The sequence below is a fragment of the Zootoca vivipara genome, chromosome 6, assembly GCF_963506605.1.
Source record: "Zootoca vivipara chromosome 6, rZooViv1.1, whole genome shotgun sequence".
Classification (NCBI taxonomy): domain Eukaryota; kingdom Metazoa; phylum Chordata; class Lepidosauria; order Squamata; family Lacertidae; genus Zootoca; species Zootoca vivipara.
In genome coordinates this window covers 48,372,047-48,660,404 of record NC_083281.1, presented here as the reverse complement: position 1 = coordinate 48,660,404, position 288,358 = coordinate 48,372,047, and the positions used below count along the sequence as shown (strand labels likewise).

At 45.2% G+C, this 288,358-nt stretch overlaps 2 protein-coding genes across 4 annotated transcripts; one reads left to right on the top strand and one right to left on the bottom strand.

Moving 5' to 3' along the window:
• Positions 1–103,555: 103,555 nt before the first annotated feature.
• On the top strand, positions 103,556–284,702 carry GNAO1 (G protein subunit alpha o1). 3 transcript variants are annotated; one of them, XM_035117116.2, is made up of 8 exons: positions 103,556–103,686; positions 104,637–104,679; positions 172,753–172,894; positions 231,299–231,459; positions 248,123–248,251; positions 249,031–249,160; positions 280,250–280,403; positions 281,515–284,702. In XM_035117116.2, the coding sequence occupies exons 1-8, from the start codon at positions 103,569–103,571 to the stop codon at positions 281,700–281,702; spliced, it is 1,065 nt and encodes a 354-aa protein (XP_034973007.1). In that variant the 5' UTR covers positions 103,556–103,568; the 3' UTR covers positions 281,703–284,702. The 3 variants fall into 3 exon arrangements, with proteins under 3 accessions (XP_034973007.1, XP_060131920.1, XP_034973006.1); XM_060275937.1 differs by lacking the exon at positions 281,515–284,702 and adding an exon at positions 259,554–259,707 and having other exon boundaries at positions 280,250–280,394; XM_035117115.2 differs by lacking the exons at positions 280,250–280,403; positions 281,515–284,702 and adding exons at positions 259,554–259,707; positions 262,476–274,286.
• On the bottom strand, positions 204,136–204,522 carry LOC118078334 (microtubule-associated proteins 1A/1B light chain 3C-like). The gene has a single exon (XM_035102156.2). The coding sequence runs from the start codon at positions 204,520–204,522 to the stop codon at positions 204,136–204,138; it is 387 nt and encodes a 128-aa protein (XP_034958047.2).
• Positions 284,703–288,358: the final 3,656 nt, after the last annotated feature.

Here is a 288,358-nt window from a genome sequence, read left to right as displayed (position 1 = left end):
ATGCTTTAAATAAAAATTAAAACAACAATTAAAAAAACGCACAAGTATGCTGCCCTCCAGTGGAAAAATTGTCTCCGCAACCATGTTTATGGTAATATACTGCACACATTTGCTTGGGTGAACAGGTAATTCGAGCTGTAAACACTTCTTCTCACAAGCATGAAGACACTCCAAAACTTTGCAGCCTCTTTTGACTGCGGAGGTAAAAATGCCTTAATTTTCTCCTCTCAGTTGTATAGTATGCAAAATAACAGCAATGCTGCCTCAGGGCAGTGGAGGCTACTTGGTTCTTCAAGCAATGAGGTGTGTTCAGATGTTAGGTTAAAAAAAAAGGAAAAATACTCAACAAATCAGAAACAAAAAAGTATTTTATTAACTAGGGGTTGCTGCCCCTGCTCACGCCAACCTGGCCAACCACACTTCTGCCCCTTGCCCCACCTGTCTTCCCTCTCTTTAAACCTGACCAACCCCCCACCTTTCCTCCATGGCTTGCCTGTCCCCCACCCAGCTCACCCCAAACACACACCCTCTTCCCCCCACAGCCTTCACCAGCTGCCGTCATGCTTCTTCACTTCAAATGCCCACAGAATGGCACTGTTGCCACAAGGCTTCCATCATTCCCTTGGTATTGGAGTGGCTACTTGGCAGAAGGAAGAGTTCTCCTTTGTCCTGCAGTTGCTAAAAGTAGAAGAAAATGACAGGAAGCGTTTGAAAACAGTGCGTAGAAAAGAGAAAGGAAGCTGTTGGCTCCTACTACAAATGCCCTCTCCCCTCCAAAGCCACCCACACCAATTTGCCCTGCTGAAAACCACCAAAACGCCCCCCTTTTTGTGAGCTATGGGCTGGAGAAATAGGGGGAGGGGTGGATTTTGATTCAGCCCTTGAACTCACCCATGGGTTGTCCCACTGTCAAACCAATCTGTATCATCTGGGCCTGGGAGTCTCAGGAATTCAAACCATGTACCCAAGAAGACGGGAGGAGGAGCTCTGCAAAAAAGCAAAGCAAAACAAAAAAACCTGTCCTAGTGCATGAAACAGCTTCTCACCCCCAGCTTGTGAACCTCATGGTGTGGGATTAGTTGTTTCCCCTGCATTAAGCATGTTATGTAAGTTCATATTAATGCTGGCCAGCCCAAGGACAGCTTTATTCCCAGCTATTACTTTGGCGTCAACCAGACACGTTTTTCCTGGAGCAACTATAAACATCTCGCTTAGACAAGAACACTCTGTTGGGTTGCAGGCGCGCTTGACAGAGTGCTCCCCCCCCGTTGCTTTTAACCACCTGACAAGCGGAATGTGGCAGGGAGATACTGGTCGGCCTGTGATTATTGCACAGCAGGGGCCAGAAAGTCATGATGTGGTGTGGAGTTGTTGTTTACAGCCAATTCTGCTGAAAAATCAATTTATGGGAAACAAAAACATATTTGTATTTCCTGGCTCATCCATTTTTTCTTTCTTTCGTTCTCTTCCAACACAAGCCGTGAGCTCTGGAAGATTCAAAACTATCTTTAACCTCTGTGGGCTAGGTATGAGGAAGAAAAATTTTTTTTTTAAGTGAACCTTCCAAATTTGCACTTCCTGAAACAAATGGTGAACCAAAACACATCTCTCTTTCAAAATCCACACCTCTCTGAATTTTGCTGTGTAGTTCTTCAGCCAAAGAGTTAGTGATTAGCGAAAATAGCCTACAAAAATGTAATCCACAGGAGCGGGGGGATTGCTTGCAAAAAATACACATATGAGGCAAACCCATGCCTATTTTAGGATCAACGCACATGAAAATGCATAAAAATTTCATGTAGACTTCATTCTAAAATATCACAAATGTATGCAGAAATGGGGCAAGCTGAATTTAAAATTGAAAAAACAACAACAACGAGAAACTGCACTCCTACCACATGTATAACTCCCATCATCCCTGACCACTGGCCATGCTGGCTGGGACTGATGGAATATGGGAATCCAGCAACATCTGGAGAGGCACTCAGATGTTTCCCAACTCTGTACTACTTGGATGTGCTTAGGCCAGAATATCTGCTCTATGGACAGCTCTGGCTTTCCCCCAGGGCAGCAAGGAAGCCAGGAACACTATCCAGAGAGAAGCCATGCACATGTTGTAGCAAAACAACAACCACAACAGCCACAAGTAGTCTTGTAGCACCTGAAAGACTGACGGATTTATTATGGGATAAGCTTTTATTTTTAAGTAGCAAGCACTTCATCAGATGCATAAAAGGCATAAGTAAGCCCATATATGTGGGTGTAAAACAGGGCAAAGTAAGTGGTACAGTCAGAGGGAAATGCAGTGTAAAAAAATGCTGTTTGTGACAACCACATTCAAGCTTAAAGGTAAAGGTAAAGCACCCCTGACCGTTAGGTCCAGTCGCGAACAACTCTGGGATTGCGCGCCCATCTTACTCTATAGGCCGAGGGAGCCAGTGTTTGTCCGCAGACAGCTTCCAGGTCATGTGGCCAGCATGACTAAGCCGCTCCTGGTGAACCAGAGCAGTGCACGGAAACGCCGTTTACCTTCCCGCCAAAGCGGTACCTATTTATCTACTTGCACTTGACATGCTTTCGAACTGCTAGGTTGGCAGGAGCAGGGACTGAACAACAGAAGCTCACCCCATCAATGGGGTTTCGAACTGCCGACCTTCTGATCGGTAAGCCCTAGGCTATGTGGTTTAGACCACAGCGCCACCCAGGTCCCTACATTCAAGCTTAAGCATAGACAAACTAAGAAAGTGACCATTCACAGCTGCAGTAATGGATGATAATGCAAGGATCCTAGCATCGCCAAGTTAATCAGTGCCTGCAGTGGGATAGAAAACAACTATCACAATCCAAGTGAAAGATGAAAGAACCTCTATCATACTGGGGTGACAATTCTGACTGGCTTTGCTGAGTACGATGGAGTGGCCAGAAGATCCTTGACAAAAAGGATGTCTCGTGTGGATGGCTACCTGTCAGGGTGGAGTCTGAGATGACAGACTCTGTGCCTAAAGGAGCAACAGAAAGAAATGATCATGCAGTTTAGCAGTTTTTTATGTAGACCACAAGCAGGCCTGCTCTCTCTAGAGATATTTGCAAGCTGGATATAGACTCGCATGGGCTACTGAAATAGACAAATTCATGGAGGGAAAGGCTATCAGTAGCTACCAGCTATGACGACTATGTTTTATATCCAGTGTCAGAGGGATTATGCTCCTGAATACCAGTTGCTGGAAACTGCAGGAGGGGAGAGTGCTGTTGTTCTCCAGGTCCTGCTTTCAAACTTCCCATGGAGGCATTTGGTTGGCCACCATAAGAAGAAGAAAGTTGGACTTGATGGGCCTTTGGCCAAAAAGATTGTTTTCTGCTGCTCCAGAGAAGCGGACACGGAGCAATGGATTCAAACTACAAGAAAGAAGATTCCACTTAAACATTAGGAAGAACTTCCTGACAGTAAGAGCTGTTCAGCAGTGGAATTTGCTACCAAGGAGTGTGGTGGAGTTTCCTTCTTTGGAGGTCTTTAAGCAGAGGCTTGACAGGCATATGTCAAGAATGCTTTGATGGTGTTTACTGCTTGGCAGGGGGTTGGACTAGATGGCCCTTGTGGTCTCTTCCAACTCTATGATTCTATGATTCTAAATCCAGCTGGACTTCTTTTTATGCACTTATGTTTTTAGTTGCTTTTTGTAGATCTGTTGCCCCCAAAGGCCCTGCCTGCAAGTTTGCAAATATTTCAGATGCACTTGGGTATCTGAAATATTTGTATTGGGTACCCAAACTGACACAAACCCTATAGTGCCCAGCCCCCCAAAAGTTGTCACAAGCCAGCGAAGTTGAGAGCACTAAACAATGGACTCTCAAGTTCATCAGTGACCAAGCTCAAACAATAAGCTTTTGAACACACTGTTGCTTGTGCAGGAATCAGAATTTCTGGCATCGAAAGTGCATTTACAATAATTAAGGTGAAGGTAAAGGGACCCCTGACCATTAGGTCCAGTTGTGACCGACTCTGGGGTTGTGGTGCTCATCTCACGTTATTGGTCAAGGGAGCCGGCATACAGCTTCCAGGTCATGTGGCCAGCATGACAAAGCTGCTTCTGGTGAACCAGAGCAGCACACGGAAACGCCATTTACCTTCCCGCTTGGAGTGGTGGTACCTATTTATCTACTTGCACTTTGACGTGCTTCCGAACTGCTAGGTTGGCAGGAGCTGGGACAGAGCAATGGGAGCTCACCCCGTCACAGGGATTCGAACCGCCGACCTTCTTATCAGCAAGCTCTGTGGTTTAACCCACAGCACCACCTGGTTCCCTTTTACAATAATTAAAGCAGCATAAATGATAGCTAACACATCTGCCAAATCTCAAAAGTTCATCAAATCCATTTAAGCAAATGCCAAATAATTATTTTGAACAGGGGGTGGTGCTGTGTTCCACAAAATACTTTTGTAAGCTGAGCATTCGAAGAAAAATCTGTACAGGCCATTATTAGGGTGTATTCCAAGCACACAGCACTGTAGCATTAGCTTTTTGTTTTAGGTATGTTGGAAATTTGAGGGTGATGCAGAATAGAGCTAAACGCTTCACTAACAAGGCTGTTCTGAGCTCCTTGCAGGAAGGAAAGGATCTAGCAAATAAATATTCCCCATGCCTCTACATTTTCACACTTAAACAAACAAACAAACAAACACATTTTTGAAGAGTGAAGATCCTTAACAGAAAAACACCTAAGTGGCACTCATAAATTTCTAGGGTCTTGGTGGGGGAAATAGTCGGGATTCACAGTGGTGGATTGACTAAAATGGGGCTTTTCTTGGCACCAAACTGGTTGCTTGTGCCTTCTCTATTGAACTTGAGATGCCAGGACAAGACAGGCAGAGCTTCTCCCTCCCTCCCTCCCTCTCTCTCTGGGCCTTTGGGACCTTTTCAGTTTGACATTTCCTTGGTCTGCTCTTCCCATCGGGCCTCTCACTCCTCCTGCTAAATCAATTATTCATCCACGGCTGTCCTGTCGCTTGTGCTTTTAAATTCTGGTTTCAAACGTTGCTGAATCTTGGGTTGTGGATTTTACATTTTGCTAATCTGTTTGTGGGTTCTAATTTTATTTTATAGACCAAAAGTCAGGGTGCAAATGACTCTCCCCCCCCAATTAGATTTTATTAAGGCTTTTTAATAATACAATACATCAAAGAAAAACTAACCTAAATAAAAACAAAAAGAGAAAGAGAAAAGAAAGTGGTGTTCCCTTCCCTCACACAGGGTCTCTCACCAACCAAGCATGGGAAATAGATGGATCTGCCAGTGGGTTTCTCTCACTTTTTCATGTTTCCATTTTCCATGTTTCCAATTCAGTTTGTATGTTCTTGTTTGTTTTTAAGTCCTCATGTCGATTCATCAGCATTTGAGTGTACATTTCTTGTAACAGACACACATCTCTATCATAGCTGCCAAGTTATCCCTTTTTTAAAGGGATTTTCCCTTATGCTGAATAGGCTTCCTCGCGAGAAAAGGGAAAACTTGGCAGCTATGATCTCTATGCAATCTCTATCTCTTTTGCCTGGTATAATGCATTTTAAATATCCTTTTGGCTAATATATACATTTTTGTACACATTATTTAGAAGGAGAACTGCATTGCAAATTCAGAGCCGTCTGAATTTCGAAGGATGCCAATATTTCAGTTCACATTTTGTTTCAGACCATGCAAATTAGGTAACTTTACCTTTAAATGTGAAGTGAATTATCTTTCTCCTCCCTCCTTAGGGGGCAGGCAAAGATGTGTCTCGTGGGAAAGGGATTTGCATGCACCGCTAATCAGCTGAGCTGCCTGCACAGCGCAAAATGGGCTATCCCTTGTGATGCCAGGTGATTGACAGGTGGGCATATTGTTTTGGAAAGTGCAAATTAGGTAGGTTTGCCCTTAAATGTGAACTAAATCAAATTTCACCCCCATCCCTACCTAGCACATTTTTGCTAGCTGGTCAGTCACTTCCCAAGTCATTTATAGTACAACCCAATGCGTGTTTCCTTAAAAGCAGGACCCACTGTTTCTAATGGTGCTTATTCTATAAGAATGCATTCATTCATTCATTCATTCAGTCTCCCACAGGAGGCTACCAACCTGGGTGGCTTTCAGTGGCTACTAGCCATGATGGCTATTTAATAATACCAGTTGCTGGGAGCCACAGGAGAGGAAAGCGCTCTTGTGCTTCGGTCTTGCTTCTGGGTTTCCTACTGGCATCTGGTTGACCACTGTGAGAACAGAATGCTGGACTAGATGGGCCGTTGGCCTGATCCAGCAGACTCTTACTGTGTTCTTATGCTGTTAAAGCCCAAACTCTTCAGTCTTTTCTCTTTTCTCTTCTTTTGATCTTTTGAGTTGCCCCTTTCTTAAACTTTTGCAGTTTCAACATTTTTAAAAATTTGTATTAACTGGAGAATAGAATGGTACCCTGTCTTCTAAATGGGGATACATGGAAGTTTTATACAACTGCTTGATAAAAAAAAAATGCGTTTTATCTCCAAGATCTTGCCTGCAAATTCCCCAGCACTGAGTCTGATGATGTATTAACCAGCATCTTTGGAAATTAAGGCAGAGAAGATAAATGCTTCCATTCTGCCTCAAATCAGGACCCTGATCCTTCTCTAGCCTCTCTTCTGACTTAAAGCAACCATATATGAAAATGCTATATTGATTTGATAGTTTCAATTCAAGGGCCTTTGTTATAGTAGTATGTTTTGGCAGAGTTCCCAGAGCGAACAGCCATGTTGAACCATTTTTTTCCCTTCCTCTACAAATGTGCTGATTCAAAAATTAACAAAGACAACATGAGCTTCTATTTCAAGAGTTAATATTTGCCACCCCCAATGCCAAGGCAATGGCCCAGAGCAGCTTTTTCCCAGCCTTCCAGGGGGCACATGCCAGTTTCGTCCCCATCTTTCCTTGTGCTGAGTTCTGCAAGGGAAACACAGACTTAGGAGGAGGAAGGTAACAGACAAGGCTGTTCCTGAGGTAAATGTACACCACACACAACCCCACCCCTCCTTTCATTAAATTTGTCCTCATATATTCCAGAGCTCCTTCCAACCAAAGAAATATGGTGATCAACACAAAAGGCACCCACAGTTAATCAGTCAAAACAGTATTCCTATTCCTCTCTATACTATGCTGCAACACCTATGGCCACTGAAGAATGGCCATGCCAACTGTAGCATGAAGTCAGAGCAGCAGGCTGGTGGGTGCAGGTGAGCAAGTGAGCAAGCAAATGGTGTTGAGTGGAGGGCCCACATGAGCCAGGATGGGCCAGGGTAGCTCCCCAGAACCATACGGCTCTGCTGCTGCTGCACAACTGTTGCGAGCACTGCCATTTTAGCCTCATCACATTGGAGGCCAAGGGTGAGGAAAACAGCAACAAACCAGGGCAGGTGATGGGGAGCTGCCCCAGCAGGGGCAAAGAGGAGGTAACCAGAGGCAGATGGGCGGTTCAGTGTGGGGTGGCCAGTGTGGTGTAGTGGTTAAGAGCGGTGGACTTGTAATCTGGTGAACCGGGTTTGATTCCCCGCTCCTCCACATGCAGCTGCTGGGTGACCTTGGGCTAGTCACACTTCTCTGAAGTCTCTCAGCCTCACTCACCTCACAGAGTGTTTGTTGTGGGCGAGGAAGGGAAAGGAGAATGTTAGCTGCTTTGAGACTCCTTAGGGTAGTGATAAAGCAGGATATCAAATCCAAACTCTTCTTCTTCTTCTTCTTCTTCTTCTTCTTCTTCTTCTTCTTCTTCTTCTTCTTCTTCTTCTTCTTCTTCTTCTTCTTCTTCTTCTTCTCTTCCCATTCTGCTCCTATCATTTTAAAATGTACTCTTCTCTCTGTTGGTAGCATAAACGGGGGGGGGGGCAAAGAGAGAAAAAAGATGTCTCCTCTTCATTCTTCCCCCCTTTGCCAGTGGCAGCAGTGACCTGGGGATCTTAGGTTTGGGACAAACCATGAAGGGGTTGGGTTGACAATAGGGTGGGGATTTAGCAAGTAGCTTGGGATGTGGGAGTTGAAGGAGCTGTGATGGGATGGGAGTTGAAGAGGTATGGGGTGGGGGGTTAAAGAGATCTGTAAGGGGATGGGAGGGTTAGCAAAGTGTAAAGCGAGGGGGTTTGGCAAGGGGGGTGGGTTGGTGAGGGCAGTTGGTGGTTGAGCTGGCAAGCAATTTATATTTTCTTGTAAAAATACCTTAGGAAAGGCATCTCGCCTTCACACAGGAGGGCACATCTAAAAAAGGAGAAAGCTTATTTTCTTCACAGTTGTTGTCTTTGCCATATGTAATGCTGTATAGATCCGATCAATCGGTTAACTGATTTATGGGTTGAAGCTATTTTGATCTATTGGCTTTTTTAAAAAAAATAGGCCGCAGTTGTAGCTGCAACATGAAACCAGAAACACATCACTTGAGTCCTCAATGTGCTTTGGCAGCCTTGTAATGCCAGAGCTGGTGTAACACGGTGGGAGGGAGGAGGAGGAGGAGGACAAGAGAACCAGATGCTACAGAACAGCAGTTCTCATATTGATTAAAAAAAGTCATCTGTGCCAGCACAAAATGGCTGCCATGGATGGCAGCAAAAAGAGGAGGGATGATGGAGCTTCATATTCATCAGTAACATCTATTAAAAAAACACTGCTCATCAGTGAGCTATGAATACCCTAAGGACTTCCTTCCCTGATATACAGCCCAAACCTTTATTAAAAAATGTGGGGAAATAGAACCCACGTTTCTTTGCTTTTGGTCTTCTGACAGGCTCCATCTCAAGGGACAACTTACCTGAATGAAGACTTAAGGTTTCCCCATTTGCCTGAGCAATACATTTCAGCTAGATCCATACTCACGACAAGTAGCATCTGTTACCGGTTCCTTGCCGCACTGATGGAAGAGATTGCAATGTACTGCAGGGGAAACTCAATAAACCACCTCTTCCCAGCCACTGATCTTTTAAAGGTTTCCTTTCATTCACTTTTTGGTGGTTGTAGAGGCGAGAAGGATGAACGTTAAACAGCTCTTTTGAGAAGTGGGGGTGGGGGTGGGAATGGTACTTCCTGCCCCAGTCAATGGGGCATCAGAACCTTCAAAGGCTAACTAGGCAACTTTAGGACAATATTACATAGATGTAGTGTGAGAAATTATGATTATAATTTACATGGAGATACAGTACCTCTCACTGTAGTGGGAAAGGCAGCAGCCCGGTGACTTGTGTACCTGCCGCTCTGCTGTCCAGGGACTGCTCACTTTTGATGGGCAACTTCAAGAGACCTCTCCCCCTGCGATCGCCTTTTTTTATGGTTGCTTATATTTAAACAGGACATGGACTAGAGAGCCCTATGAAAGAGACACCCATTGAGACACCTCACTTTCACACAGAGTTGCTTCCCATGCTATGCTGCCAGCTCTCAAGTGTGCAGACTGGAAACAAATGTAGAAAAATCAAGGAAGGGATGGGCCTAGTTTCACAGCGTTGCTGTTGTCTTTGTGTACAGGTGTACAGCCTAACTGCAAGTGGTAACAGACATGCCAGGTGTGTAAGACGGAGTGATTGGTTTAACCGTCACTTTTAATTCAGGAATACTGATTTATATTTTCCTCTTCTACAGTCCTTAAAGGTGATCACTTCCATTTTTGCCAGTCAGGGCACTGCAATATTATTTAGGCAGGCACCTTCGTTGCACTGTTCTTAACGTCTGCTAACCTCAACCTATCTTTTGTTCAGGCACGTCTGCACAACAAGCTATATGTTTGCTTATTTGTTGCATTTGTATCCCATCTTTCCTCCAAGGAGCTCAAGGTGATGCGCATATTCCCCACTTCAATTTTATCTTTACAACAACACTATGAGGTAGGTTAGATTAGGCTGAGAGTGAGTGGGGATTTGAACCCTGGTCTCCCAGGCCCTTGTCCAACACTCTAACCACTATACCACACATGTAACCATGCACCAGGTGTGGTCAGCTTGCACAAAGCTTCAGCTGGTTCTAGCTCCTTGCCGAGACACTATCCCCTGCAGCTACCTTTGCTGGACTTTTTGGAGCTGTCCAAGGTCCTGTCTGTTCTCTACCTTGTCAGCTTTCACGGACAGACCAGTTCTGGGCCTCAGGCAAGCATGGTAGGGGAAATTCAATTGCATTTAAAGGTGAACCTTGAAGTTTCTAAAACAGTACACAAAACCCAGCTATCCTTTGAAATTTGTACTTCTCTGAATTTTGCAATGCAATTCTCCAGTCAAGTAATGTATAGAAAAATACATATACTAGGAAACAACATGCATAAAGATGCAGTATATTTGGGAAATTGCTTTGCAAAAAAGTTGTATTATTAGGATAATTTTGCACTAAAATGCTGGTGAATTTTCATGAGGACTAGTTTGTTTTTTAAAATGCAAATTGATGTTGAAACAAACTGAATATTAACAGTTGAAAAACAAGAAACAGACCAATAAAACAGACAGATTTGCCCAATCCTAACCTAGAGGTCCTAAACTGCTCAGGCAGCTGCTCCAATCTGCAATTCTGTGACATACGGGGACCGTGGCACACAGATCTCAGGGTCCTTCACCCTGAACCCTGCTCCCTACTTTCTCCTTACCTCCACTGGTTTTGTTCTTGTACAACCAACAACACTGATCAGATTTACAAGCCAATCACTCATCAAAACCTGGTCCTCCCTGGTCCTATCTCCAAACAGTAACTTTTGCTGCTCCTACTGCAGACTGACTGTTTTCCAGAGCCCCATTTTCAAAATAATTTTATTATTTTATACATTGTCCGGAGGAAGGAGAGGTCCACCATGGCTTTTAAACATCTGCCGTAAGAATGGCGTGTTAGTTCAAAAGTTTAGGAGCGTCTTCCCGTCCAGACTTCCTGCTAGCCCAAATGCAACTGGCCATGGACGGGAGAGGGAAGCACTGGAAAGAAAAGGGGCAATTAAATATGAATGCCGATTGATTTTCATTTGTACTTCTGTCTCAGTATGTGTAGTCATGCAAAAAATGAAATCTGAAATCCTCCTGGTACCCTCCCAAAATAGCCCTGGCCAAGCAGAGTATTTGCAAGAAACAAGGCGGACTGCTGTCATTTGAGTCAATGTGGTCACCAGCAGCATATCTTTCTCTTTAAGTTGAACACGGTCCCAGTGATGACCTCATCACTTCCATTCAAAGACAGGCGTATTAGTATCAGCATGGACAATATAGGAAAGCACAGTTAACAGTAGGGAATTAACTCCACGTTTGTGGAGAAGAGTTTGAGTTGTGCTATAAAAGCCCTGATTTTGAATCTCACACGACCTATAGGCAGGATCAAGGGCTTTAACCTGCACTGGGAGCCAACCAAAACGTAGAATCATAGAATTGTTGAATGGGAATCGACCATGAGGCTTATCTAGTCCAACCCTTTGTGATGCAGGAATCTTTTGCCAAACACGGAAAGTAGAGAGACATCATGGATGTAGCATCATTTCAAATTAGAGCTGGAGGGCACTTGGTTGGCTAAGACTAGATTAATGCATCAATTCATGTTTTGTTTTGTTTTTTAAGAAATGTATTTCAAACAACTACCTTAGTTCAGCTACAGACTCACTAGAGCACATACACGAGGGTCTGACATGCTAACACATCTTACCCTGCAGGATTTTCAAGGAGAACTTTGGAAGCTGAACCATCTAGCTCAGTATTGTTAATGCTGACTGCCAACAGCTCTTCAGGGTTCGGAGAATAGTCTTTCTCAGCTCTGCCTGATGTCAGGGACTGGCTAGACGAGGAGAAGTGGTGGCTGCCAGTTGCCCAAGAAGCACTAGGGAGTGACAGGAGGAGGGAGATTCTTAGCCTAATGCAGACTGGTGGGAGAAATCAACGGAGGGAGCCATCAGGAAAGTCTTGGAGCCAGAGAGTGGGGGTGAAGGGGACAGTCCTCTTCCGGCCCCTTCTCTCCCCCCTCCTTTTCTCAGTGCTAGAAAGGAGAGCTGAAAAATGGAAAGAGCAGATAAGAAAAGCTGGATCATGCCAGAGGAATGTACAGACAGAAACACTCAAATAAGGGAAGGAGGGGAGGGGTTTCCAGCTTCTTCAACTTTCATACCCTGAGAGCAATAAAGTTCTTTGCCTTCAAGTCGTGTGTCTGTTCCTGATTTACAGCCCAATGTGCAAGCTTTTCTGGCAGCCTGACACCTGATGATGGAAGCGACCTCTTGCACAGAACTGAAGGTTATCATTCCTGATCCACCCACTGTTCAGAAGACAAAATGGCCCCCTCAAATACTAAACCTGGCCACCTCCTAATGTATAGTATTGTCCAACCACAAGTTTGGCATTTTCAGCTTGCCAAACTTACTTCCTGTGGTCTTAGTTCCCATCTATACATAGGATCTCATCCTTAGTTTGTAACCAAAGATGGGAGCCCATCAGTGGCAGAAAACACCAACAATGAGCAACACAAAACTGAAATAACAATCAGCTGTTTTGATCAAGGGTGTATTCAGATATGGGGAACATTGTGTTAATTTTCCTGGTTATAATACCAGCACTTCTGTCTTGTTTTCTAATGTTCCTTTCACACTGAAGCACCTGTTGCATTACAGAACTGTGCAATATTTATTGATATACCGACATGTTGCATTAAATTTCATGCACATCATAGGGTATGTTGTGACACAACAATGAATGTCATTGGTAAAAAAGGTAAAGGTAAAGGGACCCCTGACCATTAGGTCCAGTCATGACCGACTCTGGGGTTGCGCGCTCATCTCACATTATTGGCCGAGGGAGCCGGTGTACAGCTTCCAGGTCATGTGGCCAGCATGACAAAGCCGCTTCTGGCAATCCAGAGCAGCACATGGAAATGCCGTTTACCTTCCCGCTGTAGCGGTTCCTATTTATCTACTTGCATTTTGACATGCTTTCGAACTGCTAGGTTGGCAGGAGCTGGGACCAAGCAACGGGAGCTCACCCCGTCACAGGGATTCGAACCGCCGACCTTCTGATCAGCAAGCCCTAGGCTCAGTGGTTTAACCACAGCGCCACCTGGGTCCCTGAATGTCATTGGACAATGTTGCTATTTCCCGACCCTTTCAATGCATGTGTGCTTCTGTGCCCCAAGATCCCCCCGTAGAAACAGCAGGAATTATGCTGGGAGACCACCCCAAATTTCATCACTTAATTCCGACAATTTTCCAAGTTAAGGGGGCTGCAAATGGATTTTTTCTGTAATCAAATAACATAGATATGAGTGATAAACATGCACTGTTCATTTTCCAGAAGTGGATTTTATGTCATGTGAAACCTACGATATAATGTGGAATGTAACTATTAAGGGAAACATCAGAGAAATGGAATAAACTGTCATGTGAATGCAGCCAAAGACTTTCCTTTGAGAGTGCTCTGGTTCCCATTATCTTTCTGCCCATACACTGGAGACAAGGCGCCCTCAGCACCTTGTTGCTGACTAGAAGTGCTGTTTTTCCAGGCTCTTCACCAGCTGTTTAAAGGTCAATCCAAATGAGTAACTTTTTAATCCCCTTGTGCAATCAAGCCACCAGGGCAATTGTCTGCAAACAGGTATGTGAGCACACCTGGAGCTGTGTGCATTATTGATGAATAGCCTGGGTCTCCCCTTGTCAGGATAATGAGGGGAGAGGCGAAGAAAGACAAAGGGACCCACCAACTTAGCATGAGCGGAAGTGTATAATGTCTCTCTTCTTCTTCATAGACGAGTAAGATTGTCTTCCATGAACACGGTCTCAACAGCGAGTCCATAAGTGACTGTGGAGGCCAATTCTGGATCCACAACATGTCCTTCCACAATTGGGACATAGGTTTCCACGCAAGAGTTTATCACGGCGAGGATTTGCCAAACATGCCTTCCACTTCTCCCTTTCGTCCTGAGTTTGTGCTTCTTTGAAGTCCATGACGGCTTTGGTAGAGACTATTCTCTAACTGGAGCGCTCGCAGACCAGTGTTTCCCAATTATCTATGCTTATACTGCATTTTTTTATATTTCCCTTGAGAGTGCCTTTGAACCTCTTTTGTTGTCCACTGGTATTTCGCTTTCCATTCTTAAATTGGAAATAAAGTAGTTGCTTTGGAAGACAATAATCGGGCATCCAAACAAACAAGATGGCCAGTCCAATGAAGCTGATGTTGAAGAATCAGTGCTTCAACTCTGGTGATCTTTGTTACATCCAGTACATTGCCATTAGTTTGCCACCACTGTGGATCCAGGGGATAGAGTGGAAGGTCAGTTGGGGAGGGGGGGGAGTGAGAAAGATACCTATTTTCATCTGAGGAATGTTGGAAGGTATGAACCTAGCCATTATTTCATCTACATCAATGCCATAGTGGCATCGCCCTTTCTGTTTCACTGCCTCCTTGGGAGGCTATAGGGGCTGGTTGGAGTCACCAGGTTGCCCAAAGCTGCTTTGTGCCCTGCAGTTGAAAAGACTCTGCCTTGCAACCTGACCCAGGAAATGGAGGGAAAGTGACAAGAGCCCCAGTTGCTGGATGGAATAGCTGGGCAAGCTCATCCTGAAGGGTGCGCCTGGGCCCAGACTGCTAGGGCCTCAAAGGTTAATGCCAGAATTTAAAACTGAGCCCAAAAGCAAACTGAATGTCTGTGATCAGAAATGGGGATGGATGGGTTAGTTTTGTTTTGTGCAAAATTCTGCACGTGTCCACTTCTAATGCAATTTTCCTCCATTCCTATTCAGGGAAGCACCGTAGCTCCGTGGTAGAGCATTCGCTTTGCATGCAGAAGGTCCCAGGTTCAATCCCCAGAGAGGGTTGGGAATGTGTCCTGTTTAAGTTCCAGGAGAGCCGTTGCCAATCAGTGTAGACAATGCTGAGCTAGAAGGACCGATGCCTTGGTATAAGGCAGCTTCCTATGCTCCTCATCAAAATTGCCTCACATTTTGAACCAACCCTGTTCCACACACTCCTCAAGGACTTTTGCCTGGCTAGAATTTGCCCTTGAACTGTGCTGATGCCCCTTGCTTGCCTGAATAGAGGGTGGGGAGTTGGGGTCGGGCGGGAATGTAGCCTTCTATACAAATGCAAGAGTTGCGTAATTTGCTCCACCCAGTTATATCTACAGCCCCACCCTCCACTGGCATGTGGTCCCCAAAGAATGTGGCCCCCAGGCCTAGAAGTTCCCCTAACCCTGTTTCATGCCATTTAAATAACACCTCATTAGTATAAGTATAAATATTTCTACCCCCACACAAAAATTAACCCTAGGGGAGCGGTGCGGGGAGCCCAGCAGAACTGCTCGCCTGCAATCATAGTGTAGCAACACTCAAATCAGCTAAAATTAGCCAGGGCACATTCTCCATATGAGATGATGTGAAAGCAGATGGGAACCACTGCAAACTTAAAAGAGAAAATGAAATGCAGCAGCTAATTTCCCTAACACGCTCCGAGTAACAGAGGAATAAGCATTGCTCTGTAACTAATTAATGGTAATTATTCCCAAACAAAGCACTTGGAACGCAGTACATTTTCTCAGTTCTCCTGCCAAATGGAATGGAAGATGAGAGCATCCAGCATAAAAGATGGGCCTGGGTGAGCTGTCCACCCAGAGCAAAAACTGTGCGTCTCTACTGCAGCAAAACTGCTCTCTCTTCTAGACATATGGGACCAGGTGAATATGCACAAAGATCTTTCTTTTTCTGCAGTAGAAATAAATACACTAAGACTGAGTTGGCAGGAGCAAAATGTCTCTGACTGTCACTGGTTATTTCCAGCAGGTGTGCTATGCTCCTAGACCAGGAATCCTCAGATGCAAAGTCTTCATACGACAGTAAATATCAGGCGTTGGCAACGTTTTCCAGCCGTGGGCCGGAGGATTCAAACGGACTACCGTCCATGGGCCGGACATGGGCAGGACATGCGCAGAAGCGATTTCTGGCGCCACGCTGCCCATGTCAGGGACGCCAGAAATGGCTTCTGCGCATGTCCGCAGCTGCACAGATGCGATTTCCAGCGTCTGCGCAGGCGCCATTTTCGGCGCCACTCGGCGAGTCCCTGAGCCGCACTACACCGGTTTAGCGCAGCACGCGGGGGGCTTGCCGAGTGGGCAGCTCAGTTCACGGGTGGTCCGTGGGCTAGATAAATGGCCTTAGTGGGCCACATCCGGCCCATGGGTCGGACGTTGCCGACCTATGGTAAATATCTTGGGATGGCCAAAGATATTTTGGCACCTGAGGCAAACCACAAATTGGTGCCCCCTCCTCACCAGGAAGGTAGAGGTGAGTGAAGATCTACCTGGAACAAGGTGGGTATAAAGATCTGCATCAGGATCTGGTGCCCCTGTGGATGGGCCCTGACAGGAGCCCTGAGAAGACAGCCCAGTCCTTCCCTGTGAATCTGTTGGTACTGGAACTTGCACCACATTCCCTGAACCCTGAGGAGACACCTTGGCCACTGGGCTACTCTTGGCCACAGACTCCTCAGAGGAACAGGAACATTTCCCAGAAATGTCATCACATCTTGAAACCCTGTTGCTTAAAAGAAGCCAACAGTTGCAGAAAAATTGCACTGGCCCTTAAACTGGTCAGATGCTGCTTTCAGGGGTTGGGGCTTCCATCTTGACCACGGAGCCCAAACTATGAAGCTCTGCTAGTCACTCCAAAGCACTAGTGGGCCCATCAGAGAGGGGGATTTTCCCTAGAGTCTCAAGTGCAACAGAGGCCTCAAATTTAGACACTTGTTAATTGGGGAGCAGTTGAAAAGTCCCACAACCTGTTAACATGCATATCAGATCAAACTTTGGAAAGATTTGAACCAGTAGCGCGCGCGCGCACACACACACACACACTTTTCCAGTTTAAATTCAACAGAGACTTCAATTCAGGTAGGTAGTGTTGGTCTGACGCAGTCAAATTAAAAAATTGTCCAGTAGCACCTTAGAGACCAACTAAGTTTGTTCTTGGTATAAGCTTTCGTGTGCATGCACACTTCTTCAGATACCATTCAGAGGCTTTCGAGAAATGGCTCAGGCTTTATTCCAGTCTAAGGAGCTGTGTGTGTGTGTGTGTGTGTGTGTGTGTGTGTGTTGACTTGGCTGGCTTGCAACTATCCCAGGTGCACTCAGGCAGCTCAGCAGGTAGGACTATTAAATGAAGCCCTTGAAGAGGGCCAGCCATAATTGCCCCTTGCTGTTATTGAGGGGAAAGAAAGATATTGTACTTTGCCAGCATAGCACATCTTGGAGGTCTGTCCCTCTTTAATTGAACCTTTCAGCACTCATTATAGGGTTCAGGCCGCCCTGCATTTATTTCTGGAGGGATGATTCACTTGTGAGGGGTGTACTGTGGTCCACTGTTTGTTGTCAGTCTCTAATTATAAGTTATGGCCTGTGTTTTACAGAGGAGGGACTTCACATTTTCATCGACCGGGGACTTGCTTGTATCATCTTAGCAAAGCAGCTGGCCTTATTAGAGCATCTTTCAGCCTTTGGCATCCAAAATGTGCTGTTAACACAGTTAATGACTGAACCTGCATCATCATGTGTCAGAAAATCCTGGCTGTCATGAGCTATCAAAAGCAAGGCTGCGGATGGCTGGTAGTTAAGAAATAAATGAGTCTGGATATGAAATAGAATCAACCATTATTGATGAATCAGAAAACGGAATAGGGGATTACTTCAAGGGTGCCATTTTGGAATTGAGAGCTATATGTTATTGGCCTCCCAATTCCCGTCAGCCCCAGCCAGCATGGCCAAGGAGCAGGGATTGTGGGAGTTACAGTCCAACAACACCTGGAGGCGAAAGGCTTCTCCACTTCTGCCCTAAAGGCCACGTCTCTAAGCATCATTAATAAATAGCATTGCCTGGTTCTTGACCAATGGACATATATTTTTACCGTATGTCAGCAATCATTTCCGTAGCAGAGTTAAACAATCGGACATATTGCTCTGAATGCCAAGTGCTGGGAATCACAAGCGGGGAGAGGGCTATTCCCCTCAGGTACTCTTTTCGGGCTTCCCATAAGCATCTATCTGGTTGGCCACTGTGTGAAGAACATGCTGGATTAGATGGGCCATTGGCCTGGCCCAGCAAGACTCTTCTTACATTCTTAAAAGTGATTTAACTCCAGATGGATCACACTCTTGGGACCTACAACTCACTTTCTCATTAAAGGTAGAGTTTAACTTGCTCATCACGTAGTTGAAATGGTACAAACTGAGAGGCTGCTGGCTCAAGCACTGTATCCAAGATGCTGGATCCATGTGGGGTGTGTGTGTGTGTGTGTGTGTGTGTGTGTGTGTGTGTGTGTGTGTGTTACTCTCATCATGCAGGTCTCATAAAAGGCTCTCTCAGCGCTTTAATCACGGCACTAATGAGGTGCTGTAGCCAGAGTTCTCAAGCTCTTTAGATATTTACAGTTTGCCCTTACCAGAAGTAATTAAGGGAAGAGAGAACCTGGATTAGACCCTCTCGGAAGGAACACTCCTGGGACCACAATAGCACAGCATCTTACAGTAATAATGGCCAATAAAGGAATTTTGCACAGAGCTGCTTCTTACTCACGAATGTGGTGTGTGTGTGTGTGTGTGTGTGTGTGTGCATGTGCATGTTTGGAAGACAGATAACAAAATTTTGCCCCATCTGTTTTCCTACTAAAATGCTGCTATGTGATGTTGCACTATTGAGTGTGTAACACTGAAAATAACCTTTTGGTACTAGCAAGATGCTTATAAGTGATGCTGTTTGACTTCTGGATCCAGATGGAATTGTGTTTCCTCTGTTGGTTGACAGAACAGGGAAAATTTCATTTATGTACGTACTGTGTTTTGAATTTCCTCATTTTGATTTTTAGGTTGAAAATAGTGATTTGGGAGATTAGTGCTTTGATGATGAGAATACTCACCTGAGGTTGTCTCCACTACTACCGGTAGTTCTTCCTGTTTAAGTTAATGGGCATAACATAATGTCCATAAAGGCTCACCCACACTTTCATTTGACCCGTGTTTTAATCATTATTGTTATAGATTTATAGGTGCTAGAATCTGATTAAGGTTTGGGGGTGTCAAGGCTAATTTCATTGGAGGTGATACCGGGTAGCTAGACTCATGTGTATTTAATATAGATCCAGACGTGTATTTAAGCTGTGTGATAGTCCCTGTTAATCCTTTAATTAGCATGTGTGAAGGCTAATTATGTCAGACCCTGTGTGCTGGACCATTTGCCAGACCTCCTTAATCCTGCGAAATCAACATGAATTCAAAGGTAATGGAGTCAAGCTAATTTCCTTTGTAGTGATAGTTTCTCTCTGTGTTACAAAAGACCAGGTCTTAGGGTAGCAAGCTTAGAACAGGTGGGAAGTTACTATTCTCTGGGAAAGGCAAGCTGCTGGGCAGGGATGCTGCTAATTTTGGAAGAAGGTAATGCTGCTTGGGATGTGATGCTCAGAACCTCCTCCACAGTAGGCCTAGGTGGTATATATGTGTAAATAAACCATATATCCTAAAGACACCACCTTGCCCAAAAGGGAACTCAGACCCTGGTATGTGAGCCAGGTACCCCTGGAATCTTGCATCGCTCAGAGATTGATGTGGTGTGCAATTCTAGATTGCTTTCTTGACATGGGTTTGAAAGGGGTTTATTTTTACTCCATTGCATGTTCTGGTTAAAATCCAATGTGAACCACAGAATTGGATCTTTCAGAAAACCCAAAGAGAGATTTTGCCTACTTCCTAAACTGCTCCTAAAATTGTTTCTGAACGGGGTTCCTTGTACTTTTCCTGGAGTAGCATTTGTGGGCAGCCTGCTCCCATCTCCTCTCCTTCTGTTCCACTCAAGGATCATTTTCCAGTTGTCTTTCCAACTTCTAGTTGGGTGTAATGGCACATGACACAAGGCCATTCATTTTAATGCATCTACTCTGAGTAGAACGTAGTTGTATACCACTTCTTTTTTCTTTATTTCCTTATGTTCTTTGGTACAGTTGTTCTCCTGATCGGCTGACATTTTGGCACTATCCTGCCCCCATTACTCTCTCTCACACGGTCACATACTTGGCAATTGCAGCTTTCTTTCTTTCTTTTTTTGGATCAGAGACATGGCATTCCCCACCAATCAGGTGAATGGGATGATATCACATGGCTACATAGCCAATTAGATTGTGCCACTGAGGCTGAAGAAAGCCAACTAACATGCAGTCAGAAATGGTTTTCTCAGTAAGGTTGGGGGGGGAGGAGTGAGGGGGATGATGGCAGGGGTGGAGGAAGGGGGTGCCGTGGGTGTGGGCCGCCCTGGGTGTCACCACTGAGGGGGGTGACAAAATGTCGGGCGGCACTCACCGCAGGGCCTGCAGTGTGCATGAACCATGCATCTCTCCTGGGAGAGACACAGTGGCTTGAGTGCGTGCAGGCTCCGCGCTGCCCAAGTAGTCCGCCCGCTGCCTCCCCCCCCCAGATGTAGGGCAGCTGAGTGGGAGGAGGCAGACAGAGTCTGGAAGCCCTGCAGTGCGCCCCGCCCCTATGGGCAGCTCGCCCTGCCCCTGGGCGCGCCGCCCCAGGCACCCAAGCGGCTTCCTCCGCTGCTGGCTGATGGGTGGAGCAAGTAGGTACAGCAGTCCTAAGTTATCAATGTATGAGTACCAGCACATCATCATCATCATTATTATACCAAAAATGTGTGGAGCAGACCTACACCCATCTAGAGTAGCAGTCCTTTTATATGCTCTAAACCACGGGTGTCAAACACAAGGCCCGGGGGCCAAATCCGGCCCGCCAGACCTCGTCATGTGGCCCGCCGAGCGCCCCAGCCAGCGGGCCCCAGCAGTGGGACCTTGCTGCTGAAGCGCCGCGCCAACAAAGCGCCGACAAACAGCTGGGGCCGGGGAAATGCTTTTTGCCCCTGGGTCCCTTCGCGCTCTTTTCTGGTGCTGAATCAAGGCGGCGACCCCCCTCCCTTTCTTTCTTCCTCTCTCTCGTTCTTCTTCTTTCTTTCCCTCTCCTTCCTTCCTTCTTTATCTCTGTCTTCTCTCCCTCTTTCTTTTTCTTTCCTTCTTTATTCCTTCTTTCCTACTCTTCTTTCTCTCACCTCTTTCCTTCCTCTCTCCCTCCTGCTCCCTCTTTTCTTTCTTTCTTAATTCCTTCCTTTCTTCCTTCCGTCCTTCCCAACTTTCTTCCTCTCCCTCATTCTTATTCTTTCTTTCCCTCTACTTCCTTCCTTCTTTCTCCCTTTCCGTCTTCTCTCCCTCTTTCTTTTTCTTTCCTTCTTTATTCTCTTCCTTATTTCCTACTCTTCTTTCTCTCCCCTCTTTCCTTCCTCTCTCCCTCCCACTCCCTCTTCTCTTCCTTCCTTCCTTCCTCCCTCCCCTCCCTCCCTCCCTCCCCCCTCCGTCCCTCCCCTCCCCTCCCTCTCCCTCTCCCTCTCCCTCTCCTCAGAAACATAGGGTGCTGCTTTATACTTCTGGCCCTTAAACCCTGGAACCAGGAGAGCAGCTTCAGTGAGTCAACCTTAGCCAGTCCCTTTGGTGAAGGGTGGTGGCTCACTGGCAGAACATCTGTCCTGCATGCAGAAGGACCCCAGCATCTCCAGGTACTAGTAGCTCTGCAAAGGTCCTGCATGAAACCCTAGCGAGCCTCCACCACCCAGTGCAGTTACCAAAAATCATTTTTCAATAAATTGTACAATAATTGTACATTTGAATATCTACTTGCCATTATTCTGACTATGTTTCTGCTTTCAGAGCTAGTTATTACTTACATTATTACAAAAAACAGTAATAATTGAATGCAGTGACAATAATTTATGATAATAAAGAGTGGACACATAGTCCTACAGATACAACCGGCCCTTTGAGGGTGACCAAACTGCTGATGCGGCCCCCGATGAATTTGAGTTTGACACCCCTGCTCTAAACATTATTGGGTATAGGAGCAACGTGCGCACCTAAATTTGTGTCCGCCCCCCCCCCCCAGAAAAAAGTTTGGGAAATGTTGATCTATACAGCCTTCCTGCACTCAAGGTCAATGGGAGAGAGAGACATTTCACAAGCCATATGGGAAGCTGTCATTTTGCCTCCCATGCACAGATTGCTAAAGGGGGAGAGAGACCCAGTGCAGTGCTTTTGAGTAAGAGGTTTTGAAAAGCTTTACCGAAACCCCAAGCAATGATTTTTTGGAATTGCCACCCGTCGTCCATTTACTGGCAATCTGGGCTCGTTTTCTCACATCCGCCTACTCCCAACTCCTCTCGGGCTGCCGTTCTCCACAGATGTGTCAAATCTTAGCAGCTCAGAATACAGCACTGGCAAGAAATGCATTCTTTCCGCACATGTCCTGCATGCATTCCAGTCATGAAGCCTACACTCTGGATCATTTCTACCTCATCTTTTTAGGCTGCTATCATCGATGCAACATGCAGGTGTTTTTCTGACATTCGGCAAGGCCAGGCAATGAGGCCTGCAGTTTTCCATCATGGCTTCCAAGCCTGTGCTACAGGAGAAACATTGCGATGTAGCTTTGCGTGCTTCTTAAATATTTAACACAAGTACTGTCTCCGCCTAGTGCCTGATAAATAAGAAAAGAATCTGACAGATCCTGACATCTCAGTGGACCACTTGAGAAGGCCTGGGCATATATTGCCCATGATTCCTAAATTTTGGCTGGCATGAACCTGAGTTGCTTCCATTTCAAAAGTATCAGGCTCCATTTTGGGAAGCCACACAACTTGCAAAGCAATTAGTCTTAATCAGTGCTTTTTTTCTTTAAAAATGTTTAGGGGTACTCACCATTTTATAGTTCAAATCAGGGAAAAATAAATACAGTAAATCGACAAAAGTACAAAGATTCACAAAATGTTTAGGGGTATGCATACCCCTGCACCCACCCACCCCACCCCCGAAAAAAGCACTGGTCTTAATGGGGGTTAGGGATGAGCAGTTTCTTCATTTCCCCACTCTAAAGTCACAAGATTTCTGCATTAGTTTGTGATTATTATTTTTAAGTCGTCACAAAAAATATCAGCATTTTAGATCACATTTCTCCTAATATATGCATTTTTTCAGAATATTCATATTTTTGCAAGCTATTTTCCTCAATACACACATCTTTTAGTTGGAGAATTGCATGACAGAAGTGTGCATTTTGAAGGACAGTTGCATTTCAGTCTGTGTATTATTTCAGCAAGTGCTAAGCTAGGTAAAGGTACCCCTGTCCATTAGGCCTAGTCGCGGACGACTCTGGGGTTGCGGAGCTCATCTCACTCTATAGGCCGAGGGAGCCGGCGTTTGTCCGCAGACAACTTTTGGGTCATGTGGCCACCATGACTAAACCGCTTCTGGAGAACCAGAGCAGCGCACAGAAACGCCGTTTACCTTCCCGCTGGAGCGGTACCTATATATCAACTTGCACTTGATGTGTTTTCAAACTGCTAGGTTGGCAGGAGCTGGGACTGAACAATGGGAGCTCACCCCATTACAGGGATTCGAACCGCCGACCTTCTGATCAGCAAGCCCTAGGCTCTGTGGTTTAGACCACAGCACCACCCACGTTCCGCTAAGTTAGGCAGGCTTGCATTAAAATGCACACTGAACCTAATTTCTCCTGCAATCCAGAATGAAGCTATGTCGGTGCTGTGTTGTGTGGGCTCTCCTCCCTCCCTCCCTTTTGTGTGTGATGCTTATTAAGCAGTGGTGGTGAAGGCCATAGGGAAATACAAACCTGTATCTGGAGGAATGTCTCACAGAAACAGGAATATCTAAATGACATACTGCTCCATATTGGAGAATAAACTATAAAATAATCTTACTGGGAACAATTTGGATGTACTGATTTTAAAAAGTGCAATTGCATTGTGTAGGGTGTAGTATACAGCAAAATCGGTCACTGCACATTCAGATGTATATGCATTAAGCATCAGCCTTGCTGAAGATTGGATTTTCCTGTCTACATTGGGTCATATTCTTGAGGAACACTGGGCAATAGGCTGCCATGTCAAATGATATTGCTAACAAAAGTTCTCCTATTGTCAAAGCAAACATGATATACGTAGTCAAAACAAAATAAATTTCTTTTATTTTTTTATTTTATTATAGGTACTACTGGAAGAATTTTTTTTTTACTTTGTTTCGACTGATATACACAAACCTGAAATTCAAAATGTTTTGCTTTCATGCAGTCAAACCTCCAAAGGAATCAGTTACCTGGGACTTCTGTGGCTTTGGGCAATAGTTAGATCTGGGTGACATTTCTTATTGAATATGGCCATCAGGCATGAACTGCATCCAAACAGAGATCTGCTCTGTGGTAACCACAGCTTTTTCTCAATTGAAGCTAAGGACAGTGGACAGGGTTGCCAACTTTTATTTTTTGTCACGCAGAATACCACTAAGGAACTGAAGGGCCTGTCGGGCCCACGGACATCATGAGGGAAGAAAAGCAGAATGTAAAAGTGAGAAAATAAATAATCATACTAATTAATTGGAACATACAGGTCACTTAAAAGGTTTTGTTGTTGTTGTTGTTGTTGTTGAATGATTGGCATATGATACATGTCTTGTTTGACATAATAGTTTTTTTATAATCTCTCTTTCATTTTTCCTCTACTTTTTATTTTTATTTATCTTACTTACAGTCTGAAGAAGACTTCTGGAGATCACAGAAGTTTGATCACTAATTCGGGACATTTGGTTGCTTCTGATAAAGGGAGTACCTTATTGCGAAGGAAGGGCTCCATTAGGGACTCCTGTTCTGTTACGTCTTAAAACTAAGATGGTTTAGTCTGGTACTTCTGATGCAGGAATGGGTGAATATGTGAACTTGGATTTATCTCAGTCCTTCATTTTTCCATTCATCAGTTCAGTTCCCCATTTGTACCTGCTCATTTCCATCTGCTTCCTACTAATATATGCACTGTTGTTCACAATTTTGCCTAATATACTTTTGTGTTTTGTGTTTTTTAAATTTTTTAAATTTTATTTCAAATCCAGGGGGGGGGAAACATAATACAAACTTCAATTTCAAAAATACAGACATCAAATTCATTTTCTAACATAGGTCCATTTCCTAAATTGCCTACATTGAAATTAAAATATGCATCATTACTCTAAACTTCTCTTACAAATCACAAGATACTGATATAAGAATATTTTGGGATGCCAGCAAAGCATTTGTTAGAGGATTTTATATATAGCAAAATGCAAGGAAAAGGAGAACTTACAAAAGGAACTTAGAACAATTAAGAGAGGAAATAGCAAGAAATGAAAAAATATTAGTGAAATAACAAAAAAAACCCACAAACTCTCGTCGATGTTAAATATTGAAATCCAAAATAATATAAGATGGATGAAACAGAGATCCTTTGAGTTTGCGAATAAGCCCAGCAAAATGCTAGCGTGGCAACTGAAAAAAAGACAGAAAGAGAGGTTAACAGATAAAATCAAAGAGGAGAAGAAAATAATAGACAAACCAGAAGAAATAAGCAAGTGCTTTATTAAACATTTTAAACACTTTAAACATTTATACAAGATAGGCAAGGAAACAGAAGAAGAGATAAATAATTATATGCAGGGGAAAGACTCACCCAGTGGGAAAAGAAAAAATAGCATATCTAAATACATGAGGCTATCGCTAAAGCAAAGCAGGAGAAGCCACCAGGCCCAGATGGCCTTACCGCCTTGCATTATATAAAAAAATGGAAGAAGTAGTGTCTACTCCGCTGAAAGAACTCATAAATAAAATAATGGATAAAGGAAGAATTCCAGAGCCATGGCAATTAGCACATATAACAGTATTTCCTAAACAAGATAAAAATCAGGATAATATAAACAATTACAGACCAATATCTTTACTTAATAACAATTACAAGATCTATGTGGACATATAGGCTCAGAGATTAAAAACAGTGTTGAATGAAATTATTAGCCAAGATCAGACGGGATTCTTACCAGGAAGGAAGATGAGTAATAATGTAAGACTTGTGATCAATGCTATCAAATACCTTGACTGGAACCCAGGGGAAAAGGCTACATTTGTTTTTGTGGATGCTGAAAAAGCTTTCGACAATGTATCCTGGAGGTTTTTGGAGAAGATAATCAAAAAGATGGAAGCAGGAGCAAGGATGTCAACGGGACTAAGAGCAATATACCAAGCTCAAAAGGCACATTTAATAATTAACGGGGAGATGACCAAATATTTTAAAATAGAAAAGGGAACAAGACAAGGATGTCCCCTATCCCCCTTGCTATTTATCTTATCATTACAAGTTCTAAATCAAGTTATAAGGGTGGAGGAGGAGATTAGAGGCGTAACACTAGGAAGAGCTGAATATAAGATAAGGGCATTTGCCGATGATATGATTGTAATGGTAGAAGAACCATTAGGAAGAATAAACAAGTTTTGCCTAATATACTTTTGCAAACCCTTTCCCCTGATGCAATGCATTTTTGTATGTTATTTTCACATCTTTGTGTACACTCTCCCTTAATATATCCATTTTTGTATAGATCATTTTGATTGGAGAACGGCACCACAAAATCCAGAGAAGTGCCAATTTCAAGGGAGAGCTGCACTTTGGTTCTTGAAGTGTGAATTAGGTAGGTCCTCTTTAAAATGCAAACTAACCAAATACGAGTCCCCAATCGTGCCTGAACTTGATCCCTGCCATTAAGTAGAGGCATTAGTTAAGGTTACCAGATTTTTTTTTCCAATGAATCCAGGGACACACTTCAACTTCAAAGGATTTTGTATGGGGGCTGATTTGTAAATCCGGGGACTATCCCTGGGAAACGAGGACGTCTGGTAACCGTACATTAGCACAGCTTGGAACACCAGTCCTCTAAAGCTGAAAAGAAATCCCCCAATCCATAACAAGATAATGCAACCAAAATCATGCAAAGTCAGCCAAACAAATGCTTCCCATTTCCTTTATATTTACAGTGTTAAGGTTGATATGTTGCTGACAATCCCACCCCCCCACCCCTGCAGAGAATAGGAAGCATGCTTGATCCTGCATTCATTTGCCCCTCTTCTTGGTTCAAAAAGACCTGGTATGTTCACAGAGGCCTGATCCTTGGCACCAAGGCCTTAAAAGCTTGGAGTTCATAATTAGACTAAGACGATAGCTTTTAAAGGATAATAAAACACAGAGAGAGGACCAGCCCTCCTGTTGGGAGCTGAAAGTGTGTTTTCTAGTCAGCATCTGTCAGAAAAGATTAATGTGTAAGTAGGTTGCAGGCTGGATGCCAGTTTTTATTTTTAATAATCAGATAGCTATCCTTTCATTCTGCCAGTGAGCAAAACTGTAACTTTCTGAAAAATTGCAAGGGGGGGGGGAGTGTTTAAAAGTATCAAATATACCTTAAGATGATGATGGTGAGTTGTTGTTTCACACATGTGTGTAGACTGCTTGTTTTCTCCCCCCATGATTATTTTCTGCATTAGATGATTGGCAGCTGTATGTATGAATCAGCTCTACTGAAAAGTACTGCACCTGTGTCAATATCTCTTACCCCTAGTTGAAATTCAAGGTTAGGGACTGAGCTTAAATCTGCAAAGTAGCACCCTAAAGAAAATCCTGCTGCCAGGAAGCTGGTGTTGCGGCTCTGTCGCACTGGGCAGTGAGCTGATTTTGCATGATGATGGACTTGAATCCTGACAAAACTACCCCATTGGGGAACTGCTTGGTGGAGTGGGGGCGAATGACCAAACGAAAGGCACGGAAATGACCATCGCAGTCGTTAATCCTTCTTCCATCAAGATTTTTGATGTCCAAAAATGCACACCAGCCCAGGCTCAAATTGAGTTATATAAGTGGACAGCATGAACTTGTGTGCTACGGTATATTAGAACATCTCACTAATGCAGTAGCTGGGTGTGTGTTGAGAGGGATGGGGGGGGAGTGTAGCTGTAATTTCTGCCAATTTGCAAATATGTATGAATTCCTGTCAGTGCCCTTATCTGGCCCTCGTAAGAAGATTATTCTGCTATTAGTGGATTGGGACCCTGGAAACGGAATTTGGAGGAATTCCCTGTCCTGTCCTTTTAAAAGTGACCCACAGTGATCTGTGACCTTGGATTTGGGCGGAAAAGAAGCACATGTTAATGCTTCTGGGCCATCATTCAGACAGAAGTCAGGCTTGCTGGGCTTTTAGCTTTCACTGTGTTGCAGGCCAGTAGCCAGAAATGTTCTAATGAGGGAGCATAATGGGGTGGGTGGGTGGAGGGGCAGGAAACAGGAAGCTGCCTTCTACTGAGTCAGGCCCGTGGTCCATCTAGCTCAGCATTGTCTGCACTGACTAGCAGCAGCTCTGCAGGATTTCAGACAAGGATTACAGGGAACCAGGCAGAGGGCCTTCTCGGTAGTGGCACCCGCCCTGTGGAACGCCCTTCCATCAGATGTTAAGGAAATAAACAACTGTCCGACTTTTAGAAGATATCTGAAGGCAGCCCTGTTTAGGGAAGTTTTTAATGTTTGAAGTTTTATTCTGTTTTTAATGTTCTGTTGAAAGCCGCCCAGAGTGGCTGGGGAAACCAGCCAGAAGGGCAGGGTAGAAATAATAAATTATTATTATTATTATTATTATTAGTAGTAGTAGTAGTAGTATCCCAGCCCTTCCTGTAGATGCCATTGGGGAAACGCTTTCCCCAAAGCTGTTCCAGAGTGTGATATATCTGCAATGCATGCTGCTATGGAATTCTAGCCATTGGGCCAGGCTGGCTTCCCTCAAGAGGGCATTCCACAACCTGGAATCCTGTAAGTAGAGTGCAACAACCGATAAGGTTCTATGCAGAATGTCTACCTGTCATACCTTGGACATTGGCGGAAAAGAGAAGGGCCTTCAGTGTTGATCTGATTGTGTGAGGAAGCCCATGTGGGAAAAGGAGCTTGTTCTAAGATACCATCTCAGTCAGTTCAGAGGCCCCTGTTAAACCTGGCGGCCAAGCAAGACCTAGTCAGTCAGGTCCTAGCAGAAGCTATTAACACCAAAAATATTCCCCCAAGGCTTGCAATGGTCAACTGGCTATATAAGCTGCCAAATGGATCTTAGAACAGGGAGTGCCATGCCCATTTTCTCTGCATGAGTAGCAATCGCTGCCTGCTGCTACAGCATTTCCTGTTGCCATCTCATTGCACTGTTCCAATTTATAAGGAATGGAGCCAGCTCGGAAGACCCACCGTAGCATGGTTTCTTCTGCAGACACTCAGCAAACTCTCCAGCGAATGCCAGCACTAGCAGGAAGGAAGCAGTCAGAAATGTTCTAAAGCTAATCCTTTCTGCCTTTCTCTTTTCCGAAGGAACGGCTCTTTTCTTCCCGTGTAGCTGAAATGAACCCAGTGAAGCACATACACTTAACCTGAAAGCCTATCAAGGTGGAAGGGAAACTGCAAGGAGTATATCAACAGAGAAATCCTATTATTAGTTATTAAATATGCATTGGCAGCAAACGTCGACTCTAGAGGATGTGAATGTCAGGAGCTGCCGGGGCTCAGAGTGGGAGCCTTCAGCAAACCCACATGTGGGGAACCATCAGACAGCATGTTGCAGCACCTGCCAAGGCAGCTCAGTACCCCCCCAGGCCCAGGAGCTGCCTCCCCCCACTCAGGCTGGCCGTTATGCTGGAAGGAATATAAAGGCCTTTCTCTTCAACCTTGCTTGAAGATCTTCCTGGACATTGTTCCCTTTGGTCGGCCTACACTCCTGATTCACTGTTTGATCTTGCTCACTACCTTGTCCTTAGAAACACAGGAAGCTGCCGTCTATTGAGTCAGATCTTTGGTCCATTTAGCTCACTACTGTCCACTGACTGGCAATGACTCTTTCAGACAGAGGTTTCCCACAGCCCTCCCTGGAGATGCCAAAGATGCAATGCATGAAAAGCAGATAGAAGAAGTCTGGGTTTTTCTCCCCCTCCCTTCTTAATTTTTAGCCCTTAAAAAGAAAGCCAAAACAGCCCCTGGAAGTGGCAGAAGATGCAGAAGTGTGATTCCGCAGGACACTGCCACCATCTGTGTGCGTTACATGAGGCTGCTTACCCCCCTACACATACTGCTCCTGTGTTACAGGCAGGGAAGTAAAGCACAGACTCCCCTACACTAGCCACCGATAGCCTTACCCTCCATGAAAGTTATTCCCCCCATGATAAACAGACAATGTGATTTTTCTGCAATTTGGTAAGCAGTTCCTATTGGGAAAGCAGTGAGTTGGGGAGGGGGCGGTTTTCTGCAGGGGGCAATGTGTCTCATGAACCATTCACACACAACATTGCCTATAATTTTTTCACATGCACGGGGGGTGGGGGAGAGAAATGAAGCAAAGCTGTGCTGCCATAGCTTTTGCAGGCCTTGTTGTCTGATCTTCGCTCCTTCCCAGAACTCCAGCTCAGCCCTTTCAGGGCCTTGCTTGGAGTGGAGATGATGTGGGGGGTGGGGTCATTTCGGGATCGTTGAAAATCAGTTCCAAGTATTTAACTAATCACTGTAGCTAACAAAGCCTGGATTTGTGGTTTAATTCATAAAAGCTTAGCAGAGCCCAGTTGGGCTGCAAATTCTGCCATACTAATTACTTACCGCTTAGCGGCGGGGGAGACTCTGAATCATGTTGCAGCAGCCTTGTCCTTACTTACTGGCACCGGAAGCAACTCTGGAGGCAAGGGGGACTCAGTGTGAGGTGGCGGATTTCCTGCTGAAATCACTTTTGTGGCAGTGGCCAGACTAGAGGATGTGCGGGCCTGTGTCACGTTAGCTGAGTGGGACTGGATGTCAGGATCTTAAGGTCAAGAGGATTTCCTCTCTTCTGTTCTGCTGCAGTTTCTGGTTTAACTTGGAAAATACCTCAGATTAATTTCTGAATTAGTAGGTGTACCATGTACAGTATTGCTGTTTTCAGTTTCTGCCTTTCCCCCCACCACCTCCTGTGTTATAGGCTACCAGCATGAAGAGAAACCTTGATATCAGTATGCAATCACATTTAGACTCTTCAAATCTGTCACAGTGGCCGGAGTGGGCTACTTCAGAGTAACGACGCTACGCAGCTCTGCATTTTATTCTTTTATTGGTGCTGCGTATTTACAGTGCTGAAGTCATTGCTATTTACACGGAGTGATGTGGTCAGTCGGTTCCAGAACCTCCGAATGGCTTTTGGCGCGTCTTTCTCCAACACAAAAGCTTTGGCAGACCCATTCTCTTTCCCCTCCTCTTTCTGCGTAATTCCGGAGTTGGGGGGATGGGTCTCCCCCCCTTATTCGCCCCTTCCTGTCCCACCTGGGACCCTGGCTCCTCTACCTTGCCTGAGCCTCGGACACGACTTCCTGCTTCCCCATTTGAATCGGAACTCTCTCTGCTTTCCCCTGTGCTCGGGGATGGGCTTGAACTCAGGAGGGGAGGGACTTCGCGATATCCCCTGTCCCTCACATCCACCCCCCTCCCAAGCTCTCCTTCACCCCTCCCCAGGTCCCCCCCAGGTGTCGGTGACGACTGGAAGCCTAAGAACTCAGTGCTTTCCGAGCCCGTTGGTGTGAACACCTCCCCCCAGTCCTGCGAGCCCCCCCCTTCCGCCTGGGAGGACGGGAATCCCAAAAAGTCCGTGGCGTCAGAGCTGGTAGGGGTAAAAATGTTCTGCCAATCTGCTCCTTCCTCTGACTGGGTGGATCTCGGTGACACCCATACCTCATCCTCTGGTTCCTCAAACTCCGCTTCCCAGCGCCATGGTGAACTGCTCTCCCGTGCTTCCTCCCCCTCCCCCTCCCTTTCCATGTGCCAGGGCTTGGGTCTATGGGGAAAGAGGGCGTGAAATTCTTCTACCAGGAATTCCTCCTGTATCTGAGTGGCTGGGACCCATTCATTCTGGGACGGTGGAGCATCCTCCCATGCCATGAGGTACTCCAGGCCCCCCACCCCCCTCCTTGAGTCCAGGATGGCCGTGGCCTCATTGAGTTGCTCCCTGCCTTCTCTCTCCCCCCCTCCCTCAGGGGTTTGTTCGCTGCCTCGGAGCCTGCTGCTTTCCCTGTATGGCGACAGCAGCGATCTATGAAACACTGGGTGCACCCTCATGTCCTCTGGCAGTGCCAGCCTGTATGCCACCGGGTTGACCTGTTGCGTGACCGTGAAGGGGCCCAACCTTCTGGGCGCCAGCTTTTTGCACCTCCCTCTGATGGGAAGGCCCTCCGAGGACAACCAAACTTTGTCCCCCACCCTAATGACCTCCCCCGGTCGCCTGTGGCGATCTGCCCCCTTCTTGTACGCTTCCTTGGCTCTCTCCAAGTGTTCTCTGAGCTGCTGGTGCACCGTCTCCAGTTCCTCTGCCCAATCCTCAGCCTGTGGGCCCTCCTCCTCCTCCTCCCCCTCCCTCTCTGGGAAAGATCTGAGGTCGCGCCCGTAATTGGCCTTAAAGGGCGACACCCCTGTGGAGACGTGCACCGCATTGTTGTAGGCAAATTCTGCCAGTGGCAGGCGATCCACCCAGTCCGTTTGCCGCTGGCTGACGTAGCATCTCAGGTACTGCTGCAGAATGGCGTTGACCCTCTCTGCCTGTCCATTGGTCTGCGGGTGCCGAGCCGTCGACAAGCTGACCTCCACCTGCAGGAGGTTCATGAGCCGCCGCCAGAACCTGGAAACAAATTGGCGGCCACGATCCGAAATAACCCTTAAAGGTAATCCATGCAGTCTGAATACGTGATCCACAAACAGTTTGGCTGTCTCTTCTGCAGAGACCGCCCTGGCACACGGTATAAAGTGGCACATTTTGGACATGAGGTCCACCACCAACAACACTGCGGTCTTGCCCCTGGAAGAAGGCAGATCTGTGATGAAGTCCATGGACACCACTTCCCACGGCCTGTGTGGCGTGGCTAAGGGCTCCAGCAATCCCGGTGGCGCTGCTCTGACCACCTTTGCCCGCTGGCAGGTGTCACAGCCCCGTACATAGTCTCGAACATCTTCCCGCACCCCTGGCCACCAGAAGTGTCTCATGACTAGGTGAGCGGTTTTGTCCCTCCCAAAATGACCCGCCGTTGGGTTGTCGTGCATCTGCTTGAGGACCGTACGTCTAAGCTGGGTGGTGGGCAGGTACAGTGCACCCTTGTAGAAAAGCAGCCCCCTGCGTTCTGCAAAGTCTTTTGCCTGCTCCCCCCCCCTCTCAGTTCTCTGAAGATGCGGTTGGCAAATTCATCCGCTGCCGTCAGTGCTGTGAGTTCTGCCTCGCTCACCACTGCTGCTCCGCAGGACCATGCTGACGGGGGGAAAATGTGCCTGGGTGCCGGTGGCGCCTCCTCCTCCATGTACTCTGGCTTGCGGGAGAGGGCATCCGCCCTGACATTCTGCTCTCCCGGGATGTAGTGTATGGAGAAGTTGAAGTTCGAGAAGAACTCTGCCCACCGTATCTGCCGCTGGTTGAGCACCCTGGCAGTTCTCCAGAACTCCAGGTTCTTGTGGTCTGTGCACACCTGGATGGGGTGCTTGGCGCCCACCAGGAAGTGTCTCCAGTGCTGGAACGCAGCGTGGATCGCAAGAAGTTCCCGATCAAACACCGTGTAGTTTCGCTCTGGCTGGGTCAACTTCCTGGAGAAGAAGGCACAGGGTCTCCACTCTCTGTTGGCGTCCAGTTGCAACAAAATGGCGCCCACAGCTTTATCAGAAGCATCTGTCTCCACGCGTAGGGGCGCGTCCTGAACCACGTGGAACAGGTTCTGGTCTGAGGCGAACACCCTCTTGAGGCTTTCGAACGCTGCTTGCGCCTCTGGTGTCCACCTGAACTTCTGCTTGCCTCTCAGGCAGTCAGTGATGGGAGCCGTAACGCGAGAGAAGTTCTTGATGAACTTCCTGTAGAAGTTGGCGAAGCCTAGTAGGCGTTGGGCATCTTTGCGCGTCCTGGGGCTGTGCCAGTCCAGGATGGCCTGCACCTTGTCCTTGTCCATCGCCAGCCCCTTGTCTGACAGCTTGTAGCCCAGGAAGTCCACCTCCTTGGTGTGAAACTTGCACTTCTCCAGCTTCACATACAGGTGGTTCTCCTTCAGGCGCTGCAACACCTCCCTGACATCTTTCACATGCTGCACTGGGTCATCGGAATAGATAAGGATGTCATCCAGGAAGACCAAGCATTTCCTGAAGAGGAGGGACCCCAGGACGTGGTGCATGAAGGCCTGGAAGCATGCTGAGCCCCCTTGCAACCCGAAGGGCATCACCAGATATTCAAAAGAGCCCAGAGGCGTGAACATCGTGGTTTTCCATTCATCGCCTTCCCGGATCCTGATCAAGTTGTACGCCCCCCTCAGGTCTAGCTTGGTGAAAATCTTGCCCCTGCGTGCCGCTGTCAGGAGATCATCCACTCTGGGCATGGGGAAAGCCACTGGCTCTGTCACTGAATTCAGCCGTCTAAAATCCACCACAAGACGGCGCTGTTGCGTGTCTTTCTTGTCCACCCAGAAGACCGGGCTGCCCCCTGCTGCCTTGCTTTCTCTGATGAACCCCCGCTTGAGGTTCTTGTCGATGAAAGCGCGCAGATCCTCCAGTTCCTGGTCTGACATGGCGTACAGCTTGGCTGGGGGTATAGTTGCCCCTGGCACCAGGTTGATCTGGCAGTCAAAAGGCCTGTGGGGGGGTAGGTGGTCGGACTCCGCTTCGCTGAAGACCTCCTGCAGGTCCCAGTACGGCTTGGGTATCGCCTCACCCCCTTTGACGTGCATGGTGGCCACCGTGGCTATCGGAGGCCCCTCCCCTGGTTGGTGCTGCATGCAATGTTCCAGGCAAAAGTCCGATCCAAAAGTGATGCATCTCTGGTGCCAACTGATGGAGGGGTCGTGGCGCGCCAGCCAGCTCATGCCCAAGACGATGGGGGGGTCTGAGATGGTGGTGACGTTGAATGCCAGTGTCTCTGAGTGCCTTCCCACCGTCATTTTCATGGGGGGGGGTTGATGAGTGATGGCCCCTCCCAGCAGCTCTCTGCCGTCAATGGTCGCCACGTGCAGAGGAAAATCCAGCTGCAGAAGCTGGATCTGGTGCTGTTCTGCAAAGTTCCTCGAGAAGAAGTTCACTGACGCCCCACTGTCAATTAGGGCGAGGACCGTCAGGGGATAGCCATTTGGGAGCGTTAGCGTCACTTCTAGAACCACTCCTGCTCTGGGAGGGGTGGGCTGGCTCTGCTCCTCTCTGTGCGGGTGGGTGGGCTGGGGCTGTTGTCTGCTGACTGTGCCTGGCTGCTGCCCCTTGTCTCCTGCAGCCAGGCTTTCCCGTTTCCCTGCTGTGGTGCTGCGTCAGTGGGGGAGGGCACAACCGTTCCCGCCTTTCCTTGCCACTCCCTGCGATGTGGGCAGTCTCTGACGAGATGCTGGGGGGAGTTGCAGAGAAAGCAATTCCCACCCCTTCCCTCCTTGCGTCTTGGCGCCGCTGGGGTTTGAAAAGCCCCCCCGCGCGCGCTATCAATCTGCATGGGTTCCTGGTCCTGGCTGGCCCCAGGCGTGGCTTGAAAGGGTTGTTGGGGGAGTGGCTTCTCCTGCGACCGTGGGAACCAAGCCCGCTTTGCGCGCGTTGCTTGCTTGTCGCTCCACCGGGATTCCTGTCTCACCCCCACCGCCAGAGCCGCTTTGCTCAGCTGATCCATATTACTGGGCTTTGGACCTCTCGAGAGCTCATCCTTCACCTCCTCATGCAACCCCAAGTAGAACGCCGCTTGCATTGGGGGTGACTCTAGTTCCCACCCCAATCTGTGCACCAGCATGGTGAATTTCGCCCAATACGCGCGAACTGTCATATTTCCTTGGCGTAAATTATGAAGTTCCTCCTTAGTCTGGTCCATATGACTATCGGACGAATACATCGTTTTCAAACCTTCTAGAAATAGTTTGACATTCTTCATGCAAGGATTCTTTGTTGCGATTAACGGTCTTAGCCACTCCCTGGCTGCCCCGGTAAGGTGCTCCACAATAAACGCTACCCTGTGCTCATCATCAGGGAACTCATCGTGGTGCAGCTCAAGAGCATACACAATCTCAGTCTCAAAGCCCTGATATTCCCTCGGGTCTCCATTGAACTTGCTTACTAGGGTCCCGGCTCTCCTTCCTGGCAGCACTTGGACTTGGGGTGCCCCTCCCGCCTTGTTTTTCTCTGCATCCAGCTTGTTTTGGAGGTCTACCGCCACCGCCCTTAATTCCTGCTCTCTTTCCTGTAGCGCTCTCACCTGTTCCGCAAGTTGTAGCCGGTCGTCCTGGACCTTCTTAGTCTCTTCTTTAGCTGCCTTCAATTCCCCCTGCGCCTGCAGCGACAGCTGCTGCAGTTCTTGCTGGGCTTTCTCCGCGATCTGCCGCCATCTCTCCGCCTCTGACACGCTCATCCCGGCAACTCCAAAGTAGCCCAAAAAAGGATTCGGAGGTTGCTGTCACAGTGGCCGGAGTGGGCTACTTCAGAGTAACGACGCTACGCAGCTCTGCATTTTATTCTTTTATTGGTGCTGCGTATTTACAGTGCTGAAGTCATTGCTATTTACACGGAGTGATGTGGTCAGTCGGTTCCAGAACCTCCGAATGGCTTTTGGCGCGTCTTTCTCCAACACAAAAGCTTTGGCAGACCCATCCTCTTTCCCCTCCTCTTTCTGCGTAATTCCGGAGTTGGGGGGATGGGTCTCCCCCCCTTATTCGCCCCTTCCTGTCCCACCTGGGACCCTGGCTCCTCTACCTTGCCTGAGCCTCGGACACGACTTCCTGCTTCCCCATTTGAATCGGAACTCTCTCTGCTTTCCCCTGTGCTCGGGGATGGGCTTGAACTCAGGAGGGGAGGGACTTCGCGATATCCCCTGTCCCTCACAAAATCAAATCAAATCTTTATTGTTATGGTCAATGGCCAGCATTAAGGAAACCAAGTAAGAAACACTCAGAACACATTATCCCGATGTGTATAATAGGGTAATAAAAGAATGTTGTTTAGTCGTTTAGTCGTGTCCGACTCTTTGTGACCCCATGGACCAGAGCACGCTAGGCACTCCTGTCTTCCACTGCCTCCTGCAGTTTGGTCAGACTCATGTTGGTAGCTTCGAGAACACTGTCCAACCATCTCGTCCTCTGTTGCCCCCTTCTCCTTGTGCCCTCCATCTTTCCCAGCATCAGGGTCTTTTCCAGGAAGTCTTCTCTTCTCATGAGGTGTCCAAAGTATTGGATACTTGAACTAAATCAAAGTAGCATAGAGTGAGATGAAAAAAAAGACATCAACATTTTAAAAGTTGCAGCCATGTCACAAACTGCAAAGAGGAAAATAACAAAATGTCTGGGTCAGTGGGTAGGTTTTGCTTGTCACATTTTGACAACACTTCTCTGTATGTAAATTGAAGATTAGGATATAATGGTGACAGAGGGCTAGATCCCCCCCGTTGTTTTTTTCTGTGCCAGTTTTTCTCTCCCCCCCAATATATTTTTTCCCTGTGCCAGTTTTTTTTTACTCAGCAACACTCCAGAGCTCAGTGACCATTTTTCTTGAGCTGAATAATCAGGCTTGTTGGGCTCTGCATCATACAGAGGGATGGGGAGCCTTTCTCTAAATTCTGCTTCCTTCATCCTCCCCTGGCCTGATTAATCCTTGTTTTTTACCAGGCTGACTGTACTCCCTTGCCATTACAAAATTGAATTAGGACCACAAGGCCCAGGTGTGTTTCATGCAGTACTTTCCATCCACAGCAAACCTGCGGTCTTCTCCAGATGGCCCCTTATAGATCTTTTTGAAGGAGGCAGGACACCAAGCAGTAGTGTGTGTGTGTGCGTGTGTTGGCAAAAGCCCAAATGAAAGTATATTTTGAGAGTCCATTGTCATAAAAAATGAGACACAGTGGGAACAGACCATGAGTATTTTTCTTGTGTTTTCCCAAGCAGTGGATTTTCTGTTTACAACAAAATGTGCGCCTGTCATTTTCGGTTTCTCTCAGCTTCTCATTTTCCCAGTCTTCAGTTCAGCTCTCCAGAATTACAGATCAGTTTGCCATTTTTAGATAGAGGTCCTCAAGAAAATTCATCAGCATTTTTGTGTGAATTTCTCCTAATATACACATATTTGTATGTAAGTTTACTGAATGCACATTATTTTTCAAGCTACAGTACTTGCCCCCGTTTAATGCATTTTGGGGCATACTACATAGGTAGAGAGCTGCAGTGCAAAATTCAGGGAAATGTGACTTTCACGGGATGTCTGTGTTTTGGTTAGCATATTGTTTCAGAAAGTACCCCTAACCCTAACCTCAACAAAGCAATAAAATACCAATAAGTAGGGCAGCCATATGTTTATCCAAAATGGCGTCCGGGTGGAATTTTTTGATAGTGGTTAAAATGTCTGGGGAAACCCAGGCATATGGCAACCCATATAGGAAGTGTGGTTTGGGGGCAAATTTCCTTTAAAAGCTTAGAAACTACATTTTTGGGGGAAATTTGCACTTATAGAGAGAGGAGGAAAAGATGATGTGCAGAAATTACAGAGAACAAACCCATTGGAATGAATAGACTTAGCAAAGTTCATTAATTTCAATGGGTCTAGTCTGAGTGTGACTTAATTATTGGATCAAACCCAGAATCCCAAAAAGCAAGTGCAATGAATAACCTAAACAGTTTGAGAACTCCAAAAACAAACAAAACTGCTTTAAGATCAATATGGATGAGGTAGAATATTATTATTATAGTTGTTGTTGTTGTTGTTATAATATATAAAGGAGGAACTACCTGATTTGCACTTCTTGAACCAATACAGAAACAGAAAGGCAGCTATCATCCTGAATCTGCACTTCTTTGAATTTTGTGTTGAATTTCTCCAACCAAACTCTGTATACACAAATGCTTATATTAGTTAAAATAACATGCTTGCAAAAGGGTGCGTGTTAATCAAAATTATGTGCGGTGTTTAGTAGCAGAAATTTGCACCGAAATTCTGACATATTTTCCATGAGGATTTTTTAAAAAAGTCCTCAAATTGCTTCAGAATTGAATTTAAGATTGGGAAAACGAGAGAAACCAAAACTGACAGATTTGCCCATCTCTAGAGGTCAATTGGAATTTGCAGTGTTTTAAATTTGGCCCCCTTCATGCTGATGGAGATCCCCTGTCTCCAATTCAATCTTCTTGGCAGGCTTGATGCAAAGCAAGGCAGATGTGATGCCACTGAGTAAAACATGGCAGCTGTGATAATTGCAGCCATGTGACAGTTCTCCAAATTTCCCCTGCTGTTTATAGCAGGATGGCAGCAGATGTTGGATGCCCAATGGGAATTTGTGCTGCTGGTGGTGGGGGGGGGGAGGAATAAGCATTCGGGCCCTCACCATCAATGCTCTTGACAGCCAGCGGAGGTGGCCGACTTTGTGATTCGGCTTCTGGCATGGTGGTTACCTCACCTACAATCCATGGGCTATTGTTGCCTGAATTATATGATTGAACATTAATTTTGGGTGTCCTTTAGATGCTTTGCAAACTACAATGCAGATGTGCCCAAAATAAAATGCAAGTGAACATTTCTTAGGGATGGTATTAATGGGAGTTAACATAGGAAGCTGCTTTCTACTGAGTCAGACCACTTGTCCATTCCTGCATTGCAATGGGGTTGGACTAGATGACCCTCGAGGTCCCTTCCAACTCTATGATTCTGTGATCTAGCTCAGCATTATCTACACTGACTGGCAGCAACTCCCTGGGGTTTGGGGTGAGAGACATTCCCAGCCTTACCTGGAGATACTGGGGATTGAACCTGGATGTTCTACCACTAAGCAGTGGCTTTTACCAAAAAATGCTTACGGCAATGTAATGGACTCAGGACGTGGCCTTTCCCTGAGCCAGACCATTGTTCCATCTAGCTCAGCATTGTCTACACTCCGCTTTCCAGCATTTCTGAATGGGTTCTCTCCTAGTCCTACTTGGAGATGCCAAGGGTTGAACACAAGACCTTCTGCCTGTAAAGCAGATGCTTTCCCCTGAGCTCCAGTCCTTTCCCATATATCTATTGAAGAAGAAAGAGAACACAGGAGGTTAGTGTTTGTATTCTGCGGAGCTATGAACACAACCTGTTTCAGTGGAAGTTATGGAAGCGAAAGCCAGGGTGGATGCAAGCAGCACGTGACATTTCTGGGCACCTGGCAGCCAACCCTGCTGAAACTTGCCCTGCTCCCCATCTTCATATATTATCCTGGCCTGGCGTTCTAAGCAACTGGCCGGGCAACAGGCTGTAGCCATTATTTTAGTTTCAAACAATGATTCCCTTGCCAAACCTAGCATCTCTCAGAGCATTGGGGAAAAGGTGGCCAGTCACAGCTGCCCATTACTTTGACCATTGCAGATGGATGGGACTCCTGGGCCCACTGACAGAGGAGAGGACCTAGCAGAAGGCCACTTTGCCAAATGCCCCGCAAACATGGGGTTGGCTCTGGGACAGAAGCATAGGAAGCTGCCTTAATGTCACATCGAGCAGACCATTGGTCCATCTAGCTCAGTTGGCTCTCCAGGGTACCAGGCAGGGGATATTCCCCACACCTACCTGGGGCTGCCATTGGGAATGGAACCTGGAGCCGTTGGCATGCCAAGCTCTGCCCCTGAGCTGCATCCTTCCCCATAGCCATTCTCAAGCAGTCAGAAGGGAAGCTGCTGCTGGGCTTGTAGGCCTTCCTGTTGGACAGATAAGTAAAGCCACAGCCTGACTCATCACTTGCTCATGTGCCATCACTGAGCTACCAAGCTTGTCAGTTTTTGAACCAGAGGGCTGATGGGGTTTTAACAAGCAGCTTGGTTTTTAACAGACATTAGTGGGCGGCCGTGCTGTGCTGTGAAAGGATTTCACATGTTGATTCCTGTCCGTCAAGGTCCTGTTAAAGGCAGAGGAGTAGGCCAGGTCACTTTCTTTCCGTTGCATTCCTAGTACTAAGAAAGAAAGGGAGGGGAAATGTATGAGGTCTGAAGCAGGGGCTGTCTCAGCTCTGGAGCCAGTCAGTGTGGCATAGCGGTTAGCTTATCAGACTACGACCTGGGAGACCAGGGTTCAATTCCTCACTCAGCCATGAAGCTCACTGGCTAACCTTGGGGCAGTCACTTATTCTGAGCCTAACCTACCTCACAGGGTTGTTGTGAGGATAAAGTGGGGATCAAAACTATGTAAGCCACCTTGAGCTCCTTGGAGGAAAGGTGAGATACAAATGTAATCAACAACAACAACAACACTTCGTCAACCCTATTTCTTTTGCTGGCAAAGTCTAAACAAGGACTGTGTGTAATCTGTGGCAGCAGATTAGAGCAAGCAGATTAGAGCATACCCTCCAACACTTTGAAGCCAAAGTAATGAATATTGTCTTCCTGCATGCCATCTTCCCATTCTTTTTATTATGAGAGCATGGCGGCCATTTTGGTTGCTGTGATCTCGCACAATCTCGCAGTGTATTTTTTTCTGGGCACGGTGCCCAAAAACATGTGTTTTGGGGCACCACACATGATTGCAGTTCTGAAAATTACTTTTTTGAGGGGAAATTGTGCAACGAAATCACACAGGATCATGGCAACCGAAATGGCTAATGTGCTTTCACAGTAAAACAAAAACAAAACAGGATGTTCTAGTTTTTCCGGGACACTTGCAGTATAGTATTGATGTACTGAAGCCATGATACAATGCATAGTTGACTGAATGCTAACTCTTGGCAAAGCTTTATAAAAAGGAAGTTGTTTCATCCCCATAAGTGCTGGTTTTGCCTTATAAAGAAATTAACATTTTAAGCTCAACATATGTCTTTGTTAGGCCTCAACATGAGATCTCAGATTGACTGAGAGTACTTTAAAAAACACCCAATAACTTTGGCGTGCCAGCTTAAATGTCAGGCACATCTAAGAAAGCCCTCTTGGTCCTCTGGTTCCAGAAATGCTCTCACACCAACCAACTCTTAGGCAACTTCTGATGCCCCCAACCCGCCTAGTGTTCACAAGTCCTTAAATGGAACCAGCCTCGGGAATGAACTTTGGGCATATGGCTTTCTGAGTGTGCGCCTCAACGTTTTAGCAGCTTTAGACATCCAATGTGTCACTTGCCAATGTCAAACGCCCATTGGAAATATGCATTTGTTTGCACTTCTTCTTAACTCTCTAACATTTGCACAAAGGACTGATTACAGAAATAAAATTGCTCTTCTAAAGGAGAATTGGGGGGGGGGGGGGCTGGTGCTTTTTAACCATGCAATTTAAAGGCCTCTTCAATATGTTGATTCTTGTGTTTCCCTCCAGAGTGGCATTGCCTGGCAGGACGCAGCCATGTCCTTTGAATGGTGACCATTATTGTCATCTCGGCCAGGGCGTGAGGTGTATTTTTCCACACAGCATCATGGCCACTATCAACCATATATATAAAAATGTGGAAGTGGGGGGGGGGTGATAACAAAAGATAATATATAAAACACAAAGCTAGAGCAGTCAAAAATCAAGAATCCAGTGGGGGAGGGAAGGAAGAGAGAGACATAGTGCAGTATTTACAAGATTACAAATGATCAACAGTCAGGTTCGGAACAAACTTTACTGAGCACATGCTACTACCAAACTATATACAAAACTGAAGCTGGTCGTGCCTTTGTAGCATCTATACGCTCCAACACTTTGAAGCCAAAATCCAGGACACCATTTTCTCAGACACCATCTTCCCATTTTGATTGCGAGAGCACAACAGCCATTTTGGTTGCCGTGATCTCGCACAATTTCATGCTGTGGTCCCCCCCCTTCCAAAGCTTTTCTGGGCATGTCACCCCAAAATGTGTGTTTTTGGGTGTTAGATGAGATTACAGCCCCCCCCCCAAGGGAGGAATTGTGTTGCAAAATTGTGCAAGATCATGGCAATCAAAATGGCCACTGTGCTCTCCTAATACAAACAGGATTTCCCAGTTTTTCTGGGACATGTGCATGAGCTTCCGCTCCTGACTAGTTTTACCCAGAACTGAACCCCCCCCCCAAGCAACCACTTCTAAACCACTTTAGCTCCTGCTCACATTACACATAGAATCAATAAATGACATTAAGAAGTCAAGGAAACAGGAAGGACTTTGCAAGTTGCCTAAAAGGTAATAATGAAGGTGCCTGGTGGGTGTGATATGGGAATTTCAGGTGCTTTTGCAGAAAAGGCCCTGGCTGAGTCCCCATCCAGGCATATGAAAAGTTGGGGGTTTTTATTTTATTTTTTATTGCCCCCAATGAGTTTTATATTGAGTACATTGACATGTATTTGCCTTATAATTAGAGATGAAGGAGGTATTTGTTTAGCCCATTTTTTTGAAGCAGACCTGCTGGGTGGTCACTAATAATAAAAATTATTTATTTATTTATTTATTCATTCATTCATTCCCCGCTCATCTGGTTGGGGACTTCCTAATGGGCAGTACGCTTAAATCAAACTGTGATTCCCTTAAGGAAAGGGCTGGATGGAAGTGTCACTAAATGCTAGTAGACTCAAATACTGAGCTATCAACTTTATCATCATCATCATCATTACTACTACTACTATACATATGCCCTGTGGGGGGGGGGGGAGAGCAAGGTTGGGGAGGGAAGCCAATACGACATCAGAGCCTGCTCCAGTCATAATGCCTTCTTGTCTTCTTCCCCAACCAATTTTAGATTTTACTGTATATCATTCATTTGTCTTAGGATTTTAAAATTGTAAACCACCTTGGGTGCCTTGGCAGAACCCCAATCTATAAACACAACTGATCAATAGATCAATAACTGAAGAAGTTTGAGTCATTCCCAGGCATATCAGTGCAAGTTCCCTGCTGCAGTGTGGTCCTGATGGGTTTCTGGCTAAACAGAACTCACAGCTAGGTGAATAGGAGTCCTGGAGGAGGAGGCGGCACTTTTCCAGGAAATGCAAATTGAGATTCAGTCTAATTACCAGTGGAAGAGGGTTGCTGGAGGAAACCATTCAGGGAAAATTAATGGCTGTATCAGGGCGTGTGCTTGCATTAGATATGGCAAAGGTTCTGGAGACTGATTAAGCACCTGCCTGCCCAGAATGTTATTGCTGCCGCTATTTGAGATCATATAACTCAAACCAATGTCCCTCCCTCAGTTCCTTTGCAATAACACCACTGTCATTCCACAAAGCAAAGCCAGAACAGCTACCAGGGGCACCAAATCCTGGTTGCCCAACCCTTTGGGGCCCACCAATATTTGGGGGATGCCCTCCCATTTTAAAAACATCAGGGCTCTTTCTATGACCCAACAGGCTCTGTTCCATTACCCAGGATCTACGCAGGTAAATGATCTACAAGCCTCCTTTCCAAGATCCACCAAGTTCTGATTTGGCTCCACCATGGCTTATCCTGGCTCCACTTTCCAGAAGGGGTTATATATTTTTTTAACTCTAAAGCTGTCCATCTTAAATATAAGGGGTTTTGTTGGTCCTCAAAAACACCTCTAATTATGCAGTACAATTATCCACCCATAAATGTCTTGGTCAGCAATTTTCCTATTTTAAAAAACTTGTTGAGTAATTTGCTGAAACTAATCTTTCCTCTAACCTTCAAAAAAACCCGAACACACATTTAACCAGATTGAAATAACTTTTAAGATGCCGTTAAAACCCTTCCCCTCCTTTGTTTAAGTATATAATTGTTTTTACTCACAGTAATCTTCTCTTAGACATTCATGCTCGACTTATTTCATAAATCTTTCTATGCATTTAAAGCCATCCACTACCATTTTAAAAAGTGCAGTGCTCCATTACCCACAATAAACGCTGTCGTGCTTTCAATGAGGAAGAACCCAAATGGCACAGAAGCGACTTGGGAAATGTGCTAGAAATGGAGGTTGTGAAAGAATGATGTGCTACACCAACATCTTCTGAGCAACCACTCTGACATTTTGTGAAGGCTGTTCCATTAGGGCGAATGGGCCACAGTCTCACCAACCACAGTCTGCTCTCAGCTCTGTCTTCTTGCAAATGTCAGCTTCCTCCTCCTCCTCCTCCTCCTTAGTTTCAGTGCCCCCCTTATAGAACTCACTAGAGAGAAAGGTAGGGCAAAACTGGAGTTGCCTCTGCCTGTCATGTTAGGCCAGCATATGACTGGTGAGGCCATCGTAAGTCAGACTTTACAGAATTCTAGCCACAGATGTAACAATCTTCTGCAGTCCTTCTGTGGCTCATGCAGCTAATGAATGCTGATCCGACTGGGTGTGGTGCCTAAAAGAGAGCCCTAGAAGCAAGGAGTCCCCACTCAGATCTCACCACAGTTTTGAAATCATTAGAAGGGGTGGGGAATTTGAGTGACATGCCAGGGTTCCAGGAGCTTCTGGGAGATGTACTTTCCTCAAGGCCTAATGTAACGTCGGTAGTCCTTGGGAAAACTAGCCATTTTCCAAGGGCTGCTGTGGGGTTGGCATATTGCTATGCAGGGCACTAGATGCCTCCACCCCCACACCATTTGCCAACATTACAAACAGGCTTGGTCCATAAGCCATGTCCTATAAGGCAGTCATCACCAACTTGGTTCTCCTCTTCAGTCTTGGAACTGGAGTTGTTGCCACATCTGGAAGTTTGGAGAGCTTTATTGAGCAAATCACTACAGCAGCTGAACATGGGTCTACAGGTTATAAACAAGTGAAGCATGGCAAACTCTAGCATGACCTAGCTGGATATAGCTAAGGCAATGTTCCAACCCTTGATTCGCACCCAATCTCCTTTTGAAGAGCAGGGCAGGCAACTCTCTGTTTGTGCTGTTTATGCTCTGAGCCTCAGGACAGGGTAAGCAAGCAGCTACTTCTCCATAGAAGCTGACTCCATGAAATTTCTTTCCACTGGCACTGACACATCCATGGAGATGAGAGCAGAGTCAGTGCTGACTTGACATCTGACTTTGGCCCAGATGCCTCCACAAGAGAGATGAGATCTTTGCTTACAGGGTAAGACATCAAAGGATGATGTCTGTCTTGGGGGTATCTAATGTCATGGGACCAGACAACCCACCAGGTCCCTCCCCAGGATCCAGGCCCCTCATCTCCGGCTCCCCAATCTCCTCCCATTCCTCCTTAGCATCCAGTCACTCCCTCTAAGATGTCTCCATGGGACTCATGACATCTGGTGCCCTCCAGATGTTTTGGACTGCAACTTGCATCAACTCCAGCCCCACACGCTGGCTGAGAATGATTGGAGTTGTTGTCCAAAACCTCTGGAGGACAGGCTGCTATAAGGGGTACCTCAGGTAGCAACGTTTTTACTTTCATCAGAGCACTATATGATTCGGAAATAATAATACAATCTAACCAATAATGCTGCCACTGTGGTGGTTTTGGCTGCTGAAAATCAGGGATAAAAAGGCAATGGCTATGGCTTCCTTTCACCACACGGGGGCATATTTATATATGTTATCAATGAACACACAGATTTCAGAGATTCTGTAAAAATGTATCTAACCTCCTGGAATGCTTCCTTCTTAGCTGAAGTCTACCTTTTGAAAAATTATTTTGGTGTTCTCTCTAGGAACCTACCTAATCTTGGGTTGTGTACACACAACATTATATCCTACATTGAACTCACACTCCCCCCCCCACAATCTGTACCTATTGCATATCCATGAAATATGCGCTTACCCAAACAAGGTTCATTTCAAAATTAAAAGTTCAATGCAGAATGATTCTGCGTTACACACACACACACCACCCAGTGTGTCCATTTGAAAATGGATGGAGGCAGACCCAGCAATGTAGGGGTGTGTGTGTACCACACCTGCACAAGGATGTTGTGGGTGGGTGTATACCAAGATTACCATTCGCTTCTTCATTCACTATGTGTAGGGAGGAAAACGCCTGGATAACCTAATAAAGGGGAAGGTTTTCAAATGCATAACAAGTAACCACACACCTGCTTGTGGACTGCAGGATTAGAATCAATCTTGACTGAAAACAGCATGTTGAGGTAGTCATGCACAATTCTGTATTGAGCAAAGGCCACTTATTTGTGCTACAAACAGGAGCATGTGTCCATAACCTTGTTTTTCACAGGAGTGCTTCTGTGGGCAAATGTCATTATGAGATGTCAGCAAGTACTTGAAGGAGGCCATGATTTTTCTAATTTTGTTGGCACTGCTGATCTGAAATTGACTTAAAGCATAACAAAGGTAATCTCCAATATAGAGACCACTTTTGGTCAACTGTGTACTAAGAGGATGGCGTGCAAGCAAGAGCAGGGCCGGTGCTAGGGTTTTTTGCGCCCTAGGCAAGATCACCTTCTGGCGCCCCCACCCACCCCCACATTTCCCAGAGTTGTTGACCTTTTTTAGAAAAAATATAAGTGGAATACAAAAAAATTAGAAAGAATTAAAATAAAAAAATTAAAATTAAAATTAAAAATATAATAAAATAAAATATAATATAAAATATAAAAAGTAGAAAAGTAGAAAAAATAAAAAATAAAAAATAAAATAAAAATAAATTTCTTTGTTTGTTGGTGAGGGGGAAGGGGTAAAAAGCAGTCTCTTTACCTGGCCATCAGGGGTGCGGAGGAAGGGGCGCCTAACTCAGCAGCTTGAGAGCCTCCCGTCCCTGAGGAAACGTCGACTAGCTTTTCCCCTCGACGCCCCACCCCAGGCCCACGGAAAGAGGGAGAGAGTCCTCAGTGGTGCCGGCCCTTCCTCCGCAGGGCCTCCCTTCCCCTTCCCCGGCAGGAGCTGCGCGCCCCAGCACCCACTCCCTCCTGTGCCACCTGCCACCAGCGGGTGCCTGTCCGCAGTCGGGACCTCTCGGCCAGGGGCGGCGCTTCGGCGTGGTGCTGCAGCAGCCGGTGGGAGCCACTTCTCGGCACTCGCTGCTTCCTCGCACCACTCCGCCCACGTGAGGCTCCCAAGAAAAAGAGTGCCGAGCGGCAGATACAGCCCTTTCATTGGCTGAGAGCCGCTGGGTGGGCGCGGCTGGCTTTTGGCTTCGTGCTGCAAGCGGGAGCCTGGGGCACCTCCGCTGAACAGCTGAGAGGTGCGGCAAGGCGGCCCCAGGCTCACGCTCCCCGCGCCCCCTCCTGTTCGCCTCACTCACGGGGGTGGGGGCGGGCGGCGGCAGGCCAGCGCCCCCTCCATTTTGGCGCCCTAGGCAATGGCCTAGTTCACCTAAATGGACGCGCCGGCCCTGAGCAAGAGTGCTACCATTAAGAAAAACAAATGGAAATCATTCCTTAAATCAGCGTTTCTCAACCACATGAATTGCAAAAAAACTAGAGCCTACAGAACAAAACCAACTTCAGATATGAAATCGGCACATTGAAATTAGGTTAGAACAACTGCAGATGTAACTCCAATATACAGTTGAAGGTATGCAAAAAATGTATTCCCTTGGATATACAAGCTGCTGTTATTCAGGTAAGAATTTGCGCTTGTATTTGAAAACATTTACCTTCAGTATTTAATGCCTTCATGAAGTGTTTCATCAAGCCATCTTTTTTAATGTCTCCTATGTACACACACACACACACACGGGGCGGGAAAGATGTTCTTATCCCAGTCCATAACTGAATTGAATTTGAAATTGTTTTTATATGTGAAATTTCATTAAATGAAATAAATAAATGGAATAAAGGCAAAATAAATTAGATTAAAAAGTGGGGCTGTCTCTTGGACTTTCCTTCTAGGACAGGATTCACCAACAGGGGTCCCTCCCAAGACATTGTTGTCCAGCTCCCATTGTTCTTGGCCACTGGCCATCTTGGCTGGGGCTGATGGGAGTTGGAGTCCAACCATACCTGGAGGGCACTCGGTTGACTACCCCTGCTCTAGCAGTAAAAACAAAGTCAATCTGTTGCTGCTGCACAAGAGAGAAACATTACCTTTACCCTTTGAAGGACTTAGATTGACTTGGTGAGTCTCACTGATCAGAGCCCCTGATTTATATGACTCCAGAAGAGGCATTTTGATCCCTTAAAAATAAAATAAGGCAGGCTTAAAAGGGATTGCTGCTGATGAGTGGCAATTTGGTGCCCTTTGTATGTTTTGGCAAAGTTCAAAGCTCTGGGCTTTTGCTGATATATATAAAAATTTTAAGTGACAATGCATCACTATGGCCGAGAGAACAGAAGAATGCTGTCCATAAACAAGAAGCAAACAGGGTTGCTAGGTAACCGAGAATGAAGGCCTAAAACCTGATTCCGCTCTGAGATTAAGGCATGTTTTCAAGTGAAGGGGGACACACACACACAACCCAGCAGATTTCTTCAGAAATATTGGCCTGATACGATTTTTGAACAGAATCCTTTGACTTCCTCTCCCCTCACCAGATAGAACCAGGGGATAACGTTAGTCACTCACAAAGCAATTTGTGACCACAGCCTTATCTGTTGGGAAACTGGGAGGCTGCCAGATGAGAATTGTTAAAAAAGGGGGGCAGAATGACACATGAGAACCGCCTTCCCCTTTCCCCGGTGCCCTCCACCTGTTTTTGGACTACATCTGACCCAGCAGAGCCAGTTGGGTCCACTATGCTCATGTAAGGCCACACCCTTCTTCAGGTAGTCAGCTTCTGGGTCACCGACTGAAGCCGTGACAGTCAGTAAATTTCCTAATTATGCCAATATTTCCCTTTGCAGCGCTGATCAGACCTCCCCAATGTTCTAATTCTGTCGCCTCTCTCCTGTAGAAGCAGCGAAGAAGGCAAAGCGTTTGATTTGCATGTAGTGAAATGTGTTGGTGGTGAAGGCTGGGATTTCTCAGAAACGCTTCACACACTGCTTCTCGGGGAACGTACTCTCGCTTGCTTGTCTCTCACCTCAGAGGCACCCAGCCCCAAACTTTCAGAATCTTCTGTGGGGTTTTTTTTATACTCATTCTGTACTCTGACTTCCTTCTTGCTGTTTCGTTGTAATTTTTTGTAGTATTTTTTTAAAATTAAATTTTCAAACATTTTCACAATAATCTTCATATCAAATAGTTACCATGTTTCATAAATTGACTTCCCACCCCTGTTTCCAAAGCGTTTTTACTCAAACCTTTTCTACTGCACTATATCTTTATCTGTTACAAAACGTTTTGTCTCCAACAATTATTTCATCATTTTTTCTTCTGCTGCTTTTATCTTGAATCCTGCCCACAATTTCATTTGACTATCGTGGTTTTTTAAATAGTCCATGAAAGACCTCCATTCCTCCATGAAAAGTTCATCATTTTGATCTCATAATTTCACTGTCAGCTTTGCCATTTCTGCGTAGTCCAGTACTGTTTCCTTGTATTTTTTTGGGGGGGGGGATGAGGAATCGGCCAAGTTGCTAGCCCTCTTCAAGCATTCAAAGCATGGGTATCACTGCGTGGTGCTCTCCAGATGTTGCTCAGTTGCAATGCCCATCATTCCTCACTGTTGGACATGCTGGCTTGGGCTGATGAGAGGTAGAGTCCAAAATCAGTAGGGCACCACTTCCCCTGGGGTTTAGGCTCAAGGTGTGGTGGTGTGTGCTAGCACAGCTGATTCCTGATTGAAAGGCAGATTCTAACCATGTTCAGTTGGAGGTCTCCCTGCAGACCTTCACATTCTTCATGCTCAATGCACAAAAAGTTAGCAGAAGTGGAGGCAGGGTGGGACTGGCAGGGATGTTGAACATGCAGGCAAGGCTGGCGCAAACAGTGCCACACACATAAATAAAAACCTAAAAGAGCCTGCTGGATCTGGCCAATGGCCCATCTAGTCCAGCATCCTGTTCTCACAATGGCCAACCAAATGCCTGTGGAAACCCCAAGAACTGGAGATGAGTGCAACAGGACTCTACCCACCTGAGATTCCCAGACTCTAGTATCCAGAGGCATAACAGTGGAGGTGGAACATAATGACAGATGGCCAAGTCACTATATGCATGTGTTCATTTCAGCATCCATTTTGTTTCATTTTTTCATCAATCTGCGAATTATGTATTTTACTTTTTTAAAAAATCCTCATGAAATTCACATGTAAAGACATCTATTAAGGGTATTTTTCCTCAAAATGTGTTTTTTTCTAAGCCTATTTTGCCTCAAAATATATATTTAGAAATATTTTGACACTTTTTTGGAGCTGTCAAATTATGTTGGAATATTCAGGAAGCACAAAAGCCAATGGATTTCCAACTAGGTAATTAATTCGGGAGGTACAAATCAGGCCAGTTCTAGGGATATGGGGAGAAATTCCATTCTGTTCATATCTAAAGGCAAACTTGCCAAATTTGCACTTTCTGAAGCAATATGTGAACTCAAACTCAGCGATTCTATGAAATTTGCACGTAACTGAACTTTGCAATGCTGTTCTCCACCCAAGTAATGGGTACAAAAATGCATATATTTCTGTAAAATGTGCACATGTGCTCCCTCAGCTAATAGCTGCAGAGACATCAAAAGCTGCACTCCAAGCTTATGTTAGGTTTTCTTTTGTCAAGTTTACTCAAAGGGAGATGCGAGGAAAAGCTAATAAACTAATAAATTGACATAAATACTGTTTTGCCACAAACTTACACATTCTGTACTTTAATTTGTAACCTCACTCATCTCTTTTTTTTAAAAAAAAAATCCTACTAAGCACCCTGGAAAACTGCTTGCAACCATGCTTTGCATTGGAAAATAGGTTTCTAGCTGTTTATTGACAACCAACAGAACTTGGATTCCATGTGGCAAGATTATAGGTTGCCACATTCTGAGCCTTGCTTTCTTGAAAGCATGTGGATTCTTTCCAAATTGGCTGGGGTGTGTGAAAGAGAAAGACTGTTTCACAAGGCCTTTCACCTTGCAGAAACAGAGGCCAGAAGTTACCCCCCCCCTCAATGATGGTTGTGCGCAACAGCTCTTAAGCTGTGTCTGCTGGCTTTTTAGGACCCGGGAGGGTGGGCAGTTTGGAAATGTCAGCAGTTGTAGGATGCAGACATTTTTTTTTTTACCAATGCCATGCAAGCAGGTTCATTAAGCATTAATGCATGAGTGCACGAATTGCCATTATTTATAAGCCTGCCATGTTGCTTTATCATTAGACATTTTAATAAAATATGAATGAATGCAGGAGGCTCCCAAAGCAAAAAGCCTGCTCAGCTCTATGAGTGATCCTAACGGCGTGTGCCAATGTTTAGCGTTAAAAGTGTCTTTTCATATGCAAAACTCTGCACATCTTTGGCCCTGAAATCAGAGCCTCCTCCTCAGGTTCCAGTCCTTGCTCCACTTACATTCACACGCAGCAGATGAGCCCATATGAACACTCAGTTTGTTGGTACATGTACTAAGACTGGGATAGCATGGAGAAGATTAGCTTGGCTATCTTCCTGTGAGCCATGGGCTCGGAGAGCCAGCTCTGGAAAGAATGCCCACAGGGGAGGGAAAGGATCTGTCATGGACACTGATACAGGGTATTGAAGGTGACAAGAAATGGTTAAAAACTGAGCGATCTGGAAGGGGGGTAGACCCAGTGCATACTGTACATTAAGGGGAGGGGAGAGAAGGGAGGAGCATTGAGAAGGAAAATGCTGAGGACTGGGGTGCTAAACACGCAAGACCTCATGCTAGGGCAGCGCTGGAGAACTTAATTCAGCCCAAGGGCCTTCTGGGAAATCTTCTCAGGGCCACACACCAGTGGTGGGCAAGGCCAAAGGTCAAAGTGGGCAGAACAACAAATGAGAATGTTATCTTTGTACACTAGGCTGGTTTCCATACACCCATCTCTATCCTCCACCCAAGGAAGCAACAGGCATCCTCCACAGATGGTATTTATCATTCTAGATTTGAAGTTATAGTGAGCCCTTTGGGAGGTGTGTGGTCAGAGATCGCAGCAGGACTGGCCGTAACTGCTGATCATTGCAACCAGAAACCCTGCTTGCAAAGCAGCAATTGGAAGCTCAGTTTACAATCCCAATCTTGGAGCCACATCCTTACCTTAGTGGGAGCTCATCTCATCTGGAACTCCTTCCCTACTGAGGTCTGTCTGGTTCCATCTCTTTTTAGGCAGCTGGTTAAGACACCCCTTTTTTCCCATTGGTATTTGGAGGAGAGACATGCTCAACTAAAAAGGATTAGTAAATTACTATTTACTGAATCATTTTGAATGGTTGAGATCTGGATATTTAAGGACTATCAGAGTTTGCGGATTTTTTATGTTTTATTTTTCTCTTGTTTGACTTTGTTGCAAAACTCCTCATGGTATGGCATCCAAAGAAATAAATAATCTCTGTACTTGGGATTCATATGGTGCTGCGTTTCTCTTTATTATTTGCACCTTTGATTCCCATGTTACAGGACGTGCGGGGTCCGTTTTTATGGCGACTGATGTGAAATCTCTGTGCTGCTAACCCTGAGCCAAACGGGCAGGCAGCAGTATTTTTAGGGCACTGAATTATTCAACAAGCTGTGCAGCTTTGGGGTGGCTTCCTTTGATAGGCAACAAAATCAGCTCTCACTCGCATTCTGTGTGCTCTGAAGCCATTTAAGGAAATCCAGAGTCTGCGATCTCCTGCGACACAGGTGTTTCTTTGAACCAACTATTCCCTCCCAGGAAATAGAATATACAATTTCCCCCCTTTAAAGACACAAGCTCTTGCTTATTGTTAGATATCAAAAATATCTTTTTCTACCATTTGAGAAAAGCAAAACCTTTCTAAAACATCATTTGGGGGAGGGGAGAAGGGAAAACAATCTGAAATTTTTGAAAGAATGTTACTACTTATTTCTTCTTCTTCTTCATCATCATCATCATGTCACTTTCTTTTCAGAAAGGAACTCAAAGCAACACCAAAAGCAGAGAAAACGCATCCTAAGATGTTTACCAAAAGCATACATATGAGCATTTTTTTAAATGTTCTTAAATTGTTGTTGCTGCTGTTGTTTAGTCGTTTAGTCGTGTCCTACTCTTTGTGACCCCATGGACCAGAGCATGCCAGGCACTCCTGTCTTCCACTTCCTCCCGCAGTTTGGTCAGACTCATGTTCGTAGCTTCAAGAACACTGTCCAATCATCTCGTCCTCTGTCATCCCCTCCTCCTTGTGCCCTCCATCTTTCCCAGCATCAGGGTCTTTTCCAGGGAGTCTTCTCTTCTCAGGAGGTGGCCAAAGTATTGGAGTCTCAGCTTCAGGATCTGTCCTTCCAGTGAGCACTCAGGGCTGATTTTCTTCAGAATGGATAAGTTTAATCTTCTTGCAGTCCATGGGACTCTCAAGAGTCTCCTCCAGCACCATAATTCAAAAGCATCAATTATTCGGCGATCAGCCTTCTTTATGGTCCAGCTCTCCCTTCCATACATCACTACTGGGAAAACCATAGCTTTAACTATACAGACCTTTGTCGGCAAGGTGATGTCTCTGCTTTTTAAGATGCTGTCTTGGTTTGTCATTGCTTTTCTCCCAAGAAGCAGGCGTCTTTTAATTTTGTGACTGCTGTCACCATCTGCAGTGATCAAGGAGCCCAAGAAAGTAAAATATCTCACTGCCTCCATTTCTAACCCTTCTATTTGCCAGGAAGTGTTGGGACCAGTGGCCATGATCTTGGGTTCTTAAATTAGGCTCACCAAATACACACACACACCTCTACTATTGACCCATGGTACTTTTATCAAAGTATGAATATCAACACCTTATTTTGTTTTTTACTACCCACCCCCACCCCCATATGTAACATATATCATATCCTCCAACATTTTCTCACCCAAATACGGGGCATCACCCCCTGCAGCATGCCGCCCCCCCCCACTGCTGACAACATCCCCATTGAGTACTGCTAAAGCGATAAACACAACACTTTGCCAAGAAATGAGATCAGATGTTGATTGTGCTGAGGATTGCCTCTTTCAATATGGTTGCTCCCAGGTGGCGCTGTGGTTAAACCACTGAGCCTAGGGCTTGCTGATCAGAAGGTTGGTGGTTCGAATCCCTGTGACAGGGTGAGCTCCCGTTGCTTGGTCCCAGCTCCTGCCAACCTAGCAGTTCGAAAGCATGTCAAAATGCAAGTAGATAAATAGGAACCGCTACAGCGGGAAGGTAAACGGTGTTTCCATGTGCTGCTCTGGATTGCCAGAAGCGGCTTTGTCATGCTGGCCACATGACCTGGAAGCTATACGCCGGCTCCCTCGGCCAATAATGCGAGATGAGTGCACAACGACTGGACCTAATGGTCAGGGGTCCCTTTACCTCTACCTTTAATTTGAAGGAGGTAATCTGGATTCAATTGATAGATCAATTATTCCTTTGTCCCTTGGGAAAGGGAGAGAAGTACATTCTGCTTTTATTTTATTTTATTTTCTAAAAGCAATTTTGTTGCAAGGACTGGCTTGTTTTCTAGTTGGAGCTTTGTCCCTCAAACAGCAAGAAAATGACATTGTATTTTATAAGTTACTAACATTCTCATACCCAGCCTGCTTGGGAATGGTAAGAAACAAATAATCAGAGGTTTAAAATCAGCGCAGTTTAAATGTTCAGTCTGTCATCTTGATGCAAAACGGTGTCTAATTGTATCCAAACAGAGACTCAAACCTGATCCTTGATGTTAGGAACCATCATGCACATTACCATTTCTTGATGCTAGAAGCGATCTTTGAAGACAATACTGTATAGGTTTTTGTGCCCTGCATAAACAATGGCACTAAAAAACCTGAGCTCTGCCTATAGACGGAGTGATCCAACTGAAAGCAGTGGAGTAAATATGCTTTGGATGATGCTATGTGCTTAGGACAACAATCTAGAAGAACCTGCATAGGTGGAGGATCAATCTACTAGGCTAAAAGGGCCTGTTAATCTTATATCTGCCAGTATCTGCAAAATCCCTATCGTAAAATCATTGGTTCTCTGTCAAGTGAGTTTTAAACATATTGAGTGAAAGAGCATCAAGATCATCCACTCTCCTTGCGGATCCTCTAATAGAACTCCCTGCCATAAAATATGAATTTTAACTTAACACTCTGGCTTATGTTGGTTCCCACCCCCAACCCTCGGTTCCGTTATTCATAGTTGTCTCTTTCCTGCTATCCTAAATAATTTAAGTCAGCTCAGCAGTTTTAGTCTTCACCTATCCAATCACAACTCATAACCATAGCTGCCAAGTTTTCCCTTTTCTCGCGAGGAAGCCTATTCAGCATAAGGGAAAATCCCTTTAAAAAAGGGATAACTTGGCAGCTATGCTCATAACTGTGGCGTGATCATAGCTGCCAAGTTATCCCTTTTTTACGGGGATTTTCCCTTATGCTGAATAGGCTTCCTCGCGAGAAAAGGGAAAACTTGGCAGCTATGGGCGTGATAAGCAACCCAGTTTGCTTAATGAGAGAAGAAGAAGAAGAAGAAGAAGAAGAAGAAGAAGAAGAAGAAGAAGAAGAAGAAGAAGAAGAAGAAGAAGAAGAAGAGAGAAACTGTGCACAGCCCTTCCTTGCCTGCCAAACACACCCTGAAATGGGGAAACCACCAGATCAGTCTTTGCCAACGTGGTGCTGTCCAGATAATTTGGACTATAACTCTCATCAACTCTAGCCATACCAGCCTTTCAGACTGTAAGGCTGAGAGTAGGGCAGTGGTGGCTGGTCCATTAGGACAAATGGAGCATTGCCTTACCAACCTCAACCTGCCCTTAGCCACCTCTCACCCTCAACCCCCACCCAGTCTTCTTACAACTGGTCCAAGGGATGGCACTGCCTGTCAGCTTCCTCCTCGGGCTGCATTCACACAACATTCCTGGGTCTGGTGCAAGTTGTAGTTCAAAACATCCGGAGGGTCCTCGGTTGAAGAAAGCTAACTTTAGTGAGCAACGTGTTATTTTCTGCAATGGAGCTCTGGGTCCTTTTATATATATATATATATATATATATATATATATATATATATATATATATATATGAAGGATTGAAGTTGTCATAAATATTCCATTGAAGTTAGATGACTCATTGCTGTTTGAGAGTCTTGTTTGATTTTGACCTATTTCTGTTCCACAGTGAATTGCAGCAACTTAATATATCTGTGATACCTTATCATGAAGAGCTTACAGTGGCAGATTTGGGGTGTAGTCTGGAGCTAGAGGAGGAGGAGGACCCTACAAATCAGCTAATCTGTTCCTCTGGTTGCAAAAAGCCTCCACTCCACACACATGCTTCCACCATACTGCTTGGGTTCCCATTGCTTTAGAAGAGGCTGTAAACATACCAGACAGCCATCTGAGGTGATCTATCCCTTTAACCAGATAAGGCTGAATCTTCCCTTGCTTTGGAGCATCTGAGTTATGAACAGCAACCCTTTATGCAGGTTAGCAGGCGGAACTGATAATAACAGCCCCTATTGGATGCCAGAGGTCCCTCTAGACTGGCACCCCATTCCCCATAGCAGGCAGCCAGATGCCCCAATGGAAAGTCCCAAAGCAAACATAGAAGCAATAACTTTATCTCCTGCTGTTGTTCCCTGAGTCCCCAACAAGCAGTGTTAGAGGAGGGGTTGTTAACCTCAGGCCTGGAGAACAGATGTGGCCCTCCAAGCCTCACCACCTGGCCCTTGGGACTCTTGTCACGCCTCATCCTTCCCACAGCCACTGGCCTTGCTTCACACCCTCCATGCATGTTTCTGCCTGTCTAGAATATCTCCTTGAATCAGGGTCAGCGAGGGGCATGGCCTGGGGCGAGGGGGTGGCAGCGGCTGCAGGGGCTGGGCTGGCGAGAGTTCTGAGGGCCTGGTATAGAGCCTTGGAGATCTGCATCCGTGGCCCATTCCAGACAGCACTGGCCAGTGTCATCACTTTCACAAGCCACAAGCTGGAGCTGCAGCTGTGGCTGACTCTGCTGAACACAGTCCCCGCAACACCCATGGGAGTTGTTTGTATATATCTGTAGTGGGTGGGGATGGGGACCAGGCAAAAGAGAATTCTAAGTGCAGGTGGTGGCTCCCAAAGCAGTCATGCCACACATTCCATTTTGCTTGGAAGACAGCAGGCAGCTCCCCAAGAGGATTCACAATAAGCACTTTGGAGAGGAACCAAGGGAGAATGAACAATGACTTCTATCAATACCCATCAGGGTCAGTCTTGGAATATCACTGCCTGCGGTGGAAGACAATAGGGCAAAACAGGCCAGGGAGATGGGGGCAGGGAATTCCTTGGGGATCCAAGTGGTAGCAAAGCTTGGCAACTTGTCATTGCCACGTGTCCCATGTCATTCCCACTCTCAGTAACCCTTCTGAAAGCTTTTTTTTAAAAAAAAGAACACCCTTGGAGAAGAGCTATAACCCAGTGGTATAGCACATGGCTTGGACGCAAAAGTTCCCAGGTTCCATGAGGGGTCCTGCCTGAAATCCCAGAGGAGCCACTGCCAGTCAATGATTTTGGCAAGCTGGAAATGTCATACTTGTGGCTAAACAGTACTATATGTTACGATGTGGCCATGCAATGTATTATTGGGAGCCATTCTATCACCCAGACAGTGAGCAGGTCAGGCAACATTGCCATAGCTCAGTGATAGAGTACTTGCTCTGCATACAAAAAGCCCCAAGTTCAACCACTAGCATCTCCAGATGGAGCTGGGAAGCCTTGGAGAGCCATTGCCAGTCAGTGTGGGCAATACTGATATAGTTGGACCCATGGTAGTCATACCTAGCAGACAGGTTAGGACCCATCTGTCAGTGATGCTGCACAGTGATGCTGCACAAGCTCTGCATGCAGAAGGTCTCAGGTTCCATCCTGAACAGGGAGGATAAAGAAATATTCCTTCCTGAAACCATAGAGAGCCAACTGCTGGTCAACATTGGAAGTAGTGAGCAAGAAGGGTGAGTGGCCTGACTTCCTGTGTTTGACAGGAAAGTGTTGGACAGGAGTTCCTATACTTCCCACTTAAGGTCATTGTGTAAAGCCCTGACTGTGGGGCTTTTGGGATTTCTCGTGTTCTCAAATCAAACATTTTGGTGCCTGGGTAGGACCAGGAGGCAGAGCTCTGTGGGTCGGGGGCTGGAGCCCTGAGTGGCAGGATGGCGCTATGGAAATGTGTTGAGCAGGTTCAGGTGAGTCTAGGGCCAGAGCCCAGTGTAAGAACAAAAGAAAAGCCTGGCTGGATTAGGCCATTGGCCTATGTCGTGCAGCATCCTGTTCTCCGGTGGCCAAGCAGAGATGCCTGGGGGAAACCCGCAAGCGGAATTCAAGGCACTTTCCCCTCCTGCGGTTTCCGGCAACTGGCATTGTGAAGCACTACTGCCTCTGACTGTGTAGGCAGAGCACAGCTGTCATGGCTAGTAGCCATTGATAGCCATCTCCATGAATCCATTGGATACTTTTAAAAAGCCATCCAGGTTTGGAGCCATCATTGCTCCCTGTGGAAGCAAGTTTCATATTTTAGCTCTGTGCTGCATGAAGAAGCTAATTCTGCTTATCTGTCACTTTCTCTTTGTTTGAAATATTTTGGTGGCTTGAGGGGGGGGTACTCTTCCAGTATCCCAATGCTTTCCTACCTATGGGAGAGACCTGACTGTATCGCCCTTCATCTCTGCAGTTCTGGATAAAAATGGTAGATGCAGCCAAGTGTTCTATACGGCCTTCCCTGCCGACCCCCATGCATCAGTTCTACCTTACACCCATACATTTGTGCTGGCTCCTGTCCAATCCATGCTCAGCGGGGGATTCTGAAGAGCATATCTGATATCTTACATTAAAGTGATCTGGGAAGGCGGCCTAAGAGGACTTGGCGGGGCCTGCAATACCCTGCCGTTTTCTTTTGCTGTGCTGTTGCCAGTGCGCCAGCTGATTTACGTGACAGTACATGACCCTACTTCATCTTCCCAATATCTGATGACAGTCACCAAGCCAAACATCTGAGGAAGCTTGCCACACGCCACTAGGGAGCTCCATCCAATGAATGGGTCTTGCCCTCTAACAATGCTGGATGGTGTCTGGGATTCATGGCCCTAAGCCCAGAAAGCTTTCCTCGAGCTTCATGCCTTCCAGCAGTTTGGGACTACAACTCCCATCAGCCGCAGCCAGAACAGGTGAGAACTGTACTCCAAATCAGCGGGGGGGGGAATGGGATTCAGCAGTACGACCCTCTCGCACTTGAGAAGAGCACTCTACCATCATCTGTTCAAAAAAGGAAAAAGGGGAAAACTCCGAAAGGGTTCCCCTCCCACCACCAGTCATCTGCAAAATGCTTTCATCAGCCTTTTAAACATTTGGGTCTCTTTATCCCTTTAAGCTAGTTACATGTGCAAACTCTCCTTTCGCCGCTCAGCCACAGTAATGCCTTTTGGAATGGCTGTGTGCTCCAGATGTTCAAGGCATTTAGCAAATGGACTCTGGGTTTATTTATTTATTTTAAAGGCACGGCGAGGCCTCTGATCTGGCTTTCAATTAATACTGGATGCCCAGGCTTTGCTGAGATGGAAGGAGTGGCAGAACAATCTGATCCATTTCCCCTCCCTCCCTTCTCCTGCTTTGTCATGCACATGCCAATAGAGCATTTCATAAATCAATAGATCAATTCTTGCATCGGGGTGGATTGTGGGGGTGGGGAGGGGAGAGGAAAGGGGGAAAGACGCTTTGCTGCCTTCTCAGTATCAGCCCTCTTACCACCTAATCGGATTTTGAGAGAGAAGCTGAACGCAGCCTGTTTTTGCATCGGCTTCTAAGCCCCTTGCTACTTTCCTCTCTCCCTTTATAGGCCTGCTCATGATGCTCCAAAGAGGTGCAGGGTCAACTCAGAGGAAGATTCCTCTCGCAAGACCATTCGGTGCAGGCGCTTTGTAAGACACTACGGCACTGGGACAACACTGGGCACCCTTGCGGATTCCTATTTTCCCCATCTGGACTTGAGCCTGAAAGACAAGGGAAAGTATGTGGAGGGTGGAGGATGAATGACTCTGTCAATTTAGGTCCCGCCCCCTCTTCAATCTTAGCTTCCATTCGCCATATCTGCACAACAATTTGGGGGTGAGGGGACGTATTTGTTAGACGTTTGCCAGGGAAGGATCAGACTGAAACCCAGCTCCACCAGTTAACTGAGGAGGAAGGTGTGTGTGTGTGTGTGTGTGTGTGTGTGTGTGTGTGTGTGTGTAGAAGATGTGGTCTGAGGTTAGCCTCTGCAACCTAGTAGGGTGAAAGAGCAGCAACCGCAGGCTTGTAACTGCGATGGAGGAATGAGAAAGGAAAGTAATGGCTGTGGGCACAGGCTGGCATTGAAGCTGCACAGACTACAGGGACAAATGCAGCCATGCTGGGTAATTCATGGGAGACAGCAGGGGAGCATATCAGGGTTGATGCACCTGCCGCACGTCCCCACAGCCACTTCTGCTCACTCTTAATTGGGAGGAGAAGGTGCCTTGCTAGCACCGCACTGTAAACAATACTAAAGAGGCCAGCGGGAGTGACATAACCTGCACCAAAGCCTTCAACTTTTAATTCCCTTTGTCTTCAGCATGCCAGTGATCTCCAGGACCCCTGCCCCCATAAACAGAGAGGGAGATAGACAGATGCTTTCTGCCAAGTCAGATTCATTGTTTATATTGACGGGCAGTTGTTTTCCAGGGTTTCAGACTGGAGACATTTCCAGCCCCTACCTGGAGATAGTACATAGGACTATCACTGAACCCCACAGCAGATAAATTCTGTCTCCAAAAACAGAGGGCAGAATTTTGCATAAAACGCACAAATAGAGGTAAACTTAGAAATAATCGCTATAATTTAAACACAGAACTACAACTCGTCGCACTCTAGTGCTTTGCGATCAGGAGAGCAGCGTCAGGGTGATTTAGAAGAAAGAGAAAGAGAGCTGCTCTGTGTACAGTAGAAAACACAACCTCTCTACATTTATATGGGGTGAGGGGGGGAATATACTGTAGTGCCCTTTTTTCCAGACTAAAATTCATGGATTATTCATTTCATTCAGTGCCTCCCAAACTCTAATGTTATGAGGACAGGCAAATTTATAGCTCTCTGCTGATTTCTTGATTTTCCCACACCAGCTTTCATGATCATATATATGCTGTCAACTTAAACAACAGTGGTTCTCCATCATTGCAGTTGTCACCGTTTTCCTACAACCCCCAACACACAAATGTTGTTTCAGTGTATCAGTGCTTCAAAAGACCTTCTTTTTTTAGCATATTCTGCAGGTGAGATAAAATACTGAGCCTAAGAATTCTGTTGCTGACTGCAGGAGAGATTTGCTGAATATCAAGTTTGCAAAACTTTGCAATGTACAATGAGGGACCTTCCCTATGCATGTGTTACTCACATGTAGGACATATCAGAGTGGAGATGAGAACAAGGCCACACGTTTAGCCCCATTATGTCTTCCTTAACAACAATATAATAATATTGTGTGCAGGTGTCTACATTGCTAAAGGAAGACGATAGCTAGGAGTGGGTATGAAGTGACTGGATCAATCCCAAAATGGAATTAAGATTACCGGAAGAAATATCAAGAACCTCATATGCAGATGACACAACCTTGATGGCAGAAAGTGAGGAGGAATTAAAGAACCTTTTAATGAAGTGAAAGAGGAGAGCGCAAAATATGGTCTGAAGCTCAACATCAACAAAACTAAGATCATGGCCACTGGTCCCATTACCTCCTGGCAAATAGAAGGGGAAGAAATGGAGGCAGTGAGAGATTTTACTTTCTTGGGTTCCATGATCACTGCAGGTGATGACAGCAGTCACAAAATTCAAAGACCCCTGCTTCTTGGGAGAAAAGCAACGACAAACTTAGACAGCATCTTAAAAAGCAGAGCCATCACCTTGCTGACAAAAGTCTGTATAGTTAAAGCTATGGTTTTCCCAGTAGTGATGTATGGAAGGGAGAGCTGGACCATAAAGAAGGCTGATCACAGAAGAATTGATGCTTTTGAATTATGGTGCTGGAGGAGACTCTTGAGAGTCCCATGGACTGCTAGAAGATCAAACCCATCCATTCTTAAGGAAATCAGCCCTGAGTGCTCCCTGGAAGGACAGATCGTGAAGCTGAGGCTCCAATACTTTGGCCACCTCATGAGAAGAGAAGAATCCTTGGAAAAGACCCTGATGTTGGGAAAGATTGAGGGCACTAGGAGAAGGGGACAACAGAGGACAAGATGGTTGGACAGTGTTCTCGAAGCTACAAACATGAGTTTGACCAAACTGCGGGAGGCAGTGCAAGACAGGAGTGCCTGGCGTGCTATGGTCCATGGGGTCACGAAGAGTCAGACACGACTAAACGACTAAACAAACAAACAAAAAAAGGGCTAAATACTTTGTATACAATCAAGTTCACAATGAAGACAATGAGTTGCAAGGCTGGTTGACAGTGTATATTCATCCCTATGTATCACAGGTATCTAGAGGGAGATTTGGAGATACAAGCTAACAGTAGGGATGTACTTATTCTTGTCTTTTGCATGAGTTTACTTGAAAGTCCTGTGGGGAGATTTTTTAACATGTATGCACATAAATTCACAATTTTAATATGTGTTTGAATACTGATTCTTGCATGCATTTTCTCTCAAAATGTATATTTCTAAATATATTTCCCCTGGAATTTTAAAATACACACACATGCTAACAAACCTACACTTAGGCTGCAAAGGTGCAAAATGAAAAGCTCCAGTCCTCAAATCAGTCCGTGAGGTATGGATCAAGTTCACTGGAACTGAAATTTGCAAAAATCTAATTGCATATGAATCTCTACTAACAAAGCACCCCAACAACCCAATTGCCACTTCTAAGCTCCATCGTGCAGTCTCATGATTCAAATTCATAAAGATCAAATCTTTCTAGCATCTCTGTTACCGGGTGCCCCATCACCAACACCACCTCCAAGCTCACTATCTTGCAATCTCACAATTCAGAAAGGAAGAGATGATAACTGTACACCGAAAGGGAAGCTAGTTATGGCCCTGATTTTCAGGGACGTTGCTTCTTTCATCTTCAGGAGCAGAGGAAACGTGAGCATTACAAAAAACACAAGCGAGAGGGGGGGAGGGAGAAAGAGAAGAAGAGCGATGGAGAGAAATGTATTGGAATTAGAGAATTTCATTATTATTATGACACCTGTCATAATATGGTTGGACAGTGTTCTCGATGGTTGGACAGTGTTCTTGAAGCTACGAACATGAGTTTGACCAAACTGCATGAGGCAGTGGAAGACAGGAGTGCCTGGCGTGCTATGGTCCATGGGGTCACAAAGAGTCGGACACAACTCAACAACTAAACAACAAACAACACCTCTGCCCCAGTCTGTAATTGGGCAAGCAATATGTGCATGGCCTCAGTGTGGTGCAGTGGTTAAAGTGTCAGACTAGGACAGGAGGAAGCATAGGTGGAACAGCTGAGTTCAGCATATCCCTCCTCCTGCTCCCTTCTATGTGTGAATCTCCCACCCCAACCCCAGTAGTTTGCATCAGTTGGGTTGGTTGTCGTGATCACATCTAGCTAAGCTCAGAAGAACAAGGAGGGCACTCTACATGCTACATTCTGCACACTTCTGATTTTTTAAAAACTTATGTTTAACCTTTTCCCTGCAGTCTTTGCCAAACTTGGTGCCCTCCCGATGTTTGGATGGCAACTCCCATCAACCCCAACCCCTTCCAGAAACACTCAGAGAATTGGATAATTGGCAGTAGGGGCACAGGACTGTCGAATTTGGCTCCTCCCAGTTGTTCATTTTTCAAATCTTAACTTCTTAACCATCAGCAATTTAGTGTGCATTTCTTCTAATATTAGTATGCAATTTTGCCCAATACGCATATTTTTGGCAAGCAATTTCCCTTAACAAAATCAACTCTTGATTCCTTGCACATTATTTTCACCAATATATGCATTCATATGCACAACTTTCCCCTAAAATGTATGCATTTGGGGGGTTGGAGAATCACAAAATTTGGAAAAGTCCAAATGTCTCAGAATAGCTGCGCTTCTTCAGTTTCCATATAATTCCAGGGAAAGCAAATTTCCATTACAATACGAAGTGAATCAAATTTCTCTCCTCCCCCTCCACACCACCATCCCTAGCTGAAAGACAGCTGAATTTGCCAACTGAGGAAGATCAGCATGAACTCTGTAGTTGGGTACAGTGGGAGTTCCTTTTCAGAATCCCCCCAGGATAATTTTTTTTAAAAAAAATGCTATTGCCAAGTATAGCCAGAAGAAGAAGAAGAAGAAGAAGAAGAAGAAGAAGAAGAAGAAGAAGAAGAAGAAGAAGAAGAAGAAGAAGAAGAAGAAGAAGAAGAAGAAGCACCCAGGCAATGAGGCCCAGATGAGTTTTCCTTTTCTAACATCCTGCGCTGCTTGAGCCCCTCCCCACTGCTCTGCTTAGTGCTCCCTTGATTTTAAATATTTCATTCAGCAAAGCCAGCCAACCACCTCACTGCTACATGGAAAACCAGAAAAGCCAGATGTGGAATGGAGCCTAGATGGCTCAGTTAACTTCCCATTAAGGCCTATAAGGAGCAGAGTACCCATTTTGTTACTCAGGTCTTTTAATTTAACTTATTTTTATTTATTTTTAAGCATGCTTAAACTAGTCACTATTATTTTACAGAAAAAGCAACCAGGAACCCCTGATCTAGAGCATGCCCCTAAACTGATTTGGACCATCACACCAAGTTTCCTGCCAGAAATCTCTCCTCTCCCAGCCGTCTGTACCCTGCTGAAAAGGCGAGGCTTTTCCTTCGAGATAGCGCTCAGTCGTGCTGTGCTCTGCATCCACAGACGAGAAACTATGGGGGGGGGGAGAAGGCTCTTGTGCTTGGGTCCTGCTTGTGGGCTTCCCACAGGCATCTGGTTGGCCACTGTGAGAACAGGATGCTCCACTAGATGGCCTGATCCAGCAGGCTATTCTTATTATTTTAGAAAGAGAGAAGAAAGGAAGCACCAAGCAACACAGGCTGAAAGGTCAGGGGAGAAAGAGGCACAGATGGTTCCCAGTGTTGGTCTCTCAGGAGTCCTGGCTTCAGCAGCCACCACAAGAAATTCGCTTTCTCCTCCATAAATCTGCATGTCTTGGGTCTGACTGGGATCTATTTTGGGGTGGGAAAGAGAACGAGTATGTTGTGGTTGCCTAGCAACTGTGTGTGTGTGTGTGTGCTTTTCTTCATCCATTTTTTCTCCCTCCCTCTTTCCCTAGAAAGGTGAACGTCAGTCTTGTTGGCAGTGGCAAAAGGCACCCATGCATGTGAGCCCTGGCAAGGCACAGGCCAGTCTAGGTTAGGGTTGTACTATGGTGAACATCTGATGTCCCCAGATGCCTCCTATGATCCACACCAGAAGGTTCCTTGTCCTCCTCTTCATCTCACCTCCCTTTCCACCACTGCACAGCTGCCAGCAATCACCCTAGCAGAGCCATTTCTGTGTGGCAACCCCAGAGCTGTCTGCCCTGGATTCCACGTGAGAAATGAATGATAGAAGCCATCGCTTCCTCTCCCTTGCCTTCTGTGATATTACTACACACGCACAGACAGACCCACAGACTCACGGATTTGCAGGCAGCCTGCTTTTGATTCAAATACTTCCTGGCATTTCCACTATGCTAGCCCTTATGTACGGCTGCCTTTGCCATTCCTCCACGAGAAGCTAAAAATAGAAAGGAGGGAGGGGGATGTTTCACAACACATGAGCAGGCAGATACAGAGAGGAATTGCTTCCAAGGCAGCAAAGGCTTGGATAGAGGCAGTTAAGGGTTCCCATTTTCACACTGAGCTCCCATCACCAGCCCTGCAAACTGCGCTAACAGTCTGCCTCATTGCACTCCCAGCTCCTTGTTTGCTCTCATGCTTTTGGCTCTAAGCAGACTGTACGTGGCAGCGGCGGTGACAGAAGGAGATGCCAGGCAACTAGGCAAGCGCATGTACGCACACCGCTGAGCGGATTTGTAATTTGCAATGCATGGGAGCGGGGGGAGCTTTCCTTGAAGTACGCAGGCCATATCGTGTGCATTTGCTTTTGAGCTGCAAAAATGGATAAGGAAGCATGTCGGTCCCTTCCCCGTTCATTAAAACCAGAGTCCATAAGACAAATGAATGATCAGACTCAGAATGGTCTGGACTTTGGGATGAGCCACTCAGATGCTGAATGGCCAAACAGACTTCAAAGCCTATTTGTTTGTTATATTTGTGCACCAGCTTTCTGCCACTGGAGTAAAAGGCATCATGCACAGTTCTCTCCTTTAATATCTCAACAACCCTGGGAGGTAGGTTACTCTGACAGATACTAGTGAGCTCCGAGGCTGGGTGGATTCTTGAAAGGGGTTTCCTCATCCACAGAGCAGGTCCTCCCATGAGGTTTGGTGAGGCTGTCACCTCAGGTGGCAGGCTGGGGACAGCCGGGAGCACCTGAAGAGTGTGCTGCTCACCAGCTAGCAAAGCAGAAGCATTCAAGACAGGTGTCAATAAATGTCTGTGAGGCATGTGACTGAGAAGGGGTATGGCCAGGCAGAGTCCCAGTGCCCTGGAAGACCCCATTTGGCTCCTGGGACTGAGGTTCCCCACCCTTGCTGTAGAGGTTGCTGTAGTTCCTTATCCAGTGCTGGATTTACGTATACGCTAAACCAATACAGTCGTACCTTGGAAGTCGAATGGAATCCATTCCGGAAGTCCGTTCAACTTCCAAAACGTTCGAAAACCAAATCATATGCATTGCTTTATATGGAAAACAGCAATGAAGACATAAAACCATCCTAGGAGAGGCGGAAATCGTTATATAGCCAAATACATTAGTGGCTTTCCTTTAATATAATTTGTGCAGCTGCACCTTAATTGCATTTGGACAGGGCTTCCAACTGCAAGCCTCTACCATAATTAAATTGTGATTTCTCTCCCCCCCCCCATTTTTATTATTTAAACGAAAAGGTCCAAGCTTGCTCCATCTTCCTAAAGAATTCCCACCACTTGGTTTCCATGGCAACTGAGGAGTTCACACCTGTTGACTAAACTCTGCACTACTTACCCGGCAAGAGAAGCTGTGCATCTACTGTTTGGGTCTACGTGTGCAAACGTGTGTGTGCCTGCTTAGTTTTCAGACTGATTTTTACCATTACCGATTGGACAGTTTGCAACTGCTACAGTGGAACTTTCTCAAAGTCCTCTACTATCGACGCACATCTATTTGCCTTTGATGGGTCTATGGGCTAGTTCTCACATGACTTGACTGTGCATCACTTGAGGACGGGTAGAAAAATCTGGGCATTGTCTCTCTTAAAAAGCATTACACTGGCCTAACCTACCCCATACCTCCAACATTCTGCTGAAGAAAATCAGGATGTGCGTCTTTCAGTGCTGTGCATGAGACAGCATGGCACCATTGCAAGAGCCAGCTGCAGGCTCATCCTCCTCCCTGAGCTCGGTGGTAGTGGCACTCAAGGGAGGAAACAGGACATTCCAGCATATAATAAGAAAATGGGGTGGTTTCTGTAATTCTGGAGTGTCCCAAGGAGATCTGGGTGGTTGTGGGGTCTTCTTCTTTAGTGATCCCTCGTTGTGGGGTATGCTACCTCTAACATGTTGTATGCTCTCCCTGGGGAAATGTGCCTTGTGCCATCATTGCCCATTTTATTGGCAGCAGGCTAAGGCATGGTCTCTTTAACTAGGCCTTTGGTTTTTGAGCTGCTGTCTTTTGTGGTGCTCATCTTGAGCAGGGGGCAAGATTTGTCTTTGTGGTTTTGGAGAAGTGTTTGGGGAATTTCGTATTGTGCATTGTTTTAAAATTTTCTGACCTTTCTCAGTTTGTGTTTTATCTTGTTAAGTTTCCGCAACACTTTTTAAAAGGTATAAAGCAGCCTACAGAAGTAAATAATAATAATGTTGACAAATAAGTATTTTTTGAAACAGTTATCATTAATAGGATGCGTTTTTATATGTTATTTTCAAAGCCGAATGCATTTTAATGTACACTTTTTGAAAAACACGGGGGGGGGGGGTGTCAACTGCAGCACAATGTTTCAAGAAGTGCAGGTTTTGAAGGATAGCTGTGTTTATTGTTCAAATATTGATGTGAATTAAACAAGTTCACACTGTCAACGGAAAATCTGAGGACTCCCTTGGACAAAACAAGACTCCAGCCAAGAATATCAGAGCAAAACAGCAGCCAGTAGGCTTGGTCTTTATTAAAGAAAAATACTGTTGTGACAGGGCCCCACCTGCAACAAGGTGAAGCAAGATGGAGACCCCGAACAAAGGGGGTCTTCTCCTTTTATTAGCATCCCACCACCAAGGTACACCCCTAAAGATACATCACTACTATGTCACTGGTATGTCATTGAAACATCACAAAAAGGAGGGGTCACAGGTAGAAATCTGAGCACCTGGCCAGCTGCTCCTGGACTCTTCTCACCCCCTCCCTGTTAAATTCCACAGGACAAAGAGAAGTTTCACAGTCATTATGAAGGTGATGGCTGTCCTTTGAGAAGATCCTGGGTTGAATCCACTTTGAGAGGAAAATCCATTGTACAGTATAGAAGATGGTCGGCTGTCTGGCACAGTTGGAGGTGGAAATTCCTGTCCCTGAGCAGGTTGCATACGTGTGGTCATGCTTGCCGGATTATGGCCGTCGCCTGAGTCCTTCCAAGATCCCCCCTTTGATAAATTTTATACACAGAGTATAATAAAGTGAAATAAAAGAAATCTGACTCATGGCTGGTTTTTCTCATGAATTTAAGTATCATCAATAGAAACACTCTATCTCAACAGTAGTGGTTTTAACAAATTCTGGTTACAGCCAATTTGGCTCGGAAACATTGTATCAATACCTGAGGTAAGTGAATGGGAAGACTTTGGAATACTGTTGTAGTAATCGGTATGCAACTGCTAAGGACACTGTGTTCAGGAGTGACCATTGATTGGAGCGCAGCGAGCTGTCAAAATATATTCTTCCGGTCAACCCATAGAAATACATGAGAGCAGGCGGGGGAGACATAGCGAGCTGTCAAAATAGATTCTTCCGGTCAACCCATACAAAGCGGGGGAGCGCATCTCTTCAGAGGAGTGAGATCCTGGCCAGCCCTTATTTATGGGGGGCCATATCAATGAAGGAAATGAGGACTATGTGAAGAAGGGGTGCTTGTGAAACTGTGTGAACCTATGCTTCATATGCACAAAGGTTGGGGTATTTTCTACAACAACATTAAGGCACTATACATTTAAAAGAGCTTCATATCACTTTACACAGCAATAGCTTCCCCCAAAGAATCCTGGGAAATGTAGTTTGTTAAGAGTGCTGAGAGTTCTGAGGAGACCACTATTCCCCTCACAGAGATACAGTTCTTGGAGTGGTTTAACAATCGATCCCTCTTCCGAGGGTGGGGGGAATGAGGACTGAGCAGCATGCTCATTGGTCATAGAATACTGACTGACTGTTGGTGAAAATGGGGTGGGAGAAATGGAGTGGTCGGCACTTTCTACACTACAATGTTTTGTTGCAGGACTGTGTGTATAAAATGTATCTCTGTTGCACTCTTTGCAAATCACCCAAAATGACTTGTGGCAAAATGACGCAAGAAAACATAAAATACATTGCAACAAAATTAGATTTAAAATCGAGACTGATTCAGCAAAAATTGATGTTTTGCGTATACTGGGCTCCACAACGTCTAACGCAGATTGCTGGCAGTGTGATGCTGGAAATGCCTCACTGAGGCATGTGATGCTCTTATGGTCACTAAGAGACTTATACTTTGAGCCTGGAAGGATAAATACTCACCATCTATTATCTAATAGCCTGAAGATCTTTAATGCCCTTGCTGGATTTGAATGTACTTTCTGCCTTGCCAGGGGGCTCTTTTGGATTCAAGTAGACAACAAAGGAAACACCAAGTTGATTAACCATGTTTATTTGCTAGGTAAGCGTACACAGCAGAAAGCACAAAAAGCGGAGGTCTCGCAACCCTTTGAGTTGCTGGGAAAGCTAATTCAGAGAAGCAGCTCATCCCCTCACTCCTTCAGCCTATGGTTCACATACTGGGACTTCTTTAAGCAGGGACATTACCGGAGCTTATAAAATTTTTTGAGTGTCTTATTTTATTTTATTTTTTAAAATCCTTATTGAACTTTTTTTGAAGATACAAATTAAAAACAAAACAAAACAGATGCAAAAACAGCGGTACCTCAGGTTACAGACGCTTCAGGTTACAGACTCTGCTAACCCAGAAATAGTACCTTGGGTTAAGAACTTTGCTTCAGGATGAGAACAGAAATCATGCTGCAGCAGCGGGAGGCCCCATTAGCTAAAGTGGTACCTCAGGTTAAGAACAGTTTCAGGTTAAGAACGGACCTCCGGAATGAATTAAGTTCTTAACCTGAGGTACCACTGTAATAAGTTATTAACAAGACAGCTCAATGACTATACACACTGATAATCTTAAGGATTTATTCCTCCTTCATATTTTCTTTACATGGTTTGGAGTCTAGAACAGGGTTTCCCAAACTTGGGTTTCCAGCTGTTGCTGGACTAAAACTCCTATCACCCCTAGCTAGCAGGACCAGTGGTCAGAAATGATGGGAATTGTACTCCAAAAACAGCTGGAAGCCAAGTTAGAGAAACCCTAGTCTAGAGTATATAAGAAGAGGGTGGCAGGCATTATATTTTACAATGGTATAATCAACTAACACTTTCCATATTTTTTCAAATGAGTTCTTTATTTTTGGTCCCGTGGTTACCCTTAGTTTTTGTGCTAATTTCTCTAAATGAGCATATTGCTAAATGTTTTGATATCACTGGTTGTTATTTATGTTCTGAAGCATCTTCTAATTCCGAGCCACAACTGATTGTGCAGCTAAGAGTAAATGACTGAGCTCATTATGATTAAGATCTAAATTTCCATCCAGAAACATATGTAACTCTATCAGCGATGACATCACCCAAACTTTCCCACCCTCCTGGCTATTTACTGCACAGCCAACGTGTGACTACAAAGGGTTGGCCAATGGCCAAGGGAGACGGCTCACCTTTCCCCTTGTACTTCATACAATGGAGGTGTTTGGCAGCTGTCCAGTGCCGTATCTTGATGGCCTATTAGAGAAACCCACTTCCCTTATCACTGTGCTTTCTCAGGCTGTGATCTTGCCAGAAGATCACAGCGCCCCCCTGCCGCCGCTGCATGACAAAACAAATTCACTCCTGATAGGATGCAGCCCAGGACTAAACAGGTTCAGACTTGCATGGAGACCCTACATAAAGCATCAGAGAACCAACATGTTGAATGTCACTCCTTCCTCATAAGCATATTCCATTGCACTTACTGTTAACACCAACATTTTTTCTTCAATAAATGTGCAATACAAATAAATCAAAAATACATAAAAACAACCAGTCTCCTAAAGCATCCAGTTCTAAAAGAACTCTGATGTTTCAGTTCTTCAAGTAACCAGTTATTTATTTTGTTCTTTATTTGCCTTTCTTCCATGATGGGGTTTGTGTTGGTTCCGGGGGTGGGGTGGGGAGGTATAAAAAGAAGAATTCCTGGAACGATAAGATGCAGGTATGGTGCAAGTACTCTTTGGTGAGAGAACCCCAAAAGAGATATAAAGTCACAAAACATGCAGCAGAGTAAATCATGGAAATATAGTCTGTTAGACATTTAAGATGTGCCCCCTTTAAAATGAGTTCCAAATTTTCCTGTAAAAGTTTCTCTCTTCTTCCAGCATAGAAAAAGACTACACGTTTGGTAAGTTAAAAATGGTTTACTTACAAACTCTTCAAAGGTCAGATTCATATGCTTCAGGAAATCGCATAGGCAGGAAATCTTGGCTTAGTGACAGTGGTGAAAGTTCGTGAATTATTGGTATAGGAACACAAGAGTGAACTGTGAGAGGCATGTGGCTAACTTGGAGGAACCAGAATAGTCCCTTCAGTCACTGAGCTCAGGTAGACTGGGGGGAGAACAAAGGCTTGATTACCTAGTCCTTCCCAAGATGAACTAAGTCGGTCAGGACAGTTTACTCCAGTGGTTTTTAACCAGTGTGCCATGGCACCCTGGGGCATAGCTGCCAAGTTTTCCCTTTTCTCGTGAGGAAGCCTATTCAGCATAATGGAATTTCCCTTAAAAAAAGGGAGAACTTGGCAGCTATGCCCTGGGGTGCCTTGAATGATGGTTGGAGTGCCGCAGGCAACACTGGTGTCTATCCCTCTTTCCTTCCCTCCCTCCCTCCTCTGATTCCCTCTTGCATCTCTGCCTCCCCAAGAATTGCACAGCTGTTTGTTGCGGCAGCCCTGGCTACAAGCTTCTCAGGTGAATGGTGCCTCTAGGGATGGCCAGGGGGGTGCTTCCTAGGGCCCTGTGGGGCAGTGTGAGGAGGCACCTCTCTTTGGGGCAGGGGGTCAGCTCAGAGAACAGGGGCAGCAGCCGCTGCCCAGAGGACTCCCAGGGAGAGGGGAGAAGAGAGGAGGCTGAGGGAACACTCCAGAAGGGGGGGGGTGTTCAAAAAAAGGGTGAGAGGCTGCCAGCCCTGCAAGCAAGGGGTGACACAGAAAGAATGTAAGTTGGTCAAGGGAGCCATGGACTCAAAAAAGTTGAAAACCTCTGGCTTACTCTATGGTCTTAACCTCTTCATGCATTAATTAAACTTTAGCATGCTGGTTATATGAAGCAGGTTATCCCACAATTCAAGGGGGGGGGTTGTTATAGTAAAAGTAATGGGGTGGTAGTAGAATAAATGCTCCCTGGATATATAGAGGGATTTGAAACCTAATTGATCAGAAATGCAAGGCTCTGTTTGCTGCTATTATTTCAGAGAATTTACAAGGCAAGTGTTTTTGATCTGTGAATATCTGTTCATAGCTGCCAAGTTATCCCCTTTTTTAAGGGAAATTCCCTTATGCTGAATAGGCTTCCTCGCGAGAAAAGGGAAAACTTGGCAGTTATGTATCTGTTAAATGAATTTTGACCCACAGTGTTATTTGGGGGTGGGTGGGTCTAAGGGCTTCCACTGAATATTTGCTAATGTGATTACTGGCCCTGAACTGCCATCTCCAGCTGGAGTGTTGATCTGACCTTGGCCTCCCTGTATTAAAAGCACTGCCCATGCAAACATTTCACCAATTATATCCAGGCAGGACTTTGAAGTTGCCTTTCCCGAGAGCCACTTGATTTAAACTAACCCTTTATTGCCAACTTTTATCTAGTACAATTCCTTCCATGTATGGAAACTTCACCCGACATTCCTCCCCCTTCCACTTCATCTTTATTATTAATTTATGTCTTGTTTTATTTTGTTTATTGCATTTATATTCCTCACCTTTCCTCCAGGGAGCTCAAGGTGGCATACATGGTTCCCCTTCTCATTTAATCCACACAACAACCCTGTGAGGAATAGGTTAGGCTGAGAGGCAGTGACTGGCCCATGGTTACCCACTGAGCTTTATGGCCGAGTCGGGATTTGAACCCTGGTTCCCTATGCCCTAGTTTGACACTCTAACCGTTACGCCACACTGGCTCTCTTACATTCATCACGGTTTGGCGAGAAAGAGGTAGTGGCCAGGAGTGAATTCTACTGACTCGGGCTTATACACCGGCTTCAACCCTGCTGGGAGCACCATCACTCATGTCCTAGATTTCTCCATACTGAGTTTCTGCAATGCACTTACATGGGGCTGCCTCTGAAGACATATCTGAGCCACCAGTTGGTGCAAGACACAGTTGTCATGATTCCATAATGGGGACCAGGAGAGCTAAGAATGTAATATCATTTCTTGGCCAATTGCATTTCTTGTTAACCTTGAGGCCCTAAATGGTTTGGTTACTTAACAGACCAACTAAGAAATGTGCCTGAAGTCTTGCTTGTGTGCCCCTTAGTGAAATTCGTTAGTTTGATAAGCATAAGATGGGTTCTTTTCAGTACCATTTCTGCAGTTGTGGAGCACATGCCTAGTTAAAATTCACTTGACCCCTTCAGTTCTGGGATTCAAAAAAGCCTTAAATATATTCTCTCTCACACACACTACTGCTTTTTTAAAAAGCATTTAGGTAAGCTAATTCATCTCCTCCACCACACATCTGTTCATTTTTATCCACTCAGTGCTCATATATTGTTTCAATTTTTCTCTGTATAGTCCTGAGAACTCTGCTCTCAAACCTTCCAGGGCTCAACCTCATTGCTCTCATCCTCAATTGTCAGGTACTAGAGTCAGCTGAAGGTCAGCAATAAAAAAAACACCAGTGTCAGTGAAGTTAACTCTTTATTCAAAGAAACCAAAATGGCACAGGTCTAGCGATCCCAGTAGGACTTGCCCCAATGAGGCAGTTGGGAGGACTGAAGATTCCGCCCTCCCCACAGCTGCCTAAGTCCCCTCCTCTCCAGTGTATTTTTCAAGCAGTCAGAGACTGCATCTGCAACCAATCTCCCCTCTATCGTCTTCATCTCTCCTTGTGCTCTGGGAGACAGGGAAGGAGGGGAGCTGGCCACAGCAGGAGAGGGAGACTCTCTGGACTCTTCAGCAATCAATCTCCTCTCCAGCCTCTGCATCAGGACTGCTCTCTGTCCCAGCCTTTTCCTGCTCACTAAACCCAGTTGCCTCTTCAGCTTCTGACACCTCCTCCCCCCAGTCTGCTCCCTCTTCTCCCTTGGTGCCTCCCACCGTTCTTCTGCATCTAGCCAGTCCATGTCATCAACTCTTTCTTCTTCTCCCTGGACCCATACATTCAGCGCCGTCTTAAGCGCCCCTGTCGCCATGGTGCGCCGGATCTCTCCGGTGCCCTTCCACCCCGTTTCCCAGCACGGTGGGCGGGTGGGCGCGGCGCTGCTGCGCGGCGGGCGGGCGGGCAGGCACAGCGCGATCTCTCCGGCGCCCTCCCGCCCCGTTTCCCAGCGCGGTGGGCAGGTGGCCATGGTGCCCTGCGCCACCGGGAGTCTACGTAGAGCCGGGCCTGCATACATTGTGCTCAGCTCAGATCCTCCTTCTGCAGCAAAGCTGTGCTCCAGAAGGTTAGCAATCAACACCATGCTGAATGTCAGGTCCTTGAAATTGGGCTGGACCTCTCCTTCCTCTTTATCAATTAACTTTGACTACAGTAACAATTAACTTTGACTACAATAGCAGTACAGTAGGGACATGGGTGGCGCTGTGGGTTAAACCACAGAGCCTAGGGTTTGCCGATCAGAAGGTCGGCGGTTCGAATCCCCGCAACGGGGTGAGCTCCCGTTGCTCGGTGCCTGTTCCTGCCAACCTAGCAGTTCGAAAGCACGTCAAAGTGCAAGTAGATAAATAGGTACCTCTACAGCAGGAAGGTAAATGGCGTTTCCGTGTGCTGCTCTGGTTCACCAGAAGCGGCTTTGTCATGCTGGCCACATGACCCGGCTCCCTTGGCCAATAACGCGAGATGAGCACCGCAACCCCAGAGTCATCCGCGACTGGACCTAATGGTCAGGGGTCCCTTTACCTTTTACAGTAGCAGCTTTGGTTTTTTGGCCAGGTTATCACTGCAAAGGGGGTTCCCTGCCTACCCTGCCCTTTGGGAGGCTCAGGCCTCCTCTCTTCCAAGGTTGCTGCAAGAACACACCACCTACTGTAGAAGCTTCTGTTGAAGTCAAGGAGTATCATTGACCAATCCTGTCAAAGAAGTCTTGCTAAGGCTCCTCTTTCTTCCAGAGCTCGGCAGTGACTCTGGAGGCGGGAAACAGGCCATTCAGGGATCAAAACAGAAGTTGGAATGACTTCTGAAATTCTGGGAATGTCCCAGGAAAATTCGCGACACTTAAAGGGTATAATGCTTATGGTTTTAATTCTATCCTTGTTAAATGGTATTTTAATGACTGGAATTTCTACATTTTTAGCAGTTCTTGTTTATATCCGTAAGCCACTTTAAGTTCTGTCAGGGAAAATGGTGGGGTATGAATAAATATAAAATAATAAATATAAATATAAAAAAACCCTATCATAGATCCAAATCCTGATGTAGCTGCATGATAACTGAGTCTTGGAATCAGATGGTTTTTGCACTGTCATTCCTGGGGGAAGAAGGGCACCCTCTGCAATCCCTCATCAAGCACAAAAGGTTATCTCGCTAATACTTTGGCAGGATGTAGCCAACACCAAGGGGCCTTTTTTGTTTTAATATTTTTATATCCACTGTTTCATAAGAGAGGAGCTATGAATTCACGTGGCAGCAGATTTTTGCCAATTGTTGCAGTTTTGAGGTTTGGTTTTTTATTTGTTCATTTCACTTCAGAGCATCCTATTTTGAACTCATGGATAAAGCCCAAATCTCAGGGTTTCTCTCTCTCTCTCTGTAAACCCAAAGGAAAGTTTTTATCAGCTGTAAGCCTCCTAAGCTAGGCATGCCAAGCAAATTAGGAATCTGTCAGAGACCTGGAAATCATTGACTCGTTCCGTACAAAGTGAACATCATCATTGAATGGCAAAATAAAATAACATGAGAAACCATTCCCAAGTCTGGGGCAAGGGCAAAATATCCGGGTACCATGACAACTGGCCATTCCAAATGATTTGCCCGACATTTGAGCAGATGCTGAGGGTGGGTCAGGGTGGGTTACAGGGGCACATGTAACAAATTTCCCCAGAGGGCAAATTTCATTTTCAGGCTGGGACTTACCATTAGCAGCAGCAACAAGACATCTTCTGGGGCCCTGCTCAAATATTGCATTTGTTTTGTTGCTGCAAATGACAGCAGCAATTCTTGTGTCAGCAGCCTGGCCATCATTTTGGACCCTCTACAGTGCCTCAGATCTGGCCTCAATCTGTGGCCCCTCAGAACCAACAGCTAAATGCGGCTCCTCAGGAAAAAACAGGACGCCCCAGCAGAAACCATAGCCCACCTCTTTCTTTCCCCTGCTCAGATAGGGTTTTTTGTGGGTTGGGGTGTTTTGGGCTTGTTTTAGGGAAGGAAGGGTTGGTGGAGGCAGCCTGTCAGATCAGGGTGAGCATGACCTTACAAGCAGGACTGAGTTCATTACCAGCCCTGCTTGCAAATATTTGATCCGAGGTGTTTGCATTTGCAAGTGCCCACGACTAGATGCTGTGACATCATCACCATCCACAGCCTTCTGTCATGCACAGTGGCAGACAGAATTGCTTAGAAACAGGAAGCCTCAACATGTGCAGCCACCTAGTGATGGGACATGCACACTGCCTATTGCAGAATGGACTGGAGGAACACTTAAACTGCAAAGCTGGGTAGGGCTTATTTACACTCTGAGTAGCACGGATCTTTGAAATGTATGGATAGTGCAGTAAATCTGCATGGTCAATAATTAAATGACATAGGTTTGTGTTCATCAGAGGAAGAAATGGTATTCAGGCATCACTGATTTTGCTGGGTATGTCGCCTGTATTGATATGAGGTTTCTGAAGAACTACAGGATAAAATGAAGGGTGAGAGCTACTTTGAAGCTAGGCACTCAAATGCTCATATCTGGGGAATATGAACTAGTTTTCTCAAACACTTTAGCCCTATTCAGTCATCCTTCAGCTTTTATCCATGGAGCAGGTGTAGGTTGTCCACCCCATAGTTACATTCTTCCCCTCACCCATTAGGAATTCTGATAGCAAGAAGGTTAGGCTGAGAGAGAGCTTCATGACTGAGTGGGCATCTGAAATCTGGTCTCCCAGGCCTAACCCATCACTCTGACCATTGTGCACCCACTGACGATTTCAGTGCCAAGGCCAGAGTCGCAACTGCTGTTCCCCCCATTTTGCCTCTGGCCATGCCCCACCACTGGCATGTGACCCCCCCCCATATTAGTTCACAAGGGAATGTGGCCCTCAGGCTGAGAAAGGTTCCCTTGGCCCAGTAGTTTGCAACCTGCTGAAGCTGGAGTTTCTATCGCCGAACCGGACACGCTTGTCTATGTAATCAAAGTTTACTTTAGCTGGGGATACTGTTTGCTAGAAAGCTGTTAATCTAGGTGTTCTTGCAAAAGTGGCTGTCCTATCTGGTGGTGGTAGAACAACTGGTTGAGAAACTGACATTTCCTGGGAAACCACTCAGCTAAGACATTGCCACTGATAGCATTAATTGGAACGGTTGGGAAAGGATGCTTTGCTCCTTTTGAAAGGTGGTTGAATGTAAAGATGGTCTGTGTGTACATTTCTTGCCCAAGAGCATGCTAAGCAAGAACATCTGCTAATCACTGATCTCTGTGATGACTGATCAAGCTCACAATGGCCATTTTAATAGGTAACCAGGATGCTTGCTCCAGAAACACAGGGGACTGGGCAATGTCTTTCTCTTCAGTGTGTTAGAGTGGACAAGGGCCTGGAGGAGACCTGGGTTCAGATCCTCACTCAGCCATGAAGCCTGCTCTGTGACCTTGGGCCAGTCGCTGCCTCTTAGCCTAACCTATCTACCATGGTTGTTGTGGGGGTGGAATGGGGAGGGGGAGAACCACATGTACCACCTTGAGCTACTTGCAGAAAAGGCAAGAGAGAAATGTTGTAACTCAACAATGAAAGCTCTGAGTCAGGCAGCCTGAAAAGCCCTAGATTGTGAGAACACCCCTCCACTGTAGACTCAACTGCAGGACATAAACTGTCAACTGTGCACCTAGATTCCAAGATATGGCCTTCTTTGATTCCCTTTGGGGGTACCATTAATAGTGTTTGAAAAAGCAGCCAGCCTCTATGCTAATGTTCCTTTCATGACTTGGTTTCTAGTCAAGCCTTCCCGATTTAGCACAATTTTAGCCAGTAAGGTTAGCAGAAAGATGTAATGTTTGAACTAGCCCTGGATTCTGATAAAAAGGACATGGTTGTTCCTTTGCAGGAAATCCATTACTGCCATATTCTGCAACACAAGATTCCTTCACCTTTTCTTTCTGCATTAATGTGTTGGGTGAGGTGTCCTTGCTTCCACAAATGCTGGACTTTTTATCTGTCCCTGGCAAATTCCTCAGGGTGTTCTGGTTTTTACCTTTTGAAAACTGGTAACCCTAAATAAATGCCATAGGCATAGTAGCTAATGGCCATAACTCTATATTCAGTGCACCAGGAGTGAGGAACTTCTGGCCAATGGCCATAAATCAGGCCTGTCCAGCCTCCCCATTTGGGCCATATCAGCCAAGCTATGCCCTCCTGCCCTATAAATCACGTGTCAGGTGTTTGTTCTTTTTTTTTTAAAGAAATTTTTATTATTTTTCAAATAAGACATACACAAACAAAACATATAATATAACACTGTCCCTTCATTTTCCCTCCACACACCGGTCCACTTCTGCCACCAGTAGGACCCGTGTGCTTTAGGAAACAAAGGGGTCCAATTGTGAATTGAGTTCTGCTTCCCCCCTCCCTCCTCCCTCCATATCCCCCCCCCTGCCACTGAGAGAACAGGGAGGAAGGGGTTATGGGGATCTGCATCCCCCAACTCTTTCATAATCATATTAATAAACCTAGAAAAAAAAGAAGAAAGAAAGAAAAGAGAAGAAAAACAACAACAAAAAACAAAAGGAAAATTGGGAAGAATTCAAACTTCCCAGTTCTTATTATTTTAACATCTTAATTGCGACTCCCTCGGTAGTCTTCCTCATGGTTTTCCTAACAAATTCTGATTACTTGTGGCGAATTTTCCAACTCAGTTTCAAGTCTTAATCTTATAATATTAACTCAATCCTCCTCCTTTTTCATGCTGCCCTCCCACAGGTCCCCTCCTGCCACAAGAGGTGCCTGCAGAGCACAGCACTTCCAAGGTTCCATTTCCTCCTCACCCATCTGGGCACCCCCTGCCACTGAGTGCCTCAGAGTAAGGAGAGGGGGGTAGGCAGCTTTCTGCCTAAACACTTCACTTAACCTACAATAATTTACAGTAACTTAAAAATTCTTTCCAAACCATTCTTATACTCCCTTAAGGAAACATAACTTTTTTTCCCTTTCTTTTTTACATTCCATCTCTTCTCCCTAAGTCTTTTTCCCCCAATTGGTTCAGCATTTCCATTGCCATGCCAAGATTTCGAAGACCGTCATTCAGAAACCAAAACAATACCTTTTAACTAAAGTTTTTACCCCACACCCATTCTTTCCCAGATCCATCTCCAGGCCTTTGCCCCCCCCTGCCCCTGTCCTTCCCATCCCACAAAAACCCCACTCCACATTTTAACCCCTCCAGGATCTTCAATTCCATTAGACTTTAAGTCCCTTTGTCTCTCATCTTCTTGTTCTGCTTGTTTTTCTTCCTTTTGGAAGTCATATTTTGCTTCATCCCAAACAAATTTGTCATAGTCCAAGTCCTCTTCCAGTTGTTTCTCCTCACACACAGTCTCAGAGTCAGCAGTCTCCAAATTTAGATTATCCTCTAAGTCCTGGACTTGAACTTCAATCTCAACTGGTGGTAGGTTGGGATGTTGCCGTTCCTTGTAAAAATCTTCCCATGACAGCAAGTGTTTGTTCTTGCCATCCTGTAGAACTTGTTGTCACCAGCAAACCTGCTCACATCATAAGCTGCCTTATAGCGAGTCAGAGTATATTGGTCCATCTTGCTCAGATTTCTGGAAATCCAAGCATACAGCGCTTACTAAATCACTAAACCCATGGTTGGAGGCAGTATGCTTCAGAATACAAGCTGCTGGAAACCACAGGAAGGGAGAGGGCTCCGGTGCTCAGAAGGTTTCCCATTGGGGCATCTGGTTGGTCACTGTGATGGGACACTGGAGTGGGTGGGCCATTGTCTTGACCCAGCAGGCTTGCCTTATGTACCACATGCTTACTGACACTCTCAGAGAACTTCATAAGGTTTGTTACGCAGGACTTACATTTGTGAAAACCATGTTTATTTCGGGAAGTCTTGTTCATCTATAAGCTTGGCAATTTTCCTGAAACAGTCGTTAAGCTGACCAGCCTGTAATTTCCTGGACCCCATCACTCCACAAATTCTATTTTAAAGATTGGTTTCCCTTTAGCCACTTCACGGTCCTCTGAGTATAAGAGAGCCATATTTAGTTCCCCATTCAGCCAGCAAGCTCTTGCTAGCCAGTGAGCTCCGCAAGGAGGCCAGTCGAGCCACATTCCCTGGTGACTTGCAGAGAGTGGGAAAATGTCCTGACTCCCTGGCATCTTAAAAATGGAACCTAGGAAGCTGCCTTATACGGAGTCACACCATTGGTCCATCTAGCTCAGTATTATCTGCACTGTCTGGCAGTGGCTCTCCAGGAGGGCTGCGAAAAACATCCACCATTGACTCGTGGGCATAGCCAGAAACCAAGACTCTTGGATTGCTGTGCACCTCTCGGCAGAGATTGGGGTGCCCTGTAACAACAATATAGAAGAAGAAGAAGACTGTGCATGCTATTTGCAAGCTTTAGCCAGCTGCAAATTATAGCATAGGCACTCTGAAGGTGGGGGTGGGTTCTGCCTTCCTCCACTCTCAATTAACCACTGCACACAGCCCCCTCCCCATGATATTTCAGGGTCTGGCAAGTGGCAACCCTAGCCACGACTGTTTAAAGCGGTATCACAGTACTTTAAACGTATTAGTGTGAATGCGGCCTCTGTCTCTCCCAGCTGTGAGCTGTGTTCCCCCTTTGCATGATGACAAGGAAGGCAAAGGTGTTCCCAGCAACTGGTTGTCACTGTGCAAAACTGTTTTTGGCTCCGCCCATATTTGCATCCAAGTCAGGCCAGACCTGATGAAGTGTGCAGGCCAGCTCAAGCCACCACCAGTCACTCACAATTGTATTGTTAGCTTGTGGCACCCTGAGTAGTGGAAGGAATGGCCTCACAATGAATATAAATAAATCAAATACTGTACATGGTTTATTCTGCTCACAGATCTGGAGTTGCCTGGGTGCAAAATGTTGTTGCAGGCAGCCCAGTTTGTAAGAAATCCTTTAGTCTGAGTAAAGAAAATTACATATTGAATGTGTGAAAGACTTGGCTTCTTTGCCAATGGCTTTTTTTCTTTTAGCACCTTGGTCCTAAATACCTTTATTTGGAGAAATATCTCTCAAAAGTCTGCCTCCCAGCCTTGAACTCATAAGGTGCACAAATATTATTGATTCTTCTAGCAAAAAGCCCCGGGCCACAAAACTCTGTTCATGCTCTCTGGGGAAATAATTATCCCAGCTGGGTTTGATGATAGGGAGAATAAATGCACAGCCTCTTTCTTCATAAACACCAGGAGCAGATAAACAACCCCACCCCCCACCCCTGCTTCAAAAGTGGACAGCAATCCTCTTTTACTAGAAATGGGATTGGAAATATGGTAATCTTCTAAATGGGCATGGCTGACGATGAGTTGATAAACATAACTGCTTTTTATTATAGTGATGAGGTCAAGAGACTGAGCATAATCCCGGCCCAACTGTTCCCAGAGTAGATTGCAGTCAAGCATCGTCTCTCCCCCAAATTGTCACTTTTGGTCGACGTGAGACATTCAACAGTCTCCCTGAGCAGGTTGCATAATATTACCAATGCTAAGCGTCTTTACTGGGAGCAAAACCTCCCTAAAATTGGGAGTTACTTCTGAGTAAACATGTTGAATCAGGCTGCAAATCACCACAAGGGAAATCAATGTATTCTTCGCCTTTCCAGGAAGTGTTATAGCAGACTCAAAAACTCCACAGACTAGATCTGCAGGACTGGGACCTTGAAAATTTAAAATGAAAAGTGTGTGCACATTATGCGTCTGATAAGCTACTTTCTCTTCAGGAGATACTTGATGTCATCAGGTGGAAGCAGAGGAGGTGGAAGAGGCTTTAAATTCATAACAGCATATTGCATATTGCAAGGGGTGCAAGTTGCCACCTTTGGTTACTGCTAGAATGTATTAGTTAGGTACAGACAGATTTTGATTCAGATTCAGGTTAAAAAACACTGGAGCCAACAGATTCCTCTCAATTGGCCTCAAAAGTTTGGAAATTGCCTTGGACCTCATACCATCACACACTGCTGTTGCTATAGATTGGCTGCTATAGCATGGGGTGTGGTCTTTACACTGAAGAGCACATTCAGGAAACTTTCTCCACACACTGACATGCAGAGCCCTGAAAATTAGGCACCCACAGGTCTACCATGCACACCACACTCTGCATGGTAATAGATCAGCTAGCTTTCCCCAGGGACAAAATCTATCAGATAATTCTTGGACACATGCACTTTCCCAGCAATGGAAGCACTATCTAGCAAAAATGCACTGGTATCTCCATTGCCCACATCTTAGCAAAAAGGATCGCCTGACTGGCTCCTCTCGCTCTTCCAAATTCCACTGCCATGGTTATAGCCATTACATTACACTGCCTGAGTCCCAAACATCCCATAATCCCAGGGTGGCCAACTTGGTGCCCCCCAGATGTTGTTGGACTGCAACTCCCATCAGCTCCAGCCAACATGGCCAGGGCTGGCTAAAGCTGTAGCACAGCAACATTCTGGGCATCATTTTGGCTATGCCTGCCATACACCATTCTGGACCTCCATTTATTAAATGACAGATCTGCACCAGAGTCACAACTGAATCCTAATGAAGTTTTCAGTTTGTTTTCTAGAAAGGCTTTCCATTCTTTGAACCTTTTTGATTGTTTGTTTAACAAAGTTTAATTAATTGTCTGTGGCCCCATGCCCAAGGTTAAACAGCTATTAATAACCTCCAAAGCAGGCAGCTGGAGATAGAAAAGAAGTAATTTGTGATATATCTGCTGCAGTTTGATGGGAGCGGCATCATCATCAAGTTTAGCCAGAGGATAACCCCCTAATTTTTGTTACAGGTAGGTAGCCGTGTTGGTCTGACGTAGTCGAAACAAAATAAAAAAATTCCTTCCAGCAGCACCTTAGAGACCAACTAAATTTGTCATTGGTATGAGCTTACGTGTGCATGCACTTCCCTGAGGTATCTGAAGAAGTGTGCATGCACACGAAAGCTCATACCAATGACAAACTTAGTTGGTCTCTAAGGTACTGCTGGAATGATTTTTTTTATTTTGTTTCCCCTAATTTTTAACTGTTTGCTTTGCCACCAAAATATTGACTGCATGGATCTCTGTGATAAATAACCCCTTAGGGCAGAGGTGGGAAAACCTTTTGGCCAAAGGGCCAAATTCCTCCTTTGGCAACCAGGTGCTGAATCCTAGTGGTGGGCAGGGTAGAAGCAAAGGTGGGTGGAGCAATGCATATGACCCTTTAGTTTTGTAAAGCAGGCGACAATCCACATGTGCAATAGGAAAAGGCTCTATGCACACATTTCTGCATACTCCATCAATGCAAGCAGGAGGTCTTATCAAAGTTTCTCTATTCAGGCAAAGGCATTCAATGAGGCCACAGAGCAGAGGCAATAAGTGGAGCACTCTGGAAGCCTGTGAGGCTACTTTGGGCAACAACTATACAAGAAATATGTAAAATAACCAAACAAGTAATAGAAATTACCCCAGAATTGGCCCTACTAAACATCTTCCAAGATAATAGTGCCCATTTACACCACAAAGACCTCATAACCCACCTACTTTCAGCAACCAGAAACGTCATAACCAGACATTGGAGAGACCTGCCAGGAGTAAACATGGACTAATGGTACAAAATAGTATGGGGAACAGCCTTACTAGAAAAACTAACCAACAAGCTGAAACTGACACGGGGACAAATAGAAGAGGAAGCCTTCACCCCGGTATGGTTCCCCTTTATCACACACACAGCCCAACAAGATAATGACAAAAATTTACCACCAGCATACAAATCAGTATGGCTAACCTGATCCAAAACACCCACCCACCCCACTCACACATGAAAACAAAGACCACCATAGCCAATCACAAATGAACAACCACACCCTTGGCCAACCCCAATCTCTCTCACCACCAAAAGAACACAAGCGAATAAAAGAGAACCTACACAAACAAAGCTGGCATCAAGCCCTACATATATTAAGCAAAACAGAAACATCGTCACCTACTCCCACCCCCATCCACCCTCCCATCTCCTATCTACCTCGTTTCCCCTCTTTCTTCTTAGTGTCTTAACAAATGAAACTGATTTGCAAAAATGATACGTGTAAAAATATGAGAGACACTGCACACACCTTTGTAATTCAAGAAATCTTTAATAAAAAATACTTTTAAAAAACTGCAGCAAAAATTGCATTTACACATCCTCTTTTAAACACAATGTGAAGCAATAAACAACCAACCTGATTTCTTAGAAAATGTGTGTGTGTTGATTAACCTTGTTAATTTGAAAAGTGGGGAGTGGTGCCCATTTGTCTTCTCTTTGCTTTGCTAGCCAGGGAAGGACTTATTGAGGGGCTTTTTGAAAAGAGGGAGGTTGGGGAAGAATGGTGGGAATTGTCTATTTGCTGCTGTGCTTGCTTTGCTGCCTGCCAGCAAATGGATTAGGCAGCTACTTTCGAGAGGGCCCTCAGCTGAATGTGAGGGTAAGGGGGAAATATGCCAGAGGAGTGGCTGTGGTGGCTTCCTGTGGTGGCCCTGCAAGATCTCACTGGAATCTGGAAGCCACTGCAGCCATTTGACCCCGGTAAGTGAGGTGGCAGTGGGGACAACAAGGTAGGTAGCATGCATGCAGGGCAACACCATTCTGTTTTGCCTCAGGTGGCAACCCCTGGCCAGGGATGATGGGAATTGTAGTCCAAAACATCTGGAGGCTGTCAGGTTCTGCTGCTTGCTGCTCTGCTATGTGGGGTGATCAGATTTTGCATGCTTCATGGTTCCCAGAGAGCACCAGGGAGTAACAGGGAGAGAGACATTAAGGAGGAGCTTCCTGATTGGGACGGGGGACCTTTTGCAAACGCAGCAATGGCCATGGGTTCTCTTTGTTCATGACCCAGTTCACATTATGATTTTTCCACTTAACAGAAGTGATAGTGTCTCTTGGGAGGGGGAGTTCTGATCCTACACGCTTCACATGCATGAACAGGCCTTCGGTGTGTGGATAATTTAGAATCACACTTCTGCAATCATTATGCTGAAAAACATCATTAGGAGACGTCCTAAGAGGCACAAATGAGAACATGAAGCAGGCTTTTTTGAGGGGTCCTTCCCTGCAAGTGGCTGTCATGGGCAAGCAGTTGAGAAATGCCAACCTCTCATCACACTGATATATTCCAGCTTCAATCCTTTGCTGTCGCTGGCTTGATGCTCAATAGCAGGGTGTGTTTTCTTCTCTCTTACAAAGGCAAAGCAGCCTACATTTGGAGAGGCAGGGGGCCTTAATGAGAAGGACTAGCAATCGCTTGCTCTCTTTTCTCTCATGTTCAAAACGCATCTTTCTGAACCAGATTATTAAGCAATTCGCAGAGCCTTTGGTTGCATAAACATCTTAGCCTACAAGAAGCAAAGGGACAGTTATTATAATTTCCATCGGCTGTTGAAAAGCATTGTCATTCTACTAGAGCCCAGTAGGGATGGACAAATCTCTCAATGTCATTCTCCCCCAGTTTCTCATTTTTCCAGTGCAAAAATTAGTTCTCCACATTTCAGCTTAAACTGCAATTTTTTAAGGAAAAAAAATCCTCCTGAAAATTCGCCAACATTTTAGCATGGATTTCTCCTAAGGAACACAGATTTAATCAGCGGTGAAACTAAGCTTTTTTTTAAACCAGGTTACAGACTTAGTTTGACACACACACACCATGCACATTTGTGTACATATACACACAGGCTGGGACCCTCAAAGGTGCCCTTCTGGAGGTTTCACCCGGGACAAAAAACCTGGCTACCCCCCCCCAATAGCTACGGTTCTGATTTAATGCAGTTTTGACTAATACACACAATTATGCAAACAATTTCCCCTAATATAAACCAGCTTTTGCATATTATTTTCACGGAGATATGTATTTTTGTGTGTACTTTCCCCTAATATATGCATTTTGTAGGCGTCGTTTAGTTGGAGAACTGCACTTCAAAATATGGAGAATTGCATCTCCATTCATGTATTGCTTTGGGAGAAAACTGAATTTCTCCCCCTCCCTGGAGCCCCAATAGCTGAAGCTCCTTTCTGTCAGTGAGAGAGAGAGAGCTGCTCTGATTTCTGAATGGTGTTTGTACACAGAGGCCTGTGAATGGGAAGATTAAGTACACAATGGCAGGCAGCCGTTTCTTGCTTGGAGGAAACCTGGGGGTTTATTCATTGAAGGGGGGTATCTGCTAATATTGGTGGCTAAACCAAACAAGATGCTGTCCCTGCCTCAGCTGGCTGCTTCCAGTGCATGTTACTCATGCGACACTCCAGCACACACATCCTTTGACAGATTGTGGAGAGGCGGTGACGGGGGGGGGGGGGGAGAGTGCAGAGAAGACCTTGGTTTGTTCCACTGCCAAAGTCAGCTTACCAAAGCTATTTACTATATTAATGGTAACAACATGGTCAATTCTCTCATCCCCTCCCTTTCCCCTTACAATCCCCACCTGCTTCCTGATAATGTCACACACACACACACTGGTTTTAGGAGATTAGTCCTGCATGTGGAAATCAAAGCTTGGCATCCCTCTTCTTGTTATCTCATTGCCCTATTAGAGAAGGATTCCACTTTGGTGGGAGCTGAATGGTCCCACAGGCACACACATCTATCCCTGCACCCTCTGCAGGACACATGTCCAACGTGACTGGTGTCCTCCCTTACCCAGGAAGGAGGTGAAATTTCTCAGCTCAAAAATCCTATGGTTACCCCAGCAGAATTTTCTGTTCATTTCAATGACTTCCTACACCAGGGGGATTGTTGTCATGACCACTGTGCTATGGCATCACCGTTGGGTGTGCTCATTGCCTGCCACATGCTTCAAGGCTGTGATCTTTAGATGGGAGGGGGGGGCATCATCACAACCAGCTGTGGGTTTTGTGGAGTCCTTGCCTAAGATGCCCCGGTGGATCCCTTTCCTGGGTAGATTCCTCCTTCTTGCCACTGCCCTTCATTTGCCCTGCAGTCTGGGCCCAATCCATGCCACTACGCAAGGGGGGAGGGTCAAGATATGTGGAACCTAATGCTCCTTTCCAATGCTCTTTTCACTCTTCATATGCTCTGGCAGAGGTATCCTAGTAAGATCTCTGCTGGAGTGGAGGCCTTGCCATATGACCAGCAATGCTAACCCCCGGTGGAGCCTCCCCACTTATTCTCAGTTGCAGCCAATATTAGTTCTATTCAGAGTAAGCCCATTGAAATTTATAGACATGACTAATTGAATAGAAATTAATTGACACAGCGGTCTGTTTTTATAGTGTATTCTCTGAATTTATAGCTTGTTTTGTAGGATGTCCTGGGGGACTGAATTCATAGCAAACATACAAAGGTTTGCATACTATACTGGGTGGATAAGGCATTTTTATCTCCCGTCAGCCCAAAACTGTTTCCTGAGCAGCTTACAATTATCAGCAATAAGACAAATCATTATGATAAAAAAAGTATGTTCCCAAATCAACCACTTTCTCCACACACACTTTTCACCATTAGCACTTTGCACAAGAACCAAACACAAAACTTAACATGACCTCTTAAGATTATACTTAGCCAAAGACCTAACTCTGCTTCCTATTCCCCAAACCTCCAAACTTTCTCCCCATCTATTAGATTGCTTTGTGTGTGATGCAGCGTGGGGTGGACATACCCCAAACACCTAGGGTATATGAGGTTGTACTACATTAATTACACATATCATTTCCTTAACTAACTGACCAGGAAATGAAAATTAAGTGTCCTAAAGTGAAAGGGAAATTTTCAGCTCTTTAAGTTTGTTTTTTTTACCCCTAGTGTTCAAACAAATCACTTGCCAATCACAACTCTGACTTCACTTGTTGATGAAAAAATGCCAAAATGGGACAGCAGCCGAACTGGCTCATCTGCCTGCATGTTTGCTTCCTAACTTTTTTTCCTAAAAGGCCAACTGATGCACTATTTTTTAAAAAAAGGGAAAGCTGAGAGTCTGGGCCCCCTTTCAGGCATGGTGGTATTCAGGTTTTTCCTCAGAGTTGACTCAATGAAATGAATGGACCAAACTTACTCATGTTCTTTAATTTCAACACATCTACTTTGAATGAAACATAATTGAATACTACCATATGTACATGGGGTACACAAATCCCTTAGCTTAAAAGAGGCAGGTAAATGTCATTGACCTCATGTCAAGAACAGTGTTACAACTTATGATGAGATATTTTTTAAAAAATCAAATGAAATCAAAATAAAGTTCTTTAAATACCCTGCCTTTTCCCTCTCTCCATTTAATCTTGGGTATATTTAAGTGCAGGCCTCTGAACCTTGCTGTATACCTCTCCATCCTCCTTAACTTCACTTTGCTAATAATAGAAGTCAATGGGATTTAAGCGGCATAATTTAGCAAGTATTTCAAGCATTGTCTACAACACCACAGGCCAACCAGTTGTCTCCTCGGAAGAGGGCAGATAAGAGCCCTCTGTGCTCGATGCCGCGTGAAAAGAGCTAATCAGCGCTGCCTTCTAATTGTTGGCGTAATGATTTCAACATGCAAAAATTCTCAGACTGAATTTGCATGGCTAATGAAATAATTAAGAACTACCCAGCAACTGGAGAACATAATTGGGCATCCTGCAAGAAGCTTCATCCCCGAGCTTTTCTGCGATTCTAGAAACAGAATCGAAGCCTGCAGTTTCTATCTTGCAAGGAGGCCCCTACCCCTTGGGCAACTGCATGTGTCAGCTGCAACAGACCTCCACGCTTTCTAAACTCCTAGGATTGGCAAACTTTTTTTCCTAGCAGAACTCCTATGAATCTCATTGTTATGATTACCATTTTATTAATTTATATACCGCTTAACACTAAAGATGGTTTTCTAAGTGATTCACTTGTGTGTGTGTGTGTGTGTGTCCCCAACTCCATCTCCTCTTGTGGTTCATTTCTTATATACGGTAATTTCTAAGAACTGTGTGCCTTCTTCAACACTTCACACTACCACCCACCCCTTTTCCACCTGGACGTTTAAAGATGATGATGATGGCTGGGTTTCCCCACAAAATATTAAAATACAATGGTCTGTTAAACATTAAAAGCTTCCCTAAACAGGGCTGCCTTCAGATGTCTTAGAAGAGTCTGGTAGTGGTTTTTCTCTTTGACATCTGGTGGGAGGGCGTTCCACAGGGCAGGTGCCACTACCGAGAAGGTCCTCTGCCTAGTTCCCTGTAACTTGGCTTCTCGCAGCGAGGGAGCCGCCAGAAGGCCCTCGGCGCTGGACCTCAGTGTCTGGGCAGAACGATGGGGGTAGAGACGCTCCTTCAGGTATACAGGACCGAGGCCATTTAGGGCTTTAAAGGTCAGCATCAACACTTTGAATTGTGCTCGGAAACATACTGGGAGGCAATGTAGGTCTTTCAAGACCAGTGTTATGTGGTCTCGGTGGCTGCTCCCAGTCACCAGTCTAGCTGCCGCATTCTGGATTAGTTGCAGTTTCCAGGTCACCTTCAAAAGTAGCCCCACGTAGAGCGCATTGCAGTAGTCCAAGTGAGAGATAACTAGAGCACGCACCACTCTGGCGAGACAGCCTCCCTCAATATTTATAGGGAAAGAAAATATTTCAAATCATGGGGAATTAGGATACAAGAGGGTTGCTATATTCCCCAAAGTGAAAATCTGGACAAAGTTGTTGGTCCTTTTTTTGGGGGGGGGGTGTTGAGCTTTCTGAGGGGAGGTGAAGTTGTTCAGCTTTTTTGGGAAACATCTCCCCCCCCCCAAAAAAAGTCTTTGGGCTTTATTTGAATTTTTACAGCATTTTTCTTTTTTAAAAAATCGCCTTAGTTGCCATATGTCCGAGTTTTCCCGGACATTTCGCCGATTTGGCGAAAATCTGCCCAGACACCATTTTGACAGTCGGACTCCCATATGTGTCTGGGAAAACCCAGACATATGGCAGCCCTAAATCAGACTAAAGGGAAAACAGAGTTGTAGAAATAAACATACCAGCAGAATTAAGACAGTAGATAAAAGAGAAATTTCAATATAATTGGACAAATAAATTTGTTTGCTATTTGGGAATAAGATTATTACCAGAACTATGAACTTTTATTTAAAAACTGCTACTTGCTTGTATCAAAGTGGAAAATTTACATTTCTCTTCTTTTATGATGAATAGAGGCTGTTGGAATAACAATACCCCCCCCCCAATTATTATTTTTGGAAAGGGCTTATCTATTAGTCAGCGCTGGCCCAAACATTAGGTAGGGTGAGGCTATCACCTCAGTGAAATATAGTGGAATATAGTGGAACTAAAGCGGAATATAGTGCAGCTTTAGCACTCATTTCCATATTTGCTAACTGATTTCCCCCCGGAAGCAAATAACACAGAAATGATCGCAAAACTTGCACTATATTCCACTAGAATTCCAGACGTGGCTTTAACATCATGAGAAAGCTCAAATATAATTTGGAAATTAACAGTTAAGGAAGCATTGTGAAAATGGAATAAATTGCCATGTGTATGCAGCCAAACATAATTATGGCACCCTCTTTGTGATTTAGATTGCCACTAGGCTGTTGTTGTTTTGTTTGTTGTTGTTTTTTACAGCGACTGCAAAATCCTTTAATATGTAAGATTTCATAATGGTGCAATATTATGAAGATATTTTACAGAAGCTGCACACTCGTGCGCACACACACCCTTGCTAAGGAGGAAATGAGCAACACCTCATTAACAGTCCTGTAGCTATTGACTCTAACCACTCAAGTGCCATCTCATTTGGGTTCAGAAAACACCCTTTAAGAGGCATTCCACTATTCTTGCCGCGAGGATGGAGTGATTAGATTCACCTGACCCACTTCCTGCACATAAAACCAGGATGCAATTTCTCTCCCTCCACTCATTAAACCACACTTTATGGATTCCATAAGCTCTCTTGGTAGTAACTTGACAGTCTCCATTAATGGAAGTTGTTTTATTCATGCACACAAAGGCATCTATTGCAAAATTGATCCCTAATACTGCACCCTCGCATAGGAGTTTCCTCCCTAATATTTAATGTCCTCCTCTGTGCAGTTTAACTGCCTTTTTTATTTGTGTGGTTCGTTTGAGGACAACCACTTAACAATACATGACTGATAAAGCAAAATGTGCTGAATTTTTCTACTGTGAGGCCAACGGCTGTTTTATGGCTTTATGAGTTAAACTGGAAAAACAGCAAGGGGAAAACTCCCACCCTTCCTCACTGCTCGTAGCAAATCTACATTGCTACCTTCTTTCCCTGTGGGGGAAAAATGTAGATGGCCAGGAGATTCAGTCTTGCGGACTTCCCAGAGGTGACTTCTCCCACTGTGAGAACAGGACGCAGGACTAGATGGGTCACTGGTCTGATCCAGCAGGTTCCTCCAATGATCTTATCTCACATTCAGTCTCTAGGCTCTAGGGCATTGGTGTCCAAACCTTTTTCAAAGAGGGCCAGATTTGATGAAGTGAAGGGCCGTGGGGGCTGACCAATGGGCCAACCAAAGTTGTTGACCTTTTTTTAGGATTGAAGTTGTTGAGGTTTTTTAAGGATTTTACCCCAGGAAAAAAAACTGCCACAGGGGCCGGATTAAACCGACCAGCAGGCTGGATTAGGCCCCCCCAAACAGACTTTGGACATGCCTGCTCTAGGGTGACCATGTGCCCTACTTTGCCCAGGGCAGCCCAATCAGATAGAGTGGTACCTTGGTTCTTGAACTATTCAACTCCTGAAACCATTCAAAAAACAAAGGCATAGCTTCTGATTGGCTGCAGGAGCTTCCTGCACTCATCGGAAGTCACAGAAGCCATGCCAGATATTCGGCTTCCGAAAAACATTCACACTCACTTCCGGGGTTGCGGTGTTCCGGAGCCGATTTGTTTGGGAGCCAAGCTGTTTGACTACCAAGGTACCACTGTACTTCTAATAGAGAAAGTTCATCCAAAACCTTTGTCTTAAAACATGAGAGTGGCTCTTACTTTGGGGTAAGGAAGAACGCTTAATTCAGGCTAATAGCAGAGTGGCTGGAGCTGGCCAGAGTGGCTGTGGAAACCCAGCCAGATGGGTGGGGTATAAATATATCATCATCATCATCATCATCATCAAGATCATCAGTGCAGGCTCTGCAGCATGTGCAACATCCAAAAGGTAAAGATTTCAAGGCCCATGAAGAGGCCAGAGGTTCATACCTGAACGGCAGCTACCAAGATGTACTGGCAACTGACACATCCCTTTTAATGATGAGGTGGACTGTTGCCCTATGCATGCGTCATTCCATTTGAGCAGAAGTGCCTAATCCCATCAAGGAAGGCAGCACATGGTTCTCAGCAAGAAGGCTGTGTCCTGCTTCTTGGCCTCCACCTCAGTTGCCACGGCCTCCTGTTCTGACTCTCCCTCTTACTAGGTGAAATCCCCCCTCTCCCTCAGGAGGAGGCTCTGCTCTCTTCAGGAGGAGCGATGGACGGAGAGTTGGTGGATCTGCTTGGCACCTAGAGGAAGACCTCCCTCCTCTATCCCTGGATTCCAATCACACATCTTCTCCTTCTCCTTCTCCCTGATTTTCTTCTGCTACCAAACCATGGCAGATCCCAATGGGGCTGAGGGGTCCAGGGCAAAGCCTCTGTTCAGAGGACAAGTCCTCTATTGCGCTTCCCCAGGCGCCTTCCCCATTGCACTGACTCGAGGCTCAAAAGAAGCATTCTCTTGTAGTCAATAGAGTAGGTTGCAGGGTGTGCTTGGTTTTGTGGTGTGTGTAGTGCATGCACCACGGGCTGTGTGGTCCATGTCTGGTGTAAAGATAAAAATCCGAATAAGGGAGAGCTGTGTTGGGGGGCCCTTGAAGATGCTGATTAACAGTCAACCTGGATAGCTCAGTTGGTTTGAGCGTGATGCTGATAATGCCAAGGTTGCAGGTTCAATCCTTGTATGGATAGCTGCATATTCCTGCACTGCAGGGGGTTGGACTAGATGATCCCCAGGGTCCCTTCCAATGCTATGATTCTAATAATAATAAAAGCACCCGAGTAGCAAACAGAGCAGGCACAGAAGTCTCCTGGTCACAGCCTCCCCCACTGTGTTGAGATGCATTGTGTTTCTATTTGAATTACAGTAATTATTTCTAAATTTGCATCTCTACATATAAATTAGTATCTGCAAATTTTATGCAAATCTGAATATTCTTTTCTCCTCTTTTTGGTGGGGGGACGGACTGATGTGTTTCCTCTTCTTTGGCAAGAGATAGGGGGCCACCGAACCGATTTCCAAGACCATGTGACATGATTGATCAGTTTTCACATTGTCACCATGTTTTCTGCAAAAGTATTATTCTTATTACTATTACATTGTTAATCAAAGCAACAAATCAAAGAAAGCTGTGTGTGCTGTTACAACCGTTCTTCCATTAATCCTTTCAAAGTAACCCATTAATCTCTAGTCAAAACACTGAAAATCCATATACGACACTCTGTTATCATGATATATATCAATGCTATGGGGTTGTAATTGCTGCAGCCGTATGAGGAAACCTAATGCCTAATCTATGTTCCTGACACCCCATTTGCTCCAGCTGCAGCTCACACAGCTGTTGCTGTTAAATTTGCAGGTGGATTATATTTCAGTAGTGAAACGCCTGTCAAATTTGATGGGCCAGGAAAGGAATGGTCAGTACAGCTCTGCCCCCACCCCACCCCCCACCCCCACATAAGCCCGACCATCTCACACTAAGGGTGTGCCTAGGAATGAGGGTGAAATGACTAATTCACACTTCCCATAATACTACACAGTCAAAATGCAGCGTTCTTTGGAAATCTGCAGTTCTCTCAATTTTGCAAAAAATTTCCCAGCCAAAATTATTATTTACTTCAACAATTTATGTACATAACATTAACATTCTGTTCTCTAATTGGTGTACAATGAAGTTACAAAAGGGATCTTCCAAAATGTGTTTATTATGGGACTGTAGGCATAGAAATGCATGTATTAGTGGAAAGCAATGTAGAAAAATGCATAAGGGAAAACCGCTTACGAAAATTCAGAGAAATGTGCATTTAAATGGGGGTGAATTGATGGGTGGCTTTTTTCCACCACCACCCCTGCAAACTGATGCAGAAATGTGAGGAAGAGAGAGACACTGAAACTGATGGGTTTGTCATTCCTAGGTGCAGAAGAAGAAAAATCCACAGGAGCAAGCATTCAAAGCGGGACTAGTGGTAGATGAGTTAGGGGTCCCCCAGAACCGCAAACTGTTCCCATTCTGCAAGGTTTGACAGGGTGACCCCAAGCTCCCATGGGAGCTCCAGTCCTAGCTCATTGGCAGGTGGATAGAAGGAACAATTTACTGGCTCACCACTGAGCTTCCTGCTCAGATTCCTGCCTTCCTAGTTCACCTTCCATCCTCTCCTTTCTTTACTCCACTCTCAACTAGCTAAATTCTTCCAGCTCTCTTGCACCAAAGCTCCTTGCCAGCCCCAATGCCCTTCTTCCTGCACCTTTGCCCCAAGCCAGTGCATCTCCACCTCTCTCTCTAGTGCTCTCTCAGTCTCTCACTCTCCCAGTTACTCACTCTGTGTTCCTGCCTCTGCCTTCTGTCCAGCTCCAGTAGTGCTCAAAGCTGACTCCCAGCTCTGTGATGCCCGCACCTCCTGCTTCAACCAGGGGCAATGTAGCACAGAAAATACCCTTCAAATAGTCACCGGCCCTACGTTCTATTTCTATACCTATTCCACTTCTAGGTGAGCTGATAGGAGAGCACAATGGCATCTGGATCTCTACAAGCATCCTGAACATAGGGCACTTAGCAGTGGCTACAGAGATTGGACTTCAGCAAGCGCTGACTTCTGACGCTTGCCTAGAATTTGACCAGTTTTCTCCATCAACATTTCTCCATTTGGTTTTTCCTTATGCTGTGTGTGGGAGAACAAACTGGGGCAATTTGCGGGCAAATTGGGATGCCTTTGAAGCAGTTTCAGAAACCACAGAAGTGTTTTCTGGGGTGAGGGTGGAGGGGGGCAGAACCGGGCCAAGCATATCCATATTAGAGTTTGTAGTAGAGTTTGTTTTTATCCTGCCTTGGGGCCTAAAGGTCCTCAGGCCAGGGAATGGCATATTAATGCAACAATAGATGCCATGCAGTAAATCATCAATCAAAATGATGGAGTGAAATCACAACATAACAGGACAAGAATAAAAGAAAGTCTTCCCAAGCTAAAAGATGAAAATGTTCTGTCATCAATACTGTATCCCACACACTTAGCAGCTAGAAACCTGATCAGAAAATGAAAGGTATTACAAAAGCTTACCCCAGCTAGAGGAATTAAGTACCACTGCCTCCATTTGCTCAGTGATTCAGAGCAAAAAAGCAACCAGTTTAATTTTAAAAAGATTGGAAGTAGATCCAAAGTTAATAGTTGCAACAACTGGGGAGAGTCCAGGACTACTCCCTATAGTTTCTAGGAAAGTACAATCCCCACAAAACCAAAATGGATGGGTTGTCTCTGGTCCTCATTAGGATAGATGAATCTATAAGTTTCAATTTCTCTGCATTTTGTATTTTTCAATTTCTTCTCATATACACATTTTTGAATGTGAGATATACACATTTCCCCCCAATAAAAATATTGTTTTCCTGTACTTTCTCCTATTATATACATATTTTGGTGGGAAAGCTGAACTGCAAAATTTGGAGAAGTGCAAATCTTAAAGGGTAGCTGCATTTTGGAAAACCTGAATTGCTCCGATTTAGCACTAAAGAGTGGGTTTCACAGAAAGAGCTAAAAGGCAAAACAACAACAACAACAACAACAACAACACAACCCTACATACACTGAACACAGAGCTTTAAAGCATAGACCTGTGCCTGCAAGCAACATGGCAAAATAAGAGTGGCTAAGCCCATGTTGTTTCAAGAAGTGAAAAGTTGATAGGTTCACATTAACTGAACTGAATTTCTCATCCATTCTTCGTCAGGCCAACTCTGTACAATTGAGCTGAACCTCTTCAACAGTGATTTTCCATTGGTGACTCTCTAAAGCCAGCTTTGACCACCCTCATTAATCCACAGTGGAAACATCCTGTAGGACAGGGCTCCCTTCTGGGTCATGCTAGTCTGTCTGCTGCTTCCTGATTCACCCCCTCAGGAAATAAGCATCCAAATTGCAATTTCCCATAACCGCAAATTGATTGATTGATTTAAACAATTTATACACCACTTAAGTACAATCATTTCTAAGTCATTTACAAAGATGAAATACCCCCCCCAAAAAAAATCAGTTTAAACCCAGGTGGCGCTGTGGGTTAAACCACAGAGTCTAGGGCTTGCTGATCAGAAGGTCGGCGGTTCAAATCCCTGCAATGGGGTGGGCTCCTGTTGCTCGGTCCCAGCTCCTGCCCACCTAGCAGTTCGAAAGCACATCAAAGTGCAAGTCGATAAATAGGTACCACTCCAAGCGGGAAGGTAAACGGCATTTCCGTGCACTGCTCTGGTTTGCCAGAAGCAGCTTTGTCATGCTGGCCACATGACCCAGAAGCTGTCTGCGGACAAACGCCAGCTCCCTCGGCCTATAGAGCGAGATGAGCGCCGCAACCCCAGCATCGTACACGACTGGACCTGATGGTCAGAGGCCCTTTTACCTTTACCTAAGTACAGTCATTTCTAAGTCATTTACAAAGATGAAATACCCGCCCCCCAAAAAATCAGTTTAAACTATCAAACATCAATTCAAATACCTGTTGTAATAATATATAAAAAAGTATTCATTATGCGCCAGAAGTTGAGCAGGAAGGGAGCATGTCTGACCTTAACTAAAAGACAGCTCCTTAAAATCGCGCCCACAATACTTAAAAACCCCCACTCCTGTTAGATATAAGCCATGCATCAAAGCCATGAGGGACCCCAAGCAGTAACTCACCTGAAGACCTCAGAGATTGGACAGGAATAATAGGGATTAGGCAGTCCTTGTTAAGGCCATTGTTAATTCATGCAAGAACGTTGAACCTGCCCTGGTGGCATGTGAGAAGCCAATGCAGGCTTCTGAGCACCGGAATTTTGTGGTGGTGACAGCCATTACACATTCAACCATGTGGAGAGGCTATGCAAATACAAATTGAAGCACAAGGGACATGGGCTAAGAGTTGTGAGGAGATAACTATTCTCCTCACAGAGCTACAGTTCACAGAATGGTATAACCACCACTCCTTTTTCACATGGGACACTGTGAAGGAAATAGGGGTCTCCTAACAACTCTCCACACCTGTAACAGTTCCCAGAATTCTTTAGGGGAAGTCGTGGTATCATAGTGCTTTAAATGTGTGGTGTGAATGTGGCCCTACGTTACAGACTTTAAAAGGTTTAACAGTCATTTAAACTGTATTGGGAGAGTCCTAAAGATCTCTTAATAACATTCTCAGCCTCCCTCACCAAAATACTCTTTGCATGATCTTTTGGAGAAGCCATGGCAGCTAATTGTGTGTGTGTGTAAGTCAGCAGCATAACTATGCCATATGTGTGCTGAGGAACTAAGCACTATGGAACTATTAATGGCTGCCAAGCTAAATATTTCTCTTGAATAATATTCCTCATCATCTGTTGCATAGTTAATTGCTTAAATGGGTAGCACGCTTTCGCCACCTGAGCTCTTTGTTCCATTTCCACACCCTGGCTTATGAAAATAAGCTGCTCAATTACTCCCTACACAACTTAAACTTCCTACTTTTTATCTCCATCACACCCCATTAAAAAAACGCTGCAAGAATATGGTGGTTAGCGCTGCAGGAGGCCCTTTCTTTTTTGAAAACTGTTTTTGCTGGTTTATTTCCCTCCCCTCCCAAGGCCAATCGTGATTTCTATTCATTTCCACTTTAGCACAGCCTTGATATTCAAAGACACACACACACACACACTAGGAGTGTTGGCTTATACTGCATTTCCAAAGCCTAATGCAATCCACTCTCAAGTGGTAAGAATTTGGGGTCAGTCATGGTTGCTTGCCGAAACAACACCGTCAGAAAAGATCTAGGTGCTAGGGGGGGGCTACACCGTTTGGGAGCCTAAGCAGCCATGGACCTGAAAAGAAATTCCTCCAGTGAAAGGATTGTGGAAGGAAAAAGGTTTGTTTGTTTTTCAAAGTCAAAGTCGACCAGCACAAGGATGTAATGTAAGTGCATAAGAAGAGCTTTGTTGGATCAGTCCAAGTCCATCTGATCCAGCATCCTGTTCTCACAGTGGCCAACCAGATGCCCTAATGGGAAACCTGCAAGCAGGACCTGAGCACCAGGAAATCCCCAGCTACTGGTATTCAAAGGCATACTGCCCCCAACAGTGAAGGAACAACATAGACATCATAGAAGCCTTATTCTCCATGTATTTGTCTAATTCTCTTTGAAAGCTCATCCATATTTCCTGTTGTCCTGCTGCTCTTTAGTGCTCAATTGGAGCAAATGGCAATTCCAGTTTTCTCCAGATTGACGTTTGCTCTGATTTAGCACTAAAGAGCAAATTTTCCATGGGAAAGGAGTGGGGGCAAAGGGAAAACTGCTCAGACGCATACCTAGAAAATGCTGGTCTAAAGGTCTCTATTGTCCAAGTCTGGGTTAAGGCCATATGAAGGGAGGGTTGGGGGGAGATCTTGAAGTTGCCCATCAACAATGGGCTGCAAACTGAGCAGGGCTACCTGTCACCTGGTCTTTGTGTCAGGAGTATGGGCAGGAGTCAGGCTCTGGGGCCTGTAGTGGGGGCCTGTAGTGGGGCAGGAGTCAGGCTCTGGGGCCTGTTCCTGGATCCTTCACCTTGCTCCTTGGACCCTTGCTTCGCCTTCGCCTTGCTCTTGCCCCGTGGACCTTCGCCTCTGCCTTCGACCCTGCTTCTTCACCACCATCTTGCCTCTGGTCCTGACGCCCGCCGACCGGACCGTGACACTCTGGCTTCATAGTGAGATGTGTTGCATTTCTATTTAAATTATAGTAATTCTTTCTAAATTTGTATCCGTATGCACATGCAAATTTTATGAAAATTGGTGTTCTGCTCTCATCCTTTTGGGGGTGAAGCATAAGTAGTAACCCTATATAGGGTTGAAGAGGTGGTTTCAGCACCAACTCTCTTGGCCTTGGCAACCAGAAACTATAATTCTAGGAGTAGCATCGGGGTCTCCTAACAACTCCCAGCACATTTAACAAATTAAGTTCCCAGAATTCCTTGAGGGAGCCCATGACTGTTTAAAATGGTATAGTGCTTTCAATGTATGTGGTGAATGTGGCCAAACTCAAGATAAATGAAATCTTTTTATTGCTACTATCAGCTGGTGTTATTCCTTCTCTTTTCTGTACTGCATTTGCAAAACAAACAAACAAATGTTGTTGTTTTTCAAATGCCTCAGACATGTCTGTATTTGGATTTGTGGGGGAGAAAAAGGCTGTCAAAAAGGCCACCTACCTAGAGTCATCTAGTACAGTCCCCTGCAATGCAGAAATCTCAACTAGATCATACATGACAGATGACCATCCAACCTCTGCTTAGAAACCTCCAAGGAAGGAGAGCCCACCACTTCTGGTCGGAGTCTGTTCCACTATCAAACTGTCAGAAAGTTCTTCTGATGTTCAGCTGAAATCTCATTTCTTGTAGCTTGACTTAGCTTCCTCTTCTTTCTTCATTTTATCTGTTTATTCCACTTATATCCCATCTCTCCTCCAAGGAGCTCAAGGTGGCATACATGGTTCTCACCCCCTATTGTATCCTCACAAAATCCTATGAGGTAGGTTAGGTGAAAGACTTATTATTTATAAATCCGGGGTGGGAGGCAATAAGTTCAAGGGTCTGGAAACAAAGCCTCATGATAAATCATTGAGGAAGTTGGGGTGTTCAGCCAGGAGAAGATTGGGAGGTGATGTGATCTTCAAATATCTGAAGGGCATCTTCAAATATCTGAAGGGCTGCCACGTGAAAGATGGAGCAAGCTTGTTTTCTGCTGTTCCAGAGGGTAGAGCCCAAATCGATGGATTCAGATTATCATCATCATCATTATTCTTTATTCAACCGTCAGTCAGAAGAGATACATTTCTCAGTACAAGATTAAAACATCTAAGACATCTAAAAAAACCTCTAGGATTCAGATTATGAGAAAGAATATTCCATGGTCAGTTGGAAACAATATCCTTCTGGCTAACAGTTGCTGGAAACCACAGCAGGGAGTGTGATCTGCTTGGGGGTGTCCAGCAGGTGTCTAGTCGGCCACTGTGACAATAGGATGCTGGACTAGATGGGCCATTGGCCCAATTGCTATAGAATCGCAGAATTGTAAAGTTGGAAGGGACCCTGAGGATCACCTTGTCCAACCCCCTGCAATGCAGGAATATGCAGCTGTTCCTTATGAGGATCGAACCTGCAACCTTGGTGCTATCAGCACCATGTTCAAACCAATTGAGCTACCCAGCCAGCAGGATTGTCTAATGTTCTTACCGTATGCCTTTGGTTCCTCTGGATGAAGGGGTGTGTGTGTGTCCCTTTGCCCTCCCCAATAAAATATTTGAGGGGGCTTCCCCCCAAGTTGATGGGCATTGCCATTCAAAAAGTGTGGATGCACCACATCATGTGATCATTTTATTCAAGTTGGCACACCTGTGTGTGTGTGAGAGAGAGAAAGAGAGAGAGAACTAGCATCCTACACAAAGATAAGGCGTGCCCCATTGCTCCGCCCACTTCGGCCTCTTGCCCCGCCCACATCTGGCATGTGGCCCCCAAATAGTTTACCAGGAAGGAATGTGGCCCTCCGACTCAACAAGCCTCCCCATTCCTGATCTGTAAGCTCCGCCGAGCCCTTCCCACTTCGGTTGCACAACTGCAGCGACGTGAACTGGAAGGGAGGGGAGGGAGAGGGGCTCCTTGGCAGCAGAGGCAGCAGCAGCCGCCGCCGCATCTTGAAGCAGCTCCTCCGCCCGTTCTCTCGCTCCCTCGGCCCTCCTCCTCCTCCTTGCCGAGCTTCCTCTCGGCTGGGCTGGGCGGGCGGGCGCATGCGCGGGCGGCGCAGCCGACGTCAGCCAGCCCAGCCTCGCCTGTGCAAGGGAAGGCAGCCTCGGCGCGGCGCAGCCCTGGCGCACTTGCCCGCCCTCCCCGCTTGCTCCCTCCCCGCTCCCTCCCTCCTCCTCGCCTGGCTGCTGCTGCTGCCGCTGCCGCCGCGAGCTCGCGTCGCCCCTTTCTGCATTTCTTGCCATTAGGATCGGCTGAGCGATGCGATCGCTCGGAGCCATCGCCGCCGACGCCCATTAGAGACCCCCACGTTCGGGGGAGGGAGGAGAGGAAGACTCGCGAGGAGGAAGGAAGCGCCTCGCCCCGAGAGCCGTCCAGGCAGCAGCCGAGCGAGGAAGGCAGGCATCCCGCCGGCGACACAGCCGCCCAGAGGGGAAAGGGCTCGGCTCTCGCTCCGACGCCAGCAGCAGTCCCAGCGCGCTCGCCATCCGCCCGCTGCCGCGTCCCGCAAGAGGCCGCCCAGCTCCAGACCAGGGAAGGGAAGGGGGCGCCCAGAGCCCATCGCGCCCTGCTCCTTCTTCCATCGCAAGAAATATCCCTGGTCTCCTTCCAGCGCACCCCCCCGCCCCAGCAGCGCCTGCCAGCCCCCCGAAGGCTCGGCTCTCATTTGGATGCATTGATTTGCTGGGGCTACGGAGACGCAGAGCCGGAAAGGAGGAAGGAGAAGAGCGAAGGGGCAGCCAGCCAGAAAGAGAGAGAGAGAATCTATATTATATTCCCCCTGGTGCTTCATTTTAATTTATTTTTGACATCTAAGCAAAGATCTACATCCCCACCCCTCTTCTTCCTATCTTGCTTTTCTGCTGCGTTGGTGGTTGTGTTTTAATTTTTGTTTCCCTTCCCGTTTTTCCTCCTCGGAGTGTCTGATTAAAAGGGGGGTTGGGGGGGACCGAGAGAAGTGTCCGCCAGCCCGGGAGAACACATTTCCCGGCCACCATGGGATGTACACTGAGCGCCGAAGAAAGAGCCGCCTTGGAGAGAAGCAAGGCGATCGAGAAGAACCTCAAGGAGGACGGCATCAGCGCGGCCAAAGATGTGAAGCTGCTCTTGCTAGGTAAGCGGGCTCGAGCCCAGCGGCCCCCCTCCCTCCCCCGCGCCCTCCACACCCAGGTAGGATTCTGACACAGCCACCCCACCCCCAGGTCCAACACTCCCGTGTGTGAGAGCCCCTATCCCGGCCACCTTCCTATTTAGATTGACATTACAGCCATAGCTGCCAAGTTTTTGCTTTTCTCGCGAGGAAGCCTATTCAGCATAAGGGAAAATCCCTGTAAAAAAGGGATAACTTGGCAGCTATGATTACAGCTCTGCTTGCCACATTTGTTGGCCATCGCTTCCCCCCCCCTCCCTCGAAACAAACACACACACACATTTGCCATTCTCGCCCCACCTGCCTGCCTTGTCAACTCTAGAGCACAAATACGATCTTCTCCCTCCTGCCCCTTCCAGTTAAAAGGGCGGCGCGGGGGGGGGAGGCGCGGACACCCATTCCCTTCCACCAACTAGGTGTGATTTATTTTCCATCCTCCATCTTCTGCCCCACCTATTGTACAACTATGCTCCATCTCTCCCTTCCGCTATCTCCCTCCCTCTCCTCATCTCTTAGACACACACACACACACACGTACACGTACACTGACAGGCCCTTTTCTTTTAGGCATGATTTTGCTGAGCCTCATTGCATCATGTGCAAAAAAAAAGTAAAATAAAAAAATTGTATTGCCCAAATGGAAACCTTCGATAGCCACCCACCCACCCAACAGGTATGATTCTGTGCCACCTCCCTGTTATTCTGCATTGAAAACTACCCTACCATTATCCCTTTTGCACGGAAACCTCAATGGCACAAACATGATCTCTCCTCTTTGCCCCCCCCCCGGGGGGCTGTGGCAACCATTAGTGCAGCTGCTCCTTCCTATGTAATCTCCTTGATCTCCTTATATTATCACCCTCGGCAGATCTTGCCTTTATCGGGGTTTTATTTTTGGCTTTTTGTCCTAACAGGGGCTGGGGAATCCGGGAAAAGCACCATCGTGAAGCAGATGAAGTAAGTCCCCCTTTGAGGATTTTACATCATCACAGCAGTCTTATTTAGCCTGTGTATGTGTTGTGCCTATCCCAGTGATTTTACCATGTTGCCATTCAAAAGAGAAACCCAGGCACACACACCCCAATTTCTTGTTGTGGGAATTGGCAAGGGGGTGGGTGGGCTCGGGTGGGGGAAAAGAGAGACCGACGGGGAGGGGAAAGGCGAACAGGTCTTTTTTGGTTGTATGAATGGGCGTCCGCCATGTTTGAAGTGGGAAGCTCTGCTTGGGGATTGCTCCTTGCTGGCTGCCTTGGAGGGGCCCTCTTGCGGGGAGGCCAACATCTGGAGCAGGGATTGAGAAGGCTGGGAAGGCGGGTGGGCAAGAGGGTGGGTGGGCATCCAGCCCCACCCCGCCCCGCCCCGCCCTCTCTCTTTTTTATGCTAACCAGGGAAGCTCCAGGTGTCCGCTGTTCTATAGCTTTGGTGCTGAAGTGTGGTTGCTCTGCTTCTCTCCCTCCTTCGCCACCCCAAAGAAAGGAGGAGGGAGCAGGGAGGGGCCGGTAGGGTCCTGGGAAGGATGTGCATGGCCGAGATCGTCCAACCAGGCGCAGCCATTAAACATCATACTGTCAATGAAGCTTAATGTCGGGATCTTATCTCCTTCCCTGAGCTCCCTCCTGAGCTCCTCCCTCATTTGATCTCCGGACATGGGCTGCTTAGGCAGGATCGCCTATCTCTGCTTCATTTCTCTCTTTCTAGCGGGTGGTGGAAATCTGCTCATAAGGCAGATTTAAAGCAAGCCTCGCAGACGCTTATCATCCTCTCCCCCCTCCCCTCTTCTCCTTTCTAGATTTGAGCCTCTAACCCCCACCCCGTTTAATTAATTATGGCTTGGAACTGCAAATTAAGCTGGAATATGGGAGGAAATAAATCAGCAGCCAGCTAACGAAGGATGCAGCTCCCTCCTCACTTTTTTTTAGACACGACACCCAAACCCTGCTTAATTTCGTTCCCAACACCTTAACGGGCCCCACAGGAGCTATTCCGGTCAACTTCCTTCTCTGCTAAAGATCTATGATGTTGATTTGAAAATCCCATGAAGTGTGTGTGTCTCTCTGTGTGTGTGCGCGCGCGCGCGCCAGGAAGAAAGGCTGTGTTTGGGCAGCTGGCTGGGCACAGGTGTTCTGTGGCCCCATCGCGCACCCAGGCCGAGCGAGTGAGGGTGCCCGTGCAACAAACAAGTCGCTGCATCTAGTTGCATCTTGCTTCGGGAGGTGGACGAATGATGTTCCTTTGGGAAGGAGGACATCGGTCGGGAGTGAGGAGTATGGACGATGGGATAGAGTGTTCCCATTTTAGAGAACGAAAAGAAGCCAAGCGGTGGTCGTGGGGAAGGAATCCCAGCATTGCATTGCAATGCAATGCTTTGGGTTCCCACTTGCTGTTTGCAAGGCGTTTGCCTTGCAAGAAAAGGAGAGCGAGGTTTGCTGTTGCTGACTGCAAGAGCCTTCCCCGCCCTTTAGGCGGCTTGCGTGTTGCTAAGCAAGAGAGAGGGAGAAAAGCACACTCCTTTGCAAAGCTGCGCGCTTCCTCTCTCTCTTCCTCTCTCTCTTACACACACACCCCTACAGCGACCACTGTGTTTTCCCCCACCCCTTGGCTCTATTATCCGCTCGCTTGTGCCTGGGGTGGCAGGTAAAGGTTTCAGGCTGTGCAAGTGGTGGACAGCGCCCAGAAGAGACTCGAATAGGCTCTTGGGAGATCGGCAAGACTCGGCTTGTCTCGGCTATTGTCGGGCGCAGCGCTTCTCTTGTCTTCGAAAGCGTTCGGTTGAAAGAAAAAAAAATGCGTCGGCAAGGTTCGGCCCAGTTCGGATACTGGATTACCATGATTTGAACACATGTATAATTTGCCTTTAGCTGTGATTCATCTGACTGGAATTGCAGTCCGGCCCTCCTTCTGACTAGAAATATTTGCTCCAGAAGACCCTGGCCTAGAGGATAAAGCTGTTTATACATGCTGCCCTTAGTGCTGGGGAAGGAATTTAAAACCCTGACAATTTGAATGTTGCCATTATGAACAGTTTTTACAATGCCTTTCCTTCCTTATGCATGCAACTGGGAGGAAGCCGCCTTGACTTAAAGGCATCTTACATCTGTGCAATGGCTTGTGCTCCACAACACAAATAATTCATAGTTCAAATACATTATTCTATATCTGTTTATCCTCACAACGTCCCCGTGAGGTGGATCACTTTTATCTTCATTTTGTAGACAGAGGCCTGAGAGATGCCTAGTGGGTGAGCTCATGTCTGGTCGGGGACTTGTGTGTGTGTGGTAGAATCCAGATCAGATCCTGGCCTTCTCTGTCTCATGGGATTAATGAGGGTGGGTAGATGTCTTTAAACTTCCAGTGTTTTAGGGAAACAGCCAGACATCAGCAGTGGCTGTGCTAATAAGGAATTGCTAAGCATGGGCAGAGGCCATCAGCTCCAGCCAACATGGCCAATGGTCTGGGATTATGGGAGTTTCAATCCAGCAATACATGGAGAGCCACATATTGTAAGGTTTGTGTGGTGTGAAACAGGTGAGTTGGATGCAGCAGACAAAGGCAGCTGAACTGTGGAATCAATGAGACAAATTACTCACAATTTAAGCCAGCCTCCCAGATGCTTGAGCCCTCCAGATGGTTTGAATCATAGAATCGTAGGGTTTGGAAGGGACCACGAGGGTCCTCTAGTCCCCCCACCCCCCTGCAATGCAGGAATCCTTTGCCCAACATTGGGCTCAAACCCACAACCCTGAGATTAAGAGTCTCATGCTCTGAGCTATCCTAGCCTGAGGACTTTGTGGGTTGTACTGAAATAAAATTTAAAAGTAAAAGTCGGTATTGCACATAGTTGTAGTGGTGGCCACCGACATGGGTGACTTTAAAGGAGGATTAGACAAATTCATGGAGGAGAAGGTTCTCAGTGGAGGCAGAACACACAATGGTTGTGTTCTGCCTCTCCACTGTTGGAGGTGGTATACTTCTGAATACCAGATGCTAGGGATCACTGCTGCTGGCCAGTGTGAGAGCAGAGTGCTGGACTAGATGGGCCTTTTGCCTGATCCACCAGGCTCTTATGTTCTAAAAAAAGAAAAGAAAGAAATCTGGGATTATCATGCATTTATTTATTGGTATCTGATCTTCTCACATTCCACCCCAGCCTTCAAAAACCTGGTGCCCTCCAGATGCAGCTCTCAGCAGCCCTGCTGGCTGGGTCAGATAAGAATTGCAGTCCAAACATCTGGAGGGCACAAGTTTGGGGATGGCTGACTTTGATCATTAAGGAGCTTCTTCCACTGATTTCAGTGGAACTGATTTAGCCCGCCTGCCAAGTGTGTGGTCTGCTACTGAGCTACAGACCTTCTTTTTTTGTTTCTATACATCCACTTTCTTTAAAATAAAAAGAAGGAAGAGGCACTGCATAGTCTGTATGCCATTGCCATTGTTATTATGAGGTATAAAAAGCAACTTTTATTATTATTAACATTTTTATATTGCTTTTCATTTATGAAAGAGTTCACGCCATAATAAAGCACAACAGAATCCAGTACACATGGATAATCGGTAAAATACCGCAGTAACCAAGAACATGTCCTGAGCTGTACAAGGCAGCTTCCTAAATTTATTCCTGGTGGAAGATTTGGAATCTTGCTTGTTTTTGTCAGTTGTTATTTTGGGCCCCCACCTGGTCCCACGGACCTGTTGATTATTTGGAGTTGATGTTTTGAAGGGAAGGCATTTGCATTTATTCTCCTTATTATATGGATTGGCCTGTAACTTAATTCAAACAGTGGGAGTGGAGAGGGGATAGGAAACCTTTCAGCTGAATTCCAGGGAGATGATTTCTCTCTCTCTCTCTCTCTCTCTCTCTCTCTCTCTCTCTCTCTCTCTCTCTCTCTCTCACACACACACACACACACACACACACACACACACATATATTGCTGGTAGAAATGCACAGATTGCATCTAATAGACATAATTTGTTATATAAGGCAAAATCAGCTTACCAGGAATTGGTTGCAGAACAGGAATGGATTAACCAATTTGACAGTGTCACCTTCCATGTGGTTAGGTATCTTTCTGTAGGATTCTTGCTGCCAAGATGGGGAATAGATAGTTGGAAGTTCTAGTTCTAGAATTTAGTCTGTGATACCTACTTTCTGCAAAAAGTAGACAAAGCAGTTAACCTGTATCACTTCACTGTGCAGGTCTGTAAGAGGGGGCTCACGTTGCCCCTCCACACCACATTCATTGCCTCTATGTTAGAAACTAACTTCTAGCTTCATTTTCTCCCTGACACGGGTTGCTGGTTTTGTTTTGTTTTTAAATGGAGTAGTGTTCAATTACATAAGCCCCACCTGCTAGCTGAAGTGGTACTGGCCACAAACAGGCAACATCATCTGTTGTGTGGCCTAGTTCACACCTTGTGGGGTTGTAGCCAACTAAGTTTGACTTTGACTTAGTTTGACTTAGTTGTAGCCAACTAAGTTTGACTTTGATAGAACACAGAACTTAAGAAACATGGCTAACTTCGGTCCATTAATTTTTGGATCTTTCTTTCTGTTCAGCATACCTCAATATGTATCTAGATCTAGATCAGCCTTCCCTAACCTGGTGCCCACAAGATGTTTTGAACTCCAACTCTTAGTAGTTCCAGGCAGCCAGTTTAAGGATGATGGGTGCTGTAGTCCAGATCACCTTCCTTGTTGTGAAAGGTTCATCTAGACCAGGGTTTCCCAAACTCGGGTATCTAGCTGTTTTTGGACTACAACTCCTATCATCCCTAGCTAGCAGGAGCATGGTCAGGGATGATGGGAATTGTAGTCCAAAACAGCTGGAAACCCAAGTTTGGGAAACCCTGATCTAGATAAATTCTGCAGCTCCTGACCATATACATTTATATTTCACCTTTCATTCAAGACCCCCATTTCATCCTCCCAATTGGCCATTGAGAGCTGGCCACTCCTTTAACCTGTCCACCACACCAACTCTTAAATAAGTGGATGGTCAAGCAGGGAATATGTTTTGCAGTCTTTAGTGACTCGTTTTGGCTTCTGCCTTTCTCAGTAGCACACAGTTGGGATTTCTCTGTATGCTTGCACGCTCCCTTATATTTTCTCAATGGATTTCATATATCCAGTCAAACAGACTGCTGCAAGCAATAGCAGCGGCAGCTGAGGCTCTGAGGTGGTGTAGCACTGCTACAAATAATACAGCTAGTCTCCTCATTAGTCTGTGCTGTGTTTGCATCAGAAAGTGCATTCCACACAGGCCATTCGCAGAAGCTGAAAATAGGTCTTGGGTGTTATCTGCAAGATTACAAAGGCATGTAAAGTTTTTCTGCATGGATGTTTCCATTCCACCATCAGGATTTGTTTGTGGCATTGCTTGGAGAGGCTGAAGATCTCTGTTCCCTGAGAGAGCTCTGCAAGAGCAAAATACTGCTAAAATCAGAGCAGGAGGGAACATAGAATGATAGGCCCTATCTGCACCGTATACTTAAAGCAGTATCATACCACTTTAAACAGTCATGGTTTACTGCCCCTCTCAAAATAATCCTGGGAAGCTTAATATGTCTAGGGTGCTGAGAGTTGTTAGGAGACCCCTATTCCCCTCACAGAGCTACAAGCCTCAGAGTGGTATAGTAGTCGATTCCTCTTCTCAGGGAACTCTGGGAAATGGAGGTCTGTGAGGGAAATAGGGGTCTCCTACCAGAGTGCCAACTTGAATAAAATGATGTGGGGCCCCAGGTAAGCCACACCCTGCATAGTTGATCACATGATACGTTGCACACACAGCGTGCCCATCAACTGGGGTGGGGAGGCTGGCCCCCTCAAATATTTTATGTGGGGGCAAGGCCCCCTTGGCCCCTAGGAGTTGGCTCCTAACAACACTCACAGACTGCAGTCCCCATGGTTCTTTGCAGGAAGCTATGGTTGTTTAAAATGGTGTGACATTGCTTTAGAGATATAGGGCAGGTGGGACCGTAGAGTTGGACGGGACCTGTAAGCTCATCTAGTCAAACCCCTTGCTCATGCAGGGAACTCAGTACTGCAGTATCGCTGATAGGTGCCCATGTAGCAGCTGCTGAGAAACCTCTAACCAAGGAGAGCAGTCTGTTCCATCATGTTAGTAGGGACTACAGCTCCCATTCATCCTTGCTTGAACAGTCATTGGGCAGGGATGATGGGAATTATAGTCCAAAACATCTGGAGGGTATCAGATTGGTTGAAGGCTAGGCAGCCTAATGGGCTAACTTGGGGTATAAGGCACCTTTCTTTTTTCCATCCTATATCACTTTTAAAGAAGGGACTGGTTTATTCATTTATTTTGCCCTACATGGCAGCTAAATGCTGGTTTAGCTGTTCTACTGCATTTTGAACATTTATATATTCATTCAATTTATATCCCACCCTACATCCCAAGGGTATGCCCCCTTGAGACATGTCTGGATGGCAATTGATTGATTGATTGATAATGAAAATTGACCTCAGGAGAAGGCAGAGCCCGGGGATTGTCTACTAAAACACTATATAAGCCACTTAATCTTTAATGCCCTTTACTTTATGATGCTGCTGAAAACGAATTGTTGATCACATAGCTCTACATTCACATTGAGGTGGGCAAATAAACTGGTGTAAATATACATATATATTTACATGCTTTGGGGGGCAGGCAAAACCCCTGTCGAGGCAGCTGGATAAAAACAGTAATAACCATTAAAACAACGGCCAGCTTTAAAAACAAAGAGTTCAATCACAATGGCTATAATATGTTCTGCCTCTACTGTCGGGGACAATGTGCATAGGAATGCCAGTTTCTGGGGACCACGAGTGAGAAGAGTGCTGCTGGGCTCACAATCTGTTTGCAAGCTTCCCTTGGCAATCTGGTTGGTCACTTTGAGAACAGGACGGTGGACAAGACAGACCTTGGCTTGGTTCAGCAGGGCTGCTCTTATGCAATAGCAAGAGACAACATTAATTCCTCCAGTCCAATAAGCACACCTCAAGAGGAAAATAGACGGGACTTCAGAGCCTTTCGAAAGACTGGTAACACCAGGGCCTGCTGGACCCTGGATGATAAGGCATTTCAGAGACAAGGGATCACTGCAAAGAAAGTCCTTTCTCTCTCTCTCTCTCTCTCTCTCTCTCTCTCTCTCTCTCTCTCTCTCTCTCTCTCTCTCTGCCAAATCTTTTTTTAATGATTTTCAATTTTTTACAAATTGGTCGCTAATTAAAACAAATTGAAACAAATTTAACATGAGAAGGTTTTTCTCTAATGCTCTAGCAATCCCCCCCCCCTACCTGAACATAACATTGCTTTTCAAAGCCTTGACAAGTGTCAACCGCTGCTCCCAGCCCAGTGTGATTGAGGGGAAATGAGGTGGTGCTGCGGGAGTGGAATGGAGCAGGATTTGCACAAATAAATGGCAAGGATCAGACTTTTCTCAGCTCCTTCAATGTGTTGATCAATTGCATCCAATGGATATTGACAGTGCAAAGTGCATTCTTCCATTATGCTGGAAAGCTGTTCCTAAAGGAAGTGTCTTGATATTGCGAATTGGGCTGTTGGAACGGGAAGAGTGTATGTGAGGGAGAAAAGCTGGGAGTTGTTGTTGTTGTTGATGATGATAATTAATCTGGTGGAAGGAAAAGAACTGCTTCTGTTGAATATGCTGTCTAAGGCCATCGGAAGAAAGAACTTGTTTCTAGGCCCTCGTTCACGCCATACATCATACTACTTTAAACAGTCAAGGCTGCCCTAAAGAATTCTGGGAACTGCAGTCTGTTAAAGGTGCTGAGAGTTGTTAGACGACTTCTAGTCCCCTTCCATAACTACAATTCCCAGAATAGTTTAAGAACCAACCCCTCTTCTCGGGGAACTTTGGGATTTGTTGCTCTGTGAGAGGCAGGGCCGTCTTAAGCATATCGGGCGCCGTGGTGCGAAGATTGCTTCGGTGCCCCCTGCCCCGTTTCCCACCGCGGCTATCTGGCGGGCGCAGCCGTGCGGCGCCCCCCTGGCGGCCCAGTACCCTGGCCCCCTGCACCACCCAGCCTTGCCTTAGAGCCGGCCCTGGTGAGAGGAATAGGGGTCTCTGGTCAAGAGTCTGCACCTTTAGCAAACTAAGGCTCCCAGAATTCTTTGGGGGAAGCCACAGCTGTTTAAAATGGGATTTCCCAAACTTGGGTTTCCAGCTGTTTTTGGACTACTGTTCCCATCATCCCTGACCTCTCTGCTCCTGCTAGCTAGGGATGATGGGAGGTGTAGTCCAAAAACAGCTGGAAACCCAAGTTTGGGAAACCTTGGATGTATGGTGTGAAAGTGGCCTATGTGTCTTGGGAGGGGGGTGCAAGGAACTGTAGCTCTTCTTAATATGTGGACAGCAGAGGCTGCAAGTGCTTGGTGATGAGGACAGATCAATCCACTTAAGAATACTATGCCATGGAATCACTGACTGTTTAGAAATACTATGCTACAGACTCATACCTCTCCAAAACGGAGGAATTTCATTACCCAGTGCTTTGTTTTTCTTCTAAAAAAAATGTTTAGGGGTACTCTCATTTTGACTCAAGAAAATCACCATTTTATAGTTCAAATCGGGGAAAATGAATACAGTAAATGGAAAAAGTACAAAGGTTCACAAAATGTTTAGGGGTATGTGTACTCCTGCGTACCCCCAGAAAAAAAGTACTGGTGTTACCTGAAAACATGACAGAAGAGACTCTAAAATGTTTCTTTTTAAAAAGTAACGAGAGTGAGTTGATGGGTAGTTACCTCTGTTCTTAAATCTCATATTGGAATGTCCAGCTTGATAGCATGGAAGTATTTGTAATGCTTTTTAACATTGCTATTGGAAGGATATATTGTATTGTAGATTGATTTTAATTCATTTGAAATGTAAGCGGTCCTTGGAAGATTTTGTTTTGAAAGGCAACAACTCAAATAAATAAAGATAGGAGAGTTAATAGGCTGGGGAAATGGACATTTTGATGGTCCAGGTATATCTTGAGTTTGCGGCAAGGACCCCACTATCCAGCCAAGGTCATCATTGTGATGCTGCAACCCAGCACGAGATGCAACTAGAAATGGAGGAGAATTTCAAAACAGTTTGCAACCGTAGGCAAACTTATCTGAGATCAGAGTTCTTTCTAAATATGTATTCATGGCTTGGGGAGGTCGTGTGTACCTTTGGAAGACTTGGAGTGCAATTGTCTTTATTTTTTGCTTGCCACACTTGCAACTTCATACACCATGGCTAGCCAGCTTTACAACATTTTCCTCTGAATGTTGCAGTCCTATGCACATTGGGGCAGCTTCTAAATAGACATTAATAGTTGGCAAACTATTATGCAATCATAGAGCTGCATGTTCTTCTGCTGTGGCGCTGAAACCACCACATGCCCCTCCTAGACATATTGGCCTGGTGCATCATTGATACGAATTATGTGCTAGGCAAAGTCTGCCCTGTCCTCTCATTCCTTTAACGCAGGCTTCCCCAAACTAAGGCCCATGGGCCGGATGCGGCCTGTGAGGCTCTTTTATGCGGCCCCCCGCAACCCCTGCCACCCGCTGCCCACCCTTTACGGCGTAGTGCAGCTGCCCACTTCCGGGTCGCCGGAGAGTCGGAAATAGCTTGTGCACATGGTCAAGCATTATTTCTGGCGCACTTCCGGGCCGGAGGAGGCCCATGCACATGCACACAAGCTATTTCCGGTGTTCCGGCGACCTGGAAGTGCATCAGAAATCGTGTGTGCGCATGCGTATGGGCGCACGCTCCTGCGCGCTCCAGCCCGCAGCGTGATCGGTGCCAGCGGCATCAGCCCTTGATGAGGTAAGTCCCTGGTTTAACGATATCTTAAGTCAATGTGTTTTCTTCTAACAAGTTGCTTTTTGTTGCGCTTTTAATCTGCTGCTTCTGTTTTTGTAGTTTTTAATGGAGGTATTTGATTATGTATTTAATTGCATAATAAAATGTATTTGTTAGCAGTGCTGAGGCTTCTTTAAGTGAAAAGGCAGCGTATACTGTTAAATATATAATATATAATATATTCCTTAGAACCGTTTGAAACTGTTTAAGAAACTTGGATTGCAAAAAAAGGGGGCAAGATGTCTCTTATTTGGCAGGGGGCCCCCATGTTTCTGGAAAGCTTTTGCAAATGATGTGAGTCATGCACCAAAATATGCAGATTTCATATAATCTCCCACTCATGATATTCTTTTAGGCATGGTCCTTTGTGCTGAAAAGTTTTCCTGCTTACATTTTGAATCTTCTCATAGGTCACCAGAGATGGAACAGGGAGTATTTCCTACTTTTTTTTTGTTAGTATTTGTTTTCTGGCCTTACTAGAAAGAGGGAGGCAGGGATCAAGCAAGCAACAGTTAGCCTTTCTTTATAATAACTATTTTTTACTTAATCGTTTTGCATTTATTTTTTTGAATTCAGCAATTGGGAGGGGAAATAGTGGGTGGTTTGTGTATGTGTTGCAAACTCTGCTGGTTGGGGCAGGGCAGGTAGATCTGAGCCACATTCAATTTCAGTGTATTTGCAGAAAAGGTGTGCGGATCTGCTTCTAACAAGCCTCTTCCCTATCTTAAATTCAGAAGATCTTTAATACAGGAGAATGGAGGACAATCCTATCACTATTATTTCTAGCTTGCTTTTTCATGAATTTGTTGGTGGATATCTATATGAAAAGTTCAGATTCTATGCCTGCCTGGATATGATGACTCCACACCCCTGAACCTGGAAGATATTCTCCCCAATCTCCGGAATAAGAGAAACTGATTATGAGTAACAAAATAAAAAATTCCTTCCAGTAGCACCTTAGAGACCAACTAAGTTTGTAATTGGTATGAGCTTTCGTGTGCATGCACATACCAATGCAATCATGGCAACACCATATATGCTCATACCAATGACAAACTTAGTTGGTCTCTAAGGTGCTACTGGAAGGAATTTTTTATTTTGTTTCGACTATGTCAGGCCAACATTGCTACCTACCTGTAACTAATTATGAGTAGTCCGGTATGATAGAATATGCACATGAGCAGAGATTATTACTTCAGGACTGAGCAATGTATTGCAAATCTGTTCTGTGCTCTGCTGTGCCCTGGCTTAAATAAAACCACTTTCTTTCTTTTGTCTATTGCTTAGAATACTTTGTTCTTTTAATTCCAAGGAAAAAGTGTTTTGGATAATGAAAGCTAAATTGATTTTTTGAAGAGAACTGCATGCAACTGGAAGAAAGTGTCCCTCACATTTTGAAAGTTTTTTGTGTGTTTTTAGTTTGTGGGCAACATGTGTAAGTGTAAACAACACACAAATTCAAAAACTTAGGTCATGAGGTATGGCTGAATTTCTGCACAAAAGGCTTGGGCTCAATCTTGTCTGAAAATGATTCTTGGGCTCTTACATGGAAGCACTTTCCCTGTCCACAGAGGTGGAAAGAATAATGAATGTTGCTGTTGTTGTTTTACTGAGAAGGCAATGGCACTCTGTACATGTGTAATGGGACACTTTCCTCAATATGTGCTGTATAAGTCTTATTGTTTATGAAAACAGCAAAGTTAAAAATGGCAGCCCTAACAGGTTCCAGTTGCCACCACATAGAATTCTGGGTCTTCTGAAGCTTAGTGCAACTAACTTAGTCTGCGAATCAGCTGATTGCAATGGGGTTTGCAATGCCTGGTACATGGGATTAGCTGATCCACAGGTCCCAAAAACCCTATTTTGGGTCAGCCACATCCTTATCTGCCCCACATCTGAGGCCCAATATGACATCAGGTGTGGGGCAAGTGGTTATGGTGTGGCTGAAATTGCAAGCCAAATGTCCTGCAGTCCAGACAGGCTCCTTCTCTTATAGATAATACCCTGCACACCACTTTGATGTACACCCTGTGCAGTGGTCTGTAAATTTGTTTGATAAGTAAAAAAAAAGGTAAAGGACCCGTGACAGTTAAGTACAGTCGCGAACGACTCTGGGGTTGCGGCGCTCATCTCGCTTTACTGGCTGAGGGAGCCGACGTTTGTCCGCAGACAGTTTTTCCAGGTCATGTGGCCAGCATGACTAAGCTGCTTCTGGCGAAACCAGAGCAGCGCATGGAAACGCCATTTACCTTCCCGCCAGAGTGGTACCTATTTATCTGCTTGCACTTTGATGTGCTTTCGAACTGCTAGGTTGGCAGGAGCTGGGACTGAGCAACGGGAGCTTACCCCATCACAGGGATTCAAACCGCCGACCTTCTGATCGGCATGCCCTAGGTTCAGTGGTTTAGACCACAGCACCACCTTGAGCTAGGTAGATCAATGGTAACACAGCTTCCTATGATCCCATGTAATTGGCAGAGGACAGGTTATAATGCTTACCCCTCTGTTAAGATATATGAATCCACACTGATAAATATGTTGAGCAATGTTTGTGCATCAGGATCTGTGCAAAACCTCTGGGCAGAGGAAGCTGCAGCAGTGGAAGGTGAATGTTCCACAAAGTCATCTTGCATTTTATTGCTGCCGTGTCCTGATTGATTACTGGACCTGACTTGAGAAATCCTTCTTCTCTAATGAGAATCTTTGACTTAACAAAGCAGAAGCCTTCTGGGTACATATCCTTGTTTCCCCGTACTTTAGCTAGGGGGTGAATTTATAGCCTCCTGTTTTACAGCTCAGCAGAAAAACCCAAAGTGCTGTATCAACTTGGTGATTTTCAAGGTGGTTGCTGCATGGCCAGTTTTTAAATGGGAATCCTGATTCTGTTAAGTGTCTGCATTTATAATGTATTTTGATTGAAATGGGAAGTCAAGTTGATGGTCCTTGAAACTGTCTTCTGCCTGGGGAATGCACATTTCAGAAAGGAGGGCATGTCACCCGTTGCCTTCATTTTAAACCAGAGGGTGTTGGACTTTCTGCCTTGGGGAGGGGTACAATTTCCACTGTAGTTCACCTGCTGTGGGGGAACCTCTTTGGCTGAATTAACAAAGCAGTTTATTTCATTTCACTCAAATTCCCTTGGCTGCTAATTTTAAATAATGATATCTGAGCTTTTACACAATGTAGCATCCACTTCTGGAAATTTAGCAGAATATAGCATATGTGTGGTCTGGAAAATCACTGGAGTCAAGTGACAGAATTTGGAGCAGGATACTGGCATATGGTTCTTTCCTGCTGTTTTCATGGGGGAAAACACACATATGCGCATAGGGTGACGCAGGAGTGATAAACATGCCACAGGCCCGTGTGAATGAAATTCAGCATAACAGGTTGGTATAGTATTCAAACAGCCACAGCTCCACACCAAAACAGGTACTGCAGTGTGAAAGGAACGTTAGAAAGTGGGACACAAACACTAGCCTTATAATCAGGAAAATGAACACAATATTTCCCAGATCTGAATACATGGCATTGTGAAAACCATGCTTTTGAGAGTTGTGAACAGCAAGTGTTGAAGAGGCAGCAAATCAGAATTACGGAGCATTTAATGAGGCTAAGGAGAGGCCAAGGGGGGACATTTGCCTGGATGTGAAGAGCGATAAGGGGAAATCCACACCTCTCTTCACTTCCTCCGTAGGTGAGGACAGCAGAGTTACTCGTGTGTGCGCTTGGTTATCTTGCAGGTGAGAGAAAGAGAACAGCACAAAGTGTTTCCTTAGTTACCCGGGAGGCACGTCACCCTCTCATTGATATTTATCAGATAGAGTTCATTAGATGCAAGAACAAATGACTTGCTGTACAGGGATTAGCTGGAAGATCCAGGCATCCTTTTATACCTTACCCAAGCAGCCATGGACATATTGTTTATTGTTTAGGGGGCAGGAGTGGGTTTTGATCCACTGAATAGGGAGGCAATTGGCCAGGTTTTCACGAAGGATAGGAAAGTTGCCGTGCTGAATCAGTCCATCTGGCATGGCACCCAGTTCCTCTGCATCTGGTAGCCAGAAGCTTTCAGGAAATTTACAAGCAGGGTGCGTTGGTTGTAGAGTGCCCTCTTCTGCACCACCCCATTTCTAGTGAAGAAACGAATTCAGTGTCTCTGAAGGTTTGCTATTGGCGCATCGTCGCAAGCAGTTGCAAGAGCTCTACCTGCAGCTCAGTGGCAGGGCATCTGCTTTGTGGGCGGAAGGTCCCAAATTCAAACCCAAGCATCTCCAGGTAGGCCTGGGGGAGAACCCTGCCGGAAGTCCCGGAGAGCAGCTGTCAGTCAGTGTAAAGACAATACATGGACCAGTGGGGGTCTTGTTCTGTATGCAGCTCTGTCTGTACCTGTATTAATTCCCCCCCCTTTAAAAAGCAAATAACTTATGCTAGCTGCCACAATGCATTCCGTAGGTCATGCCTTTTGAAAACAAACATTGTTTGTATTAAATTTACTGTGCATCCATTTTTGGGGAGGATAACCAATGTTTGTCCTTTGAAATAGTGGGCATCCCCTGGCATTGTATGTTTTCTTTATACCATTTGCGATTTTATAACTCTCAGAAATTTATTTTCATTATTACAGTGGTACCTTGGTTCTTAAACTTAATCCATTCCAGAAGTTCGTTCCAAAACCAAAGCGTTCCAAAACCAAAGTGCGCTTTTCCATAGAAAGCAATGCAAAATGGATTAATCTGTTCCAGACTTTTAAAAACAACCCCTAAACAGCAATGAATTTTACTATCTAACGAGACCATTGATCCATAAAATGAAAGCAATAATCAATGTACTGTACTATAAAATTAATAAGACAGTATTGTGGATGATTAAAAAATAAAATAAAAATTTCTTACCTGCACTAATGAAAGCCATTGTTTGGATGGGGGGCTTTTATCCATTTCTGCAGCCACACAATCAATCAATCAGTAGCTGAACTGGGTTCCACACAGTCACAAAAACAAATTACAGTGGTGCCCCGCTTAACGAATGCCCTGCTTAACAAAATTTCTGCTTAATGAAAGGATTTTTCTAGTGGAGGTTGCCTCGCTAGACGAATTCGTTTTACGAAAAATTCGTCTAGCGAATCGCGGTTTCCCATAGGAATGCATTGAAATTCAATTAATGCCTTCCTATGGGATTCGCTAGACGAATTTTTCGTTATAAGAAAAGACCCATGGAGCGAATTAAATTCGTCTAGCGAGGCACCACTGTAACCGAAAAAGCCTCAAAAACAAAAATGCAAAATAAATAGCAAAACCAAAAGCACCAAACTTAATCTATTCTTGAAGTCTATTTGACTTCCGAAATGTTCAAAAACCAAGGCGCAGCTTTTGATTGGTGCAGGTGCCCCGGAAACAATAGCCAACGACCGCATTGGACGTTCGGCTTCCAAAAAATGTTCGAAAACGGGAACAATTACTTCCGGGTTTTCAGCGTTTGAGAACCAAGACATTTGAGAACCAAGGTACCACTGTATTCGTTAGTTATTTTATTTCAGCTGTTTATATATGGTGTAATCACCGAAAGTTTCCAAATGGTGTTTTTAAAAATTGCAAAAGGCATATGGTGGATAAAATGAATCGCAAAAATGACAAGCATCCTTAAAATGCCTGCTGGAATAAATAGGCTCCCTCCCTGTTGAACTACAGGCGCTTGATAAAACCCTGTCTGATCTCAGCCAGGAGGACATTCCACAGAATCCGCTGCCACATGGGTATCTTCTGTGGTCTGCAGCGGTTCCAAAATGGTGTTGCCGTGATTGTGGAAATCACAGCAACATGTTCACATACTACTTTTTTTTAAAAAAAAAAATCTTGATCCCCTACCTGTGGTAATCAGTAGCGATCAGATAGGATAAAGCCAATGGCTTGCATGTGTGAATCTGGCCCCAGGAGTTACTATCACAGTTTCAGAAGACAGGAAGGAAAAGATATTAATCTGATAGGAAAGACCCACTGAATAATTAATGCCTGGTACCATGGCTGTCTTTCATTCAAGTACAAAAATACCCTCCACCTCAGCCTCTTGGGCTTTATCAGATGCAAGAGCTGACAGCATTCTTTATTATGATGACTTGTCTGAAATGGATCAGGATCATTGTAACAGAGTCAAGATAAGAAAGGTGAATTCTTAAACGTTCACCCTGAAAACAACTGTGGGTTATATTTGGCTAAGTCATACTCAAAGCAGCCATTGAATAACTTAGCACAATTGAGTTCAGTAGGTCTACTCTTGAGTATGGCTAAGCTGGATAAGTCCATTGTGGGCCCAGGAACCTGAAATGATTTTCCTTATTAAGGTTGGTATTGGGATCTCTGAAGATCTGATGAGTGAAATCAAATGGACATCTCACCTGGACCATAACTAATTCAAAACTGTTCTCTCAAGCAAAAATTTGTTAATTATTTCCTCCTGAGTTTTGATTTTGTGTGTTTTGCAATTCTTCAGCATTTTAGTATTCCTTTCTCAATAAACAGCTTTTAGTGTGCAGTTTTGAATAATGTAATGTGCAAGCATTTTTTCCTGATATAATGGATTTCTATAAATTTTCACCAATATAGTTGTTTTTATGCAGACTTTCCCCTAATATATGCATTTATGCAAATATTCTTTGGTTGGAAAACTGTATAGCAAATTTTAAAGCATGGCTGTGTTTCTGTTTTTACACGGTTTTGAAAAGTGTGATAGATTTGCCTTGAAATGCGAACCGAATTGAATTTCTCTATCCTTAGTCTGTAGTAGAGTCACATTTTTCTGTAGAAGGTAACTAGTCCTTCACATTTTGTTGCAAGGGAGGTTTTTGTTACAAAGGGAGGAAAAAACCTTCCCAAGCATCAGTCTTCAAGCCTCATGGAGCAATCGCTGGTGTGGTTGAGTTGCTTGGTGGTTTTCTAAATGTAGAAGATGCTCAAGAAATCTTAATGTCTGCAGCTGGTGCTCGCTAGAAACATCTGAATGATGCATGGATGAACGGAGAAGGAAGGAAGGGAAAAGCCTGGGAGGAAAATCACTTATGGAGATATGGAAGAAAATTCAATTAAACAGAAGGCGCAGAAAAATCCAAGGCAGCAATGACTCCCTGCCCAAGGCTACCAGTGACTGTGGAAAGAACGGAGAGCAGCCACAAGTCTTGTGAGAAAACAACAAGGAGTAGAGCCAGGGAAGATAGGAAGGAAAGATGTTTCTGGAAGAAGAAAGGCAGTGGAATTCAATGCACACAAATGATGATAGGACTGTAACCAGGTTACAGGTAGGTAGCCGTGTTGGTCTGGATCGAAGTAAAATAAAAAAATTCCTTCAGTAGCACCTTAAAGACCAACTAAGTTTTTATTTTGGTATGAGCTTTCGTGTGCATGCACACTTCTTCAGACTGTAACCACTGAGGCATGCAATAAAATGTTCCATCACCATAATCCCAAACAGGAGTGCTCCTTTTCAGGTTTTCAGCCAGTCAGCCATGCCTTCCTCCACGATACTGTAAACTGAGGGGGCTGAAGCAGGACTTTACAAACACATACTAGGGGTGGAGGAGAAATTCAATTTAGTTCTCATTTAAAAGTGAACCTACCTAACTTGGGCATTCAAGAGGAGGAAAATATTCAAACTGAAACAGCCATCCTTTGACATTCACATTCCTCTGAAATTTGTGGTGCCGTGTATATTCATTTTTTAAAACCCCACCAAACCACACATACAAAATGCATTATATTACAGGAAATTGCTTTGCAAAAAATGTGGCAGAATAGGCAAAACTGCACACAAAAATGCATCAATACCAAATGAATTTTCATAAGGACTTGTAAGAAAAAAAATCTGCAAACTCATATGCAAATGTGGGGAACTGAACTTAAGACTGGGGGGAAACTGAAGTAGACAGATTTGCCCCCCCTCCTTCTATATTTCTTTTTCAGCTGACACTTAACATTCCATGGCAACTGTGTCTGCTCTGTCCTCACTGGATTAGCGATAGAGAGCCCATCCTATATAGCTCACCTCTAGCTCAGGGATGCGGGCAACTCAAGCAAGATAGTGAGGAGTGATACTGATAGATAAAAAGCGACAATGCAGGACAGTTATTGATATATATCTCAATTAGATAACAAAGCACTGGCTTCTTTAATTTTGCTTTAAATTACCCATGCCACTTTGCAGTTCCGTCTGATAGCAATGAGCAAGTGACTCCTTTGTGTGCTGAAGCAGACTTGGTACCCAACTGTGGCTGGCACGGAGGTTCTCTATGTGGTAGGACGATGCGACATGTACTGCCTCTCAGCAGAAAAGGAAGATCACACTCTGCTATATATATTGGGGTGGTGCCCGGTTTGTTTTTCAGATGGAGAAGAATCAACTCCTTCAGTGTTGGTAGATAAATGAAGGATGAGTTTCTGTGTTGGATCTGCTCATAAAGAATGTTTTGTTTGCCTTGCTGCCTCTTCCGAGTCCAATGAGTCCTTGCTCTTTAACATTTTACTGTTTCACTTTTAAAACGAAGAGAGTCAAAGGGTGACCATTACTCCCTTTCCCACTCCTCTGTCTAAATTTGAGGTCAAGAGAGAGCGTAATTTAGGAGGAGCGTATTTACCTAGTTTTCAGACCCCATTCTTCAGCAGAGTCCTGCTGGATCAGGCCAGTGGCTCGCCTAGTCCAGCATCCTGTTCTCACAGTGGCCAACCAGATGCCCGTGGGAAGCTCGCAAGCAAGACCAGAGTACAACAGCACTCTTCCCAACGGTGATTTCCAGCTATCGGCATGGAGAGTCCTCCAGCCTCTGAACCTGGAGGTAGCATGTAGACATCCTGCCAGATAGCCATTGATAGCTTCATCCTCCATGAATTCTTCTAATCCTTTTCTAAAGCCATCCCAAGTTGTTGGCCATCCCAACCATGTGCTGTGTTAACTATTGTCTGCCCTGAATTGTTTCCAGCTTCAGGGGATGCTCCCACTGCAATCTAGTATTATGACAGAGGGCCAAAAGCTTCCCCATCCACTTTCTCCACACCCATGTGTTTTATTTAAATCTGTAAGTCGCCTTGAGTCCTGTCAGGCAAAAAAGTGGGATATAAATTAACACATAAAATCTATTTTAAGGTAATTCACTGATTTTACATCGCTGCACATGGGTGCACTTGGGAAAGCAGGAGATACCCCTCGAGAGGTCCAGAGGGTGGCAACATGAGAATGGGCCTTCTCTGCAGTGGCTTCCTGTCTGTTAAATGCTCTCTCCAGGAAAGTTCGCCTGGCGCCTTCATTATACACCTTTAGGCGTCAGGCAAATACGTTCCTTTTAACCAGGCCTTTTGTTGATTTGATTGACATCCTATGCACTTTTAAAATGTGGGTTTTGGGGGGGGTATTGGATGGTTGTTGTTTTTATTTTGATTATGTGTTTCGTTGTTTTATATTTTGATTTTATTCTGTGAATCGCCTTGAGACCTGTGGGTATAGGGCAGTATATAAATTCAATAAATAAATAAATACTGCACAATGCAGACATTGCATTGTGATGCTCTACACAGTGTGGGTAGAAAACAGATCGGAATCTACTTGAGATCTTTTGCTGATTTGCAGTAAATAATCAAGGGTTTCTGGGAGCCAATTGTTTCAACACCAGTCACAGCAAAATGACTTTTCACCTAAATTAAGCTGCTGCAAGGAAGGAGTAGGTGTTTGTGTGAAAGGGCCATGAGCTCAGATTAATTCTGGTACTGAAAACTAATTCATTCCCTAAGAAGGCACTCAGAGGCGTCCTGCTCTTTAATTGTAACCGTGTGACTTTTGCAACTGGCTCTGGTTGGTGGAGTCAGTGCAGGACTGCGGCCGATGAGACTTGTACTGTAGTCCAAGACACATGGAGAACACTGGGTTGACAAAGCCCTGCCCTACAAGATCAGCGGACTCTCTGGGCCTGGGAGATCCTGACTTGTTTTGAAAGTGCCCCTGGGGGAACAGTAAACTGTTCTCTTTGATCTGTAGTCCTAGGAGGTCCTTTCTTTTGCAGAGTGGCTCATCCAAGCCCTGCAGTGCCAGAGAAATCATAAGATGTAAATGCAGCAATCTCTTTGAAGTTATTTTAATGTTGTCTTCTGGTTTGTGAGCCTGTGGCATGTACTGAGATCACATTGAAATCCTTGAGTTTTTTGCTTGCTGTCCCCACCCCACTATGGAACAATAAAAATTTCCTAGCCAAAAAAGGCAGGCTTGCCAACAAGGTCAGATTGTGTAAACCCACTAAAGCACATGATGAAGCAATAATGATGAGGGCTTTAGTGGACAGGGAGCTTCTTGCAAGTCTGGATCTTCTAGTGGGCACCACTGAGAGCTTTCCTCCCATTGTGAATAGCAGGTAGAGATGTAAAATTTCCAGAAATTTTGAAGCTCGGGAAAAAACCCGTTCCCCCCCCCCAAAAAAACGAAAATTTTCAGAAAAATTGAAAAAAATGCTACATTAGCATTTTGTTTTGTTTTCCAGATTGAAAGTCATTCTGTAACTTTAGAAACATTAAAATATAACTATGGACAATTTTAATAGGCATAAAATTATCACAACTAGCATATTAAAAATATAGTGTATCCAAACAGGAACTGAAATTTAACTTGTCATTCATCACTGTTTGCTATGCAACATGCTTACTCCACCTCCCATGTTTTGCCCATGAGACCTTATGTATTTTCTCATACTGATGTGTGTGGTCTGTTAACCACTTTAGCTACTACTATATGCTTAAATTAGTTTATTTCACTTTTTAAAGACTGTTTTACAGCATTTAATGTTTAGAATTTTTCATTTCTTTTTTTCTTTCATAACACTTCTCTGATTGCCACAACAACACATATACTTCCAGGCCCTTTTTGTTGCTCTATATTTTCTTCCAGTGCTTTGAGGCTTAGTGAAGAGGAACAGAACCAATGCATACCACAGGTATGCAAAAACAAAACTGAAACCTTTTTCTTTTCTGGTGACAACAGCACCTCCAAAGGAAGAAATGTCTCTTGTTCTTGCTTGGAGAGTTCAGTTTGTAACCTAGGACTTGCTTGTCCTCACAGAAATTAGAATAATCAGATACCATACATATTTTTAAAAAATGATTTATAAAATATTTGAACCCCTCATCTTAAAATATTTTATTCATCATGTTAAAATAAAATATTCTATAATCTATTTTTTATTTTTCCAATTTTTCGGGGGGAAAACAAAAAAAGGCTTCAGGGGAAAAAATGGGGGGGGGGAGAGAACCCTTTTTTCTGAATTTTTCCAGGGTTTTTCCGGGCCTTCACATCTCTAATAGCAGGCAAGGACAAGATCCCAACTGGGAATGTAGCATGTGTGGTCAAAGGATTAATGTTTCATTTCCCCAATCACAGTCTTGATCCAACCTGAGGCCCACACCCATTTCTGTACTGGGTGTTTGTTTTAAAAAGAAATCAGCCACACAAGGCCAAGTTACATAACAAACATCTGGTCTACCTTAGCCAAGATACACATGTTTAACACCCTGTTTTACCTCCTACCAAGAATTGTATGGCCCATCACCATTATACTTTGCTGGCGGTTCCCTTCCATCTGCTGTATTCATTTACTTTATAACTGTCTGCCTTCCCTTGATTTGAAAGCAGAGGGCTTGTTCTTTGGATGAAAGATATACTAGGACAAACACAATTGTCCTGCAATCTATTATTCTGCAAAATTTATCTCAGCAGCTGCAGTGTGTACAAAATGGCAGGCTGTGTGCTATCTGCTGCCTCAGAGCAAAACTAGAGTGATGTCGTGCTCACAGTTAGTAACTCTGTGAATGGTTTTTAAAAATAAATAGCAGGAAGTGGGAGGTGGGTGGGGGGTCTACGTCAGGATCCTAGTGGGGGATATGAGCCTTTCACCCTGTTTTTAAAAACCAAATGTTAAAGGTGCCCAGCACAAAAAGCCGAGGACCTCTTTGCCTATAATTTGGTAGACTTCATCAACTCTGGAGGGACTATTATGCCTGCAAATTTCATCCACTTCTGTCAAAAGAAAGGAGTTACAGCTGTTCTTTGATGTCTCAATAGTAAATGTAGGGGACAGGGAGAGATCCTTGCTTTTTTTCTGATGTAGACTCTACCTTAGACTCCAGGCTGTATTAGACAGCCTCCAAAGTGCTCTGAACTGAGATGAGCTGCTTCCCAAAGCACCAAATTGGAGTTTGAACCACATCTGGTCTGTGTGTACCCCTAGTAACTGTATTTGTTGCTTTTCATATTTCTCTGAATGTTGTAATAAAGTTCTGAGTTTTAAAAAGTGCCAAAAGGTATAAAAACTGGTTCATTTTAAGTTTAAAGTGTACCAAATGTGTATTATATGTGTTTCACAGGGTTAGAATTGGGATAAAATGGAATTGGTGGTACATGTCCCATACATGCTGTCCTTATCTCATTAGAAGAAGGGTGTGACGCACAAAATTATCAAGAAATAAAAACACCGCCTTGCCATTTGGGCAGGAGGCAAATCAGCTGTGGGGAACCTTTGGCCCTTCAGAAGTTGCTGAACTATAATTCCCATCACCTCTGACCATTGATCATGCTTGCTGGGGGCTGATGGGAGTTTATTTATGCAGCATCTGGAGAGCCAAATGTTCTCTTTATCTCTTTATCAGTTATCTCTTTTGGACTCTCCTATCAGATCTTTTTGCAATTTATACATATCATTTTTTGGAAATAGAAATTTAACAACAACAACAACAACAACAACAACAACAGGCTTAGAAAGGTATGGGATGTTTTCTGAAGTGAAGCTTGTGGCTTATCAAAGGTTACCAACACAGTATCAAGGAGTATGGGATGCTTTGATGCATGTTCTATATCATTGGAGTTCTCTGTATCTGGTATGGAATCTGAGCACTTAAATTTGATCTGATAAGCTTCATGCTATTGAGCTAGTGTACTGAAGTTGCCAAGAAACTGAGCAATGAATCGAGACTTCCCTGCTTTGAATCTCACTTCTGCCATGAACACACTGGGTGGCCATGTGGCCTTTCAGTCTTCTTCCAGCAATTTCATGCTAACCTACCTGGCATGGTTGCAACAAGGCCATGCTTGCCAAGTGCCCTGAACATTCAAAAGAGGTGTGTGTGTTCTAAGTGTGGTAGTCTCTTTTTTATTTTGTTACATTTTATAAAGATTTGCATCCTGCCTGTCTAGAAAATATCCAAAAGCTTTCAGATGGGTTGAAAGTACACAGGCTATAATGAAACAGGAAAGACTCTATCAAATAACATCAAATAAAGCAGTCTAAAAACTAAGTCTAAAAGGCACCAAGGGCATAAAAACTGAGTAAGAATGAAACCCTGAAAAAGCGGAAATCAAACTGTCTGCACTTCCCATTCAAAAGCAAGGAGTAAGTCCAAGGTCTCCCCTGTTCAGAGCCTACTCCAAATCTTGGGCACAAGAAATGAAATCACTCTGCCTTGGGCACTTGCCTGTCATATGTCTGACGGTGGGGGACCCCAACAACAATAACTATGGAATAGTAATTTACCCCACCCAAACCAACAACTTTCCCTTCCCTCCAGAAGGTGGACTACAAATATTCTGGTTGGCAGTTACAAGTTGACAAAGGAGTTATCCCTTCTCACACTTGTATGAAGCTTCCATCTACTGAGTCAGACCATCTAACTCAGAAGTTGCTCTTCGGGGTCTCTGGAAGAGTAAATGATGAGTCTGAGTACTGAATATGGAGCCTTGTGCACTCAAAGGATACACCCTGCCATGGAGCTGCAGCCCTTCCCCGTGAGCTCATAGGTATTGAAATCCCAGGCAAAGCTCTTAAGGATTCTGTGATGCAAGCTAAACAAGGAGTTATTGGGGGGGGTGTCACTGGAGAATACTTTGCGTAAAGAGTGGATTGCACCAGAGAGATGATAAATGCACATCGTTACCTTACAGCTGCTTTCCCTTTCAGGTAATGGCTTGTAAATTAGGTGGTCAAATGGTGGCTGGAGATGATAAATATTACAAGAGGGGAGAATGGATAAATTACTTCAGGAATAGTCTCGAGTCAGCATGTTCAAAGGTCTGCCACAAGCACTTACAGTCTGCAGACTGATGTTCTGTCAAGCTGCTGAGCTACCACATGCAGGTAATTTGTGGCTGTGGCGTTTGCCTATGAAGAGAGTGATGTCTTCCCCGGTATGTGTGTGAAAGGGTTAAATGGAAAGCCAATGAAAACCCAGGGGGCGGAGTCAGCGAGAGTATAAGACAAGCCCTGGGGTGGGGGAGTTAAGACAGATGAGATAGATGATGAGAGGAGAGAGAGTTGTTGAGAGTTGTGGTTGTTGAGCTGAGGGAAGTCTGTGGGTTGGTTGAATTGTGAACTTGAGGTATACAGTAGGAAGGTATAGGAAGGTATAGGCCGGAATAAGCTAATATTGACTGAACACCACCTTTGATCTTTGTTATACTTCTAAGAAATAAACTGAAGTTTTAGTTCACTTTAAAATCCCTGACTGGACTCAGTGATTACCAGGAAGCACCTGGTTGGTGGCAGCGAGTTGCCGTGGTGGCACAGGGATCAATCGGCCGTTAAATGTCCAGAGGTCCCTGTGTGATCACCACAGTGGCCTTAGTGTTGGTGAGGCAGGGAGATGCAAAGGCAAAGCATTGCTGCCTCCTACAGCAGAATGCTACCATTCAAGGTTCCTTCTGCAGGGCTATGCTAAATGAAACAATGAGCGGCTTCTTTCCATGACTGGCCTTTGTTCCGCCATCAGAAAGTGACTCTAGACTTTGAGGCTGCGATGGATTAGCAGTTGTCTTGGGCTGCCTCATGTACATTATCTTTTAAACCCACGGAGGGAGCTGCATTTCTAGCTCAGCCCCACTAAACGTTGATCAGCTGTTCTAAGTTTTGTTTGCCATCTCATAAATCAGAGCTCATCTGATACGACATGACACAGTCCTACAATTACTTTGGGGTAGCCTAACGGATGCTCTGGTTTCCATCCTTGAACTGGACTGAAACGGGTTAAGTTAGAGGTCTGCACTGTCGGGAGCCTAGCTCTGTGGTGCCAATGCATGTGGCCGAAGGTGTGCTTCTGTCAATACCTGTAAAATTGTGACATCAGTACAGAACCAATAAAAGTCACAAGAGCCTTCTTTGGCTCAAGAGCTGATATGAGTTACATCATAATCTCCCCCCCCCCCCCCCCGGTGATCTCCATTGAGTTTAGATGGTAAAATGGTGATGGAAAGAATTTCATGTCTAAATTGGTTCAGAAATAGAAGAAGAAGTGGCATTCTAGGATGGAGTACAACATTTACTAGAAATAACTATAGCTTTCTAGACAGTGGTTGCCCCATGATGGCAAGCACAAGGAGCACCTCGTAGGGGAAATGCTTCTTAGCACAGAGTTTTGGCAGTGTAGTAGTTGACTGGTTCTACCACCCCACCTATCTTGATCTTGCTAATCTGTTTGAATTAGCAGGGATCAGAATGAGAACAAGTTGGCCATTTGATTGACTCTTGTGAGAACAGGCTGCTGGACTAGATGGGATATTGGCCTGATCCAGCAGGTGCTTCTTATGTCCTTTACATTCTTTTCTATTTCCAGCACCCTCTGGGTTTTAAAAATGGTAACGTGTATCGTTCCCTCGCAACATACACATTTTGGGCTGCCGTGCCGTTAATGCAGGGAAGGGTTAACAGCCCATTTGACGCCCAAGCGTTAAGCATGTCATGTAATTAAGAGGTAATGTTAATGGGCAGGATGACTTGAAGTGGCAGGACTGCGGTCCCCTGCCGATAGATTGACAATAAAAAGCCAATGTGCAGCTGGGCTACTAGTTGTGATGATCAGAGAGATGTTTATGCTTCAACAACGTTATTTTCCAGTGGATTAATGGTGGTGAAAGTGAGTCATTAGGCAGTGGGGTTCTCATTAAGTCACTCTCTTGATTCACTGGCAAGGGACGTTTGTCCAGCCTGTTGAGTATCCCCGTTCTGGTAGGATTAGAGAGGGGAGGTGTCCTGTTTTCTCAATCGATGTGAATGATCACATTCGCAAGAGCAATTTGAAAACATGCCTGGCCATGACATGAAGCTGGTGTTTTAATTGCCTGGGGGAGGGGGAGTCAATCTCTCTTGTTTTGAATCAGCCAGAGCTGTTTTTATTTGTGACAGGTCAAACAGGTGCATTAGATGCCTTAGAGAGAATCCAGCCAACCTCTAATCTCATAAAGCCGTCGCAATGTGCCTTGTTACTTTTTGACTCAGGGGTCAGATTGAGGGTGTAATCGTAACCTCATTCACCTGAGAGTAAGCTGCATTGAATTCAATAGGACTTGCGTTTGAGTAACTAATGCTCAGAGGAGACCTATTGATATCAGTGGGACTTGACTGAGTCTTGACCACTTATTGATTCCACTGGGCTACAGTAAGCAGGAGCCTGGATCCAATTCACTGCCCATTTTATATAGTGGACCTTCCATTTGAATATGTACCATCTTGTAAGATACACCATTTGCTATGTTGGAGCTAATCTAGTTTTCCATCCTCCACCTCCCAAAGTTGTAAATACTCTCTATCCAAAAAGTCAGAACACAAAATATCCAAAGCCCAAATATCTTCTAAGTATTGAAATATTAAAAGCTTCATAAAAATGATCCCCTCTCCTCCTCCTCTCTCTATTTATGTTTCCAGGGCATTGTGTCATACACACGCCTTATTCACACATTATTATATTATATTATTTATTTAAGAAATGTATATACTGCCCTTTGTCAAAAAGTGACAGGGGGGGGCTACAGCATAGTGCTGTGGTCTAAACCACAGAGCTTAGGGCTTGCCGATCAGAAGGTCGGCGGTTCGAATCCCCGCGATGGGGTGAGCTCCGGTTGCTTGGTCCCAGCTCCTGCCAACCTAGCCGTTCGAAAGCACGTCAAAGTGCAAGTAGATAAATAGGTACCACTCCAGCGGGAAGGTAAACGCGTTTCCGTGCACTGCTCTGGTTTTGCCAGAAGTGGCTTAGTCATGCTGGCCACATGACCTGGAAGCTTTCTGCGGACAAATGCCAGCTCCCTCAGCCTATAGAGCGAGATGAGTGCTGCAACCCCAGAGTCATCCGCGACTGGACCTAATGGTCAGGGGTAAATTTACCTTTACCTTTAACATAATAAACAATGTAATGTAATACGTAACATAATATCCCTAAAATGCAAAAAAATTAAAACTCTTATATAATTCATTCTAATGAGCATTACATAACAATACACAATGGCACATAATAAGCAGCAGTGTCAAATTATTCAAGATGTCAACCTTGCAATAAATTCCACAGAGCAACACCTGCAAAATAAATATAGGTGCATAGTGTAACAGTGATGATGTTTGTGTGATTTTGTTCATTTTAATAATCTTCATTAATTTTAATAACCGTGTTCATTAATTTGATCTATAGAAAGTGGTTTCATAAATTTGTAGTACAGTGAACACTCAGGTTGCGAGGGTGATCCGTGCGGGAGGCACGTTCACAACCCACAGCATTCACAACCCGCGTCTGCACATGCGCAAAGCGTGATTTAGCGCTTCTGCACGTGCGCTGAAACCCAGAAGTAACCCATTCCAGTATTTGCGAGTTTGGCGCGGAGCGCAACCCGAAAAAACACAATCTGAAGTGGCTGTAACCCGAGGTATGACTGTACTTCTCGTTTTCTTGCTATGGTTGTTTTAACACCATTGCTTATTTCTTTTAATTTGTGATATGTTATTTGTAGTGTATCTTGATTTCAGCAAAGCTTTCTACAAAGTCCGCCCCCCCCCCATTGCAGAGAAGCTGGTAAAATGTGGACTGGACAAGGGAAGTATGTGGTGGGTTTGTAGCTGGTTGACTGACCAAACCCAAAGCGTGCTTCCTAACAGTTCCTTGTCATCATGGAAAAAAGTGACAAGTGGGATGCCACAGGGTTCTGTCCTGGTCCGTTGTTGCTCAAACAAATAACTTGGAAGAAGGTATTGAGGGGATGCTCATCAAATTTGCAGGTGACACCAAACTGGGAGAGGTAGCCAATGCCACAGAAGACAGAATCAGGATTCAATATGACCTAACAGATTGGAGAACTTGGCCCAGAATTGACAGGAGATATAACCAACTACTGCAAGAGATTGCACTCAAGACAACAGCAACGTATCATCTTCATATAAAGACCGATCCAATACCCTTGAAAAGAGTCATAATACAAGGAGAGAGTTCATCACCTAAGCTATTTACACTCACCTTGGAAGATGTGTTTAAAATGCTGGAATGGTTTTTAAAAAGGATTCAACATCAATAGAATATATCTAAGTAATCTATGATAATCAGAAGATATAGTCATAATAACCAAAGATTGACAAGAATAACAAGAAATTCCGGAAGAACTAAACAAAGAATGGAAAAAGTGGGATGAAGATGACTCCAGCCAAGACTAAAGTGATATTTAAAGAATTAGAAAATAAAGAAGCAGAGCAAATTGAATGACTATTTAGGGCAAAAAAAGAAAATCATGCTGGGAAGGGAAAATTAAACAGTGGAAATAAAGAGGCGATTAAAACAATCGTAGGCAGCCTTTGGAAAAGTCATCTTTATAATGAAAAATAAAAACATTTCCCTAGATTTAAAAGCTAAAGTGTTCATGCAATATTACTTGTGATGTGTTATGGGGCAGAGAGCTGGACTATGACACAAAGAAACATGAGCAGCTTAAGGATAACACGGCTTGCCATGGAATGCACAGTGCCAGGAATATCATTAAAAGATAGCAAAACTAATAACTGGATGCAACAAAGATTGAAAGTCACGGGTGTAGTGGAATGGACTGTGACGTTAAGATGGACATATTCAAGCCATGTGGCAAGAGGAGATTCAGGCTGTTCGAATAAAGCATGTTTATATGGAGTCTCTACAATTTTAAAAGACCCAGGCGATGACCAGCTATGCGATGGATAGGCAAACAGCAGGGCTTAATGTGGATACAAGAAGCAAACAACAGCAAGTGATGGAAAGAACTTGAAGAAGCATATGTTCAAAGAGAGTAGGGAGCAGGAGGGGGAGAAGTTAGTTCAGGGGTTTGGTTTTTGGAAAATCATTTTAAGGTGAACCTGTTCTGGAAAAGGTTCTTGATCAAGTGTCAGTTACCCCAGGCATACCTGCAAAATTAATTACTGGACAAAAAGGAGATAAAGGGGAAAAGAACTATGAAGAAAAAGAAGAAGTCATTGTAATTTTTCACAAAAGAAATAATGGAGATGTTCGGATTGATGTACAAATGCTCAACTTGTGAACTGCATTTCAAGAGTGGATTAGGTCCATGCAGTGGGGCCTGCATGTGATGTGTAATGAACTTATGGAGCTAGTTGACAAAAGAACTGGTGGCCACTTGCTTAGATGGCTTTAAAGGGGGCATTAGACAAAAATAGGGAGGATAATTTTGTGAAGCAGTACTCCCAACAGGGGGGGAAATGTGTCCAAAATGGTTATATTACTATATTTGTTTAGATAGATAGATAGATAGATAGATAGATAGATAGATAGATAGAGATATATAGATATCTGTTAATCACTTTAAATAATAAATAAATAAGTCACAAAGTAACATAAATAAAATCTTGTTTTATTGGGGTAAAGCACATACAAAACTGTGTATATTGATGAAAATGTACAAAGATGTGCTACATTAGGGAAATTTGCTTTCAAAAATGCATCTATTGGGTAAAACTGAGTCTCTCTCTCTCTCTCTCTCTCTCTCTCTCTCTCTATATATATATATATATATATATTTGAGGAGATGTGCAAACAAAAATGCATACGAATAAGATGACTTTTTAAAATCCACCAACTGATGCAGAAATTGGATGAATGCAAAGTTAGAAAAATGAGGAAATGATAGAAACTGCAGTTGATGGCTATATCCATCCTTGCTGATAGCTCAGTGAAATGTTCTCCTCCAGAGCCAGGGGATACCAGTTTCTCTGTGGCAACTAAGGCCAGGGTGAAATTTCTAGATGTTTTCCCTTTCCAGCTTCTTCTGAACGGTTGGAGAATTTCCATCCTCCCCTGGAGAATATTTGGTAAAATTGCCCCCCCCCATTTCACTGTCAGTTGCATTCATGCAGTTAACACTCATTTTACCCCCACAGCAAACTTGGGCTGGCCAAGTCAGGATCAGAGGCAGGCATATGAGATGAGTGTCTACAGATAGAACTTCAGCCTTCGTGAAAGCCAACCCCTCCTCTTATTAACCAAGGATGAGGGGAGGTTGCTAGCATCAGATCACCTTCTAGGGCTTTGCGCTAGTTAGGGCGCTTTTGTGTAGCACTGAATGGATTAGCAATGTGTATCAGCTGAATTGCCTTTGGCTGTTTATGTACCACAGTATCCTAAAAATCGAAACCTTTGGAAAGGATTTCTTATTCTAACCTTGTTTCTTTGGGAGCTGGGGGCTAGAACACCTTGTGAGGTAGGCTAAGAAATAGTGACTAGGGCCATGTTCGCCCAGTGTAGCTGAGCAGGGGTTTGAGAATCTGATTTTCATATATCTAAGTCAAACACTTTGTAGCTCTAACCGTCACAAGCTCCTGTATCACTTGGCCACACTGTACTAATTCTGAAGCCAGTTCTGTGGAAGTCCTGACAGCAGTGGTTATTAGATAAAGTGCAAAATTCTTCTTCTTCTTCTTCTTCTTCTTCTTCTTCTTCTTCTTCTTCTTCTTCTTCTTCTTCTTCTTGGATTTCTTGGAACATAGACACATTTGCCAAATGTTCTGTATTCCGCTTAAGGGCAAGCCAACCCATCTCTGTTGACAGAAACTTGGGCATTTGGAACGAGAGAGACCAAAGTACTCCTAGCAGTACAGCCAAGATCTTGGCAGCCATAGCACAGCACCAAACAACTCAAGAAGAGAAACGTCTCTGAGATTTGCTACTTTCACTCTATGAAATGAGCACATCAGCTGTGTATATGCCAAGTTCAACAGAAGTTCATAAAAGCCGTGGAGCATGGTGTTGGTCGCGTGATCCAGCTTTTTACGCATTCTTGGTCATTATTTTTTAGTCCAGCAAATACGGATTGGTTTATTTAAATCACTATTTTGAACCAAGTTCCTCGCTTGCTCTTTCGTAGATTTCCTAAATGGCCATGACAGAGATCTGCCTGCAACTCAAGGAGATTTGAATACCCCTTAGAGATTTCTGTTGAAATAATGTATTTTGTTTTATTTATATGCCACCATTTATATGCCACCAAAGGAGGCAAACACTTCTGTGATTAAAACAAAAGTACAATTAAAATCAAAATAAAGGCATACCGTATTTAAAATATTTAAAAACCTTTAAAATTTTATAAAAACAATAAATTTAAGAAAGGTGTAACCAAATCATGTGTCTGGATAGACCCACTAAAACAAATGTTTTCAGCAGGTGTCTATACAGTGTTGTTGCTGTTTTTGTTTTTGTTGTTGTTGTTTATTGATTGAATTTATATACAGCCCTATACTTAAAGGTCTCAGGGTGATTCACAGAAAAAATATATAAAACCATAATATATATACAGTACCGGTAATAAAAATAAAAACAACCCAATAACCCCCAACCGGTGCCTGCCTTATGCTAATGTAAATCATATAAAGTGTAAAGACAAGCGAATATCATAATCCAAGACCTTCAGTCTTGCTACCAACATCGTTTTTGTACTACAGAATTTTTAGGTTCTATCCTGCTAAAAGTTCTACTCAGAGTAGACCCATTAAAATCAATGTACCTAAGTTCATCCTGCCCATAAATACCAGCACGCCTCCTCTGAGTAAGGCTAACATTGGATGCAACTGTTTGTTTGTTTTCTTTTATTCAATATTTATTATAATTTCAACCCATCAGGTTGTGTAGGATAGGGTATATCTGGTGTGACGCCAGAAGTGTGTTTGGCGGAGAGGTCATTAAAACATCATAAAAAAGAGGACAGAGGTGCATATTTGCATAAAAACTATAGATGCCAATTTATTCATATAGGTGCAAATTTAGAAATAATCGCTATAATTTAGATAGAAACATAGGTGTGTGTACTCCATAGTGGAGAAGGTTGTGACCAGGTGACATGTGACTCTGCTCCATCTGCTCTCGTTTGGCAACATCAAATGTGCTCTCCCTAGGAGATTTCCTTGTGATAATTCCTTAAGGAGAGGGCCTTTTCAGTTGTGGCTTCCCTCTTGCTCCCTCCAGAGAGGTATTTTATTTAATTTTATTATTTTATGCAATGCATTTGACTCTTAGTTTTTTGTAAGTCGCTTGGAGACTTTTTGCTCTTTTAAGCAACTACTAAGTCAAATAAATAAATGCTACTAATACCTTTAAACTGGATGTGGAGACCAGAGAGCCCTTCAAATAAAGGACTATCCTCTGTAAAGTAGGACACATATGACACCCGAGGCATTGTTGAACAAAATTTCTTGTTATCAGAAGGGCAGACCTCAGTCTTCGGCATTGCTCAGTGCTCTTCTCCGTGAATAAGCAGGCTGCATTATTCAAAATAAGAGAAGTTGTGTCCGTGTTGTTAATTTATTCAGGTCTCAGAATTCAGTGTTGCTCGTTGCATAATTTGACACAGAATTTTGACTGGATATGGAATTTTCTTTTAATGTTGAGTATGCAGAGCAGAAATGGCGAGTGATCATCCGCAGTAATCTGATGGGCCAGGCTTGATATGATTGGACGAGCAGGCAGATCAGCATTGCCTTGTGTCTTCTGGAGCAGCCGAGTTCCCCCCCCCCCCAAAAAAAAACACACCAAAAAAACCTTTTCTTCTTCCTTGCAGTATTTATGCAAGCTGACACAGGCCACAGTGTTTGATGCATAATGGATTTTGAAAATGTGTTAGAGCGTCATTTATTTAACGCTTTAAATATTTAGATTCTCCACAGCTAGTTTACACAGCCCTCCCTTGTGCTGAACTATTTATAAGGCATTGTAAACTTCTTGTCCAAAAGAGAGTTGCCTCCTTTAGGGGCCCTGGGCTTGCCGGGAGAGCAGCTCCCTTTCACAATACTGTACTGACAGGCTTCTCAGGGGTCCTGGGGCCTGTACTTTCTTAACGACTGGCATTGCAAAAAACAGTTCAAGACATTGATTTGTCTTTGCCCAGCCTGCTGTGCAAGGCTGCCTTGACTCTCATACAACTAGAGCCATTGCCTGTCTCTTGAAGGCGGTTGGTCAATCTCTTTCTGGGGCAAGTCTCTCAAATAAATATAGACATGGCAAATGGTGTGAGATAGTTGTTCCAGTTCATCAGGGTAAATAAGGGGTGTGCCAGGAGGTAATCTGGGGGTTATGCTGGGAATGGGCCAGGGGAAGACATGGATCCAAAGGTACCAGTACTTTTACAATCCCCCAGGACATACACAAATCTACCATGCCAGCTTTTTTTATATATAAAAAAATTACCATTGTTCTCAGTTGCAGGGAAATAAGTTTTTAAAAACAAAAACAAAAAAGGACAGGAAAGGAAGGCAAGACTGTTTCCCCAGCCCACCTGCCCCCCAGCTGGCAGGAATATGGTAGCACATGCCCATTGCCCCAAGCCCACCCCTACCTTCCCCAGGGTTGCATACCAGGGCTAAAATCTTGTATGCAGTTACCTGGGAATTCAATGGGGCTTGCTTCTGAGTAGACACTTATAGAATTGCCCTGTGAAACTTCATAAATATGCAGAAGTAAAGTCAGTTGGAGAGAATTTGCTTGACATTTTTTTCACCTCCGTTAATTTAAGTTGGAATCTGAACCAAATAAAGATGACATATTGACCTTTCCTTCACATACACAAACCTTACCTTACCTTACTTTACCTGTGATTAATTTGCCAGCATTTTACTGCAAATTTCTCCTAATATGCACATTTCGGCATGCAACTTTGTCTGGTATACACATTTTTGCAAGCCATTTCCCCAATATGATGCATTTTCTGCACGGTGTCAACTATTGAACACATTTCTGTACACACTTTTGTTGGATGGACTGCATCACAAAATTCCAAGTGCAAATTTCAAAGGGCAGCCGTGCTTTGGTTTGTATATTGTTTCAGCTTGTGCGATTAGGTGCGAGTTAAAGTCGGAACCCAAATGAATTTCTTCCCCATCCCTAGTAACTACCAGTGCATTTTGATATCTCTGTTACTCTTATGATAGCTATTTGGAAGGGAATGCCATGCCGTGTCCTGAAATGCATTGGGAATCTTCCGTCAATGTACTTGGCTTTGCTGATTGCGTTTCCCCTGGAATAACCTCAAAGGCTGCTCTGTGTTTTTCCAAGGGATTTCAAGATCCTCTGCTTGGGTCACTTGCCATTTCCTTCTCTGGGGTGGGGGTGGGGATTCAGCCTGAATAAACAATAGAGAGTTTTGAGTAGTTTTCTGTTTCTGTTTTGTTGGGGAGCCTGCCAGCATCATGGCAGCTGCCTTTCTCCACACTCGACTCCCTTTTGACAGCAATGCGAACCACAAGCCAAATCCTCCAACACTTTGCTGGTTGATGCAGCTTGAGTGGCAGTCTCATTCTCTCAGTCACAGCTTTTTGTCTCCCCTTCTATTTTTCCCACACACAGTATTTTTCTTGCTTAGTTGTATAGAAGCACCCTTGATTTACTTGCCCAGTGATAATGGCTACTCACCCCAGGGGAGCAGCTTGTTTCTCCCCTGCTTTAGTAAGTCAAGTGTTTGTGATTGGTCTAGCATAGCATTTTCCTACTCAGTGATGACCTACTCAGTGAAGGGGAACCTCAGGATCCAAATGCTGCCCTCTAGGACTCTGTAACTGGCCCCTGGGACTCTGCTCAGACCATGCCCACTCCCTAGGCCACACCTCTTGCTGACCATGCCCCACCCCTTCCTCAAGTATGTTTGCATCTTCTTGATTTGTGATAAAACCTCTTCCTTGCTTGGGTGGAGAGATGTGTGTTTGGGAATGTGCATAGAATATATGACTGCACAAACATAAGACTCTTATCAGTTGTACCACCTACCACTGGAATGTAGCTCTGAAAAGGTTGCTGAAGCCTAAAAAACTGGGAACAGAAGAACGTACTAATAATTGCTCTAAGGCTGAGACAGCAATTTACTGGGGACAGGTACCAGAAAACTGGGGCGATCCTTAGTAAATAGAGACTCCTGGAGCACATGAAATTGTAATACATAACAAGTGAAGATTTGAGGAGCATCGTGGGGATTTGGGAAATGTCATCCAGGACAGACTTCAGCAGATTGAGTAGATGAGACCATTAGTGGGTCCAACGGTCAAGAAGGTGGTTTCTGCATGTTCTGTAGAGGGAAGTATTGGGGCTTGTCAACCTGGGAAAGTAGCCCATCTAGGAGAAGGAAAACTCTGATCCTAACCCTTTCTTGCCTTGTGTTATATCTTCAAAAGAAGCAAAGGCTATGGGCTAAACCCTACACAATCCAGAGTGGAGTCCCTAAGATGGTTGGATGGCATCTCGTACGCCTCCTTCTGGCAACTCCTGCAGCCAAGCTGGTGCCAAACATATAGCTCTGCTTTTCTTTGGACCACATCAGCGATGCCAAGAGGGCGGTCTTGTCACCTGGGCAGCCCAGGATCTCCATACACACTGACCAGGCTTGAGTTCTGGGGAGGTCACTTTGGTGCTGCTAACACAGTGGTTTGACTTCATCCCCAGAGGCGCACTTCATTGTCTCTTGAGACAAACCAGTACCAACAACCCAGGAGTTTCTTCCCTCCTTGGCTCACTTTAGTTTTGGGTTAATCAACTGTGTTCATATGGACAAAGTGGAGATTGCAGCAGACTTAATGCTTCCTTCCCCAACTAGGTGCCCCCCAGGTGTTTTGGACTAAAATTCCTATCACTCCCAGCCAGCAGGGCACTTTATGAACTTTTTCTTACGAGTCCTTTTTACAGCTTCTTTTAGTCCTTTAATGGATTATTTTACACATATTTCTTCAACATTGTCTCCTCCTATAGCAGAATGCTCATTTCTTCCCACAAAGCAGCCTTTCCCTCATCCCAGCCTTTCACAATGGAGGCTGGCACATTTTCTGCTTTTCATCACTTCCACTCATAGGTGGTGAGAGTCTGGACAGGGAGTAAATAACACCTAAAGCGTTTACTGGATGTGGAAGTATTAACAGTTTACTCTGAAATCTTGCTTCATTTTCAGGTTTGGCTTTCTCTCACTTTTTCCCCCTTAGCAACTTCCTGAGTGTACAAGTCCAGATTTGGTACAGGATTTAAGAGCAAAGGGAGACAAGCAAAAAATCTGTGTGGTTCATCCATTGCTGGGCTGTGTCATTTCCCACTACAGATGTCATATTGACTGTGGGAGTGTGCTTTCCCCCCCCCAAAAAAAAACACCCCGACACACCCAAAAAGAGCATTCAAATGTTTGATCTGGCAACAGTTGAACAAGAAAGAATTTCAGCTCCAGCATGCAACTGTGTTAGCCCATTTCATATGGACTGTTTGGACACAGTACTATCCATAGTTGAGCATTTTGAGAGTGAGCCTAGGTAACCCTCTGTCTCACATGCCCCCCCATCTCCAACATGGCAGCAAAGAATTCGGGAACTTTGGCTTATGTTTTGGAATTTACCTAGTTTACCGTCTCATCCAAACCCAATAAACGGTGGTTAAACTTAACTACGGTTTATTGAAACAAGACAACTTCACAACACAGTTTAAGAAACTGCCTTGCTTCGACAAAAACAGTTTAACGTTTGGATGTAACACTAAACTGTGGCTCGTCTAAAATGGAAACAGAAACTTCCAAATCTCCTTGCAGTTATGCCAGAGCGTAAGAGGAGTGAGGAATGTGTAAGCTAGAGGCTGGCTGTTACCAACACTCTAATCACTGCCTCTACACTTGTCAGAGAACAGTGAGGCCCAGGTAATACATTCAGCCAAATCAAGTGGTAAAGCTTTCTCCTGGATTGTGCCATTTCAGGCTGAATGGGGCAGCAGTCCTGTGAACAAAAAACATCCTGCATAGAGAGGCTTAGCATGCTACAGAAAAGAGTTCAGCCTTGCCATTTTTACAGCATGCTACTTTTCTGTGTGCAGGAAGCATTTCCACACAGACATAGGAACACAATCAGTGTAATGCATTTTTATATGCCGTTGTTATACGTGTGTGTGTGTGTGTGTTTTAATGTACACTTCTCCCCTTTTCTGTACACATATTTTGGTTCAAGGATTGCATCGCAACATTCAGAGATGTGCGAATTTCAAAGGATAGCCATGTTTCAGTTTGTGTATTGCTTCAGGAAACATGGATTAGGCAATGTAAACCAAAGCGAATCTCCCTTCTGTGGGTCCAACCTAGACTTTGCTATCAACAGATGTAAAGAACATGCACTGATACCATTCCTTGTGGCTGCACTTACCCACTGAGATTCATCATAGGAAAATACAGGAAGCGGCCATATATAGAATCAGAGTGTTGGTCCATCTAGCTTGGTATGACACTGACTGGCAGCAGCTCTCCAGGGCTTCAGACTGAGGTCTCTCCCAGCCCAACTTGGAGATGCCCTGGATTGAGTCTGGGCCCTTCTAACAACATGCACCAGACCCTAAGCATCTTCTAATGCTACAACACTTCCTTCTTGGGGCTTAATGCTGATTAATTCCAACTCGTCTGATCATACAATCCTTTACATTTTAATAGGTGTGATATCTCTTACACTAGGCCTATATAGCCTTTGTTTTGATTTTCCTCAAAGACTTCTGGGAACTGAAGTTTGGCCGTGGTGGTGCATCTCTGTTAGAGATGGGTGTAAGTAGCTGCCCTCAGACTGTTTTCTGATCCTCTTCAAGCCGTCAGCATTGGGTGGGATTGAAATAACCCAGCAATACACTGCCAGGCCATTAAGAACAATCTAAATAGAGATTGGGGGATATATATAAAGCTCCTTGGACCAAACCAAGCTTCAGAAGTGTCTGGGGCCTCACTCGCCCTGATGCATTGTAATCCACTAGAGGGATGGGCTTGATTACATCCGTAGGTAAGGAAGGGGTTAACATTTGAGAACGGCTTAACTCAGTTAAACGAGGACATTTACAGCTTGGCAGCAGCACTAGAGCTGTATTCTGGTGACCTTCTCTATCTCCTCTAGCATTGGTTTTAGGGCAAGCCAGATTAAGGCATGATCTCCAAACGGTCTTCGGTTTGCTAAGCTTGATTTGAGTGGCAGGAGTGGAATCCACTGCCGGCCACAAGCAGGATTAAAAAAAGAACTTGCTTGGGATTTCCCTGTGACGTGGATGGGTGGGAAGTGCTTGATTGTGACCAAAGCTGTATGTCTTTGGCCACAAACAAGTGAAGAGGAGTCAGGTGCTGGAGAAGTCCAAGTATCTACCAGGTTAGGTTTAGGGTTCTTGAATTAATACACAAAGCCATGGACAACTTGGGCCCAGGATACCTTAAGGGCTGCTTGAGCCTTTACCTGCTATCTTGATGAGTGAGATAATCTGGAGGGGTGCTCTTAGGCATTGCCCATGTTACAGAGACCCAACTGGCCTCAACTACAAATTGGGCATTAAGTGCAGCCACCTTCACTTTTGATTTTCCTGTATCTCTGAATACTTTTTCGGAAGACAGTTGTATGCAGTTAATTGATTAGCCAGTAATTTTAATCCCTTTGTGCTGTTTTTATGGTGTTTTATGTATATAAACACTTTTGCAAATGTATTTTTTTAATGTATCAAACTGTATCAGGTTCACTATAAATAACACACACACACACACCCTCCGAAATCGGCTAATGTTGCAAGATGCTTTCATGAAATGACTCTGGCTGCATGATGTTTATCGACTCTGGCTGAAGTGTAGCAAAAACGATGTCCTCCAGACATTGTTGGACAACAGCTTCCATCATCCCTAACCATTGGCAGCACTGGCTAGGGCTGCTGGGAGTTGTAGCTCAACAACATGTGAAGAACATAATGTTGGCCATTTTAGCCACAAGTAATCTGAAGGGCTTGGCTTGTACCCCACCCTCGTTTCCCAGCCCAGTAGAGCACTGGCTCCGAACTCTTCCGCTTCATTCTAAGTAACAACTGAGACCTCCTTGTGCTACTTTCTGTCATGGTCAGAGAGCAGTTCTAGGGGAGAGGATATTTTAATTGGGAAAATGCATGGAGAGAGGATTGAAACCACTTTCCCTCTGCATCATTGTTCTAATCCAGACCCCCTCCCTCCTCTCAGCTGCTATTACATGTTTTTACATCTGTGGAAGATCTGCTGCTTATGCCCAGTAGGGCTCTTACTGACATTAGGCGGTGAGCAATTGGAAATTTGCCATTTGAAATTAATCAACATATGCAAACAAGCAACTACGGCAGAAAAATGCACCAACTCTTTGATTCAAAGGGAGAATTTGGAGCACACTTAAGAGTGTGCTGCTGACTCTTCTTCATTTTGGCTACCGCTTGGAGCTTTCCATGTAATGCATTCATTTATTTTTACATTTATATCCATCGCTGTCAAGTTCTCCCCATTTTTTAGGGAAATTCCCTTATGCTGAATAGGCTTCCTTGTGAGAAAAGGGAAAACTTGACAGCTATCTTTATATCCCAGTTTTTCCTCCAAGGAGATCAGGAAAGGCAGGCAAAGTTTGCTCAAGGTGGCCTGGAAGGCAAATAGCTGGAGCCTGCCTGGCTTAATAAGGGCCAGGTGGTCATGTTGGCCCTGGATAAAGATCTTTAAACCAAGCAAAGAGCCAGGTGTCTCCAATGTGTCCATGCTGAACCTGCAACTCTACCCTTCCTGAATGGGCTCTACAACTCAGCAAGAGGATTCATTGAGCCACCTCTTACTTTTTATCATAGGCCACATTCACACCATACATTTGAAGCACTACAATACCACTTTGAACAGTCATGGGTGCCCCCCAAAGAATTCTGGGAGCTGTAATTGTTGGGGGAGATCCCTATTCCCTTCACATAGCTAAAATTCCCAGAGTCCCCTGGGAAGGTGGTTAAATCACTATGGGGACTGAAGCATTCTTAAACTACAACTCTCAGAATTCTTTTGGGGAAGCCATGATTATTTAAACTGGTATCATAATGCTTCAAATTTAGATTTTTGTGAATGTGGCCTTAGCATTTACGGAGGAGTTGTAAAAGGCTGCATACTTTGACTGCAAATGGATTTTCACCCCTCACCCCTCCCATGTTTTTAACTGATCTCTTTCTTTCTTTCTTTCTTTCTTCTTTTTTTTAAGGGAATGCTTGTACTGTGAAACTGCCAAAATGCCCTGGGACATTTTAATAACATCCCTCAGGGATGAATTGTTGTGTTTGGAAGCCATCCTTCTCCTGTTCCCATTCTGGACTTAGTCAATTTTCAGCAGAATGCCTTGAGAAGTAGGATTCAGTTGAGTTACAAAACTCAAACATTCCTCTGATTATTTCCCAGGCTGGTTTCACTGCTGTTTCTAATAGGCCTCTGATCTGAGCTTTTCCTCTTCCCAAATATAAGACATTTCCACACACAAAGACACACTCACGGGCCGCAAACCCATGTTCACTTTTCCTGGGAGTAAGTCCCAGTGGGTAAACATGCCTTGGGTCGAGCTCTTTGTGCTGATTTGAAACCTTGGGTGGTGGTTGTGCATCAGCATCAAACCTTCACAGCTAAATGGGGGAGGGGTTTGAGAGAACACTGATTAGGGGCATTATTATGGGATGCAATTTGCCACCCAAGCTGGGGTTGCCAGCTCCTGAAATAGAAGGTTCTGGAATCTGGGCGGAGGGTTGAGGATGCAGCGAGCCTTGTAAGTAGGCAAGAAATTATTTATATTCTTCTACAATGGTATTCACAGCAGCTTCCGTCTGAAGTGCATCAAGTACAATACTAAATAAATCCAATTAAAACCCATGCCATTCGGGGCCTAGAGCACCAATTAAAAGCAAAACATAGTTTAAAAACAAAAGCAGATCTGCAGCAGCATCCAAGCAATGCCTGATGAAACAGATACATTGCTGTTGAATAGAGTTTAGAGGGGAAGCTTGACAGATCTCAGTGGGAGGGGTATTCAGGACAGGGGTGGGCGAACCAACCATGGGTCCAGAGACTCATTGCAACTCTCCAGGCCTCTTCAGTTAGGTGTCACTCGGGACTCCCCTCAGGCCCTGCCTCCACAGCCCTCATCAGCCTTGCTGCACACCCTCCACAAGTGTTTTTGCCTGCCCGGAATTTGTCCTTGAACTACGATAATGCCCCTTGCTTGGATGGGGGGAGTTGCAGGTACCTCTGACTCTTGTGTAGTTGGAATGTTCCCTACTGAGGGGCTATGGACTCAGAAAGATTGAAAACCACTGATATAAGGTGTCGAGTAAGATAGACTTGGATTTGGTACGCATAAGCCTTAAAGAAGCTATTTTTCCATTTTAAGTTGCCATCTAACCTTGCTGTCAGGGACGCGGGTGGCGCTGTGGGTTAAACCACAGAGCCTAGGGCTTGCCGATCAGAAGGTCGGCAGTTCGAATCCCCTCAATGGGGTGAGCTCCCGTTGCTCGGTCCCAGCTCCTGCCAACCTAGCAGTTCCAAAGCACATCAAAGTGCAAGTAGATAAATAGGTAATTTATTCCAGCGGGAAGGTAAATGGCGTTTCCGTGTGCTGCTCTGGTTCGCCAGAAGCGGCTTTGTCATGCTGGCCACATGACCTGGAAGCTGTACGCCGGCCCCCTCGGCCAATAACGCGAGATGAGTGCCGCAACCCCAGAGTTGGTCACGACTGGACCTAATGGTCAGGGGTCCCTTTACCTTAACCTTGCTGTCATTGGCTTTATTGTGGTTAAGGTGTGTGTGTGTGAGAGAGAGAGAGAGAGAGAGAGAGCGCAAACCATTCTATCTATCAATGACTGTGTAATTTGCAGCTTGCTAGGGGCGTGGGGGGACTGTTACTGCTTGCATCCAAAAGACAAACCTGTGCAACTAGTGAGATGATTCAGATCGGCTTACTCTCCTCACCCTGGTACCACGTGAATCCCAGAGTTTGGGGATCCTTTTCAAAAGCACGTCAAAGTGCAAGTCGATAAATAGGTACCGCTCCGGCGGGAAGGTAAACAGCGTTTCCGTGCACTGCTCTGGTTTCGCCAGAAGCAGCTTAGTCATGCTGGCCACATGACCCGGAAGCTGTCTGCGGACAAACGTCGGCTCCCTCGGCCTGTAAAGCGAGATGAGCTCCGCAACCCCAGAGTCATCCGCGATTGGACTTAACTGTCAGGGGTCCATTTACCCTTTACCTTACCTAGGGGTGTAAGAAGGCTTTGATTACCATCCCACCCCATATTTATCACAAGCAACATTGTTTCTATTCCACTGCAGTTCAGCTTCTGACAAAAATGACATTATTTGACTTGCCGCCCACTATGGGGAAATGTTACATAATCAAATATCATTACGTTCTTCCACACCATTCATTGCAATGCAAAGGGAACACAGTGCAAATTGTGGCGGTGGGGGACACCATCAGTTACATAGTGCTACATATCATAGTGCTACATATCATTGAAAACAATAACAGCAGCAAATAGCAATTGTATTTGCCGGATTGATTTCTCTTAAGGACATGGATGGGTAAGCAGACAATCATTTTCCACTCCAGCTTCCTTTTCTGTTGGAATTCTGTGAAATCCCTGCTCCCGAGTAAGTGAGTATAGGATCGTTGTTTCCTCAGGTAAGGGAGATGTCATGCTCAGTTAACCTGGAGAGCTGACATCTTGTACATCGTGGTGGGATTAAGAAGGATTTGAACAAGGTTGAGGAAGATCTTTGGCCGATCTCTTCCAAGGATACCCCAAGGAAGGGGTATATTATTTGTTTAATTGATCACTTCCTCATCAATCTAAATATTTATGTATTTATATGAAAATATCTCTATGAAATTGTTTTAATGTATATTTTTTATCATTGATGTATTTATGGTTACATTGTTTTGAGTTGTTTTATAGGAAGTACTTCATAATGCGGTGAAACAGGTTGAAAGAAAGAAAGAATGAGACACCCAGAAACAGTTTAGCAATAACAACATCCACAACAAAAACACATCTAAAACAATTTCATGTTCAATACAGTTGCAGACGGGGATAAAAAAAATCTACTTAGAAGGCTTGTTGGGAAAGGAAGGTCTTCTGCAAAGAGAAGTGACTCCACTTCTCTGATGTGTATTGGGAGGGAATTCCCAAGGGGAGGTGGCATCACATTGAACGCCTAGTTCCTACATTGTGCATAATAGCCCTGTAGTGGGACTTCCAGAAACCAGGGGCTGCCACCAAGAAGGCTCTGTTGTTTGTAGCAGCCTCCCAGACCATCCACAAGGAAGGGGCCACCAGCACTGATGTCCCGAGAGATCTTGACTCCCAAGCTGGTTAGTAGTGAGGAAGATGCTTCATTTGCCTGGGTTCTAACTCGCAGCATTAACCAATTAATTAAAAAAAATGGCCTCAACTCACCATGATTCCGAATTCCTATCTGGCAGAGGAATTGTCATTTTAATTTAGGAAACACAATGAGACATCCCAGAGAAATTTACAATATAATAATCTATATAAAGCAGTTACATATATAAGAATAATAGTTAAAACAATTGCATGCAGGAAAGCATGTTTCAAAAAAAGATTATAAATGTAAAACACAGTTTAAAACAACAACTGTACACACACAAATTCATTTCAAATCCAAGACAGATACCAACTCTGCTAAAAGATTTTAGAAGGCTTGTAGGAAAAGTGGCTGCTCCCTCAACTGGGGCCGTTTGACTTGCTTAGCCAACATCATAGCTGCCCCCAGCTGACCTCAAAGTGTTTGGACAGATATGGCTGACATCCATCTTTCAAAAGAAATTTGTCAGTGATGAGCAGTTTCTCTCCTGTTGGCCACCGTAGAGAGCCATGGAAGCTGATGAGGGCAAGGGCGAGAGGCTGAGTGTGTGACATTAAAAGGGTGCCCAGGAATTTAAGAGGGCAGACAAGCAGAACTTCTAACTGATGCTTGGAAGTTCCGCTGACATGTGAGAGCCACTTACAGCCCAGACTCTCTCGTTCTTATCACAGAAATTGTACCGATGGGTATTAACCTCACAACTGCCGCAGTTGAGAACACTCTCAGCCCTTTCAGTTCTCTTTCTGATTCGGCTGTACCCACAGCTGGGCATAACATTATAAGCATAATTTAGCATATTTTAGCCACTGCTTGCTAGTAAAAAACAACAGCACACACACACACCTTGAAGTGCTTTGCAAAAAAAGACAAAACAATAAAATTATCAATGAAAAGAATTAACAGCAATAGAACATTCAAAAAATTAAAGCTGACAATAAACTAAAAACAGATTTAAAAGCACATCAATATTTTAAATATCTGGCCAGGCTTGTCTGAGCAAAAAAATATTTGAGTGGAGTGGGGGAAGAAGACTGTTAGCACAGCTTTTAATGTTACCCAATAAAACGAGTATACATTTGGGGAGGGGGGGAACTATCTTTAGAGAAAGCAAAGGGGGAACTTTTCCTCCATGGATTTTCTTCTCCTAACTTATTTCTTGGTAGACCAGAACTTCTATTACTGCCATTAGTGTAATATGGATTCAGTGAGATGATTTTAAGTGCAGCAGTGGAGATAAGCCAAGCTCTTAGAGGAGACACTTCCCATACCCAGAGGCTGTTCCCTCCTCTGTCCACAACATCAAGTCTAGACTCAGAGGTGTATAATGCAGCTTTTCTGTATAATAGAGGTGGGCACATGGCTTGGGACCTTCTCCCTGCCCTCTTCCTCCTTAGGGAATTATTCAAGTACAGTACATTTGTTTCGGGGGATGCCTTTTACTCGCTGATTCTGGCTTTCTTGGAACATGTAATATTGGTAAGAGCACCTTGTCTCCAGTGCAGTCCTCGCTCCCAATGCACTTAGTGTAAATTCCACAACATAAAGGCATCAAAAGACCAATGCTTCCAGGAAACCCACAAGAGCAAGGAAGGGGTAGCCCTCCCTTGCAGTTCTCTCTGGCATTAAAATATATACTGCCCCCGATGATGGAGCTTTCTCCATAATTCTCCTTCCCCATTTTTTAAGCCATCTAAGCAAGCAGCCATCAACACATTTTGTGGTGGCGAATTCTCTAAATAAATTATAGATTGGGTGAAGAAGTGCTTTCTAACTCTTCTGCCCAACAATTTTGTTGAACGGTCCCAAGTCTTAGTGATCTTTTCATACAAATGCAGGTGGTTGTATATTATTCAGGCATTGCATAGGGAGCTAAGGAGAAACAGGTCCTCCTCAAACTGAGAGAGTTGTAGGAAAAGCTCCAGTTGAAATGTAATTCAGAAGGACCTTCTACCCAAGTGAGACAGGGACTGAATTCTGTACCAAATGCCAACATTTGAATGTACATTGTGATGCAGTTGTGACTGCAGAAAATCTACATAGTTTCCAGAGCCTTGGAGGAGTTTGAAAATTACTCTGCCCCTCCCCACCATCATCTAAGTGCTCCTTTTGCAATGCATGCCCATTGGCCAGCTCTTAGTTATCAGGCTATAGACTGTGCAAGGAGCAAAACAATCTTGTTTATTATTATCCTTTGAAAAGCTCTAGCTGTGCTTTGTTGTACATCCAGCCAGGAAAAGGGAGGTGGTTTGAAGTGGAGGAGGGAGAGGCCATTCTTTTGCTGTTATGAATTTTGAAAGGCAAAAGTCCTGATTAATTGCCTTCCAAATGAGGGGGGTGCATGCACCTCCGGTGAACAAGCGGCCGGTCTTGATTCCTTTGTGCGATGGCTGCGCTCAGGAATCCGGTTATGACAGCCACTCACATCTGGTGGAAGCAATTATTTATAGCCTTTTGGCAGTTCGTGCATTCGCTACAAGCATCTGCTTTAGTTCTTTGGCAGCCAGAGGGCTGGTGACAAAGGAACATCCGCTTGCCATTGTTACAATGAGAGCCAAGGTTTTTTAGCGGCTTGGTCCTGGCATATTGCACACGTACCCAGACTCTGCCAGTAGAGTTTGTACCTGCAACATGCTGAGGGCTCTGGCTTGCTACACCTCACCATTTCAGCCTGTCGCTAGTGCTCCGGGCTTTTAAAAGCACAAGCGAGGCAACTTCTTCAGCACTCAAGGCTGAATGGGAAAGGTTTCTCATCCCATCTTCAGATTTATCTTCTACAACCATGAGGGCTAGAAACTTAGGGGAAAACAAACTCTCAAAATGTAAAGCAATTTTTTAAAAAAGTATTGGATGCTGCAGGGCACCAGTGCCTTTGTTTATAGAGCCAGTGTCATGGCTGTCATTTTTATACCCTTCTCCCAGGAATATTACTGAACACACACCTCTATGAACACACACCTCTAGTCCAGTGTCCTGTTCTCCTAATGGCAAACCAAATGGCCCAATGAGAAGCCCACAAGCAGGACCTGAGCATGACAGCACTCCTCACCTGCAATTCCTGAAAGACATGCAAAAATTTTACTAGAATGCAACAAAACTACTCATTACAAATTTAGTCAAATAGTGCAGCATGCAAAAATTAAAATCAGCATGGGAGGAAAGGTTTAGTAACTGCACCAGTCAGGAAACTTGACAAGAACTTTATTGTCTCTCTTAAGCAAGAGCAGAACAGGACATTTCTTAGTGATGCCACTAAGTCCACTGCCACCTAGTGCCTAAATTATATAATGGCAGTATCCCACATCTATCTTTCTTTCTTTCTTTCTTTCTTTCTTTCTTTCTTTCTTTCTTTCTTTCTTTCTTTCTTTCTTTCTTTAAATTCAGTAAAACATTCCCTTTGAAACATATAATAGTTCAGATAATCGCCCACTCCTCTAAATCTTAAAAGGCTTACAAATAACTGAGCTGGATGAAGTGACAATCTTGCTGTCAGTCACACAAGATGTCTCCGTGTTCCTGGTGGGGAAGGCATAGGATTTCTTTCCTCACAACAATCTACGGTCATTTTGTTATTAGAGCTTCCTAGTTGCTTGGTTATCTGTTGTCTGTGGTCAGCAAAATGCTTCCTGGCCGTCTCTGAAGCACTGCAAAGAGCCATCCTGATCTGTTTCTCACAAGGTTTCTTGAAGTGGTGGCTCATGGCTAGCCATTTGAATTTGATGAACCCTGTTTTCAGAAGCAGGCAGAGAAATGAGCAATGCATGGGCTTAAGCCTTAAGCATTAATATGCACTGTGACCCATTCCAGGCATCCAATGGGGGGGGGGGGGAATCTGTCACTTTCAGGAAAAGGCTCTCTTGTGGGCAAAGTACATCATATTCTCACTAAACTTACACGGATGGATTCCTTAAAACCCATTTTTTTTATTTTCTTGATGATTGCAGTTATACTGACACACAGCATGATTTCCTCAATTGTGCCATGCTTATATATTTAGTTATTTAGTTACCATACTTTTCCGTGTATAAGACTAGGGTTTTTTTATTAAGTAATTGTGTTAAAATTTTGGGGCTCGTCTTATACACGGATAGTGCTTGGGGGGATTTTCTTAATTTGGAGTCCCCCAAAATAGGGAGTGTCTTATACACGGGGTGTGTGTGTGTTATACACAGAAAAATACGGTATTTAGTTATTTAGTTATTTATTTTCAAGCATTTATATACTGCTTATGTTCTTTATAGTCTCTAAGCAGCATTCCTTCAATCTTTCCGCTTCCATTTCAAACTTGCCTTGTAAGAGGGTATAGATTCTGCATGGTTTGGCTTCAGGTGTGAAAACAATGTCCACAGGTTCTCCTTTGAGTAGATCAGGTGTCTCCATGCATTCTAGCCCTCCTAGTCTTTTCATTAGTCCCATCCTGGCACTGAGGGGATGATCCAGGTGATGCCCTTGCCTTACAGGCACAGTGGACACAAACTTTTCCTCTCTGCCGCTTGTGGGTGTGTCTGAGCATCCAAGGCAGGGTAAGATAGAGGTGGAGAACCGGTGGGCCAGATCCTTAATTCCCTCACCCCCTGGAAGCCAGATATGACAGTGGGCGGGGTTTGGCATCAAAATGACATCATTTTCCATCTTTTTCTTTTTGCCATGCAGGCGATCAGCTGATAGTTGGGGCTTGCAAGTGACGGTGTACACAGCCTTTGACCCAGCTGTGCCTTTACCTGCCCCTCACCTCACTGGCCAAATAGGAAGGACCAGTGGGCCTAATTTGGCCTTTGGGGTAGATGTTCCCTACCCCTAGTATAAGGCGTATCACAGTGTGGTTTACAATATAAAAAAAACATAAAAATACATTACACAGTAACCCACAAAAACAATAACCCCTAGTTTAAAAACTCATAGATTGTTTAATTAGCCAAAGGCCTGGTAGAGGAGAAATAATAATTTTAAAAATATTTTTTTACTATTTATACCCCACCCAACTGGATGGGTTGCCCCAGCCATTCTGGTTTTGCCTGGCACCTAAAGATATGAGCCTCCTTGGGGAATGGATCCCACAAGCAGGATCCTGAATAGGTTTTGAACAAAACAGTTGCCCCAAAAGCTAGTGTCGTCTAGTGGACTAAGACATGAGAGACCAGGATCCTAACCCCCACTCAACCCCTCTACAGCCACAGCAGACACTCTTAACTCTCCCAACAGTTTGATTTTACCCCTAAAGATGCGCTCTTCCATTGTCTCCCCGAGACGGACGGGTGCCAACAAAACAATGCAATTAACACAGGACTTAATTCTTCACAACATGGTAAGGGCCTCCAAGTTAAAGTCCTCTATTAACTGAATCGTATGTGAAGTTGATGGATGACTTAACTGAGAAACCAATTACTTACAGAATCGCCGCCTCCTCGCAGCTGCCAGCCCTCGCTTTGAGATCTGCTGTTAGTATTGCTGTCCATGAGAAAGGCCTATGGAGTGGCGATTCAGGGCAAGGTATTCTTAGTGGGGATGCCCCATTTGTGAAACTCCCTTCTTGGGGTGATGCTCTGTCCCCCACATTGTTGGCATTTAGACCAGATTAAAGACATATTTGTAATTTCAGCCCTCAGCTGCTGGTTTTATTTTTATTTTTATGGAAGTATTTTAAAGGGCTTTTAAATTGTATATATTGTAGCTTTGTGAGCCCTGGGCTCCCATGAGAGGAAAGGTCAGCATGAACCCCACCCCACCCCACACAAAAAAGAGAGAGGGAAAAACAGGGGCGGAGAAACAGCTCAACGATAACTGAGCATGCTCAGTAGGCTTGGATTTCTAACTGATGGAGGAGGACGAGGAGGACGAGGAGAAAACCTAAATAACAGGGAGAGATTAAACTGAATGACTGGAAACCTGAAAAGCAGTGCTGCATGCTGCAACATTTTGTTGCAGGTGCCACTTTTTTCCTTTCAGAAAGCCCTTTGTCTAGAACTCCAAGCAACAAACTGTCTCTCTAAAATGTTACGCAATATTCATCATATTCATATATGCTGACAAACGACTCGACAGTTTCTCCAAAGGCCTCCTGAGCTTTTTGACAGAAGCAGGTCCTTCATCAAGCTCATTCATCTTGGGGATGATGCTGGACATCAGTCTTTGCTAGAACAGTCCCATAGTTGTGTTTAGGGCCAAGGTAGAGGATTTATAGACATTGCTGGTTTCTTTCTCCATCACATTAAGGAGTAAACTGCCTTGCACTGTTCCTTCCTCTTTGTTGAGCTTTGTGTCCAGGAGACAAAACCCAAGCAAATCTTTCTTTCCATTCAGGCTCCACTGCAGGATTATAAAATCTGAAGGCTTCAGGTGAAGAGAACGATACCATGTTCCTTGTTTTAAGAACCTGTGGGCTTCAATCTTTACCTTTGACAACATGGGAAACGAATGGATATTGGAGGCATCCAGTTGGCCCTTAAAGTAGGCCTATACTGTATTAGTAACTCTATACAGAGAATCTTAAGACTATATAGCTTTGTGACACCTACACCTACCCATGTATTCTTATGTTCTAGAGCAGGCATGTCAAACCTGCGGCCCTCCAGATGTTTTGGCCTACAACTCCCATGATCCCTAGCTAGCAGGACCAGTTGTTGGGGAAGATGGGAATTGTAGTCCAAAACATCTGGAGGGCCGCAGGTTTGACATGCCTGTTCTAGAGGGCCTTCTCAGTGGTGGCTTCCCTGCTGTGAAATGTTTTGCCTATCTGATGTCTTTCTGACTCCACGCAACCCCTCTTTTTATTTTACCAAGCCTGTAAACCATTTCATTCCCCATTAAAATAGGTGCTATCCTGCTGTTATATGGAGGAGAGTGCTATCCTTTGCACACAACCCCACCCCACCCTCCACAAGTTCCAAAAACATGACACCTGGATAAAGTCCTCCAAAGAGGATCTGATATTTTCCAATTGGGGGGGGGGATGTCAGAGGATTGTGATCCCTTTCAAGAATTGCATGCAAAGTAGTGTCGAGTAACACACCCTGCCAGCCCAAAGATTTATGGTTGTACAATGGTCCCCCCCCCCCGGCCTTACGTAGTTGTAGACCATGTTGGGAGACTGTACTGACTTATTGAATAAGACCTTTAAACCTTCCATTCATGGTGATAGTTGGAGTTGTGAGTCTGATAGGGAGAGGCAGGACAATGAACAATGGTCAGAGGTGATGGGAGTTGTAGTCCAACACATCTGGAGGGCACCACGCTGGCTACATGTGTATAGAGTGTGCTCTGGAGTGATGAGTTGTGTTCGCCTTGAAGTCACCTGTTCTGGCTTGAGCAGTAATGGTCCATGAAGTCATTCCCTCTCTTGACAGCTCTTTTGATGTAGGGATACAAGAATCTGAATGCTCCTTCTCCAGAACCTAATGTGATTAGCTTCCCCCACTTTGCTTTCCACTATATGCAAGTTACTGGAGGTTACTCCTGCGCAACCACCTTCAAACGTATATTGAGTACATCAGTATTTTATAAGACACACAGCACACTCTTGGAGACAAAGTAGTTAAACCCCAGTCTTTGCAGGGAGCGGGAGCCAATGCCACCTTATCCGTTTTCATCCGCTGTCAATTCAAGCTTGATAGGAATAAAAAGAATGGTTATGTTATCAATGGGCTGTAGCAGCAAAATGGACATTTGATCCAATTTGTCTTGCGTTCTGGGCTTTTATGGTGGCTGATGACAGCTTAGGGGTTTACATAAGGAGGCGGAATTGTTGAAAGAGGAGCGGGGGGGGGCATTACAAAGCTGCTTTTATTTCCGTCCAGTTTAAAGGCTGATTTGCAGAGAGAGAAGCTTTAAAGCACCAGCCTCCATTTGAGCGCTGGAGACAAGGTGAGGAAGCTGAATTGGAAGAGCAGGGATCATCCACAAGCCCTTCAAACCCCCACCCCACCCCACCCCCGCCCATCTATGAGAAACCTCTAAGAGGATTAGTGGAACGAGTAATTCATCAGAATGCAATTATGTAACATTACCCGAGAAATAACGAGAACTCTTCATTTTGTGCAGAGATCGGGGTAGCCACGGTCAGGCTTCTCCTCAGACCTTCTGGTTATTTTAGGAGCTCTTGCATGGTGGGTGACAATGTAATAGGACCTATGCCCCCCCCCCTGCCCTCTCCCTGTCAAAAGGACAGGTTTGGCTTCTGTTCAACCCAAAGCCAGCCCTATCTAGGGGACCACCAAGTCAGTCTACTGGGCTAAGCATCTAAGGGATTGTGTCCATGACAAACCTGAATGACTTTTAGGTCTCTCTAAGGATCTAGCTATACTGCAGACAAAATCTGGCATATCAATTCTCGTGGAGCAGGGAATTCTGGGGCTATCTATCCAGGGACACGGGTGGCACTGTGGGTTAAACCACAGAGCCTAGGGCTTGCCGATCAGAAGGTCAGCAGTTCGAATCCCTGTGACGGGGTGAGCTCCCGTTGCTCGGTCCCAGCTCCTGCCAACCTAGCAGTTCGAAAGCACGTCAAAGTGCAAGTAGATAAATAGGGACCGCTACAACAGGACAAGTTTCCGTGTGCTGCTCTGGTTCACCAGAAGCGGGCTTGTCATGCTGGCCACATGACCTGGAAGCTGTACGCCGGCTCCCTCGGCCAATAAAGCGAGATGAGCCCCAGAGTCAGTCACGACTGGACCTAATGGTCGGGGTCCCTTTACCTTTATCCAGGGATGGACAAATCTGTTTGTTTCTCATTTTTCCAACCTTAAGTGACGTTCAACCCCTTTCCACATCAATCTGTTGATTTTGGGGACGAAGAAGGTCTGCCCCCATATCCATGCTTTCTCCTAATACATGTGAATCTTTGTAAACAAGACCCTGGTCAATTGATGTGGGGATAGGTGGTCCTTGAGATATTGGGGTCCTCAGGCTTTATAGTACAAAACCAGTGCCTTGAATTGTAAGCGCTACTTGGCTGGAGATCTGCACAGCAAAATTCGGAGAAGTGCGAATTTCAGAGGAAAACTGTGTTTGCGTATTGTTTCAGAAAGTGGACAGTTAAGTAGGTTCACCTTTAAATGTGAAGTGCGTCAAATTTCTCCCTCACTGCCACCCACTGATCAGGGCAGGCTCTGAATGGAAATGAATGGGCCTCTTGCCATCATGTGCTGTCTGACCATCAGGTTGTAGATTTGGTGTGGGGGAATGGAGTAAGGAAGGAGGACGTTTTCTGTATTCTCTTCAGAGCTTAGCACACAGTTGACAATGAATGTTAAGCAGGGGTGTCTGCAGCTTTTGTGCTTAGTACCAGTTCCATGGTGTCTTAGAGTCTCTGACTCTTTTTTCCCCGCTTTCCTTCCTGGCTCTACATCAGAGGATGGGAAGATTTTTCAGGCCAAGGGCCAAGTGCTCTTCTGGGCAACCTTCAGCGGGAGGGGAACATGCGAGTGGTCAGTGGGGCCAGAAACAAAAGGGAGCAGAGCAACAAATATAAATATCACTGTTGTACAGTAGGCAGGTCTCCACAGACACTCACCAATGCACCTCTCTTTCTTCCATCCAGACGAGCAAGGGCCATGTTCAGAGTTCAAGGACACATCACAGCCAGGCAAAAGCACTCAGGGTGTGAAGCAGGGAGGGGTGTGGCCTAAGGGATGGCAGTATGCATGAAGAGAGTCCTGAGGGCCAGAGGGGGGGGGGCTGAGCACCTGATGTTCCCCACCCCTGCATTACAAAGTTGCAACATCTTATACCTTTCCCCCACACCTCTTTCCCACAGTAAATTGCCTTGCTTTACTTTCCTAGGGGCACTTTCCTTGCCCCAGATCACAAGACTGTCTTAGAAAGTGCCAGATATTAAAGGGAACGAATGTAACTTTTTCTCTCTTTTTCCTATTTTAATTCCCCTCTCCTTATCTGAGGCTCATGAGAATAGCTGTTCATCACACGTTGGAACCGTTTCTGGACTGCTACCTTTTTTGAATGGACTGTACCTTCATTGAATTATTACTCAATAAAAAATACAGGATTCCTACGGGGGGGAAGCAGCACACGGAAACGCCATTTACCTTCCCGCTGTAGCGGTACCTATTTATCTACTTGCACTTTGACTCAGAGGGGGGAAAAACAGCATTTCCGTGTGCTGCTCTGCTTTGCCAGAAGCGGCTTTGTCATGCTGGCCACATGACCTGGAAGCTGTATGCTGGCTCCCTCGGCCAATGAGCACCGCAACTCCAGAGTCGGTCACAACTGGGCCTAATGGTCAGGTGTCCCTTTACCTTTTTACAGAGAAAAAACTGCAGTATATGTCAAAGAGGAAGCTTCTTATCCATAATAACATGGGAGATTTACCAAATAAGTATAAATTGTAGAGGCAAATGCATTTAAATCAACATAATGGACACTCTCCAGCCAAAGTTAAAGTAAGCATATTGAAGCCCCACTGGCAGGAAGATGCTTAACTCTCTTATTGACATCCATGACACAAATGCCCTCAATCTGTGATCATGCTGAATGTAGAGTGCTTCATTCTGAGCAGAGAGTTTTCAATTTCCATGGTAGTTCATGAAATGATGGACCTCTGAACCATGGAGATTTGTAACTATAAATGATGGACCGCTGAACCATGGAGATTTGGAATTATAAAATATTTAATATATCAAATTGTAAAATTGTAAGAAGAAAGTGGATAGAGAATACTGGGGCTCAGGATCATTCAATGAAATTGTTTGTCCGGAGAGACAATAGAAAGTACCCACTTCCAGTCTATATAACCCATTTAGAGTAGTCACTTCTGCAAGACGTGCTGGTGGCATTTACTCTAGATAATTAGGTGGTTGCAGAGGTACCAGTTTCCTCTGCTGTTATCCAGCTTAACAACTTTAGTCATCCAAACCTAAACAGGCACTCTCCTAAGGATGCTGCACCCCTGACCATTGGCCATTGGCCATGTGCCCTGGGGCTGGTGGGAAACATCTGGAGGGCACCACATTGTCAAAGGCTGATCTTGCGTGGCCCACAAACAGTAAGGAAGCAGAACGAGAATGGGATGGCATCAGAAGGGGGAGAACAACAAAGTCACCCCTGCAAGTACACCCAGGGTGTGTATAGTATTACTTTCTGTTTTAATGTACAGTGAAAAGGGATTGGGTTTTTGAACCAATGTTTTTTGATGCCCTGGGAGGCCATGACTGAACATGAACAGAGAAGGGAGGCAAAAAGGAGAGATAGTTTTCCAAAACATCTTCTCTGGTTTCTGCAGGCTTTTTTGCTTGTTCCAGAGAGCCTTGAGATGTTATTTACTGACCTCTTCTCCTGCGAAACAGACCAGATGAGAAAAGCAGACTTTTGTGTCAATGTTGCATGGAGAGCGAACAAAGGGGAACCAGAGATACGGGGACGTGAAGATGAAGGATGGGAGATGTCGTGCCCTTTTTGACTCCGCTAATGAGCTTCTGGGCTGGAGGGGTTGAAGCCCTGGAAATGCACCTCCCTCTTCTCTCCCCATTTCCCTTCAAATCTAGGTTGCAGGCTGAGGGGTGTGTGTACAATGCATCTCGGAAGCCTCGCCTCTTCCATCCTGGTTGCCTGCACTTTATCTCCTTGACGTGCTCTCAGCATGACACAGCCCCCTGGAATGCTTGCCTTCCTGCCCTCATCGGAAAGCCTTGGCACATGCAGGATGCCACGCGGGGCCACTCTGGGCTGACAGTAAAGATAACAATGCAGCTCTGAGAAGAGGCAGTTTGGAACCGTCTCAGAAGGACCAAAAAGGCAGGGCCTAATTTGAAAAAAGAAAAGAAAAGCAATGAAAACATTAACGTAGCCATTACATGTTGGGACAGGTAAAGTCAGGCAAATTATATAGCCTGCTTCTTTCTTCTCTCCTGGTCCCCATTTTGAGTCTTACTGTAGAATTCATTTTGATACCATCAGGAGACACTCAGCATGGAGACTAAATGGTAGAACATCTACCAGGTTCAATCCTTTGTCCCGGTAGGGCTGGGGAAAGGACCTGCCTGTTAACTGTGAGCAGCTGCCAGTCAGTGTGGTCAACAGCAAGCTAGATGGAGCAAGCATCTGACACGGTTTAAGGCAGCTTCCTAGGTCCCTGCTTTCCCATGTTGAGGATGGGGTCTTGGCAACTGGAGTTCTGCATGTGGCACCTGTCCTGGTATTGCCCACAATGGGCTGCGTGCATTTCAGACAAGGACTTCCAGCAATTCTGATTTAGTACTGAGGCTAGGTCTCCCACATGCAATCTGTGCTTTTTTCTCGCATTGATGCCAGGCTAGCACTGCGAGGCGCCAGCTGAGTGGCTGAATTGAAACACACACACACACAAAATACAGAGCAAAAGCAATCACCCACCTGCCATTCAGTGGCTGCCTTGGTCCATGCTGACGAAATCGATGCATTTCACAAGAGCTGAGCCAAGATGGATGGCTTGCAAGAGTTGCCTTTCTGGAACTGCATAGCATCAGAAAATGGGGAGAAAGGCCATAGTGCAGTGCTAGAGCACCTACTTTGAAGGTTGCAGGTTCAATCCCAGGCATCTCCAGATGGGGCTGGAACATATCCCCTTCTGAAACCCTGGAGAACCTCTGCTATCTAATTCATACTGTCCACACTGACTTATCTTTCCCCCCATACTTTCTAAGTCTGCACTTTCTTGGTCTGTGTCCTAGCACTTCTATTTATTTTTATTTTTGTCCCACTGCTTTCACTCTTTAACGCTGAATTGAAACCGACAGCAATTCCCCCCCCCCCGATTGCCATTAGCTCCGATTCAGCCATTAAAAGTGGGTTCATGCAGGCAGGGAAAGTGACGGTGCAGAAACAAACAAATGCTTGGCCTTCAAAGTGTGGCTTTAAAGGTCAGCTTCAAAGTGCAGACTTGTGCCTAGAAAGTGTGGGGCAAAGGTAATGAGCCTTCAGTGTGGACAGCATACTGAGTTAGAGGGACCCAATGGTTTGTCTCTGCAAAAGGCAGCTTCCTGTATGAATCCGTGTTCAGGTGTGTTCTTTAGATTTGCACAGGTAGCAAAGTCTACACTGCGCTGTCTGTGGGGGTGAGGAATAAATTCAGTTTGTCTTATATTAAAATGTGAACCAAGTCCTACCTAGCCCTGACGAGCCATTGCCATGTGGTATGGGCAATCTAAGCTAAATGGGCCACTGCTCTGACTTCTATCTTCCAGTGTTGTTCCTAAATATTCCATGTCATTTCTTAATATTGGAAAGAGAACGCTACAAAGTTGGGAGTCCCATTGGTTCCAGTTGCTTTCAAAAATTGCTGTCATTGACTATTAAAAACATGAATGAGTCTTTTGCCATAACAATTATGTTAGTCTTTAGGCACCATGGGACCCTTCTTTCTTTCTTTCTTTCTTTCTTTCTTTCTTTCTTTCTTTCTTTCTTTCTTTCTTTCTTTCTTTTTGTACAGCAACAAAACTGGAACTGGAAAAATGAAATTATTGGCTGAAATACCTGAGTTAAAATGTTCCATGTCACACAAGTTTGACTGAGAGAGAAAAAATCAAAATCCATATTATTATTATTATTATTATTATTATTATTATTTATTAACTTATTAGTTGAGTTACAAATGTAACTCAAAGCAACTTACAATAAACAAAGCAAAACCACTACATTAAAATCTAAAAGACCATTCTATTCTTTAAAGAAGCAGGATTAAAACATCTCACCCAATTATTCACTCAAGGAGGTTGAATAATTGAAAGCCGAAGTCCAGGTGGAAAAAAATGTTTTGTAATTATGGCCAACAAAATTTATTAGGACAGCCAAAATGTCATGAAATCATATGCAGTCTTTTGGTTTCTCTGGAACACTTATCAACAGAGTTTGAGGGGCAGCATGTTGAAGCCTTGGATGAAGAGTTATGGAGAATGTAAAAATGTACACCCTAACATTTTTGATTGACCTATCTAAAGGTACTGTCCTATTTTGGAATTCTTGATTGACGTGCAGTTGATCTTAATTGCTCTGCCAATCAAAGGAAACCAGCCCCACAGGGTTCCGTTCCTTTGTTTCTGTCCTTCATCCAAATATGTGCTGATTCAATTGGTCAAGTTTATATATAAAGGATAGAAGTTAAGGGTGCCAGGCATCAGCTGGTGATTAATGGTTGTCTAGGAAGAGGTGATAGCAGCAGATAATCCAAGAAGGCTTATCCGATTAAGTACAGTTTTTCTAAGATTTGTATTAGCCCAATGTTTACTTCGCAGAGACCACCCTCCCTTCCCCCCAATGAGATTTGCGTTCTCCGTAGGAGAATGAGAGAGTTATTTTATCAACTTGAGCAGGACACAGGGATTGAGAATGGGGAGATGCAATGACATTTTGGAGATGGATTGGCCACTTTTGGCATCAGCCTATGTGATCAGTTGCATTAAATAGGCAAATAGGGTAACGGCTCCTTGAGTAACCCAGGACACGCAGAGGCTGAAGTCTGGCAGGCAGCTGGTGGAATTTGCAGCTGTCTCAGTCTCTGCAAAAAAAAAATTAACCTCTGGAATTGATATAGGTGACTTTGGAAGGAGTGCACCATGCAGGACCTTTGCATCATTCATGGCTCATGGAATTATAAAGCTTTTAACCACTAAGTGGGCTTTATGAACTTCAAAGTGCTCTAGGGAAGTTAACAGGACTTCTGTTTCACTTGCGGAAGGATATATCTGCCCTGTGAGGCATGCAGTGTGGACCACTGGAACATTGCAAGGAAATTGACTCATGATGAAAAGGCTTCTGTTTTGTCAGGCCTTTTTAGAGACTCCCTTAATTGTTGGCCATTTGACCCTGTATTTTATGATTCCATGACGTTTTAACAGTTTGGATTGTATTTCCGGTGTTCACTGCTGTGATGTTTTTTCTTACAAGTTGGTGGTTTATAAATACCCTCATAAATAAATATAAGTAAATAAATGCACCAGTTTCTGAAATTGCTTAGTAACCCTGATAGACCCTATATTCAGCCTCCCTAACCTGGTGCCCTCCAGATGTTTCAGAACACAATCACCACCAGCCCCAAACATATCAAGGGCATCAGGCTGGGGCATGTTGCTGTGTTTAGTAGGTCCTGTTTTGAAATACTGTGAACTTACTTCCAGCGACTTTTCATAATCTGGACTCTTGCCTATAGCCATTGTGGAATCTGAATATCTCCTTGCCTTTACTTCTATATTTTAACCACTTGAATCCTGTTCAGGTGGGAAACTGCAACAAGAAAGTTGCAGTGTGGCATGTTCCTGTTGTGTGTGCCAGCAAGCCAGATTTGCCTTCCTCCACTTCTGTTCCTCTAGCTACCTCCCCCCCCCCCACCGCCCCGATTTCCCAGTCTCCCAATGCTAGTGCAGATACTCAGCTGTCTCTGGCCACTGAGCATGTTTGGTCAACGTTAAGCCGATACTTCACTCTTGTTTCTCAGTGAACCTGTTTGGTTGGGTGCGAACCTGTTGGCCTTAAAAGGATTTGTGATGCTGTTTTAGAGAGTAAGTGCTAGCCATAGTTCAGTGGTAGTCCTACTTTTTAAAACTAACAATAACAAATTCTGATTAAACTGGACGAGAAGGGCAGGAGCCAAGGGGGGAAATCCTTTGGGCTTTCTTGACTGTACCTGTTATTAACTTTTAAACAGTGCCTTTTCTTTCTAGAAAAATAGGTGCAGGCACTCACCTTGAAATTATTACAGCAAGAACCACACTTTTTAACAACAAAATGAGGTGCTGGTACTGCGTACTCTTGAGTACCCCCCCCAGGGGGGAAGCACTGCTTTTAAATGCTTGCATGTGCTACAGAGGTACCTTGGTTGCCGAACTAAATCTGTTCCAGGAGTCCGTTCGACTTCCGGAACCATTCGAAAACCAAGGCGCAGCTTCCGATTGGCTGCAGGAGCTTCCTGCACGCAAGCAGAAGCTGCGTCGGACATTCGGCTTCCGAAAAATCTTTGCAAACCAAGACACTTGTTTCCGGGGTTGCGGCGATCGGGAGCCGATTTGTTTGGGAGCCAAGCTGTTCAAGTACCAAGGTACCACTGTAATCACACATGCCAAGACACAGATCCATTTGCTGCTAACAGGAATATCTGCTTCCCTCTGTGCTGTTTGAGGTTGGGCTATAGTTATAATATGGGCTATAATATGCAATTGTTTTGCAATTTTTTGTAGATGTTTTATTTTTAAATGTTTCTAGATGCTTTTTAATAGTTTTTTTTTTTTAAAAAAAGAATTAACTCCATTAAAAAAAATTCTATCTTTTTAACATTTTTATATTTGCTGCCCTAGGCCTCTTTGGGAGGAAGGGTGGAATAGAAATTTAAATAATAGTACTAGTAGTAGTAATCACAGGTCTCCATGGGACAAGGATCCATACTGGCACAGTGGTAAGAACATTAGTATATCTTAGTACAGTGGTACCTCGGTTTAAGAACAGCCCTGTTTACAAACTATTTGGTTTACAAACTCTGCAATACCTGAAGTAGTGTCCCAGTTCGCGAACTTTACCTCAGTCTAAGAACAGAATCCGAATGGTGGAAGGGCACCGGCAGCGGGTGGCCTCATTAGGGAAAACGCACCTCGGTTTAAGAATGGTTTCTGTTTAAGAACGGACTTCCAGAACAGATTAAGTTCATAAACCAAGGTACCACTGTATATTGCTTTCAGAGAGGAAATTTTTGTGCATCTCTAATCTGTAGAATTCCAGGAATTGCTCTCCTGATAGGACACTTGATCCCTTTACCAAAGAGAAGGTATCATTTCCCTATTTTGGGAGAGCAGTTGCTTTTCTAATACAAAACTACCAAAGTGTCTTCTCTTTGATTGACACCGAAGGTGTTCTCCTTCCAAGGGCACACCCTTTGACCAATTTATGCTTAGGTAGGCACCTTCTCAAAATATGCAGCATCGCTAAATTATATTTGGGCGCTCACCTTCCCAGAGGACAAAGCTACTGTCAAGAGGTGATTCCTAAGTTTTGCATCCCAACAGCAAAACATATTTACATGTTCAGGACTCTGGATTCTGAGCTGCAGGTAAATGAGCAAGTAACTACCGCAGCCATCTCTAACCTGGTTCCCTCCTGCATACCGGTAGCCAGATTTGGTGGGGCTGATAAGTTTTGTAGTTCAAAGCAGCAAGAGGACAGCAGCCAGCAACGTCTGAGCTACAGTAATACAATTGTCATTGCGATGAAGTTTTCCACCAGGCAGAGCAGCTTCAGCTCAGTTACATGGGGTAAAACTTACTGAAATCTAGGGCTGTACACCAGATTCATCCAAGGTCCAAATCCTGAGCCGGATTGGACCTGGAGGGGATCTTCATTTTATTGGTGTCAGGGTGAGACAGCCCCTGATCACTACAAGTTGGGTTGAGTGACCCAGAGCCATCCAGGGCTGTCAGGGCATGACATCAAGCAGGAAGAAAAGGCAGGCATGACGGAGAAGAAGGCCAAGAAACCATGAAAATGAAAGACCTTCCTGGCATTTTTGTGGGAGAAGGGGGTGCCCTTCCTGCCAGGCCTCCCGAAGCAGCACTGCATTGTACCCTCCTGCTTAACAATCCAGTCCTGCTCTGTTTTTCTTATCCACGTTTTAGCTCTCTGACCAGCTCTCCTCCTTTCCCTGTCTTCTGCCCCCTCCTTCAACCTCCTGGCAAAGCAGCACCCCTATCTATGCATTTCTTGCATTTCTTGCAATCTGGATCAGGAATGCAGAGCAGATGGTGTGACTCCGTCTTCTCCAACCCAACCTGAATTGGGACTGGTGAGAGCTGTTCGTATAGAACAGCTGGAGGCCACCCTTTTGGCAAAGATTGGTACAATATAATTATCTCTGTGCACACAGAGGCAGAATTTTGGATGTGCAACCTTTCACCTTTTGCTAACTTTGAAAGCCCTGTTGCTGGAGAGGTTGTGCCAGCCATTTAATGTGCTGAAGATTCCAATCAACTTTGTTTGGTCTACGTCTGAGGTTAATTTTTAAAATAGGAGCAGGTGAGGCTTCTGTGACTGGAGGCGTTTTATCCCCGCTAAAAACCTTCTAGCTGTTCAAAACAGTTTTTATTGTTGACATTGCATCAGAAGTCTGATGTAACATGAAGCGAGTGGTGGCCAGTGCAATTAAAGTTTTAAATGCCTTGCACCAACCCTGCCCTCCTCTTTGATGGTCCTAAACCAGCTTTCCCCAACCTAGTACCCACCAATGGATACATGATTTTAATAATCAGGGATGGTGGGAATTGTAGCTCAAAACATCCAGAGGCCAGGCGACTGGAGAAGGCTGGTCTAGGGCCATGAGAGTCACAGGTTAAATAATAAAGCACTTTCAGAAATCAGGACCAGATCCAGGTTTGACTGAGCCCTCCATAAAGTATCCAGCATCCAGTCAATTTGAAAGTGCCTCTGGCATAATGCTGTTCAGGGACACTGTTAGGAAACTTAATGGCAACTGCTGAATCAGGTGTTGATGCGAGGCTTGTAAGAAATATTAAAAGCTACAAAGATTTTGGGAGGAATTCAATGTAGCACTAAGTTCAAGGCCTTTTGTGGTGTACTACCAGTAGTTATGAAGAAAGGCATGAATCTCTAACACATCACCAAATAAGAGGATAGGTTTGCATAAAATCTGCACCTCACCTGTCTGGATGCCACATCATACTAGGGTGGAAAACAATAAGCCAAGGTGGTCTGTGTGGGAGAGAGAGGGAGAGGGAGAAGGAGAGTTTATTGGTGATGCTGTAATCTGGAGAAGCAGAGGCATGCCTTGCTCTGTGCCAGACCCAAAGCTGTGACTTGGAGCTTCCCTTGAAATCTAATAGGGAGCAAGATTTTCATTCTCTGAGCCCCTCCATCCTACACTCAGGTTGTATATATGTGTAAACAAAGATCCCACAGCCTCCATGGACCTTCATCCCAAGGACACCAAACCCTGAGAAAAGGCAAGTATCCCTGGAGTCTCTTGCCACTTGGAGATTAGGGTTGCTCAGATCAATATGTACATACATCAATATGTAGATCGATATTGTATGTAGACCATCCCATAATGAAAAGTTCTCTGGGCAGCTGTACTTGAGTGCCAGGTCTTTAGGGGAAGGGTGGTTCGAGTCTCAATGGTTGCTGGTCTAACATAGGCATCCTTTTATGACTTGTCAAGCCCTGCACCCCCCCCCCTTAAAAAAACCCTGAGCTGATCAATATGCTTTCCTTTTCATGTTATTACCCCTAGCCCTAGGGGAACCGTGCAAAGCTGGTAATTCATGCATTTCTGGATTTCTCTCTGGGATCTTGATGAGATGAGAACATGGAGATAGTTACATATAGGAGTATTACTGTGACCATGTGTGGAACCCATGTGGTGCCTTCTTGGGCCATTATGGGTTGTTTTTAAGGATGAGTGGTTGTTGTTGTTTCCCTTCCATTTCAAGATGTATCTGAACTGCTTAAAATGTTTTATTGAAGCCTTTCTGGTGCCTCCACTCTTGGAGGCATCATGCCTCTGAACACCAGCTGCTGGGAACCATAGGAGGGGAGAATGCTGTTGCACTCAGGCTTTGCTTGCAGGATTCCCACAGGCATCCAGCTGGCCACTGTGAGAACAGGATGGTGGCCTAGATGGGCCATTGGCCTGATCCATCAGGCTAGTCTTGTGTGCTTGTGAAGTCCACTACGGAGCAGATTTCTGGTTCTTTCTCAGCAGCATCTCCTATATTCTGATTTCTGGGGTTTGTGAATCAGCTTTAGATTTGAATACTTTACAAAACCCAAGATTATGTTTCTAAAGGTCCATCCTCTGGGCTCTGAAAAAGACAGCTGGGCCCTTTGGCCATTTGTATCATGGGCATTAACAAAGGCTCCGTGGTCAGAACAGAGCAGCTGATCACGTGCTGCTTGAAACAGTGCCCATTAAGAGACAATGGGATACAGCTGAGTCTTCCCACTGACTACAAGTATTCTGCACCATGAGCCAATGGAATAATAAGCAAGGATTGGGACGCTACTGATGGTAGCACTTGGTGTGGTCTTGGGTGCACACTGAGGGAATGCAGATGAGGCTCTCAGTAGGCAGATTGTGATTGTGAAATGCACTCTTTTAAACCCTGCTAAGCATGCATTTGACAGCTGAATAATTTTTAATATTTGCATTTCTTGAAACCTGTAGCCAACCCTTCCACAGAACTGGTCGTTTTGAATTAGACTAAGGAATCCAGCCTTCCAACACCTCTTTAGATTCTCCTCCAATAGCACGCAATCTCTCCTTATCCTTATCCTTAAGGCGTGGCATAGCCAAGGGGATGCCCTCCAGATGCTATCGGAACCCACCACTCATTAGCTTTAACCAGCATGGCTGACAGGCAGGGATGTTGCAGTTCATCAGCATCTAGAGGGCAACATGCTGCCTAGCCCTGCCTTATAGGCCATGTGTGAGGTTTCCCTTTGCCAAGCCCTACTGATCCTCTGCTTCCACGAACCCAACATTTGATCATGAGATATTTAAAAGTGGGGGGTTGGCTCTGCTCACTCAGACCCCGATATTCCCATCTTTCATGAGGAAGATCTATGAAGGAAGATCTTACTTGTGTTTGCTTGAACACAAGTAGAACCCTACAGGTGATCATTGATGCATTGCAGGCATTCCCAACTCAACATTGTATGATCAGGGCTAACAAGGAATGTTAGGGGCAGGGCTTGTGTGCCATTGCCCCCATCCCCATGTTAAGGTAGCCATCTGAACACAGCTCCTGTGTCAGCTTTACCTGGCTGAGACTTCTCTTTGAGCAGGTGGGATATTTGTGGACATTCTGTGGTATCACAGAAGCTCATGAAAAGGATGGGGCTTACTGATACAACAAATAGTCGATATTGCCAACCACGTGACTTTTTTATCGTTTTATTTGTAACTTTCCTTGCCCAAAATATCTCAGCCAAGACATGCTGCAGCCATTGTTATCAGCAACAAAGCTAGGGTAAACTTTGCAAGAGCTGAGCTTGGGACATGGGAGGGGGGAGCTTTTTGCCAGGTTGAGCAAGACCTGCACATTGCATATCATAGGGCCTAGCTACATGTTACATTAAATGTTTTGCTTGCAGCTACATCAGTTCCACTCCCCGCCACACACTTTAATCCTCGTACACACACCCCATTTCCATTGATGCTGCAGTACAGTATGTTGTAATTAGTCCATGCTCTCATGGAAATGGGAGGTGGAGATGCTTAGTTTTAAAGAGAGAAAACATTTAATATAACATGCAGAAATTTGGAATTGACACATTTAATATAACATGCAGAAATTCGGAAAGCAGAAGAATCAACATCACCATACCTTGTATAGTCTCAGGGTTCAGTCAAACTTTAACAAAACTTTCACCAACCCTCCAGAGGCTTTGGGCTTCAACTCCCACCAGCCACAGCTAGCCTGTAGTCCAAAATATCTGGTAGGTGCCAGGCTGGCAAATGCATCATAACAGAGGGACGTAAGACAGCAGTATGCTGACATATTGTTCTATGGAACAGAGTAAACAGACTACAATCTGAGTCAACTTTGCCACCAGGGAATTGAAACCACCAAACCCTGCATATAAGGAGAGCCTGCTGGATCAGGCCAGTGGCCCATGTAGTCCAGCATCCTGTCCTCACAGTGACCAACCAGATCCCTGTGGGAAGCTTGCAGGCAGGACCCAGAGCACAACAGCACCCCCCACACTTGAGATTCTCAGCAGCTGGTATTGAGGGACATACTACCCCTGACAATGGAGATAAAACATAGCTGTCATGACTAGTAGCCATTGGCAGTGCTATACTCCATAAATTTGTTGTTTTCTGGGAATGAATTTTGACAGTGTTTTCTCCTACCTGTGGTAATAGAATGTGTCCTGGCATGATGTGCACTGCAGACAAGGTCCCTTTAACCTACATCCCTATACCTGTACACACACACTCTCTCCCACACACCTTTGGTCCTCCAGATGCTGCTGAACTACAGCTCCCATCAGCCTCAGCAAGCATGACCAATGGCCAGCAATGATGGGAGTTGCAGTTCAGCAACATCTGGAGGGCCAAAGGTTCCCCACAACCAGTATAGAGAAGCCCTTGATGTATTAGAACAGGGAGTTCTGAGGAGTGACTCAAAACAAAGGCAGTTGTCTGACGAGGGAATACCAGGAATCATTTATTACTTAAACAGCCTCAATTTTTTGCACTCACAATCAATTGTGGCTGTAAGTTTTGTGGGCACAGTGAACGGCAGCTGAACGCTGAACTGTGCAATTGCATCCACAAATCAGCAAGAGGAATTATGTTATACTGCCAGTATCTCTCTAGCTCTAGCTCTCTCACACACCTACACACACACACACACACACACACACACCTACACACACACACACACACACAAGTTCTTACGGTTTTCCGTGTGCACAGTTAGAAATAGGAGACAGTGTTAATTCAGTCCACATTTTGATGCAAACCTGCGGAATTTGCATTGCCAACAACAATGCATGGTCCCAAACCCAGACGAAATTTGCACTTCTACAGATTCTGTGATACACTTCCTTATGCAAGAAAGTGGCCATTTTGACCAAAGATGAAGGTTTTTTTTATAAAAAAACAACAACTGTATTTTTATTTTAAAAAAATATTCCACTTAACTTTACAGCAAAAGAAAACAAGAGTTCTCCTCAATCAGGCCAAAGGTCCATCTAGTCCAGCGTCCTGTTCTCACAGTTCCCCGCTAGATGCCCTTATGTGAACCCTGCAGACAGGACTTGAGTGCCACTCCCCACCTGCAATTCCCCAAAACTAGCATTTGAAGGTGCATTGCCTCTGACAGTGGAGGTAGAACATAGAACAGTAGCCATTACCTCCCTGGATTTGTCTTTTGAAGGCATCCAATATCCATTTGTTTGATTTGTTATTGGGAAGAAGGAACAGCTATCCAAGATGCCATGGTGTTCTGGAGAATATAGTTAGCAGAACTCTGCTTTCTAGCTATGTGAATGGATGTGTATTTTATTTTATTTTGGCATATAGACATTTGTATCCCACCCTTTTAGCGCATATGTGGGGAACTTTAAGCCCTGGGCCCAGATACAACCTTTTAGTCTTTCTGTCTGACCCTTGGGGCTCATCCTAAGCAACGCACCTTGTCCTCCTGCTTGTGCATTCTTGAGCTGTTGCAGTGTTCATGGTCTCTGCGCCTCCCCCTTAAAAAAAAAAAACATCTTGTACACAGTTTTATTTGTTTGGTTAATTCCCTCCAGAGTTTCTGCAGGCCCAGGCACCACCTGCTGTTTGTGCCAACATGTGATTGCCATCTGCAATGTGTTTGCTTATTCCCATAAATGAAAATTGCTGATGAGTTGTCGTGGTGCAGGTTCTTGTCCTCTTGTTATTTTGTGGCATGCCTATTCCCAGTAGCCAGGCTGAGCTTCACCTGAGCAAGACTGGCTGATTTATTTTGAAAGGGCAGAGGAGAAGATACTGAGGCATCGGTGTATTGTCATTGCGTTCTGCCTAGAGAGCTGAAAATGCCCACTAATGTTGCCGCCATGACCACAAGCTGCAAAGAAGGGCAACAAGTTTGCCTCAGTTACCACTGGTTGCTTTCACATTCTGCCTTCACTTTTCATTCATTCATTCATTTTATTTGTATGACTCTTTGTATGTTGGGGGCAGTATGTTCCGGAATATCACTCAGGTGGGAGAGTGCTGTTGTGCTAACATCCTGGTTGGTCACTGTAAGACCAGGATGGAGGACTGTATGAGCCTTTGGCCTATTCCAACAGGACTTTCCTTTTGTTCTTACGTTCACATAGTGATTTTATGGCAGAAGTAAGGACCTCTTGCTCTGAGAGTCTGGCTGCACTTTATGCGAAGGAGTGGGGAGCTGAACTCCAGATATTGCTGAACTCCAATTCCCATCATCCTCAGCAAGCATGGCCAATGATCAGGATACTGGGCATTGTAGTTGAGTATCATTGGAGGGGGACACATGTTCTTCACCCCTTCTTGACACATGAAATGAAGCCACATATAAACCAGGCTTTGAGTGTTGTGAATTTAGAAGAATCCCTCAGAGATGAGCAGAGGACGCTGGAGGGGACCACAGAGCCACTGATTGTTTATCTGTGCTCATTATCTCTCTCCTTTAGCTGCTAATTTCCCCTAAGGGTTGGGAGGGGGGGAGCAGGGACAATGAGCAGCTATGGAGAGATCAGATGAGAATTGATAAACAACAGAAGGAAGAATATGGCCAGCAGCTCTGACATCCCCACCAGCTTTCCGTGACCATCTCCAGGGGGTCAGAACCCAAGGAGAGTCTGCTGGATCAGGCCAGAGACCCATCTAATCCAGCACCCTGGTCTGGCAAGCGGGATTGGAGCACAAGAGCTCTTTCCGCTCCTGTGGTTTCCAGCAACTGGTATTCTTTGCTTTGATGGTGTTTCCTGCTCGGCGGGGGGTTGGACTGGATGGCCCTTGTGGTCTCTTCCAACTCTATGATTCTATGATTCTGAAGCCTTGGAAGCCAAAGATAGCCATCATGGCTAATAGCCATCAACGGCCTTCTCTTCCATGAATGCTTCAGAATTTTCAGTAGCCAGAGCCAAGTTGGAGCCAGTTTTCACACAATGCAAGCAATGTCCGTTGCCTATGCAAAATCTTGGGGATTGGTTTGGGAATAACTTCATTGTAAATGAAGCCCTGTCTTTTTCAGACTTTTACAAGCTCGTTTGTTTCCTTCCCCTCTCCCAAAGGATCATCCACGAAGATGGCTTCTCTGGTGAAGATGTGAAGCAGTACAAGCCTGTGGTCTATAGCAACACTATCCAGTCACTGGCAGCCATTGTCCGTGCAATGGACACTTTGGGCGTGGAATATGGAGACAAGGAGAGAAGGGTAAGTGAGAACCCCGCAGATCCCCAGGAACAAGTGATTTGCAGTGGGCTGGTTTGTTTGTTGGTTGTTTGGTTTGTTTCATAGAATTTATGCACGGCTTCGTTGTCTAAAAACCCACAAAGTGGTTTACAAAGAGAATAAAACAGTAACATCAGCGAAAAAGCCACAAAGCAACTCTATAAATCATTCAAAACACAAAATCAGCAAAACTGAAAACAGATTAAAGCATACATCCACATTCTATTTATTATTATTTATTATTTATACCCCGCCCATCTGGCTGGGTATCCCCCACCACTCTGGGCGGCTTCCAACAAAGATTAAAATACATTAAAATATCACAGATTAAAAACTTCCCTAAACAGGGCTGCCTTTAGGTGTTTTCTAAATGTCAGGTAGTTGTTTATTTCCTTGACCTCCGATGGGAGGGCGTTCCACAGGGCGGGCGCCACTACCAAAAAGGCCCTCTGCCTGGTTCCCTGTAGCTTTGCTTCTCGCAGTGAGGGAACCGCCAGAAGGCCCTCGGCGCTGGATCTCAGTGTCCGGGCTGAACGATGGGGGTGGAGATGCTCCTTCAGGTATACAGGACCGAGGCCGTTTAGGGCTTTAAAGATCAGCACCAACACTTTGAATTGTGCTTGGAAACATACTGGGAGCCAATGTAGGTCTCTTAGTTATGTGGTCTCGGCGGCCACTCCCAGTCACCAGTCTAGCTGCTGCATTCTGGATTAATTGCAGTTTCCGGGTCACCTTCAAGGGTAGCCCCACGTAGAGCGCATTGCAGTAGTCCAAGCGGGAGATAACTAGAGCATTCTACACATTCTACACATCTGGTTAGACTTGCTCAAACCAAAATGATTTAGCAGGTGCTGAAAAGAACACAGTGAAGGCACCTGCTTGATGTCAATAGGCAGGGAGTTCCAAAGTGTAGGGGCTGCCACACTAAAAGACAGATATCTTACAAATGCAGAACATTTTTTATGTAGCACCTGTAACAGTGACACTTCCACAGATTGAAGTGGTCAAGCAGGCATATATGTGGGGTAAGACAATCTCATAAGTAAGCTGGTCCCAATTTATAAGTTGCAACAATAAATAGATTATCAGCAATGACAGGAACATGAAAAAAAAAACCACCAACTTGTACACATACATTTTAAATATGTTTTTAATTTTTTATCACTTTTTGTTTGCTGGCCTGGGCTCCTTTGGGAGGAAAGGCAGGATATAAATTTAAGTAATTAATATCTCATAAGCCTATAGGATGTAAACTGCAATGTTCCAGTTGCACATGCAAGCTGATTCTGGAACTAATTTGCACATTTTGCACAGCCATGCTCATTGTCTCTCCACCAGCAGGTATACAACTAGAAACTATCATTTCAGGTGTTATTGCAGTATGAAAAGTCTTGCTGCCTGGGTAGAATGTGTTACTGAATGCTAAGTGATTTTTGCAGGATAAGCTCATTCCGCTATAGCACCATTTTTCAAACTGGCATTCTCCACCTATTTTGGACCAAGGCAAGTGAGGGGCACCAGGTTGGAGACAGCGGCACAATAAGGCTGGCTATTAAAGGTGTAAACAAATGAGTGGCAGGTAGCAAACGATCAGGGTTGCTGTTTTTCTCCCTGACGATATCATTCGGGGTGCGCAGTCAAAGGATTCTCCATTTTGCAAGAAAACTCTCTGCACATGAGCCTTCTTCAAGCACCTGCGCTCATACCATTACAGTTGCACAAGAGCAGGACGGCATTTGCTAGCCCCCCCCCCCAATCCCATCCTCACTCAGCCCCACTGTCTTCAATGGGTTGGTAGGGGAACATCTGAAGTGAGGAAGGCTAGGCTGAGACTTGGCTGTCCAGATGCCAAAATTGTGAAACTGCACAACTCCCACCCCCACCCCCGGTTGTTATTTACTGGGGTTGACAAACTTGTTTGCTTTGGTGTTTTCCTGCAAATATCAGGACTGTGTAACCGTTGAGGCTCCTTTTTTCTGGCTTTGTTTATATGATATGTCAGCGGCATTATATATTTGTATGTTGATTTTCCACCCAGGAGCCAAAGGTGGTGTATATTTATCTTCCCCACCCTTTACAACAGCCCTGTGAGGTGGGCTAGGCTAAGTTAATACATGTATGTAGGCAGCAGCTTTTGTCAGTATAGTTTTGGGGTGGGGGTGGATGTTAATGCAAGGGTTGCAATCTGAATGCAATGTAGAAGGCCTAGGAAATCCTGCTGGCGTCCCTGATGATGCCATTGCCGTGGTCCCTGGCCATCTGCTGTCTCCAATAGCCAACTTCAGATGCGAAAGAAGGATGTTGAGGAGCAGCCCACAGTGGCCCTCTGGCATGTCTAGCTGCTGACCAAGGTACCACTTTCACAATCCTGTGAGCGTGGAACTCCTTGTTTTACCATAGGAAAATGTCTTTGGTGTTCTTACAAAGCCACACTCTTTCCCATAGAAAACAAAGCAGCTCTTGGTTACTTTAAGCACATTATTTCTTTTGCATCGGAGGTTAGCAGCCTGCTCTGGGTCCAGGGGCACATTTGGAGGTCTAAAAAACAGTCACGGACACCACGGAAATAACCTATTCACAGAAGAAAAACTAGTGGGGCTCAGAACCCCTTCCCAAACAGGTAAAGCGCCTATGCCATTTCCCAAAATAAATTTTAAAAATAAAAATGGAGTCCCCTAACAACCAAGCCCGTTGACCCTAAATTAGAATCCTGACCTGCAATAACTCAGGATGTAGATTTGAAGTTGTCTTAGGCCCATCATCCCAGCGTAGAGTTTTTAGAACACAGTTAGGTAACTGGCTTTGCCACCCCTCCCAAGCTGCCATTGTACACCTGGTTCCAGTTGTTGGACCTCGGGGTCTTTATTTCAAAAACAAGATAGAGCCCACAAACCAGGTGTCTTCCTGTGAGGGACAAGGGATACAGGGAAGTCCCTCCCATCTTAAGTTCCAGCCCATCACCAAGCGCTGGAGAGAGTAAGGAGAGCTCTGCCTCCAGCGGAGAGTCAGGAAGTGGTGTCCGAGGCTCAGGCAGGGTTGTGGAGCCCATGCCTCAGGTGGGACAGGAAGTTGGACGCACGGGGGGGAGGCCAATCCCCCCAACTCCCGAATTGCGACGCAAACGTAGGGGGAAGAGGTTGGGTCTGCCAAAGTTGTGGTGCTGGAAGAAAACGCGCCAATCGCCATTCGGGAGTTCTGACACCTCACCTTAAGGATGCATTTTTACTGCTCTGAACACTGTAAATAATCAGCACTTAATAAAAGCCTTAAAAGACCATGCTGGAGTCGTTACTCTAGAGTAGCCATACCAGGCCCCCTGACAGCAACTCCCGAATCTTTTTTGGCTACTTTGGAGTGCAGCGATGAGCGCTCAAGAGGCTGAGCATTGGAGGCTGGAGGCTGAAGCAGCGAAGCAGGAGCTACAGACCCTCACAGCGCACGCACAGCAGCAATTGCATGCCGCTCAGGAGGAAGCGCGAGGGGCGCAGGAGGAGCTGAACAAGCTGGTGGACCAGGTGAGGACAAAAGAGGAGACTGAGAAACAGCTAAGGGTGATGGTATTAGACCTGCAGAAAAAGTTGGAAGAGGAGAAAGCCGCTAGAGGTGGGGGGGCACCCCAGCCGCAGCTAGTCCAAGTGAGAAGGGGACAGAGCCTAGTCACCAAGTTCAGCGGAGACCCGAGGGAGTACCTCGGATTCGAGACTGAGATAAATTATGCGCTGGAATTGCATGCAGCAGAATTCCCAGATGACGCGCACAGAGTCTACTTTATCATAGAGCATTTGACGGGGGCCGCCCGGGAATGGGTAAGACCGCTCATCGCGCAAAAAAATCCTTGCATGAAGAACGCAACTTTATTTCTAGAAGCTTTAAAATTAATGTACGCTAGCGACAGTGAAATGGAGGCCACTAAACAGGAGCTTCATGACCTAACACAAGGAAAATCGACAGTTAGAGACTACTGGGCGAAATTCACCATGCTGGTGCACAAACTGGGGTGGGATCTGAACAGTGAGCCAGTGAAATCAGCCTTCTACCTAGGTTTGCATGCAGACGTTAAGGATGAGCTGGCAAGAGGTCCTAGACCGCAGACTATGGATCAGCTCAGCAAAGCGGCGCTAGCGGTGGGGGTGAGGCAGGAATCCAGATGGTATGACAAACAAGCGACGCGTGCAGCAAAACCTTGGTTCCCACGCTCTCAGGACAGACCACATCACCAAAACCCACCCCAGGGACCGCCCCCAGACCCGCCCAGACCAAGCCCAGAGCCGGAACCGATGGAGATCGGGGGAGCGCGCGCGCGGGCTTTTCAAACCCCGGCGGCGCCAAAACGCAAGGAGGGAAGAGGAGGGAATTGCTTTCTCTGCAACTCCCCCCGGCATCGCGTCAGAGACTGCCCTCATCGCAGGGAGTGGCAAGGAAAGGCGGGAACGGTTGTACCTTCCCCCACTGACGTAGCACCACAGCAGGGAAACGAGACAGCCTGGCTGCAGGAGACAAGGGGCAGCAGCCAGGCACAGTCAGCAGTGAACAGCCCCAGCCCGCCCACCCGCACAGAGAGGAGCAGAGCCAGCCCACCCCTCCCAGAGCAGGAGTGGTTCTAGAAGTCACGCTGACGCTCCCAAATGGCTACCCCCTGTCAGTCCTCGCCTTAATTGACAGTGGGGCATCTGCCAACTTCTTCTCGAGAAACTTTGCAGAAGAGCACCAAATCCAACTTCTGCAGCTGGATTTTCCCCTGCATGTGGCCACCATTGATGGCAGAGAGTTGCTGGGAGGGGCCATCACTCATCAAACCCCCCCCATGAGAATGACGGTGGGAAGGCACTCAGAGACACTGGCTTTCAACGTCACGACCATCTCAGACCCCCCCATCGTTTTGGGAATGAGCTGGCTGGCGCGCCACGACCCTTCCATAAGTTGGCACCAGAGATGCATCACGTTTGGGTCGGACTTTTGTCTGGAACATTGCATGCAGCACCAACCAGGGGAGGGGCCTCCGATAGCCACGGTGGCCACCATGCACGTCAAAGGGGGTGAGGCGATACCCAAGCCGTACTGGGACCTGCAGGAGGTCTTCAGCGAAGCGGAGTCCGACCACCTACCCCCACACAGGCCTTTTGACTGCCAGATCAACCTGGTGCCAGGGGCAACTATACCCCCAGCCAAGCTGTACGCCATGTCAGACCAGGAACTGGAGGATCTGCGCGCTTTCATCGACAAGAACCTCAAGCGGGGGTTCATCAGAGAAAGCAAGGCAGCAGGGGGCAGCCCGGTCTTCTGGGTGGACAAGAAAGACACGCAACAGCGCCGCCTGGTGGTGGATTTTAGACGGCTGAATTCGGTGACAGAGCCAGTGGCTTTCCCCATGCCCAGAGTGGATGATCTCCTGACAGCGGCACGCAGGGGCAAGATTTTCACCAAGCTAGACCTGAGGGGGGCGTACAACTTGATCAGGATCCGGGAAGGCGATGAATGGAAGACCACGATGTTCACGCCTCTGGGCTCTTTTGAATATCTGGTGATGCCCTTCGGGTTGCAAGGGGGCTCAGCCTGCTTCCAGGCCTTCATGCACCACGTCCTGGGGTCCCTCCTCTTCAAGAACTGCCTGGTCTTTCTGGATGACATCCTTATCTATTCCAATGACCCAGTGCAGCATGTGAAGGATGTCAGGGAGGTGTTGCAGCGCCTGAAGGACAACCACCTGTATGTGAAGCTGGAGAAGTGCAAGTTTCACACCAAGGAGGTGGACTTCTTGGGCTACAAGCTGTCAGACAAGGGACTGGCAATGGACAAGGACAAGGTGCAGACCATCCTGGACTGGCACAGCCCCAGGACGCGCAAAGATGCCCAACGACTACTAGGCTTCGCTAACTTCTACAGGAAGTTCATCCAGAACTTCTCTCGGGTCACGGCTCCCATCACCGACTGCCTGAGAGGCAAGCAGAAGTTCAGGTGGACACCAGAGGCACAAGCAGCGTTCGAAAGCCTCAAGAGGGTGTTCGCGTCAGACCAGCACCTGTTCCACGTGGTGCAGGATGCGCCCCTACGCCTGGAGACAGATGCTTCTGATAAAGCTGTGGGAGCGATTCTGTTGCAACTGGACGCCAACAGAGAGTGGAGACCCTGTGCCTTCTTCTCCAGGAAGCTGACCCAGCCTGAACGCAACTACACAGTGTTTGATAGGGAACTTCTCGCGATCCACGCGGCGTTCCAGCACTGGCGACACTTCCTGGTGGGCGCCAAGCACCCCATCCAGGTGTGCACAGACCACAAGAACCTGGAGTTCTGGAGAACGGCCAGGGTGCTCAACCAGCGGCAGATACGGTGGGCAGAGTTCTTCTCGAACTTCAACTTCTCCATCCACTACATCCCGGGGGAGCAGAACGTCAGGGCGGATGCCCTCTCCCGCAAGCCAGAGTACATGGAGGAGGAGTTGCCACCAGCACCCAGGCACGTTTTCCCCCCATCTGCATGGTCATGCGGTGCAGCAGTGGTGAGCGAGGCAGAACTCACAGCACTGACGGCAGCGGATGAATTTGCCACCCGCATCTTCAGAGACCTGAGAGGGGGGAGGGAGCAGGCCAAAGACTTTGAGGAGAAGAGGGGTTTGCTTTTTTACAGGGGAGCCCTGTACCTCCCGACCAAACAGCTGAGAGGTAAGGTTCTCAAGCAGATGCACGACAACCCAACGGCGGGTCATTTCGGAAGGGACAAAACCACTCACCTAGTCATGAGACACTTCTGGTGGCCAGGGGTGCGGGAGGATGTTCGGGATTATGTCAGGGGATGTGACACCTGCCAGCGAGCAAAGGTGGTCAGAGCGCCACCAGCAGGTTTGCTGGAGCCATTAGCCACACCGCACAGGCCGTGGGAAGTAGTGTCCATGGACTTCATCACAGACCTGCCGTCGTCCAGGGGCAAGACCGCAGTGTTGGTGGTGGTGGACCTCATGTCCAAAATGTGCCACTTTATACCGTGTGCCAGGGCGGTCTCGGCAGAAGAGACGGCCAAACTGTTTGTGGACCACGTATTCCGACTGCATGGATTGCCTTTAAGAGTTATTTCGGATCGTGGCCGCCAATTTGTTTCCAGGTTCTGGCGACGGCTCATGAACCTCCTGCAGGTGGAGGTCAGCTTGTCGACGGCTCGGCACCCGCAGACCAATGGACAGGCGGAGCGGGTCAACGCCATTCTGCAGCAGTACCTGAGATGTTACGTCAGCCAGAGGCAAACGGACTGGGTGGATCGCCTGCCACTGGCAGAATTTGCCTACAACAATGCGGTGCACGTCTCCACAGGGGTGTCGCCCTTTAAGGCCAACTATGGGCGCGACCTCAGATCTTTCCCGGAGAGGGAGGGGGAGGAGGAGGAAGAGGGCCCACAGGCCGAGGAGTGGGCAGAGGACCTGGAGACGGTGCACCAACAGCTCAGAGAACACTTGGAGAGGGCCAAGGAAGCGTATAAGAAGGGGGCAGATCGCCACAGGCGGCCGGGAGAGGTCATAAGGGTGGGGGACAAGGTTTGGTTATCCTCGGAAGGTCTTCCCACCAGGGGGCGATGCAGAAAGTTAGCACACAGGAGGCTGGGCCCCTTCACGGTCACGCAACAGGTCAACCCGGTAGCCTTCAGGCTAGCACTGCCGGAGGACATGAGAGTGCACCCAGTGTTTCATAGATCACTGCTGTCGCCGTACAGGGAAAGTACCAGGTTCAGGGACAGCGATCAGCCTCCAGAGGGAGGGGGGGAGACGGGAAACGCCCGACAGCTCAATGAGGCAACTGAGATTTTAGACTCAAGGAGAGGGGTGAGAGGACTGGAGTACCTGATAGCATGGGAGGACACTCCGCCATCCCACAATGAGTGGATACCGGCCACGGAAGTACCTGAGGAATTTTTAGTGGAAGAATTCCACGCCCTGTTCCCCCACAGGCCCAAGCCCTGGCACATGGAAAGGGAGGGAGAGGGGGAGGAGCAGGAGGAAGGGATAGCAGGCAGCAGCTCCCCATGGAGATGGGAAGCGGAATTTGAGGACACGGAAGAAGAGGTGTGGGTTTCACCGAGGTCAACGACGTCAGAGGCAGGAGAGGACTGGCAGAACATTTTTACTCCCACCAGCTCTGATGCCACTGACTTCTTGGGATTTCCGTCTTCTCAGGGGGAAGGAGAGAGATCGCAGGATTGGGGGGAAATTTTCACACCCACAGGCTCGGATGCCACAGACTTCTTGGGATTTCACTCGTCCCCAGCAAGCAGAGAGCCACTGGGGAGGAGGAGAGAGGAGCCTGGGAGGGGGGTGGATGTGAGGGACAAGGGATACAGGGAAGTCCCTCCCATCTTAAGTTCCAGCCCATCACCAAGCGCTGGAGAGAGTAAGGAGAGCTCTGCCTCCAGCGGAGAGTCAGGAAGTGGTGTCCGAGGCTCAGGCAGGGTTGTGGAGCCCATGCCTCAGGTGGGACAGGAAGTTGGACGCACGGGGGGGAGGCCAATCCCCCCAACTCCCGAATTGCGACGCAAACGTAGGGGGAAGAGGTTGGGTCTGCCAAAGTTGTGGTGCTGGAAGAAAACGCGCCAATCGCCATTCGGGAGTTCTGACACCTCACCTTAAGGATGCATTTTTACTGCTCTGAACACTGTAAATAATCAGCACTTAATAAAAGCCTTAAAAGACCATGCTGGAGTCGTTACTCTAGAGTAGCCATACCAGGCCCCCTGACACTTCCCATGCCTGCTGTAGAGAATGATAATCACCTGAAGCATAAGGACTGTCTTTGAACTGTGGCATTGAGGTGCCTAAGTTAGGGGAGCTAGACTGGTAAAGAAAAACTGATTTATATGCATTGTACCGTGTTTCTCATATTATAAGACATGTCTTATATTTATCTTTTCCTCAAAAAAACACACTATGGCTTATTTTCAAGGGATGTCTTATTTTTTTCCTCCTCCTCCTGCCGCGGCCGGCATTGCTGCTGCGCCTATCACTATGTCTTATTTTCGGGGTATGGCTTATATTCCTTGAATGCTTAAAAATCCTGCTATGGCTTATTTTATGGGTATGTCTTAAAATATGAGAAACAGGGTATGTGCGATATAGCATTGCGCCACCAGATGGTGATGTGGAGTCCCATTTTTCTTTACCTGTTTTCCCTGTTTAAATTTACAATGCTTTCAGCTGAAACGCTTCTTTGATGTGTCTAGATCCAGCCCATGTGACTCTTAGTTCTGCTCTCGTAGACTTCATTTCTGAGTGTCTAGCTAAGTTGCTTGGTGATTTCCCATTTCAAACGGCTCTGCTGCATCCCTTCATTACTGGAGCTTATTTAGTGGAGAGTTTGTTCCTGGAAACACCAGCAGTTTTCTATCTCCTGGTCAGCTCTTTCCATATCATTCTGCTGCGGTGCAGGGTTGTGTTGCAAAAAATCAATTCCCTGCACTCTGTTGTGGGATTTTGAGCTATGCACATGCACATCAATCACTTGATTTTTCACAGATCAGTGGCTCAGTGGGAATGACTCACAGCTGAATGTGTGAACTGATGCAAGAGCTTTGTAGGCTGGAGTCAACATGAAAAGTTATGAGGAACTGTGGCATTAGATTTGCCTTGGCAAATTCCTGGCATATGCAGGCCTGCACTTAATGCGACCATTACCAAGTGCTGAACGTGGAGGCGTGTGGTTATGGTGTTGAAAATTATGGACGGGGGGGGCGGGCAGAAGGAAAGATGGGTCTCTTAATACTCTGCTGGTGGTGAAGACTTCAGTGAAGAAGCTGCCAACACCTCAGATATAACCCCCCCCCCCCTCACAGTTCCTTTCTTTTTTGTGGAAATTGCACGTGGTAGATATGGGAACTTCACCAATGGAGGATAGAAAGGGTGCACAATGCAGAAGGGGAGAGGGAGGGAGGAAGAGTTAGGCTCATGTTGCTTACTGAACTTCTATCCTGTCTGCTTCCATATCTCGCACATAGCTGCCAAGTACCCCGTTTTCCCCGGGAACCCCCCGTATTTTCTTACCGTTTCCCGCAGGTGTCCCGAATGGCAAAATACCCCGTATACCCCCAGATTACGGAGCTCCTGCTGGCGGCCATGTTCTTCTGGTGCCGTGCCGGCACCGGAAGTTGCTTCTATGCACTTCCGGACATGCGTAGAAGCAACTTCCGATGCCGCTGTGCCCATTTCCAAAATGTCCGCAGCGCCAAAAGTCGCTTCTACGCATGTCTGGAAGTGCGTAGAAGCGACTTCCGATGCTGCGGTGCTGCTGATCCCGGATTTTTTAATCCGGAACTTGACACCTATGATCTTGCAGTTCATGGTTGCTGCTCCTTTCCAGGCCCAGTTCCAGACACTCGCATTTGGACTGGGAACTGCAGGTGGGGAAAGTGGTCCTGCTGGCAGGCCTTCCAGAGGCCTCTGGTTGGCCAATGTTTAAATAGGATAGTGGACTAAGTGGGTCTTTGGTCTGATCCTGTGGCCAGGCTCTTGATATGTTCTTTGGTGCATCCACTCAGCTCCCACTCGTTTTCCTATTGCAAGCTAGGGATGATCAGGGGAGGAAAGCACCATCGGGCAGGAGCTGTACTTTCCGTGTATTGCTTTTACTGTTCAAGGAAGATTATCCAGCATGAAATGAAGTTCAATACACATTATGTAGCATAAAAGGAGAAGTTCATGCAGCCCTGTAAAATGCAAATGGGTCAAGGGAAAATTCCTCTGGCGTTCCATGTCATAATCAAGTGGATTATTGTCATTCTTTAGCGAAACCTGAGTTCTAAGGCCAGCCACCTAAATGAAAGAGAGAGAGAAAGACAAGGAGAGAAAGAGAGAGAAAATGAATGAGCAGCACTTTAGGTCTGAGGACTTGTAGAAATAGGAAATTGATTTTCAAGCTATTTCCAAATGGGAGTGAAGAATGCTGGGCAATGCCTTTGGACTGCCTTCATGTTCATTATGGCTCTCCAAGTATGTCAGTTCTCGAATGAAACAAATAATTTACTAACCATAATGCAGCTTTCTTTTCTAGCCTGAGGGACACTGTTGTGCCCATCATGATCTCTTCCGCTTTGTTCATTATTCGGGAGGCTTTTTCTAAGGGGCATTTCATCATTTGCCCCATGGCCAGCTGTTCGTTCTGTGCTCTGCCATCCCCTTTGTTTATTGCTGCCCATGATTGGCTGCGCAATTCCTTTTCTCGCCATCCATTAGCTGGGCTGCGATGGGGGTTTCGCCAAGTGGCATAGCCCTCATTCTCCTCTCTTGTATACGTTCCCAAGAGTTCAGAATTTGCTTCACAATGTGACAAGCCCACTCTGCTGTGTTTGAGGTCCTTCATCATCATTCTCTGGGGATGGGATGGACTTCTGCCCAAAAGCCCCACCCTGACAGCCCCACTTCAGTTAAAATGTGGAAGAGTTACTGAAGAGTTGATAAAATGGTGACATGGGCCACATCTCCCAATCATGAGACATCAGTTGGGCCATGCGGGAGATGCAACCTCATTTTGTTTCCTCAGGGAGTGCACCTCATAACCTTTGGATGGCAAAATGTTCTGAAATGGGAGGACATTAGGGTCAAAATGACTGCAGTCCAGCTGTTGCATCAGCTAGCTGGTACACAATAATACCGGAATCAATCATGTTTAATGCACACTGGATTATGTAAACAGCCAAATAGGGCTTTGATATTAATTGATGGGAGGGAGAAATCTTCCAGAGTAGACATTCAAATGGTAGCTTTGCCAGATTCTGTTAAGCTATTTGGAGGCAGTGCAGTAGTCTGGCTCAAATTAGTGGTTGGGGTTGTTAGGATGAATTCCATGGAAGAAGCACTGAATGTGTCCTTGAATGTTAATTTTCTTACGAATCTCGATTTTCTTCCCCCCCCCTTTTTTTAAAAGCAAGTTTCTAGACCTTATGGTGGCAAAGTCCTTCTTGAACAGAGATCAGCAAACTATTTCAGCAGGGGGCCAGTCCACTGTCCCTCAGACCTTGTGGGGGGCCGGACTATATTTTGAAAGTAAAAAATGAACAAATTCCTATGCCCCACAAATAACCCAGAGATGCATTTTAAATAAAAGGACACATTCTACTCATGTAAAAACATGCTGATTCCCGGACTGTCCACGGACCGGATTGAGAAGACGATTGGGCCGCATCCGGCCCCCGGGCCTTAGTTTGGGGGGGCCCGGTTCTTGAAAGTGCCTGGGCAATGCCAACTCAAATGCCTGAAGCTGAACAAATCTTTCAGAACCTGGAGTTCTTTGCCACTCTTGAAATAAAATAGGAAATACAGAGAGGGAGGGAGGGAGGGAGGGAGGGAGGGAGGGAGGGAGGGAGGGAGGGAAATCATGCAAGATATATTATGTAAATCTGCCAACTTGGTACATTTTGTAAAGGTTGCAGCTTTTCCTGGGGCAGGTTTTCATAGAATCATGGAATTATATAAATATATAAATATAAAGGAACCCCCATGGGTCATCTAGTCCAGCCCCCTGCAGTGCAGGAATCTCAGCTAAAGCATTTCTGACAGATGGCCATCCAACCTCTTCTTAAAAACCTCTAATGAAGGAGAGTCCGCCACCTTCTGAGGTAGTCCATTCCTTCATCGAACAGCTCTTACTGTCAGAAAGTTCTTCCTAATGTTGAGTTGGAATCTCCTTTCTTGTTTGAATCTGCTACCACCCCCAGAAATATAACTATTTATGTTCCTGTGAATAGTCAACATTTGTTGCGTAGAATGTGGGGCACATTCACACTGTAGCAGTATCACACCACTTTAATTAGTCCTGGCTTCTCCCAAAGAATTCTGAGAGAGTTATAGTTTGTTAAGAGTTGTTGAGAGACCTGGAGCGGCTTAACAGTCAACCCCTCTTCCCAGGAAACTCTGGAAATTGTAGTTCTGTGGGGGGAATAGGGGTCTCCTAGCACCTTTAACAAACTACAGCTCCCATAATTCCTTGAGGGGAGGGATGACTGTTTAAAGTGGTATCATGGCATTTTCAATGTACGGTGTGAATGTGGCCTAGTTCCCACACACTAGTTCCCTAGTGCATGCTTAGAGGATGACTTCCAAACCATCCTAAATATCTTCACAGAAGCTTATGAAAAGCTTGGCCTGTCGCTCAACATCCAAAAAACCAAAGTTCTGCACCAACAAGTACAAAGTAACCCCTCTGCAGCACCACAAATCCAACTCAATGGTGTAAGGTTGGAAAATATTGATCACTTCTCCTACCTAGGCAGTTCTCTTTCCACAAGGGTCAACATTGATGCCGAAATCCAGCATCGCCTGAGCTGTGTGGGCTTTCTCCCAATTGAAGTGCAGAGTGTTTGAGGACCAGGACATTTGCAGGGAAACCAAAATGCTTGTTAGCAAAGCTATTGTACTACAAAGCTTACTGTATGCTTGTGAAACATAAACCACTTACAAATGCCATTTCCAACTTCTCGAAAGATTCCATCAACAGTGTCTCCGAAAAATCTTACACATCACTTGGGAAGAGAGGCGAACTAATATCGGTGTACTGGATGAAGCAAAGATCACCAGCGTTGAAGCAATGATTCTTCAACATCAACTTCGTTGGACTGGTCATGTTGTGCAGATGCCTGATTATCATCTTCCAAAGCAACTACTCTATTCCGAACTTAAAAATGGAAAGTATAATGCTGGTGGTCAACAAAAGAGGTTTAAAGATTGTCTCAAGGCAAATCTAAAAAAAAATGTAGTATAAACACTGACAACTGGGATACACTGGCCTGTGAGTGCTCCTGTTGGAGAACACCCTTTACCAAAGGTGTCATGGACTTTGAAGAAACTTGAACTCAGAATGCAAGGGAGAAACGTGCTAAGAGGAAGGCACACTTGGCAAATCCACACCGTGATCAACTCCCACCTGGGAACCAATGTCCCCACTATGGAAGGACATGTGGGTCCAGAATTAGCCTCCACAGTCACTTACGGACTCATTGTTAAAACTGTGTTTATGGAAGACAATCTTACTCAGCTACGAGTGATCGCCAAAGGAGAAGAAGTTCCCAAAGGAACCCTGCCTCAAGAATGTGATGTTTCCATTTACCCAGAGGAGGGTAAATGAGAGGGTAAAATAAAACAGGAAAGTCAGAGGACAGAGTCCAGTGACAGTACACTTAATGTACCTGCTGTGCCATTTCTAGCATATCCAAGTGGCAAGTGGTGGGAATACACCTGCCTGACACCAGGAGAGTTGCTGCCACAAAGGCTTATTTAGGCACAGGGGAGAAATTTGATTTAGCTTTCAAGTAAAGGTGAACCTGACTCATCTTCACTCCCTGATACAGTACCCCAGCAATAACACAGCCATCCCCTGAAATTCACATTTATCCAAATTTTGCATGGCGGTTCACAGGCCAGGCAATGCATACAAGTAAAGTGTGCGTGAAAACTGGATAAGTCAGTGAACATAACCCTAAAACAAGCATTACATTGGGAGAAATGGCTATGCAAATATATCTTATGAGGAACGGTTGAGGGAGCTGCATAAGTTTAGCCTGGGGGGAAAGGAGACTGAGAGGAGATATGACCGCAAGCTTGTTTTCTGCTGCTCCAGAGGGTAGGACACAAACCAATGGCTTCAAATGACAAGAAAGGAGATTCCAGCTAAACATCAGGACGAACTTTCTGGCAGTAAGAGCTGTTCAAATGTGGAATGGACTCCCTCGGGAGGTAGGGGATTCGCCTTCCTTGCAGGTATTTAATCAGAGGTTGGATGGTCACCTGTCATGTATGATCTAGTAGAGATTCCTGCATCGTAGAGTGGTTGGACTTGATGACCCTCAATGTTCCTTCCAACTCTACAATTCTATGGTTCTTTGTAGATCTGCCCTCTGTAGCTTTGAGCATTCTACAGCAGAGCCCAGCTTCTTGCCTGAATTCCACAGAGTGGTCCAGGTGGGATCAAGAGCCGTCGGCCTGTGAACCCTTGGGGGCTTCCCACTCTGCCACCCCCACTGTGTGAGAAGGCCAGATGGAGGCAGAGGAGGGACGTGCAGTCGTGTGTCTGTACTTGTCTGTGTGGCTCTCCTGAAAACGTAACTGGAGTGCCGACCAGTGTGGTGTTTTTGAAGTCTGCTCTACATCCTGGTAATGTAGCTTCTGTCGTCATGGCAGCATCTCTAATCCTCACTTAGAAGTAATCATTTAAGCCCGCTTCCTTGATTCTCTTTGAACCTGGAACTGCATTTATCAGGGTGAGAATAAAGAAAGGAGTGTTTGGTATCAGCAACGTAAAATATGAACCTGGACAGGGCCAGGATACGGCAGACCTTCTCTCTCTAGCCACCTTTGAGTGTGGCAACATCGAGGGGGGGAAGTCCACTGATTAAACTGCAAAGGGGGGAAAGCTCTTTGTCAAATGGCTGTTTTAGCCTCAAACATTTTTTTTCCTCCCAAGCAAAGCCTTCCATGTTATTTTGTGTTTAGTTCCCTTCCATTTCTAGCCGACTTTTGTTCCCATTGTGAAACACAAGGTGTCATAGATGGGCACTTCCTATCATTGACCAGATATTGCCCCACTGAGGGGCAGTGTTATGGCTATTTTTTAAAACAAAATTTATATACTGCTTGATCGTAATAAAACCTCTAAGTGGTGTACAAGAAGTATTAAAAGTATCTATGAAAAGAGTTTAAAAGCAAGCACTTAAAACATTTGATGGAAAATTAAAATTAACAAAGATTCAAACATGTTGACATCTTCATGTTTGCCTAAAGGAAAAAAATGTTTTAAGCAGAAGCCGAAAAAGGGTTCCCGGAGACTCCTGCCAGACGTCAACAGGCAGGGAGTTCCGAAGTGTAGACACTGCTGCATTTAAAAAAAAAATCTATTTCATGTAAGTGCAGACCAGTAAGCACACCAGTTCTTCCATGGAGAGGGAAGCTTCTCGCAGCCCGAGGGGCCACATTCAATGGTGGGCATGGCCAGAGGCAAAACTAAGTGTGGTCTGAAACAAAAGTGGGCAGAGCAACAGATTCAATCATTGTGCAGTAAGCTATTGCAAGAGCCGGAGGTCTCTGCACAACTGCACCCGCCTCTCCATCCAGGCAAGTGAGAGGCATTACTGCAGCTCATGTGCATGTTCCTGCCAGGCAAAATCACGCCCGGAGGATGCAGAGCTGAGCTGCTGAGGGGCATGGCCTGGAGAGAGTTTGAGAGACCTTGAGAACTGCATTGGGCCCCCAAGCTTGAGGTCCTCCACTCCTTATTTTCATCCTCCACCTGGTCTGCTCCACACTCCCATCAGCCTTCCTAGGATCCATACCTTTGTTTCTTGTATGGTTGGGACCTTACTTCACCTAAGCATCAGCATCAACTGCTCCAGCCCAGCCCAGTCCTGCTGTTCCACTTACCAACGTGAGTCCTTACCACAGTGAGTCTTCTCACTTCTTTTGGTTCCCTGGGGGCTCTTTCCTCTTTCTGGAGTTAGCCACGGGAGGGAGGCTGCTGGGATTCCAGAGAGCGCACTTCCCCATGTGCACAGCCAGAACATGCCACCAAATTCAGAGCCAATCAGGTCTGCAGGAGGTAGCAAGCACATTGCTGTTGCCTAGCAACTCTTGTTCATTTCTTCCCTGGGCAAGAGTAGAATCATCTCCACCACCGCCCCACGCACCTGAGGAATGAGCCACTCTAGTCTCTGGCAATACAAAAAGTGTCTAGTGATGATACAGCCAGGTTAGGTACATTGAAATCAGCATGCTTAAATGCACCTAAATCTGTGCTGGAGATTGAGCTTTGAATTTGATTAACCTTGCCTTTAGCATGGACTAAAATAGTAGCCTTCAGTAGCCTTAGTCAGGAACCAGTTTCTCTCAGCCTCAGCACCTGGGATCCTGACCCAGCTTGCAGGGTTGTTGTACAGATGTCTGAAATGATATATGTGGAGTGCTGTAAACACTTGAAACTTCTTTCTAGGGCTGCATTCATACAGCACCTTGTTCTGTTTTCCCAACAGAATCTCGTGAACTCTCAGTGCTCATTCATGCAGTAATTGCTATGCGTTTGCAACCCCATTAACCCAAACAATTGTGGGGTGAATTTGGGGGTGATCTTCTGACATACAGTTCTTTCTTGCCTTGGGGGAATAGACGCGCATGTCGCAGCGAATCTGGTGGCGTAAGTGTCACACTGCGCCCACTGATGTACATGATATTTAACGCCACATGGTGGTATATCAATTCAAAATGCAACAGATAAAAGGAAACAGGGACATTATAACCAAGAGAACTTGCACAAGAATTCCCACATCTGAATGCACCCTAGATGTTTATTATTGTATTTTATAAAAAAAAAAAATGTCCAGAGAGGTAGCCATGTCAGTCTCTTGTGGCAAAAAAACAATTAAAAGAATCTCGCTGCACCTTGAGGACCTACTTATTTTTTGTTGTGAAAGCTTTCATGGACCCAAACCTGCTTTCTCAGATGTGTCTCCTTTCTTAACAGCCAAGGCAGAAGCAATGGCAGGAACCTCTGGGTGCTAGGTGCCATCTCCTGCCTGATGTCCAAACCAAGAGAGATTGGTCTTGCCTGTGCTCATCTGTCAGTGAGGAGACTGCTAACTCCCTCCCCTTCTGAATCTGCAGTGGGCTTAGCCCAGAACATCTGCATAACTGGTGGACAAACAGTCCAGATGGTTCCATTTGAAATTATTGTTTTAATTTCAATTTACCAGGAACGAGATGTTTTGAGGGATTACTAATGGGAAAGTGGTCATGTGTCCATCAGCACATGATGCAGAGTGACAGACTCAATATTCAGGGGGGACAGGGACGTGTCTAGCACCTGCTTGGTGTTCTTTGATCATCATGAATTGTGCATCTCCAATAAGAAAGCCTTGCTCTCAACCACCCACCTACATGGGAGAAATGGTGAGGTTTCCTCAGGCATCACCCAGCTAATGGATTGGCATTTCCTTTGCCTCTGGTGACCCCCTTCCTTGGCTCAGGCCATGTCCTGTCTGTAAATGACTAACTTTCTATCATGATCATAGCTCTGCCCTGGATCCCCTTTGCTGACCCCCCCAGTTCATACAGCACCTGGTGCAGCATTCCACTTGGGAAGTGGTGTGGGAGCACAAGGGCACTCTCTCCTCCACCACACAGGTGTGAAGAGGGTACTCCATGCTAATCGCATACACACCCAGTTCATGTCAAGTTAGAGGCGTAGGAAGATAGGGGCGGTGGAGGCGGACTGCCCTGAGCGGCGCGATCCCAGGGTCGCCATCACGGCTGCCCACCCCGCCCCCAAAACACATGCCCCGCCCCTGCGCGCAGCGCGCCCCACCCCAAAACGCACGCGAGGTGGCGTCACGCTTGTGGGTGGCGTGACGCCCTCGCTGGCCCGCCCCTTGCCTCCGTCCAGGGAGAGGGAGCGCCGCAGCAGGCAGAGCATGCATTGGCTGAGCAAGCCCCTGCAGCACCTAGCGAGGTTTTCGCCGGGCAGCTGCAAGGACCGGCTTGCTCCTTCGGCCGACGCGCTCTCCCTGGGTGGAGTTGAGGGGCAGGCCAGTGAGGCGACGCTTGTGACGCCCCTCGCTGGCCCGCCCCTCGACTCTGTCCAGGGAGAGCGTGCACCGCAGCAGGAAGGGAGAGCACGCATCGGCCGAGGGAGCAAGCTGGTCCTGGCAGCCACCCGGTGAAAACCTCGCTAGGCCAGGGCTTGCTCAGCCAAAGCACGCTCTCCCTGGACTGAGGAGAGGGGCGGGCCAGCGAGGGGCGTCACGCCTGCGCCTTGTGACATCACAATGCTGCAGAGCGGTGCCCCGCCCCCGGGGGGTGCCTCCGCTTTGACGCCCCAGGTGCCAAAGTGGCTAGCAATGCCCCTGTGTCAAGTCAGGCTTATTTAGATGCCCCAGGAGTGGGGAACCTCAGACGCAAGGGCCAAGAGTGGCCCTCCTAGCCTTTCTATCTGGTTCTTAGAACAACACTCCTCACTTGACCCTTCTTTGCTCCCTGAGTGCTTTTTGCCTGATTGTCAGATGAAAGGCAGTATACAAATTTAATAAATAAAAATAGTAAGAGCTGCAGCTGCCCCTGGGCCAAGGTTGCGTTGCACTCACTTGCCATACCTGTGGGCCTCTGCTCCACCAAGGTAGTGATGAGATCAACAATGTGTCAGACTTTTGTGGGGGAAGGAAGGCATCCCTTGGAGCTTTGCTGAAGCCTTGCTCTGAGGCATCCCTGCAGGGTGTCCACTAGTGCATTGCCAATAATAATAATAATAATAATAATTTAAATAAATAATAATTTAAATAAATAATAATAATTTAAAAAGCACAACGTAGCAGTCTTTGTCAGTGTTAGTGGCTACCTTTGGCGTGAGATTTCCATCTTAGGCAGCCTTAAGATGCCCACCAGCTTCTTTGGACTACAACTCCCATCAGCCCCAAACACCACAGTCTCCACACATGTGGAAGACACCAGGTTGGGGAAGGCTGATCTTACCCAGTCATTGCCTCCTCTTCCACTTGGCAAGCAAGGGGTTTGCAACAGCAGGAGTGGGAGAAGGGGTGCGGGGCTTGAAGGAAAATGGATTGGCAAAGGATTCCTAAGAGAATATGCTTTGCTCCTTGGTTTTAAGTTCACAGCTATTTCCACTTGCATAAACGCTGGCGGCTTTTCTGAGTGTGCTTCCTATATTAAAATACAGCCGCTGCCACAGGGAGATTGTGAGGCAGAACAAAAGAGACCTAGAAGGGATATTGAGAAGCTTGTGACACTAACACAGGATTAATGATGAGGGGACTGTAGTGTTCACTGTTTGCTCCTTCAAAGATAGCAGCAGCTTCTGATGCACCCAGGAGAGAATAAAGGCCAAGGGACATAAAGCATCGGCCACGTGAGAAGGTGCAGCAGAAAGCTCGAAAGAAGATGTAGGGGGCAAATAAGCTGGTTCTGAACCAACTACATTCTCGGGATGGGTTGGGGAACCCTTCTTCCCATTGCAGCATCTAGAGGAAGTGATGTTACTGAACTAAATAATTTCCCAGTTTGGAATATAAATTTAGAATTCATATTTACCAAGTGTATTGGCATTCAGAACCAGACCATTTTCTACTTCAACCTGCACAATTCTTTTCTCACTTGCCCACTAAAGACCAGCAATTGTGGGAGCCACACAGGGTTGGCAAAGAGATTGACTTGGCATTTAAGGTTGAACCTGCCTAATTCACAATATGCGAACTGATGTGCAGCCAGTTCTCTGAATATTGTAATGCAGTTAATGTCATGGGGAAGAAATGCATATTGCAGGTAGTATGTGCATAAAAATGCATGAATTTGTGAGAATATTGAAGTGCATTGTATTAGGGAATCTTGCTTTGTAAAAATATGTGTATGAGGCAAAAATGCATGCCAACATGCATATTAGAAGAATTTTGCACTAAATTACTGGTGAATGTTTAAAGTAGTGAACTGATGTGGAATTGCAGAGAACTGAACCTAAGATTGGAAAAATGAGAAACTGAGAGGAACCAAAATTGACACGTTCGCTTATCCCTAGTGATGGCAAAGAGACGCCGGGGGGGGGGCGGGAGAGAGAGAGCTCTTACTCCCCAAACTACACAGTGCTGTAGCAATATCCTTGGAGCAATGGAGAAACTGGGGAATAGTTTTCCAGGGCACCTGAGCTCTATCAGCTGCCATAGGAAAATTATACTTCCCACAGTCCCTAATGTCAAAAATGCTGATGAAGCTGCATTTTAAGGGCCATCACTGCCGAAGCAGCCATAGCAGTAGGCAATTTCACTGCTGCAGCAGCAGCCAAGGAAAGAGGTTTTGGGGGCTTCTGAGTGATGGGGTTTGCAGCAAAATTCAGATGAGGGGTGCAGGCCCCATTAGACTCCTGATGACTGCACTGATGGTTGAACAAACCTTGAATTTGGCTCCAAATCAACCACTGTATTTTCAGTTAATATTTGTGCAATACCTTGCTTTGCCAAGCCCAGCTCGTAATTGAATTGATCGTAACTCCTTTGGATATGGCCTTACTTGGAGAAGAGAGTTCCTGTAAGCTGGCCATCTTGGTAGCCAGGGGCCAAAACATTATGCTAAGCACACTCTTCAAAAAGTGCTGTCCGCTCTTTAACTGTTCCAGGCAACCTTTTGCATAGTTCAGTAAATAACATAATTGCTTTAAAAAAATCTCGGTTGTCTGGTGGCTGTTTGGAGTCCCCCAGTATTTGGTGGAAGAGAAAGGGAACAGCTGCTGCAGAATGAATCTGGAAATGGCAGCAGTCGCAGCCAGCAAGGTTGAGGGCTACTCACCGGGGCAGGGAGCGCAGCACAGTGCTGGGTTGGTGGCAACAGGCACATCTGTGCATGCACATGACATGTGCTGCCCCACCCTCCTTGCCTCCCCACCCCATCCCAGTCCCAGCGGTTGAGTGACCGTGCCGCTGCCTGGAGAAGCAGAGAGCTCTTACCCCATAGCATCCATCTTTGCCTCTCTGCTCAGAACAATTTTGAATTGATCCCCAGGGACCCCATGGTGAGCCAGTTAGTCTCATTCTGCTTCCAAAGAATTGCAGGCTGCCCAGCCATTTGCATCGAAAGACATTTCATGTAGGAAGAGCTGTCATTTCCCCCTGTGTGGACAAACATTTTAAAATAGTTGCTGAGTCATCCTGCTGAGTCATCCAAATTTCTGGACATACTTGCCGTTTCAAAATGTCTTCTGTGCTACTGAAGGGGACTCTGGCGCAAGTTTCCACCCTTCGCCTCTGCAACCCCTGACTTTTAAGTAAATCGCTGGGACTTCCACATGGATCTAAGAATGCCTTTTCTATGTCATGCTTTTCAGGCGGTGGGGCTTTGACTCAGGGGTTTTTATTTTATTTAACTCTTGAATAAAGCCCGCGAGGTATGGAGATGATAATTTTAGCATGCACTATTCTGCCCCCTGGAAATGTGACGGTTCACTTTCCTGCTCCTCCTGTGACTCATCAGTGTGTTTGTTGATTTGTCTGCTGTGCAGGTTAGCCTCCCAATAAGGGAAGAGATGCATCTGAATCCTGATGGCTGTTTTAGCATTCCGGAGAAGGGAGTGGACTCCCATCTGTTAGACAGGCACAGAGGAACATAGGGAGACACACCTTCCACCAAATCAGACCGTTGGTTCATTTATATATATTAATTTATTTCATCCCACGTTTTGCTCCAGGGTGTTAAAGGTGACACATGTGATTCTCTCCCTCCTCATTTAGTCCCCACACTAACCCTGCGAGGTACTGTAGGTTAGGCTGAGGGGCAGTGACTGGCCCAGACACACCCAGCGAGCCTCAGGGCCGAGTGGGGGATTTGAACCCTGGTCCTAGCCTGACCAGCCTAGCAGTTCAAAAGCACGTCAAAGTGCAAGTAGATAAATAGGTACCGCTACAGCGGGAAGGTAAACGGCATTTCCGTGTGCTGCTCTGGTTCGCCAGAAGCGGCTTTGTCATGCTGGCCACATGACCTGGAAGCTGTACGCCGGCTCCCTCGGCCAATAAAGCGAGATGAGTGTCGCAACCCCAGAGTCGGTCACGACTGGACCTTATGGTCAGGGGTCCCTTTACCTTTACCTAGCCTGACACTCTAACCACTGCACCACATAGGCTTGGTATTGCCTTCACTGACTGTCCCTGGGCCAGATAGAGGGCTTGAGGGCCCCATGTAGACCTGGGGTATCCTGTTTCCTGCTATACTCTGTCATCATGAGCTGGTGCAGAGGCAGCTATTTTATTTGTATTGCTTTGTGCGTTCATAGAAGTTAATACAGTAGGAGGAAAATGTTTTATGATAGGTCTGGGAATGGTGTAAACTTGGACATGAGTGTGTTTCCCCTTGATGGGCCACATCTTGTGGGACAATGGCTCATTGTAGTCATTATTTTTGGGCGTTGTCATGGCATATCTGTTTGCAGTAGCACCCCCGCCAAATCCTATTGGCTCTCATCCTGTTGGATCTTAAGCGTAGATAGGATCCCGAACTAAATATGGCATCGCTTATCAATATTGTTACTTATTTCCCTGGCTGGCCAGAGTTACCATCTCTGCCGAATTCTTCAAAAACTACGGATCTCAGGAATCTTTGGGCAAAGCCCCATGATCTGTGGAGGATGCATGGTACAATAGTAATAGTAATATTTATTTATTTATTTATTCATTCATTCATTCATTAATGTATTTATTTATTTATACCCCACCCATCTGGTGTAACTTCTCCCCCATTCCCTCTCTTGACCAAGGAGGGTTGGGGGGAAGAGCCCAGGCTGTTTTCTAAAAGGGAATCGTTTGCAGTGCGGTGAAGTTTAACCTGGTGGCTAAGAAACCAAACTGACAAAATATCCTGTGGAGTTGACTCAACCTGTCAACAGGGCCACACCACTTCCTTTGATAGGCATCCGCTAAAGGGCTCTACGGAGGATCTTCCTTGCATCCCACAGATCTTGCAACTTCAGCAGCCACTGCACGCAACCACTGTGGGCAATGCGGCACTTAAAAAAAACGAAAACCTAAAGCCTTGAAACCTTCGCAGGAGCTGACACAAGGAGCTCATTAAAGCCATGGCTGATCTCATCTATTTCTCAAGGGGTTAAACCCTCAAATCATTGTGCTTTTCCTGCAGCCGTCTTAATTCCTCTGGGCCTCTGGTGGTGTTGCATCTTGCAAGTTCGGCTTAATTGCTGCTGCTACTGCTGCTGCTGTAATAACAGTTGGCTCCATCTCCTTCCAAAGACAAGAAAACAAAAATAAATTCCATGTCCATTGTGGAAGCTATATTCCAAGCAGTGGCTCGTCAGCCTGCATGTTGAGCCAGGGAGACTCCCAAGGAAAGGTTGCATGAGAAAATGCCAACCACTTAATGTCATTCCATTCTCCCTCTCTTACCCAGGGTTTCCTTCCACTTGATTCCTCAACTACCCATCAGCATTTGGTTGTATCCTGCTTTTCTTCCACAATGGAACCCCAGATGCTGTACAGGGTGTCCCATGCAGGTATCCCATCAGGGCAAAACTAAGCAAAACAAAATTACTTGGTTATTGACCGGGATTCTGACATCCTTTTGGCTTTGGCTCCAGTTTAATTCTGGTTAGATTTTTAGGACAATTCATCATCTGCAACATTTCTTCAAAAGAGATATAGATAGAAATCAACAGGGGAGTAACAAGAACCAGCAGGCTGTGTAATACTCCAGAACTTGGGGTTAGCCAATGAAACTGAATATTGTGAAATTCAGAGAGGGCAAAAGGGAAGTGTTTCTTCACACAGTTGAGCTGTGGGATTTGCTGCCACAAGGTGTAGAGTTGCTACCAACTTAGGCAGCTTTAAGAGGGGGTTAGACAATATGACAGATAAGGTATCAGTGACTACTAGGCATGATGACTGTGTATTACCTCCACTGTATACTACCGTTGTATCTCGGAAGTTGAACGGAATCCATTCTGGGAGCCGGTTTGACTTTCAAAACGTTCAGAAACCAAGGCACGGCTTCCAATTGGATGCAGGAAGCTCCTGCAGCTAATCGGAACCCATGGAACCTGGGTCGGACGTTCGGGTTCCAAAAGACGTTCACAAACCAGAACACTCACTTCCGGGTTTGTGGTGTTTGGGAGCCAAAACATTCGAGTTGTGAGGCATTCAACTTCCAAGGTACAACTGGGAACAACCACAGGTTGCTCCTATGTCCTGCTTGGGGGATATATGGCATACCTTGATTTCTCTCTCCCCCCCCTTCCCTCCCGAACGTTCAGAGCTCTGCTGGAGCAGGCAAAAACTCATCCAGTCCCGTGTCCTGTTCTCACAGTGGCTAATGAGATGCCTGTTGGAAGCCCACAAGCAAGAACTTAGCCCAACCGTGCTCTCCCCACCTGTGATTTCCAGCACTTAGTATTCAGAGGCATATTGCCTCTGATGATGGATATGGAAACATGGCCTGTATTCAATGACCACCTTAATGGTAAAGGTAAAGGACCACTGGCTGTTAGGTCCAGTCGCGGACAACTCTGGGGTTGCGGCGCTCATCTCGCTCTATAGGCCAAGGGAGCCGGCATTTATCCGCAGACAGCTTCTGGGTCATGTGGCCAGCATGGCTAAGCCACTTTTGGCGAACCAGAGCAGCACATGGAAACACCATTTACCTTCCCACCAGAGCGGTACCTATTTATCTACTTGCACTTGACATGCTTTCTAACTGCTAGGTGGGGGGGAGCTGGGACCGGACAGTGGGAGCTCACCCCATCGCAAGGATTCGAACCGCCGACCTTCTGATCAGCAAGCCCTAGGCTCTGTGGTTTAATTCAATGACAGCTTTATCTTCCATGAATTTGTCTTACCATTTTTTTAAACCCACCCAAGTTGCTAGCCATCACTACATCTTTCAGGAGGGAATTCCATAGTTTCACCACATTGATGTGGGAAGAAATGCTTCCTTTTTTCTGTCCTGAATTCAATGGATGCTTTGACATATCCCCAAAGGAACCAGACTCATGCCCCCCCCCCAATTTAGTGTGGGTATGGTTCTCTTTAGAGAACCGTTGGGAGAATGGTGAACCCAGATAAAAGCTGGCCATCCCCAAAGGGGGCAAGCCTTGAGAGGCCCTTTTCCTCACTTAAGAAAAATGATCTCAAAAAGGACCGCCTCAGTCCCATTAAGGACCTTGAATGTGTTTCAGATGAAGTGTCTCCGCAGCTTTTGACGCAGAGGCACTAAAGAGGACATCATCATCATACATGCCGTTCCCTGAAAGTTCATTCTGTGCAGAGAGAGAGAGAGGGACGCCTTATTCTTCCTAAGTGATATACCTTCCACCAGAGCTAGCTGGAGCCAAGGACACAGCTGGGGGGGGGGAGTGTGCATCACTCTATCAAAAACATGTTATTGCCAGAGGAGGCTGCTTGAAAAAATTGATAGAATTTGCTGCCCAGGCAGGTAGCCTGTAACCGGGCAGATCTCAGGCCATGGGATATGGAAGCATCCCACCTGTATGTGCAGGCATTGGGTCCCAAATTCTCCTTGCTGTCAGAAATTTGCAAGTGCCACAGTGACCCCTGGTGGGTGAGAACTGTTATGGCTTGCTGCTGCTGCTGCTGCCCTGGCAAGTCGCACCACCCTCTCTAGGACAGGACTGCCCCCATGTTAAGGAAGCCATACTAATGGTACGTATCTAGTAGCCCCACGTTGTCAACTGTGGTTGGCACCAGCTCCCCTACTGCAGAGAGCTTGTGAACTGAGGGACCTTGCAGTACAAACAGTTCATGAAGTGACCTCACTTCTCAATTAGAAGGGCCCTGTTGGATCAGGCCAGTAGCCCATCTAGCCAACGTCCGGTTCTTACTGTAGTTCCCCCAGGAATGGTTCAGCCCTGTCCTGCCCCCTATAACATGGGTGTAATCATGAAGGGTTTGATATGCATTGGCGCAAACAGAAAAATATATATCTTTTCTTGGATTCTGCCACTTCTGGCTGTGAATTTTGGGCGATTGTGTAAATAATAATAATAATAATAATACCCTATACAGAGAAAAATGAGCTAGCAAGGGGGAGGATTCAACCTGTATTCCTAAAGCCACTTACTACTGAGCACTGAAGTAGATGTCCTGTGCAACTCTCTGTGTTTCTAAACTTCCAAGCAGACATAAGTAGGGTTGTGCTATACACACCATGACTTCTCCCTGGTGTGCTTACTATTCTTTGTGCTGAGGAAACATTCAAGTGCGAAGCCTTTTGCTCCAGACTGAAGTGGACACACAAAAACCTTTGGAACTTGATATTTTGTCTTCAAGTATAACCTTTTGTGTGAAATTGACGTACTAGATACTTAGTGTGTAGAGGGGAAGTTTCATTGACAAATCATTGTGTATTAATCCTTTATAAACTTTGTCCTTTGTCCAACACATGCAACAGGGAAACTGGCATGTTTTTTAAGAGAGAATGACAGGAGGGGTGGGTGTGGGGGGTGGGGTTCGGTTATCTTTCTGCAACTCAAGTGTGTGGGTTATTGGGGGGGGTCTCTGCAGCACAGAGATAGAGTTGCTATCAGAATCCCCCTGCTTCCTTGAATAAATACCCATTCCAAAGGTTGTGTTCCCCCAAAAAACCCATATAATATTGTTTTAATAAAGAAAATGTGTTGGCAATGATGCTTTGCTTCCTCCTGGAGCCTGTGGTATGAAAACAAGTGACCAGCAACAACTTGAGCAGAGGTTACCCTCCAAATATCAGATAAACAAATCCATATGATCCCCTTTCCCTGCCAAGGAATGTTATAATCACAGCAACACCCCAACTCTCTCTTTCCTTGCTTCAGCTATTAGGAAATGCTTTGAGTAGCACTGAATGCCTACTGTGAATGGGAGCAGAGTGGCCCTAACAAAGCCATTCTGGCTCATTCCCAATGCAGGCCTGACCACTTGAAATCAGCCTCTTTCGGGGACTGGGAGGTCTCAGATTAAGAGGAGAAAGGAAGGAATTTCTCCGCAAGCTTCCAATCACATGGCAGCCATTTTCAGAAATTATCTCTTGGGGAGTCAGCAGGAGACAGGCCGAGTGGCAGGATTTCCAGGGCAACTTCTGCAGGGCCTCATCTCAGGATAAGGCAGCCAAGTTCATAGCTGTCAAGTTTTCCCTTTTCTCGCGAGGAAGCCTATTCAGCAGAAGGGGATTTCCCTTTTTAAAAAGGGAGAACTTGACAGCTATGAGCCAAGCATTGGAAACGAGCAGAGCTTTTTGGACTAGCAAGTTGACTTGACAAAGTGCCTTCCTACAAAAGACAACGCACATCCTAAATAAATGACTGAATACCACCATGAGCCTGCCATGGATCATGTGTTACTTCTCAGAGCCTATCCAATTTGAAAAAAGCAAATAGTCATCCAAGGTGCTTGGTGTTCAGGTTTCCTAAAGTGTAGGTCTGCAGAGACAAGGCTGGGTTTCACCATAGAATAGGACCACAGATCCTCATCAGACTCCTTTATCTTGTCTGTGTGGAGGAGAGTGCCCATACATCAGCGATGCAGTTGGGTAATTTTAGACTCTAGACTCAATGATCTTACAGGGAGACCCCTCTTTGTATGGTAATATGCATCACTCTGTGTACTTCTAAATATTTTAAGCAAGGTGGCTACGTGTCACCAAAAAAGAGAGGACAAAAGTGGGTACAGATAGTCAGATTGGACAGCCCTTCAAGTAGAGAACCCCTTTAAATACAGAAATGTCCCCTTAAGGTCCTGCAAACAAAGGACTGTTCTCTGTAAAGCTCTCAGTGGCTACTTGCCAGTGTGGCTGTGTTCTACCTGCACTGTTGGGGGTAGCTGCCGAATACCAGCTGCTGGAAATTGCAGTTGCAGAAAGCATTGTTGCACTCAGATGTGGGCTTCCCACTGAGGCATCAAGTTGGCCACTGTGAGAACAGGATGCTGAACTTGATCATCCTTTGACACCTGGTGACCCCGGTAATAAGGCAGCCCTTCTGCAATAGGGAGACCTCCTGCTCCATCTACAGAGTGTCTGCCCCAAAGTCCTGATGGCACCATTGCCACCCTTACATCTTTGTGGGGTCAGGCTCTGCTTTCATCAAGGGTACATCCCCATGGTCCCAAACATATATATCTACAGAGCAGAGGGCAACCCTGTCTTGTACTTCTCTCCATACCAAACCTATTCAAAAGAATTGTATTTGCTCTTTCCTGTGATTTAGGAGGGAGTTTAAAATATATATTTTTTCTAATTCTTGATGAAATCCCTCCCCCCCCCCAAAGTACCAAACATAAACTTCCAATATACTTTGTCAAATGCCATTATATGACCATTTAGGCCTTCCTCTTGGTTACCAATCTTAGGTGATGAGCTTTCCAAGGTTGAGTGAAATCCTCTTGCACCAAATGCAGTATTGTTGATATTCCTGCCTGAGCTCCAGTAGCCAAACTCACTGTTATTATTTTAACATCTATATTAGCTAGCGATTGAGTTATAATCTGCACAGTTATGATGTATTAGAAACATATTGAAGTTGACAGGGTATCTAATTCAAAGGCCTTTTGATAAGCACACAGAAGTTTAGGAGCCAAAATTCTTAAATATGTATTGTACCATTCTACAGAAGAATTGTCTGGCCCTGGCACTTTCCTGGTCTTCATTTGTGAATATCGTTCTGAATCTCTTCCATCTGTAATGGTTTTCAAAGAACTTCCTTCTGCTGCTTGTTGAGCTGTGGGAGACCCAACTGTGAGAAAAAGGATTTAAAAGCACAGCCCAAAAGGATCATTATTTTTCCTATATAATTTAGAATCATACTTCTGAAACTCTGAATTTGTTTCTTTTGCTGTTGTGTATAGCGTATTGTGTTCTCTTGTAATCAGTGGAATATACCGTATTTTTTGCTCCATAAGACGCACCTGATCATAGGACACACCTAGTTATTAGAGGAGGAAAACAAGGGGGGAAAGTATTTTGCTTTCTTGAATTGTCCTAGGCATAGCAGCCAACTCCTAGAGGCCTATGTGCCTTTGCCCCCCCCCCAAATTTAAATATTTGAGGAAGTCGTTCCCTCCCCCTATGTTGATGGGCATTTTCATTCATATAGTGTGCATGCACTTTGTCTTGAGATCAATTGCAGCAGTTCTCAACCTGTGGGTCCCCAGATGTTGTTGGACTACAACTGGCATCATCCCTCAACTCCCATCATCCCTGAGCTCTGGCCTTGCTAGCTAGGGGCGAAGGGAGTTGTAGTTCAACAACATCTGGGGACCCACAGGTTGAGAAAGGCTGATACAGTATGTGAGGTGGGGATTACCTGCAAACCCCCTCCCCAATATTTCATTCAAGTTGGAAGAGGGAGAGAGGAAGAGAGAGGAAGAGAGAGGGAAGGAAGGGGGGAGAGAGAGAAAGGGAGGGGGAGGGGTGAAAGAGAGAGGGGGAAGGAAGGAGGGAGGGAAGGAGGGAGGGAGGGAAGGAAGGAAGGGGTGAGAGAGAGAGAGAGAAAGGGAGGGAGGGAGGGAGGGAGGGAAGACAGAGAGAAGGGAGGGAGGGAGGAAGGAAGGGGTGAGGGGGGGAGGATGGAAGGAAGTATGGAAGCTGGGAGGAGGGGCGGAAGGGGCTCCCTTCCGTCTCTCCTCTCACCTCGCTTGCTGTCACGGAAGCAACCCGAGAGCCGGTTTCCTGCTGCACGCGGCTCTGGCTCTTGCGCTGGCTCTGGCTCTCGCATTCACTCCATAGGACGCACAGACTTTCCCCCTCCCTTTTTGGGAGGGGAAAAGTGCATCTTATAGAGCGAAAAATACGGTAATTCTTACTTTGTTTTTGTTTTAAACAGAAAAAACCACCAAATCTTACCTGGCCTCTCATCTTTTTCTCAGTACCTCTGACACACGCACACACACACACACACACACACACACGCAAATGCAAATCCAGCTTCAGCAGAAATTATTCAAGTCATACTTAACAAGTTGACAAAGATCAGGGGAAATGGAATAATTGTATTAATTGGGTATTAATTGTTATTGTTATAATTTGGCTATTATTGAAATAATATTGGAAAACCAATAAAAATTTATTTGGCAAGAGAAAAAAGATCTGGGGAAGGGGTTGCTGCAATTTGACTCAAATGAGACTTCACTGGTTTCTCTAAGTTTTCTTCTTCTTTTTTCTTTCTTTTTTCTTTTTAGTGTAATTGTGCCCATTTATTTCTTTATTGCAGTCTTGTCAGAAGGCTTTTTTTAAAAGGGGGAAGAAAGATGAAGTAACAAAAACAGCTGTGCGGTTAAAATTTCCACTCGTGGAACCCTCCAGATCCCCATTAGGCCAATCGGCTTTGTTTAAAATAAGAAAGAAAACCAGACAAAAGTTTCCTGTGCAATAGTAGTGATGCTCTTTTTTGTATCTATGTCTATATTCGTCTAAAGAGATGAGGGAACAAATTAGTTTAAAAGAATAAGCTGGCAGTGGGTTAAAGCAATGGCCCTGCAGAGTTGGTTAAGAAAGTACATGACCCTAAAACACACCCTGTGTCATCTGGGCGCCTTTTCAGGCAGATACAACATAGAAGGTAGTTCAGTTGCTTCAGGGATAATGACAATAAAGCAGAGCCTGCCCGATGGTGAATACTCTTCTCCCATGCCACTCTTACACAAAAGCAGTTTAAAAATCCATGTTGTGATAACTATGCCTCAAAGAGAAAGGGAGGAGGGGGGAGACTGCAGAGGCCTTCCTCGGATTGGGCTCATGGGCCGACATCACCAAACGTATCTTGAGATGCATAGATAATGTAGAGGAAGCCGTCGTCATCTTTGTGGGCTGCGTAGACCTCCGAGACAGTCAGGCTCAGGCAGGGCAGGCTCTTGTTGTCCACCAGCAGGTAGAAGGCTTGAGTGGCTGTCAGGGACAGGCGGGCCCTCAGACTGTAGACAAACTGAGACATAGATAGATCCCCTGAAACCAGGAATTTGACCCGGCCCAATGGAGGGAGTGTCCTCTCCTTCTGGTAACGCTCAAGGATAATCGGAATCTTGCTTGGATACTTCGTCCTGACACCAGTTGTTTCCTTCATCCGAGAGGCTAAACTTTTCCTCTGCTTGTATGGACGGTCGTCACTCTGGAACCTCAACATCTTTCTTTAAAAACACAAAAGACCCCTTTCTCCCCCTCACCGGCCCTTTCCACTTCCACTCTACAGCACTAACTCCAAGTTTTCTTCTTTCTAAACTCTAACTCATTTCTTATGGGAACCATATTATACAATCCAACCTTGAATATAGGCTTTACATGCTTCCTATTCAACAGTTCATGAAGAAGTTGTACCCTCATTACTTTCAAAATATTCCAGAAGTTCAGCCCCCTTCTGTGTTTTAACATTTCCATCATTCAAAAGTGTAATATGTAAGCACCAAGAGCCAGAAGTTTTAACCACCTTGGATGACTGCATGGTAAGAGACATTGTAGCATAATCTGAAATAGCACTTGTATCTAGATGGCATGCTGTTACATATTGAAGCAGGGGAGAAGAAATCAAAAAGTAATCTAACTAGAAACAATTTTAGTGTACTGATGGAAAAACTGTAATCATTTGGATGTAGGGTGCCGTAGGTGCCAAAAATCCATCAATTCAAATTCAGACAGGTATACTTTAAGCATTGGACTTGCTGAAGATTGGATTTTGCAGGGAGGGGGAAGTACTCCTATCTAAAATTGATTCAAGAATATCATGAAAAATCTACTCTCATTACCACCTGATCATAAGTCATATCAGTCTAATAGCTCAAAAACACATGAAATGCTATAGGAGAATCAAAATTTGGTCCATAAATGTTCACTACAGTAATTATCATGTTTGAGGTCTTCTCCAACAAATTAAAATATTCCCCCAGCTGGATCATCTACTGTTTGTAACGCTACAACACCATCTATGCAAACACTGTATAAGAATAGCCACACCCTTGGAATTCTTAGAAAACACATTAGCATATACTTTTCCCACCTAGTCTTCATAAAGTCTCTATCTTCCACCAGAAAATATGTCTCTTGCAATAACACCACATTCCCTTTTGAGTTTTTTTACATTCGGAGAACCTCTCTTGTCTTTCATTAGAGGAACCTCAGCCCTTAACACTTTGTATAAGAACATCTGAAGCCATTCTAAAGACACTGATATACCTAGGATATTACTGCCACCTGTGTACATGAAATAATTGTGACTGTCTATCACTGCAACACTCATAAAATCTCCAAAAGCCGGAGCATATCCCCCATCCCTGTTTAGGGAAGCTTTTAATGTTTGATGTTTTATCATGTTTTTAATATTCTGTTTGGAGCCACCCAGAGTGGCTGGGGAGGCCTGGCCAGGTGGGTGGGGTATGTTGTTTTTTAGTCGTTTAGTCGTGTCCGACTCTTCGTGACCCCATGGACCAGAGCACGCCAGGCACTCCTGTCTTCCACTGCCTCCCACAGTTTGGTCAAACTCATGTTCGTAGCTTCAAGAACACTGTCTAACCATCTTGTCCTCTGCCGTCCCCTTCTCCTTGTGCCCTCAATCTTTCCCAACATCAGGGTCTTTTCCAGGGAGTCTTCTCTTCTCATGAGGTGGCCATCACCTCCTGGCAAATAGAAGGGGAAGAAATGGAGGCAGTGAGAGATTTTACTTTCTTGGGCTCCTTGATCACTGCAGATGGTGACAGCAGACACGAAATTAAAAGACGCCTGCTTCTTGGGAGAAAAGCAATGACAAACCTAGACACCATCTTAAAAAGCAAAGACATCACCTTGCCGACAAAGGTCCGTATAGTTAAAGCTATGGTTTTCCCAGTAGCGATGTATGGAAGTGAGAGCTGGACCATAAAGAAGGCTGATCGCCGAAGAATTGATGCTTTTGAATTATGGTGCTGGAGGAGACTCTTGAGAGTCCCATGGACTGCAAGAAGATCAAACCTATCCATTCTTAAGGAAATCAGCCCTGAGTGCTCACTGGAAGGACAGATCGTGAAGCTGAGGCTCCAATACTTTGGCCACCTCATGAGAAGAGAAGAATCCTTGGAAAAGACCCTGATGTTGGGAAAGATTGAGGGCACTAGGAGAAGGGGACAACAGAGGACAAGATGGTTGGACAGTGTTCTCGAAGCTACGAACATGAGTTTGACCAAACTGCGGGAGGCAGTGCAAGACAGGAGTGCCTGGCGTGCTATGGTCCATGGGGTCATGAAGAGTCGGACACGACTAAACGACTAAACAACAATGTTGTTGTTGTTGTTGTTGTTGTTGTTGTTGTTGTTGTTGTTGTTATCTTCTAATAGCAATCCATATGAATCATAAAGCGGGTGCGCCATGAGGACACTTCCCCAGCCTCTGTATTGCTTTGCTGAAAACTACTTTATCTTTATAATGTAAACATCCATAACAAAAATCCATGCTGAATGAACAAATAAGGCCAATCTTTTGTAGCCACTGATGGAATTTGATAGGCTATAAAAAGAAAAAGAAAAAAAGAAACAAAAGGGGGGGTTGGGGTTGAGGTTGGGGTTGAGCCATAAATTTTAAAAACCCTTGGAGGGGGGAACAGGAATTAAAAAATAAAAGTAACACTACAACCTCCAGTTCTAAAAAAATTAAATGCCTGAACCTATTTGTGCAAAATAAGAATACAAGATAAACTTTAAAATATAACCTGTTCCCCCCCCCCTCATATTGCAGTATATAAAACATGACAGATAATGATAACAAAGTAAGAAATTCTATTCTAATAAGCATAAGATCTCAGTCAGGATTTCACTCTGGCCTAGCCACATTATATAGCAATGAAGGTAAACTGAAGACACTTCAGATGTCTCAATTCCAGCAGAGAAAAAGCAAAAGAAATGGCCTTAAAGCGCTCAAATATCTCACTCTTCTGACCTAGAGTCCTGTGCTGGATTTGTTCCAAGGAAGTATTTCCCAACATCATCCCCTTTATGAAATGAACATTCGTGACCATTCAAATAAATGCAAAATATTACAGAGAATGTTACATAGCAGGTGATATTATTCTCTTTCACAAGTAGGCACTCCCTGTGAAAAGTTTTGTGCTGGTCAGACGCTTGTTTTTGGTAATTTTGAAATTACGAAGAGTCTCCCTTGCTGGGCTATTGGTGAAGAAGCCCCATGGGTGGATGACTAGAGGTAGACAGCAGGTTGTCCTGGGGTGAGAAACTTGGGGGAACCAGCTGTAGAACTTGCATGTGATCAAGGAGCTGATCTCAGATGGCAAGGTGCAGTGGTGGCTGTCAGGACGCCTCTGTTCTGAAAGAAGGTGGTCAGCTTCCTTAAAGAGATAAGCTCCTAGGGCATAGGAAAGGATAGTATGAGTAGCATAGCAAGTGTTTTGCACTCAGAAGGTCCCAGGTTCAGTTGCTGGATTGGCCCCTCTGTGGATCAGGATCAGATAACAAGGGATGGGAAAGGTCCTGTGCCTTGGGACCCTGGGAAGTCATTGCCAGTTTGAGCAAACTGCACTGGGCACTCGAATACCCCTCACTGTATTCTCCACCCAGGCAAATGATAAGCATTATCAGAGGGCAAGGACTCTCCTCTCTCTCATACACACACACACACACACACACACACACACACACACACAGTGTGTGTTTTTTCTGGGGGACGCGGGGAGACGCATGCCACTAAACATTTTGTGAATCTTTGTACTTTTGTCCATTTATTGTATTTATTTTCCTCGATTTGAACTATAAAATGGTGATTTTCTTGAGTCAAAATGAGAGTACCCCTAAACATTTTTAGGGGGGGGGGGGAAGCATGCATATATATATATATATATATATATATATATATATATATATATATAGTTGTTTAGTCATTTAGTCGTGTCCGACTCTTCGTGACCCCATGGACCATAGCACGCCAGGCACTCCTGTCTTTATATATATATATATATATATATATATATATATATATATATATGATAAAAGTATAAAGTACAAACAAAAATTAAAACATAAATCAAGCCGTAAATCTATCCTTTATCCAGGCAAGCAAGATGCACACTCAAGATGGGTGCAAAGCAAGGCAAGGCAAGGGAGGGGTGTGGCCTGTGGAGGGTCCCGTTGGCCAGAGAGATGCCTGGGGGCTGCAGGTCCCTCCCTCCTGCTCCAGTCTGCTCATTAGAGGTGCCCTTGCTGAGCCGGATCCCACCCCAAAGACTACATCCCACCATGCATGATGCAGAGATCATTATGAGGCTTGCGCATCCTTCTTTCCCTTCCCTCAGAGATGCTTTCAAACTTTTTCTCATTTGTGCAGAAGTGCTAAGCCACTGAGGACCTCCGCAACTGGCCAGCCTGCTGGTACATGCCGCCCACAGCAAGTTAGAAATTAGATGCCCACTTGTGTGTGTTAAGTGTTCCGCCTTCGTTGGAAACAAAAGCAGGTTTTTCCTTAAGGGGAAAGCCTCTCAGATCTCTCATTTTCCATTTCCTGTTATTTATCTAGCAGGTTCTTCAAGAGGTGAAACAGATGGTAAAACAAGCAAAATCAGACTTGAAATAGAATCCTTCGGTGTCTGGAAGCTTTTTAACCTGACCTTGTACTAATGCAGGGCAGACAAGTGAGGTCATTTGCCGGGTTTTTACAGCAACCCATTCCAAATGCTTTAGGAATTATCCCAACGCGGTGTGCTAATACGCAACCCCGTTTCCTGCCACCCATTCCTAATCCCAAAGTAAAGAGGCCAAAGTTAAATCCGGGCCAGAGAAATGCCTGCAGAATCAGGATGGCATTGTGGGAAGTATGGTCTAGGCTTACCGGGAGTTTGGATTGCATGTTAAATAAGCAAATGTGGGAAGGGTCTGTGAGGATATGTGCCCTGACTCCGCCTCCCATCGCCCTCTCCATTGCCCCACACAAGGTGAAGAGTGACTGTCTGAAGCAGGGAGCCTCCTGGGAAATCAGGTTCATGAAGTTCCCTAAAGTAAAGGAAGCTCCCTGCTTCATTGAGGCTGCAGCAGAGATGGTGACCCGGGGGGGGGGGGATTTGCACGGTGCTTAGATGATTTTGAACCTGTGAAATCAGCCTCCGCTAATTCCTCCTTGCTTTGCTGTACAGTGTACAAAGGGGGGGGAATGATGCAGCCTCCTTTTGACCCACCAGCTCTGTTGGACCTGACAATGATTTTCAATGCATAATGGATTAGCACTTAGCCCTGACAAGCCCGCCTCCTTGGCTGCCCCCACGGGTTAATGAAAGACAAATCAGCTCCACTGGTGTATCTCTGCTCCTTGCATAAGGCACTCTGCTTTCCAGCATCTCCTGGAAACAAATGCAATTTCCAAACGCTTTTGGGAAGGGTAGCACATCCGGCTAGGAGGAGAAGTTGATTTCTTAAGGATACCAGGACACGCAACTTGTCTCATTGTATCAGACCCAAGATAGAGAAGCTACGGCCTTTCAGAGGTTTGGGAAGGGCTGTGGCTCTTGTATCTCCAAAGGCTCCTTTGAAACCCTAGGGCAGGTATCCCCAAACTTGGCCCTCCAGATGTTTTGGGACTGCAACTCCCATCATCCCTAGCTAACAGGACCAGTGGTCAGGGATAATGGGAATTGTAGTCGCAAAACATCTGGAGGGCCGAGTTTGGGGGTGCCTGCCCTAGGAAGACACTGTCAGTGCTGAGCTGAATGAACCAATAATCTGACTCAGTCTATGACAGCTTCCTATGTTCCCATGTTGTTGGACTCCAGCTTCCATCAGTACCAGTCAGCATGACCAATGGTCAATGATGGTGGGAGTTGTACAATGCTCTCCCCAGAGAGGCTGGCCTGGCGCCTTCATTACACATCTTCCTCTTCAACCAGGCCTTTGGCTGATTAACATTCTATGTCCTTTTAAATGTTTCTGTAGGAAGGGGGTTATTGGTTCGTTTTGTTCTCGTTCTTATTTTTATTATGCACTTTGTGTTTTCATTTTGCATTTTCATGCTGCGAACTGCCCTGAGATCTTTAGCTGAAAGGCGGTATAAAAATTCAATGAATAAATACAAAAATTTAAATACACAGGGATCTCTTCCTGCTCCATCGGGAGAGGCCAATGTTAGCATGTAAGTTGCGAACATATTTGAATGATTTACTTGTAAAGCATTCTTTTGTGCAACCAAGGAAACTGCCTTATGCTGAGCTGGACCACCGGTCCCTCTAGCCAGGGCCAACCCTGGGGTAAATACTATCCCTGGCAAGGATTGTGCCTGTCCCCCCCCCCTCCCCAGGCAGCTTTGCAGAGCCACCCAGAGGGTTGATACAGCCTGGTGCAATTGTGATGTTGGGAGGGGGGGGCACACGTGTATATACAAAGCTGGGAGGCGCATGCAGGAATTATTTCACACATGGACTACAAAGTCTCCCCTGCAGCTGCTCTTTGCCCTGTGATCAAACAGAATGAGAGATGTGCTTCATTTTTTTATTATATGTGGATAAGGGAGTAAGGATTGGACTGTACTCTTCCTTAGTAACTCCTTCAAATCCTAACCCCTTTGGCAGAGGTTCTTTCTGCTTCCTGGATTGTGGCCTGCTGCCGGTCTTCTCCACTACTCACTCAGGAAGGTCCTGGCTCATTCCTGTGGTAACTGTCGCAGAACATTAGTCTCCAGTGGCACCTTGCCTGGAAATCTTAGATGGCATTCGCTCTCCAGTGGTGGCCAATGATATGCACAGGACCCAGGGCAAGAGCCCCCTTGTTTTGTGCAAGTTCCCCCACTCTGAGCAGCCTTCCAGCTTTGCAATGTTGTGCAAGATTGAAAAGCACAGCTCTCCAGATATCTTGGGCTGCAATTCCCATCAGCCCCACCTTGCATGGAATGGGGGTGGGGTGGGGAAATTTGGTTCAGTTTTCATTTAAAGGCAAACATACCTAATTCACACTTTTCAAAGCAATAGGCAAATAGAAACACTGCCATCCTTCAAAATTCTCTGAATTTTACAATGCCGTTTTCCAAGTCATGTGTACAAAAATGCATAAAGTGTGCATGAAGATGCATACGCTAGAGAAAATAATGTACAAAATGCATCGTATCGGGGGGAATTGCTTTGTGAAATTTTGTGTTTTAGGCAAAAATAATCGTACAGAAATGTGTCCATGAGGAGAAATAGGCCCTAAGGGCGGATGGATGCATGAGGTTTTTTTTAAAAAAAAAAAAAAATGCAAACTGATTTGTCAATGTTGAGAATTGAACCTAAGATTGGAAAAATGTGAAATGGAGAAAAATAAAGATTGGCCAATTCAACCGTCCCTAGTTGGCAGAGCATGAGCGAGAGAGAAGCCCACTAGGATATGTCTTCATCCCCTGTTGGGGTTTAGTCTACCGTTTACTCTCAAGACATTAGCTAAGCAGCATAATCAAGGTGACACAAATTATGTGTGTATCTCTCTTCCTTGAGCCATTTAAAAAAACAAAACAAAAATCCCTTTATTACCCAAGATGCTTTCAGCACTTCAAATCATTTAAGGGCTCATCTTCTCCACTAATGGATCTCTCTCAGATGAAAACATATTCATATTTATGTACAACACAGGCATCCAGTTGTGATTAAATTTGTATGGCACAACAGCATGGAAGCCATCACCTTAAAAAGCAAACAATGTGAACAAAGGGGGAGACAACATTTCTCAGTACCACGGAAATATCTTATGAATTCTGTCTCTCTTTCCCTCCCCTCCTCGCTCATGCTCTCGCACATGCGCACACAAACAAATTCACCTCATCGTCATTTTCACACTTGAGGCAGGAAATGCAGTCAATGAAAAACGCAAATCTTAGGGAGGAAATCTGTTTTCAAAGCACACGTTAAAAATCAGGATGCATTCTTTTAAAATAACATATGTAATGAAAATAGTTTTCTTTAAAAATAAATTCAAAAATCAGGGTGGCATGAAGCTCACAGAGCGTTGTTTTTAAAGGAACAACACCATTAGAGTAACCTATTTATTCCATAGTTCCCAAGTCATGCAAAGTAACGGTTCCACTTTATTCCACATAGAATCATAGAGTTGGAAGGGACCCTGAGGATCATCTAGTCCAACCCCCTGCAATGCAGGAATATGCCACTGTCCCATACAAGGATCGAACCTGCAACCTTGGCATTAAGCACACCACACTGTAACTGCCGTCGCAGTCTGCATCAGCTGGAGCTCCCAGACCCGGCCCAAGGGCAGCCCTCACCTAGATGTGTGGCGGTATTGCCTAGTGATCAAAGCTGGCAGCAGCTCAGCTGGGCCTGTTCTCTATTGGCCTTCCAGCCATGCTAAGCTTGCAACGTTTGTTGGCTTTAAAAGAAAACAACTGGCAGGGGGCCGAAGCTTTGGATGGGAACACTTTAGATATTTTCATTAGGCTGCAAATTCTGTAGGTGGCAAATAACTTTCGCAGTTCCCAGCTCTCCTGAAAATGTGGCTGCAGCAAAAAGAGATTAGTTGTTTTAGGCTGTAAATATTTGATGCCACTGGAATCAAGTAAAGTAAGAGATTGGGGGGGGGATTGCATCGGGATGCAACCCTTGAAAGAGGGTTGGATTCTGAGGCCTTGTGTAAGCTAGCGTCGGCTCTTCTAAATAAAGAGGCTTACTGCTGCCTTACAAAAAACAGGGATGGTTTGGTCCAAGCCATCCACTTGACAGAAGGAGAGAGAACTGATTCGAGGCCTAAAAGTGCAGGTGGACTTCAGCAATACTGAAAGGTTTGCATTTCTAAGAACTGAAGCAGGTGCAGCTTTTCAGGGCTTTCTCACAAAATAACTACTCTGAAAATAGCCCATTCATGTGAACACAGCAAGAGAAATCATTCACAGGATTTTACAGAGGGGCTGGAACTATGACCAGGGTGTGTTCAAAAACCTGAAAGCTCACTGGTAGAGCAGAACAACCATCTTTTGCACATGGAAAGTCCTTGGTTAGTACATAAGAATCATAGAATTGTAGAGTTGGAAGGGACCCTGAGGATCATCTAGTCCAGCCCCCCGCAATGCAGGAATATAATAATAATAATAATAATAATAATAATAATAATAATAATAATAATATATTTATACCCCGCCCATCTGGCTGGGTTTCCCCAGCCACTCTGGGCGGCTTCCAACAGAAAAATAAAATAAAATAATTGATTAAACATTAAAAGCCTCCCAAACAGGGCTGCCTTCAGATGTCTTCTTAAAATCTGGTAGTTGTTTTTCTCTTTGACATCTGATGGGAGGGCATTCTACAGGGCGGGCGCCACTACCGAGAAGGCCCTCTGCCTGGTTCCCTGCAACTTGGCTTCTCACAATGAGGGAACCTCCAGAAGGCCCTCGGTACTGGACCTCAGTGTCCGGGCAGAATGATGGGGTGGAGATGCTCCTTCAGGTATAATGGACTGAGGCCATTTAGGGCTTTAAAGGTCAGCACCAACACTTTGAATTGTGCTCGGAAACGTACTAGGAGCCAATGTAGATCTTTCATATGCAGCTGTCCGAGGCCTGTGGGATCAGACCAGAGGGCTGTCTTAACCTTCTACAAACTGGTGACCTCCAGATTTTTTGGACTACAAATCCAAAGCAGCCTGGGGCTGATGGGAGTTGTAGTCTAAAACATCAGGTTGGGGAAGGCTGACCTATAGAGTTTAGCATTCTGTTCTCACAGTGGCCAACCAGGTGCCCCAATGAGAAGCACCTGAGCAGGTTCCTCCCTTTATGTTTGGTGCTCAGATTTTCCTCTGAACGTGAAAGCTTCATTTAGCTATCACGGCTAATAACCTGTGATAAACTCCTCCATGAATCCATCCAATTCTCTTTTTTCAAAGGATTTCAGTAGATAATATCTACAGCAGCCATCTTCAGCTAGCCATGCTCTCTTGGAGGAAATGGGAGTTGTTGTCCAAAACGGCTGTGATGTCTGGGGCCGATGGGAGTTGTAGCCCAAAACATCAAGAGGGTGGAGAAGGCTGATCTGTTGGGTGTGAAGAAGGTTGTCCCTTCCCTCGGATTCAGGTGTGGCTGGCAGAGGAGGCTGGTGTGGCATCACAGTGTGGAGGTTGCTGCCAGTAACCCAAAACATGAGGGGAGATTGGTACAGCGTGGGCACAGCCAATCCAGTGACACTGCACCCCCCCCAGCTGCCACGCCCCCCATAAGGACATAAGAGAAGCCTGCTGGGTCACGCCAAAGGGTCCAGCACCCCGTTCTCACAGTGGCCAGCCAGATACCTCTGGGAAGCCTGCAAGCAGAACATGAGCACAGCAGCACTCTCTTCCTGTGCTCCCCAGCAACTGGTTTTCAGAGGCATTATTGCCTCTGCCAGTGGAGGTGGAACATAGCCATTGTGGCGAGTAACCATGGACAGCTGTAGCTAAACTATGGCTACTTGATCCCGTAAGAGACAGTGATGGCCACCAACTTCACTGGTTCTGACAGAGCATTAGACAGATTCAAAGAAGAGGAGGCTATCGATGGGTGCAGGGGTATCATATTGAATAAAATATTGGGGGGGCAGGTAATCCTCACCCCGCATAATCGACCACAAGATGTGGTTCATTTGAATGGCAATGCCCATAAGCTGGGGGAGGGCTGGCCCCCTCAAATATTTTATTGGGGGGTGGGCAAAGGGACCTCCGCCCCTAGGAGTTGGTTCTTACAGGTGAATGTGAAGCACAATAGCTATGATATGCCTCCATTGTGGATCACAAATGGGGTGAGTGTGGTTTTGCTCCAGTCCTGCTTGGAGCATCTGATTGGCCACTGTGAGAACAGGAGGCTGGACCAGATGGGCCTTTGGCCTGATCCAGCAGCTGGGCTCGCCTCATGTTCTTAACTTCAAAGCCCTTCCTGTTCTCCCTTCTTCCAGTTCTTTCAACTGGAGGTGGGCCAGCCAGCCCTGCAAATTGGGGAACGTGGCCGCCCCAGATTGAACTGCGCTATTTTTCTGCCCGAGGGCTAAAGGAGAAGCCTGCCTCCGTCCTGGGAGCTCCAGTGCCAGCTTGGGGCAACAGTTCCGCTCCCGTGGTTTCCTTTAATTTCTGTGGTGCTTTTTGCTTTCTGGCAAGAGACGCTGCCACTTGGCAGAGATGGAGCTTTCCATCTGGAAGCCCTGAATGGAGACAAGTGTGATGTTGGCGGGAACATGGGGACATGTCTCTGCCCTCTCAATGGCCCCATTACTGGTCTCTGGGACTTTCTAGCAAATGGGGGGGGGGGCGGCACACAGCTTTCCAAGCCGGTTTGAGCTGTCGGGGAAAGAAGACAGTCACTGGGCAGTGATTACTGATGTAGAGTAGGAGGGGAAGGCCTTTTTGGCTGAAGGGCCGCGTTCTTTTCTGGGGGCCACATGCCCCTGGTGGGCAGGGCCAGAGGCAAAAGTGGCCGGAACACTGGGTGCCCATTTCACCTTTATACAGGAGGCTAGTTTTAACTCTCACTCACACAGGAGGAGTGGAGTTTGGATTTGATATCCCGCTTTATCACTACCCGAAGGAGTCTCAAAGCGGCTAACATTCTCCTTTCCCTTCCTACCCCACAACAAACACTCTGTGAGGTGAGTGGGGCTGAGAGACTTCAAAGAAGTGTGACTAGCCCAAGGTCACCCAGCAGCTGCATGTGGAGGAGCGGAGATGTGAACCCAGTTCCCCAGATTACGAGTCTCCCACTCTTAACCACTACACCACACCAAGCTGCTGGTTTTCACCCCTGAAGCTATAAACCAGCTTTCACCAATTTGTCTCTCTCTGGGTGATTTGGACTACAACTCCCATCAGATTAGCACTCCCACCATCCCCACTCTTAAGCTCCTGTCTGCAGGGGAAGGGGAGTCACCAACCACCCTAGGCCCTCCCTTGCAGGCAGATAGAGAAGAGGTGGGTGGAAAACCCAATCTGTAATTGCCTCTGTAATCAACAGTAAATCACCTGCAATGGAAGCCAGCGGGTTGGCTCTCCTGTACAGTCTCCAGACCCGTAGCGAGCAGGCAGGAAGTGATCCATCTCACCAGGTGAGCCAGTGCCCCTGTCGACTCCATCTGATCGAGTGAAACAGGGGTATTGTACAGCAGATGACTTGGAAAATGGGAAAGGGCTTAACATCAGGCATCATCACCTAAACTGACCTTTCGGGGAGTGAGGGAATGTTCCACGCACGGCCAGTAAACCCTCCATCCAGATTTCTATGTCAGGGTCATTGCTACATCTTTGCAGGCAGTTTGAGGTTCAGGAACAGGGAATATGGAGTCTTGATGGTCCAGTTCACGCTGTTTCAGGTTCCTATGGCCAAAGAGTCAAGTCTCTTGTCTGGTTTGAAAAGTGGCTTGATTCTTTGGCAGCAGTGTAGTGGTAAATTTTGAAGTGTGGGACCTCATCATAACAGCTTGCATAGGCATGCCTAAGGGAGAGTTTAAAAAATACAGGCTCTGATGTGTTTATATGTTTTGATACACACCCAGGAATCAAAGAGCAATAGTACGTAGCAGAATACAGAGTTTAGCAGCAGAACTGCAATTCTATGCGGATTTTCTTGGGCGGGAGCTTTATTGAACTCCACAGTGCTGACTTCTGAGCTTTACGTATTGACCTTTAGCAAAAGATCTTCAGTCAGCTGAAACACCACCTTTGGGTTTTAATTAGGAATGCAAAGTGTATTGCAAAAAAAAAAGTGTTACCGTTTAAATTGCTATCGCGAAGGAGGAACCTCATCAAAGAAAAGGAAAGAAGAATCCAGTCTATGTTTGTTTGTTACTCTCCATATTCTCTGACTTCACCAATGCCAGAATGTCACAAACAAACTTGAAAGCTTCATTATCCCTTTGGTCACTTTCCAGAACAATTATAGCACCTTGCTGCTCCAGCAGAGGCAGAATTGCTCCTTCTCTAAAAAAAAATCCCCTGCACTCTACTGCACCATTGTTTGGCAGTGAGAACTAATGCTGTGAGTGAAGCTGTGGCTGCCTGTGTTGTCCTCTTCTGTTTCTGCTGGTGCCCTCTCCGAATCCCAGGTCATGGACTGGAGGGATCAGGTAGAATAAAGTACCCACCTCAATAAAAGCCATGCAATTAGAATATTGGGAAACGGCATCCACCTTTGAGCTTTGCTTTGCCCTTCTGAATACTGCCCTTTAACAAACTGGGAGTTGGTTTTTGCTGTTCTCCATTCCCGCCCTCCTTCATCATCAACACTTTTCAGCGGCTCTGGTACCAAGGCCTTGCTGAGCTCTTCATTAACTAACCTTGGCAGGGTTTTATTTTTGTCCATGCCCACCCCCCAAAAAAGCATCCCTCCCTTCCCCTGCCCCCTCACACTCTACTTGGCAGATTTTCCTTTTCTGTTGTTGTTGTTGTCTTGCCGTCACCCTATTCATTTTCCATCGGCTGCCTTCATTCTCGTGGCCTTTTGCAGCTAGGAGACAAGGCGTTGCCTTGGTAACAAAGCCCTTTAGATGGTTGGAAGCTCTGGGATCACTGTGCTCAGTCCTGAGTACTTTCTCTTTTTTATGTTATTTTTATTAACCAGACAAAGATCCATCAGGCTCACTGCTAATGGAGCAGTAACCAAGGGAGATGGAGGGGAGGAGCCTGCCGTCCCTGACCGCACTCCTTCCGTCACCAGCACCTCCCTCCCTCCCTTCTCTGCAGCACATTGCTCGGCAGAATGTCTGCAAGGAAATTGCAACTTCTAAGAATAATATCTCAGATCAGAAGGGGGGTGGGCTATTGTGTGTAAGCTCAGCTAAGGGAAGAGCAGTGCCCAGTTGAGGAAAGCTCAAGGGAATACGGGAGTCCGCACTGACAGGCAGCAGCTAGGGATTGAAACCAGCATGCAAAGCAGATATTCTAGCACTGAGCTTTGCCCCTTCCCCAGAAAAAAACCCTTTTCTGGCTTGGCTTATTATGTACCTTGAACACAGAAAACTGCTTTATTTTGAGTCAAACCCTTTATTTCATTCAAAAGCATTTATGAACTGGACACGTGTGTGTGTGTGTGTGTGTGTGTGTGTGTGCGCGCGCGCGCATATACATATATATATACATATATGTATGTATACTGTATGTATAAGCTGTGTATGAGCTGAAAAGCAAACAATGTATCACAACATCAAAGCAAAAACTCAACCCACAACAACAGAACAGCAGTATAAAAGCAGCTTACACAGAATATCAGGGGACTCATACACACAAAATGGGGCCCAGTCTTGTGGACAAAAAGATAATCCTTCACAAGATGTCTGAAGCATTGGTCCATCTAACTCAGTATTGTCTACACACCTATTGGCTGTGCTTCTCCAGGGTTTCAGGTAGGGGACATTCCCAGCCTTACCTGGTGATGCTGCTGGGGATGGAAACTGGGGATTGTACTCCATCAGCATGCAGGATCAGTTATATCTTAAAGCATATATACTGGCAAACATCACTGGCATACGAACCTGCTGTTTGATGTGTTCTGCTACCAGGGATCCACAAAAGCACACACTGGCTCACTATTTTTTTTAATTATTCTGGAAATAAAGGCTCAAAGAGAACCCCACCCTTGGGGACGAGGAAACTGGACTCGCCTTGAGATTATGCTAACACTGGCAGAAGGTTCTCCTGCAACAAGACTTGAGTTCCAGCCAGGTGGTGTTGTCTAAACCCATGTTGGGAGGAGCAGAGTCATGCACACTAACCCCACCCCAGATGCTTTGGCTCAGCCCCTGCCCTTCCCACCTTGAGCGGAAGGACCCAGGGGGATCCTTCCTGTGTTCGGCCAAACCCTGATCATCCCACTTCTCTCTGAGTGCGTTTCCAAAGCTCATGATTCTAGAATGATGAAAACAGTTACAACCTTTTATTGTTCTGGCTGAGGCACCAACAGAATGACTAAACATAATTGATTGTGTCCACAGGTGTCTGCTCTCAAAGCAACTTGTTGTCTGATATTTGTTTTTATGAGTTTATAAAATAATCTCAACAGGTTAGGCAATTTAAAAAGACTAGTATATATAAGGTATTGAAGCAAACAATATCATGATAGTGTTAATTCAGTTTCACTTTCTTTTATTAATTTGAATTACTTCTCCTTTTTCTGTTTCCCTTTATTATATCATATAAGGATTTTCTTTTCCCCTTATGGAGCACTGACCTTTGTTGACAATCTCCTTATAGTTATTGTGAGGTCTAAAGAGAGAGAAACCCCTAGTGTTCTGGAGAAGGGGCTGAGCTGTGAACCAGGAAGCCACCAGCTCAAAACTGGTCTCTCCCATGAACTCTCCCAACCGCGTGCCCTCCAGATGGAGGGGAGCATTCCATCAACGGTGTCTCTGAAAAATTTTACACATCACTTGGGAAGACAGGCAAACTAATATCAGTGTACTGGAATAAGCAAAGATCACCAGTGTTAAAGCAATGATTCTTCAACATCAACTTCGTTGGACTGGTCATGTTGTGTGGATGCCTGATGATCGTCTTCCAAAGCAACTACTCTATTCTGAACTTAAAAATGGGAAGTGTAATGCTGGTGGTCAACAAAAGAGGTTTAAAGACTGTCTCAAGGCAAATCTTTAAAAATTTGGTATAAACACTGACAACTGGGAAACCCTGGCCTGCGAGCACTCCAGTTGGAGAACAGCCTTTACCAAAGGTGTCATGGGCTTTGAAGACACTCGAACTCAGAACACAAGGGAGAAACGTGCTAAGAGGAAGGCGCGCTTGGCAAATCCACACCGTGATCAACTCCCGCCTGGAAACCAATGTCCCCACTATGGAAGGACGTGTGAATCCAGAATTGGCCTCCACAGTCACTTACGGACCCATTGTTAAAATCGTGTTTATGGAAGACAATCTTACTCGGCTACAAGTGATCACCAAAGAAGAAGGAGGAGGAGGAGGGGAGCATGGCTGTGGAGGAAGCCGAGGCAGGGGCATGGCACAGTTGCTGAGAAGCAGGAAGCAGCAGCAGGCATCCAGCAGAAGCGAAGACCTGGCGGGGGCAAGCGGTGGGCAGTTGGCGGCTGTGAGGACAGGAAGTAGTGGTGGAGCACGGCACCAGGGGTTTTGCCTCAGGCAGCAAAATGTCCTGGGCCAGCCTGAGGATAATAATACAAACTTGTCTTGTTATAAGGATCACAGCAGCAGTATCTGTGAAGCACCATGGAAACTTAAAGCAGTGCTCAAATTAGTGGGCAGAGTGGAGTTAGGAAGTTGAATTGTGTTTTTTTTTAAAAAAAAAAAACCTCACCCTGATTGCTTCCATGTAGCCAATTAATCTCTAGCAGCAGCTATAAACAGTGGCAACTCCAAAGGTTCGGAGGCCAGGCTGAGCACTGTTGCAAAGGTTTAAATATGTCCTGTTATCATTATTAATTACTCAGAGCAGTGTATCTTATCAAGAACATGTCCAAGGATGGGCTTTTAACCCCTGTGGAGAAAATCTCCACTCTCAAACCAAAATCCAAAATAGTACCCATGTTAAATGGTCTGCAAATTATTGATGGAAAAATGTCACCTGGCAGTGATCTATCTCAGGTGTATGTGTGTGTGTAGAATGATTGCATGCACTGGCTTTAAAGGCAGATGTTCCACCAGCGAATGGAGCTGGCTAGCAGGCTGCAGCACTCGGTCCAAATTTGGTAACCTGCGAGACATCACTACTCATAGGAAGGAAGGAAGGAAGGAAGGAAGGAAGGAAGGAAGGAAGGAAGGAAGGAAGGAAGGAAGGAAGGAAGGAAGGAAGGAATAAGTTGTTTTAGCCACTGAAAAAGAGCAGGGGATCAGATCAGAGGCAGTAAGATGAGAAAATGCAAATTTAGAGAAGATATGGGTGGTGTGGTCTGCTCTTTTTTAAAAATACAATCGGACACACATCTGTAGTTAAATACAGCTCACGTTAGATGATTTGTAGGGTGCTCCCTTCATGCTGGGAAGCCGCGCCGTGCTAAGGACCCAGTAATTAGTTGCCTGCTCAGAGCTCAGCGCTGGAAGGTGGGGACAAATATTCACGCTGTAATTAATGTAGCAGAATTGTCAGCGCATGGGAGATCTGGGAACATCATCTGTAGGCTGCAATGGACAGCCCATGGGAAGGAGCCCCTGTCGTTACAGAATGCTCATGCCCTCCTTTCTTTACCTTGTGTCAACTCACAATAAATATACACTGTGCATATATATGGTTCTATTTTTCTAGGAAAAGTGTTGCCAGAACTCACCGTGAACTTCTTCCTCGCTCTCTTAGAATGGCAATGGCACCCACCTGAGAGGTGCTGGAGCTGAGTTCCAGTGAGCTGGGGGGGGGGGCGACTATATATATATATATATATATATATATATATATATATATATATATAACTGCTATGTTGAGATGTGGAGGCGTTTTCCTTTATGTTGCTAGATTTCTCCTGCAGAGAATCACAGCAGTTATGGAGGGGGGGGGTCAAACTTGATCAGCAAAATAGCATGGAGGGAAAGGGTTAGATTTAGCCCTCCCCATTTGACCAGCCTGACTGGGTGTGAGAGAAAGACCAAACAGTACATCTCAGAGGGCAATGCTTACCTTGCTGCCAGATTTAAAAACTCCTCAGATTTTAAAATGTCACCTTTTTTTTTGTCCTAGCTAGAAGCTTTATTCCACGTACCAAAAGTATTCCCACCTGTTTTAGCCATTTCACAAGTTGCTGGTCAGAATCAAGACCATGTGAATAGTTGCAATGCTTCAAGTGAAAAAGAGGACAGAACTCCTGCACCTTTAATAGCTTTGTGACAAGCTACAGCTACCGTGTTTCTCCGAAAATAAGACACTGTCTTATATTTATTTTTCCTCAAAAAAACACACTTTGGCTTATTTTCAGGGGATGTCTTATTTTTTTTCCTCCTGCCGTGGCCAGCATTGCTGCTGCGCCTACCACTATGTCTTATTTTCGGGGTATGGCTTATATTCCTTGAATGCTTAAAAATCCTGCTATGGCTTATTTTATGACTACGTCTTAAAATAGAAGAAACAGGGTACTAGCAGGGCTCCTGTACCTTTAATAGCTCTCACTCTCTCCCCACTCACTGAACTATTAAAGTTTCAGGAGCCCTGTCTTCTTTTTCACCTGGCCACTCTAGACACCATAAAGAAAACAAGCGTCTTCAATTCTGTTAAAAATTATTTGGGGACACCCTTTCAGCGGTGGCTCCAGATGAGAGGGGAAACCCTATCCAACTGGAAGTCCCTTGGCCAATAGTGGTCACTCCAGGAGAATTGTGGGAAATTCAAGATGGCAGACTGCCTTTCAGCCACTGCTGCAAGATAAGCCAAGGGGCCAAGGGAGGGGTGGACCAACAGTCTGTATGTAAATAAATAGCATTGCTCTGCAGTTATAAGCCTCAGAGAACCCTGAGACTGTAGCAGCTGAAAAACAGAGTGGTTTTTTTAAAAAAAAAGAAGGAAAGAAAATGGGAAAACAGCCAGGGTGGGAAAAGGAATAATTGTGGCACCTTTCAACAAGCTGCCTTTTTTCTCCCACTCCCCTCCGCCCTGGTCCAGCCATCCCTCGAGTGCCCACTTATATATTTTTAGCTCTCTCCTGTCTGAAATACCACCGTGGTATTCATTAAACAAAACCCCAGTGGGATGGAAACTGCTAGGATGCAGAGGGGTGGTGGATTCCCCCCCCCTTTCCCTGTTTTGTCTTATTTAATTGTGCACTTCGGTACAGATGGCATAGCCTGGCAGGAGGTTTGAATCCCACTGGCTGGGGAGGGAGGTAGAGAGTGGAAGGCTGGCCTGGAAAGAGACGTGGGGGGGACGGGACCCAGCCAGGTCGCATTTCAAAATCTTACCTGCTGGGCCCAGAGGGGAGGGGGAGAGATGTTAAGGTCACTCACAGTTTGAGGCATGTCCTGGAGAGCTCGAAAAGGAAGGGGCATCATCTCTGCCTGGACTGTTAATTGCTTGTTAAATCAGCTAACGAATGCATATCGTGGAGGCCTGGGCTCAGTGCCCTTTCAGTGGGTGGCTGTGTTGTGTGGAGAGAGATCCTTTGGTGCATGTGTTTGGCTGTTATTTTTTCTTTCCTTTTCAAACTTGTTCAGTTTTAAAGGAAGCAAGTTTTCAGGGGAGAAAGCCTTCCGCCTTTTTCAATCCAATCTGCTAAGGTGGGAGTTGGCAACTTTTTTAGGTCCACAGGCACATTTGGATTTTTGTGTGAGTGTCTCTGGTCACTTTCTCTCCTCCTTCTAACTTCCCTTGCCCCAGAGAGAGAGAGAGAGAGAGAGAGAGAGAGAGAGACCCCTCACCAGCAAAATATGTATGTGGTACCTCTACTTACGAATAACTCTACTTACAAAGGTTTCTACTTATGAATAGAGCTCCGCCCGCCATCTTGGATGTGGTTTAGATAGGATTTTTTCTACTTACGAATTTTTAGATAGGGTTGCTTCTACTTACGATTTTTTTCTCCCAATGCATTCCTATGGGATTCGACTTACAATTTTTTCCGACTTACAAATGTGCGTTCGGAACGCATTAAATTCGTAAGTAGAGGTACCACTATATGTGCATGCAAATGTCACTTTTCCAAGGGAAAGTTGAATCCAATAGATTCAGGCAGGTCTTTGAAACATGTTTTTCCCCACCAACCAGCTTTTATTGAAGCTTTTATCTAAGGCACTGTAATTTTGTACATCACTGTATTTTTATGAAAGGTGTGTTCTAGAAATATTTAAATAAAGAAATGGAAAGAAATGTGCTCCTTCAGCTAAGGTCCTTTGGTCCATGAGCACTTAGAAAACAATGCTATAATTACTGAGAGCCAGCTTGGGGTTCTCATAAACAAGTCATGTCAGACAAATCTCTCTTGCTTGGTGTGTCAGGGCGACATTGTAGATGTAGTGTATCAGTTTCAGTAGGACTTTGCACCAAATCCCCCATGATATTCTTGCACAGAAGCTGGTAAAATGTGGACTGCAAGAGGTAACTGTTAGGTGGATTTGTAACTGGTAGACTGACCAAACCCCAAAAGTGCTCACTCATGGTTCCTCATCAACCTGGAAAAAAGTGGGATGCCGCAGGGTTGTGTCCTGAGCCTGTTCTTGTTCAACATCTTTATAAATGACTTGGATGAAAGTATTGAGTGGCTGCTCATTAAATTTGCAGATGACACTAAACCTGAAGGGGTAGCCAATGCCACAGAAGACAGAATCAGGATTCAAGATGACCATAACAGATCAGAGAACTGGGCCAAATCTTACAAAATGAATTTCAATAGGGACAAGCACGAGGTTCTGCACTTATGCAGGAAGCTGCACAAATATAAGATGGGAGACACCTGACGTGTCTGTAGGACATGTGATCTAGGGGTCTTGGTAGACTCCATGAGTCAACAGAAGCCTAGTGTCCCAGTCAAGGAAAGTAACTGAAATATACTCGGAGTCAAGAGTGACTTTCATGCTCTTTATTCGGCTTGTAGTAGCAATAGAAGAAGAAGAGAAGAATGTCTCTTTCCCCAAAACGTCTGCTTATATACATTATTTACACTATGGGCCTTGCGTGATTGGCTACTTCAGGGCTGCACCTGTGAGCCAATCAGATTGCGGATTGACTTCTGCCAGCAGCCTGATTGGCTGCTTCTGCAGGCCAATCAGGTTGCTGATTCACTTCCACCTGGAGCTGGATTGGGTGGCTCCTGCGGACCAATCAGCAGTACATAACAGTAACAGTCCCACTCTATTCTGCCTTGGTCAGACCACACCTGGAGTGCTGCATCCAGTTCTGAGCACTGTGATATAAGAAGGATATTAACAAGCTGGACTGTGTGCAGAGGAGGGCGAACAAGATGATAGAAGCCCTGGAAACCAAGCCTTATGAGGAACGGTTGATGGAATTGGGTATGTTTAGCTTGGTAAAGAGGAGATGAGAGGAGATAATGATAGCCATCTTCAAATATCTAAAGGGCTGTCACATGGAGGATGGAGCAAGCTTGTTTTCTTCTGCTCAGGAGGGCAGAACTTGAACCAATGGGAGCAAGTTACAAGCAAGGAGTTTCTGACTAAACATCAGGAAGAACTTTCTGACAGTAAGAGCTGCTCAACAGTGTAACAGACTTCCACAAGAGATGATGGACTCTGCTTCCTTGGAGGTTTTTAAGCAGAGGTTGGGTGGTCATCTGTCATGTGCAATCTAGTTGAAATTCCTGGATAGCAGGCAGTTGGACTACATGATCTTTGGTGTCCCTACAAACTCTACAGTTCTGTGATTCTATGGTTTGATGTACTCATCAAGGGATCAAAGGGGCAGTAACAGGGGGAAGGACCTCAGGAGCTTGGGAATTCTCTTTGGGGCGATTGGTGGCCTCTGTTCTGAGGAAATGTGCCAAGGACACATTTATGTCATCGTCTCCTTTCCATTGACTTTTGATAGTTCCTTCATAAGGACTTCCACTGGAAAGGCGATAAAAGTGAAAACCATCATGTGGGGTTTTTTGTTTTTTTTAAATGAGTGGATGGAAGGTGCCATTTCTGCTGATCCAGTGGGTTCCAAAATAACTCCTCTGTCTTGACACATTAGCTCAGCATCTGTCCCAAGCTGAGGATCTCAGCGTCACTAGAGATGTGTCCCTGTTGTGCATCCCTATTTAGATTTTGTTTCTGCTATATCATCACTGTCCATTGATGTCCTTCCTCTTCCCTTGTATCATAAATCAGATCTGTGACAATTGGCATTCCTTGAATAAGGTGCCTTTTCCTAAGATAAGCAAGCTCTGTCCACATAGCAGAAAGTGGAGAGAAAATACCATTTCTCATGGAAGAAGATAGGAAGGACGTGGCATAAACAGGAGCGTAAACCTTTTGCAACACCTTGGACGCTTACCGGTTCACCATGATTTAAACAGCAACAATCTGGGACTCAGATCTGGGGGCCAAATGTGGCCCCCTGGCCCCTCTATATGCCCCCCATATGTTTTTGCCTGACTGGAACGTGCCATTGAATTCTTTCTTGCGCCTTGCTTGCTTCAGTTTCTCACTATTAGAAATACTTAACTATCTGACTGATTGTGTTGCAGATAACTCACTTCTGGGTGGGCCCAACATAATCCCCCCCCCCCAAAAAAATCCTGGCTACGCACATGTAAACAGCTTTAAAACAGCAACAATATAGCATTAAAACAATCAATAAGTGTATGTTAAAAATAGGTATTTAAAAGTATTCAAAAGATCATTAAAATCAACAATGGGCTAAAAAAGACATGTCTGGTTAGGCTTGCTTAAACAAAATGGTTTCAAACACATTTGCCTCCAATGAGAATGTGGCATGCGAGAGTGCCCTCAAGCTGTGTACCTGTTCCCTGTGAGCCTGGGATGGACCCAAAGATCCATGAGTGAAATTCTGTTCACAGAATGGAGTGCCCTTAAGTCTCAGCTTCTCGTTCCATTTGCCACACCAGAAAAACCTGTTATTTAGGGATAGGGGAGCGCCCAGAACCAAGTGGGCAGTAGAGCAAGGAGGGAGGAGGAATCGGCAAAAAACGCCTCCTCCCCTGGAAGCACTTACCAACCTCTCATTCCTGACCTAATTTTAAATTGCTGGGCACATTCTAAAATATAGTTGTGGGAGGGAAAGCTTTTGAAAGCAGCAAAAGTGCCCCAATGGCCTTAGCTAAGGGCTCGTGAAGACGCACAATGTTTGGTTTCTCTGTGCCTGATACTATACACTTGGGGCAGGTTCCTCTCTGCATACGATGGCAGCATTACCAAATAATGACTTGCGTGCACGAATGAGCCTCTGCTACGGTAATAGCACCACCAGGAGGGAACGTTCATGTCTTCTCACAGCATTACAAGTGCCATGCTTTTCAACAGAACCGCATCACACATCCATCTCCTGTCTGCCAAGAGATCCACTGGTGCACGTGTATGGGTAAACCAGGCCCACGTGACTGGCTTCCAAGTGGGTGAAATGATGGCGTCAAAAAGCACGGCGCTCCCGGGGGGAGGGGAGATGCGATGCTTGACAGCCATCCTTAGCTGCAACAAGACTAACACAGAAACAACGCTGGCAAGAGAAAGAAAGAATTAACATTCAGAGGTTGTAAAATGCAATATTTGAAGGCAGAATATCACGCACACAACTGTGAAGTATTCGTCTACCTCACTGGAGCTATTTAGAGAAGGTATTTTTTAAAAATCAAATTGATATAGACACGCATTTAGTCATTTAGTCCCATGTCGTCAAAGCAAGTGCTGCACCAGAGGAAAATTTCCCTTTAAAGAAAAAGCCCCACTCTTCATCAATTAATTCCAAAAAGAAATCACACTTGAAAATTATCAAAGGAAAAAAACAGTGACATTCTCTGGAAGAGAGTTTGGGGTTTCTGCTGCATTTGCTTGAATGTCAAGGTGGCCAAGGGGGGCTTGTGAGTGTCCTTTCTTTCCTTTACACAACCGTCTCACTAGCTTTCCACATTACATCGCCTCCCCCTGGCTATCTGTACTTCAGTTAAAGCCCAGGAGAAGGCAGCATGGTTGGGTAAGTCCTCCCCTGGGGCTTTTTTTTCAGATCAGGAAGCGTGGGTGGGAAGGCTGGGGAGGCTGCAGAGGCCTGGAGTCATTTTTTGCTGGAAAGAAAGAAAACGTGCGCCAGTCTTGGCCACCTCACAACGATAAGATAAGCTTGAAACCCCACAGACATTATGAGAACGAGGTAGAAAAATGCAAGGGGAGGAAAAGTTTTGAGAAACAGGAGGATGGATTTTGGCACAGCACTTATTTAAGCGTGTGTGCAAGTTGAAGGATTGAGGACAAGTCCTTAAGGACATGTTGGTTCTTAAAGAACTGATATCCTGACAGCTAAATTGCCTCCAGGACCACAAGCCCCTCCCAAAGCAACTCATCACACATTTTTGCTGGCTGTGAGATGCCTTCTCCTCTCACTCTTCCCAACCATCTTCCTTAAACACTTCAGTCTGAAGCCCAGAACTTTTAGCAACTGTAGAAAGAGCAGCCAACAACCTGATGACTGATGCCCCAAACTGCCTACCTGGGGCAAGCATAAGCATGTGTGGCAGGCTATTACAAGTGAAGGTCTCCTTGAGGTACACCAAGGCTGCAGACAGCATTGTTAACATGAGTCAACAACTTGATGCAGCAGCAAAAAAGCTAATTCTATTCTAGGCTGTATCAACAGAAGTTTAGTGTCCAGATCAAGGGAAGGAATACAGCTGGAAACCATTTTGCACATGTCCAATTGGTGCACAACCGCTGACGTGTGGGTCCTTTTGGACCTGGAAAAGGGCAGGACAAGAGTGGAATGGGGACAGGGTGGGCTTATTGTCACTGCCTGCAGTACTGCTCTATTCTGCATTGGTCAGACCCCACCTAGAATACTGTGTCCAATTCTGGGCACCACAATTTAAGGACATTGACAAGCTGCAACGTGCTTAGAGGAGGAGGACTAAGATGACAGAGGGTCTGGAAACCAAGCCTTATGAGGAACAGCTGAAGAAGTTGGGTATGTTTAGACTGAAGAAGGAGAGACTGAGAGGTGATATGATAGCCATCTTCAAATATCTAAAGGGCTGTCACATGGGGGATAGAGCAAGCTTGTTTTCTGCTGCTGCAGAGGGTAGGACCCAAACCAATGGATTCAAAATACAATAAAGGAGATTCCAACTAAATATTAAGAAGAGGGTTTTTTTACACTAATAGCTCTTCGACAGTGAAAGAAACTCCCTCAGAAGGTGGTGGACTCTCCTTCCTTGGAGATTTTCAGGTAGATGGCCACCTGTCATGAATTCTTTAGTTGTGATTCCTGCATTGCAGGGAGTTTGGCTAAATGTCCCTTGGAGTCCCTTCGAACTCTACAGTTCTGTGATTCTATTTTGCTTATAGAGACCTGCTAGCATTCAAGCGTGATCTGCGACAAAATGTTGCAGCGTATCCTCACTTCCTAACAAGAGTGTTCCTGGTTTCCAGCCAGCCAGCTACATGCTTCTCTCTGTTTGCATTTCAACTCTCCATTTTCCAGTTTTCTTTTTCGACTAACACTGGGCATTCCATGGCTACTAAGCATGCTTAATCTTCATTAGCTTGTGGGGTTTTAGTATGTGTGTGTTGGGGGTGGGAGGAGTGTGTCTGTCCAGAAGTTAAAGAGTAACTGATAGGAGGGGGAGGCACTTGAAAGGTGTGGAGAAAATTGCCAGCAAAGTTAAGGGGAGACTATAATGAAGGAGTTGAATCTTCATCCAGTTAAAAGCCATACAGTTCTCTTCCTGGCTGCAAAGTTGTTTTGTAAGTCTCTCTTTAAAAAAACAACAATAAATTAATTTATTGTGTATATCTCTTTTGCTTACGAGTTAAAATTCTATTTTAAAAATGACAGGCTATACAGCATCTAGCGCAGCTCATTGCAATTGTTACAACAAACAGAAAAATCATTAAACAGACCTCCTCAACCCTCAACAAGTGATCTGGGGCAGGGAGAATTTGGGAATCACCAGACTAGAGTATAGGTAGGCAGCCTGTCTGGCTCAACCAGGCTCTCCCCAGACCTGCATTGCTGCTCTGCAATGGCTCATCCTCCTTTTAAGTCATTGTGTAGGGAAAGCTTTGGCAAGCAAGACATAGGCTGTGGGGCCTTACATTGCCAACTCCTGACCACAGGATCATTGTCATCAATTGCCGTCGTATTTTCCTTGGCATGCAGTTCCCCCAAATTATAGTAGCGCTGCAATAAATTGCACCTTGTCACTGCTTGGCTTGAGAGGCATGTGCACTCAACCCATTGCTGGCGAACAAACACCTGCCCCTTCCAACTGTGTGTTTCTGCAGTTTGAAGAAAACAAATTGATGCATTCTAGCAAACAGCTTCCTCAGCAGAGCTACAGCACTGTGTGAAGGTCTTGCCAGAAAGGAAAACGCTGCAGTCATGCTTCAAAGGTAGAAAACAGAAGAAGGAAGATGGGGGGAGGAGAGAGAGGGAGCGAGAGAGAGAATGAATATTCTGATTATGTATATTAGCAACCAGATACCTGGTGGATAAGAAAAGTTCATGTAGAGAACTTCCAGATAGTTGCTATTTGGGGGTAAGATTGAATCGCATTCATGCAAATTTAGTTTGCACCATTATAGTTGATTGGAGCTCTTGCACTGCAAACCTGCTTGCCCTGCAAAATCAGACTTCTTGCAATAAGGAAAGTGGTGGGGAAACACAGTGGGGAGTGGGAAATAATGTTTGCTACGTTGTCTAATCTCCCTGCAAACTTCGTGCAAGCAAACCACGATGAGTACTCAGTAAATGGGTGATTGGTTGTTATAGTACTATTATTACAGAGTTTATGTATGCATACAACAGGCACTATCAATTCCTCCTTTGTTCTGGCAGAGGTGAAGCAACATATGCTCATCGATAATGCCTTATTTGGGCTGCAGTTGACACCATCATCATAATCAATTGTTAAACGTCAGCAAATTTGCATGTATTTCCTTACTTGGTCCAATGTATCCCACATCTGTATGGCTTGGGTAGAAGGGCACAGAGTTATGCAGGCCACTGGTGCCACCCTGAAACCTCAGAGGTTCTCTCTAGACTCCCCAGGCCATTTTAAAATCTCACAAGGTTCTGTGCCTATTTTTATATCCTTAAGGACTAGAAACTTCATTTCTAATGCAAAACAACAGATGTGAAATTCTGTACTTGCTTCAAAATTCACAATTGGTGGGTCACCAGAGACTCACATGAGTATCAGTGGGAAATGAATGGGGGTGACAAAAGCTGGTGATAATTCTTCAGATAATGAGTGCCTTTCTAACTACATGAAACTAAAGCAAATGAGTTTTGTAGGGAAAATGAATGGTTTAAGAAACTGAATGCTTTCCCCCGTTTTTGCATGCTTACTTCCTAAGGATTCTTCACCACTGTGCAAATATGACATGTCGCACTTCTTCTCTCTTTCTCTCCAGGCTGATGCAAAGATGGTTTGTGACGTTGTCAGTCGGATGGAGGACACAGAGCCCTTCTCTCCAGAACTCCTTTCAGCAATGATGAGACTTTGGGCAGACTCTGGCCTCCAAGAATGCTTCAACCGGTCCCGAGAATATCAGCTCAACGACTCTGCTCAGTAGTGAGTATCCCATAGATCCCATAGGTCTCAAGGAGAGGCTATAGCTTTCCACAAGCTTTGCACCCATTTTAAGGTATTTTCATTTAAAGAGTTCAAAACAGCAGGACTGTTGGAAGCAGCAACTTCCAGCAGTGGCCCATGAAGGGGGCAGAGCAGCAGCAGTGCCTTCCCAGTGGCGAAAATGCTGCCATTCACTGGGGCAGCAATAGGGTGGGGTGGAACAGTGATAAGGCCAGGAGAGCTCCAGGTTAGTGGTGGCTCTGCAGGCACATGCCTGTGGTGAGGTCAGGAGAGCTCTGGGTTGGCCGGGGGGGGGGGCTGGCAGATACACACATACCTGCAGGGCCACCATGGCCAACCCAGAGTTCCTCTGACTTTGCCACTGCCTTGTCCCATCCCCATCTTGGTGAGCACAGGACTGCCGCACCATCACCACCCCAACTCATGAGCCACTGCTGGTAACTTCTGCCCAAAAATCTCAGCTGGCCTGTGTGGACCATACCTGTCTAGATGGACCAGTGATGTCCCTTATCATCTTACCCCTAAGTGGCTGGGAGCCAGGGCTACCTGCCCAGGAGGCAGTGCTTTTTTTCTAGAGGTACTCAAGGGTACCTTTCCCTCCCCCTGCCCAAAGCGTGGCAATTAGTGTAACAATGATGAGTACCAACATCTCTTTTTCAACAAACAAACAAAAAAGTACTGCCAGGAGACTTGGAGAGGCAGTTGCTTCAGGTGGCATCCTGGGAACAGCTGGGTGGGGCAGCAGACCCAGGGAGTGCAGAAGCACCCCACTCGCTGCCCTCTGTTCTTTTCCGGACCCCCATCACTGTTCCTTGCTCCTCTCCAGCCTCCTTTTTTCTACCCCACTGCTTTAGCATGCCAGGGCTTCTCCAGGGTGTCTCCAGTTGCCTCGGGAAAAGGAGGAGGAGGTGGAGGTGGGAGGGTGGCAGTTTCTGTTTTGCCTCCAGCTGCAAAATGCCCTAGGCTGGACCTGCTGGGAAGAGTACAATGCCTCATGGCATACGAGATGGGAACTCGTTTCAAACCTCAAGCTTTCACTTGGCAAAGATGCTTTTGCACATTGGAAGTAGCAACCAGCGTGATGTCTAAAAAATTAATTTTATCCAATATTTTGCTGAGCAGAGCTGGCATGCGCTTTTGCTGGCAACTGCAACTCCATCAGATGTGATCCTTGATCCTTGCCCATCCTGGCCTATAAAAGTTAGCCGGGAAGGGCTGGGTGATAGGCTTTGCAGGGTGGTGAATGCTTCTCTCTGCGAGGGAGCCTTCCCAGACCCACTGAAAGAGGTGGTCATTAAATCACTTATTTTAAAAAACGTCTTGGGACCCGGCCAATATGGCCAACTATCACCCAGTCTCAAATTTACCATTCTTGGGCAAGGTGATTGAGCGAGTGGTTGCTGAACAACTCCAGGCACGCCTGGAAGAAGCGGACCATTTGGATCCTGTCACAGGTTCGCTGGTGGCTACTCTAGAGTAACGACGCCGACACGTTGCCTTTTCATGCTTTTATTATGTGCAGACTATTTACAGTGCAGCAGCTATACAATGTACATGTTCTCAGTCTGGGTCAGTACCCCGGAATGGGGATTCCCGTGTTTTCCTCCAACAAAGTAGTCTGGGAATCCCCAATCTCCTCCCCCTCTTCTTCACGCGCAACTCCGGAACTGGAGGGATGGGTCTCCTAGCTGTGCTTTCCGACCTCCATCTTTCCCTTTCCCTTCCTTCCTCTCCTGGTCGGCGCAGGGGCTCTGTGACCCTGTCAGACCCCTGCCCTCTGCTTCCTGTTTCTCCGCTGGAATCATCTCCCTCCCCACTCCCGCTGGTGCTTGGAGAGGAACTCGTTGTCACGATGGGAGGGGGCAGTCTATAGTTCCTGTCCCTCACAGATCCCTTCCAGTCAGGATTCAGGCCTCATCATGGGACTGAAACTGCCTTGGTCGCACTGGTCAATGATCTCTGGCGGGCTAGGGACAAAGGTGAGAGCTGTTTCCTAGTTCTGCTGGATCTCTCAGCAGCTTTCTGCTGGATCTCTCAGCTGGGGTTCCACTCCTTCCTCCTGGGCCGTGTTCAGAAAGTGGGGGGGGGGTTGAGTGTTCAGACCCCTGGGCTCTCACTTGTGGGGTGCCTCAGGGTTCTGTCCTCTCCCCCATGCTTTTCAACATCTACATGCAGCCGCTGGGAGAGATCATGAGAGGGGTTGGGCTGGGTGTTCATCAGTATGCGGATGATACCCAGCTCTACCTCTTTTTCAAATAAGAACCAGTGAAGGCGGTGAAGGTCCTGTGTGAGTGCCTGGAGGTGGTTTGAGGATGGATTGCGGCTAACAGATTGAGGTTGAATCCTGACAAGACAGAAGTACTGTTTGTGGGGGACAGGAGGCGGTCAGGTGTGGAGGACTCGCTGGTCCTGAATGGGGTAACTGTGCCTCTGAAGGACCAGGTGCGCAGCCTGGGAGTCATTTTGGACTCACAGCTGTCCATGGAGGCACAGGTCAATTCTGTGTCCAGGGCAGCTGTCTATCAGCTCCATCTGGTACGCAGGCTGAGACCCTATCTGCCAGCGGATTGTCTCGCCAGAGTGGTGCATTCTCTAGTTATCTCTCGCTTGGACTACTGCATGTGCTCTATGTGGGGCTATCTTTGAAGGTGACCCGGAAACTACAACTAATCCAGAATGCGGCAGCTAGACTGGTGACTGGGAGCGGCTGCCGAGACCACATAATACCGGTCTTGAAAGATCTACATTGGCTCCCAGTACGTTTCTGAGCACAATTCAAAGTGTTGGTGCTAACCTTTAAAGCCCTAAATGGCCTTGGTCCAGTATACCTGAAGGAGCGTCTCCACCCCCATCGTTCTGCCCGGACACTGAGGTCCAGCGCCAAGGGCTTTCTGGTGATTCCCTCACTGCAAGAAGCCAAGTTACAGGGAACCAGGCAGAGGGCCTTCTCAGTAGTGGCACCCGCCCTGTGGAACGCCCTCCCACCAGATGTCAAAGCGAAAAACATCTATCAGACTTTTAGAAGACATCTGAAGGCAGCCCTGTTTAGGGAAGCTTTTAATGTTTAACAGACCATTGTATTTTAATATTTTGTTGGAAGCCGCCCAGAGTGGCTGGGGAAACCCAGCCAGATGGGTGCGGTATAAATAATAATAATAATAATAATAATAATAATAATAATAATAATAATAATAATTATGTAACTTTGTGAAAGTGCCACAGAAGAAAGTGTGAGATCCTGTGCATTTAGGTATCTGCTCTGATTTGCGAGAAGTGGCTTAGTCATGCTGGCCACATAACATGGAAGCTGTCTGCAGACAAATGCCGGCTCCCTCGGCCTATAGAGCGGGATGAGCGCGCAACCCCAAAGTTGTCTGCGAGTGGGTCCCTTTACCTTTAATCTTAATTTGCCACAGCTTTACACGAAAAAGGGGGAGGAAAGATTCAGGAGTTTGGCCAGTTATACGATACGTCACCTACAGGAAGCAGCGGCAGCTGCACAACAGCAAATGATTGGATTTGTTAAACACTTTGTTAGGAGAAGGGAATGCAGCTCAGAGGCAGAGCAAGTGCTTTGCATGCAGAATGTCCCAGGTTCAATCCCTTACCTCTCTGCATAGGGCCAGGAAAGACCCCTTTTTGAAATCCTGCAGGAACGCTCAGCACAGACTTATTCCCCGCTTGTGCAATGCTCTCCCCAGGGAGGCTCGCCTGGCACCTTCGTTACATATTTTTAGGTGACTGGCAAAAACATTTCTCTTCTCCCAAGTTTTGGGCAAACTAAACAATTTTTTGAACCTTTTAAACTGGGTGTGGGTTTTTTTGTCTTTGTTTGTTACTATGGTGTGTATTTTTGTGATTTTATATTGTAAACCGTCCTGTTATCCTCGCATGAAGGGCAGCATAGAAATCAAATAAGTAAATATTCAGTGACCTTTAAAAGGGGCTGCAACAATCCATGGAAGGGAAGGCTGCCCAAGGTAGGTTGCCCCTTTGACACATCACCCAAAAAGAGGGGAGGGAATCAACAAAAAGCAGACACAGATTTGCACAACTTTTGCATATGCAAATTTGTATGCATAGATGGCAATTTAGAAAAAGCTTAATTTAAAAAGAAGTGCAATTCCTTTCACCAACGGTAGGGAATTTCTTGCCCACCCCAAAGTGAGCCATCACCAGGCTGGCATCACGAGGAAGCTACTTGTTGTTATTTCCAGCCCTTGCCAAATTCATTAATTTATGAGTTTGGTCCAATTCTGACCCTTCACTGAATGTAGGTCTGCACCACATGCCACATCTCAGAGATCTGGGGTGCTGTGAGAAGGGGCATCTCCTGGTGATCTCAAAGGCCAGCCAGGTGTGTGGTCCAGATACCTCGAAGGCCGTCTCTCTGAGGTATATCAAGACAGTGACTCCCAACTTCAAGGGTCTTTGGCAGGAGGAGGTCAGAATGAGTGAGTCCATTTAAGATCGGTAAGATGGGTAAGTCCTTTGACTGCCTTCCTCCTACTTAGATCAGGGATGCTATAGATAGTGAGAGAACATACACATATGATTTTGCGCATTGGCAGCATCTGAAAGAAGAGGCATTCATGGACCGCCATCTCTATTTATCATCCCTGGCCATAGACACAGAAGAAACAAACTCCCCATAAGAGCACATGCACCTTCCTGTGCCAGAGACTGAATGGATAATCAATACACATCAAGCCTACCTTATTTGTTACAGTTGCCCCCATCTGCACTCACGTAAGCTCTGCAGTGAACATGGCTACCAGCCCTTCGTTTGCAAACTATTCTCTGCTCTCTTTGGGGAGGATTTGGGGCTGCCAATTTTGGGAGAAGCATGGGGAACACAAGGCCCAAATGCAAACCTCCAGGCCTCTTTTCCCCTCACCAGCAGTGTTGCATTGCACCCTTCTTGAGAGGATTCCCCCCCCCCTGTCTTAATGTGATTTTTGAACTCTGATCATGCTTGGATCATGGATGGTGGATAGTGAGAGGTGGGCGAGTGTGTCTAGAAACTAGCCTACTGTGCAAAGGTACAATTCACATTCTTGGTTCTCCATGCTTTTGCCCCTGGCCAACCCATCTCTGGCCAAGTATGGCTGAAAAGGGGTCCCTATTCCTGTTTCGGGAGTTATTGAGACAGGCAGGAATCTGCCCGAGCGGGAAACCTGTGGCCGTCCAGATGTTGTTGGACTGCATACAGAGTAGGCTTGCCATACGTCAGGAAAATTCCTGACACGTCCTGGTTTTCAGGTGTAAAAAGGGCGTCAGGGTTGAATTTTGCCAAAGCGGCCAAATGTCAGGGAAAACCTGGATGTATGGCAATGCGATGGAAAAAGCAGCCAGAAGCTCAGCAACTTTGGTGGTTTCCTTTAAAAAGCTCAACAATTTTGGGATCTTCCTAAATAAAGCTCAACAACTTTGCGGGTGTCAGGAATTTTACTTTTTGAAATATGGCAACGCTGCATACAGAGCGATGCTGTAGGGCCCTCCTTGCTCGCAATTCAACACTTGCAGATGGGCCTGGCATTCTGACCTCCCTTCCTCCACTCCTGCAGACATATCATCCCTGATCCTGCCATCTTCAAGCCTCTGAGACTCCATCATTTGTATGCAGTCCTCAGCGCTCCAAAGTGCCTTGTATTGTCGGCATTTGCAGAAGCGTTGGCTGTGCCAGGCCTGCTGGACAAGCCTATTCTCTTTTTCCCTTTACAACCTGGGAATTCCCAATGAGGCTGTTGTCCTTGCCCCTCTTTGCTCCTTCCCTCTCTCTGGCTCTCATTCACAGAGGCCCATTAAAGCATTTTATTCAGCAGAGACCAGCTAACAAGCACAAGTCTGCCATAAAGGAAACAAATGCCATTTTCAGATAGTTGGTTGCTAAGGGAGTTTGTTCCTGCTAGGCAAAGGAAGAAGGGAACTGTAAAAAAAAAATTAAAATGGAAAAAAGTGAACTAAAGTTGAGAGCAAACGCACAGGGAAGGCTGGATAAGGAGTAGAGTTGGGATAAATTCAGTTCAGTGTGCATTTAAAGGCGAACCTACCAAACTCATACTTTCCGAAACATACGCAAACCAAAATCCATCGAAATTCACACTTCTCTAAATGTTGAAATGCAGTTTTCCAGCCGAGTCACGTGTACAAAATGGCATATTTTATTTACTGCATTTCAATCCCACCTTTTCCCCCAGGGAGCTCAAGGTGGCGCCACACGGTTTCCCCCACCCTCCTCATCTAATCCCCACAACACCCCTGTGAGGTAGGCTCGACTGAGAGGCAGTGGCTGACCCAGAGGTCACTCAGTGAGCTACATGGCCAAGTGGGGATTGGAGCCCTGGTCTTCCAGGTCCTAGTCCAACACTAGCCACTAAGCCACATTGGCGCTATACAAGGATATATATGCAAATGATCTGGTTCAGGGGTTCTCAAGCTAATCTTCAGATGCAGATGTGGGCACAGAACAAGGATGATGGGTGTCAATATTGGATAAGGCAGTCTTATCCAATAATTAGGGATTTGATTCATTTCCTCATATAAAGGCGAACCTACATGATTTGCACATTCTGAAAGAATATGTGAACTGAAATTAAATCTGCACTCCTGACTTTTGCAGTGCACTTCTGCAGCCAAGTTACGTGTACAAAAATGTGTATATTAAAAGCGTGCATAAAATACATATATTTGTGAAAATGGCATACAAAAATAGATTCTATGGTGGTAAGTTGCTTGCAGAAGTGTGCATATTAGGCAGGTTTGTAACACATGAATGTGTGTATATGAGGAGAATTTCACACTGAAATGTAGAGGAGGATTTTGCTTTTTTTATAAATTAAAACCACAAACGGAAATGTGGGGAACTGAAATTAAGATACTGACGGTTTTTTCCCCTTCCCTACTTTTTGAGGAGGAGGAGATTAAACAGAGACATGAGTGTTTATTTTATCTGTATGTCCCATTAATAACTCCTGGTCATACCCTGTCATAGTGGCTACTTTCTTCAACAGGGTCTTTTCTTTTTCCTGGTCTACTTGCTTGCTTTGTTTTTGCATATACACAGTGTAGATGCTTGAGGAGTGATTTCAGCCTGCGTTTTTAAGTGAACTAAGCAAATTTGTACTTCCCAGACAACAGATTCGAACACTGTTACCCACTGTTACTCCTCCTAATATTACAGTACTGTCTTCAGTCACAAAAAAAGCCCGCCTGCATCTAAAAATGTGTATTTCAGAATGTGTACAAAAATGTGCGTTCAGGGTAAAATGCATACAAGCATGTACATATAGTGCAAATTTTCGTGCAGTTAAAAAAAAACTAACATGGAAACAGAACAGAGCAGCTTTTGAATGAACTCATGCAAAACTGAAGTGGGCTAGGAATAGGCTGATCTGTTCATCCCATACACAGAGAGCCCCCTAGAGGCTTGACATGGAACAACACCATGGCTTCACTGAGAACATGGAGGCTTGACTAGGGTTGCCATATTCCAAAAGTTGTTTAGGTTGTTTGAGACTTTGGGGGGGGGAAACATCTCCCCCCCAATAAAACCACATTCATTTGGGGGGCTTTTCTTAGCCCAACTTGCCATATGTCCGGGGTTTCCCAGACATTTTGCCGATTCAGCAAAAATCCACCCGGGCGCCATTTTTCTGAGCAGTTCCCGGAAGGCTTAACTCTGGTTTCAGATCAGAACACACTGTTATTATCTCATTTTTTTAAAGAGGACAAAATGATGTATCTTGTTAGACTTGCAAAAGATGTGTAAGACTGCAATTCTAACCCCATTTACTAGGGTCTAAGCCACTGAGCCTAGGGCTTGCCGATCGGAAGGTCGGCGGTTCGAATCCCCGCGACAGGGTGAGCTCCCGTAGCTTGGTCCCAGCTCCTGCCAACCTAGCAGTTCGAAAGCACGCCAAAGTACAAGTAGATAAATAGGTACTGCTTCGGCGGGAAGATATGCGGTGCTCTGGTTTGCCAGAAGCAGCTTAGTCATGCTGGCCACATGACCTGGAAGCTGTACGCCGGCTCCCACGGCCAATAACACGAGATGAGCGCCGCAACCCCAGAGTCGTCTGCGACTGGACCTAATGGTCAGGGGTCCCTTTACCTTTACCTTACTTATGAGTAGACATGGTTAGGATTGCACAATGCCACACTTTTTATCCTTATTTTAGTTAGTTGGGCTGCTGTTCAACCCCACTTTCCTGGGAGTAAGCCCCATTGAATTCAGTTGGACTTACTGTGTAGAAACGGTGAGGATTGCACTTTTGGTTACCGGTACTTATTTCTGTGGCACACTTACTGTTTATGGCATTATCACTATACATGGTGTAACAGAAAAAGAGAAAGAAAAAAGAAGTTTCCCAGAGGGTCCAAAGGATGGGGAAAGGGCCCCTCTGTACTCACCACTCTTTCTGCACCCTTTGTCCTCTCCAGCTCTCCAGTTATTCACAGCTTCTTCAAAAGCAACCAAATTGTCTTTTGCTTTCATATAAACCACTTCCAGAGCTCTGTCTGAAAAGCAGCCTATGAATATCCTTAAATAAATAAATGTTATGCTTTCTCTGTCCACGGAGTTCCAGCATCAGTAAAACAGTTTCATATATAAAACCAATTAAAACAATTTTCATTTATAAGAATAGTTTCGGGTCCAATAGAAGTATAGGTCTTTAGTAGATGCCAAAAAGACGGTAAAGACAGTGCTTGTCTGATACACAATGGAAAGGGCAGGCAGGTTCCACCTATTTGCGTGTTAAGACCTTTAAACCTCGCCCTTAAATAAATTCAGACAAGACTCAAATTTTGGTTTGGTTTTTGGCAGAATTTAGGCCACAACTTTATTGATTACAGCAAGTGAGTGGTTGCATAGGCTCTGGTTCGACTAGCTTCCTGCACCGTTGTAGGTGGCACTGACCCAGGGCACCAGCATAGGTCAGCCTAGGGTGAACACCTGGAAAGGAGGAAAGCCGGGAACAAGCTATGTCCACCACCCAAATGTCCCCCTGGACTCAGGCATAGGCACAACCCCCTCACAGGGTTGGCCAAACCATTGAGTCCCTGGATTCCTTTAACGGAATACCCTTCACATAGAGATGGCAGGAGGGTTTCCCCATCCCTATCACCTGAACCAGAGCAACCTTACAAGTTGTGACGATTTGCTATGCGGCAGGTGAAACCCAAATGGCACCAGCCAAGTGGGGAAAATTCCTGCCGTGCCGCTGTCCCAACAACAGACGACACATGACGGCATAGCAAGGTCAAGCGCAAAACCCTAAAAATAGAGGTGGGTGGGTGTTCCGATGCACGCACCGAAAGAGGAAGCTCTGGATCACGTGCATGCGGTCCCTCAATCCGTTTAGACAGCATCCCATTGGCCTGATTGAACCCTGCAGCGAGGGACCTACCAATAGGGTATTGTGGCTATCTGATCGTACCCACCCACAACACAGGGTTTGGTTGCCAGGTCTCACCGCAACACGTGCCCTCTTTGAGGGAGGACACAATTTATTTTTTCAAATAAGAAAATGGCGGAGGGGTACAAGGTCACACTTCTGGCCGCCCTGCCCCTACTTGTCTGTCAACAGAGAGACAAGCTGCAGTTCTGATGGTGAGCGCTGTATGTTTGCCTATAAAGTACTGCACAGACAGCCTTCAGCTTTGAACTGGACTGAGGCCAGGAATTAATTCATGCAGGCCACTAGCTTGCAAGAAGTCGTCCTATCCTGGCACACAGTCAGGCCCCCCCAGAGCTGGCTGGTGGCATACACCAGACCGTACCCCAGTGAGATCTTGCGTGCTTAACCTTTCCAGTGAACCAGGATAAAACAGTAGCTGAGAAAGAGAGAATCGTTGACAGTGGGCCTCTCCAGCTGGCTGGGTGACCCGGAGGGAGGAATGGAGGTTGAGATATTGCAAGGTTGGCCAAAGTTCTTAAGCCTAGAAAGAAGGCAGTGTAATCTAGGAGCTGGAGTGTTGCACTCAGTCTGGGGGAAGGCAAGCTCTTGTGAATCTCAACTAGGCCACAAAGCTCCAGCAAGCTCTTAGCCTAATCTACCTGTCACAGGTTGTTGTGAAGGTGAAGATGAGGGGGGAGAGGGTGAAATGACAATAGTATGAGCAGCAAAGCTAGAAGGCCCCAATTTAAGGCTCATCTGAGCCACAGCCTAATATACTCTTGGCCCTACACTTGGACTGGGGCTTAAAGTACTTAAAGTACTGGTCTACTTTAAGATCATCAGAAGAACCCTGCCAGATCAGGTCAAAGACCATCTGGTTCTGTGTCTTTTTTTCACAATGGCTACCCAGGTGCTCTAATGGGAAACCCACAAGGACTTGAGCAGGACTTGAGCGGCACAGCAACTCCTCCCTGAGTTGTTGTAAGTAAATGCCTATTCAGACTCCTCAAAACCCACAGCGTCTTCCACTTCATGATGCTCATTCCTCTCCATGGCTAACAAAAACCAAAATAAATGATGAAAAGGAAGCAAAATTATGCACATCAGATCAATTTCCACAATGGTTTCACAGTTCAGAGAATTCAGCTTTTCCTGGCCCACAATTTGGATTTCTTGGGAGCAGAGCTTTCATTGTCCTAGAGTTGAGTACATTTTGCCTTTCAATTTTTTGAAGGGATGCTGAGTCAGAGCAATGCTTTTAGCTTAGTGTGCTGCCTCTCTTGATTGCAGGCAGTCAGATACCCCTGGAGAATCTCAGAAGCTGAGAAAGATGGTAAAATGCAGTAGTATAGTGGCAAATTCAGACGTGCAAATTCATGATAGTCATAGTCAGGGCCGCTTCTAAGATTGTACAATAATCTTCTACAATAAAAGTGTTTAGGAATCATAGACTTGTAGAGTTGCCTTTCAGCTAGAGTTACTGTTTTCTGTGCACATACGTGGGCAAATGATTTTGAGGGTTCCAGTATCTTCTTTTGGAGTGACCTCGGTTGTTTTCATTGAAATGCCATGGTATATAATAGAACCTGCACACCATTCTCTTGAAACTGAAGCACCGTGTGTTTTTGATGCTTGTAAATGCTTAGCTTCAGAGCAAACAGAACAGCAACTCTTCATTGTTCTTCCCGAGCTCCTACTGAAGAGCCAATCCTCCGTGACTGACTCACCTGCTTTCATTGCTGTCAACACAAAGAGTGAGGAGACTTCCTCTCGGTGGCTAAGAAGCTCCCTTTTCATGCTGTGTCTGGATAGCTCTGGGATGTTGGAGACAGGGACCCTGCTTAAGAAATAGTAAGGGGCCCCCTCAACCTGGACCACTACACCTCTGTTCCCATAGGAATCTGTGTGCACATGAAGGTTGGGGTAGTTAGTGGTGGTTATGGGCACTGCAGCCAAGAAGTTTTTCTCCTTATAACAGTAGAATTCAAGACCACCCAATAAGCTCAATGGTGGAAGATTCAGGACAGACAAAAGAAAGTACTTCTTCATTCTGAGCCCAGTTAAGCTGTGGAACTCTCTCCAACAAGATGTAGCGATGGCCACCAACTTGGAGGCTGTATCTACGGGACCGCCTCTCCTGGTATGTCCCGCAGAGGACCTTAAGGTCCACAAACAACAATATTATGGAGATCCCGAGCCATAAGGTGGCTAGATTGGCTTCTACTAGGGCCAGGGCTTTTTCAGTATTGGCCCCAACTTGGTGGAACGCTCTTTCACAGGAGACCAGGGCCCTGCGGGATGTGTCATCTTTCCGCAGGGCCTGCAAGACAGAGCTGTTCCGCCTGGCCTTTGGGTTGGACTTAGTCTGACCCCTGCGTTTTTCCTCCCCCATGGCTTGAATTTGACTACTCAAAATGAGGCTGCATTTTAAATTTTAATACTGTATTTTAATCTGTATTTTAATTAATTGCTTTTTTTCTGTTTTATTGTAATTTTATTGGTGTGAGCCGCCCTGAGCCCGGTTCTGACTGGGGAGGGTGGGGTATAAATAAAAATTTATTTATTATTATTATTATTAAAAGAGGATTAGACAGGTTCGTGGAGGATAAGACTGGCATGCTAGCTGCATTCTGCTTCCACTGCTGGACGCAGCATGCCTCTGAATACCAATTTCTGGGAATCGCAAGTGGGGAAACTGCTGCTGCTGCTGCACTCAGGTCCCGCTTGGGAGCTTCCCAGAGGCCTCACTGTGAGAGCAGAAGGCTGGACTAGATGGTGTTTTGGTCTGAACCAGCAGCAGGGCTCTGCCTATGTTCTTAAGTGCATGGTTGGCAGACTGAACTCTTATGAGCCCACACTGCAGATGTTCCCCTGTGGTAATAGCAGGTCTGCATCATTCGACTGTATCAACTCCAATTTTCATCTGAGGCAGCCGCTGAGATGCTCATTAGGATAATATCCTCCCAGTTGTCTCGTACAACATGCATTTGGTTCATCACTTTCAAAAGCTTACATATTCTCAAGTTGCAAAGCAGTTCAGTACGGTTCTAATAGATTCCATTGGTATGGCCCATATATCAGTGTTGCCCAAGGACCGGCCTCCGCCTTGAGGATTAGCTAGGGAGCAAAGAATGGCTGTCACAATGTCACCTCAATTGGATAAAGGACAAGATTCTGCAATGTGATAACATAATCTCTTTACTGTCCTTTTTTTTTTAATCTGGGCATTTCCTCTATCAGTTTGGGAGAGCAGTAGGGATGAGCTGTGCTGCTTTGTGTGCAGAAGGTTTTGGGTTCTGTATGAATAATGACAACAATAATTTTATTGTTTGTATCCCACCCATCTGAAGGCAGCCCTGTTTAGGGAGGCTTTTAATGTTTAATCGATTATTTTACTTTATTTTTCTGTTGGAAGCAGCCCAGAGTGGCTGGGGAAACCCAGCCAGATGGGCGGGGTATAAATATATTATTATTATTATTATTATTATTATTATTACTACTACTACTACTACTACTACTACTACTATCTGACTGGGTTGCCCCAGCCACTCTGGGTGGCTTCAAACATGAAACCCTGGGGAGCTGCTAACAGTCATTGAGACACTGCAGTCAGGGCCCTGCCCTCCCAGGCTGGCTGGAAAAGGCCTGAAAGGCAGGGAACAGGTCTTCCAGGACTCAAAGCCAAAATGTAATACAGTTGCAGGAACTCTTCTGTCCCAAACTAGCCTATACCTTTTGGGGGGAGGGGTGGTTTGGATGAATATTCTGCCTTAATGGCTCAGGGCCCCAACAAGTGCCCCGATGTGACAGTCGAATGAGCCATACGCCAACAGCTACTTAACAGAACTGTCATCTCCAGCAGCGCTAATATATTCAAAAGCCATTCTGTAATTTAAAAAAATATATTATTATTTTTTATTTGTTAATTTACATCCATACACAATCTTAAGTACATGTAAAGCCTTAAATACATATATCATTAAATATTGATTTCAACTTGTAATTGTACATTCTCTTTTCTTATAATTTCTAACTAAACAACTAAACCAACAACTAACTAACCAAAGATAAACCATAGTAATAAAAATCCAGTAAACCAAATTCCAATAAACTAAATTATATGAAAACAGACTTCCCGTCATTTCCCAATGTAGATTACATTAACGGCATTGAATGTACTTATACCGTAATTAAAAAAATTAATTACATGCAATGCAGTCTACAGGTGAAACTCGGAAAATTAGAATATCGTTGAAAAGTGCATTTATTTCAGTAATGCAACGTATTAATTTTTTATTTTTATTTTTATTTTTACAAATGCTTTCTTTTGGAAATTCCAAATAAACAAAAATAAACATCGCTATTACATTTCATTAATTACATTCCATTTATAATTGACCCGCCTAACGACAAATGATTACAATTACAACAAATACCGTGTTTCTCATATTATAAGTCATGTCTTATATTAATTTTTTCCTGAAAAAAACACAGCATGGCTTATTTTCAAGGGATGTCTTAATTAAAAAATAAGTACCGGTACCGGTATCTGTACAGACCACAGACCTACTCCCACCGGGTCTTCGCGCGCGGCAGGCAGAGGCTGCAGCCGGGTCCTGGGGCTGCACGCGCGGAAGGCAGAAGCTGCAGCCGGGTCCTGGGGCTGCGCACGCGGCAGGCAGAGGCTGCAGCCGGGTCCTGGGGCTGCGCGCGCAGCAGGCAGAGGCTGCAGCCGGGTCCTGGGGCTGCGTGCGCTGCAGGCCCAGGCTGCAGCCGGGTCCTGGGGCTGCGCGCGCTGCGCGCTGAGGCTGCAGCCGGGTCCCGGGTGTCCGCGCGCAAAGGCTACAGCCGGGTTCTGGGGCTGCACGCGCTGCGCGCTGAGGCTGCAGCCAGGTCTCGGGGGTTAACGCGGCAGCAGCAACCCTTCTTTGCCACAGACCTTCTTCCACCACCCGGTACGGCTTATTTTCGAGGTATGCCTTATATTTTTCCACCTCAGGGAAATCCTGCCATGCCTTATTTTGTAGGGATGCCTTAAAATATGAGAAACACGGTAAAGGCTTGACATATCTTGCTTTGCATGTCATGCATCTATCTCATCATATATTGGTTTCACCTTTTAAGTCGCATTACTGAAATAAATGCACTTTTCGACGATATTCCAAGAGTTTCACCTGTAGCAGAGGTTAACATGTGAATAATAAGGAGTCATATGATGATGCCAGTGGTTATGACTCTTCTCTGCTAAAGATATATGATATATGAAATTCTATGAGAATCCTTGTTGCCCTGGGCATGTACCCTCAAGCCACAGTCCTCTCTGGCAAATAGGTGTTTGCTGGTTAGTGTACTATGTCCTTTGCCACACCGGCTTTGCTGGCTAGGGCTGGAAGTAGTCCAAAATGTCTGGAGGGCACCAGGCTATCACAAGCTGGCAAAGTGCTTCAGAAACTCTCGTTGGACAAAGATGATGTTGGTGAGAAGAAATGTGTGTGTGTTCATTTATAAGTGGTGCCTCTACCACACCACCTTCAACTCACTTAAATAATATCTTTGTGCAGTCTAAAAAAATTGAAAGGGAGGGGGAAATCTTTCTGCTAGGCTGAATGCTAACATGTGAAGATGTCCAAAAGGGCATTTCCTGATATGGTTTCCTGCTTTTTTTCCCTATATCTCAGCCACTCTCTTTCCTACTGTGCCCCAAGAGATATAATTTTGCCTTCAGCAGCAAACTGCAATAAAGCTTTCCGCTTGCTCACCCCACTAGCGACTGACTCATAAAATGGTACTCTGTTGCAATACAAAACATTTAAGAAGATAAGATCAATACATTCAGGCTATTCATATGGGTTGAGGACTTGTATCAGAAGCATCCCGATTGGTTTCAGAGTCACTCTGTATTTCCAGTTCAACTTATTATTCAGGACCAAATTAGATCTGTTAAAAACAAAGCTCTTTTTTCCCTTTCTCATAGAAGTGGATCAAATTTGCAGGCATAATAGCCCCTCCAGTGGATTAAGCCGTACAATCTGTAGGCAGATATAATCATTGGGTTTTGTGCAGGGCAGCTTGCACAAAGTTTGGTTTTTAAAATGGAAAAGAAAGGAAATCTATTTTATTTTCTGCCAGACTTCTATGCAATTTACAGGTATGATCACCCTTTCCCCTCTGAGGGCACAAAGCCTGCAAAATTTCAGAATTATAGCTGCACCTGTTCTCCAGGCTGCCACGGGAATATGGCCCTCCAGGCCTTCCTATCTGGCCCTTGAAGCTCTTTCCAGACCAACCCCCCCCCCATTGGCACTGCTTCATATCCTAAGAGGTTTTTTTCCTGGCTGCAATGAATTCTGATAATGCCTCTTACTTGTCTGGACAAAATATGGGGGATATGTGAGCATGTGTAGTAACTAGCCCACGGTTCAAAGGTAAAATTGACATCCATTGCTCCACCCACTTTTGCCTCTGCCCCTACCCACCACTGGCATGTGGCCCTCAGAAAGGAATGCGGCCCTTGAACTGAAAAAGGTTTTCCTTCCATGCTTTATCACTTGGGGATCAGCACCATAGGAATCATAGGAGCAGGGCAGAGAAGGGAATATATATCCCAGGAAAGACTGGAATGGGGAAATGTTGGAGGCCTCCAAGCCTCCATCATAGACTTGGGCGAGGGGATACATCCACTTTCCCCTGGAAGCAAGAGATCTCTATTGACTTGAATAGAGGAAGCGGTGGCAGTGGAGGGAAAATGGCATAGATCTACATGTCTGTTAGATCTCTCCGAACAACTGCATAAGTAATGTATAATAACATGCAGGGCTTTTTTCAGCTTGAACTCATGGAAACTCAGTTCTGGCACTTCTCAGGTGGGTGCCATTGCCATTCTAAGAGAATGAGTTCTGGCATCTCTTTTTCTAGAAAAAATAGCACTGCTTATTTCATTCATTCATTCATTCATTTTCTATTCCACACTTCATCCGAGGATCACTGGACGGACGATTTACAATATAAAACCAAAAGAGGATGTAATATAGTAACAAACAAAAACACCCCTCCACACACACAGTATATTTATATGTGGTTTAATTCTGTTCTTTGTTGTTTAAATAACTTCTGACATTTAGAAGTATGTTTTCCCGAAGAGAATTTTCTCACCTTAAGCATCAGTGAAAAACATTACAGCATATTTTATCCTTATAACTTATATATCCTTATGCTTTTCCTTAATGTCTTCCACTTTACAGCTACCTAGACAGCTTAGATCGAATCGGAGGTGCTGATTACCAGCCTACAGAGCAAGACATCCTTCGAACCAGGGTCAAAACAACTGGCATTGTAGAAACCCATTTCACGTTCAAAAACCTCCACTTCCGGTTAGTATGATGTGAAAATGCAAACAGATTGTCATGACTATGCAACTTTCAGCTGTGTGGGATTACAATCTTTCTGCTCAAGCCAGGCAACAACCCTCGCATTTCATAATCGTGCAACATAGCACAGAGCAGAAATTGACAAAGAAAATCCGACCTGAATTAGCAAATGCGGGCTCATGCTATAAATGTGTAATATGACAGTGTCATGAAACTTTATTTATTTATACACTTTCTTTGAAGCTTCCTGTCTAAAGACATAGAAAAGGAATGGACAATGGAACATGAGGTAGAAGCGTGCCAAATAGCATCAAAGAACTCTGAAACCAACAAGCTTTAAACAGCAAATGAGATTAAACAGCAGCACTTCACACACCTTCACACACAAAAAGTTCCAAAATCAAAAGGACCAAGGGCGAGTCCAGGTGGGCTGTTTATTCACGCAAAAGTTGGTTGTTAGCCCACACTTTCCAGTATCATTCTCCTGTCACTTTTCTAACTGCTAAGAAATCTAAAAAGAAAATGTGATGGGAATTGACAGGTGAGGAGCTTGAGGCCCAGGAACTGAATGCAGCCTCTCTACCTGTCCCTTAGAACTCTCTGGAGACCACACCCATTTCCTTAGGTTGATCTATAGAAAACAACAACAACTCCGCTGTAATTTCCACCATCAATTCTAGTCCTGTGCTCTGGCGCAGCAGAGAACGATGCTTGGTCTTGTGGGACTAGCCATGCAATTCTTTGGATGCTGGGCATAATGAAGGATTGTGTTTCTTCCTCAGGCTGTTTGATGTTGGAGGTCAGAGGTCAGAACGTAAGAAATGGATCCACTGTTTTGAGGATGTCACAGCAATCATTTTCTGTGTCGCGCTGAGCGGGTATGACCAAGTGCTCCATGAAGATGAAACTACGGTGAGTATTCTCTGGGCGGAAGAGTTCCCTGAGATAGCCTTGCTTTTCTACTTACTGCATTTGTTCCAAGGTCATCTCACAAACCGTCCTCAGTTCTGAGACCAAAAGGATCTAACAGATATACTTTATTACTCACATGTCTTCCTTTGACTCTTAAATGCTATGGAGACCCCATTCTACCACCAACAGCTGGATTTAAGTCTTCCATTCCGCAAGATGGTGTTAGCACAGGTAACTGTTCCTTGCACACTTTCACTTGGTCCAGAATTTGACCACAAAATCTGTTTCCCTTTCTCTTTGGCCACCCCAAGCCATGTGCCCCTTGTGCAGAAGGGTCTCCCTTTGAACAGAAGCTCTTCAGGAACCCTAAAGAGTGGTTATTCTTGATTACGGTTCTACTCACAGAGAACTTGTGAAACAAAAGAGGGGGTGGGTATAGGTTCCTGACCCGGGGTGCTTATAGTGTGACAACAAACCAGAAGAGAGTTAGAAAAGGACAGGCCTAAGAAATGGGGGTTGAATGTGAGCAAGTGACATTTTTACCCAGAAGTTCTGGTGGTGCCTATTCTTTGGTTCTTTGGGTGGATTCATGCAATCACTTTTCCACTGTAAAAACAAATAACAAGGCAGGTGCACGTGAGCAAAAGGGGTGTTCCCAATAGGTTGAAGAGGAGGCTGAGAAGTAGTTCATTTGTCAGTTTGCTATGCATTTGGCAAGAGATCATATTGCATGATTGCTCATGAGGAACAGGCTTTTGTCTATGTTTGGATATAATTTACACTATTTTGAATCAAGATGGTGTACTGAACCTTTCAAAAGAGCACTGATTTTTACCACAGATTTCAAAACTGCACTGTGTTTTTGTTTGTTTGTTTGTTTGTTTGTTTGTTTGTTTAATATGATTCCTGAGCAATGCCAGGGATGAGATTACTAGAATTTCATACTTTGGCTGCTGGTTTTCAAATTTCTGCTTCTCCCTCATTTGTGAATTTCTCCTAAAGTGGGGGTGGGGAGCAAACAGTTGCCCTCCAGATGTTCAGCAGCACCTGGAGATCCACACCAGTTCCATCCCATGTTGAAAGGAGAGTCACAAAATGGAATCGTTGTTGGTTGTCAAGTTGTTGTTATGGTTATGGCCTACCAAAAGTAAATGACAGGTCCATTGGCTTTTTGACTTGTATAGCAGTTGTTCGGTTTAAGTTTATTAATAGTCCACAGACCTTTAGTTTCTCAAAACGTATGTTTGATGACATACAGGAACGGGGGGGGGGGAATGCAAAAAATACAAGGAAGCCCACTAACAGCCCACTCCTGTGTGTTGGTATCTGATTGGCCACTGTGAGAACAGGATGCTGAGCTAGTCAGGCCCATAGCTGTCAAGCTTTCGCTTTTTTAAAGGGGATGTCCCTTATGCTGAATAGGCTTCCTCGCGAGAAAAGGGAAAACTTGACAGCTATGGTCAGGCCTGATCCAGTTGGGTTCTTCTAGCATTCTTGTGTTCTGAACAGTGCATATATCACTGCTAAACAAAAATGAAAGATGACTGGGACACTACAAAAACCAGTCTCCCATAACAATTCTGGGAAAGGTGTTTGTGAATCCTTATAGCTCAGAATACAAACTTTGCAACTGATTCAGTTTCATCAGATTGTGTAAAGGCGGGGGGGGGGGAGTTATGGCCCTCTAGATGTTGGACCAATGTTCAGGGATGATGGCAGTTGTAGTCCAAGAGCATCTGGAAGGCTGCAGGTCCCTTGCCCCTTCCTGGGAAAGGGAGCAGACAAGGGACAAGCAAGTCTGGTGCTTTCATCTCTATAAAAATCACACAATTGAAATTCTTATTGTACAGCTTCTAACTCTGCTTAAGTAACAACCAGACAAACACAACTCTCGTATGAAATGCCACTCAACCTTCCTTCCAAAATAACCAAAAGGAGAATATTTAAGTGAATCAGTGTAAATGCTTTCCTATGTTTTTGTAACAAATAATTGCCACAAGACCTTCGCAGTTGTCTGGAATTGTGTCCCGTGCGCAAGAGATGTCTTCTTGGGTCTTTTTGGTGCCGAATCAGGAAATGGAAAATAAAAGGTAGAGAGAAAGCTTATCTCTGGAGCAGTAAAAACTCTTATTTTGTCTGATGGTTGCAAGAATTTTACAGCAGTGTTTCAAAATGCTTAAAAGAGGAGAGCTATACTGTAAATGGAGAGCACAGGGGTAGAGGAGCAGCCCGAGCTGAGGTTTAGCTCCCATGAGAAGACACTAAGCAAAGAATGTATCAAAACTATATTTACAGGTAGGTAGCCGTGTTGGTCTGCCGTAGTCGAAACAAAATAAAAAAATTTCTTCCAGTAGCACCTTAGAGACCAACAAGTTTGTATATATGTAATGTGATTGCAGCTGTGTAGTCTTGACCTTAAATGTATATTACTTGCCATGTTTGAGTGTTATGTCTGAACTAAGGATAGGGGAGGATTTTGATTCAGTTCACATTTAAAAGCAAACATACCAAATGCACACTTTCTGAAACAATATGTGAACCAAAACAAAGCTGTCCTTCAAAATTTGCACTGTTCCAAATTTTGCAATATGGTTCTTCATCCATAAATGTACAGTCATACCTTGGAACTCAAATGCCTTGGCTCCCAAACAAATCACCTCCCAAACCATTGAAACCCAGAAGTGAGTGTTCCGGTTTTTGAACGGTTTTCAGAAACCGAACATCTGGTGCGGCTTCCACAGCTTCTGATTGGCTACAGGACGCTCCAGCAGCCAATTGGAAGCTGCACCTTGGTTTTTGAACGGTTCCAAGAGTCAAACAGACTCCCGGAACGCATTCTGTTCGCGAACCAAGGTACGGCTGTATATGTTAGGATGAACTGCATATATAATTATATATTGGTGGGTATAACATGCAGAAATGCATTCTACGTGGGGGAATAGCTTTTGCCGCTGAGCTATGGCCTCCTTCACACCTTCTTGCTGAATTGGGGGAAGTCTCCTGTGGGAACAGGGGCGATAGATGTGGGGCTTAAGTATTTAGCCCACAGTCCTCTGTGCATTCAAAGGAAGTTCCTGAAGAGGACCATGGGAGATTTAAAAACAAGTGATCAGTGCTGCTTTTGTACAAGTTGACTTCAACCACAGCACATCTCTTTTGCTTCTAGCAGAATTGGAATCAAGGTTCTGCCACCTCTTTAGAATCTGGGGAAGATCAGAGGGCAGAGGTTTTATTCTCTTAAAAGTAAGCTGGTTTGTTTTTTTAATGGTTTGAAGCCATTCAAAATGAATACATCAGGAAAAAGAGGAGGGAATGAATTGCCTGGTGATGCTTGCAGCAAAGGTTAGTTCATTATGTGCTCAGCTGGCAAAGATAGCAAGGAGTCCTTCTGTGATTCAGCTCTTCCTCCACACTACTTCACGGTTGCTGCTACATTCATAAGCATTTTAGAAGAGGCATTGTTCCCACATTCGCCTTGCATTTTTTTAACCCCTTTGAACTACAGCTCACTCGAACTATAAATAAGTATGGAACACAGATAGTGAAATAGACATATGGAATCGCAGGTGGGAGAGTGCTGTTACCCTCTTGTTTTTCTTGTGGGCTCCCAGTAAAGATAGTCGGTTGGCCGCTGCGAGAACAGGATGCTGCCTTGGTCAAGATCCAGGGATCCTCTGATGTTCTTATGCTTGCAGACACACACAACTGCAGGAGGGGGGGATAGAAGTGTGCTTCTGATTGGAAGTATCTTCCACATAAACCATCCCAGGCACTGTGGCAGGGCCACCCCTAGGGAAGTGCAGGGCCTGGAGCAAATCACGCTCATGACCCACCCACCTTAGCACTGTAGGATGTGTCCTCCAATGCTGCCTCCACTCTTATTCCTCCTCTTCCTCCTCTGCTTTTAAACAGATTCACAGGTCCAGATGGAACACTGCTAACTGCAATGTTACCTTCTGGCCATCTTCAGTGCTAAAGAGGAGCAGAGATCAAGCTACCACCACATTAGCACAGAGAGTAAGGAGCCTGGGTCCCTCTGCTCGCTATCTATGTTCAAGACATATTGAGCATTACTAGTGCCTACTGGCAGGGCAGAAGGCAGGGGAGGCAGCACTAGGTGGATCCAGTACCAATGACAGGCAGAGCCGGCGCATTCTAGTTGTGCCCCTCTCCTCCTCCCTGCTGTGTTCTACCAGGGCAACACCAAGATGGAGGAGGAGGAGGAGGAGGAGGAGGAGGAGGAGGAGGAGGAGGAGGAGGAGGAGGAGGAGGAGGAGGAGGACAGGCAGTTCCATTGGTTGCAAATAGGAAGGCTGGCTGAGGGCAGAATGACGTTGGTGGGGCCATGGCCCATTCACTCTAATGGCCCAGTCTCCACTGCTTACAACAATCTGTTCTGAGAATCCTCTTATCTTCCTCTCTGAACTGCATCATGCACTTTCACCGCGAGCAGGATTTGTACCGTTGCAAGGACCTACGAATGATTTCCCCGAACGCGGGTTCTGTGTGTGTTTGTCTTTTGTCCAGTCTGCATTCGAGTAACTAAGGTGCATGGGGGACCATGGCGTTGCTCTTTCTTTACCTGTCAGCTGGTGTCTTTGTGGCCTTCCTTAGCTATAAGGAATGTTCTTATGAAAGAAACAGGAGGTCTCTCAAATAGTATCAAAACAAGATGCGGGCACTTGGGTGGCACAATCTAAAGGTACAGGTATAATCAATCTTGCTGAATGGTGTGTTTGAAAGACTGGGCGGGGGGAGCTCTCTCAGCCCCTACCCGTCATATGCAGGCAGTGTGATTGCAGTACAAGTTGCTTATATTTAATAATCTGTACTCACACCTCTGTTTTAACCTCTTCTGATTCTTTTTCTAATTCTAATATGGTTGGAGGCAGCAAAACTAAAACAACAGTAAGTATTGTTACCGTTACAGGAATGTTATGGTTTCCAACTGGAACAAAAATGAAGGTGCTTCTAATGTCATTGTAGACTTGACATTCATGACTTTGCCAAATGGTGGGAAACAAGGAGCATGGACCCAAGCAGTGATTTATGAACTCTACCTTAAAGATACCTGCATTTGGTCCACACTAAAGATACCATCATGAACACAACACAAATATTTCTTCTCTGAGGGGTGGCAATTCCAACATATTATAAGTATATTATGCTTTACCATCTTCAACTCTCTTCTTTTCTCCATTTAACAGGATCAGTTGAAATAACCATTTTAAGATGTTTCCCCCCCCCAATACTTGTTTTGAAACCTGGCAAGGGGCGTCAACATCTCTAATACACTTGTAAGGAGACTTGCTTGTGTTTTTGCTTATGTAGAATATACAGTCTTGGTACACTTTACAGGAAAACCAATAAACTTGGGATTCATCCAGTTAAGAAAACAGTGGATTTTCCCATCCCTGTCAAACAAAACAACATTGGGGTAATTCTACCATGAAAGGATTTCAGGCCCCTGTTTGTATTAGCTGTTGCCTTTAGTACTTGTTCCAGCTTTTTGATGTGGTCCGTTGGGCAACTTGGTCCAGGAGAGCCTGGGATAGAGCTGCTGGATAATATAGTAGGGGGTAGGCCAAGTAATTGTAATGGCTGTCTTGCAGTGTCTTAAAATTCCTCCATTCAGCTACAGGTGTCAGATGTGGGGTGTAAAATCAGATTATTGAGTGTTCAGGCAACCATATATATATATATATCCAAAGATGTCTGTGTTCACTAAGGGATGGGAATCCACTGGGATAGCACTGAGCTCAAAATTTTGTGGGAGGACCAACCCTACGATCAGGCAGACTGAGGCAGGCACCTCAGGTGGCAGATTCTGTGAGGCTGGCAGCAGGGGTGAGGTGTTGGAGAACAGAACAGCATGCTCTGCTCCCCTCAGGTGTGATGGAACCATGCTAAAGGAACATTTAACTGCCAGTCCAGTTGGTCTCATGGAATGGGTATGGGAAATAATTTGTGCTGTTCCTCAGACAGCAAAATTTATTGGACAGGCAATTTCCTTGGACTAAGCAACCACATCACTCTTTGGGAAAGACTAAAGAAAACCCAAGAAATCTTGCTCTGGGAAACTATGGTGGCAGTGGATTTTATTGCAGGTAAAATTTAGGCAAACTAGATTCCGACTGGATTTGCCTAAATTCAACAACTGAGATTGCACACTAGTTTAAAAGGGGGGGCACTGCACAAATCTGCACATAGCATACTTTCACATAAAGATGGGGGCGGGGATTAACCTGGACTTACTCAGCACACCCAACACCTAGAAAGTCGTATAAGTGTCTGAAAACAGGCTAACGCCACCCCTTACCTATCCTCAGGGTAGATGCCAGAAACAAAGAGCATATATTGGTGCTGCAGCCCACACATGGGAAGATGCAATGTTGGTGTGAGAGATCAGACATCTCCTCATCTCTTCTTCTGAGATGAGCCAGTGTGGTGTAGTGGTTAAGAACGGTAGACTCATAATCTGGTGAACCAGGTTCACTTCCCCGCTCCTCCACATACAGCTGCTGGGTGACCTTGGGCTAGTCACACTTCTTTGAAACCTCTCAGCCCCACTCACCTCACAGAGTGTTTGTTGTGGGGGATGAAGGGAAAGGAGAATGTTAGCCGCTTTGAGACTCCTTCGGGTAGTGATAAAGCGGGATATCAAATCCAAACTCCTCTTCTTCTTCTCCCTTGAAAAGACACGATGCTCTCAAGTTTCTAGTTATGCAGTAAATGACCTGACTGAGTGCTATTAAGAGGCATCGTTTGTAGTGCTGCATCTGCTGTACAACCCAGAATTCCACCTGTAGTATGTTTCAATGGGTGTTGTCCTTGCTCTTTCCTTCCCTGCAGGCGAGATGCTGAAATATTTCCTTGACCATTTGGTTCTTCTGTTTTCGTGCAGACACAATGATCCAGTCTTGCTGGGTTTTAGCTTTGCATTATTCTTATTATTGTTATTATGCAAGAACAAAAATTAAGAATGCAAGCAGTGATACATCCATATGTATATAAACAGATGTTATGCAAATATATAAGAGCACACAGACATCAAGCCACATGCTTAGAAGTCATATCTGTGACAGCAGTGAAAACACTGTGCCAGCGTTAATGTTCGTTCTGATCTGATCTGTCTATCTAAATGACAAGGGGGACCTAGCACATCTCAAATGATTCTCAAGAATCATTCTTTAATCTCAAGAAAACGTTTTGTACCGGTTAAAGCAAGGCTGGGGGTATTGGAAGTGGGTACTGATAATTGGTGTGTAATGATGACACCTGGGCCCTTTACACCAGTAGGTGCAATGACCCAGGTAGTCATAGCAGCAGGAAGCAAGACTATCAGATTGGACCCTGCAAAAAAATGTGATGTATATTTCAGGGATCTCAAACTGATCCTTGGCTGTGGCTGCAGATAGATGTGGGCATAGGACATGGCTGGTGGCCATAGATGTGGCAACAAGGCAGTCTCACCTGATAATGAGGGATGGGGGAGAAATTTGATTCATTTCTCATTTAAAGGCAGGCCTACAGAATTTGCACATTGCGAAACAATATGTGAACCAAAACACAGACTTTCCTCGAAATTCTCACTCCTCTGAATTTTGCACTGCAGCTCTTCAACCAAGTAATGCATACAGAATGCATACACTATAAACAAAGTGTGCCATATATATATTAGTGAAAATAACACACAAAAATGCATTCTATTCAAGAAAACTGCTTTGCAAAAATGAGCATATTAGGTAACATTATTTACAAGACTGTGTAAATTAGTAGGAAATTTGCACTAAAATAGTAATTAATTTTCATGAAGGCTTTAAAATATATATCTCAAACTGATGTGGAATTGTGGAGAACTGGAGAGTGTGGAAATGAGAACCTGAGAGGAGCAAATTAATGCCTTGCCTGTGTAGCAACTTCAGAGAACCCACATTCCACATTGAAACATGTCAGAGATGATGTTGGAGTGGATTTCTGGGGCATGTTGTAGCACAAACAGTTGACATGGGGCACTGGCTAAGACTCCTGAACCTCAATGTTGCTTCTCTAACAGAGAGTAAACCCTATAATGCACCCAGGACTAGGGCTGGAGAAGAATTTCCTTTGGTCCGCCTTGCAAAGTGAACATACCTAATCTTCCTGGACTAGTACACAGATCCAAATGTCATTATCCTTAGGATTTTGCAGTTCCTTGAATTGTATGATACAGTTCTCTGCTTAAAATAATACCAAAATGCTTTTCAAAATACATATTTTAGAATATCTTTTTTTAAAAAACATACAGAAATTCATATTAAAATGCCTTTCTAAATATGAGCTTCTGTATGGATTTTTTTATTTTTTAAAAAATACTAATTTGCAGATTGCTGAGAAAACAGGACAGAATGGACTTATGACAGAATGGACACATGTGACAGTCAGCTGATCAGTCCATCCTGACCTGTACTCCCACAAAGCTATCCATTGGATGGGTAAGCAAGATGTCTCTCAGGGAAGTTTGTTCATCATTGCTGGCCATCTTCTCATTGAGGAACCCCTGGAAAGCTTCCAAGGAACTCTGGCTCCCTGGAGCACAGTTTGGAAACCAATGCCTTGGTGACTGCAACTAAGAAACCACAGTCTAGCCCAGTGTTCCCCAACCTGGTGCTCTCTGCACGTTTTGAACAATAACTTCCACCCATCTCAGGCAGCACAGCCCTTTTCGACTGCATCACACACACACACACACACACACACACACACACACACAGCCATCACCACCATTTGGACTTTTGTCAGCTCCAGCCAGCAGGTCTGAAGGGAAACAAATTGGGGACAGCCAGTCAAGTGATACTATGCAATCTTTTCGGGTTGGGTGGGGAGTCAGTTACGTTCCTGCTATTCCAAAGGCACTTTCATCAGCTACCCGGAACACATTTATGTCTATCCTCTTTCTTTTGTCGGTTACAATTTGTACCAGTCGTTTGCGGCGGGGAACTGCCACACTTTGAGGAGCTGCTGCTGATGTCAAACAGGAAAGCTCTCTGTTCTGTAACCTGCTTTGCCTTTTGATAACCCCTTGGCTCTTTGGGTTGGCTTCGACCTCCGTCGCGGCTGCTTCTCTCTGCTATTCCGTTTCCGGCCGGGAGAGGCGGCACAGCTCTCGCACCAAACTCCAGCAGGCCTCTACGCCATCACCACTTTTCCTCGGCCGTCTGATCTTTTCTAACCAAACAAAGGCCAAAATAATGAGATATTGAGAGACCCTCCAAATTTGGCAGGTATGAAGCTTCTCTTGAACCGAGAAAAAAATAAAGAGTTGAAAGCAGCTGGAGGAACATGACGCTAACAGGCTGACTTTGCTGTGAGCTCTTTCGGTATACACCAAACCCTGCAGCTTCTTAACCAATGTGGCCATTTTTATTTTACATCTTTTGTTTTACTTCATTATAATTATTATTTGTTGCATGAATTTCAACTAAAAAGCTGCCTTCCTTTTATTTGTGCATTTGTTGTTGTGGCCTTGCCAAAAAAAAAAAAAAGACCCTTCCCCAAACCCAAATCTAATCTTTTTTCTTAAAGGCATGACCTAACATCAGCAAGATTCTCAGCTGATCAATGTTTTGGTTGTTCTTAAGTATTCTATCTTTTGCCTTCCTTCCTTCACCGCTCTCTTTTTTCTCCTTCGGTTCAGTTTCATTTATTTTTGTTTTATTGTGATCTGCTTTCGATCAAACCATCTTCCAAAAAATTAAACAAACAAAGACTCACACTAAAAAGCATCAACTGGGGAATGTCAGTACTAAACGAAATAACAAGCTACTAAGACCAAAGCTCACGGCAAGGTCACTGCCAAGAAGATGTCGCCTTGTGGTCTGCTTTCAACTCTCAATTAATTCAAGGATCTTACCAGTCCTTGGTTAATGTATTGACCAAATACGTGTCCCATACACATGCACACACCAATGAAATGATCAGCATTTTAACAAAGAATGTTCTAGAAAATCTGCATGACCCACACTTCGGTTTCGATCTCTGACCTTTTAAGGGCAGGAGTTGTTTACACCGCCGCCATTTGCCATACATGCATGGTGCATGATGAAATTTAGCTGAGCTGGAATCTTGTTTTTTAAAAAAAGAAAAAAAGATGTGCTATGCAAAATCGACAGCTCTGTAAAAAATAAAAACTGCTACAGTGCTACTAACTGTACTTCAGATCTATAGGGATTGCATCTCTTTATGTATGTATACACATTTCTCAGTATGTATACATTGATTTATTACATCCACTGTTGTCTGCTTCCTTTTGTGTTATTACACCCCCCCTTAATTATTAAATTTAGATGCTTCCCTACACGTTGAAGATGGTAGTAAAGCTCTTGCCTGACTTGCCATCTCCTTTGTGTTGCAGAACCGCATGCACGAGTCACTGAAGCTCTTCGATAGCATCTGTAACAACAAGTGGTTCACAGATACCTCCATCATTCTTTTCCTCAACAAGAAGGACATCTTTGAAGAGAAGATTAAGAAATCCGCATTGACTATCTGCTTTCCAGATTATACAGGTGAGAAAAACCTTATATATATATTGCAGAAAAACTGCTTTGTGATTCAGAAACCCTTGCCCTGTAATTGATACCTTTATTTTGGCTGTACAAAAAGCACTGCTCTCCTTAGTTCAGTGGTAAGATGAGGAGACTGTGGTCCTTCAGATGTTTCTGGAACACAGCTCGCATCATCCCTGACCATTGACCATGCTGGCTGGAGATTGATGGAAGCAGAAGTCCATCAACATCTGGACGGTCACAGGGTACACACCCTTGTGTTAGCTCTGTGCCCCAAACAACCCATAGGTTATTATGGGAATTTGGGCAGTAACTTAGCTAGCCTCAAAAATATTTGACCAATTTGTGGAGGATCAGTTGAGCCAGTGCTTTTTTCCTTTAAAAAGGGGTGCTCTCATTTTCCTACTCATATTGAAATACTGCCCCTCAATGAGGCCAAACTTAGATTCACAAAATGTTTAGGGGTATTCGTACCCCTGCACCACCACCCTGCAGAAAAAAAGCACTGAGTTGAGCCATGGGTGTTCCTCATGGTGGCTCCATGGAATCTACACATTCAAAGGAAGTATATCTCTGAATTCCAGATACAATGGAACCTCGGTTTTCCAGTGTCTCGGAAGGCAAAAACCCAGAAGTAATTGCTTCCATTTTTGAATGCACCTCGGAAGTCGAATGGCTTCCGCTGCGTGTTTTTCTTTTTTCTCAATGGATTTTGCCAACTGCCCATTGCTCCTCAGTTTTCAAATGTTTCGGAAGTCAAACGGTCTCCTGGAACGGATTACGTTCAAAAACTGAGGTTCCACTGTTCTAGTAGCAAGCAGTAATGAAAGGCCACTGGGTTTTCTTTATCCCCAAAAGTATTTGGCTGGCTGTTACTGGACTAAACGGCTCTTGCTCTGATTAGGCAGGGCAGCTTTCTTAGGCACTGTATGCTCACAGCACTGTGTGGAAGATGAGGAAGACCAAAGAGGGAGTGGCTCATGGTAATCAGACACAAAAGCTTTCACATCAAGGTTGCTTTGCTGCTGCAAAATTCATGTCACCAACATGAGCTGAGTTAGCTCCAGGTTTGCATCAGGAGGGGTTGGAAATAAGGCTGCATTTGCACAAACAGTGAGCCAAGAAGCTTGGCTTAAGAAATCAGCCCACATGAGAGCTGCAGGCTGATGCATGTAGTCCAAGCACTCCTATTTTGCTTCTCCCTGTTGCAAGTGGGGGACTTTTTTCTGCCTGATGGCCACATTCTCTTCTAAGCAGCCTTCTGAGGGCCACATGTCAGTAGTGAGTTAGGGTTAGAGGCAAATTGAACCTCCTGGTGGGCCAAGATTGGCCCCCCGGGGTGCAGGATCCACACCCCTGTTTTAAGGATGGGTGTGCAGAAATGTGTGTGTCAGCTCCATAATGCTTCTTGATGTCAGTTATGACTATGATTACATTGTCTTGGTGACAATGGTGATAGTACCACAATACTAACGTTGTTATTAATATGCATACATTAGCAAAGATGATGGTGATGACATCCCATCAGCTTACATGACTGGTTATATGGCAAAAAGGGAAATCCCTGCCCTCGGTGAAATTACAGTGTTTTTCAGAGTGTGTTCCAATAAACTCTGGGCTTCCTGGAGGCTTATTAGTGGCTGCTCTGTGAAAAGATGAGTAAGACAGGACATGTAGGAAGGCAGGATGTTCAATAAGGTAGCATGCTTCTTCTCAATAAATCGATTCGAATGCTGAGTGAGTGTAGGGGAACTCTGCTGAAAACCAGCCTCTAAGCTCCATGTTCAAATCTCACATCTTCTCTGAATTTGCTCAGCAGCTCTTAAGTGAGCCACTATCCCCATCTGTAATATTGGCCTCTTTTACAGCCTTTTAATGAGAATTACTGGCAGGCAAGCTACACATTACATTACAGTGGTACCTCGGTTTATGAACACAATTGGTTCCGGAAGTCTGTTCATAAACTGAAGCGAACTTTCCCATTGAAAGTAACGGAAAGTGAATTAATCCGTTCCAGATGGGTCCGCGGCGTTCATAAACCGAAAATTTGTAAACCGAGGTGTTCATAAACCGAGGTTCCACTGTAATTGTGTGCCTGTAGTCAAAGTGCTTTGGATTTTATAAATTTTAAATTGCAATTGTGGGATGATTAGGATTAGGAGGGTGGGGTGTGGGGGAAGCTTCCCTAACCCCTGAGAAAAATCCCTTCTCTCCCCACCCTCGGACCCCCACACAGGCCTGCTGCTATCTCTGGGATGGAAACTTACACTGGCACTAATGGTAACTGCAAGGAGTGGGGATTTTAATGAGGTCAAATCTATCTTCCCCCACAAAACTGCAAACCCAATCCTAACCAGGCATTTCAGTAACTGCAATTTAAACTTGGAAAAATGAAGCATGTTCATTGCATTCACACAATTAACGTAACATGTTGTTTGGCTTCCAGATAACATATGTGAAGTGTTTTGAGCACTGTATAGATGCTAAGGGTGACCACGAATTGCATCATCCAGAGCTCATCAGTATTACTAACTGAACTGAGGGCTATAAAGCACAGTTTGCACAGAGTGTGTGTGTTCTGTGTGTGTGTAAATAAGTTTTGCTGCGAGTGTTGCAAAGACCCAAACTCTGGTTCTGCACAACTTCTATCCCCATTCCCACATAAGCTGGGTCCACCTCCAAGTGGAGTCAACTTGAGTTGGGTGGGCTTTGCGTTGCATTTCAGGACAACCTTGCTCCTGGCTTTTGTCTCTCTCTTTCTGTTGCAGGGCCCAGCTCTTTCACCGAAGCCGTGACTTACATCCAGTCCCAATACGAGAGCAAGAATAAGTCATCCAGCAAAGAGATCTATTCACACATCACTTGCGCCACCGACACCAACAACATCCAGTTTGTCTTTGATGCTGTAACTGATGTCATCATTGCCAACAATTTGCGTGGCTGTGGACTATATTAAAGCCCTCTTCTTTCCTTTCTTCTTCTCCCTTTCTTCTCTTCCTTCCCGTTCATCCTTTGGGGAAGCAATCTCATGGTCAGATCAACCGGTTTGTTCTCCGTTCCCCCCTCTCAAATGTTAGGCCTACAACTGTATTTGAGATGGAGGAGTCCAGTACCCACTTCAGTATTCATGCGGCGGGAAAAAAAGATGCTGTGAAGGTAACACTGTCACTGTAAAGCTTTGCATTCACAGGACAGTTTTATCATGCAAACATTGGGGGCAGGGGGAGTGGGGAGGTAGCCTGTTGCCCCTTCTGAAATGAAGAGGAAGAAACAGAAGAAAATCCAGCACTTCTTCCCCTTTCCCCTGCTTTTTAAAAAAGGTTTTCTCTGGCTTTCTCTTCATGCAACAGGAGCCAATATTGAAACTAATGCAAAGGAGGCTTCACCAAGCCCCTCAGTATATGTGTTTCAAGAGCCAAGTTGCTATCATTATTTCCTAAGAAGGCAATCCAAAGCCTTAAGTGTTTGACATTGAAGGGACAAACTTCAATGTACTGTGGCAGATGTGCGGATACGATCTCCAGTGGGTTTTTTTTTAAAAAAAAAAACGTGTTAGTGGCGACTTCCGAAGATGGAGGGGCTGATTTGGGAAGAGGACTGAAGGCTAGTTCTTTTTGTTGTTCTGTTTCAATTTTTCAATTAATGCCCTCCCCCCCCCCCCGGGCAAAAAAAGAGAAAACACTAAAGCTGCCGTTTGATCTGTGAGGTAAAACATACTGGTATCAGATATCTATATGTCTTGCTTCACAGAATAAATAGCAAAAAAAAAAATGAAAACGGCTCAGATTGAGCACCCCTCCAGAGCTGGGTTTTTGTTTTGTTTTTGCCTGTGTCTTCTGCACCATGTCATGGACACTTGAATAGTGCATTAGTGGCAGATTTATAGTGGACTGTCTGCACATCATTCTGCTTTATTAGTTGCTCTGAGATGCTTTGTGAGTGTTACGAACCCATTATTGTCACCCGCCAGGCCATTCTTGTACTATAGTGCCAAAAAAAAAGTGTGGGGAAGGGGTGGAGGAACTAGGAGCATTCATGGTATGAAAACTTACAGGATTTTAGCAGGAAGTGATGAGGCATAGCACCCATTGCAAACAAAGCAATATGTACACCCCTGAACCTTTGCAGAAACAAACTATGTTGAAAGCAAGTTCCTGTATAACTGCCTAAAGCTTGATGATTGCACATTGAAAAGGATTCTCAGCCACATAAACACACAGATGCACGCATACCTATTTACAGATCTCCCAGTATCACATCTGGTTTTGCCCAAAATACGTATTGGAGCATCATGAAATGTTGACTCTCCAAAGCAAGCCAACAGGGACCTCCCCAGTTTCCATCTCTTTTTTTCCTAGTTCCTTAAGAAGGTCAAAAGACAATAATGGCAAACACATTTCTCTTAGAGATTTTTGCCCCACCCCCACTGCTGCCGCCACCTTTTTTTCTTTTTTCAAGCACAGCCACAAGGAAGAAAGGCAAATGACAGCTGTTTATTATGGGATCAGTGTCCCTCAAAAATGCACATTTGTTTTTTTGTTTGTGCAGCATTGTTTGCATCAGAATGCCAGTCTCTCCCCGCACTCCATTTAACCTGCATTTGCCATTTCTACTTGGAATCTGATAAGCTAAAACACAAAACCTGTTGCAAATAACCCGCCTGTGATAATTTCAATGACCTGCTTGCAAATTTCGCCCTTGCCTAGAAACTCCCAGCGTGGGCTGTGCTCTAGTTTGGATTCCAGTGGTAGGGATCCTTCTCCACATTTCCTTCTGGGCAGCCTGGGGTGGGGGCACACGCCACTGGTGGGCAGGGACAAAGGCAAAAATGGTAGAAGCAACACTTGTTAATTTGACCTTTGTGCAATAGGCGAAGTTTCTGAAAATTCACCCACCCTTCTCTATCCTCCATCGAGGCACTCAAGAGGCATTGCCAAAGTTCAAGACTATATTCTAAGTGGGCCTGAACTTCCCCATTCTTAATGTACCCCACTCAGATGATAAGGAAGCCCACATAGATCAGCCCTGGGACATGTTGCAGAGTTCCCTCCAGGGAGCAGAGGTTCTTCTGCAACAGTTTGCCTGGAAGTAGAAAGTTAGAAAAACCCAGATGCCAAATGTACCTACATTGCTAATAACAGTTTTTACCTCAGTCTTTTGAAAGTATTCATCATCGTTTCAAATCTGTCTTTGGGGTAGATTTGCTTTGCTTTGTTTCTATTTATAACCCTTTCCACAGTCTTGTGAGGGTTATGAGGGGCAGCTTGCTGATAAATTATTCTTTCTTAGACAGTCCTCAGCTATTAATTGGTAAAAGTGCTTGTGATCCACCTTGTAGGAATTGTGTGGTTTCAGTTACGTGTGCTTAGTAATCAGATTTATAGGAGGCGTGGGTTGTGCGGTCTGGGTGCATGCATGTTTGCAAGAGGCAGATTCACACATTGTGTGTTTGATCCAGTACAGAGGCCCAGAGACAGCGGTGTTACTGCTAAATTCTGAAGTGTCCAAAAGTTCAGGCAGCTTTGTTGATCTATCGTATTATAAGCTCCCCCCCTCCCGGTCATAGAACAGTGCACTCATTTCTATATTATTTCCAAATTGATTTTTTTTCTGGAAGCAGATGACACAGAAATTAGCACTAGGCTTGCAGTACATTCTACTATAGTTCTGGGAGTGGCTTTTATGACATGTCAAAGCTCAAATATAATGTAGAAGTTAATAGGGGGGAATTGTGAAACTGAATAAACCGCCATTTGAATGCAGCCACTGTGTCTTGGTATCATGCAGAGGTGAGGGGCTGAGGCCTTCCCCCCCCCCCTTTTCAAGGAGGGACCGGGCAGATCCTGTGTCTTCAGGTAGCTGCTGCTATCCTCAACCCCCTTTTCCAGTGCCCTGATGAGTGCCAGGCAACCATGATTGCAATTGCCTTGAATGTCCCAGAGGGATGCTTCATTGCCTTGGTGCATTGTGGGCAAGGGTGAGTGATCAGAACCAGCCCTGCTTAGAGTGGTTGCACTTTTGCTTCAATAGGGCCATAAGCATGCCAAATCACACAAGAAACATTGTGATGTGACACACACTTCCAAGAATACCATTTCTCAGTAGCTTGCTGGGAAGTGGGGGACAGTGAGCCTAGTGCATGGGCAGGCTTAAAGTGAAGAAATAAACAATCCAAGGATGGAATCAGGTCCAATGGAAGACAGAGTAGGATTTGATCCAGAGCAGAGAGGGGTCAGATGCAGGACTTGGTGGAGCAGGTGGGCAAGAGACAAGTAGGCAAAGAAGCAAGATTGGAAGGAGGAAGGAAGGGCCAGGAACTCAAGGAAGGTCTTGTAGGAAGGGCTGGGCAAGGAGAAGAAGAAGTCCAAGGACAGGTTGGTGGGTTTGGAAGTTTCAGGAGGTAGCATAAGGCACACTCAATGCACGAGTTAGTCCTCCCTGTTTGGGAGGGACAGGGTTGCAGAGACTGGCAGCAATTCTCCAGGGTTTCAAGCAGAGGGAATTCTCAGTGCTACCTGGAGATGCCAGGGATTAATTTCGGAACCTTTGGCTTGGAAAGGAGATGCTCTGCCACTGAGCTATGGCCCTTTCAGCTCCGCCTCATCCCAGGAGTTGTGCATAGCTTTGCAGAAACCACTCTGGCATGCTTCCAAGTGTGTTCTCGTTAAGGCTTTCCTCAGCCTTTCATGAAGCCTTCACCAAAGTTATCCCTGGCATTCTTAACAAAGTACACAGTACCTGGGAAGGTAGGTTTCGTTAAAACAGATGTGTGCTCCCCAAATGAAAAAAGAACACATGCTAACGCCTGAAGGCAGTAACTGTACTGTAGACAGAATGGCAGTAGCTTAGAGGTGGAGCACCTGCTTTGCATGCCAGAAGACCCAGGTTCAATCCCCCGCGTCTCCCAGCAAGGCTGGAGAGCCACTGCCAGGCAGTGCAGACCCTAATATGCTAGATGGGGCAGTGGTCCGACTTGGTGTAAGGAGCTCTCTAGGTTCCTATTTATCCCTCTTCAGTAGGCAGTGGTAGGTAGAGCCAGGGCCAATGGAGCTTTGCTCCATCCTTTCCCCCATCTCTTTCCCTTTTCCCCCTCTCTCTATTCCTTCCCTTGATCTCTCTCTCCTAGCACAGCAGGCTGCCAGGAGGCGGGACAGATTCTATTTCTGAACTGATTGCTTGCAGAGGGCTGGAAATTAGTCTGAGGGCCGCATGTGGTCTTCAGAAATCCTGGGACTGTAGTCAGCAAATTGTCCTGGGATCAAGGCTGACCCTTCTTCTCAGCAAGCAGAGTGAAATGAGGAGGTAGATGAAGGCAGGAAGTGAAACTTTCTAAAGTGTTGACCTCCACATAAGGATTTGGAGCCATCATCACTAGGGATCCCTAATGAAGAATTCTCAGCAGCCTCACCAAACTTCAGTTCCCAAGATTCTTTGAGGGTGAGCCAAGTTGTGGCCATTAATGTGGTATAAAGTCAATATGTCAATAGAACAAGGGGCACCTTCAGTGATTTGTCTGTTGATTTCTGGCGAAATACTAATACGTTGGGATTAGTTTTTCATTAGATGAAGTTTTCATACCCAAACTCCAATGAGTCATCCACAAATTGTTCTTGCAGTGTTATACCAATGCCCATGTGGACTTTTCAACTTGGGTTTCCTCTGGAGTGTCAGCAAGCCAAATGCAGTTTCGGAATGATGTGTGGGTAGGTGAAGGTGACAGAAAGAGAGAAAACAAGAAATAGGAAAAGACCTCAGACTCAAATACGTAGATGGGTAAAGGACATTGGGTCACAGCAACAATAGTAACCAAGTTGAGCTGAAGCTAATATGGACTGAAATGTGCATGCCTGATATATGAATGTGAAATTTCAAAATAGATATGTTTATTCTGATGAGTGAATTCAAAAATACAAATTTCGAGATGGAATTGTTTGCATTCGTTCTATAACATTGTCTGAGAGCTCAAGTCCCTATGTCATTATGGATTATTGGTAGCAGAAGGTGAGTAAGGCTTGAGAAGCCCTACATTTCACTGCCAAACCTTGTAGCAAGGCACCAAAATGTGAGCATTAAAAGACGGGACTCAATATCCCAAACCATAATGGGCCTTGAATCCACGGAGATGTAGGGAAGAACTCTTGGATTTCTTCATCCCACATTTTCAAAGCAAACTTATGGGGAATCCTAGTTGTGCTCATTTTTAAGAGCACAAAATCAGGTGGTAATTGTTAGTAAAGCAAATGTTGCCTGGAATATGCACCTGTACAAGATTAACAGAGTCCTGAGACCTCTTCTTTAATCTGCTATTGCCTTAATCTCATGGCAGTTGAACAGGACTTTGATCTCTCTCTCTCTCTCTCTCTCTCTCTCTCTCTCTCTCTCTCTCTCTCTCTCTCTCTCTCTCTTTCTCTCTGCAATTATACATGATCAAGCTTTCTTTAGCACCTCAGCCCTTGCTTTTTCCTGCAAGACCAATTGCAGTCATTAACAGTCGTTAACAGTCATCAACAGGTTTACCACTCCTATCAGCCCATCACCCATTCCCATCACACACACCTCTGACTATACATAAGGGTCTGGTGACTTCTGTTTCAGTGTATCTGAAGAAGTGTGCATGCACACGAAAGCTCATACCTATGACAAACTTAGTTGGTCTCTAAGGTGCTACTGGAAGGATTTTTTATTTTTATTTTGACTGCGTCAGACCAACACGGCTACCTACCTGTAACTAGCAATATACTAGTTGCCCTTGTAAAGCTGTGCCACTACTAAAACCAGATGTGTGTCTGTGTAATTAATTTAGTGCCAAATTTTCAACCAAAATTCTTCATGTTACAATGGCCCTCTACAAGGACTGTTAATCACCAGTGGAGGCTGATCTATGAACAAGGGCGAACGAGGCAGTGCCCACCTGCCCCCACAGCCTCAGTCTGCTCTCAGCCAAGCTGCCTGTCTTTCTATTTGTGACCATTGGAACTGCCTGTCAGCTTTCCCCTTCTTAGTCTCAGTGTTGCCCTTGTAGAATTCAGCCAGGTGGAGGAGAATGGAGATAAAACTATAGTTGACCCCACCTGTCATTGCCTCTGGCGCCACCTACTGTTGACCTCCCTGCTTTCCTCCCTACCATCTCAGTAGGCACCAACCGCCTCTGTTAACCACAGAAATCATATTCATTCCACTCTGCTCTTCCTTTCCTCTTTTCCATTGGCAGAATAGAGCGCTGATGTTCTTGAAATGGCAATAACTCAACATTCATTACCAAAGTAAATCCCTTTGTGGGGTCACTTAGAAAAAAACCAGCTTGTTTCTTTAGTGTTTATGTCTTTTCCAACATTAATGTGCCTGTGAGGCTCAGATTATGGGTGTAAACATAGTCTGTGTTTTAAAGTAGTTGAAATTCTGCATCCAGTAAATCCAATTTCTGCGTCAAGTTAAACTGGACGCCACAATCTGTATGAATTATGTAAGTTTAGCATATGTGCACAGTTTATTCTATTATTTCGCATAATGCCTTTTGGAGTTGTCTTTTTAACAACAAGGGAGGGGCAAAGACATTAAAGCCTTTAAAGTCATCACCCACGCATGTTCAAATTCAAGCATATTGTCACAGCCATAAGAACTATAAACTTAGTGGTTGGTTGGTTGGTTGGTTTGAATGAAAGTTGAGTTAGCAGGATGTATGTATCTACCTTATATTCATGGATAGCAATTGCACAGCCATTGTTGTGCAAATCTGACTGTGAATTCCTCCTGTGATACTGATGTCCCAATAATTATCCTATGTCCAGATAAGCAAGAGGACTTATGGGAGTTCAGGGACACATTCCAGCGGGGCAAGAAGGTGCAGAGTGAAGCTGAGGAGGGGTGTGGCCTGGAAAAAAATGGTGCTATGCCAGATGAAGCCTGGGGAGAGTCTTGAGGTCCAGATTGAGAGGCCAGGAGGGCTGCATTTGGCACACACACACCCCTCAAGCCTAAGGTTCACTACCACTGCCTTATGAGTTAGCCACTTACCAGAGGACTGAAGCACCTTTCCTAAGAAAGGCTATGACCTGTGCGGCTTTTTTATTTAGAAAAATGGAGGTGGGGGGTGGATAAACATTAAAGAAAGATCTTAGTCATAGGGTGGTGTTACTGGATAAAAACGAGTGGGGCCTGTATGAAATGTTGCATTGTATCCTTCTAAAAGAAAATTTTAGGGTCCCAACCAGCCATTCTGGCAAAACAGAGCATCCCGTGATCACCTGTGTTTAGTGCTCACGATCATTCTTCATTGAGCTGCTTTCTGTTGGAGAGTTGCCATCTTAGTTGTTTATTATTATTATTATTATTATTATTATTATTATTATTATTATTATTATTATTTGAGAAACCTTGGGATTCCTCCAAGCATGCTGACACACATACACCCCTCTTGTTACTCAGCAGCCTCATTTAACTACTGTCCTGTCGGCACATACCACCTGTGTTTGGTACTGGAAGGATAAAAACTATTTCCATTGCCGTCTTGAACCACTGTTTTAATTCTGTTTTCAGCTGATGGCAGAAAAGAAAGTTTTGGCAGTATTCAAGGCCTTAGCGTGGCAGTGACCAGCAATTTCCAAGCTGGGGGGGGGTTTATTTTTAAAAAAACAACACACACTATTAAGTCTTCTTTAGGGGGAAAGGCTATTGAGAATAATTGTAGAATCTCTGCAGCCTTCTTCTTAGGTTAGATTGGAGCAGAGGATTCCCAGTGTTAAAATCAATCATCCAATTCTAATAACATTGCTAAAACATAGGATTAGTATCATAAACCATAAGAAGCGCAGTAAAAAAAAGAAAATCTACTAAGCCAAAGGCAAAACTGGAAAACAGAAGTTGTATGAATTGTCTAAAGACTTAGGGTTGTATCCAGCCCCAGAGCAATGCTACTTCAGGGCCTTGGAGGCATTGAGGGGAGGGGATTAAAATGGTGGGTGCAAGTAAGCCATAACCAACTGGGCTTCTGCACTGGGAGGGTGGTGGTTTTCCATCTTCCTCTGCTGGAGCCTGAGTGGCTGTAGCCAGCGTTTTGAGTCAGCGTTTTGCCATTGGCAGCTGCCTGACAATGCTGCCTCCTGACGCCTGGTCTGCTCAGTTACGTTCATCTTAATGCGTGAAATTGACATAGCACCACATCAGTAGTAACAGCAAGGTAATCTCTTTATTGAAACCCAGTGGATGGTCACAAAGGACAACTGTGCCGAGCAGTGAGCAATCTTTCGAATTTGCTCTTAACTCACCTTTCTTCAGTCCTGGAGCCCCAGGTGGGATACATGCAGTCACCCCCAAGCACTGCTTAGGTTCAGCAAGGTGGTGGCCAGCAATTCTTAATCAGTCTGGATGTTAAGCAAAACAAAACAAAACAAAAAAATCCTCTGTAGGTCTTTGCAGAAATAAGCTGCATTGAGTTCAGTGGGTTTGTGTGTGTCTAGGATGGGGGCCAAGGAGTCTTTCTGAAGTCAAAAGCTCACTCATTCCTTTGTGACCTTTCTTCAGTTGTCGTAACCGAAGGGATCGCCAAGCTGCAGCTTTTGGATTTCTTTTTATCTTTCTTTTTTTAGTGAGCCAACTCAGCAACCTGCAGTTTTGATTATGACTTTGAAGGAGCCTGATGCAGCAACCTTGTTGAAGCTAAGCAAGCCTAGTTGTGGTTAGTGCCTAGATGCAAGATCTCCAATATAACTTCCCTTGTGTTCCAGGCAAGCAGGGTCCTATATAAGTGAAATAGAATAGGGTCGGGGCCGACCCTACCACTAAACAGGGTGTGGCATCTGCCACAGGGGCAGCCATGAGGTACTGAAGGACAGAGCTCTGTGTCTTGAAGCCTGCCCTCTGTTCCCTAAGCTGCTTTCGAAGTGTGGTGGAAGAAGCTGCTCCATCACCAGTGTTGAAGGTAGGGATGGCTGAATCGGCCCATTTCCTTTCTCTTAAGTTTTTCATTTTTTCCCATCTCAAATTCAGTTCTCCACATTTCTGCAGCAATTTGAGATTAAAAATAACAAATCCTAATGAAAATTCATCAGCACAGTACAAATTTCTCCCAATAAGTATATTTTCGTGTGCAGTTTTGACTAATACACACACTTTTGCAAATGATTCCCCTTAAATAATTGTTTGTTCATGTTATTTTCACTAATAGATGCATTTTTAATGCATGTTTTCCCTTAAAATATGCATTTTTAAAATATTTTTTGATTGGAGAACTGAATCACAAAATTTGGAGACGCGCCAATCTCTAAGGATATCCATGTTTCCAAACTCATATTATTATTTCAGAAAATGTGAATTAGATAGTTTCTCATTAAAATGCAAGCAAAATTGATTTCCTCCTCCACCTCTAGTGGCTCCTCTGGCTGCTAGTAGCCACCTCCTCTGGCTGCTGCTAGTGGCTCTCCGGGGTCCTTTTCAGAGAGAATGCTTACTCATCACCTGCTTCATGAGATCATCGAAACTAGAAATGCCAGGAACTGAACTTGGGATCTTTGGCATGCAGAGCAGGTGCTTGACTGCTGAGCTAGAGTCTCTGGGACAGAGCAGCACTTTCCTTTTGGCAACAGAAGATGTGTCCAGCCATTTTGATGCGTACCAAATGTGCACTGTGCCATTTGTGCATGTGGAAGCCTGTTTCTACATGCACACATCTGCCTTGATGCATATGGGGGGGGGGGTTGGCTGTGAACCCTAGGTTTTATGTGCAGCACATAAATAATACTGCTGCAACTGCTGAAGAACTTGGGGTAGCCTGTCTCCCTCACCCCACCCCATCCCTCCCACTCTTCTGGGAATCCTTGTGTTTTGCAGCGCCCCTACCATGGGTTTATGGTTCTGCATCTTAGCCTTAATTAGTTTATTTTAAAAGTGTCTCTCCCCCCACCCCCACCCCACCTAATACAGAGGATTTCCCTTACAACTATTTTCTTCTCTGTAGATTTGGTTCCGTTTTACAACCCATCGTTTGCAAGATGACAGCCAGGGTAATAAAGTAGACGTGCTTTTCACACTACAGTTGTACCTTGGAAGCCGAACGGAATCTGTTCCGGAAGTCTGTTCAACTTCCAAAATGTTCAGAAACCAAAGTGTGGCTTCTGATTGGCTGCAGGAAGCTCCTGATGCCAATCGGAAGCCACGGAAGTCCCGTCAGACGTTCGGCTTCCAAAAATAGTTCGCAGACCGGAACAGTCACTTCCGGGTTTGCAGCGTTCGGAAGCCAAAACGTTTGAGAACTAAACTGTTTGAAAAACCAAGGTATGACTGTACTTTGTGCTTCTCTTAGATTTTCCTTTATGGCTTGGAGAGATTCTTCATATTCATTCAGTCCTCACTCATTTATAGACTCCTCTAAAGAGGGAACCAGGGGTAGGGTAAGGAAGCTTCTTTAGCTTGAGGGACACATTCCTGTCTGAGGGGTCATGTGCCAAAGGTGTCGCCAGAGGCCAAAGTGGCCAGACTAACAGGTATGAGTCTTACCTTTAAACTATATTCAAGCCACACATGCCAGAGATTTCCACTTTCTCTCACACACAATTTCTGTCCTTCATCCTGCCAAGCTAGAGACATTATATTAAGTCACACTCCAGCTGGTCAAAAGCATTCAAGGAGAGTGTGTAGCAAGGCCAGTGAGGGGTGTTTCCTGAGTGGAAGTGGGTGTGGCTTGGAGAGAGTATTGGGTGAAGAGGCCTAAGGTTCCCCATCCCTGATATAAACCAGAGTGCACTCTGAGTTGCACCTTGAAGCAGGCTTTCAAGCCAAGACTTCAGTCCCACTGCCTGCAGATGGAGTCCCTGTCAGAAAATCAGTCATGGCACCTATCAGTTGTTTGATGGGGGGGAGGGCCTAAACTGGTGGGTTTGCCCAATTTTTGACCCTGGTTGCACACATGCACCCCTGGCAACAGTACTGGGGGATGACCCACATGCAAAGTTTGCAGACACAGTTCATCATCCAGTTAGGACAACCTCCACCAACCTGGTCCGCTCCAGATGCTTTGGACTACAACTCCCATCGTCTCCATCCTGCACTGCTATATGATGCTAGGGCTGATGGGAGTTGTAGTCCACAAAATCCAAAGGTTGGGGAAGACTAGGCTAGCTATACACTTTTAAAAAGCCTGCTTCTCGTGTGCGTGAATCACTAGATTGGCACAAACCATTTTGCCCTTGTCCTAATGTAACAATTAGGCTACATTCTCTAAGCTTGCATTCCAACCATCTTTATACTTGGTCGTCAATGGCCTTCCACCCTTTTCCCCCCACAGTAGATTTTTTTATTTTTTTAGAAAAATGCTTTAAATAAATAAATACAAGAATTTTGAAGGGGCCTTGATGCTTGCTAAATCCTACTTTTTCTTTGCTGGTTAGTTGCTGGATCTTGTTTTTAATTTTTTTTGCACCTTTGATTGTTCTGAACCATTATTAACTGTCATTTTGTATGGAGTGCAAATGACCGTCTGTTGATTTAATAGGTCTTTTGATTCTTATTGTAATAATTTATTGGCTGTCCGTAATGTATTTATTAGTTACCAAATGTTAATAAAATGCCAGCTCTTTTCTAGCGTTTGAGATATTTTATTGGGTTTTCCTCTTCTGAGAAAGCCTCAAGGAAATCGCAGAATGATTAACAGTTTTTGTCTGTTTTGGGTGAAAAGAGGTACTGTTTCACACAGTGCATAGTTAAAACTAGAAGACGCCCATAACCAAGTTGTAGCAATGGCCACTCACTTGGATGGTTTTTTAAAGAGGGTTAGATAAATTTGTGGCAGATAAGGCTATCAATGGCTACTAATGATGTTGATCTGCCTCCACTGCCAAGGGCAGTATGCTAAGAATCAAAAGTGGAGAGAGCACTGTGGCACTCAGGTCCTACCTATGGGCATCCCATAGGCATCTCATTGGCTGCTGTGAGAACAACATGTAGGACTAGATGGGCCTTTGGCCTGATCCAACAGGGCTGTAAAAATGTTGGTGAGTGGCATAATACATGTTTCTTCATAAGGAAATTTCTGCCCAGTGAGGATTCCTCCATGGTAAGTAGAATGTTTCATCCTTTTTGCGCATTAAGTGGATGCATGGGGTAAGGAACTGGATTGGTGACTGCTGTACTGAGTTGGTGACTCCCAATGAATACACTTTCAGCTAAAGTTCTGGACAAAGCCAATGGACGTACATATTGTGTGTGCGTAGAAACTCTGAAGTAAAGCTGCAACCCTAAGTACGCTTACTTGGGACTCTGTGGACCACAGTGGGACTAACATTGGAGTTAACATCAATAGGGCTGTGCTGCAGGTGTCTTTTTGAAAGGATTAGACCAGCGACAAACAACACGATGCCTTCCAGATGGGATACCAACTCCCATCAGCCCCAACCAGCATGGCCAGTGGTTAGGGATGGTCCAGCAACATTTGGGCAGCTCCATGTTGGCTATCCCTGGAATAGATTAATTACCAGTATTACTGGATGGTGGCTGATGGGCAACACTGACTGGGGCTAATGGGAGTTGTAGCCCAAAATATCTAGAGGGCTGCATGTTGAGGAGACTTCTGTAGACAAGCTCTACATTCCTAAATCCTGCTCATGCAAATGCCTGCAAGGCTTTCCGCTTTCCTGCCATATTCTCCTCATTGCACCATCCCAAACCATTCTTCCAAAGGGGAGATTGCTTTGTGCCTGAAAGTACCTATAGTACAGTAGTCATTATCTTACACAAGATGCATTCACTAGTTGGCCGACCTGCTTGGCCAACCTGCTCTTTTCCTACATAAGATCCCCATCCATTAATACATGGTGGCACTCAAAGCAGGAAAGCAAGAAATTCTCTGTGTAACAAGTGTTATTTATAGGGTTTCTGGACAGTCAATTCCCAGTACAGTATCTGAATCCCATTTCCTGGTTCTGACTTGGCAAATTGTTTTATGGGGTGGTTTGTGTTTGACTTTCGGCGGGTTTTAATAGCCAGAACTGTTGCAATGTACTCTTCTTTCAATTAATGCAGGGATGTTTAATTGTGATGCAGTAGAGAAGCCAAATGGCCCAGCTGTTCACAGGAACAGGAGGTCAAAGAGGCCCCTTTAAAACTCTCTCTTGGGCTCAGCCCTGACACATACATGCTTCCCTTGAGGGCAATGCCTCTTTGAGAGCCAGCAAAGACTAACTTTAGGGTAGCCATGTGATTTGCAGACTTCTTTTTCCATCTGCCATGCACTAGAAGGTATTGGTGCCAGCTTAGTTTAGGAAAATGATGAAAGTCTGTCCCCTCTCTTTGGGAACATGTGATAGAAGGCAGATAGAGGCAGATAGGATTCTGCACGGTATAGTTGCAGAAATGAGAAGGATAAGTTTTGCTCCATCCCTCATAATAGGGATGGAGGGCCGTCATCCAATGAAGCTGAATATTAGAAGATTCAGGACAGACAAAAGGAACTGTTCTCCATCGCTAAACTATGGAATTTACTCCCGCAAGAGATAGCGATGGCCACTAATTTGCATGGCTTTAGATTAGACAAGTTCATGATGGATAAGATTATCAGTGGCTCTGAAAACCAGTTGCCAGGAATTACAGGTGAGGAAGAGTGCTGCTGCACTCCTGTCCTGCTTGCAGGCTTCCCAGGGGCATCTGGTTGGCCTCTGTGAGAACAGATTGCTTGATTCGATATGCCTTTGGCTTGATCTAGCAGGGCTAGAATTATATCCCTGTTATCTGATTCAACAAGGCTTTTCTTATGGCTACAGGGCTTAAAGCCAATGTCCACCCCACAAGTGGTGGCAGGCAGAGGGGAAGCTAGGAGCCAAAGAAGCCAAGTTAGGTATCTTGTGACTTCAAGGAGACTGGTACCTTTTGGTCAGGGTTGCCAGCTTTCTCAGTCAGCCCCCGTAGCTGTTCCTTCAACAGCAGCACGCAGTGTGCACACATGAGCCGGGAGAACACTGAACAGCCTTCTCACCTGTTGACTTCTACACCTGCTGAAAGACACAGGAGCAGTAGATTAGTACGTTAGGACTGTGCCAAAAAATATGCTTTGTCTTATGATAGAATCCTGCTGCCCCGCTCCCCATGATCACTGGGTTGGAAATAGGCACCCCATTCCTACCCACCCCCTCATTTCCCAGATGCATACCAGAGACAAGTACACTCTCACGCAGCCAGCTATTCAAAACCAACAGGTTTTCTATCAGTCAATGTCAAGAAACATCCAACCGGGAGATACCTAATATACAACAAGGTCAGGCTTACCCCACCCCTAGTTGTCACCTGGGACAAGTATTCACTCTCCATCACCCACCCAAGAGGAGCACAGTTCCATGCTATAAAGGACTCTCACTCCAGCAGTATGTGACCACTTCTCCTCTGGCTTAGTATATGCCCTCCCCTTCCCCAGCACTTATAACAGGGTGTGTTGATTTTGGGAAGTGTCCTTACTTGGCTGGAGAACTGCATTGTAGAATTCAGAGAAGTGTCCATCTTAAAAGTTGGCTCTATTTTGGTTTGTGTGTTATTTCAGAAAGTGTGGATTAAGTAGGTTTCACCTTTAAATGTGAAGTTAATCAAATTTCTTCCCTCTTTCTACTTGGTAGCCATCCTTCCTGTCATCAAACGTTTTAGTTAAAGCTCCGGGAGACAGCATAACTTCCCCCCCAGAGCTTTTCTAAATCAGGAAGTGTGCAGGCAGCCAGGAAAGCTGTGGAGCACTAAGGAAATGTTTTGTGGAAATGTTGGGAATGGGGACAAACACCACCCATGGCCATCTTGTAACAATAAATTAAGCTCAACCCTTCATTCCCCCAAATAATAAAGAATGACTCTCTCAAGTGCCCTAAGAAAGAATACAAAAAAATGGGAAACTCAAGAAGGACTTTTGGATGGTATTTAACTTACTTATTAGCTGACATGAACAAGATAATAATGGAAACAGTTGATAGGTTGATAGGTTTCTACTTTCTGCTGCAAAAACCATAAAGGGGTTTTGTTGATTTAATTGTGTCTTTGTTTGCTTCTGTCCTTATATGTATCATATTTCTTAACTCAGTGTATTATTTTGGTGTATTAATTTATTTATGCTGGGTCTGTGACCATATAAGAACATTTATCTCGCTTTGGACGTGCATGTTTTATGCCTATCTGCATCATCTTTTGAGGAGATATGCAAGTGGTGGCACTATGGCTTGGATGGGGAAAGTCAGGAGGAGACTCTGTGCTGCTGTGGTTTTTTGAGATGTCAATACTGATCAGCTTCAGTGTTATGTACTGGAACTCAAAGAGAGCTCCATAACTGAGCCTCCAGCAAAATGCACTTTTGACCCTCGCTATGAAGATCTTCAGGGCGCTTTTAAAAGCTCATGTATTTCAAAGAGCAGCATTTCCTGATCTGGTGCCCTCTGTATGTTTTGAACTACAACTCCAGCTGACTTCGGCTGGTGGACATGGTAGTCCAAAACCTAGGTAGTCCAAAACCTGGTCCAAAACCAGATTGGGGGAGATTTCAGTGGTTAATTTTTGTGTGTGAAATTCCTGAAAGCTATGGACCATTTTTTAAATGTTTTAGACTCTTTCTAAGATGCTATTTTATAACTTCTTATACATTTTTATACTTTCATACCATTATAAAGTATGTTGTTGTTGTTTAGTCGTTTAGTCGTGTCCGACTCTTCGTGACCCCATGGACCAGAGCACGCCAGGCACTCCTGCCTCCCACTGCCTCCCCGCAGTTTGGTCAGACTCATGTTGGTAGCTTCAAGAACACTGTCCAACCATCTCGTCCTCTGTTGTCCCCTTCTCCTTGTGCCCTCAAGTATAAAAATGTATAAAAAGTTATAAAATCCGCTAGTTGTTTTTATGCTTTAAAGTATTTTAGATTCTGATTATAAACTGGCTTGTGAGGATTATATCCTTAAAAGAAATCCTAGAAATATTCTAAATAAAGGTGTATATGTCTCATAAAACTATATATATAGTTTTAAACCTGGGGAGGCAAGCCCTTGGGAACCAAGGTTTGGGAGTAAGAAGAGTCAAATGGTTAGAGAAGATACTGATTGGAAATAGCTTTCTTGAAAGGCAGGGTATCAGTCCCTCAAATAAATGAGGCCTGTTTGGGGCTGCATCTGTTTATGGAATGATTAGCGCTAGACATAGTTCCAGGTAATGGCTGACTTTTGTATTTCTTTGAGCCAGAAGCTCTTGGAGCAACCTGAAAACTGCCCTAGCCTAAGTTTTAATGATTTCTGTGCAACACCTCCTGCACGCCATGTTGAGCCAGTCTGATGCTTCCAGACTGTCGCTGCTTTCAGGTGGGGTCCAATCACACACTGGCAAATTCAGTTTTCTTTCATTATAGCTGATTGGGTTGTTTTGCACAACAAACCTGCTTCCCCCAAAGAGTGGGTTTTTGCAAGAAGAAAAGTGATGGTGAAGTGCCTGGGAAAGTGTACTGATAACCTTTCCTTTGACACAATTCCATCTAACCTCCCTGAAAACAAATCAGACTGAATGCTCATCTAATCTCCTTGTAAACAAATCAGAATGAAACGGGACATTTTCCCATGTCCCCCAGCAATATCTTTTCTCTGTCCTCTCCACCTAGGCTCAGCCCTTTTTGTTTGTTTCTTTAACAAACAACCATCATGTTTTTGTTTCTTTAACAATCAACCATCATGAAGGGTTCTGAGAGCTCATTGCTCTGAGATGTTTTTGCTCAGCCTTCTCCGGGCAGCCTACTTGCCATACAGGTGTGTCAATCCGGTACTGTCCCTGGACAACAGGGACACTTGGAGGGTCTGGTGTTTTGGACTACAAAATTCCTATCAGCACGAACATCATTCAGCCGTCACAGCTGCGGCTGATGGCTATTGTAGCCCAAAGCATCTGGGGGGCAGCAGGTTGGGAAGGGCTTGCCGATCGGAAGGTCGACAGTTTGAATCTCCGCAACGGGGTGAGCTCCCATTGTTCGGTCCCAGCTCCTGCCCACCTAGCAGTTCAAAAGCACATCAAGTTCAAGTAGATAAATAGGTACCACTCCAGCAGGAAGGTAAACGGCATTTCCGTTTGCTGCTCTGGTTCGCCAGAAGCGGCTCAGTCATGCTGGCCACATGACCTGGAAGCTGTCTGCGGACAAACGCTGGCTCCCTCGGCCTATAGAGCGAGATGAGCGCGTAACCCCAGAGTTGTCCATGACTGGACCTACCTTTTACCTAATTGACAGATATGGCAACTGTTGTTTCTCTGTAATTCTCATGGGCATATCTTTCCAGGAGAGCTTTGTCCAAATGACACAGCAAAGCTAGGCGGGAAATAGGTGCTGAAGACATCATAACACCACCCATTTTCTTGGCTTCACTTCTTCATGATATGTAATTCTTTGGGTTTTTGGTACACGTGGATCTTTGACCATTTCTCAGTTGCTGGTTTGGTAACTATTCTCTTTCTCTAATCCTAACTTTCTGTTTCTTTCTCTCTGTTTCTCTCTCTCTCTCTCTTGTTCTTTGTCTTTCTTTCTTTCTTTTCTTTTCTTCCTATATGTGCCTTGCCATAGAACCGCATGCATGAGTCTCTAATGCTCTTCGATTCCATCTGTAACAACAAATTCTTCATTGACACCTCCATCATTCTCTTCCTCAACAAGAAAGACCTGTTTGGTGAGAAGATCAAGAAATCACCTCTGACCATCTGCTTCCCTGAATATACAGGTATGTGATGGCTGCGCCTGAGGTGCTAAAGATCCCAGCTTTGGAGCAAACGAAAAACAACAGACTGGCCCATGCAGAAGAGTCTGCGGGAACCCCAAGTGTAAACCAGGAGATATTTGATCCAGTCCTGCTTGTGAGATACTGTAACTCCCCTAGAAAACAGACTACATAGTCTGGCTGATTGCCTTCCTGTTTTCTGCCCAAGGCATCAGCTGAGCTGCCATGATGTCACAGAGAGTTGGCAGATTCTCATCAGTGGGAAGGGAAGGAAGTGTCCATCTATGAGCAGAGAAAAAGCATCAGACTAATCATGTAAGGCAGCTTCTGCCAGGCTGTGCCATTTCACAGGGCAAGTGGGGGGTTGCATGTTTAAAAGCCCCCCTCCCCAACATAAAGACACTCCCAGTATTATTAATATATATTTTAAAAAACTAGCATGTCAAGAAAATGAGTGATCATTGAGCCTCAATACATACTAGGGGTGTGTGTTTCAAATATGCATTCAGATTAAGGAGAAATGGTTCAGGTCCACCTAATTTAGTGGACTCACCTCAGATTGATCTGGAAGTGGATTTGGCAAACAAAGCTGGTTTCAGGAAAATAGCTCATTATATTCTGAGCCCAATTCCCAGATTAGCATCAGATCACATTTCCAATAACTTTATTTCCCACATCCTTACGAATCCTACTTCTAGAATACCAGTGAGGAGAGTGCTCACTCACAAGTTCCCTTAGGCATCCGGTCGACCACTATGAGAACAGGAAGATCTGACCTTTTTGAGGCCGTTTCCTAAGTTCTAAGAACCGTATGCACAGAGGAGTATGTTTGGCTTGTATTAGTCATCGTTCCCGTGAATACATTTTGCTTGCAGTTCATTGAGAAGTCCCGCTTGCAGGCTTCCCATCTGGTTGGCCCCTGCGAGAAAAGGATGCTGGACTTGATAAGCATTTGACCTGATTGGGTTGTCAGGCTCTTCTCCTGTTCTTATTTTAGAGCTTAACTTGTGCTGAGTTTTTGTATTTTTATTTTTATAACGTTTTTATTTATTTTAATTTTTTAAATAAATAAAAAATCTGTCTCCTGCCCCTCCCTCCCTCCCTCTCTATGCAGGTCCCAACACATACGAAGATGCTGCAGCCTATATCCAAGCACAATTTGAAAGCAAAAACCGCTCGCCCAACAAGGAGATTTACTGTCACATGACATGTGCGACAGACACGGGTAACATCCAGGTGGTATTCGATGCCGTCACCGACATCATCATTGCCAACAACCTCCGAGGCTGCGGCTTATACTGACCCCTCTCCCTTTTCTCCATCCCATCCTGTATAGCAAGCAACTTATTTGGAAACAATCACAGCGAGAGGAAAATAAAATAAAATATTTGAAAAAAAAGGCAAAACAAAATATGAGTCTCTCTCACACACACACATGCAAACACAAACACAGTAATAATAATAATATTAATAATGATGATGATGAATCATGCAAGTTGGTAAATAAAAAGGCATAATGAAAATTTTTATATAAAAACATTTTTCCTTTTCCTTTTATTTTTTTATTTTAGTTTGCCTCAAAAGAGTAATGGGTAGCACTGACGCCCCTGACATCACCTTAAAATCCTTCCTTTCTGCTAAAGTAACGTCGCCTGCAAGCCTATACCTGTTGACTTGGGAGTAAGCCCCCATTGAACGCAGCAGGACTTACCTCTGAGTAGACATGCATCGGATTGCACTAAGTCATGGCAGGTAATTCATTGCAAAAGATGCTTTTGGAAAACAACAAGAAAGAAAAAGACCATACTCCGAATTTTTCTAAACTCGCCGTCCACATAGCATAAGATACTACGTGAGTTTTAAAAGGAATCAACTTTCTTAAAAAAAAAGAAAAGAAAAAAGTGGTAATGTTACTTTTTTTAAGACTCCTTTGTGCATAGGGTGCTTTAGGGTATGAGCGGGGAAGGATGGCTTCCCCTGCCCAGTTCCTGTGGATTTTTTAAAAAAAAAGATGTGCCACCATCTAAGTTGCTGTTGCACTGCATCATTTGCCACAGGGGCACTGGGCTTTCAGGGGTCCTCAGTTCCGTTCAGCTATGGAGTAGTTAAAACCTATTAAAAGGGGGGAAACTGGGGGGGGGCTTACGGGGAGAAAGAAACAGAATAGGGTTAGAATAGAGGTGACAGGCCAGCACCCTTCATTGACCATGTTTATATATATATATAATCCTTCAGGAGTATAAAGAAAGGGGCCTGCTTCTGTCTCTGCTTCTTTAAACCAGCATGGGAGACTGGCAAAGGGAATTTCTATCAGCAATTTGAAAGTTGTATAGTTGTATCCCTCCCACCCCCCGCAGGTCAGGTTGTCTCTCACAAACAGTCCGTGCTCAAGCTCTTTATGAAGGAGAGATGGTGGGGAGAACATCCCCCCACCCTTTATCACGATTTAAGTACAACTTTTATTTGGCTCTCGTTTGGAGGATGACTCCGTTTCTAATATATTTGTTTCTGGGTCTCCATGCTCCCACCCACCCCATATTTATGTTCAGACCAGGCCTCCTATGGGGCCCCCCTCCCCCCAACTCTCCATATCTGATTCTCCAGTGCAGATCCTCTTCACGAGTAGCATGAACTTTGAGCCTTTGTATAAAGACACGCAGCCTTCCATATCGCCTCGGTGTCTGATGTCCTGGATTTTTGGAATGGTGGCTGTGCAGTTCTGTAGGTTTGCTGTGTAAAACCTGGTTTTAGACTAGTCTTTACATTTAGAACCTAAGACAAACAAAAAGAGAATTTTGTATTGATGATGTTGATGATCGTGATCATGAAAGGGCAAAGAAGAGAAATTAAAGATTTGACTTCCTTGCGGATTTTGTTAAGAAAGAAAATAACAGAAAGGTCTCGCCCCACCCCTGATTCCTCTTTTGCTTTATTTAAAACACACACACACAAAACACAAAGATCTATAAACACACACACACAAACACACACACTGGCATTGTGAACCCATTCTAAGAGAGACATTTTCTATTGGGCTTGGTTCCAGTTGCTTGTTGGCGCTGGTAGGGTAAAAGCTTTGAGCAAGCAGAAGTCTGATCCATACAAACTGCCATCTTAGGTCTTGGCAGATTCTAATGGCCATTAAGACGCAGAACCCAACAACCTTTCATATAGTGGGTGGCCAGCTATCGGGGATCAGCCGAGAAAGTTCAGGAGCTGCTTGCCCAGCCAACAAGACACCCTACATCTATGGGGAATGCAGCAAAATAATAAAATAAAATAAAACGGAGGAGTTATGGGCCTCCCCGTTTCCCTCTCCCATTCTACTATTACAGGTGCTGCTTTTTGCTCAGGGGGGATTGGATAACACGGAGGCAAGTCCCTTCCTTTCCCCTTGCATCTTACTCACCTTAGCCATGACCTTGTAGGTGGTAACATTTAGGTGCAAAAAGATTGTCAGCAACAGAATCCCAGTGGGAATTGTTAGTGGCTCTTTGTATTTTAATCGTTGCTGTACTAATTGTTGCCCGCTCCAGGAAAACGTTCTCTCCCCAAAAGCCTCTTGTCTACACGATGATCCGACACACCTGCCTTCAGAGTGGGCCAGGCAAGCAGAGAGGGATGTCTCTTTAACTTTCTCGTTTAATAATGATTCACTGTTCTGAATTGTCTTGTTCACTCTCTGGATTTGTATTTTTAAAAATAATAATAATAAGCACAGCTGTCTTTGGCCTCCCTAAATGCTCTTGTCTTTGACTTTTTCCCCTCTGAATGACACTGTGTTATACATTACCAATGTCCTTTCCTTTTTCTGTTTAATTTTTTTAAAAAGTGGGTTAGTTTAAATTGGGAGGGCATTATTTTTGTTGTTCCATTCTCATTTTTAATCCCCCACCATACTTCCCTGTGAATACTTTTTTTTTCATGATGCTTCCTCTTCCTCCCTCGCACCCTTGCCCTTATAATCCTTCCTTTTAGTGAATGGTGTTTTCTCTCTCTTTCTCTCATGTGGGGGTGTTTGTGCTGCAAAAACAAAAGGGGGAAAAATACAAAAAACAAAGAAAAAAATAAAATAATCTCTTTAAAAAAATAAAAAAATACACCAGAAAAAAACCACCAAAAAAAGTAAAACAAAAACAAAAATCGAATGTAGTGTTTACATCATTTTAAAAGCCACCATTTTCATGACCCTTTGTCATATCTACTTTTTGGTTAGCGATCAGATGTCTTCACGGTTTCACTTTTAAGAGGTACCTTTGCTGGAAAAAGCCAACTGCACCTGTCTAAAAAACAGAATAAAATAAAGAGAAATTCATATATATATATATATATATATATATATATATATATATATATATATATACACACTCACACACATGCACACACACACACATATGCATATATATATATATATATATATATATATATATATATATATATATATATTCATTCATTCTAAAAGCGCCAGGTCTTTCTAAGCCTTTCTATTACCAATCGGTGAGGTTTCTGTGATCTTATTAGACACTGCCAATTTCTTTCTCTGACTAATGGAAAAAAATTCATGTGTAGCTTAATAAAGAGAATGTTTGTCTGTACCTCTGAGGCTCTTTCTCTCTCACCTTCTGATTCTACAGTCGTTTTATTGTAAATATATATATATTATGTTCCCTCACTGGTTTTCCTTTTGAGCAAGTATATGTGTATGATAGACATATCCTGGGATCTTTTATAGAGTCCTCAAACAAACCCCCCTCACACTGGCACCCCCGAGGATACCTAGGGTGGTCAGCCACTTTTAGTGAGTACCAATTGCCCTCTTCAAGCACCCAAGGGGGTGGGGGAGGCAGCAGAGACAAGTGCAATAACTCTCCCCCCCCCCAGTTGCTATCTTCGCCCTCCACAAGTTGGAAGGTGACTTTCTGAAGTGAGGAGCCTCCTGTCCTTGTGGACCTCACCCTGCAAGGTAGTACTGTGACTTCACATGGAGAGGCACCTTCCAGGTTATGGAGGGTGACACGGGGTTAACTTAAGGTTGCATACACAACATTCATTTAAAGCACATTGCCCCTCCGAAAAGGCGGGAGGGGGCTTGGAATCATGGGAACTAGAGTTTGTTAAGGGTGCTGGAATTGTAGTTCTTTGAAGAATAAACACGGTTCCTAGAATTCTTTTTTTGGGGGGTGCGCTTTAAATGTATGGTGTGTACATTGTCCTAGTGCACTTCTCCGAGTGTCTGTTGAGCGGAGAGAAAACTGAAAAGGAGGTGAAACAGAATGGGGTACCTAGGAACAGGGCATGGCCAGATGACACAGTTCAAGCTCTCACTTCTTGAGGCTAAAACTGACACACAATTTATATATGTAAATCCTTTGATTTCAATGGGCCTCGATATGCCTGACTCTACAGTGGATTTCAACTATAATGTAGGCATCTAGCCCAGGACCGGCCCAAGAGGTTTTGCCGTCTGACTGAGGCAAAACAGAAAATGCCGCCATCCTCCCTCCCCGTCTTGCAACCTGACAAGGATCTTGAAAACTGGATTTCTTAAGTGCGCTAAGAAACTGTAATTGTGCAGTTGGACCCTGTGTATACTCAGCAGTAACCATGCTAAATTTCATGGGGTTTGCCTCCCAAGTATGTGTGCATACGATTGCAGTTTAGGTATCATTCCATCCCGTGCCCCTGGCAGTCCCGGGAACAGTGATTTTACTATGCATTGTGATAATGGGATCGTGCACTTGATCGGCCACCGTCCTGATCTAGCAAGCTCTTCTTTGTGTGTCCGTCACTTGAAGAGTTCTGGTGCCGGTCCACCCGTCCACCCCCAAACACAGCCTTTATTTGAAGAGTGCTTTCAAGTCCTATTTTGGGAAGTGTGGCTCATAGAAGCTAACAGCAGTTGCAGGAGGCTTTACCCAGAAAATACCCCAAGTCCCAGACTTATTTGTCTGTGAAATGGACACAATACCTACTCCAGCCAGGCAAAAGAACTCAAGGAGGGGAGCTAGTGAAGGGTTTGACCTGGGGAGGGGTGGCTATTGAGGCCTGGAGGGCCCTATTTGGCCCTTAGCCCTGAGGTTCCACAACCCTATAAGATATGCAATGTATTGTGAAGGTCTTTGTATGCCTTCCTGGCAAGACTGGGGACTGGGACAGCTCTCCAGAAGAGACAGAGGTGCTCACTCTCCTTTGGCGAAGGGACAAGAATCCCCCAAGGGTGATAGACTTTAAAAGACAATGGGCTTTAGCTGCTGGGTCTCACAGCAATGACCTCAGCACCCTTTTGGTTTTAAGTGGAGAGGAAAAGGGGAAACAGAAAGACTTGGAGAGACCAAAGGCAAAGGAAGGCAAAACTATTTAACCATTAACACCAATATAGTTGCAGATGCCACACCTCCTTCCCTCTTCCTCTTCTGCAAGAATTCTTTCTCCTTTACAGCTAATGAAGCAGTTTGAACATGCATACATATGGGGCCAAAGATTGAAAGTGTCATAGGATACAGTAAAAAAAGTGAGTCCTGGGCCTAAAAAGGCTGAAGATGTGTGCAGATGTATTTACACATGCATCTACATCCCTTGATTCATCTTCACTTGTATAGCAGCCGAAGGTAGGGGCCACTTTGAAAAGTCTTTGAGGTGGTATGAAAACTCTCTTTTGGGAATTAATTAGTTACTGTACTGTCTTACTCAGACTTGGAATTCTCTTGATGCTGCAGCTTTCAAGTGTGATTCAGGGGGGTGACAATGGACCCGTTCAGTCCTCTGAAAATGGCAGATGCAGGCATTTCCGTTCCCTAACAGAAACAGAGTAAGAACTTTTGCTCTTAACTCTCAAATCTATCCATATAGAACCCTAAGATTCTGTGAACATCCACCCTGTGCTTTTCCTTGTCCCTGGGATGATTCACCTCCTCTGACTCGTGAAAGAGTTTACTGTGTCTTTGCAAAGAACGAAGTGTCCATAGCAGGTTTTTTGTGTTGCTGCTGGAGCCTTTGTATTACTAGGTGTAGATAAGCTTTATTGTACTAGTCAAAGGCCATGACAAAACCATATACGGTAAACACCATCAAAGAAATAAGTAAATATAAATCTAGATATCTAGATATAAAATCTATATTAAAAACAGAAGGATTATTACTAAGCATCACTGAATTCAGAGTTTTTTAAGCGTTGGTTTTCACAGGAGCTCATGAACCAGATTTTTTATGGGAGGCTCCGGTTGGATGACAGCTGCAACAGGCAAGAGTAGAATCCCCTTCCAGCTCTCAGGGGAATCCTCAGCATTGCTTGGCTACTCTCTCTTTATGGCTAGGCCTTGTTTTTCAGGGAGTAGAGAAGGAACAAGGCAGTTGCACAGAGTGCAACACAAGACTTATGCTTTGTTTCCCCCCCCCACACTCCCCTTCTCATTTCAGAATCCACATACAACTTCCCACACTCATTTCAATAATTTAAGCCAGAAAAGGTCTTCTTCCAGGATATCCCTGTGCAACCACCTCACAGCTGGTGACAGAAACTGAACACCTTACACCTGAGTGGTTGTGTGAATAGGTTACAAACCAGACTTGAGCTTTAGCTTCCAGCACACACTGGGGCATAAATGACAGAACGAGCACACCTATGTCCCTCCTGAAAGTGCAGCCAGAAAGTAAAAAAAAATATTATGAAGCAAAAGAGCACAATACAAACCTCACTTTGCTTCATCCAAAAGAATTGATCTAAAGTTCAGGAAAATTCCCAATCCCTTTGTTTCCCTCTCATTTTCACCCTTCTGATAACTGAAGTGGGTCAGTCGGATGGAGAATCCAAATATAAAGACTGCCACCATGTGGGTAACTGAGGTGGCATTGATGGAAGAGAGTAAGCAGAAAACAGCTTTTCTACTTTGATGTCTTCAAATATATCCAGGAAATGTACTTCGCTTTCAAAGCAATTTGAGGAAGAGCTTTCAGATCAA

What these genes read in the sequence shown, in the direction of transcription:
- LOC118078334 (XM_035102156.2), bottom strand. Translation starts at nt 204,522, where the DNA reads ATGTTGAGGTTCCAGAGTGACGACCGTCCATACAAGCAGAGGAAAAGT.
- GNAO1 (XM_035117116.2), top strand. Translation starts at nt 103,569, where the DNA reads ATGGGATGTACACTGAGCGCCGAAGAAAGAGCCGCCTTGGAGAGAAGC. An exon ending in ACCATCGTGAAGCAGATGAA is followed by an intron (nt 104,680 to 172,752) that starts GTAAGTCCCCCT and finishes CCTCTCCCAAAG; the next exon opens with GATCATCCACGAAGATGGCT. An exon ending in CTGCTTCCCTGAATATACAG is followed by an intron (nt 280,404 to 281,514) that starts GTATGTGATGGC and finishes CTCTCTATGCAG; the next exon opens with GTCCCAACACATACGAAGAT.